The sequence below is a fragment of the Ornithodoros turicata genome, unplaced genomic scaffold, assembly GCF_037126465.1.
Source record: "Ornithodoros turicata isolate Travis unplaced genomic scaffold, ASM3712646v1 Chromosome45, whole genome shotgun sequence".
Taxonomy (NCBI): Eukaryota; Metazoa; Arthropoda; class Arachnida; order Ixodida; family Argasidae; genus Ornithodoros; species Ornithodoros turicata.
Genome location: NW_026999376.1, coordinates 176487 through 448809, shown reverse-complemented (window position 1 = coordinate 448809; position 272323 = coordinate 176487). Strand labels below are relative to the sequence as shown.

At 46.6% G+C, this 272323-nt stretch overlaps 3 protein-coding genes, 2 long non-coding RNA genes and 3 other non-coding genes across 9 annotated transcripts; 6 read left to right on the top strand and 2 right to left on the bottom strand.

The window, feature by feature from the left end:
* The first annotated feature begins 456 nt into the window (after window positions 1-456).
* Window positions 457-528, top strand: Trnad-guc (transfer RNA aspartic acid (anticodon GUC)). The gene has a single exon. It is a non-coding gene; the product is annotated as a tRNA-Asp (tRNA).
* Window positions 529-5711: 5183 nt separating this feature from the next.
* Trnan-guu (transfer RNA asparagine (anticodon GUU)) lies at window positions 5712-5785 on the top strand. Its single transcript has one exon. It is a non-coding gene; the product is annotated as a tRNA-Asn (tRNA).
* An 888-nt stretch (window positions 5786-6673) lies between these two features.
* On the top strand, window positions 6674-6747 carry Trnan-guu (transfer RNA asparagine (anticodon GUU)). Its single transcript has one exon. It is a non-coding gene; the product is annotated as a tRNA-Asn (tRNA).
* A 22324-nt stretch (window positions 6748-29071) lies between these two features.
* LOC135374162 (piezo-type mechanosensitive ion channel component-like) lies at window positions 29072-57504 on the top strand. The gene is made up of 11 exons (XM_064607176.1): window positions 29072-29257; window positions 29342-29461; window positions 38422-38699; window positions 40062-40233; window positions 40542-40668; window positions 40727-40938; window positions 42664-42812; window positions 46066-46209; window positions 46271-46383; window positions 48305-48441; window positions 57391-57504. Exons 1-11 carry the CDS (start codon window positions 29099-29101, stop codon window positions 57502-57504), a joined length of 1725 nt encoding a protein of 574 aa, XP_064463246.1. The 5' UTR covers window positions 29072-29098.
* A 3824-nt stretch (window positions 57505-61328) lies between these two features.
* On the top strand, window positions 61329-138781 carry LOC135374161 (piezo-type mechanosensitive ion channel component-like). The gene is made up of 17 exons (XM_064607175.1): window positions 61329-61380; window positions 67348-67449; window positions 72129-72297; window positions 77343-77528; window positions 82444-82501; window positions 83669-83789; window positions 99354-99484; window positions 99571-99690; window positions 101116-101421; window positions 118134-118185; window positions 118260-118332; window positions 121613-121763; window positions 121891-121941; window positions 122981-123312; window positions 128207-128612; window positions 133126-133721; window positions 138191-138781. Exons 1-17 carry the CDS (start codon window positions 61329-61331, stop codon window positions 138456-138458), a joined length of 3174 nt encoding a protein of 1057 aa, XP_064463245.1. The 3' UTR covers window positions 138459-138781.
* Window positions 138782-205445: 66664 nt separating this feature from the next.
* LOC135374178 (serine/threonine-protein phosphatase 6 regulatory ankyrin repeat subunit B-like) lies at window positions 205446-210777 on the bottom strand. 2 transcript variants are annotated; one of them, XM_064607194.1, is made up of 2 exons: window positions 210620-210777; window positions 205446-207708 (listed from the first exon to the last, which is right to left on the bottom strand). In XM_064607194.1, the coding sequence occupies exon 2, from the start codon at window positions 207618-207620 to the stop codon at window positions 206478-206480; it is 1143 nt and encodes a 380-aa protein (XP_064463264.1). In that variant the 5' UTR covers window positions 207621-207708; window positions 210620-210777; the 3' UTR covers window positions 205446-206477. The 2 variants fall into 2 exon arrangements, with proteins under 2 accessions (XP_064463264.1, XP_064463263.1); XM_064607193.1 differs by having other exon boundaries at window positions 210629-210777.
* Window positions 210778-220557: 9780 nt separating this feature from the next.
* On the bottom strand, window positions 220558-221521 carry LOC135374180 (uncharacterized). Its single transcript, XR_010416793.1, has 2 exons — window positions 221210-221521; window positions 220558-220738 (listed from the first exon to the last, which is right to left on the bottom strand). It is a non-coding gene; the product is annotated as an uncharacterized LOC135374180 (long non-coding RNA).
* A 13111-nt stretch (window positions 221522-234632) lies between these two features.
* On the top strand, window positions 234633-235596 carry LOC135374181 (uncharacterized). The gene is made up of 2 exons (XR_010416794.1): window positions 234633-234944; window positions 235416-235596. It is a non-coding gene; the product is annotated as an uncharacterized LOC135374181 (long non-coding RNA).
* The last annotated feature ends 36727 nt before the right edge of the window (window positions 235597-272323 follow it).

Genomic DNA, 272323 nt, shown 5'->3' with positions numbered 1-272323 from the left:
TTCATCTGTTAGAGCGATACTTGTCCTCGTTATAGAGTGCCAGTATCCCCGCCTGTCACGCGGGAGACCGGGGTTCGATTCCCCGACGGGGAGTGATAATACCGTTTTGCACAGCCTATGCACGGCGGTGTGCTCACGTAATAGCATATCTCGCTCCCCCCCCCCTACCCTCCGCGTGGCAAGTAAGCTCATCATGTTCAATTCACGATTGACAGCTTCATCTTTTCGAGCGATACTCGTCCTCGTTAGTATAGTGCCAGTATCCCGCCTGTCACGCGGGAGACCGGGGTTCGATTCCCCGACGGGGAGTGATAATACCGTTTTGCACAGCCTATGCGCGGCGGTGTGCTCACGTAATAGCATATCTCGCCCCCGCCCCCCCTATCCTCCGCGTGGCAAGTAAGCTCATCATGTTCAATTCACGATTGACAGCTTCATCTGTTAGAGCGATACTCGTCCTCGTTAGTATAGTGGCCAGTATCCCCGCCTGTCGCGCGGGAGACCGGGGTTCGATTCCCCGACGGGGAGTGATAATACCGTTTTGCACAGCCTATGCACGGCGGTGTGCTCACGTAATAGCATATCTCGCTCCCCCCCCCTACCCTCCGCGTGGCAAGTAAGCTCATCATGTTCAATTCACGATTGACAGCTTCATCTTTTCGAGCGATACTCGTCCTCGTTAGTATAGTGGCCAGTATCCCCCATTCTACTTCCGGCTGCGAACGAGTTCGGACGTGGTATCATGAGCTCGGTTGGAGCGGTAAACAAGGCTAACCCTAGCCTGGATACAGAAGGATCTTCTGCTTCAAGTGTGCCTCAGGATTACAGAATTGTGCTTCCTGTACTACCGAAGGATTCTCTTGGATGCAATGCCATCATTATGCATGCGGATATTACCGGTAGGCCCTATCGAATTGAAGACTTTAAGCCTGCTTTAAAGAGCTTTGGCAATCCTCAAGATATCACGCAGTTCGGCGCGTACCTAATGAATCATGTCTGGCTGTTAACGACTAGCACGCAGGATGCAAAGGACAGGATACTCCGACATAAGGAGTGTGTGGTAAAAGGAAAGAGGTGCCTACTACTTGACCCGTCCCAAAGGGAACTGACAGTGAAAGTCTTCTGGATACCCTATCATGTGAGCGACTCCCAACTTCAGCTGGCATTCCAGGGCTTCGGCAAGGTATCTGATGTGCAGCGCGAGAGATGGCGCGACGACACTTTCGGGCATGTAGAAACAACAACGAGAGTTGTCAAGCTTAGGTTACATGATGACGTCTCTGCCGAGAGGATTCCACATCTCATGAAAGTGGGTGGAAGCCAAGTTCTTGTGTCTGTTCCCGGGAGGCCAAGATTATGTCTCCGGTGTAGAGAAGTCGGCCACATTAGGCAGTACTGCAAAACCCCGAGGTGCACTACCTGTCGTCGTTTTGGACACCTCGCAGAAAATTGTATTCGATCCTACGCACAGATGACGCGCCCGGTCCAGGAGGACAATGCCGACGTCGTCATGGACCAGGAGGAAACGGCTAACGCAATGAATATCCCTTCAGGGCCCACCAACGCTAGCGACGATGCTATTTTAAGTGCCCCGGCTGGGCGTAGCAACGCCCGATGCGCCCGTGACTCCTTTAGAACACCAGTCACAACCTACCGATCCCAACTGCAACGCTGAACCCAGCAACAGAAAGGAACCCCCTACTAATCATGGTGCTAACCTGGACACTTTAAGCCGGCGCCCTGACACAACGGAGCCCGAGTTGTCAGAGATGGAGGGCGATCCGAATAACACCCCTTTGGAATCGGATAATAGGCAGCGGCCTAGTTTTAGAACCAAACGCAAGAAATGGGCAGTGCCCAAGATTCCGTACGACACTCGAGATAAGGGCAGTCACCTTACTAGAGACCCAAAAGCTGCCTCACCATGAAGATTACAGTTGCTACTTTCAACGTCAGAAGTCTCATAAGCAGGAAAAGGAAGCAATACCTTCTGGACATGTTATTAGCGAAAAACATCGATATCTTGTTTGTGCAAGAGACTAAGATTGATACCGACGGAAATGAGGAGGATCTCGTTCAGTTCTTCAAACAGTCTTATCAGGTTTTTCATTCTCAAGCTATACAGGGAAGCGCGGGCACAGCGGTGTTTGTGAAACGATCCATGAAGATTAAGGTCGTTCCAGATATCGGCCAGGACTGCCAAGGTCGCATCAGCTTCGTTGATTGCCTAATCCAAGGGGAACTATTACGCGTGATCTCAGTATATGCACCGAATGGAGCATGTGAAAGGAAAGACTTCTTTATCTTTTTGCGGGAATTTGTGAATGTCCCGGGCAAAGTTCTGCTAGCGGGAGATTTTAGCTGTGTTTTGTCGGCTGCTGATAAAACTTCACACACATCGTGGAAGGACGCCGGATCAACGGAACTGAGCAAGTTATTGTACGAGAACAACCTAGTTGATGCAGCAAATGGTATACGGAATAACACCTTCCGTTTCACGCACTGGCAAGGGAGCTCGCGTGCACGACTAGACCGGCTATATCTGTCTGCGGAGATCGATGTCACCGGTAGCCGATATGTCGTCGAACCCTCCAGCTATTCAGATCACGGCATGGTGCTTCTGACTTTTGCTGTGACACCTGAGAGAACCACGCAGTCACCAAGGAGCACTCCTTGGAAGTTCAACGAAGCATTGCTGGAGGACGAAGGTTTTTGGTCTCAGGTGTCAGAGCTGTTGAACGACTATGTTGTTGCAGGAAAGATTGACGCTGTTTCATGGGAGCTCTTCAAGTGCCGTTTCAGGGCTGCCGCAATCAGCGTTGGACAACTGCAGAGTCAGAGAGCGAAGTACCAGAAGAAATGCCTGGTGGACACATTGAAGCTTCTAATTCGGGAAGAAGAACGTGCACCCGGCCTATTTATAGAAGACATTCGGCATTGTAAAGATGAACTGCGGACCTTGCTGAACAGGGAGTACGCAGGAGTCGTTATACGCAGCAGAGTTCAACTAATTGAGAGAGAGGAACGACCAGCTAAAGTTTTTGCGACATTGGAGAGGAAACACTTTTCGACGAACGCCATCACAGCAGTACAGACTGGTAACGGCATAGTACGTGACAGCAAAGGAATTGAAGAAGCTTTTGTTAAAGTGTACAAAGATTTGTTAGCGCCTTCGTCAAACCCAGTGAATGAACTGAACACACGCCTATTCGCACAAGTTCCTAAGGTTCCGGATGAAGTTAAAGATAGATTGCAGGAAGAAATCAGTGTTGAAGAAGTACTCTGGGCCATCAAAAAGCTGCCAGCTAGGAAATCCCCGGGGCCTGATGGCATTGGGACAGCCTTCTATAAGCTGTTCAGCGAGCGTCTAGCACCCATCCTGAAAATCGTTTTCGATGACATCTACAAAAGGAAGCTCCTCCCTCCTTCAATGAGGCAAGCCCATGTAGTCCTTATCAGGAAGAAAAAGAAGGCGTGTGAAGCTACCGATGTCAGCGACTTCCGACCGATCAGTCTGCTGTCCACTGAATACAAGGTTCTTGCTAAGATCTTGGCAAGACTCCTGGAGATAGGACTGTCTTCCGTAGTCGGGACGCATCAACTTTATGGTTTTAAAGGCCGCTCACTAGTAACGAATCTTCACCTGATGCGCACAGTATGTGAAGTAGCAAACGCACTCCAAAAGGCGCTAGCGGTACTTCAGATCGATCTCAGTCGCGCGTTTGACAGAGTACTACATGGCTTTCTTTTTGCACTCCTCAAGTGGTGTGATGTGGGCGACTATATGGAGGGCTGGATAAGAACGTGCTACAGAGAGCTAACGGCTACACTACTCATCAACGGCAACCCGAGCGCGCCTATCCCCGTGAAGCAGTCAGTACGGCAAGGTTGTCCCCTGTCTCCTATTCTGTTTGCGCTGTACTTAGAGCCGCTATGCAGGAACCTCATGGCCGACAAGAGGATCAAAGGCCTTGAAACGCACGGGGGTAACTTGAGCGTTCTCTCCTATGCGGACGATATAGCGGTCATCTTCTCTGCGAGGGATCAGGTCGAACTCATTCTCGAGCACGTCGCTACCTTCTGTGAAGCGTCCGGCGCCAGCATTAACCTAGAGAAAACCTCTGGAGCCTGGCTAGGGCCCTGGGATACAGCGCCTGAGCACTTCTCTGGAATCACATGGGACAAGACGATCAAGAGGTATCTCGGCATCACCTTCGATCCCACGACGCCTCTGACTGAACAGTGGAGTCCACATATCAACCATCTTCGAGCTCCGCTCCTGAAGTGGGCTGGAAGGAACACGTCTTTCTTAACGAGATCGTTCATCTGCAATACTGCAGTCTATCCAGTGTTCTTCTACCAGGCCCAGGTCACACCGTGTCCAGCATCATGTGCGCACCGCGTGCATAGGATCTTCGCTGTCTTCATCTGGAACTCGCCAATGGAGAGGATGAGAAGAACTAACATATTCCACTCCATACAAGGGGGTGGATTTGGATTGGTCAACGTCGCTGTCAAGCTTTTAGTCCATCGTTTTCTCTACTTTCGGAAAAAGAAGCACGGTGTCCTGCAGTGGGCTTTTCAGACGCTTGGCTGTGTCTTCACACCCGCATTCACAGTGACGACGGCGAACCCTCCGAAGCGTAAGATGGGTCTCGCTTTCTACAGGGAAGTAGCTCAGTCTGTTAACTTCTTGAAGGATATGTTCTCCTGGGAGTATCTAATCTCGGTTAAGCGTCAGAAGTTGTACCGGGATATGATCAACAGTTTGTTTCCTGCACCGTTGTATCGAAGCAACTATCCAGGGAGAGAGCAAGATATGGTCCTTAAGAATGTGAAGAAACTGCCAGTATCCACAGGTACCCAGAGGTTTTTTACATTATTTCACACTGAGACCCTGCCGGTCAAGTCATGGCTGATAAAGAAGGGCTTCACGGTTCCGTGGTCCAACAAATGCGACATGTGTTTCGCGGCGGAGGAGGATCTGCCTCACACTTTCCTGGGATGCAGAAATGCTGTACAGTTTTGGGGCTTTCTGCGTACAACTTTTGGTATCGAGGAGGAACTCACGTGGATTCGTCTGAAGTTCCTTGAAGTTGCAACGGAGTGCAGCGTCGGCCTAAGCCTTCTGTGCCTCCTTGGCCTGCACGTACTGTGCATTCATCGCATGGACATTGCAAATGGCAGGTCTCATCCGCGAATTCCGCTCGTCCTGCTCGTCCTGCTCGTAACTAAGATCAACTGGTCTGTGAGTGTATTACAGGAGCGCGGCGTCGGCGACGACGACCTCCTACGCAGTGTAATCAACTTGCGCGATACATTGTGCAACTCATTCCCAGAAGAGCTGAGAGTGTTCCTCCGCCCCGTCGATTTTAGTAGCAGAGACTCTTGCATACAGCTCATGGCTCCTTATTAAGTTGAGGACTTCTTGATAACTTTCCTGTGACAGTCATCTGGAGTGACCACAAGGACTGCTCATTGTGAGGTGTTTTTAAGTGTACGACGCCAAAGAGATGGTGTCGTGTTGAAAATTTTAATGTAATAAAAAAAAAGGCGCAATCGGATAGCGCGTTCGGCTGTTAACCGAAAGGTTGGTGGTTCGAGCCCACCTGGGGGCGCTCAGTGGGATTGTTTTAGCAGAAAAACGAGCATTAAATGATATAGTACATTATTTTCCTCGCACAGTGAGACAGAAGACCCGGGCACGTGTAGCCTCCGTGGCGCAATCGGATAGCACGTTCGGCTGTTAACCGGAAGGTTGGTGGTTCGAGCCCACCCGGGGGCTCTCAGTGGGATTGTTTTAGCAGAGAAACGAGCATTAAATGATATAGTACATTATTTTCCTCGCACAGTGAGACAGAAGACCCGGGCACGTGTAGCCTCCGTGGCGCAATGGGATAGCGCGTTCGGCTGTTAACCGAAAGGTTGAAACAACTTGTGATGAGGCTAATGTTCTTCAGAGAGTCCGGACACCCACTGCTAGAACAGATGAAGCAATATGTGGGGTATAACTACCTACCAACGTTCACCGTGGCGACACACTGTAAATTGATCAAACTGAGTGGTTTTTATAGAGAGGTTGTGGACAGTATAAACTTCTTAAGTGTGCGCTTCTCGCGTGAATACATCGTCACAGTGTCCAAGAAAAAACTGTATGCGGACTTAACAGACGTATTATTCCCAGTCCCACTGTACCGGCAAATACCTAGTGACTGGCCAGGTGGAGACATTCTACAACGGGTGAAGAAAATGCCAATTAGGTCAAAGTTAAAGACATTTTACTTTAAGTTGCATTCAAATACCCTGCCTGTAAAGGAGTGGTTGGCAAAGAAGGGTTTCTTCGTTCCTTGGAGTACGCACTGTAGGTTCTGTAAGGTGCCAGAAACGATAGATCACGTGTTCGTTAATTGTACGGAAGCCCAGTTCTTTTGGGATGATCTTGGCAAGAGGATCGGCAGGGATCTCAGAATGAACCCGCACACAATCCGGTTTTTGATTATGATTTAATTTAATGATTTAATACGTCGGGGGGGAGGGTTCTCCTGGAACAGTGACACAGATAAGGGGGGTACATGTAGTGTGTTGCTCCAAGCCGCAGTCCACTTTGTTGATCACGAGCGTTTCGTTTTTTCTTAATTTGGTGTTAATACGTATGGAAATAAAGGGGAGGAAAGCCTCCGTGGCGCAATCGGATAGCGCGTTCGGCTGTTAACCGAAAGGTTGGTGGTTCGAGCCCACCCGGGGGCGCAAACTGGGTTTGTTTTAGCGGAGTAACGGGATTTAAATGATTTAATACGTCGGGGGGGGGGGGGGAGGGTTCTCCTGGAACAGTGACACAGATAAGGGGGTACATGTAGTGTGCTGCTCCAAGCCGCAGTCCACTTTGTTGATCACGAGCGTTTCGTTTTTTCTTAATTTGGTGTTAATACGTATGGAAATACAGGGGAGGAAAGCCTCCGTGGCGCAATCGGATAGTATTCTGCTTCCGGTTGTCAAAGCGATCGGACGTACGAACATGAGCTCCGTAAAGGAGGTGTCAACGGCTAGGCCAAGCCGGGATGAAGCAAATTCGGAAGCGAACGACACATACCAGGTTATCCTGCCGACCCTGCCTGTTGGAGAGTTTGCGGAGAACACCGTAATTATCTACGGCGATATTACTGTGAGGCCCTATCGCAGGGAAGACTTCCGTGACGTGCTCAAGGACAATGTTAGTGCCAAGGACATAGTATCTTTTTGGACATATCAAATGAATCATGTGTGGATACTCACGACACGGGACGCTGCGGCGAAAGAAAAACTTGTGAAGTTAAAAGAGTGCACCGTGAAAGGTAAGGGATGCCTAATATTCGATGCGCAACAGCGCATGATAATCGCAAGAGTACACTGGCTACCATACCACATACCAGATGAAATGGTGAAGAGAGCTTTCTGCGTGTATGGCGAGCCCCGTAAGGTGAACCGGGAAACTTATAGCGACGACTTCTTTAAGGACATAGAATCCACAACTAGGAACTTCAAGTTAACGCTGAAGGAGGGTGTAACGCCGGAAAGCATCCCGCATATGCTTAAAATAATGGGACATAACATCTTGGTGTCAATCCCTGGCCGACCCCCTCTGTGCCTCAGATGCCGGCGAGTTGGGCATATGCGACAACAGTGCAGGACACCGAAGTGTAAGGAGTGCCGGCGGTTTGGTCATGAAAGTGATGCGTGCATAAGAACGTACGCTGACAGAACACGTGGTGCACTACGACATCCAAGTGACGACTACCTGATGGATGACCGTGAGACAGATGAAGCAACACAAGTAAACAACAAAGAAGCGTCTTGTCAAGCAGAAAATAGCCTGAAAACCCATGAGGAGAGCGCTGATAAAGCAGAAGTGGAAAGCAGAGGAGAGGAAGAAAAGAGCTTACCAGAAAACGAGGAAACTGACATGGTAACCGCGATAGAAACGAGCCGGGAAGACGCAAATAAAAGAACGCTAGCTCAGAGCGAGGTCGAAGGAATGGTTGAAGGAAATAATGATGAAATGACACAAGCTTCGTCTACGACACAATCTCGAGAGTGGAAAACGATCGTCCTCAAGCGTAGGAAAACCTTCAAGCCAACGGTGCCCTACGACCCGCGGGATCGTGGTTCCTCGCAATAAAGTACGACACAATATGAAAGTACGAATCGCCACTTTTAACGCTAACAGTCTGGTATCCACACGCAGGAAGCTGGCGCTGTTGCACATGCTGTGCACCAATAGGACGGATATATGTCTGGTGCAGGAGACCAAGTTGGCGTTGGAAGGGGAAGAGGAACTACTGAAAATCTTTAAACAAAGATACCAAGTTTTTCACTCTGCTGCGCAGAATGGAAGCGGCGGTACTGCAGTATTTATTAAAAGACGGAAAGGGCTGCAAGTGTTTCCGGATATTGGTCATGATTGAGAGGGCCGGATCAGCATGGTGGACTGTATTCTGGGGAACGATTTGGTGCGAATCATTGCGATGTATGCTCTGAATTCTGTGACGACCCGAAAGGAATTTTTTCACTATTTGGGAGAATTCGTCAAAACACCGTCGAAAGTTATCTTAGGGGGCGATTTCAACTGTGTGCTGAATGCGAAGGACAGGAATTCGAGATCTCGGATAAACGATGCAAGCACAAAGGAATTGCGTTCGCTCCTCCACGATAACTACTTAAGGGACGTCCAAGACGATAGCCAAGGAGAAGCACCAAGGTTCACTCACTGGCAAGGAGCAGCACATGCGCGTTTGGACAGAATATATGTGTCGGACGAGCTTCGTACATACGGGTACCGATTGACCCCGGTTCAGTTATCGGATTACGGGTTCGTAGATGCACACGTTGAAACTAAACCGATAGCTCAAAACAGAACTGGAAGGCCGTTACCGTGGAAGCTAAACGAAAGCGTGTTGGAAGAGGAAGCTTCTCTGGAAGAAACGAATGAAATGCTGGAAGCCTTGGTGAAAGGCGGGAAAATCGATGCATGTTCCTGGGAAGGCTTTAAGGTTGAGTTCAGGCAAGCGGCGATCAGCTACTCGGAAAAAAAGAGTGCACAGAGGAAAGCTCAAGAGTCATCCGCAATGCAGAACTTGCGAAGTTTAATAAGACTCGAGGAAGAAAACCCTGGAGCATACTCAGCAGACATCAAGCAATGTAGAAGCATTTTGGAAAATAGTCATGACACAAGATGCCTAGGAGCAATGATCAGGAGCCGGGCTAGTCTGATAGAACGAGATGAAGTGCCGTCAAAAGTCTATCTCACGTTAGAGAAGAAACAACACAAAAGAAAACAGATAAACAGCATAAAAAGCGGAGAAAACACCTTAACAGACCCCAAGGACATCGAGCAGCTTTTTGTTACTGAATATGAAAAGCTTTTTAATGAAGACAGCACTCAAGCGATGAAGTACGAAACGCTCTTCAGGGAAGTGCCCCAAATTTCTGACGCAGCAAGAGAGTATCTGGATCAACCCATCTCAGCAAATGATGTCGACACTGTCATTGGAGAGCTCTCGGGAAATAAAGCTCCTGGCCCGGATGGCATCGGCACAGCATTCTATAAAAAGTTTAGACAGCCGCTGGCTGACATCCTCGCGAGTGTGTACGCGGACATCTACAGAAGAGGTTTGCTGCCACCAGTAGTAGGAGGGGGGGGGTCCTATTAACATGGGGGCGAAACTACGGCACCCCTGCCCTGAACCCTGCGCGTATTTTTGCCCGCGCGGCGCGTGTGCGGAGGGTTGTCCGCGCGCTTATCGGCGGGGGGAGGGCTGCGTGCGTGCTTACCCTCTCACATTTTTCAGCCTGGGACGACTTCTTTAGACATTTTTGAGCCTTGGCCGATTTGGTTCGGGTATTTTTTCCCACACCCTGCGGGCGGCGCTCGGGTGGAGACGCTTACCGGTGGGCGGCGCGTGGCCGGAGGGCTGCGTGCGCGTTTACCCTCTGACATTTTTGAACCTGGGCCGCCGACTTTCATCAATTTTCAGCCTGAGCCGACTTGAATCATAATTTTTTTCCAGCTACAACAGGTGTGCAGTAGGCTGTTTACATGCAAAGGATAGCCATACACAAAAGTACAAGTGAAAATATATTTATTAAAGTCATTACTGTCAGAAATTATGTTATGACTCTGTGTGAAGGAGAAAAACACAGCCAAAAATCTGATACAATAGCATTGAATAGGTATCACAAATCAAACACAAATATCTTTTATTGGTGGAAGTTTTCAATGAAACAGAAGGGATAGCACATTTAAAATATTCTTAATCAATGTAAGTAATTTCGAGCACAATAGCTATGTTTAATAATATTATAATATATAATATAATATATAATATAATAATATTCCAACATTACTCAACTTTTAATTTCCTTACGAAGTGAATAGCACAGACATAAGGAAATAATTCGAATCAACACATAGCATTAACATAGAACCAATCATCCAACATGTAGGGAAATAATAGCTACACCATATCAAAACGAGAAACCATCACCACATTTAATCAAAGAAGATATTCTTAATCAATATGATTATAAACAAAATTATAAGTTGTATTTAAAAAGCCTAATATTCCTATACGTGAGAACCATCAGTGCAATAGCGGGAAGTTCTGATAGTTGTATGTAATTAATTGCGAACAGCACAGACACTGGCAGACCATGGGACACGAACACAAGAGGAAATAAAATCTATACCACTACAAAGAAGATATTACTAATCAAAACAACAGAGTAATCTATCATTCAGAAAATCAGAAAAAAATTCAAACTCATCAGAAAATAGACATGTTAAAAATGAACTTCACCACATAGCACGCTCCTAGCCAACAAGCAGAACTAATGATATCTGCCTTGATTTGTTGAAGACGGGTGCCAATAGATGTATGGAAGAACACGGAACACGAACGACAAGAGGAAATAAAATCTATACCACTACAAAGAAGATATTCCTAATCAAAACAATAGAGTAATCTATCATTCAGAAAATAATCAGAAGAAAAAATCAAACTCATCAGAAAATAGACATGTTAAAAATGAACTTCACCACATAGCACGCTCCTAGCCAACAAAGAACGACACGAAGACAAGAGGAAATAAAATCTATACCACTACAAAGAAGATATTCCTAATCAAAACAACATAGTAATCTATCATTCAGAAAATCAGAAGACAAAATCAATCTCATCAGAAAATAGACATGTTAAAAATGAACTTCACCACATAGCACGCTCCTAGCCAACAAACAGAATACGAACGACAAGAACACAAGAGGAAATAAAATCTATACCAATACAAAGAAGATATTCCTAATCAAAACAACAGAGTAATCTATCATTCAGAAAATCAGAAGAAAAAATCAAACTCATCAGAAAATAGACATGTTAAAAATGAACTTCACCACATAGCACGCTCCTAGCCAACAAACAGAATACGAACGACAAGAACACAAGAGGAAATAAAATCTATACCACTATATTATTTATTTGTTCCGCACTCCAATCGGTTGCTTGTCAAAGACGCCTTTTCTTCTTCTTTTACTATGTCTGGGCTAGTGCAACTGATTGAGAAATATACATGCACTGTGGAATTTAATTCATGAAATATGATAAGTTTTCACATGAGATTAGTGATCCTTTTTGTAATCATAGACTGATGTATCATGTCTCTAAATTTCAATGACCGATCCTTCTCCGGCAATTCTATCCTTCGGGTGTTGAACTTGTACAGAGTGTAGTCGAGTAAAACCTATTTGGTGGTCAGGTCTCATTCCATACGAGAATTCTTACACAAATTGTGGAATATTCGTTTCCTTAGCGATCACTGTTCTCAGTCTAGCCATGCTAAATGTAAGCTGTTTTTCATTGTGATGCGAAGAATTCATTATAATGATGACAAAGATTACATTTATTGTTTCAGTTATACACTTGTTTATTTCGATAAATTACAGTTCTATTTCAAACTCTGAAGTTTTCGTTTGTTGTCTTCATTGATGAATTCCGAAGACATTAAATAGTTTATTCTGATTATTGGGCGCTTGAATCCAGCGTTGATTAACGCAGGCGCTATGTTGTCGCCGTGTTTGTATTGCTTCAACAACTTGCACTTTGTCGCGATGAACTTGCACAGTCTCTTATTGATGTTTCCTTTCTTTGTATGAAGATTCTTGAATGGAGTACAAGAGAGTATTAGATGGAAATCGTCCGGTGGTCCACCGCAATTGATATGTTTGTTGAGTTTCAACAGGTGATAATACATCAGACCTTGCACGACAATATTGAACTTCTGTTGATTCGACATCGTTGCAGAGACTGGTAGAAGAAAATAATTGCGTTGCCGTGGTAGTGGAATATGTCACGTGATAAGATTTTATGTACTTTCCATCTCAGATATGTGTAATTTCAACAAATCCGTAATGAATCGTGCGATATAGACCGCTTGTATATGATAATTTGATCCGACTGCTTTCTTGATGAATGCAATGCCCATTGCGATGATTACAATTACATCTGGTCTAGTGTATTTCAATTCTTCGTTGGCAAACTTCAAAAACTCCGCCATCAATCCCAGTGGTCCTTCCGACGTTGATGTGCAGCTATTTTTGTAAGTATTGTAGATTCGGCATATAAATTCTTGCACCTTCAGTTCTGTAGTTTGTACCATTTCTCCGAATACCACCATGTCTAGGACGTATTGAAATGCAGCGATAATGAAATCGTTTCGCGGCTCCTCCTTTTCGAAGCAGTTTTTTATCACATCTTCCCATGACTTATGGTATCGAGTACAAAAGCTGTCCATCTTTTCAATGTAGAGCAATTGTCTCTTCTGTTTTCAAGTGCACATCTACACTTAATTAAAAGCATATCTATGTTTATTTTATTGATTAAAATTTTATTATCTGCTTTAGAATGCTATAATCTCCACCTGTCGTGAGAATTATTGTTTTGACTTTGTTTCAAGTATGCACTCGTCTGATATTCTATGAGTTGTGAACTTACCGCCTAAAATAATTATTGCCTTGGATTCGTTTCAATTGTTCACTCGATTGACATAAGTAAGTATCACTAAGATGGGAATGCCTCAGAACTCTGAGTTGCATTTCACATTTGATATTTCTGTGTGGTTTATTAGAAATTTCCGTTGCAAGATATTACAAAAATCGATGTAATTAAATTTGTTTCTCGTTTTTTGATGGAGTATCGTTGCTACCAATTAATAATTTGGACTTTCTCTACATCTTCAATAACAATATCGCATCTCTACAAACTTAGCCGACTTGTCAACCACTTTGACGAAAGATTTCTGTTTCAGGGAAAGGATGCGAAAAGATAGTGACCCGCGCAAGTGATATCGACATCTATTTGCGCTGCACAATAAAATACATCGCCTTTGAACTCTCTTATCTGACCTCTAGAGCGCCCCGTTTGCTGGACGAAATAATATAGCCCCTAACCCTTTGAGTGATAAAGCATGCGCGGTGCTATGGTCACATAAATAGAGACATAAAGTCTCCTGGCTTTGAGGAAAAGAGTGAAAACCGTGCCTATTTCCTATGTCTTGGATACCTCCATCAAGGTTCGTAGTGTTTGTTAGAATGAAAATTTTATATTGATCGATTTTATGATGGTTCAATGATAGATTATTTTCCTTTGTTGATGTTTACGTGTCGCCGCGTGTTCCTCTGTTCTTCAGCGTTAAGTCTGTGCTATTTCGCCTTTTGATAGATTGATTAGCTATTATTTTTCTATGTGTTGGATGGTGCGCAGGTTTGGCTCTCTATTAATTGTAGCTGTTGATTGTGTTGTTTCTCGTTATTTCATCACGTCTATGCTGTTTACTGAATAAGAAATTAAAAGTTGAGTAATGTTGGAATATGAAACTGAGATTCCCTATTGCGCTCGAAATGTCATGACAGATATTCACGCTATTGCAATGATGGTTCTCACGTCTCAGACTTTTTATAATATAACTTGTAATTTCATTGTAATCGTATTGATTAAATATATCTTCTTTGTAGTGGTATAGATTTTATTTCCTCTTGTGTTCTTGTCGTTCGTGTTCTGTTTGTTGGCTAGGAGCGTGCTATGTGTGAAGTTCATTTTTAACATGTCTATTTTCTGATGAGTTTGATTTTTTCTTCTGATTATTTTCTGAATGATAGATTACTCTATTGTTTTGATTAGGAATATCTTCTTTGTAGTGGTATAGATTTTATTTCCTCTTGTGTTCGTGTCGTTCTTTGTTCTGTTTGTTGGCCAGGAGCGTGCTATGTGGTGAAGTTCATTTTTAACATGTCTATTTTCTGATGAGTTTGATTTTTTCTTCTGATTTTCTGAATGATAGATTACTATGTTGTTTTGATTAATCAATGTAGTGGTATAGATTTTATTTCCTCTTGTGTTCGTGTCGTTCTTGTCGTTCGTGTTCCGTGGTCTTCCATACATCTATTGGCACCCGTCTTCAACAAATCAAGGCAGATATCATTAGTTCTGCTTGTTGGCTAGGAGCGTGCTATGTGGTGAAGTTCATTTTTAACATGTCTATTTTCTGATGAGTTTGATTTTTTCTTCTGATTATTTTCTGAATGATAGATCACTCTATTGTTTTGATTAGGAATATCTTCTTTGTACTGGTATGGATTTTATTTCCTCTTTTGTTCGTGTCGTTCTTTGTTCTGTTTGTTGGCCGCAGGAGCGTGCTATGTGGTGAAGTTCATTTTTAACATGTCTATTTTCTGATGAGTTTGATTTTTTCTTCTGATTTTCTGAATGATAGGTTACTATGTTATTTGATTAATCAATGTAGTGGTATAGATTTTATTTCCTCTTGTGTTCGTGTCGTTCTTGTCGTTCGTGTTCCGTGGTCTTCCATACATCTATTGGCACCCGTCTTCAACAAATCAAGGCAGATATCATTAGTTCTGCTTGTTGGCTAGGAGCGTGCTATGTGGTGAAGTTCATTTTTAACATGTCTATTTTCTGATGAGTTTGATTTTTTCTTCTGATTATTTTCTGAATGATAGATCACTCTATTGTTTTGATTAGGAATATCTTCTTTGTACTGGTATGGATTTTATTTCCTCTTTTGTTCGTGTCGTTCTTTGTTCTGTTTGTTGGCCAGGAGCGTGCTATGTGGTGAAGTTCATTTTTAACATGTCTATTTTCTGATGAGTTTGATTTTTTCTTCTGATTTTCTGAATGATAGATTACTATGTTGTTTTGATTAATCAATGTAGTGGTATAGATTTTATTTCCTCTTGTGTTCGTGTCGTTCTTGTCGTTCGTGTTCCGTGGTCTTCCATACATCTATTGGCACCCGTCTTCAACAAATCAAGGCAGATATCATTAGTTCTGCTTGTTGGCTAGGAGCGTGCTATGTGGTGAAGTTCATTTTTAACATGTCTATTTTCTGATGAGTTTGATTTTTTCTTCTGATTATTTTCTGAATGATAGATCACTCTATTGTTTTGATTAGGAATATCTTCTTTGTACTGGTATGGATTTTATTTCCTCTTTTGTTCGTGTCGTTCTTTGTTCTGTTTGTTGGCCGCAGGAGCGTGCTATGTGGTGAAGTTCATTTTTAACATGTCTATTTTCTGATGAGTTTGATTTTTTCTTCTGATTTTCTGAATGATAGGTTACTCTGTTATTTGATTAATCAATGTAGTGGTATAGATTTTATTTCCTCTTGTGTTCGTGTCGTTCTTGTCGTTCGTGTTCCGTGGTCTTCCATACATCTATTGGCACCCGTCTTCAACAAATCAAGGCAGATATCATTAGTTCTGCTTGTTGGCTAGGAGCGTGCTATGTGGTGAAGTTCATTTTTAACATGTCTATTTTCTGATGAGTTTGATTTTTTCTTCTGATTATTTTCTGAATGATAGATCACTCTATTGTTTTGATTAGGAATATCTTCTTTGTACTGGTATGGATTTTATTTCCTCTTTTGTTCGTGTCGTTCTTTGTTCTGTTTGTTGGCCGCAGGAGCGTGCTATGTGGTGAAGTTCATTTTTAACATGTCTATTTTCTGATGAGTTTGATTTTTTCTTCTGATTTTCTGAATGATAGGTTACTCTGTTCAATCTGTTGTTTGATTAATCAATGTAGTGGTATAGATTTTATTTCCTCTTGTGTTCGTGTCGTTCTTGTCGTTCGTGTTCCGTGGTCTTCCATACATCTATTGGCACCCGTCTTCAACAAATCAAGGCAGATATCATTAGTTCTGCTTGTTGGCTAGGAGCGTGCTATGTGGTGAAGTTCATTTTTAACATGTCTATTTTCTGATGAGTTTGATTTTCTCTTCTGATTATTTTCTGAATGATAGATTACTCTATTGTTTTGATTAGGAATATCTTCTTTGTAGTGGTATAGATTTTATTTCCTCTTGTCGTTCGTGTTCCGTGTTCTTCCATACATCTATTGGCACCCGTCTTCAACAAATCAAGGCAGATATCATTAGTTCTGCTTGTTGGCTAGGAGCGTGCTATGTGGTGAAGTTCATTTTTAACATGTCTATTTTCTGATGAGTTTGAATTTTTTTCTGATTTTCTGAATGATAGATTACTCTGTTGTTTTGATTAGTAATATCTTCTTTGTAGTGGTATAGATTTTATTTCCTCTTGTGTTCGTGTCCCATGGTCTGCCAGTGTCTGTGCTGTTCACAATTAATTTCATACAACTATCAGAACTTCCCGCTATTGCACTGATGGTTCTCACGTATAGGAATATTAGACTTTTTATGATACAATTTGTAATTTTGTTTATAATCATATTTATTAAGAATATCTTCTTTGATTAAGTGTGTTATCACTTCTGATTCATTGAAAACTTGTTATTAGTGTTAATGAAAATATTGTGTTTGATTTGTGATACCTATTCAATGCTAATGTATCATACCTGTAATAAGTATTGTTACGTGTATTGTGTTCCTTCTATTTCAGATTTTTGGCTAAGTTTTTCCCATTCACGCAGAGTCATAACATAATTCCTAATGACTTTAATAAATATATTTTCACTTGTACTTTTGTGTATGGCTATCCTTTGCATGTAAACAGCCTACTGCACACCTGTTGTAGCTGGAAAAATTACGATTCAAGTAGACTCAGGCTGAAAAATGACGAAAGTCGGCGGCCCAGGCTGAATGGTAAACGCGCACGCAGCCCTCCGGCCACGCGCCGCCCACAACAGCAGCCCTCCACTCGAGCGCCGCCCACCTGTCGCGGGAAGGAAGTCGGCCCAAGTAGGAAAATGGTGAAAGAAGTCAGCCCATTGTGAAGGGTACGCGTGCACGCAGCCCTCCGGTCACGCTCCGCCCACCACAGCAGCCATCCACTCGAGCACCGCCCCTGTTACAGGTGTTGAAGGTTTTTCGGCTGGGTTTTTCTCCTTCACCTGATTGGCATCACAATTGGCACAATTCCCAGCACTATTGGCTTTAATAAATATATCTCAACTTGATTGGCATTAATAAATATATCTCAACTTGATTGGCATTAATAAATATATTTTCACTTGTACTTTTTGTGTATGACCCTTCTTTGCATGTCTCTGCATGTAAACCGCTCACCTGTTGTATCGGAAAAAATATGCGAAGTCGGCCAAAGAAGTATGCCCAGGCTGAAAAATACGCAACGATGAGCGCACGCCCAGCCCTCCCCCGCCGTTACGCGCGCGGAAAACCCTCCGCACACGCGCGGCGCGGGGAAAAATACGCGCAGGGCTCAGGGCAGGGGTCCTGTAATTTCGCCACCCTGTACTTTCTAACCGTCCCTTTACTACTTACGGGACTGTCTGGTCGTATTTTCTTTCTTCAAAGGACTTATCGTTTATCTACGAAGACATGTGTTTCACGAAAGAATTTTTATGAAGTATTCAGTATTGAGCATGTCCCGAATATTAACAGCAGCGGTGCCCAACGACATTTCATCGTCACAGCATCGACAGCATGTCGGCAAAAAGCACACAACCGCAGGTACAGTCTATCCCGCATAGACCATGATACAAACCAGGAAACCGCTGCACCAAACAAAAGAATTGACTGAACTGCCAGATCTAATGTCGCCGAAAGCTTAATGATTCTGGAAGTCAAAAGCATGTTCATGATCTGTGTACAAGCCGACAGGAACCGGTGTGAAACACGGTCATCGTCAGACCGACAGTCGGGGACACCCAAGCGCCAAGATGGTAAAAATGGAGAAGGAATTTCATTCATACCGACAAGTTAACGTGGAAAAATCGGACGCTCAACCACAGTCACGGACACCACAACGAAGGGCATTTGACGGATCAACCACTTTGCCTTGCATTAGCAGAGGAGGCGGCCCGGCAGGGAAGTTGACGTCACGAAGATTTCTGTTTCCGATAGGTATAGATGCGGGACCCTACGGCGGGATCATGACACGTAACGATGACGTGTCTCATAAAATGGCCGTGGTTCCGTCAAGCAGCTCGCCATTTTCCGCTTGGTAGCTGGCCACGGTGTGGTTTGTAGACTTAGAAAGACGTTTCCTCTCTGATGAAAACAAGGAAAAAAATATTTCATAGTGCATATTTAGCGAATGTATAGTGCTTCAACGCAGCTTGCTTAGAAGTCTTATAAATAATTTAGTGTGCCCAGTCCCTATTGATGTGGTATATGCTTTGCTTTGTCTCTGTTACAGTACTGATGCCATCTTTGACGTTGTTCCACGTGCCTGGCGGACGTTCTGTGGGGTGGTGGTGGTGGTGGTGAAAGGGCTTGCCGTTGTCGGCCTCACGTATGTGGGCAACGTCACGACTGACGCCCTGGGGAAATGTGCGTCCTGGGCCGACTTCTAGGGGAACTGTGCCGACATATGTCTGAAAGTGTCTGAGGAAAACCCAGGAAAAACCCCAGACAGCACAGCCGTGGGACGTTCTGTGGGAAAGAGCATCTAACTACTGGACGACGAATTACCTGAACTTCATGAATTAAGTTTTGAATTGAATTTCAGCGAAAATGCGAGACAGCAGAATTGATGCCAATCATTATTTCAACCCACCCTCTTTCTAAAAAAAATCCCGAAGCTAACACGTACTTTGAGATATAAATCGGGAAGCTTTTGGCATGCAAATGTGCGCACAAACGCACAAGCGTGTGCACTGCTACAAAATCGAAAAGTAGAAGACGTCATTCGGCACGTGAGCGCGCATCGACACATGGCATTTGGCCCTGTTCGCTCCCGACATTGTTAGTCTGGCGTAAGCAAGAGTTATGGTAGAAGTTGTCATAGCTTGGCTATTGTATCGCGTCGCGCTGCCCATCGTTCTTCTGACAGGTAAGGACGCGATAACGCGAATTCGTGCTTCACTTCATCATCGACATGCCACCTGCCTTGTGAACAGAGCTGTCAACTACGGGCGAGAGAACAGATGCCCCTAGTTCTAACGTCTACCTGCGTACATGGTCGATCCTTTAGTCCCTGTAGGTCCTTGGTGCCTGTTCTGTTCTGGTCCTTTGGCGACCACTCAGTACACTTGCTGATATCCCCTATCGTAAATCCTCTGTGGTTTCTTCAAAATGGATGTGCTTCATTTGGAAATGTCTTACTGTATACCCTGTTAGCCAACACCTCACGAAAGTCATTCGATGATGCGTGTTTTCGTGTAACTGTGTGTGTAACTTTCGTGTGTAACTTCGTGTTTTCTTTACATACTGTAAAATATTATGCTGCAGCTGTACTTCTCCGATACAATGTAATATCCGTGCTGTACCTTTTGATGTTACTGGCTAATCCGCTGACGTCAAGCCCTACGGGAAAGAGAAAAACAGGTGAGTCTCGCGGGTGATATTTATCCCTCTTACACGTCGATGTCCACTTTTCAGCACCAGCTATTTATCTGAAAGTCATCGCACTAACCTCCTCAATGGTATACTTGTGCCACATCATTTACTACGTATTTTTGCTCGTGACGGCAAATGAGCTGGAGATGCTAGACATGTGTTCCACCCGGGAGCGTCTTCTTGCCGTCCTGGGCATCGACCGCTTGAATGGCCTCACTGTCGTGCATGCATCCCGCCTTTTCGGATTGGACCTGGCCGTCTTCGTAGTTGCTGGGGCTACACTCCTTTGCTGCGAACGACAAGGTGAGGATGACGATAATGCGGCGTTGTTGACGTGCCCCGATTGGCGGAGCGCGCGTCCGTGGCTGCGCAGAGTCATTTATAGGGAGATGTTGGCCATTCTCGGTTCTTTCGCCGCCTCGTGGATGGAGCCTATTTTGACGTCAGAGTCGTCGTTGCGCCACCCAAAAAGCCTGAATCCAAGCAGAATCCGCTTATCAGCCATCTATGGCGCGCCATATCGCGCGCCTGTCCGTCAGCTTTGCTGTCGCAATGAATGCAATCTACAGGAATAACCGGCTCATGACCCACAGCCGCCTGTGATAAGGGGGGCTTTGTTGCCATACTGAAAGGGTTCAAGGACGAAGGGCTTTCCAAGGACAATATACGCACGTGTCTTCCATCCTTGCATCGTAAACAACGAAAAGCATCAATATGGAGTCGGCGACCGGCTCACAACGGGACGACAATAGAGCACGGCGAGGGAGGTGGCTTAGCCGTGACGTCGCATGACGCGCTTCGAGTTAGGCTCCTCCTAATGGCCAAACTCTACCTATAAACGGCTCTGTGGCTGCGAAACATCCATTCAAATATCTGAACGTGCGCATGCGTGCGTACGCTTTTTTGAAGTTTACTAACATGCATCACAATACTTGCCCTTTTGCACTGCTTCCGGTTTTCTTGTCAAAACGACAACCGGTTTCATAGCAAACGTGCTCTGCGCCTATTGATACAGTTATCGTTCCTGATTTGAAGAGGGAGAGCGTCGTATACGCCTTTTTATGGCCATTTGAAATTGCCACGAAGAGCCGTACGGCGTCCCATTTTCAACAAATCCGGAAAGTGAAAGATATAATTCTGCATGGCGGCTGGTTCCGAGCGTCATTAGTCGCGGAAGCACCGGAAGTCATCGTGGCACCGGAAGTTGTGGCGAGGGTTTGTTTATGTTTACCCGATAATGTCATGTATAGTATTCGTCCCTTATGCGGCGGCACACGTCCTGCATGAGGTCACGCAGCATCAGCTACATTTTTGTAGCCGCTCCTCTAATATTCGGATCACTCAAATGTAGCATAATGCTCCGATTTCTAAAATAATGTTTCATTACCTATACATGACATTCTCGTGTAAACATAAACAAGGCCGCATTACAGCTTTTGGTGCCACGAAGACTTCCGGTCCTTCCGCGACGAGGATGCTCGGAACCAGCCACCATGCAGAATGATAGCTTTCACTTTCCTGGTTTGTTGAAAATGGGAGGCGTATGCCTCTTTGTCGCAATTTCAATTGCCATAAAAAAGGCGTATGCGGCCCTCTCTCTCCTCAAATCAGAAGCGATAACAGCATCAGTCGCCGTAGCGGTTGGCGCAGAGCGTGTTTGCTGCGAAACCGGATGTCGTTTTGGCAACAAACCGGAAGCGGTGCAGAAGGGCAGGTATTGGTGTTACCGGCGCAGTTGAACCAACCGCTATGCTATCTGTCGCTTTTATGTTACCGATCGCCATTGATGCAACTAACGTAAGCATATCACCTTTCCAGAAACTGCTCGTTCCGAAAACATTCGACGACTTCCACAACGAAACAAACGCCGACACGCTGGGCGTTTCTTTGGGGAGCTAACTGTCCTGTCTCTAATGGCTGCAGCGGGAAGCTTTCGCTCTTCGCTGTCGTCCATGGCGTATTTCCTCTCCTTTCTTTTCGTGGCGACATGCCTAGCCCTTCACCGCCGACTAGATCGCCGTTGCTTCATTGGTCGCTTCTTGCTCTTGCTGTACAGTGGGCTGCATACACTGGTGGTCTATTCTTATCAGTTGGACTACGCACAGAATTTCATTCCATCTACCGAAATTCAATGGAGGTTAGTACGACTCATGAAAGCGATTTCTTTGCGTTGACGTTATAGAGGTTCCCTGCAATGAGGAGTTTTAATATGCCGCTACCGGAAGCACGCGAGCTAACGGCGTCTGCGGGGATAGCTCCCTCCTTGCATTTTGGCGAGCACCGGTTTAGACCGTGGTTTTAGTCACGGAGGAAGGAATGAGAGGAGGAGGCTAATTTCATCGAACAGTGAAGCTGGATACGCTACCACAATTTGTCTCTAGTCAGGGAAGATAACATCTGAAGAATCCACGTGACCAGGTGTCTATCCAATTACAAGGTATCCGTACGGTCACAGAAGGAACAATGTGTTCCTCGATCTTCAAATTTTCCCTCTTATTTGGGAGGAGCACCAATGAGGTAGCTTTACAGACAACAGGGGGAGAGTGAAAGTGGGAATAATGGGTAAACAGCTTACTCAATTGCATAGCGTATTGGGGCCCATACGAGGGACGTCACCACTTGCTTTCCCGATTTGATTTTACAGGTACTTCGTCGCGTACTTTGTGATCTCCTGTAAATAGGCGTGAATGGTGGTTCGTGTTCGGTATGATGCTCACCTAATTTTTTTTTCGAATCCTTGAGAAGTACTTTCTTAAAGAATAACACAGTTTTCAGAGTCCATGTATATGCCTCACGACATCCCTTCCCGACCATCATCGCCAGTGACGTCGTTCTTTCCACGGATTTGCAGAAAACGGGGGCGTACGCCATTTTTGTGACATTATGCAGTTCATAATTGCCACAGAAATGAAATGGCGTACGCCCCCCCCCTTTCATCAAATCAAGCGAGAAGACGTTGTCATTCGGGAGCACAGAGGTGGCACTCAATGTATTGCTCCGTAGACGAAAGCGTGCTGGGCGAACGCAATGCATCCTGGACAGGTCCTGGTCGCACGTCACTGCAAACGTCCAGGCACACGTGACCTTAAAGATGGCGGGCAAACCGTTTGTAAACAATGTAACAATGCGGTTGTTGTTTCTGCGCGACGTTTTGGATGTCTTTCGATCACGGTAATTATTTTTATCCGATAATCTCGCAGTAAAATGCGCAGTTTTGCACATAAGGCCTCGTACTGTTGACGACTTCCAAAGATGTGATGACGACCGCGCGTTAAGACTCACCGAGCCGATGCGATGTACTTAAACTAAGGAGAAATGGGCTACCATGTTGCGGAAGAAGCACCGCATAAACCATGCAAAACCACGCTTGCAAAATATGTTCATCTCTTGGCTTTATGACGAAGGAGATATGTCGGTAAGCTGCAAAACGACATGTAAACAAAGTCACATGACCTCAAAATGACGTTTCCTGTGACGTGCCAGGACAAGATGGCAGTTTTTCCAAAGGCACCCGCTTGAGGGTAGTTACAACAATGGCTGGTTTGTGTCACCCCTGTGTTCGGGAGGATGGTTGGCTAGGAGCGTGCTATGCGGCGAAGCTGTTTTTATAGTGTGGGAGTTCAGCGAGGAGCGGCACACATTCCCGATCCGCTTCGCTTGCGCGCATGCGCCCAGGGCGATACGAAAACGTTTTCTTGAGGATATCATAGATGGCGCCTTTGCTGGCGTCTGAGCATCAGAGGCGGAACCGACGTAAAGCGTCACTTTATTGCTCGAACCGGTGCGAAAACCGGAATCTTTGGTGATCAAAGGGTCTCCTCATTGGCTTTCTCACATAACGTGACTCTTCAAGAAAGCTACTCGTTACAAGGTAAAACCAGTGATGGCCACTAACTACTTCTACAGTAGTTTAACTATAACTACTAACTACTTTGCAATGGAGTAGTTTAACTAGTAGTTAAACTACTTTTCAGGGGATGTAGTTAAAACTACTTCTTTAACTACTGGAATGTAGTTTAACTACATCTATAACTACTTAACGGTGTCCATCAGCACCAATCCCATTCTATAGCGTTCTTAGGGACCTAGATATGAATCGCAAGCAATGATAAAAGTGAAGAATTAGTGTGCACATGCACGGCACAATTGCTCTGCACCTCCGTTCTCATCAAACATGTAGCTCAAGGTAAAAGTCGGAAACACAATCGTGCCGTAAAGCTTGCGGCAAAATCGGAAGTAGTTGGCGCCTGCAGTAACCTAACTACTGTAGTTAACTACTCGAAATAGTAGTTTAACCAGTGATGGCCAGTAGTTAACTACATGTAGTTAAACTACTAGTTAAACTACCTGATTGTAGTTAAAAAGTAGTTATCAACTACTTGCAGAAATGTAGTGGCAACTACTAGTTAAACTACTATTTTAAGTAGTTAACTACAGTAGTTAGGTTACTGAAGGCGCCAACTACTTCCGATTTTTGCCGCAGGCTTTACGGCACGATTGTGCTTCCGACTTTTAGCTTGAGCTACTTGTTTGATGAGAACGGAGGTGCAGAGCAATTGTGTCGTGCATGTGTACTAAATCTTCACTTTTAATGCTTTAAAACAGGTTGCTTTAAAACAATGTTTAAAACAGGTTGTTGAACGTACACCATAGCTGATCTGTTCTGTTTCCCACCACTGTACTACCGCACATGCTTTATCTGTTGTTTTTTTGTAACGTCCGCAGTTTGATTCCAAAGCGTAATGATTTGTGTAGTTTGTTGCAATCCTGTGAATGTGACCCTGTTGCACTTACTGAAACTTGGTTATCGCCAGATATAAGAGACAGTGAGCTGTTACCAGAGTGTCCTGGCTTTACCTTCTATCGCTGTGGTCGCGTAAATAGACGAGAAGGTGGTGTTTGACTCGCCTTTAAAAACTGTTTTAAATCATATGCTGTTCATTGTACACTTCCTATCGAAGTAACGTGGGTATTGATTGACTGCGTCACGTGTAGATTAGTAGTTGGTGCATGCTATCGACCTCCCTCAAGCAGTGCATTCATCCCAGAATTACACAAATCACTACATCATATATTTCACAAATTCCCAAATTCAAAGGTTATTCTTCTTGGTGATTTCAACTACCCCTCAATTAATTGGAGATCCACCTCAGCCTCTGGCAGTGAAGAACGTTCTTTCATTGATTTGTGTCATGTGTTTGACCTTCATCAGGTGGTTCATGAACCCACTCGTGTAACTCCCACCTCATCAAACATCCTAGACCTAATCCTCACTAACAACCCAGATATAGTAGGTTCTGTATTTTCTCCATGCGCCTTGAGTGATCACAAAGTACTACACTTTACAATACCTGTCCCCAGCGTGCCCCGTCATTCCTCGTGCAAACGCATAAGATCGATAAGGGTAACTACGACCAAATAAATTCTGAATTATCCAATTACTTGGCTAACTTTCTCGCTAATTTTGAAGTACGGACAGTTGAGGAAAACTGGTATTTATACAAATCCAAGTTTAATACACTTATTGAAGCCTATATACCCTCCATTATCATCAAGACACATTGTCATGCCCCATGGTACAATCATGAAATCAAACTGCTCGCCCGTAAAAAGAAACGTCTGTACAGGCTTGCTAAGCGCTGTAAGTCTGCATCATCACTGCTAATATCAAGAGTGCGCCCGGAAATACATCTCATTGGTGACTTCTTCAAAACGCAGGTTCTATAGCCAGGACCTCGTTAATCTCTTGAAGCACAACCCCAAAGCATTCTACAAAGTTATAAACCCAAAATCTCCATCGGTAAACATCCAACTGAAAGATCGTGATGGTAATTTTGTTAGAGATAACCAATGTTCTCTTATCTTCAATAACGCATTTGCAAGCCTGTTCACCAACGAAGACACAACTCCCCCTGCCGCGCCTCCCACATCCATCTTCAATAGCATGTCACCGATAGCGATATCTCCTGCTGGCATTGAAAAGATTATCTCTTCCATCAAGGTTTCCTCCTCTGCTCGTTTCGATGGAATAAACAGCGAAATTCTTAAAAACACAAAGGCTCACTCGAGCAGATTTCTTGCTGCAATATTCCGACAATCACTTAATAGTTCATAGATGGGTAGAAATCCAGCGAACCGGTAGAGATGTAGGAAGGGAGTTGCCTCAGGACAGAAGCCGCCGATATTTCGAACAGAGACTGTTCTTCTTCTGGGCACCGTTCATATCATTGGCATGATGTAAAGGGACAATTCGCATGAACCTTTGAACACGTCACACCTAACCCTTTATATACCATGCCAATGATGAGGACGGTGCCCAGAAAAAGAACAGTCTCTGTTCGAAATATCGGTGGCTTCTCTCCTGAGGCAACTCCCTTCCTACTTAATAGTTCAGTTCTGCCAGAAGACTGGCGTCGGGGAATGATAATACCAGTGCATAAAAGTGGTGTCACTCATTCACCGTTGAACTATAGACCAATCTCCATTACCCGCGTCCCCTGCAAAATCATGGAACACATTATATATTCGCAGGTAATCAACTTCCTAGAGTCAAATGCTTACTTTTCCCCCTGCCAGCATGGCTTCCGTAAAAATTTCTCACAACTATATAGCTGGTTTTATCCACGACCTCCACTCAAATATGGACAGTTCTACTCAAACAGATGCCGTGTTCCTGGAATTTGCTAAAGCCTTTGATTCTGTACCGCACGCTAGATTAATGGTTAAACTCTCACAACTAGGCCTTGATGCACATGTTCTCTCCTGGGTTAATATGTTCTTAAGTGACCGCCTCCAGTCCACTTTCGTGAACAACAATTCCTCGTCCTTTTGTCACGTATCAACTGGTGTCCCCCAGGGTATGGCCTTTGGGGTATGTGAATAAATAAATGAATAATGCTTGTCTAGTGAAGCCTCATTTGCTGTGAAATAATTCTGCAATTTAGTTTATCGCGTAGGCACAAAAAGAATTTCGCCGCAAGCTTTGTGTTTGACGATCGTAGCAATGGCAAGAGCCAAAGTTTATCATTGCTTGTGATTCATATTTAGGTGTCCAAGAACACTACAAGGGATTGGTGTTGATGGACAACGTTAAGTAGTTATAGATGTAGTTAAACTACATTGCAGTAGTTAAAGAAGTAGTTTTAACTACTCCCCTGAAAAGTAGTTGAACTACTAGTTAAACTACTCAATCGCAAAGTAGTTAGTAGTTATAGTTAAACTACTGTAGAAGTAGTTAGTGGCCATCACTGAGTTTAACTAGTAGTTGCACACTACATTTCTGCAAGTAGTTGATAACTACTTTTTAACTACAATCAGATAGTTTAACTAGTAGTTTAACTACATGTAGTTAACTACTGGCCATCACTGGGTAAAACTCGTTCATGCGTCACTTCCCTCACGCTTCTCTCGAATACCCTGAAGGCGCTTCCGCTTCTTCCTTTCACCGTACCGCGGCGCCGTCACTGTCTTTACCGGTGGCAGCCGCCGGTGAGGCTCCCTGCAACAAGCTCTGATGTATAGTTTGACGGAAAAGTGCGTCTCAAACGCTGGAGTAAAAATGATGCGGTACCTGCAAGAGGTATATCATCAACTAAAAATGCTTAGTTTTTTGTGCGTCTCACCCTTGCAAGGGTAGAAAACTAACCTCCACTGTAAACAGCGGCTCGGGTAACATAAGTGTTTTGCGTGTTGTGCTGCAATGAGCCAGCGTACAGTTCAATACAAAATTCATATTCTCTCCGGATGAATGCATTGCATTGATTGCATTAGACTAATAGAAACGCGGACTTTTATTTGAGAACGAGTTGTTTCCGCATCTTCTGCCCCTTTAATGAAAAGTGATGCCGAGTACATTTACCAGTTTATAGTGTAATAACTTTCATTTACAGGTATTTAGGTGTCACTCTGCTTCGAACATCCCATTAGAGACGGGTGCGGATATAAAAATTTGTACTCGCACGTGCAGCAATGTCATTGGTGCGATCCGCACCCGCAAATCCCGACGCGTACACTCTTAAAAATGAACTTCACCGCATAGCACGCTTCTAACCAACCATCATCTCGAATGATATCGTTATCTGGCCTGATTTGTTGAAAACGGGGGGCGGTCGCCTTTTTGTGACAATTATGAAGAGCATAAGTGTCACAAAAAAGGCGTACGCCTCCCGTTTTCAACAAATCGGGGCAAATAACGATATCATTCGAGATGGTAGTTGGCTATGAGCGTGATATGCGGTGAAGTACATTTTTAGGAGTGTACCCGCAGCTCAATCCGTACTCAGGTTTCAGTTATACCACATGATCGTCGCAGCACGAAATGGTTTATTGATGCTGGAGACACTGTCCGTTAGCCATGGACGAAATAAGAAAAGAAGGCGCCCCAACGGCTCTTCGAGAGGAGAGAGAAGCGTGAGGCAAGTGACGTGAGCATAGGAGATGAGCTGTAGCCTCTTTGGAGCCGCGAGAGGGTCACGTTACCTGAATAACCCAATGAGGTCGCTTTGCACACGCCACTTTGGGGGCCACTTCGGCGCGCTACCACCACACCTGTCCAAGTATTCCGAAACTATGGGTTGGGGGCTCCCATAGAGATGTATGTAACCGAAACCGGAAAGCGAGCGATGATGTCATTGCAGGGCACCTAACCTATCGGTTTCACTTCTCGGAGCAGTAGGGCTCCCCCTCTCTTTCCTTCCTCCATGCCGTTAGCGAACCACCTTCCCAACGCGCCAGACGCTGTGGTGACTGCTGACATGGTTGTCAGCTGACGTACGCGAAGCCAACTAGTCGTGGCGACGAAAGATAGCTAAAAATTAGTCCCTCGCGGCAAACGTCTTGAAAGAGTAAGCATAGAACGCGGTGCCAGTAAATGACAAAGCTGTCATCTCACCAATGAATTAGGTCTGGATATGAGGGGAAAGCGAATAATGTCTTGGAAAGTATTTTGTTTCAAATGTTCGCAATGAATCGGGTCGTGCCCCTAAAGTCGACGGGCTGGCTTTCCGGCTGCGAGTATTGCGGGTATACCCGCGTAATCCGCGGAAGCACTTCGGGTCTACCTGCGCCTTACCCACTACCCGCTATGACACGGGAATGTGTACCCGCGGATAACTAACTTCCGCGCCCGCGTCCGCACCCGCCGCACCCGCACTCGTTTTTACATTCGATATCTTACTCTACATACTTTTTATACTACTTGTCTACATAAATGCTCTTGCTTATATGCGTTCGGGTGTTATGCAGGCTACTGGGGCTCCCGAAGTTACGGAAACCTATGTGTGACACATCGTCGTTCGTGAATGGCACAGCAGCTGATGTACGTATATTAGAATTCTACGACCAGCACTGGACTACATACATGGAGTGCGTTGCCGTGATTGCTCTCTACTACGTCGCCGCGATTACGACTCGTATACACCTGCTACAACCATCAGTGAGTGTCCCTTTGAGCTGGCTCACGGGCAGGAAGCTCCAAAGACCATTTAGAGAATCATCTAATGGAGCGACTGCTGTGCAGGTTTCTAAGAGACAACGACCCTCGTTGGCAGAGGAGTCACCCAGACTACCTAGCGAAGACGATGCGAACGCTCAGACAAGTGCACTCATCACAAGCAAATCTGCCGACGTGCGCGCGAACGTAAGCTACGGGGGCAATTTGAATAGTTTTCTTTGTGCCGAAATACAATCGTCACCTCAAACGGGATGCCAATGGTTCCAACGACTGAATTTTTTTGGAATGACGATTGACTGTGTTTGGGCGTAGTCGCATAAGTCTCACAACTACCGCTGAAAGAGTTGTGAGCTGGTTGGGTTTTCGAACAGGAAAAATGATAAACGAGTAGCGTCCATGCACAAGGGGCCCGGAAGAGTAGTATCATTTGTAGTGCAGATAAATATATCGTGGCTACTGCTCGTCGATGCTTGACAGGACCGCCCGGAGCCATTGGCTGATTTCGGGTGTACGTCATTATTCGGCTGCAAATTATGAACCCTAAATGTGTATAAGCCTTCATCCAGCACAGCATCGTAATTTTTTATCTAAATAAGAAAAACGAACCACCTGTTCACACCAGGGGTGCTAGACTCGTCGTTTTGTGAAACACGAAGAAGGTTCAAGAAATGGGAGGGAGCGCAACCATTGGATGCTTTCCGTGGCCCACGTGAGCGTTCCTGACTGTCAATCAAACCTCAGGTCAAGGCTACCGAGACGCGCGCAGTTTGAAATATTTTCATGACGTCAAAATGACGTTTTGGCTTCCCGGGAGGATGGTGTCTTTGCAGATTTCACCAATGTAAACGATTCGGGAGATATGAGGAAAGACAGCCGTTGTAGAGTTGCCCACGTGACGTCCCGTGTTGTCAATCAAACCAAAGTACAAGGAAAGGGAAATGCAGCTTTTGGCAGAAGTTCCGTGTCGTCAAAATGACGTTGCGCAACCTTTTTTTCTACCGAGAAAAGTTCAAAGAAAGATAGTGGCGAACTTCGAAGTTTGTTAGAAAGAGTTGCGGCCGCTTTTATTGCCGTGCCTTTACTACCGCGCCTCTGAGTCCACACTTATCATAAGTATCGTTTGAAATGCCAAACGATGACTGTCGAAGAACGCTGTTCGTTCGCTGTGTGACCGTCTGCGCATAGCCTACACTCTCAGAACAGAATCCACCGCATAACATGTTGTGCGCCAACTACAGACACGAATGATATGCTTATCGCTTCCGATTTGAAGAGAGAGGGGGACATAGGTATTTTTATAGCAATTATCATATATCCAAATTGCTATACGCCCCCTCGCTCTTCGAATCAGAAGGGGGTACGTAATCCTATCATTCGTGTCAATGGTTTGCGGATAACGTGCTATGCGGTGAAGTTCTGTTCTGAGATTGTAGGATTCACGCAAGATGCGCTTCTCGTCACGGATAATGATATCATTGCGCACGAGATTGTTGTGTTCTCCACGTATGACACTGTACCTCCCATGGCCGCAGGTTCCGTGATGCCCTCTTGTTTTCACGTAGTTTCCTTGCTGTACAAAAACGAGATATTCAATAGAGACGCGGAGAAGGACAACAGCGTTCCTTCTGATTTAGAGATGCATCCTAAATATCAGATGCACACAACAGAGACATGAACACTGCATGTGCAGGACGTTGGAAAGCGTCGGTGCTCTTCTATGTAGCGGAGCAGCACCTCGAAATGAGCGCTTGCAAGTGCACGGACCCAGGGTTTTTCGGACATGTGACTTTTCCGTCCCTCTTACCATGAAGTGGTTGTGTCGTCGCAGTGCTGGCACTAGTCTGTTTACATGTGCTCAAGTGTACACAGGGTCTTTTTGAAAAAGAAGCCAGCAGATACATAGAAAAAGGAAATAGGAAACAAATATAGTTTTCAACCGAAGCGTTGTTGTGTTCATTGATACCCGAATACACGTATAGCGCACATGCCGATACAGCGGGTGTGTCATGTAATGGGGCACAAAACAGAGGCTTAAAATTCTACTTCTGGGTGTCACTGACGCTTGTCATCGACAAACTTTTGGTGTGACTTGCGCGCACTTGTTCGATTTTCAGTCGCGACAAATATTCTGAATAGATCTCTGAAATGTGCCAATTCAGCGCAACCTTTTTTTTATTTCGTTTGTTTGTTGTCTTTCTTTGTGTTTTTCCTTGTCCGAAACAGAAAGGGCATTTCGTTTTCTCAAGCAATTTCAACACAAAACACATTACATTACTACAACAAAAATAGCTGGGGAATTTTTCTTTGAGCAAAATCTCGACCGTGTTAATTACTCCGTCACGTGATGTAGAATACTGCGGAAAGAAACGATGAGTCTCCCCTTCAGTTCCCTTGCTTCTGCTGATAGCGGCAGCAAGGTTGAAATGACGGAGCTATCTGAAGCAGCAGTGAGGAGGTTACAAGGAAAGCCGTGTCACTGGGTGCTTAGTCTTTTCGACTTTTTTTTTCTTTTTTCGTACAACAGATTTCGGTTTCCTTATTACCGTTTCCTAGTAGCGCGGGTGTTGTGATGCCATGGGATCAGGCCTCGAGTCATGCTGTTACTGTATGTATTCAGTTTGAAAGAAATATTGATTCGATTCCAAATTGAACATATAATTCCGTATTCGATTCGGAAGTCATGCGCCTCGAGATCCGAAATATTCTAATGGTCGCACAGCCCAAACATATTTGACAATGCATGATTTGACCTTAAGTCCTTCAAAGGTGTATTTTGTTCTCCATTTCACTCTTCACCGGAGCGGACAGAAGTGGTGCGCTTTCTCGTTCTTCATTCTATCACGCTCGTGCCAGTGGGCGGGTCGCGCACACACTGATATGGATCACACTCTTAAAAATGAACTTCACCACATAGCACGCTCCTAGCCAACCATCATCCCGGGTGATATCGCTCCCTTCCTTGATTTATTGAAAACGGGAGGCGTACGCCTTTTTGTGACACTTATGCAGAAATGTTAATTGTCACAAAAAGGCGTACGCCTCCCGTTTTCAACAAATCAGGTCAGATAACGATATCATTCGAGATGATGGCTGGCTAAGAGCGTGCAATGAGGTGAAGTTCATCTTTAAGAGTGTAGACCCAACTTCAGATGCCGGGAAAGGGAAACATTTTACTTGAACTTCGGAAGTTCAAAACTCCCCCCCCCCCCCGCTCGACGTCATCTTTTGAACTTAGTTCTGCTCTGACGAGTCTAGCACCCCTGCTTTGGATTTTGCGATGACGTAAGCATGAGCCATCGCGCCTTGGCAGGTGTTGAGTGTGCCACGGAGCTAGTGGCAATTGAGGTCCATGTTACGTGCTTCCGGTGTGTGTAAACGTAATGAAAGTTCTTTTTTTTATCGTGCATCGGTAATTTGGGTGGATTGAAAAAAAAAAACCGGAGTCTACTCACAGTGAAATTACGACAGTGGAACTGCTGCACTCTAAAAACAGAACTTCACAGCACGCTGTGCGCCAACCGTAGCCAGGAATGATAGGATTATCGCTTGTGATGCTAGGAGAGAAGGGGCGTACGCCTTTTTGTGTCAATTTGGATATACGAAAATTGCCACAAAAAGGCGTACCCCCCCGTCTTCGAATCAGGAGCGATAACCCTATCATTTGTGACAATGGTTGGCGCACAGCGTGCTATCCAGTGTAGTTCTGTTTTTAGAGTGTGGATACAAAAAAAAAAAAAAAAAATCATGTAATAAATAACTTGCGAATCGAAAGAATTCGCTAGATTGTTGTTGACCTATTTTTCACGGCGATTCTGCGCATCATCTGAAAGGGTGTCAGCGTTCTTTGTCAGCATTCGATTCAATTAAATTTAGGTATAGCTCGTTCTTACGATGATATCCCCTCACTACGAAAATTACCCTAGCCATCTCATTAGTCAACCAAATGAGTCAATCAATGCATTTTAGAGTAATAAGTCAGCCCTGTCTTGGCTAACCTCTCGCATAACCCCTAACAGACAAACAAACAATTACCCTTGAAGCAAAGTCATTTTTATGCTGCCGTCAACTACGCACAAGAAATATGTCGTTGTATAGTTCTGAGCTGCAGGTACAGAATTTTAGCGCACAAGACCAGGTAGCCAAATCCAGCTTTCTTCATTATTCCCGTCGAATTTATAAATAATTTTCGAGTAATGCCGGCCGGAGTGCTGAAACGAAAGAAGGGGAAAGGAGTCTACGAGATAGGACCGCACAGTAATGACCATGACCACCGACATGAACTCTCTGAGGATATTTAATGGCAAGCAGGAGGTATACAGGGTGTTTCAAAAAACGTGTCATTCGAACTGTCATTCGGCGCAGAGCGTGCTATGCCGAGAAGTTCTGTTTTGAGAGTGCGGGCCGAGAGACATGTTTCCAAGAGTCAGGATCGACCGGTTCACGCAGCTAATTCCACACAATGGAGGACTATTAGTTGATATCATCACGTGCTTGCGTCATTCCTGTGCATATATTTGCAAAAACAAGCAAAGGACATTGCATTATGGTAATGTTTGGAGCCTCTATATCATTCTCAAAGCCACTTCGCATGCTCCTGACTCCTCACGTATTTCACAAACAAGTTCGCAAAGCTTGGTGGGAGGGGTAAGGATTTGGTTGTTTTCTTTTTTTTTTATTTTTTTTTGTCGACAGCATTTTCTTTTCAATTTAATTTAATTTAATTTAATTTGGTCTCGTGTTGATTGATTGATTGAAAGAAAGAAAAAAAATGGGGATTGTAGCCCTCATCACGAGGGCCGGCTACCCCAGATCACCTAAGGAAAGGAATTCCAGACACATCCACCATCACCCACTGGAGATGTCGCGAAGCGGCGACGAACGCCACAGACAGGTCATAGCCCATCTAACAGCTTGGTGTCCCTTAAAAACTGTGTAACGGCTCGCAAAGCTGGCAGTTGAGTGCTCATTGGCCATGGGCCCAGCACCTTCTGCACTCCGAAGGGTCGATTGTCAACCCGGCCTAACGCGGCTACTAGTCTGTCACGACACTCAGAGTATCTTGGGCACGTAACTATAATATGTTCGACGTCTTCGATTGAGCCACAGACTGGACAGTTAGGAGAGTCCGCCTTCCCAAGCCTGTACAGGAGTCTTGCACTGTATGGTACATTGAGCCGGAGCCTGTGAAACAATGACGTAATCTGCCGTGGCATGGATGTTGGGAGGACCAGAGCTAGTTCGGGGTCAACCCGGTGCAGAAGGGAAGATCCAGCCTCGCCACAAAACCATTGATCTTTTGACAGCTTATGACTCAGAGACTTTAAGGCACTCTTGGCGTCCACCTTCGTGAAGTAAACACTGCGGAATGTACTATTTCCATGTGCTTTCCCGGCGTTGTGATCGGCCGCATCATGTCCGGTGATCCCACAGTGGCCAGGTATCCACCGGAAAATCACGTCATGGCCAGCGATTACTGCTTTTTGGTGCGCTACTAGTATGTCATTCAGTACAGGAGCTGTGAGGTGGTGTGTACCCGGTGTCATAAGGGTCTGTAAAGCGGCTTTAGAATCACAGAAAATCACCCATTTTCCCTGGGAAGGCGCGCACGAGATATGCTCTATGGCTAGAAGAAGAGCGTGTAGCTCTGCTGCTGTCGACGAAGTACGATGCGATAGTCGAGCACTGCGCGCAGTATTCGACGCTGGTACAACGAAGGCACAGGCGGATCCTGTAGATATTGTGGAGCCATCCGTATATACCGCCGTGCGATCATCCAGACGTTGGATCAATTCTAAGCTCAGCTGTCGCTGCATGCAAGGGGGTGAGGACTTCTTCGACGAAAGGCCTGGAACTTCTGCATTGACTCTGAGAGGCACAACACTCCACCATGGCAAAGGCGATGCTGGAATGCGTTTATATGATGGTGAGATGCCTCGGTATGGCAGAATGGCCTGGTGAAAAGTGGAATTATCTCTCTTATTAATTGCTTCAACAAGGTGGTGCCGACGATGACGCGTTGACAGTCGGATGAAGTGACGAAGTGATTCCTGAACTCTTAGAGCTGGGACCGGAGGTTCTTTCGCTTCTGCAACTGTGAGCTGGTTAGAAGCTGACCGATGAACCCCCAAGCACACTTTTAGGCTCCTTGCAACCACACTCTCGAGGATAGATTCTGAGGTGGGACACAGACCTTGTAGAAGTGGCAGGGAGTACGCCAACATCTGACGAATTAGTGAATGATGCAGACCCAGCATAGCCGTCGGAGACGCTCCCCATCGACTGCCTGCGATGTAGCGCATAACATTAACGACGGATGTAGCTTTCTCCTTTATGCGCTGAACTTCGGCTGACCAGGACAGAGCTCTGTCCACGATGACCCCCAGGAACCTGTGATGTGTTACTCTTCGGAGTTGTTGATCATTGACTTGAAGCTGAAAGTTCGGTAAACGTTTCCTCGTGAACGGCATCACTACTGTTTTCTCTAACGACACATCCATGCCCCGTTGAGACAAGAAGATGGTAACTTTGTCTAGTGCCTCCTGAAGACGTGTACGAAGCGCTGGCCACTGTTTCCCGGACGACCACAGACATAAGTCATCGGCATACATACTCAGACGTACACCTCGTGGTAACAGGGACGGGAGTGTCGCCAGTAGGGCATTAAAAAGCATGGGACTGAGTACTGCTCCCTGCGGCACTCCTGCGGTCACTGAGTGTTTCTGTGTATCCCCGGTGCTGGTACGCATGAACACCGCCCGGCCACTTAAATAGTTAGCAATCCACCTCAGCGCTCGCCCCCTTATGCCGAGGGAGTAGAGGCCATGCAGAACATGAGGGTGACTTGCAGTGTCATACGCCCTTTTGATGTCAAGGAACACAGCTGCAGTCAATCGTCCACCCAATCGCTCCTGTTCAACTGTTGATACTAGGTCCAGTACGCAATCCATTGTACACCTTCCTCTTCGGAACCCCGCCATCTCTTTCGGCAGACGATTGCGAGATTCCAAATACCACTCAATCCGAGATAAGATAATACGTTCCATAATCTTGCACAAGCAACTTGTCAAGCTTATTGGGCGAAACGAGTCTATTTGACTTGGTGCTTTCCCCGGCTTCAGAATAGGTATTGCTCGCGATACCTTCCAGCCCTCAGGGATAGTTCCCTTTTGCCATTGGTCATTCATCAACCGAAGCAATACATTCCGAGCCACATGGCCAAGATGCATTATCATTTTTGGTCTCGTGTTGTTGTGCTGTTAAACCGACAGTTCTTGTATGTTTGTGACCGTATCCTATCTTGGTTGGTTGGTGGTTGGTAAATGTACTTATAAATTTGTTTGATAGGCGCTAGAAACACGTACGTCACCACTGGAAATACTAGGCCGGGATCTATTCGTTGACACAGGGCCGGGCTCTACACACCAGGCCACCAGGCGGGGCCGGGTCATTTTCCAATGCGCCCGTGCAAGGCTCTACTTTGTAGTAACGCGCGATGCATGAGCCCTGGAAGCTCTAGCAGCGTTCTTTATCAAGAGCCTCAGCTAGAGCAACGTACACCACGGAACGCTAAGGTAAAATATACAATGTGCGTGAATAAAATTTGTCCCGGCAGAAGCAAAGAAACGCGACACAAAAAACACGTGACGCATGAACTGCTTGCTCATACAGCTTCGGTGCGCTTTCAAATCGCAGCTGTGCAAGCGACTAACCTACCGTCATGCACTCGATTGCTGAAGTTGTACTCGTCATTGCCCTTGTTCGCCGCAAGGACGCGCTTACTGCAAACTTTGGCCAGAGCCGTGTATGAAAAGAAGTCTTTCAGGAGCCTAGAAAGAGGCTCGACCTGTCAATCAAACTCGTTGCTGTTTTCTATGGTGGGCCGACATGACACTACCAAAATCTGCCCGTGATGGAGGTGCAGCTCGGAACGGCGAAGCAGGGATTCGGTGGCGTAAATTTTTCGTAAATTGAATTAATATAATTCTGTGAGTATATATCGTCTTGGAACTATCTGCAAAGATTCATCTTTCGCCCGGCAACATTTTTTCTTCTTCTTTTTTTGCGCGATGATTTGTCTGGACGCTGATGTAAGGCATAGTGACGACCGCGATCCGCAAGTAGCAACAAAAACGCCAGTGGTGCGTCAGATTTTGCTTTGTACTATTTATTTTTTAAATTCATCTTTGACACTTTTTCATTCCGTCTGCTTATGTTGCGTGACTAAAAGTTCATACTTGCAGTCGTCTGCGAGTGCGAACGAAGAGGAGGCTCTGCCACTCTACCGGCCAGTCAGTTCTACCATAAGTATGAGTGGGCGTTGCTTCTGAATTAAACGTTAGTTAAGCGACTGCGTCTTCTGCGTCGCGTTGTTCTCTCTTCATTGTACTCGTTTATGATGCATTGTGACTACCAACAAGCCGAATCTGTTGCTATTTTCAGTTCTGCCAGCATCCATTTAAAGCAGTTCCGCGTATTCCCGACATGGCTCTCTGCATTCAGATGGTGTTGATAAAAGTTCCTGCAAAATCCGTTGCTTTTGTATGTCGCTGGGCATCCGGTTGAAAACAAAGAAATCGTGTTTTCCCGACGTGGTGACGACCAGTAAATAAGGCAAAATCTAACTTCGAGAGCGTTATGAATGTCGCTGAACTGTACCTCGATCGATGATTGTTCAGACACCTGAAAAAGTGGGTGGAGCTCCAGGTCCAGGCAGGTCGCACTAATCACCAGACTCACTTTTTCATAGACGGCTCTGACATTTGCGAAACATCAGTGTAACTGCGGATTCTCGTTTTTTTTTTTTTTTTTTTTTTTTAGTCGAACGCGACATATCTGAGCTCTCGCCGTTTTTCTCAGTCTCGTCGTCTCTCTGAATCGTCCAGCTTCTCTCAGCATGACGTCACTCGGTCTGCTTGGCATTCGTTACTCCATGCACAGTGTTTATTGTTTCAACCGAGCGGGGAATTCCATAGCTGCCGCCATTTTCTCACAGTATGCACGGTAAACGGATACCGCTTAATGCGACGATCGTCAGGAACTTGAAAAAAAAAAAGTAACGGTAACATGGTACGAATGATTATGTGTGGGGAGTTTCGTCGCCAGCGGATATTCATCGTATGTCCGAAAGTGCTCTCACGCAATCGCAGGATCCGGATCAAGACATCTGTCTATCTTGGAATAATAACCACATGGAGAAGTCGTTGCCAGGCGACGCGATTCCTTCCCACCCCCCATTACATAGCAGCAAGAGAAACCCACAAACCTGCCAGAACAGGAAGAATATCTTGCGCCAGTTCCTCACTGTACTGTGTGGCGCGAGCCATGTGCTCACTTTGACGGCCATGATGGCCTGGAGCATCACCTATACTTCCTGGCTGAGCTTCGTGTTGCTACTATGGTCCTGCATTCTCTGCATGATGCCCAAGTAAGTCGAAATGTCCAGCTCATTTACTACTGTCTCTACTTATCTGGGATAGATTATGCAGATTGCTGTACCGGAAACACAGTTGGATCCTACACTCTAAGAACATAGCTTCACCACATAGCACCTAGCCAACCATCACCCCGAAACGTTCTCTCTCTTGATTTCATGAAAACGGGGGGGGGGGGGGGGGGGGAGGGCGTACGCCATTTTTGTGGCAATTATCAACCTCATAATGCCACAAAGATGACGTACGCCCCTGTTTTCAGCGAATTAGAATAAAGAACGATGTTACTCGGCATGATGGTTGGTTAGGCGCGTGCTATGCAGTGAAGTTCATTTTTAATGGTGTAGTGCTGCATTGCAGTGGCTCATGCACAGGGTGTTTTCGATATCTGTAATAACTATGTTAAAAATAAAGAGCTGTGAGAACAGCCAGGATGATATCTTTTGGAAAACAGCATGTAACTACTGGACGACTGATTAGTAAAATCCCTTTATTAACTTTTTACGCAGTTGTTTTCGCGAAAATACGAGAGAGCTGAATCGCAGGCGGCCATTATTTTCATCCACCATCTATCTGAAAATTCCTGACGATCGCGTATAAATATATATATATATATATATATATATTTATACGCGATCGTCAGGAATATATATAGGGTAAGGTAAAAGGGTTATCAAACGGCCACGAAGTTTTACAGAAGTTCAAAAAAAGACGCGGAAACAGATTTTAGGGGTAGGTACAAACACTAGTTTATTACATAGGGAGACGTTAAAAAGTAAAATGGGCAAGGGGTCGACGTTTCGACAGTGCCACTGTCGAAACGTCGACCCCTTGTCGCGAAATATGTCGCACATAATGGTCACCTCCCGTTAACAACGCAGGAGCGAGAACGTTGTCATTTGGGATGATGGTTGGCTAGCAGCGTGCTATATGTGGTCAAGATATGGACCTATCAGATTCATCTATACAAAAGGTGCCACAGCCAACAAGTTAAAATCCCTGTTTGCAGCCGACACAGTCGGCGGGCTAGCTTGGTAGAGTCCATAGCCCCTTGAAATACCGAAAACACAAAGCCCAGTCGATGAACGAAGTTACCGTAAGTTTGCAAGCGAATTGTGGATCCATAGACAGTGTGTCCTACCACGCTTTGTACTTATTTGTGCGGATCAGATCAGGGAAGCAGATTGGGAGTGAATGAAATTGAAATGTCAGGCATTGGTGCACTTGAACAAGGAAACACAACGCGAAAAGCTGGACGGAGAGAAGAGACAATACACAAGGAGCGTATCTGCTCTCTCCGTCCAGTTTTTGGCGCGGTTCAACTTATTCTTACTACGCATCGACATTCTTAAACGCAGCACGCGTCGAGCATGTTTGCGGACGTCTCCAGCACTGGTTGCGTACGCAGAGCTGTTGCTGCTACTTCAATATGTTCTCAGTTTGAACCTGACAGACACGGAGTTGCCAGAGCTTCCTCAAGTGGGGCTGATAAAGTACTACGAGAAGTCCTACCGCGCCCTCTTCGTCAAGGTAGGCGTCATCGTACCCACCTTGGAATCGCAAGTACACTCTTAAAAATGAACTTCACCACATAGCACGCTCCTAGCCAACCATCATCCCGAATGACAACGTTCTCGCTCCTGATTTGCTGAAAACGGGAGGAGGAGCCTATTTTGTGCCGTGCATAATGGCACAAAATAGGCTCCTCCTCCCGTTTTCAGCAAATCAGGGGCGAGAACGTTGTCATTCGGGATGACGGTTGGCTAGGAGCGTGCTATGTGGTGAAGTTCATTTTTAAGAGTGTAGTAATGCGTCGCGTGTATGTCCATCACTCGCAGATGTCCTGTACAGTGGTCTTCTGGATAACCTTATACCAGTATGTGGATTTGAGGCACCGTGGATATCCCAGTGAGATTTTGGGAGTCACCAAGACACTTGATGATTCAGCGTCCGTTCCCAGCCAGGGTATGTTCGCATGCATATTATCAGGAGTGTGATTACATTTGTATTCACATACCAACAGAGAGAAATCGACGGCAATCGTCTTTCGCCACTGCGGCTGATGCCCAGCAACCTGTTCGTCGACTGGCCAACCGAATGCACCGGTTCTTTTCTCGCTACTGGGTTTGGGTTCCTGCTATTTCGCTAGGACTGGTGGCACTCGTTGGTTCCAGGGTGGTTGTGTACAGGGTGGTCTATCTATTTTTCTTCCTCGTCTTTCTTCTAATATTCCAGGTGAGCTCTATGATGATGATGATGATGATGACAGGAGAAAAAAAATGCAGGTGTGAGCCCGCTCACTGCGGGGCTACTCCAGGTCTAATAAAGAAAACACAAAAGAAAACAACAACAACAACTTTATTTTGAGATGGAGAGCGGGGAGGTTCATTGCCAGAGGCGATACTCTACTTCATTGCTGGTGGGAATGTGGGGAATAAAATAACGAGCCCCTTCACAATAACGATCGAAGTCCGATGACTAGTTGACTAAAAGTGCAGTAAGTGGTGCAGTATTTTATGTCATGATTGTATGATGGGACTGATCGACTTACGCCAGTTCTTACGAAACTTGTGAAATTGGCCGTCCCGGTATCAGCTCGACCAGCTGAACAGCCATGTCTGAACAACTTGTTTTGCATAACATTGTCATACTCCGCTGAAAGCGAGGTGCCGTCAACAGTTCATGACTACAGATTCCACCTCCATTCCAAACATTTTGTTTGTATAGCACAGGACCGCTACACCTTCTGTGTTATTGTGTCCGGATAATTTGTAATTACTGCGAAAATGAGTCTTGAATATTCCCGACTGCAGCGCCCGGAATGCACTGTGCAATGAACTCGCGTAACTAGGCTGCATGGTAGGCTACAGACAATACAATCTGATACAATCCCCTCCGATTTGCCGGGGAAAAGCCGTATTCACGTTAGTTTTATATAGCAAAACTTGCGTTTTGTCACCAAGGGCTATTACTGCTGTGAAGCTGTACTGTACTGCTATCATGGGATATGATTACATCATGCTGCACTCTCCTCATGGCACGTTCCTAGCCAACCATCATTCCGAATGATATCGTTCTTGCCAGTGATTTGTTGAGAACGGGAGGCGTACACCTTTTTCGTACCAATTACGCGTGCACAAGAAGCGCAAAAAAGAGGTACGCCTCCCATTTCCCAACAATCATGCCCTGAACGATGTCATTCGGGATAATGGTTGGCTAGGGGTGTGCTATGAAGTGAAGTTCGTTTTTAAGAGTGTAGAATTAGGCAGCATACACTCTTAAAAATGAGTTTCACCGCATAGCACGCTCCTAGCCAACCATCATCTCGAATGATTTCGTTATCTGATCTGATTCGCTGAAAACGGGGGCGTACGCCTTTTTTGTGACTATTATGACCAGCATAAGTGTCACAAAAAGGCTTACGCCTCCCGTTTTCAACAAATCAGGGCAGATAACAATATCATTCGAGATGATGGTTGGCTAGGAGCGTGCTATGCGGTGAAGTTCATTTTTAAGAGTGTATGATGACACTCACTAGTTTGAATTGAAACTAATTTTTTCTTTAAAGACACCGAATCTCGTAAAGAATGCGCATTTCTATCCTCTTGAACATATTGCTACGGCCCCGCAGTTACCGAATATTGGCGGAGTTGAACTTACTGCGCTTTTTGCAGGCGTCAATGTCCCGTTCCTCGTACTAAGAATCCAGCGTGATAAGCAGCAAATAGACGCTGCTGGATCTGCAACGATTTACAGACATCTATGGGAAGTCAAGGGCGTCAACCTTTCTATACCAGTGCAGTTTGGGAGGCATTGACTTACGTTTACCCTAGGACCTTCTGGTTCCAGTTCTATGGCTTCTTTACTTTCCATACCCGTGTTGGCTGGCATCGCATTTATTTCACACCTTGGGTCCCTTAACACCACTGTTTCCATACATTCGTTATCTTGTGTTTCCAGCTGTCCTACAACCTCTGGGTAGATATGATGTACTGCTTTTTGATGGCGGTTATCATTTATACGATGATGGTACTCATCCTCATCTACACGTACCAGTTCGAACGGTTTCCATCCTACTGGGAAGAATATCTCCATATACCTCCTGACATGTAAGTGGGAAAATGATTTCGTTAGGAATACGTTAGCAGGGTTGCCTCAAACGGCAACTCCACACAAAATTTTGTGTTCTCCGGGCATCCCACCGAACTGAAGGGACTATCGCATCCGGAAAGGTGTGCGTGAGACCGATACGGTAATGTTCGGAATGGTTTCACAATCTACTTGGCTACCTTTCCCTTCCGAAAACAGCTGACTTATTTACTTATTTACTTATTAAGTAAAGGTTTCAAAGGTTCGAACTCCCTGTGCGGGTAAGCCAGAATGACGTAAGCCGGGCCATAGCCTCCTATATACTAGACGTCTGCACTCTCAGAAGAAAGGGTGGAGACACCTTTTTGGACTTAATAGCTGTCGCATATGTTGTGCCTAAAAGGTTGCAAAGCTCTACCTGCTACATACCAAAGATAGGGTTACCGCTTCTGATTCGCCCTTAATCAGACGCTATGTTGACCTCGGTGGTAACTACAGTGGTTACCACGTTTTCACACGTTTCACGTGTGCTGAATGAGGCAAAATCGGCCGTTCACGCTACCGCATGGGGGCGCCAGCTTCCTGGGGTCGGAGACAGATGGTCAGAATAGTGACAACCTTTGCCTGCACTCTTAAAAATGAACTTCACCGCATAGCATGCTCCTAGCCAACCATCATCTCGAATGTTATCGTTAACTGCCCGGATTTGTTGAAAACGGGAGGCGTACGCCTTTTTGTGACACTTATGGTGTTGATAATTGTCACAAAAAAGGCGTACGCCTCCCGTTTTCAACAAATCAGGGCAGATAACAATATCGTTCGAGATGATGGTTGGCTAGGAGCGTGCTATGCGGTGAAGTTCATTTTTAAGAGTGTACCCGTAAGCGTATGCTGCCGTATATACTCGGTGCATACGCTGCTCTACCGCGTTTAGTGGAAATAGGCGTCCCGGGTGGGCGCACGCTGTGCCGGCCTCTGTCATCCCTCGATCAGCCAGTTGGTTATCGAAAGACACAGCGCCAGTGAGACGCCACCGGTTATGGTCTACACTCTGGTGTAGAAGGAAGGCGTCATGACCGACACTGTGGACATCCCATTGAGATAACTATCATCACCCTAGGAAACTGTGCCACCATTGTGGACGACCGGTGCTTGTGTGTTAGGCAGGCATATAGTATATACCGGGTGTCTCAGCTAAATCCCCGGGCTAAATAATTCGCGAACCGGTGCACCAATCGAATAACTTTCTTTTTTACAAGTATCTGTCCAATACCGCTTACAAGATGCGCACCACGTGAATGAGCGGGAGGCGCTCATTATTTAAATAAAAAATCAAATGAGTTTCGTGAAAAAAGCTAACTTCTAAAGCAGGGCGCCGTCGGCATTAAAATGGGTACTACCCCTTTTGGGACCTTCAGTGGACACCTTTTAGAGAAAAATCTGCCACCGAAGCGGGTCATTCGTTGCAGTAATTAATTGGTTTCGGTTTACGTATTTTTGTCCCGGCTGGTCGCGGCGAAGCGCAAAAGGATGTAATTCATTGGTGGACATGGGAGTGAAAGAGCGTCCTTTTGCGCTTCACCGCGACCAGCCGCGAGAAAAATATGTAAATCAAAACCAATTAATTACTGCAACAAATGACCCGCTTCGGTTGCAGATCTTTCTCTAAAAGGTATCTACTGAAGGTACAGGAAGGGGTAGTACCCATTTTAATGCCGACGGCACCCTGCTTTAAAAGTTAGCTTTTTTCACGAAACTCATTTGATTTTTATTTAAATAATGAGCGCCTCCCGCTCTTTCACGCGGTGCGCATCTTGTAAGCGGTATTGGACAGATACTTGTAAAAAAAGAAAGTTATTCGATTGGTGCACCGGTTCGCGAATTATTTAGCCCGGGGATTTAACTGAGACACTCGCTATAGTATATCTGAGGCTATGGCCGGGCTAGGCTATGGAGCGCAGCTCAGGTGACTGTCTCCGAGGTCGTCTGCTTCGCGTTCGATCCGCAAGATACTAAGTGAAGAGATCTCGGTAAATACTCCGACTTCCGCTTACCAGTGTCAGTGCTGCCATTATCATGTTCGTGGAACACGGTGGTAGGCGCCTGTCTGTACAAACATGTACGACGTTAACCAGCATTCCACGAGCCGATCTCAGGCCTATCCGCGACCTGCGGACGCCATCACTCCCGTCCGGCGGCCGGACGCCAAGGTCTCTCTGCCGCTCCTCGGTTGGCCTCGTCCGCGTCAGAGGGTGCTCGCTGATTGGCCTTGACTGAGTGACGTTTGCAGAGAGGGAATTCCGGAATGCTCTCACCATCCGTTGTATGCCCTTGTCATGCATCACATCAAATTGCACAGAAAGAAGTCCACTAATTCGTTTCGAATTTTGTCGGTGATGAACGAGGAGTAAAATGCCACTGTAATCTCTGAATCGACCGCGACGGATGCGATAGTCCCTTTAAGGGATTGCAATCTGCGTATCTCATATTGTGCGCTCTCAATTTAGTATTCCGCATATGGCACAGCGGCGACGCCGGATAGCTGTGGTTGTTAGCCATACTGTTCAGCTTTAATTCGCTTTAGACGTGCTGAAAGCGGCACAAATTGGCACGATTAATGCATCGCCTTTATTTATGCGTAGTTTTTACGCGCACCGATGGAAGTTGACCACTTACAACTAGGCAATCACAAGATTACACGGACAGTTGGCCAAAGCAAGCTCGCATCATCACAACACTGCTAGAGTCACTAAATAGGAATCAGAGTAGCGACACTGAGTCACGCCGGCGAGCAACACCGCCATCTTGGGTCCGGCGCGGCTGCGTCGCCCTTAGCAACGGGACGCGAATCTCCCCCTTCTCCACCGGGGAAGTGCGTGCAGCCGAGCCAGCTCGCAACCACGGTGCTGGCAACCCAGGAAACCGGTTTTGGATGGAGCGGACACAACATGGACGGCGCGTTCTTGGAACGAGAAACCACGTGACACGATCGGCCCTATCGAGGACACCGAACGGCGGCTCCGGCGCGGAAAAGGAATGCGATACTCTGTACCCCTATTTAGTGACTCTAAGCACGGCTAGGCGGCACACATTGCATATGCACTCTTTGTAAATACGCTCGTAAATACGATTATTGTAGTCGAGTCCTAGACTTGACGGAAACAAAGCACTATTGTTAGTGCGAATGCGGCTCACATGTTAAGCCGCCAGCTACTACAAAAAAATGCTTCTTTTTCGGTAGCACACCGTTAAATAAATGGCCTTTCGATGCAGACAACATGACTTGGGACTGGAGAAGTATTCGACATACGATACCTTTGTAGCTCTCTTGGTTCCCACATCGATTTTGATCATCACCATATGGCAGCTCAACTGGTTCCATGAGGATTTCCTCAAGGCCAACAGAGAGACACGCACGTAAGACAACGGCCGCGCAATTTGTCCGAATGTGGTTTCAAATCAAGCACTTGTACAACAGAAAGCAGCATCGGTCCGAAAAACATGTAGCGGAAGACCCATGTGATATACGGAGCAGCAATACGAACGATTTCAGCGGCTCATCAATTGGTCTGTTTCCTCGACCAATCAGTGGTAAGTTTGGATTCCACCCTGTTGTTTTTGTTTTTATTTTATTTTATGTTGGCGTGGACAAAGTTAAGGGAGACAGCAGCTAGGAAGGAGGGTGGACATAGGGGGGGGGTTAGTGTCCGTCCTGGGCCGACTTCATGAGGAACTCTGCGACATCCCTGTGGAAACAACTTTATCGTGAGATGTGGAAAGTCTGCAAGAAAACTCACATTCTTAAAAGCGAACTTCACCTCATAGCACGCTCCTAGCCAACCATCATGCCGAATTACATTGTTCTCGCCCCTGATTTGTTGAAAATGAGGGGGGGTGTACGCCCTTTTTGTGGTGCTTAGGCAGCACCTAAGCGTTACCAAAGGGGCGTACTCCTAGGTTCTCCAAGGTCCGGTTTCCAACAAATCAGCTGCCAGAATGATCTAATTCGGGATGATGGTTGGCTAGCAGAGTGCTGTGAGGTGAAGTTCGTTTTTAGGAATGCAGGGAAAACTAAGCTTGCAATGTGGTGTAGCTTGTTACTGTACAGCATATCTAAAAGCAGTACACTAGACGGTGGCGAAAAGGACTACACTGGAAGGGACTGAGAGAACTTTGGTCCACGTCTAGTAGGCTGCTTTGAGATATGTTAGCCAGGGAAAACCTCAGACAGTACAGCCGATGGTGGGATTCGAACCTACTACCTCTCAGTGTAGAGCACGACCTTGGAGTAACGATCAACGTGCGGATGCTTGTATCCAGTCTGTTATGCACCTATAGTTTTGGAATCCTATAGGAACGTCGGACAGGTCCATTATATACGGCGATACAGCACTGTGAGGGGGATATGTGATAAGGATGGTGATGAAGCCAGGCCAGTTTTTTTTTTTATTTTATAACCCTCGGTTTAGCCAGCCTACCATACCAAATACAATGGAAGAAATACGACATACCTCGCGCTCTTGGGTTTCAGTTTTACTTTGTTCAAATTTAGAATTTGTTTGGCAACGCGGTTCAATCCGCTACGTCTGAGCCGTTTCGCGAACCGCTAACCGCCTAATTTTTTTCGCTTCACTTCCGATTCGATTCAACGCGAGAAAAACTTATTTTGGTTCGGTTGAGTTCCGGTTCAGCGAAAACTACGGGACAGACGCAACAACGTCCCTTTGTCTCTGGGTTTTACATTATGCATCAAGTTCACCAGCTCGCTCGCTTCTTAGACTGTTCCTTAGCGTTCCTCTTGTCGAGTAGTTTCTTAATTTCCATTAAATACACCCTGTACACAAGGAACCACTGTTGATGGAAATGCGGTTAATTCTTCCAAAAATTCGTTACCACGGATGATGCTTGCCAGACTGATGTCTCGAAGGATACTCAATTTTGATGATGATGAGCTGCGTCTTTAATCCTGGCTGCCTTTCCTTCATGTTTTGTTGATAAACGTATGTCCCCCCTGGCACCCAATGCTCTACCCAATTAATCACGACGTGGTGAAAATATAATAACGAGATTTACAGTGAGGACCGAAGTCCTTCCAGAACGGAGAAGGTTTGTGTTTATCCTCGTCAGCCTGTAAGAATACTAAGCAGCGCCAAGTAACGGGGGGCAGTCGTGGATAGTAATTGGGAAATGTTTTTCTTTTCTTTCTCCTTTTTTTTCATTAGTAATGTGACCGCGACCTATTCTTTTACTTATATTCTGCATTCCACCGAAACGTACTGAATCGATTGTTTAGTCAGCTATGGTCGAGGCTACGGTGGATCGCCGGTGACGGTCAAGCGGGGTTGAGTTCTTTCTTAGCCAAATACGGCCGGTTTCCTCGCACCCTCAATAAGAAAGTGTTCAATCTCAGCTGGCGCATACTGTATAGAATTAATGTCGTGGCCTGTATACGGGTATGGCTTAAGCCTTAGTCGATACGAACAATTAATAGCTCAACTTTTTCGTCCGACAGGTTTCTTGCGTCGTAGGATATGCACGGATAGACTTCGCAAGTTCCTGAATGATGCCAAAGAAGTCTCATGGCGGATACTCGAGATCCACGCCTACAAGATCGTCTTCTTTTCCGTCACATACGTATCTGTTTACGATGTAAGACTATATTTTGCGCAAAATCCACAATCAAAGTAATCAACTTGAAAGTAAATGGCTACTCTAAAATGAAACACACGGTCTCGGGTCTTACAAGCCACCTTAAACGATACAACGTTGCACATGCTGGGGCTTCTTATCATACTCGGGTCTCCCTTCAAATCCGTGTTATCATGCTCGTCTACATGCTTAGGAATGAACTTCACCACATAGCACGATCCTAGCCAACCATCATCCCGAATGACAACGTTCTCGCCCTAGATTTGTTGAAAACGGGAGGCGGAGCCTATTTTGTTGCCATTATGCACGGCACAAAATAGGCTCCTCCTCCCGTTTTCAACAAATCAGGGGCGAGAACGTTGTCATTCGGGATGATGGTTGGCTAGGAGCGTGCTATGTGGGGAAGTTCATTTTTAAGAGTGTAGGGGGTGGACAACAGCGTGAGTCTACACTTTCTTTGTACGAAACGAGCAGTCAGCATTTCTGAAACGTGACTTGTCCGAACACTGTGTATCGTCTCGCGATGAACAGTTAGCGAGCAGAGTTTACATGGCGATCGGTCCATATGTACTGAAGCACCTTGGACACGTTGAATATCCGTACACTGCAATTAACGCCCACGCCACCACATAGCACGCTGAAGGTCAACCATTGTACAGAGTGATACCTCTATCACTCTTCGTTTGTGGAAAACGCGGGGCGTACGCCTTTTTGTGACAATTAACATTTCTGCATAAGTGTCACAAAATGACGTACGCCTCCCGTTTTCAACAAATCAGGGGAGAGCACGATGTCAATCGGGCTTATGGTTGGCTAGGAGCGTGTGATGTGGTGAAGTTCACTTTTAAGAGTGCAGGACATATTTGCGCATTTAATTTATTTCCCCCTGAACGAAGCACTGGACTAACTGTGGCAACAATTTCTTTACCTCAGCATGTCCATTTGCATACAGATTTTAGTCGCTGCTTCACATATGTGTGATGAAACGCAAGAAAATAGGGAAATTTTCTCCATGTATGAGGGTGACCCAATAAATGCTGCGAAGAAGAAGAAAAGAAAACAAAGAGATTAAGTCTACAGGGTGTCCCAGAAAACGTGTCATTGAATTATAATAAAAATACTACACCACCTAGAATCATGCGGTCAGCAGCATTTGTTCTTATTAGGTTTTTGCCACCCCCTAATGTGAATGTCATGTACTTCAGGTTTAATTATGTAAATATTTGCGAACTGAACTCGGAAATTTGCCAAGTAAAGGTCACTTTTTTACCCCACCAATATGAAGAGCGTGCCGAATTCACTCAAATGCATGATAATTCACAGTGATATTCACGAGCTATCCATCGGAAAAAATAGCCGAATATCATGCTTTTCGGAGCACCGGACCATAGCGCGCGATGACTTTTTGAGCGCAATCGCTCTCAGTACGACGAAAGGAGGTTCCGAAGCCAGCCCACAGAGTGATAGTAGAAAAAGTAACAGTTCCTAAAATTGGGAGAGGGAAAGCATTATCCCAGCGAAAGTCGGACGTGATAAGCCGTTCCTGTTTTATCTCTTTCTGCGATGCCGGGGAGGGCTGGGTTTCCAACCTCCTTTCGTCGGACTGACAAAGATTGCGCTAAAAAATTCATCGTGCGCTATTCTGTGCGACCTCCGTAGAGCATGATGTTCGGCTATTTTTTCCGATGGGATAGCTCCTGAATATCCCTGTCAGTTATCATTCATTTGACTAAATTAGACACGCTCTTCACATTGGTGAGGTAAAAAAGTGACCTTTACTAGGCAAATTTCCGACTTAAGCTCGCAAAAATTTACATAGTTAAACTTACGTTACACGACATTCACACAAGGAGGTGGCAAAAGCCCAGTAAGAACAAATGCCATTGACCGCATGACTCTAGGTGGTGTAGTTTTTTTATTATAATTCAATGACACGTTTTCTGGAACACCCTGTATATAGCATAACATTGGAAAAATCTATTTACTGACTAGAGCTTCAACGTTGCGCAACACAGTTGTTCAACAGAGCGCAACGTTGAAGTTCAGGTGATACATACAGGGTGTCCCCGAAAACGTGTCATTGAATTATAATAAAAAAAACTACACTTAGAGTCATGGGGTCAACGGCATTTGTTCTTACTATATTTTTGCCACCTCCTGATGTGAATGTCGTGTAACGTAAGTTTAATTATGTAAATTTTTGCGTGCTTAAGAAGGAAATTTGCCAAGTAAATGTCACTTTTTTACCCCACCAATGTGAAGAGCGTGTCTAATTCACTCAAATTAATGAAATTAACAGAGATATTCAGGAGCTATGCCGTCGGAAAAAATAGCCGAACATCATGCTCTACGGAGCTCCCTCAGGATAGCGCGCGATGAATTTTTGAGCGCAATCTTTGTCAGTCCGACGAAAGGAGGTTGGAAACCCAACCCACCCCGGCATCGCAGAAAGAGATGGCATGGCTTATCGCGTCCGACTTTCGCTCGGATAATTCTTTCGCTCTCCCAATTTTAGGAACTGCTACTTTTTCTACTACACTCTTAAAAATGAACTTCACCGCATAGCACACTCTGCGCCAACCATTGCCACGAATGATACCGTTATCTACCATGATTTGTTGAAAACCGGGGGCGTACGCCTTTTCTGTGACACTTATGAACAGCATAAGTGCCACAAAAAAGGCGTACGCCTCCCGCTTTCAACAAATCAGGGGTCATCATTCGAGATGATGGTTGGCTAGGAGCGCGCTATGCGGTGAAATTCATTTTTAAGAGTGTATCACTATGGGCTGGCTTTCGAACCTCCTTTGGTCGGACTGAGAGCGATTGCGCTCAAAAAATCGTCGCGCGTTATGGTCCGCTGCTCCGAAAAGCATGACGTTCGGCTATTTTTTCCCATGGGATAGCTCGTGAATATCACTGTCAATTATCATGAATTTGAGTGAATTTGGCACGCTCTTCATATTGGTGGGGAAAGTGACCTGTACTTTGCAAATTTCCGACTAATGTTCGCAAATATTTACATAATCAAACTTAAGGAACATGGCATTCACACCAGGAGATGGCAAAAACCTAATAAGAACAAATGCCGTTGAGCGCATGATTCTAGGTGGCGTAGTTTTTTTTTTACTATAATTCAATGACATGTATTCTGGGACACCTTGTATATCACCTGAACAACGATGAAGAATAACTTTCTCACGTGATGAGTCATCTCACGTTGACATCATTATTCACTCCATGTTTGCAGCCATTAAACGTTCGTTGTCTATGATCTGAGCTGTTCGAAATCCTCTGTTCGAATGCTACGGCCCGCGCCCGGCCCGGGCCCGACGTCTTCTATAGATTTCCGGCCCAGGCCCGACTCCGCAGACACGGGCCCAGCCCGTACCCGACTGTTTCCATGTTCAGGCCCGGACCCAACCCGCCTCTCCTTTATGCGTTAACGAGGCCCGGAGGCGTATTTAGATTTATTAAAGAGGCACAGCGCAGCGAGGCAAAGGGCGCAGCTAGTTCGTGGACAGTGAGGAGGTACTCTCGCTGTGTTTCTAGGGAGTGTGTTTCTGTAGGAGGCTGTGTTTCTCTGCCGTCAAGCCGCTCTGTCCTTGGTGCTTGCTTGCTTGCTTAGGAAGGCAGCGCGCGGCGGCGCGTGGGCGATACGTATGTACCTTGCGGTTCAAGTAGACTCATCTCCGCTCTATTGCGCATGCACCGGTGTTAGTTCCCCTTTGTCGAACTCTCACGCGAACGAAATATGTCTCACCACCTAACCTAACCGACCCTCGTGACTGACTCTCACGGGAACGAAATCCCAACACCTAACCTAAGTAACCGTCGTGCCGGACTCTCAGCGCTCCCGCCACACCAATCGTCCCCAAATGTGTGTGAGTGCACGTGTGAAATCCAGACCCATTGCACGAAATAAGCATGATCACATATACAAAAAGTGACAGTTCTCAGATAGAATACCATGATATCTTATACCCAATGAAAAACAAAATGACACGTAAATTCAGCTGTCCAGTCCCGTGAAATATGTTCGCTACATACCTGACCATGGCCGGCGTTATCAAGCCCGTACCCGGCCGGGGCCTGGTGACTGAAGCCCGGACCAGGCCGTATAAAAAGCGCGAATCCCGGCCCGTCCCGGCCGGGCTCCGGCTTCCAGGCAAGCCCGGGCCCGTGCAGTGCTCTAGTCTGCACCACGCCGCGTGCTCTTCACGCAGCGAGGCATTGACTCGGCATTTCACCTCATCACTTGCGAATTGGTAACTACAGAGGTGCAATGTGAGTGGAAAAGGTGATAACCTGATGGGGCAGGATCTGAAGCAAATTTCTGGACGAATTTCTGGAGGAAATCTTGGGTCATCCGGGACAACTGCGGAGAGCGTTTTCGTGCAAGATCACATCTTTACAAGCCCCGGCCGTTTTCGTTTGATTGTAGTTCGAAGCTTGCCCCTGGGATGTTACAGTATATTTTGGCATTTACTGTGGTCCGCGGTTAGTCAGTCTGCTACTTGAGCACCATGGCAGACCCAACACACGGTCGGTATAACCTTTCCAGCAGAAAGCGCGAGTTTTGCATTCTTCAGAGCGCTTTCACCCGGCGCAAAACCACACCACCTTCTGGCGCTCTGTCTTGTGTGTAGCATTATGCACGCACTTTTCATGATCTCCTTCACGACCCTTCATGAAGGACACGCCATTTCAATGGTCTTAGAGCCTTCTCCATAAACTGTGTTAACTGCCGATGAATACTTCACAGCAGTTTCGTTTCTTTCTTGTTTTTTTTTCTGTGTGTGTAACAAAACGTTTCACAGCCCTTACTTCACAGTCGGACATGTTATGAAGTAGTACATTCACGTTTGAACTCCGCATCTAATAAGTGGACGTTACTGCATTAACCAGTGGTGCAGGGGCGTCACAGCGAATTACGCCAACCATGGAGTTCTTTCTAGTGCTATATCTTTCGAAAAACAAAAAAATGGGGAAACGCATTTATTAGATCACCCTCGTACTTCCCTTCTCCCGTTGCTTGCATTTTCCAGCTTTCTTGTGGCGACTCTAGTGGATAGATACCTTATTCAGCATGGAATACTTAAGCGATACCATTATGTTACTCTGACATCCATTAACTCCTTGGGCTTTGTAAGCTCCAACTATTGGCCAGAAGTGCCCCCTGTAGTGTAATGACTCTACTTCTGCGTCTAGATTAGCACATGCACGCGTGAATGTGCTCACGCCTCTTAAAAAACGCAGTAAGACAAAACCTGGACGATTTCTAATACGAGGCGTCTACAATTAAACGTCTATTTTCAGAATTCTGTTGGACGTCTTGTAGATCACTGTTTGAACTTAGAAATAACGGCAATAATTCTAGTTGTGTACTTAACGTATACATTTAGGTTGAGGCCTAAAGTGTAAGGTTAGAGCAGGTTTCGATGTCTACTAGACCACTATGTGCTGCCTAGGACGTTGTCGCACACCATAATTCGACTGTCGTAAGTTCGATAGGATACAGTATAGACACGAGATTTAGTCTGTAGGGTAAGGTCTTGCGGTCAGTCAAACATGTCAGTTGGGACAGCATACACTCTTAAAAATGAACTTCACCGCAGAGCACGCTCCTAGCCAACCATCATCTCAGATGATATCGTTATCTTCCCTGATTTGCTGAAAACGGGAGGCGTACGCCTTTTTTGTGACAATTATGAACAGCATAAGTGTCACAAAAAGGCGTACGCCTCCCATTTTCAGCAAATCAGGGCAGATAACGATATCATTCGAGATAATGGTTGGCTGGAGGGTGCTATGCGGTGAAGTTCATTTGTAAGAGTGTACGATACGGGTAATATATCAATGAAAGTACGTTTTATAACACTAGACCTCAGCTTTATCACTTCTGCAGGTATGCGTGCTACACTTCTTCTTCGTCGTGTTTGTGGTGCTAGCACTCCCGTCCCCTTCCCTCCAACTATTCTTCTCTTATTGCTGTTCACTGTGGGCATCTGGTTTATTCCTCGTAAGAATGATCTACCAGCTCGGATTTATAGAAATGGAGAACAGCACAACCAATTGCTCAGTAAGTGCACAGCGTTCCCTACAATGCTGGATTCACATTGCTTAGTTGACACTGCTGGGGGGTCATACATCAGAACCACTTGTAGCGACAACGAGTACTCACTCACTCGTAATGCATCCCACGATAAAGATAGACAATCCTTATGACACGTTGCTTAAATTCAATTGCAAAGTTCTGTGAAATATGTCGCTGTATATTCCCAGCACTATATGCCTCTACATGCCTCGTCCTCAAAACACGCTCAAAACAGGACTTCTCTGTATCACGTGTTCTGCGTTCACTTCACGGAAATATACAGGGTGTTACCCTATAAAAGTCTACCCGTGCCGCCATGCGGTATTCGCCAATTACTCAATGCAGGTGGCACATTGTGCGATCTTTATATAAAGCTCATAAGGACATTTAATCTTGGTAAATTTCAAAGTGATTGAGTGCCGCAGCACGAAGTTATAACTCAAAACGTGCAATTCCCATAGTCAAAACAAACAAGATGGCGGCGTTGAGAAGAGCACTTGAGATGCTGCTTCCCACACGACGACGTGTCGCATATCCTGCCAGCCGGATGGAACTGCAGTTTTCATTTCGCTTTCGTGTAACTGTCGTATTTTGCTCAGAAGTAAGCGACGTGAGAAACGAAAAATGCCTACGCATACTCAGCAGACGACACCCAAAAGAGATGTCGTCTGCTAACTGAGAGGCGCCATCTTGGCTGTTTTGACTACGGGAACCTCACGTTTTGCGCTATAACTTTGCGTTACGGTGCTCAATCACTTCGATATTTACCATAATGGAATGTCCTTATGAGTTTTATACGTAGGCAACATATTGTACTGCCTGCATTGAGTAATTGGTGAGTAATTAAGTAAAGCACGGCATGCCGGCGTGGGTAGACTTTTATAGGGTAACACCCTGTATATTCATCAGTTTCGATTTGAAGGCGAACAGGACACACGCCCTTCTTGACCACTACCATAGGTGCAAAGTTTCATGAAATTTTGTAGGCCCTCTCATTTCCAACGTATCAGGAATAAGAACGATATCATTTTTGACTGGTGATTGGTCCTCAGCGTCATGTGGTTTTAAAGTGTAGAAGTCTATTAAGTGACACGCTTTCCCCTACTTTTACACCAATAGGTGTTTGCGGGAACTTTTGTGAAGATCACGGCGTGGTCTCTCTGCACGCCATTGGTTGGCACAGAAGCAAATCGGAACGCAGATTAAAAAAAAAAGAAAGGTGTCAACCGTGCGGAGTGCAAGCGGAATCCACCACCAGAGCCATTTATAGGGAGAGTTTGGCCATTCTTTGATCTTTTGCCGCCTCATGGGAGGAGCTTATTTTGACGTCAGAGTCGTCGTTGCGCCGCCCAAAAAGCCTAAATCCGAGCGGAATCCGCCTATCAGCCATCTACAGGGTGTGTGCAGAAAAACCTGAACCGCATTTTTACATGTAACTCGTCTACTTAGCTGAGGAACTTCCGGTGGCGCGCGACGGCGTATTTATGCGTGCGAAAGCTACAAAAAAATCCAAAAGCCATACTAAGTGTAAAAAAATAAACAGCGCGCGAAAACATGGGCTTCCATGCATTAGAATAGGGCGGTCATGAGAGTGCATGGTAGTGCATTTCGGTCTCAGGAGAGTTATGTGCATGCATCGCTAGGGGTACTGCCGATGAGCATCCATGTGGGACATCGTTTCGATTTATGCACCGATAGCTCCCCTAGCGGTACTTGAACACAACTTTCCTACGTCCACCATGTTGCCCTTTCACATACACCCTGTTGTCCACCATGTTGCCCTATTCTGGTGCACGGAAGCCGACGTTTTCGTTGTTCCGTTTATTTTTTAGACTGAGTATGGCTTCCACAATTTTTCTGCAGATTTCGCACGCATAAATGCGCCATCGTGTGCCACCGGAAGTTCGTTAGTTAGGTAGACAACAAGCTATGTGCCTAAATGCGGGTCACGTTTTTCTGCACACACCCTGTAGTCCGCGCCATATTGACTCTGTCCGCCAGCCGGTCGGCAGTTTCGTGGTCGTGTTGAATGTAATCTACAGGATTAACCAGCTTATGACCCACTGGCGCCAGTGATAAGGGGGGCTTTGTTGCTGAGCAGAAAGAGTTCAGGGACGAAAGGCTTTCGAAGCAAGAAGTACGCACGTGTCTTCTCTCCTTGCATGGTAAACAACGATCAGCATCAATATGGCGTCTGCGACCGGTTGAGGACTGGATAATAATAGAGCACGACGAGGGAAGTCGTTCAGCCGTGACGTCGCATGACGCGCTTTAAGTTAGGCTCCTCCCAATGGCTAAACTCTCTCTCTAAACGGCTCTGTATACCACTTTCAATATACGCTATGCGGCAGCCACGGAGAGTGCGTGCGCCGTCCACAGATATGCAGTTCAGAGCTCTGGGCGCCGCTGCATTCCGCGAATGGCGTGGCACATCGGGGGACAAAGAGCCCAATGAGCATTGGCTGCACGACGTGACCCGACAGCAAGGGACCACAAGGCGGTTGCGATGAGACGAAGCCGAGAGGATCCGAAAGAAGACCCAGAGAACGAATAAGTACGCGAGCACGAAGCCCTGGTCCCCGACACGTGTGCCTGACCATTCTGTAAAACGCCAGGGGAACGAAGACGAACAATATAGGCGCAACTTTCAACAAAGTGTTTATAGCAGGCCATAGGAATCTCGTATACAACCTGGGAGTTTCAGGAAACGAAATTGTTTTTGTGTTTGCCGTCATAAACGGGACGTTCCCGATCTCTGTTGACAAGGAAAATAATCATTTCAGCATAAAATCGCTAAAAAATCCCTATAAATTTCTTTAGTCCCTATCAATTTTGTTCCCTCCAACACCCAGGTTGTATGCAAGATTTCTTTGGACTGTGGAAAACACTACACCGGGCAGACGGGGCAGATGAAACACCAGATTATGGGATACGCTTACAACTTCAAAACTGACACAGGCACCTAATCGGAACAGTGCAATATTTGTGGGTGTGTTGCCGGTTTTAGTGATACGATCACAAAGGGGTACAGGAACGAGCCCGAAAGGGTGATACTGAAAGCATTCCTTATCAGTGAGCAGAAGGTCAGATGTTTCAGCCTATCATCAGTAGCATTGGGTGATAGTTCGTCAGCATGTCTGGGGTGTGTTTAAACTCGCAGCTTGGTTTATTAAAATGTTGTTGAAAGTTGCGCCAGTGTTGTGTGTCCATCTTTGTTCGGACTGCAGGGGGGGACTTGGAGACCGATCCCCCTGAACTTTCCCAGGGGGCATACCCCCGAGGAAGTCTACCCCGCTGGCACTCAAGATGGACGTTTAGAGGAATATCCTAAGATTCGTATGTTTCATGTGGGCCATCATAAAAATTTGCCTCACAATCTCAAAACACGGAATTCCTGACACCCTGCCCGACCTCTGCGCATGAAAGGGGGGAGGGGGCGTTGTTCTCCGGTCCCCCCTGGCAGATTGGAAACTCTCCGCCTATGCCTGGTGCTTCACCGAGTCTATTTATACCACCAACAGGCCCGTCTTAACGTATTACCGTAACATAATGCTACTTGAAACGAATATGGTCCATCAGAGTTTGTCAACGCAGAGTTTGCGGAGAAGTTCCTTGAATAACGGTTTCGGCACGTTTTGCCATACGCTGTGGTTTAGGACAGACGTGGCCAATGCCACCTGGACAACAGAAGGCCTGAGCCCTCTTTCAATTGAAGTCATACACGGGTCCCTACTGTGGCTGTTGGGGATAAGACGTGATGTTACCTAGGTGGCATTGACGTGGCACCCGCACACGCGCAACACCGCGAACTGTTGAGCGTGGTCGATACAGCTGTCGCTGTCACTTCTTCGCAAAGACTTCAAAACACGTGACTTTGTAGGTTGCGTATGGAGAACACGCCGCGGCGCCACTTAACGTTACCCAGACAAGCGCCATGTGGCTTGGACTCAGGAAAGCACCAAACTACTACTCCTATTGCAAGGTGAGTCTCAGCTCCACTTGGCGAGCAGCTGTTACGAGTTCGACCACTTTTCCAGCCGTACATGGTGTTGGTTCTGGCGTTCACGGGGCAAGCCATTCTGAGGTATAGGCAACATTATCACCGATGTCGTCATGGCGTTTTGGAAACGAAACCAGGCATTGTGTTTGTCTCTGTGGCACGCTGCGACGCAGACAACAGCATAAGGGAGTGCGCCATGTTTCTTGTCAACTGTTTCTTCTACAAATTTGGCATCGAGGTGAGGTTTGTCAAAAAGAGGTGCTATAACGTGTAGCAATCAGGATTTATCGTCACTGTGCGGCGTCTGTAACGTACCAAGTGTGCGATCGGATAGGCGGAGGAGTGAGATGAGAGAGGTTAGATCCGTCCAGGGACAAACACAACACATAGATCCTGCAAAAACGCCAATAAGTGCTAGCGCCAGGGACTCTTTGGCCCCTCCCTGCCACAAGGGCACGAAAAATTACATCAAGTAAGTAATGGGTAAAGTCTTGATGTCATTCGTGCCGTGCTATAAGGAGACATTTATGACATTCGTCTGAGTGACACTTTCCGCATGTTGATTGCCACAACTCATCCGCCCACGAAATGCGTATCCTGGATTCCACTGTCTGAGCACAAGATAAATTTGACATTTTCATAAACCCAGTCGGAACTGCGCACTGCGCAATTATTTTTTAAATTACACGAAACCAAGCATTATTTTCGGTAAAATGCCTGGCGTTGTTAACGATTGCTTTTTTGCAGACTTGTTTTTGGCGTAAACCGCCACAGGCGAGATGACAACAGTTTCCCCTGCATGGTACAGACCGTACAGACCATCGACTATGAAATAAAACGAATTTCTCATTTTGTGGGATATTGTGGGTATTTTCGATCTCTTGATCTCTTTCGATCTCTCTTTCGTTCTTGGTAAGCCGTTGGAAAAGTGAATCATAATATCAGCAAAGGGAGCTACTTGTGAGAACCTGTTTGTCCTCGTTTTATGGTCCCCTCCTGTAGGAGTCAAAGACGAGCCTTTGTGGAGCTCGAGCAATTGTTTGGATACTGCAGTCATTCACTGCCCCAGTTCAGAGCGGAAATATAAAGATCCTTGTTTCTCGTGCTAGTGTCACAGCAGTGGCATGTTTCATATGCCTTTTGTTTCACCCGAAAGTTCCCCGGTGACTTATCAGAGGTGATTGCGCCCGATTTCTCCTCGAATAACACCCGATTTTTCGCTCCCGAATTTGAAGAATCATAAAACCCGAAAACGAAGAATCCCAAGCTTTCATAACCCATGGTGCGCCCACGTAGACACGTCTGAACCTGTCAACCACCACAGCTGCACGCCGGTGCGGCGCGTCGCACTCTCCACGCTTCCCCTCCTCCTCTCCCCTAGGAGCGCCTCTCTCCACTTCCGTGGCTACAGGCGGACCACGCCACGATTCTTTTGTAGCCAGGTCTCTAATGCTAACGGGTTTTTTCTTTCTTTTTAAACGAGCCTTGAGGGGCAGCTGCACTAGTTCATGCATGGGACTACATTGCACTCTTTCGAAAAATATCTGCAGGAAACCATAATTAAGAGAAAATGACCAAACGCAAAGGCAGGTATTTTCGAGTGATCTCTCACTAGAGTGCACTCTAAAAACTGAACTTCACCGCATAGCACGCTGTGCGCCAACCATTGCCATGATAAAATTATCGCTTCTGATTCGAGGAGAGGGGGAGGCGTACGCCTTTTTGTGTTAATTATCATGTATCCAAATTGACACAAAAAGGCGTATGCCCCCCTATCTCTTCGAATCAGAAGCGATAACCCTATCATTCGTGGCAATGGTCGGCGCAGAGCGTGCTATGCGGTGAAGTTCAGTTTTTAGAGTGTGTCCAAAATGGAGATGGGTTGAGTTAGAAACTTAAAAAAAAGGGTGTGATTAGATAAAAATGCAGCAATGAAGAATATTTTTAGTGCGTTAGCCCTAGAACCCCCAAGTTGGAAAATCGTGACCCTCAGATTCATGTGTGAAACCTCCCTCCTCCCTTCCCCCTCTCATACCGGCGTGCTGCGCATGCGCATGCGCACTGGTAGAGGTAAGACCTCTCTCCGGCAACGAACGGCTAAGGGGCAACTGCTGGGGTGGAAGAAGACTTGCGCCGCTGTTGTGGCTGAGTGGACAGTGGTAGTTATTAACAGTTAGTGATAGTTAGGGGTGGATAGAGGAGGATAGTGGCAGTGGGTGGGTAGAAGGTGATAGTAGTTGGGTAGTAGGGTAGTGGGTGGTATAACAGAATACGTCAGATGCTGCCGCATTAATAACATTAATCGTCCTTCCATTTTGTCCTCTGATTTTTTGTTAACGTCATCCTTTTACGTGGATTCGTTTCCCTGGGTACCGTTGTATGCGACAAGCGTTCGCAACCACAAGTGACTTCGCTCGGTCATCACTTAGCCATGTACAACCTAATCCCAAGGATGCACGTTCGATTCCTTCACAGCAATTGGGTGGTATGTTTCAATGTGCTCACATGAGGCTACCTGCTCACGTTCAGACGTTCTGAGCTTCCCCTGCCAAAGCCGTGCCACCCACAACCCCGCTGTGCAAAATCAGTTGCAAAAATCTATTTAAATGATTCTTTTGAACGATATCTCGTCTTTCCTAGGTGTCCTTTGTAGTAATGGTCATCTGCATGGGACAACGTATGGACGTGTACGGCATGGTGACCTCCATCTGGCTGTGCGCCTTGTTCTTGCTTAGGAGGCACCGACTGCGTCGTATATGGCCGTTCTACGTGGCTTACCTGCGTGTGGCGATGCTCCTCCAGTACCTCGCGGTCATGGACCTGCCGCCTAAGCTTTGTGTCGGTGAGAATGATTTTAATGGCAATTAATGTTCTGAGGCTGGAACACATAGAAGGGACAAATATACATACAAAGCCTCAAGGGCCTAGGAAATTAGTGATGAAAGAAGGAAGTCACTGAAAAGGTTAGCCAGCTCTAGGACTCGAACCCACATCTTCTGCATTACCGGTCCAGGGCTCTACCAATTGAGCTAAGCTAACACATGCACAGCGACTTCTATGCGACTAGCAACTTATGAACATCCATAAGACGAGTAGTCCTGGATATTGTGCACGTCTAATAGATATCCATTTTGATCCATTGGATGTTGCATGGACGTACGTACTATCAACATGTAAAACACAACCACACCTCTTACTAAACACGTCTAATGGACGTAACTACTGTACGTTTGTCACATCCATTAGATGTCAGTTCAAAACACATGGATGTCTACATGACATTTATTAGAATTAATACGGGCTTAAATTAATTTTTATAGGTCTCCTAAAAATCCAGCTACCGAAGTACTAATAAGCAGTGTTATATCAGGTGCGTACTATGGCAATTTCAGGGCAATATCATAACACGGCCGGTGTTGCGAGATGCCAAATCCCGCAAAATTCGGCAGCGTCTAGTGGCACCTCGTTGCTCTCGTACGAGTAACATTTGAGCGTCGATCGTCCGCCTTAAAAGCCTAAACTGCAGCGCGATGCATAACGTTCACCTCCCATTGTTAGACCGGGAAACTGCATGGGCATTTCTCAGCAGTCTTTAGGAGGGGTGTACCAATTCTCTTGCTCTGGGATTTGGATAATCGAAGAGAACCATCCACCATAGGGAATACGTGAGCATCCGTAACTACACATACATCATGCATGTATATACATACAAATCGTTTGAGCACGTTCGCCACGTGTTGTGAGGACCTAACACACATGTAACGGTGACGAAGATGAGTTTGCACGATTAATACATGTGTCTGCACTGAATCAAGCTAACAACTTACATTTCTGACATCTCTTCCCATCAAATAACGTGTTTGTAATTCAGGCTATATCGTCTATGATGTCATTACCTGCTGTATGGAGGTGTAAAACCGATAGGCTTCCTGTGTTGGTTGGAGAGCGCTACGAAAACTCCTTCCACAGAACAGGACGGCGAACGATGAAAAAACAAACAAACAAGAAAGCAAAACGTACTGGTTTTACTCGTTTCTACCACTAAGCGGAAATTACCAGGATTTGGTAGGAAATTGGCAGTTGGAACAATGTTTGTTTGTTTGTTTGTAAGAAAAAAAACAAGGAGAAATTGAACTCGTCTCCCGACTTGTTCTGCTACTCCTAACAAAAATTATCACCCCACCCCACCCCCCAAAACTACTTCCCAGGTCCCCTACTCTCAAGTTCGCTATTCACTGTTCAGAAGTCCACTATCCACATGTTCACTAGAAGTCCACAATTAAACACTATTCACAATTATCCCAAGATCATGCACACAGGATGCTAGAAGGTTGTATCCATCCCACAGCTCTGGACAAATTTCACAAGTGCCGCCAAGGCAGCATCCCTCGTGTTCGGTGCCCAAAGTCCCAACACCTTCACTATATCGAAGACCCTGCTGTCTAGCCGATCAAGTGTAGCTCAAGTGGAACAATGTCTCATAAGTTTGTACCATCCATTATACGTATACATAGCACCTGCTAGATGGATGCACAGTGTACGTCTAGAATGTGAGTAAACCGCACGTTCCATATACCTCCACCGATTTCAACGTACTAACAGTACGTACAATAGATGTCGATTAGACGTTCCTTTTGGTCTTGGATATTTGGATATTACTGGTACGTCCAGTAGACATTCGTGGTTCGCTGGGATGGCGCACCCTTGATAGTCGCTGTGGAGGCGTGTTAGCCGAGCTCAACTGGTAAAGCCCTGGACCGGTAATCCAGAAGATGTGGATTCGAGTCCTATACAGCTGACTAACCTTTTCAGTGACTTCCTTCTTTCATCAACAATGATGTTAGCTTCGGAATGTGATAGAGAAAAGGTCTGCGTGCAAGTTGCACAAACTGGGTTTATCTCACACAGCACGTAACTCGACGCGTTGCCGTTTGGCGTGCTTCTACACTGTTGTGTTCGTAGAAGAACTAACAAAAAACGCTTCCGTCGATACGAATTTCAATTGAATTATGCTTTAAAACGCTCGCGCCCTGCATAAGCCAGGCGCGAGCCTGGCCCAAGTATATTACAGTCGACCCCCGTTTATCCGGACGGTGCCGTTCCCGGCGAAATCGTCCGGATACCGGAGCATCCGGATAAATGAAACGACAGAATAGAAACGTCCTACAGCGCAAGGTTTAATTAAAACACAGAAATCTCGTGAATGACAGCTGTTACATAGTAGTGTAGGCACTCGATTCCTGCAAACTTTTGCTAAGTGCATAGAGTTGAGCCACGCTGTTGCGCTGCTCGAAGAATATCAGTGCGGAACGGAAAGAACATCATCGGAGGCAACAGCAGCAATCACACAGTCATCAGTCATAGCTGCACACGCGTCATCATCCTTATCAACGTCAACGTAATCAGAAACCGCAGCATCATCTACGGCAGTCGCAGTGAGTCTCTGCATCAGGGATCGCAGCTCAGCTAGGGGGAATGTCTTCATCGGCCAACGGGCCGTAAGCAGCAGGCCCTCGGGTTGGAGTTCTCCCCTCTAGAACCGAACAGTTGCTCGAGATATTTCCAAATGACTCGACTGGTCAACGTGACGCAACGCACACAAATAGAAAAGGGGGTCATCGTGCACGGTTGTCTCCCCTACGAAGGAATGTAGGTCCCGGACGTGTGACGGGAATAACCTCAAAACAGGGAAAAAGGTGACAAAGCGGGGTCAGCGTCTCCTCTTACTCACGGTAGTCCAGATAACTGAAGCTGGATTACAAGAATTTTCGACTTTCGTTCCCTGGAATTCTTGTCCGAGTCCGGAAGCTGAAGTCCGGATAAACGAGAACAAAATACATGGAGGAAAATCCGTTTCCGTGCCTTTTGTCCGATACCGCGGGATCCGGATAAATGAAGTCCGGATAAACGGGGGTCGACTGTACTACACAGCCTGAGCTTTTGTTGCCGCTTCCGTACGTAGCGTTCGTGTCTGGAGTTCAGCAAATATTCGTTTCCCTAAAAGTTGCCGTATGTTTTCACGTGTCCAGGTGAGCCAAACTGTGACGCCAAAACACGTTGTCATAAAGTGTTCCGCCTAAACAACTACTGAAATACTAGGGTCGTTCAAGGTTGACTCGGTCTTTTATTGCTTGAAATGTGTTGGAAAATCCAGGAAGCACAAAACTACGTCAGCTTCTCAAAGTATTCAGCGTCCACATCTAGACACCGCTGCCATCGCTTTCTTGCCTTTTTCATAGAAAGAAGTGGGCTGCTTTCGTAGCCACTCCAGGACATCTTTCTGGAGGGCTTCGTTTGTGTGGAACGCGCCTTTCCTGAAACGTGCTCCTTAAGGGGCTCAAACAAACCGTAATCGCTAAGAGCCAAATCTGCATGAGTGGTAAGGGGCGTGGGGGCAAATCTTCCAGCGCATTTCGCCCATGGTTGCTACCGCTAAATTTGCCGTGTGAGGCCCGGCGAAGAAGAACGACCCTTTCAGACAATATCCCGGACAATTTCTTGCGAATTGCCTTTCGCGGGGCAGCCTTTATCAACGTGGGGAAATCTCAGCAAGGCGGCAGGTAAGCCTTAAGTCGCCATTCCATGCCGCTTCTTTTTTTTTGTCTCTGCGGTGAAATGATGCATCCAGGTTTCATCACATGGATACTTATTGCACAAATATGTCCCCCATGGATTGAATGCGATTCAGCAGCTGCTGAGAGACTGCCATTCGTGCTTTCGTCTGGTCACAAGTGAGGCACCATGTGAGGCATGACCGAGTGAGCTAGGGCGTCCGTTCGTCGGTGGTAGCCAAGGTCGTGCTGGAAACTGGGATGTTGTGGGTTCGAATCCTACCACCGGCTGTGCTGTCTGAGGTTTTCCCTGAGTTTTTCGAAGACTTTCCAGACGAATGTCGGCACAGTTCTCCCTGAAGTCGGCCGAGGACACATGCTAACCTCCTGTCCCCACTCCTTCCTGCTGTCCTCTCTCCATCTGTCCACATCTGTACGCCGCTCATAGCCACAGTTGCTTCGCGGCGCTAACACGCAATCAAAAAAAAAAGTGAGGTGGCAGGGAACTCATCTTGCACATAACTTTGAGGGACAGTAAGTGCTCGTGAGTGATTATCTCCACACTGCCGACACTAATATTCCGCTGGTCTGCAATGTTCCGGTCTGTTACTCGCCGGTTCTCGAGAATGGCTTTCTCAACGCCTGCGATGTTCACTGGCGTGACCGCAGTCGGACGAACGTCACCACCATATCCCCTCCTTCGCCGAACCGTCTGCACCATTCGTACACTCTTTCTCTTGACATCCTTTTTTCCCCATATTGTTGCTGTAATCTTTGTGAAACCTCAGCTGGTTTGAGGTTTACCCTCACAGGGAACTTCATTACGCGTTGCTGTTCTACAGCTGTAGACCCGCTGCTCCCTCTCTCCCAGTGCTGCACGTGCTGCTAACCCGCGAATGATTACACTTCATCCCCCGAATGGTTTTGTTCATTTATATTTGCTTCCTGACTTCTCCCAAGCAAAAGCGTCGGTCTACCTTGAGGGACCCTTTACATAGAAGCCCACTACCGTCTGGTACTGTACAAAATACAGAATCGGTTTTTCTTTTGTGCCGATATCACGGAGCTGACATGAGTAGAGATGCAAAGTTTCCGGAAATTTTGAATTGCTCGACACAAACCGTTTATTTTCGTTTTTTTCCCGAGAAATTAAATAAATGGAAACAAACGCGGTTACTGCTGAGTCGAAGCATTGCCGGCCAAGCCAGCTGGCCTTCCGTCAGGCTGACCTTTGCGGAATAAACGTATATCTCCCCCGGCCCCCACAGCATGCAATGAGCTAGAAACTTTAGTATTGTTCACCCTCTAGGCATAAATGCAGAGCAGAGCATCCCATGAGACTGCTGTCTATACTCAGCGATAGATAATTGGAACAACCCGCCCACTCCGACAGAACTCCGACAATATGTGAACGCGATGGCGATGGCTTGGAGCGGCCAGACGGAGCTCTAAGTTGGTGGTTGTTGGCGGATTAGAGGAACCCAAGGCACTGTGGGTGGGTTGGAACGCACCGAAGGCACGAAAATTTACATTTTTGAATTTTGTCGCTTGGAAATTTTGGGCAATTTTTCCGGAAACGAGGAAAAAAAACCGAAAAAACTGCATTTCCCCAAAAATTTCTGGTTTTTTTTTCGGGGCTTCGCATCTCTAGACATGAGCGACAGTAATAGTTTCACAAGACAAGTCCCACTCTAGTTCAAATTGGTTAATCAATTAATTTCATTATTCAGTTGAAGCGCAGTCGAACGGCTTCCCTTCTGACGAGAACCCATGCAACCGAAGATAGCAACTTTATCATGGCATACAGCAGCATAGTGTTCTTCACATTAAACTTGTTGCCAATGCCCAATCTCATCGTTAATCTACACCATATGAAATTTGATATTTATGCAGGAGTACAATTTCAAAACGTGATTGTATATTAGATACTGTAGTGTGTAAGACTGGAGTCTCAGTCCCGGCTTCAAAGCTGGAGGATCTTTTAATCGCATTTAATCGTCCAAATGATGAGATTGTGTTTGACACTCAACTTGACATCTACTTTAACTCATAGTGTGGTGGTTTGTCAAGTTTGTTATTTACGATGAGGGTTGGAAAAATATTAGGAATATATATGGAGGTAGCTGCGAAATGGGATAAAATTCAGTGGCAAAATGAAAATAAGTCAAGTCAAAATTTTCTTCAAACTATGCAGAGATTCCATTTGAAGGCCGTATGTACCGTACAATGTGAACTTCCTCATTCTTGCACTTGTGTAGGCTACCCCTGGAGCGATCCATCGGACAAAATACTTTACAATGCGTCACTGTGGCTCTACTTACCAAACTACGAGAGGCCTCCGGACTCGAGCAAGATCCTCGGTGAGCATACCTTCAGAACTGCTGCAAATTGAAGCTAGACTCATAGGACTCTACTCGCCGATGAACAACTGTGAAGAAGTAGTGAGTAGAGAAGAAGTGTAGAAGTGTGCTATGCGGTGAAGTTCATTTTTAAGAGAGTAGCCTGGAGAGTCGCCGAACCGTCGCCAGGTTGTCGCTTTTTCACAGGTTCGTCCACAGTATCCCACCTAACCTTTCCCCATTTACCCATTCCACAGCTATATTTCCACGTTTCGACCATCTGTGCAAAGTAAATCGCTTTGAATGTCGAACAGACATCTTTGCGAAATCATTTTTTTGTCGAACCGCAATTAACCGGAACGACCTTCCCTCTGACGTAGAGCTCGTTGACTACGATAATTTCCGTCGCCAACTTTCCGTTTGATGTCCGAACTCTTTTTATAATGTTCTATTATGTTTTCTCTGTTATGCTTTGCTTTTCGTGACAGCCACGCAATGTGACTGGTTCATTGTCTTTTACTTACTGATATTTTTTTCATAATCTTTGTGCTTCTAATATGCTTGTATCGCCCTACTCCCCCATGTAGCGCTGTAATGAGCCTTTGGGGTACTTTAAATAACAATAAATAAATAAACATACACACTAAAACAAACGAAACAAAAAGAACCTCGGAGCGGCGCCGACGAACTCCGCCGTTCTCCCTCTGGAAGACTGTAGTTGAGGTGTGCACCGAGGCCCTTTTTTGCTAGTCGTATAAGCGGCGCGGCGCATATTTACACACGGTGGCGGCGCAGTGAACGATATAAAAATCTCTTAAAGTCACCTTCAGTCTTGTGGGCGTCAAACAGGTGCTTCTGGATGTTTGAAGTGCTTAGCAGCATAGCGCGCTTGATCTTGCAGTTGCATTATGAATGAATGACAGATAAAACGAAAATGAACACCACTTTTCCCGGTGAACAACAATTATGACGCGGCATACCCTGCAACAAAGTTACTTTTAAAGTTGTTTAAGTAGAGAACGTGCCCTTGAAAGCACTTTGAAGTGTCAGCGTCCTTGCAGATACGCAAACATTAAATGTAACGCGTTTCCGTTTTCCGTCGATGCACCTTTAGAAATTTCCAAAATACTGCCACACATAGCTTCTTTGATCTTCGAATGAAGCGTTACTTCTCCCAAACTCCTCGAAGAATTTGCCTGTACAAGCCACAGCGGAGTCATAGTCGTCCCGATTTTCAAAGCATTCAAAACCGTGTATTCGTACGATGGGCGTACTGAAAGGGGGACAAAGATTTCACCCGACGTTAAACAGTAGTTCTCTGGCAGCCTTCTCGTCTGGTAGCATTCCTGTAGCAGTAATGCATTTGTGCAGTGATATTGCGCGAAACTCAAGACATTTCTTCTCACGCCGTAACCAATGCAGTAAAGATTTGTTTTCCAGTAGTCCTGTACCTGTGCAACCTTTCTTATCTCGTTCTTTTCACGTGAAAACTGTCTGTACGTTGGTTGGGCAGCCAGGCCAAAATGTACGATGCAGCGAAATTATGCCGAATTTTATTGCGCCATAACTCGGCGCGTAATAAACCGATTGCAACCAACTGACTAAATCCTGATAGCTTGCACATCTAAGATTCTAGCTAACAAAGTGATTGCGTCGTCTGATGCAATCTTTAGGTATGGCGGGCGCTTGCGACAGAGACGGAAAATTTAGGGGTACGCGTACCTTGCGGGCAGTCCATCTCGCGAATGCGTAAAGATAGGACGGCAATCGAGGCGTCGTTGGAAAGCACTGAAAAATTCCACAACAATTTTAAACGACAAACGATTTTAAATTTGCAAAGTTGAAATATCAAACTTTTGCCAGAATGTTGGCATATATGAAAGTAAAACATAATCACCACCCGTACGAAAATTCCGGATCAAACTTGATCAGCCCGGATCTGGTTTTAATCAGGCCGGATCAAGAGGAATCCGGGGTCGGTCAGGTCTCTTCCAGTAGGTTCCGGGCTGGATCTGCCTTTATCCTGCCTGAACAAAACCGGAATTTCCCGGATTCCGGAACACCTAGGTTTTCATCAGGCTAGTACAAGGTATAAATAGTCAGGTTCAGTTCGCCCACCGAACGCGAACCTGGCATTAGTCGATGTGGATCGGGTTAACACCAGACCCGCCGGACCCGGGTCGGGGTCGGGGTTTGAGCCTTCTTACGTTCTTTTTTGTTTTTGTTTTAGTCGGGTGGTACCCCTTAAAGGACTTCTGCAGAGGGAGACGGATTTTGTAATGTTGAGTCGATAAAGTTTGCGTGAACTCAAAATTCGTAGCCTTCCATTATTGGTTTCTGTGGCTGCAGAACACTGGGAATTAACTGCATTTAACTGTTCGGTTTCGGCAATGCAAAAAAAAGAAAAAGAAAAAACTACGTCAAATATATTATTCATACAGACTTTTGCCACAGATTGAGGTCGTAATTTAACACGTAAATACACATAAAAACACATAAATTTGACATCCGAAGATTCGTCGCTGGGCTCAATGAAATTTGCGTTTGCCGAACTCTCAGCTCCGCCTATATCGAGACAAAGTGGAAAGAGCGACACGTTTTATTCCGATCGAGGGTCTTTTCATGGTCATTAGAGAGTTTTAGCAAACCGGATTTTGCAGCTCCCGATCGGCGACAAATACGGTGAATGCGAACCGATCGTATCCGAGGCAATGCCGGCGCGAACACTTTTAGCAAACTGGGGTGAACCGGAGACGCGCTCGCCGGGGGCGAAGGGAAGACGCGTCTCTGTGATGCGCAATGAACAAAATAAAGAATATAATGGATTTCCTTCCCAAATTGTGTACGACCTATCGAACGGATTTTTGTTCTCGAAACTGCATTGGTATCAGCCTATCAGGGAACCGGAGGGACCAGATGTTCTCATTGGGACAACCTCGTAGGTTTTATAATTAAAAAGTTAATTGTCGAAAGTTAATGAAGACATTGCTTTAGGAGTTTGCCGGTGCCTTCCTAAGGAGTGCCCTTCAACATATACTATATTGCAATTGATTTCATCACGGAGAAAGTGATATATCTATTTTTAAAAAGTATGTATACATTTTGCCGGGACACCTTGTGTATTCTTCGGAAGTAGGCCACTGGGAGATAAGAAAGAAAGCTCTCAAACCCATATCAGGAAGAAGAAGAAAAAAGTGTGGCTCCGGTCGCTCTTTCGCTTTTGAGTGCCGTGTCGTCGGCGATTGTAAATCGCTTTCTAGCAGGAGCCACCGTAGCAGACGACACAGCCATGATGAAATTTGCTACCGTAAATGTCTCCAGTAATGGCAGCTAGCGAGCGGAGCTCCGGCGACGGCCGGAGAGATACGGTGAGGGTGGGCCTCATCTGAGCATGCGCAGTTGCGTGGCCGCGCCGACGGTAATCTACCGTGCGGGAGGACGCAGTTTGCTAAAACTCTTTATTGTCAGAGGCCGGTGGGGATTCACACTTTGATAAGGGAGAAAGGTGTGATTGTGGCGTGGTTTCTTTTCGTTTTGCACAGGATGAAGCGCATTTGAACGGAGCCAACAGTTCGGCAAACGTAAATATCAGCGATCGCGCTTCGCCCAATGACGGATTTGCGACTGTCAAATTTCTGTAGAAATCTTCAGCAAAACCCTGCGATTTTGAGGGGGGGGGGCATTAGCATGCTATGGCGATACGTTTCCAAATTAATGCAGAAAAATGCTACCTTTGCTTGCCTAATTTCCGACTTCAGTTATCAAAATTAGCCTAATTAATGCGTGACACGAATGCAAACGGCCCCAATCTGTGGCAAACGTTTGTACGAACGCATCCCAAGTAGTTTCATAATTTTCTGATGTAAAACCTATTTTTGGGAATTTAAAGGCATCCTCTCGAGGAACACCCTGTATGTGCTCCCTGTTTTGAATGACGTTTTGTAAACCAGTTTTGAGTAAATAACAACAGTGCACCCTAGAAGGACTTTGCTTTCAAGTTTTGCTTTTTTTTTCAACTGCACGGTGCACTCAGCACATGCTTATTACTGTGATACCTGAACACCATGCTCGAGAGGAACCCCAAAAAACCCCAAAGTCCAGCATCGAGTGATCGAGAGAGTTACGGGAGCGCCGAAGAAGATTAGCGGCGGAGGCAAATTCGACCGCCGGCGCGCACAGTCAGCCCTTATCCTCTAGTTATATGTATTTGTATTTGTTTCTCCAAAATCCCGCAAAGGAGCAAAGGAACCGGAGATCGTCACGTTTTCACGTAAAACACTACGGGTCGGACACGACTCATCCGCCTCAATCTTTTTTTTTTCTTTTTGCCTGTTTGTTTTCTTGAGCAATTTCAGAATTTTGCGGTGATATCCAACAGCTCCCCTACAACCTGTTTTTAGCGCCGACTTTCTGTACTGAAGCTTTCGCACTGCATGTGTCTCTTGATTGTGTTCAAACGAGAAGTGGTGATCAAGTTTGGTGTACAGCTAAAGATATGGAATACCGACACAGTGTCGTGCAACACGTCGTCATTAATTCCAAACAGTTGGCGTTCTTCAGTACGAAAATTCAAGAGTCGGGCAAGAAAATTATTTGCTTGCGCCATGGTAAACTAAAAATGACGATACAAACAATTTCAATGGTTTTACTTATAACAGCTGCGTTAATGCCATACGCTTTAGCCCTTGTTGTTTTCTCAGTGGAGCATCTTCAACTGACGGTAGCGGCCTGCCAGCTCTTCGCGTTTTCGCAAGAACGCTCCCAGATCATATCCCACTACGGAGGTTCTAACGCAGAGATCCACGACAAGCATGGACGTTTCATAGGAAGCTCACCCAACCCCGTCCCGGACTTCGTCACCTACGCCAAGTGAGTTACACATAATCTGGCGTATTTTTTACGCGTGAAAGGTATAGCTGAAGAAAATGGACGAAACGCCAAAATAGACGGGTCATGAAGATAATAAGAACAATTGAGTATTGTCATCCGAATATCGTTCATCGTATCCATCGTATCCATCCGAATATCGAATATCGTGCATTCTTTAAGTATTTTTTAGCTAACATTTTCGAAACACAATCAGGTATTTATAACATGCTGCATAATAAGGGGTACGAACAGGGGTGGATCTAAGGGGGAGAGGTTCGGATGTCCCGACCCCATCAATTGCTGTCGTTACATAGAGTCTCAAATGACCTTTGTATGTGTAACAGCATGTTGTCCTAGGCAGGTCTCCACCCCTACCTCAGAGAAATCCCGGATCCGCCTGTGGTTCAAAACAGGGGCGCATACACTCTTAAAAATGAACTTCACCACATAACACGCCCCTAGCCAACCATCACCCCGAATGACAACGTTCTCGCCCTAGATTTGTTGAAAACGGGAGGAGGAGCCTATTTTGTGCCCATTATGCACGGCACAAAATAGGCTCCTCCTCCCGTTTTCAACAAATCTAGGGCGAGAACGTTGTCATTCGGGGTGATGGTTGGCTAGGAGCGTGCTATGTGGTGAAGTTCATTTTTAAGAGTGTAGGTGTGGGGCACATAATATGTCCCACATAGGCGCCTCCTCCCATTTTCAACAAATCAATGCACAGAATGATATCATTCGGAATGATGGTTGGCCAGGAGCGTGCTATGTGGTGAAGATCTGTTTTAACAGTGTACAGTAGTCAGTTGCAAAACTAGTGTGAGCGTGCCGAAGCAGGGTATCGGAGCGAATGGAAAACCGGAACCGAAAACCGAAAAAAAACGCTGTTTTGGTGCGAACCGGAACGGAATCGAAACCGTATACACTTTTTCGCTCAGGAGGGAAACCAAAACATTAATTGAACGGTTTTCGGTCCAAGAAAAAACTTCGCGGTTGGACTACGAGTAGGCGAATGAAACTGTCGTCCTGTGTTCTGAAGTCATGTGATATACTAGATACTTTACAAGGGTTACGGTTACGGTGCAATGTATGTCGCTATGCTATGACCCTTAGGCTCCATTGTAACGTTTTATCGTTCGCGCACTATGATTTAGATGTACATGTGACCGGTTGTGACACTCTACCAATGCGGGGTAGTGTTCGTTTTAATTTCATGCCCAATTCAATTTCAATTTCTGCCCAAACTCTTCTCAACTGAACAGCGACCCAAGGAGGTTGCGAAACGGCTTCTCTGTTGGAAATGTCACGCAACGTGTCTCTTGTTTGAGAGCAGCGAAGTTGAATACATTCACGTATCCACGAGGCAAGCGCGTGCGATGTGGCGCCAGTGTTGCCAACATTTTAGACGAATGATCCGTCAAGGTAGCCAACCGATTCCGACAGAATTCGCTACACCTTGCGAAGAAGCCGCTAAAATCCGCTAAACGCTGAAAAGTGCCTGAACATGTTGAGATTTATGTAGATTGCACCTATATTTATGGTGTTCAGGAGATTGTTTTGCATTCTCGTTCATTTCTTCTTTACGACGTTCCTGGCAACTTCGGGAGAAAGGTCGTACTCGAAGCAGCTCTTCCCATGCCGTCTCAAGCCTGAACGGATTGCTAGGATGGCTTCGACCACGTCTCACTATATTTTATTGCGCAACTTATTATTTATCAAGTTCAGCTAGCTGAAGGTGCGATGAACAACAACAATAAATGAAGAAGTGATGATGGCATGGGGTGCGATGAAGATCCTTTTTGAAGTGCGGAAAAGGCGCGTTCTTCATGATAGCTGAACATTTGGACCAATGCATCTTATATTCCTTTGCCACAGCACAGGATGGTCGGTGGTCAACACTGAACTGTGTTCAGAAATAAAAAGCGCTGTCCTCTACCTTGACCCCCATGCGCTGGATCGACTTTCCTCGGGGCGATGCGACGTGTCTGTTGACGGGACGCGAAACGTCCCAGTGCCTTTCTGTGCTTTGCGCTGTCTCTGGTGCCTTCAAGTCTGAGTACTTCGCACCCAGCACACAGCCACAGAACCGGCACTCCATCGTCACTGTCCCGTCTGCCGCCGTACTGCACCGTAGCCATGCAGTAGCAATGCAGGGCAATAGCAATGCAAGGGTCCCGAAGCCATTCTTTGCGAAATTTTTTTTATTGTAACCCATTTTTGACATTTCAGGGCACACTGCCACAGACGCTGGTGAAACAGAGAAACTAACCCATGGGAACGGCAATCGGCCGACTTTGTGGGCTGCTACAAGGGGCAGCAAGATGTCGTTGCGCATACAAACTTTAATTCGTGTTCTGGCGCAAAATTTTCCTCCCTCGCAGGCTATATGTCGTCATCTCCCCTTGTAAACAATGCTGTGCTGGGTGACAGCAACATTTAAGACATTATATTAAGGTCATTTAGTAGTTAGGGCCTTAATTTCGCGCCTTAAGGACAGAGCAAAATCACTTCTGCCGCGCGAGTATAGCAGCAGATTACGGCTCTAACTCTACTATATCAGGCCTTAAATGTTGTCGTCTGACAGTGGTATTGGTGGTGTGTGTGTTCTCCAAAAAGATAGAAGAGATTCATGAAGACACGGACACGGTGTGTCGTCTTCTGTGTCCGTGTGTCTTGGTGGTCTTCATGGATCTGTACCAGCTAGCCTGCGTCCTTTCCCTTGTTTCATAAAAGAAAGGTTCTTAAAAGTGAAGGAAAGAGAGCGAATCGAAAGTGAGGTCCTTGCGCGAACTGCTGTCAGATAGTCAAATTTCAGGTGACTGGTTTCGGTTCGATAAGTAGCATATTCTAGAGGATAAATTGATTTTTCGGGCTTTTCAGCGAAAATGTAGCGAAAGTCTGAATCCGCTAGGATCCGCTCAACTCAGGCATGACACCGCCAGAAAGTCCGCTAGCCGCTAAACAAATAATTTTCCCGCTAGATGCAAGCCGAATCCGCCAGATCTGGCGGGAAATCCGCTAAATTGGCAACACTGTGTGGCGCCTCTTTCGTGGACAGGCAGGGCACGAAGAAAAGAAAACGGAGCCGTCGAGCGCGTTTGTGACTGTGAGTGAAGGTGTTCCTTGATTTGCGTCGTACTTGTGCGGTAGTGCTTGCTGGCGAGGAAGGAGCAACAGGCCTTCGGATGGGACGCGATCGCACCAATCCAGCAAGAAAGTACTTTACGTACGACATCACGACAAACAAGTCCGTCTGTATCAAGAGCTTCAAGAAAGGAGAAAGACTATTTGAACAGACCGTCACCTACAGGAACCAGGAGCTACCAATTTCGCAGCTATTAATATTAAATACCATGTATGGGGAATAAACGGGTTTACATTCTGACATTGATTTTTTTCTTCTGGGAATAAATATGCCCACCAAAAGTGGAACCGGTTAAAACCGGTATGAACCGTTAATTTTTTGCTCCGGAGCAGAACCGGTACCGGACCGTTTATGATACACTCTTAAAAATGAACTTCACCGCAAGCACGCTCCTAGCCAACCATAATCTCGAATGATATCGTTATCTGCCCTGATTTGCTGAAAACGGGAGGCGTACGCCTTTTTTGTGACACTTATGCTGTTCATAATTGTCACAAAAAAGGCGTACGCCTCCCGTTTTCAACAAATCAGGGCAGATAACGATATCATTCGAGATTATGGTTGGCTAGGAGCGTGCTATGCGGTGAAGTTCATTTTTAAGAGTGTAGAACCGGAACGAAAACCGGAACGAAAAACGTTTCGGTTCGACACCCTGGCCGGAAGTACATTTCCATCTTTGTGTTGCAACTCCATTGTTAGGAACAGATAAAGAAAGCGCCGTGTCGTAACACGTCGTCCAGTTCTTCGACAGCGATGTGTCTGTCCTGGGGATAAAAAATGCACCTCCAACAGATTCGGCCGTTACAGCCTACGACCAAGTCGTGGCGTTTGTCTGCAGACATGCAGACTCGTGCAGAATGACTCGCCCATCATACACATCAAGTGATATGCTGACCCTACGATTATTCCTTCGTCCGGTTGTTTCACCCCCTTAGCTCACAAGTTAACGGGTGGCCAAACTTTGCTCGCCCGTGGTGCAAACGTAAATCCAGTGATGGCCAGTAGTTAACTACTTGTAGTTAATCTACCTGATTATAGTTAAAAAGTAGTTATCAACTACTTGTAGAAATGTAGTGGCAACTATAGTAGTTAAATTACTATTTCGAGTAGTTAACTACAGTAGTTAGGTTACTGCAGGCGCCAACTACTTCCGATTTTGCCGCAAGCTTTACGGCACGATTGTGTCTCCGACTTCTACCTTGAGCTACTTGTTGGATGAGAATGGAGGTGCAGAACAATTGTGTCGTGCATGTGTACTAAATCTCCAGTTTTATCACTGCTTGTGATTCATGTTTAGGTGTCCAAGAACACTATAGAATGGGATTGGTGTTGATGGACAATGTTAAGTAGATATACATGTAGTTAAAATACATTGCAGTAGGTAAAGAAGTAGTTTTAACTACCTCCCCTGAAGAGTAGTTGAACTACTAGTTAAACTACTCCATCGCGAAGCAGTTAGTAGTTATAGTTAAAGTACTGTAGAAGTCGTTAGCGGCTACCACAGCGTAAATGTGTGGGCTATTTTTTTATAAGTTGTCGAATTGCTTGCACGTGCCAAGCGGAGATCGGAGAATATACAGAGAGAACACGTGGGCTACATCACCCGCAGCAAAAATATCTGAATTGTTGTTGTATTCGCGCCATATTGCAAATGGTGCATAAAACAACAACTATTTTTTTCGCCGGTGTATTCTGGTCAAAAAGCTACTTCTTTGAACTGGTGTTTTGAATCCCTTAAAAAGGCGCGTTTTGTATGATGCACCATTTGCAGCAGTGTTCTCATAGAATACACTGTTGCGAAATATGTCGTATAGAAAACACCCTTCTTTCAGGGTGTGAAAGTGACACCAAAAGGGTGTAAGACTGCAATATTTCAAACCTCCATCGTTTCATCTTTCAGGTCGTACTTGTCAGTTGTCCAGTCCGGTCTGTTTTTCTCCTCCTATTGGATGACGTTGGCGGTGATGTTTCTGGCAGGCACTAGTCGAGTCTCCATTTTTGCCATGGGCTATGTCTTGGGATGTTTCGCCTTCCTTTGGAGTGGGGACGATTTTTTCCTGAGGCCTATGAATACATTGCTCAAGAAGTAAGTTACAAGCATTTTTAATGTGTGCCGCTACTACCGCAAGCAAGTCAACTACAACGTGAGCTAAATGATTTTTTTTTCGGGGTGGCAACTTTCACTTTGACGCATGTTCCCGTTTCACTTTACATTTTTCTATTTTTCACGCCTGCAGCTGTGCGAAAAGCTACATGTGAGATACACATGATCAGTCTGCTCTATTTGCATATTGCGAGGACCCCTAATCTGGTAGGGATAGGACGAGCTCACGATCGTGCGTATTTTGCGCTTTTGTATCATGCACTATCGATATCATAGATTCGTCAGCAACGGCCTACCAAATAAACCAATACAGATAGACTAGTGAGTATGGCATAGATGCAGGCAGGCCGGAGGAAAAACTCCATAATATGAAGCGCTTGAGTCTGGGTACAGCTAGAGGGACAGGACGAACGCACGACTGAAACCAGCGAGAGTTTTACAAACAGTTGCAACTTGTGCTGGGTTGAGTTGAACACATGTTTACCGGCGCCTTCGCCTTTGCTGAGTCTAACACAAACGTATCAGGACCGAGAGAAAGAGTCACATTTTTTACGTGAGGTGAAGAAGGTGTTTGAAAGTCATAAACAGCTCGCCACGAGAATATACGAGTAGTTCGGGGCAGCAACTTTCGTCGTGAACTACCTTCTCCTAAACAGGTCAAAATGAGTCGTAGAGCACTCTGGGAAAGGACCTTAAATATCGTACACGAAGGGATTTTTCGAAGTGTTTGCTAGAAGGATAAAGCCTCGAAGGCTCTCGTTTTGGTCCCGAATGTCTGCAGGTATTGAGGACATGATAACCCCCCCCCCCCCACCTATGCGCCTGCCATCCACGACTGGTTCCTCTGCCTTTTTAAGGCCTGGAGGTACACTCTTAAAAATGAACTTCACCGCATAGCACGCTCTTAGCCAACCATTATCTCGAATGATATCGCTATGTGCCCCGATTTGGTCAAAGTGGTAGGAGTACGCCTTTTCTGTGACACTTATGCGGTTCATAATTGTCACAAAAATGGCGTACGCCTCCCGTTTTCAACAAATCAGGGCAGATAACGATATCATTCGAGATGATGGTTGGCTAGGAGCGTGCTATTGCTGTGAAGTTCATTTTTAAGAGTGTACAATAAGTAAAATGTAATCTCGAAGTAGAAGAACTGCAATGCCCTAGTTCGCGGACTGTAACCAACAGGACACAAGTAGGACTAGCCGAGTAGGCTTCAAACGTCGGCGGCACAAACACGTAATCCGCCAACGCCAAGAAACAATGAAATCGAAGAGCTCAATCAGCACATTTTTTCTGAGTTGTTTCAGTTCATTGTAGTCAAAAGGTTGGCTTGCATGTTTGCAAGACGTGAAATATCTGGGAAACAACGTCTTTCACGCAGAGTTGTACATGTTACTCAAAACAAGTAATTGATTACAATTACTGTTACTACTGCGCGAAAGGTGATCATTTGCCGTTACAAATTAATATATCAAAAATGTAATACGGTACCGATACAAAATGTAACGCGTTACTTTTCCCGTTACTTTGAAATTGTGAGCCATACCAAAGTGAACAAGCCTGTGCAAGTGAATGCAACCATACACCTCTCGTTGCAAATTCTAATATGAGACACCAACATACATGATAAGTGAAATTCACAAATACATTTGAAAGCAACATACAAAACACATACACGCGTTTATTACAGATTTATATACAGGTTTACATATATATGTACACAACAGTGTTATCTGCGAACGACTTAGGTTTATATATGTATGTACATATACGCGTGACTAATACGTGGACCAATACGTGCTGACTAGTCTATGACTCAAATCTACATGCTCTAAGCAAGTTATACCGTTGCATGTCTTCCAACTATCTAATATATACATCCATCTAATCACTCGCACGTATTGCAGCCATTGAGTTTCAGCATTAGTTGCCGCTCAAAGTTTTCGTCCGTCAGTTTAGCGCGCTTACGTGTCAAAATGTCCGCTGCGATGCTAATGCGTGGTTCACACTACAACTTCTCTCCGTTGCGGTTACGGTGCGGACCCAGTGCGGAGGCGGCCGTCGTACGACACGCTGTTCAGACATATGCGTTCTTGATACGTCAAACGCTTGTGGTTGACCAATCACGTCTCCACTCCACCACGTCTCCATTCCACAGGCAGCCATGAACGGGCAACGTGATGTGGTCGGCGAAACTTTGAACCTCTGAATGAATCTCTGTACTCGGCTCGGCGTGGGTCGTAGAGCCACGGGTATTTCTCGACCTCTGAAATTAGAGCTTCTTGTTTTGCTAACGTGCTTTCACCGGAGGCAGCCATGTTGGAAAAGCACGCGACAGCACAGCAGTGATGCGCTGGCGCGGAGCGCGTTCGGTCATTGGTCAGCTGCATCTCCGCAGGTAGCCCGTACCGCATGGACTTCGGTCGAGCTCAACTCTTGCGGTGCGTGTGCTTTTCGGAGTGTCGTGCTTCGTTGTCATGACAACCGTGTCGCGCCGCATCCGTAACGCATGAAAATGCAACAGTGTGAACCAGGCATAAGGATCCTTTCCACGGCCGCGCGCCAGGGAGGCGCCGTGTTGTATCCGCTTCGTTTTGGGTGCGTTCCAAAACAAACCCTCGAGTCGAGTAGGTCGCGTCACCGAGTTGTACCATGTGACCACAGAGTACGCGCCGGGTCGAGTAGCTTTGGGAACGCATGGGGGACTCCGACCGAGTTAAGATGGAAGCCGGTGTTGTCACCGCTCTCATCTCTTAGATTTATTTTACAGAGACGACGATAACGACGACGAGGGGGGGGGGGATATATTTATTAGACGAAACGGGGAAAAAAAACGGGGGAAAGGTCAGCCAAACGGGACGTGGGCTTGCTATTCCGGAAATAAATAAATAAAATTAAGAAATAACTAAAAAGAAAAGAATCAAAGAAAGAAAGAAATAAGAAGGAATGACAAATAAATAAATAAAGAACATTAAGAAATATGAAATGGACGACGACTGGGAATGTATTGTGAGTTGTCTACAGCAGTCACCATGTCCCGTCAGACATAGTTGAACTCTGTCTCCTCTTGTCGACCCAGTGGGCATTTGGCTTTTTCAGCACTTTGTGTATGTAGTGGCTTACTGTACAGTTACATTCAGAAATTGCTTGTATGGTAGTATTTCTTCCAAGGCACTGCAGAATTGTTTTTAAGCCCCTCTATTGGAGAATGAAAGGGAAAAGCAGCTGACATTGTCGTCATTTATTCGTTAATTTTTTCGTGGGGTGGAAGTTTTCACGTACCACTAGCTACCCCAAATGCAGGAAGTGGATACATCCCGTTGCATTTGGTAGTCAAAAGAAATAAAAATGTTAACATCATGACGACAGAAGATGAAAAATACAAAAGGTGGAAGCTGCTGGTTGGAATCCTAGAACTGAGGTAGTGGTGCGGGCGTGGTTTGAGTGACGGAAATATGCGGCGTCGGTGTCGAATGTGAGCTGAACGGCTGAAAAAAAAAAAAAAAAAAAAAGGTAATCAGAGCGCGATGAAGCGGTTCTGATAGTACACGTATCGCGAAGCGCGCAAAAGCCTCCTGTTTCATTCATCGTGAGAGAAGTCTGAGCTTGGGCGAAAAGATGGGAAATTCGTGACACAGTTCGGCCGTGTTGTCCCTTCCTTCCACAGTTCAGAAAGTTCTTCCAAGAAAGTTCTTCCAAGTTCCACCTTAGCATTTGTCCACCAGCTAGCCTGCGCCTATGGTACCTGTTTCACAACCTGTTCACACGAACCTGAAACCTGTTCACACGAACTTACCGACAAACCATCTTACAACTGTGAAGGTAAAGGAAAAAAGTAATATCCCATTTAAAATGCCATTTCCGGCACACGCACACAATAATAATAATAATAATAATAATAATAATAATAATAATAATAATAATAATAATAATAATAATGCTGGTCAGTAGGAGCTGTACCTTTACAAGGACCACGCGGCTACAAGGCAATGAAACAAATAAACGTTGCAGGGCAGCTGTTAGTGAACAGAAGCTAAATAGATAATGGAAAAGTAACGCACATAAAGACAAGATAGAAAAGTGCGCCAGCGAGGCTCACCTTGTCCTGGAAAATGTATCCGGCTCACATGTCTTTAGGCCTTCGCCTGGTCCTCAAAAACCATGTCGCACAATCCGCATCGGAAGAGTGTTGCTATTTCGGTGTCCAGTTGTCTATTGATAACCCGTCGTGGAGGCCGAGGCTTTTCGACAACCACACGTTCAGCTGGTTTCGATACCCCGTGTTCGCGGAAAAGAGCAGACGACAAAAGCATGACGTCATTTCTCGAGCGAACCTCCCCTGACAGGCATTTCCAGGAGAGTTGAATCCAGTTAACTTTCTGCACTCTAAAAACTGAACTTCACCTCATAGCACGCTCTGCGCCAACCATTGCCACGAATGATAGGGTTATCATTTCTGATTCGAAGAGAGAGGGAGGCGTACGCCTTTTTGTGTCAATTTGGATATACGATAATTGACACAAAAAGGCGTGCGCCTCCCTGTCTCCTCGAATCAGAAGCGATAACCCTATCATTCGTGGCAATGGTTGGCGCAGAGCGTGCTATGCAGTGAAGTTCAGTTTTTAGAGTGTGGTTACTCCACCTTGTTTTGGAACGAGGGTAGTGACGTCATCGAGTTACTCGACCCGGTTTTGGAACCGCGCTTCGGGTAGAGAGCTACTCGAGGGTTGACTCGAGAGTTGACTCGAGTGTGACTGGAAGTGAGTTGAAGTGAGTGAGTGAGTTGACTCGAGTGTGACTCACTATTCCCTTAAAGGCTGCACTATGTGTAAATAAATAAATAAACAAACGTGTATGAGTTCCTATGCTCACTCTTATTCTCGCCCTTTTGTAGCTGGAACTTGCTGCTGACGTACAATGTTGCGGTCATCTTCCTCAAGAACGTGGTCCAGGTAAGAATAAGGAGTGCACTCGGCACTCAAAGGCACTGAAAGCTAGCATTCTGGCGTAATGTGCGCTGACAGAGATGAAAGACTTACAAAAGATGCAGATTATAACGCTACAGTTACCGAATATATTAGTGAGTAGACTCGGTCTTTCTTCCCTCCCTCGATTTTCTCGATCTTCAGCAGAGATGGACATAGCCGTTGGAATAAATGACCCTGTACGCGCACTGATTACCATTAAAGAACCTCGTAGCGTAACAACGGGCATACTAGCAGCACCAGAAGACGTGACGTGAAAGAAAGCACAACACATTCGCTGCACTCCACTTCCTCGAGTGCGCATGTAGTTAGGTCGTATACTACCATGGGCGCCATCACGCGGGGCCAAGGGGGGGGGGGAGGAGTGCTTTGCCCCCCTTGCTTTCAGAAACGAAGTGTGTCTGAGCAAAGGGAATGTACACTCTTAGAAGTGAACTTCACCACATAGCACGCTCTTAGCCAACCATCACCCCGAATGACAACGTTCTCGCTCTAGGTTTGTTGAAAACGAGAGGAGGAGCCTATTTTGTGCCGTGCATAATGGCACAAAATAGGCTCCTCCTCCCGTTTTCAACAAATCAGGGGCGAGAACGTTGTCATTCGGGATGATGGTTGGCTAGGAGCGTGCTATGTGGTGAAGTTCATTTCTAAGAGTGTAGTTTCGTGCGCTGTTGACGCACCACCACCCCAAATACCCCCCGAAAAAAAACTCCCGGCGCTCCTGTAGACTATACACTCTTAAAAATGAACTTCACCGCATAGCACGCTCCTAGCCAACCATAATCTCGAATGATATCGTTATCTGCCCTGATTTGTTGAAAAGGGTAGGCGTACGCCTTTTTTGTGACAATTATGAACAGCATAAGTGTCACAAAAAAGGCGTACGCCACCCGTTTTCAACAAATCAGGGCAGATAACGATATCATTCGAGATTATGGTTGGCTAGGAGCGTGCTATGCGGTGAAGTTCATTTTTAAGAGTGTACTGGCATCGAACATTTCAAATAGCCTATGCATCCGCGCGTACTGCGCAGGTGTAAGCTGTTAGTTAAGTCTCTGTACTATCTGGAATTCTGCATAATTTGTTCGCGATAAGACACGATGCACAAATTATAACACGCCCTGCTTCACACAGGTCGCAGGATGCATCTTCCAGGACTATTTCCTCAAGTACTCCTGCTGGATGGTTCATCTGCTCGGTATAGTGTGTTTGAACAGTGACCATCATGCGGATCAGCCAAGCGGGGCATCAAACGGTTAGTAATTACACGGATGAATCCTTAAAATTCGGCATTCGGTGAGAAACACATAAATGTTGCGAAAGCTTGCTGCCCTTGGTAACGATTACAACGAAGCTTCTTCTTCTAGCAATTGTTAACCGCTGAAGAATTTTGCTCCCTGTGCAACCTTATTTATTTACATCTAACCCGCTCGTACCATTTTCGTTAAGCCTAAAGGTGGCACGAAAAATCACGTTTAAAGCCACTGATACTAAAAATGGACAGGACAGAAAAATGGACACAAGGAGTGACGTGTGCTCGCACTTTATTTCCTTAGCTCCTGCACAAAATTAAACAGACCTCACAGCCATCTGTTCATCACACACATCACATCTAGATTCTGATATCTAGATGCAGTTGCAACAATGCCACATCTCCTCGTTCTCGGCGGAAACACCTACTTGCCCGATAAAACGCACTCATCCACGCTGTGAAAGCGAAGACACAGTTTCAATCGTACCTGTGCGCAACATTCGAGCCAGGGTCCTTGACCTGATTCGAGCATATCTGGTGGCGAGGCCAACCGCATAAGCGGTTTAGCAACAACATTTTGTTGTCAAGCGTAATCACTCAAGTCTAATGTGTGACTAATGACTAACTAATGACTAATGTCAGGGTAATGACTCTTAACGGTGGTGATGGTGAAAGGGCTCGCCATTGCCCGCCTCACAGAGGTGGGCAACGTCACGACTGACGCCCTGAGGGAATGTGCGTCCTGGGCCGACTTCTAAGGGAACTGCGCCGACATGTCTGAAAGCGACAAAGGAAGACCTCAGACAGCACAGCCGGCACCGGGATTCGAACCCGGGTACCTCCCAGTCTCGACGTGACATGACCAATGACTCTTGTAACCCCAATCGCCCACGCCAAACAGAACGTGGCCATAACACCCCGCCCGAACCGAACCGTCATTTAGAACGATATCGTTCTATCGCCTGACTTGTTGAAAGGAGTGGCGTACACCCTTAAAAATGAACTTCACCGCATAACACGCTCCTAGCCAACCATAATCTCGAATGACATCGTTATCTGCCTTTATTTGCTGAAAACGGGAGGCGTACGCCTCTTCTGTGACAATTATGAACAGCATAAGTGTCACAAAAAAGGCGTACGCCTCCCGTTTTCAGCAAATCAAGGCAGATAACTATGTCGTTCGCACACTGTTAAAACAGAACTTCACCGCATAGCACGCTCCTAGCCAACCATCATTCCCAATAATATCATTCTGTGTCATGATTTGTTCAAAACAGGGGGGAGGCGCCTATCTGGGACAAGATAATCTGTCCCAGATAGGCGCCTCCTCCCATTTTCAACAAATCAATACACAGAATGATATCATTCGGAATGATGGTTGGCTATGACCGTGCTATGTGGTGAAGTTGTTTTAACAGTGCAATGATGGTTGTCTAGGAGCGTGCTATGCGGTGAAGTTCATTTTTAAGAGTGTACGCCTTGTTTTTTATTGGGATTAATGAAAAATGCAAAGCTTGTTCTGTTACATTTTTAAAGTTCAGCACTTGAATACGCTGATGATTTGTTGACGCCTTAATCACAGGGCACCCTAAAATTTTGCAGATTGTCATGGAAGGTGTTGCGATTTCCAGCAGCAGCTGAAGATCGTACAGTATGTATACAGGGTGTCCCAGAAAACGTGTCATTGAATTATAATAAAAAAACTACGCCACCTAGAATCATGCGGTCAACAGCACTTGTTCTTATTAGGTTTTTGCCACCTCCTAATGTGAATGTCATGTACTCCAAGTTTAATTATGTAAATATTTGTGAACTGAACCCGGAAATTTGCCTAGTAAAGGTCACTTTTTTACCCCACCAATATGAAGAGCGTGCCAAATTCACTCAAATTCATGATAATTCACAGTGATATTCACGAGCTATCCCATCGGAAAAAATAGCCGAATATCATGCTTTTCGGAGCACCGGACCATAGCGCGCGATGCCTTTTTGAGCGCAATCGCTCTCAGTGCGACGAAAGGAGGTTCCGAAGCCAGCCCACAGAGTGATAGTAGAAAAAGTAACAGTTCCTGAAATTGGGAGAGGGAAAGCATTATCCCAGCGAAAGTCGGACGTGATAAGCCGTGCCTGTTTTATCTTTTTCTGCGATCTCGGGCAGGGCTGGGTTTCCAACCTCCTTTCGTCGGACTGACAAAGATTGCGCTGAAAAATTCATCGTGCGCTATTCTGTGCGACCTCCGTAGAGCATGATGTTCGGCTATTTTTTCCGATGGGTTAGCTCCTGAATATCTCTGTCAATTATCATTAATTTGACTAAATTAGACACGCTCTTCACATTGGTGGGGTAAAAAAGTGACCTTTACTAGGCAAATTTCCGACTTAAGCTCGCAAAAATTTACATAATTAAACTTACGTTACGCGACATTCACATGAGGAGGTGGCAAAAACCTAGTAAGAACAAATGACCGCATGACTCTAGGTGGTGCAGTTTTTTATTATAATTCAATGACACGTTTTCTGGGACACCCTGTATGATTGTTTGTGTACGCGCGAGTGTGTTTACGTGTGTCCGTGCGGGTGCGGGTATGTGTTTGTGTGCATGTACATGTGTGTGCACATGTTTGTGTGAGCGTGTGTGCGACCACGTGTGCTTTAGCGTGTGTGTGTGTGTGTGTGAGAGAGAGAGCGTGTGTGAGCATGCAGTGTGTATGTGTTTGCGGGCGTGTCTGCGCGTGCGTGTCTGTGTGTTGGACAGCGCGTGTGCGAGCGCGTGTAGGTGAGTGTGTGTCAGTGTGTACGTCTGTGTGGTGCGCTTGTGCATGTGCGCGAGCGTGATCGCGCGTGTGCGTGTGTGTGGGCGTGCGCGCATGTGTATGTGTGCGTGTGGGAGCGTGTGTCACAGTTGGTTTTGTGCCACGAATACCTTCCTCTCCTGGCATCTTCCAGTGAACAGCTGCCACTGTAAAACAAAACTTCATCGCTTAACATGCTCTGCGCTAACAATTGCGGCTTTTGTGGGACTTCACACGCACCGAAATGCCATAAAGAGGCGTAGCCATCCTGTTTTCAATCAACAACAACAGTAACAACTTTATTTCACGACGATGAATGGCAAATTTTACCGCCAGGGGCGACACTCTACCCTAGTGCTGGTGGTGATTCGAGAGATAAAATGTAATTTTCAATCATTGTACGATACCATTCGGAATGATGGTTAGGTACGAACGTCTTATGCTGTGAATTCCTATTCTAACAGTATACGTATATGTCTGAATACATCCACTCGTAAAACGGATAGGAGTTAATCGAACCGGCTTCATTTCTCGTCACGAGGAACTGATCGACATTAAGACGCCACAGATATTACGTTGCAGCCAGGTAGGATAGAGACTCGGGAATAGGCCTTCTCCCCGCAGATCTCGCTCATCGAGTTTTGTACTATCACCATGTTGCACGTTGGCGGCGATATGGAACCAACATGAGTGTTTTGTCTAACGATGTTATTGATATGATGTCCAGCGACCATGCATGATAGGGCGTAACATTGGCAGATGGGTTATTCCGGGACAAATTATGGAATCGTGCCGTTCGCAAGCATTGAATAATTTGTGTGTGTGTGTGTGTGGGGGGGGGGGGGGTAAGAACACACGCGGTCCTCAGGATGTCCTCAAAGTGTGATCACGTCCTCGTCCGTGATGGGATGAACGGGGGAGGTCCACAGGCTGGCATCATAGGAGCTTCCAGTGATTATCATTTGCGTACATCCTGCGGTCGTCAGCCGGAGGACAAGCACAGGAGAAGTACATCATTTTAATACTGCGTTGTGCATTTTTATACCTGCTAGCAGTAATCAAGTTCCCGAGTTATTTCTCATTACCCAATACCTTCAAAGAAGGAGCGCTGATGCATAAATAAAAAAAAAGTAACGAACAAAGATATAAAATAAAGAGATATACGCGGGAGCAAATACTGACCGTCGGATTTTAAGGGAATCCGTCCATGTGCTGCGTTTGACGTGCAGTAAAATACAGTTTGCTGTATTTTGCTGTATAATGCTAAAATACAGTCAAACCAAAGGAGTAACAAACACGGACACTACCTTGATAGCGATTTAATACTCCAAGGAATTTCTCTCTTCATTGTTGGATATGTGCGAAATCAATTTTTAACTCAGATACCTCACCCTTTGGTTTGACTGAGATGCGAAGAGGACTCCCGAATCTGTTGAAGATCTGAAGATAAGCAACAAGTTGTATCTGTTCTGTCTTGGAAATGAAATGCTGCTGCATCATATGCCTTTCTAAGTGGTTTCGCTGAAATACGCTGAACAAATACAGATGAGAAACCACGAATGGTAGCTGGTGACCGAGGTTGAAAATATATGAAAAACACACACACGCTGACTGGGTGCTGCAAATGTGCCCTCACTTCCCAAAATAAATAATTCACTAAAGTACCTGCTTGCTCCCAGAATTGTACTAGCCGCGTCATTTGGTAGCTCCCATAGGAGGTCCTGAGGATATGACGGGGAGTCTCACTTTGTCACAGTTCTAAAAAATTGAGGACCTGGTAGGGAAGTGTTGAAGATGTTATCCCTGTCCGCTGATGACTTTCCTCGGACGTACCCAGGTGGTCATTGTGTTTTTTTTTTTTGGGGGGGGGGGGGGGGGCTTGCGGTGCGCATAAGCAGTTGCAGAGAACCCAGCTCCAAATGCAGGGAGAAATCTACATCTACAGGGTGTCCCAGAAAACGTGTCATTGAATTATAATAAAAAAACTACGCCACCTAGAATAATGCGGTAAAAGGCATTTGTTCTTACTAGGTTTTTGCCGACTCCTGATGTGAATGTCATGTATCGTAGGTTTAATTTTGTAAATATTTGGGAACTGAACTCTGAAATTTGCCAAGTAAAGGTCACTTTTTTACCATACCAATGTGAAGAGCGTGCCGAATTCGCTCAAGTTCATGATAATTGACAGTGATATTCACGAGCTATCCCATCGCAAAAAATAGCCGAACATCATGCTTTTCGTAGCACCAAACCATACCGCGCGACGACTTTTTGAGCGCAATCGCTCTCAGTCCGACGAAAGGAGGTTCTAAACCCAGCCCACGAGTGATAGTAGAAAAAGTGACAGTTCCTGAAATTGGGAGACTGAAAGTGAGATCCCAGCGAAAGTCGGACGCGATAAGCCATACGTGTGTTATCTCTTTCTGCGTTGCAGGTTTGGGCTGGGTTTCCAACCTCTTTTCGTCGGACTGACAAGGATTGCGCTGAAAAATTTGTCGCGCGCTAGCTCCGTAGAGCATAATGTTCGGCTATTTTTTCTGGTGGGATAGCCCCTGAGTAGCTTTGTCAATTATCATTAATTTGAGTAAATTAGACACGCTCTTCACATTGGTGGGGTAGAAAAGTGACCTTTACTTGGCAAATTTCCGACTTCAGTTCGCGAAAATTTACGTAATTAAACTTACGTTACACGACATTCACATCAGGAGGCGGCAAAAACCTAGTAATAACAAATGCCGTTGACCGCATGATTCTAGGTGGTGTAGTTTTTTATTATAATTCAATGACACGTTTTCTGGGACACCCTGTATACAAGATGATGTAATTTTCTGTCTTCAAATGATTGCCGTGTACAAAGTAACCCAGGGGACCTATTCTCGTCAAACGCAATCGAGAACGATTACTTTACGTCACGCGCTGGTGGGCAGAGCTACCAGAACGCGTATTGGTTGAGGACGCGTGGCATTCACCACTGTTCTTCACGCCTTCTTCGCGTGACCAATGATAGGCGAGACGCAAAGTAATCGACAAGTAAAGTACAAGAATAGAATATCCCCTGAATAGACAAGAATAGGTCCCCTGATGTTACCTTCTGTGAGAACTGCGTGACGCGACGTTGCCTCGTGCAGAAGTTTGTAGTGCAATTGTTATTGGAAAGGTGAGGTGTTCATAACGGATGCAAGCACAGCCTACTGCCAGTGCTGAAAGCCGTACATAACGTGTTTCCGACATTACACTTCGGTCCAGAAAACAGCGATGGAATTTGTCACGTACCTTCACCTTCGGAGGCCGGATTGTTTTGGGACGGTGTCTGCCTGGCGTTCTTGCTGGCACAGAAGCGACTCTTCACATCGTACTACTTCCAACATGTTATCATCGAAGTCCTCGTGCAGCACCACCTGGCATCTCGAGGAGCCGAAATCATTAACGAGATGAGGGTATGAGTAAACACTTTTTTGTAGTCACGCGCCGAGTAAATATGGTTACATATGTAACCCTTCATCCATTCTGTGTCTTTTAGTGATAACTGTAATATGGAGGTAAAAAGGGTGCGGGGGGGGGAGATTCTGGAGTGAGCGGAAGGGTGTCTAAGGCCTGAACCGGTTAATGCGTAGAGTTGGGCGAGTTCATACGTACTCAAAACGATACAGCGCAAGAACGAGAACAAGATGGATTAGACAAACACAGGCCCTGACTAACAACTGCAGTTGAATCTGCAACCGTAGGAAAATGAAAGGGAGAAATTAGATGGGAAACGAGGCTACACAGGTCACACGCTTAGATCAACTGTTCAGAAACGGAACTCATGCCATAAAAGAATTCACGCATAATGTGCGCGGCGAAAACAGCCGCATCGGATGGCGCTGCCCTCACTCCAGCGCTATCCAAGGCGCTGCAATACAGAAAAACGACTATTCATCCACCCATCCACAGCGCATGTGAAGACGTGCGGATTCTCTCCTCTCCGCAGACGCCATCGTAATGTCTTATGGCGGTTTCAGGTGATGCATCTGGTAATCCGAGCGGGAGCGCCCACAAAAGTACTCAAAGCGAGGAATCGATTGAAGTATTAGCTTTGCATCAATGCAAGGTGTATGTTTCTTACTCGTTTTGGTTTGAGACATTCAGGTAGGTCAAAAGCAGTGCGACAGAATCGTGCGTTTCTGTCCGTTCCTCGAGAAATGCTCCATTTATCATAGGCAGGCATCCCTTTTAAACGCAGATAATTTTACACTGGACCACAAAAATGTCAATCAGTTCCCACGATCGGTCCAAGTACAAAACAAATGTGTTTAGAGATTCTGAGCAGGTAAACTAAACAAAGTAATATTCCTCGTCCTGCTAGCTACCCACAGGGACAGGCACAGGATGTACCTGAATGACTCTTCACGGACAGTCCGCGAGTGTGATCCTCAGGACGTTCTGGGGTACACATCGAAGGACGAGGACACGATGACACTGTGGGGACATCCTGAGGATCACGTGTGTTCTTGGGCTGGACAGGTGCAAATATGCGCGCGCTTGCCGTCGAGAGCGGAACAAGAAAGTTGAGGGCAGTTCTGGCTCGGCCTCTCGCAGCAAGAGCGAAAAAACTGCTTTTGGGGCGAGCGAACTGCTCCGTACTGCATCACCCGGACACGCGGTTCTTGATCTGGTTCAGGGTTCAGGGCGAAAAAAAGTGCCTCAAATGCGTCACCCGAAATCGCCATCAGGTGGACCAGACAGCTGTCGCTGTTGGTGGAACAGCGTGAAGGACTGGCGTTAATTTTGCATTATGTCTTTGTTCCGCAGAAGTTTGACAGCATACATTGTACAGCAGCTATGAGACATAACCAGGAAAGAGCCCCACCTCCTTTATCGCTCTCCGTCAATCAGGAGGTGGAGCGAAATCGTTTTGAATATTTGTTCATCTCGGTGTTGTGTAATGTGCAATGTTCGGTTTGGGATCTAGCAGACTGTTACTGTAGCGTGACGAAAAAATATTTATTTCGTGAGGATTTCTAGGGGAATTTTCTATGGGTGAGAGGACTTTCACCCTCATTTCGCACTTTCCCAAATGCAGTACCAACGGTACGATTTCTGGGCCGGGGTGTTGAACTCCCAGAATACCTCCGTGTTAAGGTACTGGACTAACCAATGTTCAAACAGGATGTAGCATCAAAGCACTGCCCGGAGTTGACCGATCAAATATCGTCTTGACCTTTCTGGATACCATTGCAAAATGCAAAGTATCCAACAAAAGCGTACACTTCCATTTTCAAGAATTGAGGAGGGCGAAGATTATCATTCCTAACTGTAGATGGCCAGGTGTGTGTCATGCGGCGAAGTTCAATTTTAACACCACCATCGGAACAGCGTTCTCGAGGGACAACCCCAGCAGCCTGGCCGCCTGAATGTCACGCGAAGCAGACCATTAGATCAATCGATCCCACTCACCTGCCTGACCTCTCTTTACACCTAGTAGAGGGAGAGTCCGTTATCATTGGCTGTGAGTTCGATAGGCAGCAATAGTAAGCTGACAGAGCAGTCTTTGAAGTAACATATCTACTGCAACCAATCATCAGACAAGATTAGTTGCGCAATAACGATGTGACATTTTCGCGTTGCCTATCTATAAGATTGAACATTACTGTTGGTTTTCAGCGTGAAGACGTCGAGCATCAACAAGATCGCGAACGAGAACTCATGGAAAAGGTAAAGCAGGAAACTGAGAAGTTGCGTACCTGTCAACAAAACCTACGCTCCGGTGATGAGAACCTACTGACGCACTATGAAGGTGAAGCAGAAATTGTTTATTGTTTATGATTAATTATTGTTGTATGACGGTGGGCTAACTGGCTGGAAACATTGTAAAACATCGCCGCGCTGGGCGTCCTGCCTCAAACCGTTGCGCCGAACGATAGTCATCACTTGTGATGAGAGAAGAGAGCGCACAAGAGGGCACGCACCTTTTTGTCCCTATTAACACGTGGCGAAATTCCTACAGAAAGGCGTACGCCTCTCGCCTTCGAACAATAGGGAGCGAGGTACGGTATCATAGTCAGTGGCGTAGATACGAAGACGCCCCCGGTATTCCTGGGTCGGCCAACACACACATTTTATTTTGAGCTACACACTTAAAAATAAACTTCACCACATAGCACGCTCCTAGCCAACCATCATCCCGAATGACAACGTTCTCGCCTGTGATTTGTTGAAAACGGGAGGAGGAGCCTATTTTGTGCCATTATGCACGGCACAAAATAGGCTCCTCCTCCCGTTTTCAACAAATCTAGGGCGAGAACGTTGTCATTCGGGATGATGGTTGGCTAGGAGCGTGCTATGTGGTGAAGTTCATTTTAAAGAGTGTAGCTGTTGCGCACACGCAAGATAAGGAATGCAAATGTGGACTGATTTGAACGTTCACAATGCGATTACATGTAGGCTGTTATGACCAACGCGGCCGTGTCACCAGATTGGAAGTATTTTGATACGCTCATACTTTCAAAGCCATTCAAGAGTGTAGGCAGACGCACGAACTGCAAAACCTTTCGCGATCGTCACACTGGTACCCCCTCCCATATATTATTTTCTCCTCGGATTTGCACGATTTGCGTGGGTCGCCCCGTGGCAGGTACGGGGGGGGGGGAGGGCTCGAGCCCCCCTAGCTCTCCAGTGGCTACGCCACTGATCATAATCAATGACAGTTGATTCAGCACCTTCTATTCGATGAATACCTGTATTGGGACATGGTTGTGTGGAATTTCGAGCTAGCTGAGGAACGGCCGGCTGTCGGCGGTGCCACGCAGGAAGGAACTGCACCAATGGGTCTGTATCACGATGTTTGGGTAGCGGCGCGAAGCTGTAGTACAAATCTATTGTAGCTGAAAACTCACGTGACCTCCGGAGCTGGACCAATGACTGAGGACTAGCCACCCTATTTTTTTCTTTTTGGATTATGTCGCGAATGACGTAAATGACGTGTCATCCGTTTCTCTCTCACTACTTTCCTCCTCTCTGCTTCCCGTCTTCTTCTGTTGTTTTTTTCTTCCATGCACTGTTTTCTTGGTTTGCGTTTGTCGGAATGCAGTGGGAGTTACAGGAATACGACGGAACCTTGGTTGTTTTTGTCACATGAAGTATTTTATTGTGCGACATACGGTTATGCAAGCAAGACGTACACACGATGACATTAATATCCTCCAGAATTTGCTTGAAGAAGCCTGATAATGTCGGACTGCCTCTGGCAAGGATTGCTACTGGGAACTGGAGCTCAGTGGCTGCAAGATGAAAAAAAGTTGGTGTCAGATATACAGTTATGCATGTGAAAGTTGCAATGTAAATAAAAAGAATAAAGGTGCTTTTGAACGCGAAAAATAAGAATGGTGGTAGGGTTGTGAGAAGCTCGCAGCCATGGGGTGTGATGAGCGACCTTAGTACAAAAAATACCTTTTATTGCGCTACTTCACAATGATATATTCAGACCGATTAGCCTGACAATCTTGGCTTTGGCGCTACGTACAGAACAGCTGCTAAGTCAACGCGTCGGACGAAACTTGTCGAGCGAAATCAACAAGAATCAGACTTACAGTAGCGTCATACCTTTATACAGTACGATGTGAACGGGTATTTAATCATAACATTTAGATGATATTGTTTCACGAAAAGAAATATAGTCTACCATCGTATCTGCAAAGCTACGCTGTCTGTCTCAGTCACCGTGTATTCCGGTAACTCTTAAGCAACTTATTCACAATACACGAAGTGAATGCGGTGTTGTAAGGCAACAAGCAATGACAAATGACTTACATCTCGGCAGTCGTTGACCAGGTATCAGGTACGAGGCGTTCGGATGCCCGAATAGTTTCTCCACCAAGAAGCAGAGTACAAATGTTGCGCAGCCATCTTCCCTGGCAGCTGTGACTGTTCGAGGACACTCACATGATACAGCTTGCGTTTTTAAACAGGAAAAATCAGAACTCATAGTCCAACACAACCGCTGCACAACACGAGCGGTTCGAAACGGACGCCGGCGACTCCGTGGACGCCGGTTCAAACCGGTACAGCCGCCGCGCTGTCGCCTGTTCGAGCGCTCGCGAACAAATTTGAAAACGGCCAATCATCGCTCAGAAAACGAATTCATCCTCATGGGAACCAATCAGTAATCACTAGCCACCGAGTGTCCCCATGCCATTCAATTTATGACGTTTTCTGACGTCCGAGGACGTGAAACGCATGAAGCGCCTCACTTTATCCCGCAAAGGAACTGGCGAGTTTCATGCCCTTGGTTTGGGGGCGCTCCGAACCGTATTCTGCAGCACCATTTGTGGTCGTTTCGCCGAAAGTTTTTTTTCGTATACAGGCATGTATCGCCTACTCTGCGGCTCTGAGATATCGTGGCGCGAGGATTTCCACAAAATACATGACGTACCTTCCCAGGCAAAATTTTTTTTAACTGGTACCAGTTGAACTGTGTTATCGATATTATGTTCACCCAGTCCCAGTTGAGACTGGGACTGGTTAGAAAGCAGTTGGGCCAACTGGTACCAGTTCATCGAACTGGTCCCTGTTCGATAACACAGCTCATCCAGTCCCAGTTGAACTGGTCCAGTTGCAACTGGTCCAGTTGCAACTGGGACTGGGCGAACTGTGTTATCGAACAGGGACCAGTTCGCCCAGCTGTTTTCTAACCGGTTGCAGTCTCGACTGGAACTGGTTGCAAACCTCATCGTTGGACCTGGGACCGGTTGAAGTGGCTTCACTTAGAGCGGCCTGTTCGGACAGAGGTTAGCTTGTATGTAACCGGTGCCCCCTTGCAGGATCGCTGTTCCCAGCAACGGCAGATCCAAAGAACTGCAATGCAAAATTGCGTTTTATTTGTAGTCAAACATTACACATATTCTAATGTACATGTAGCGTAACTATAACGTAATTAAATTATAGCAGTAGATGAACTACAGAGTTACATGGAATAGATAATACTTCATGATTGATTGGTCCCTTGCAAGACTGCCTTGTGGACATCTTGAATCATTCAACAAAGTATTTGAGATGTTCTTAATAGCACACGATGGATCGATATTTTTCTTTGAGCCCCAGCAGCTTAAGGTTTCTGGAAAGTTGAAAAGGCACAAGTGAATATGCATTCACTTGCAACATGTAATTGTAGTGTGTGCCTGAACAGTCACTCAATTTGAGCACTCGTGGCCCCGAAAAGTACGCGAATCTCTCAACATTTCCGTTGTGCAGTAATTGGACCTTTCAACTATAAGAGATTGGCCGGCTTTGGGGGGCAATGAGTACTACTCTGGCGCGCTACGCTAGTTCGACAACATCCGTGGTGTGAAGGGTCTAAAACACGAGAATGAACGGGAAAAAAGCAAAAACAAAAACATGAATGAAAAAGGTTGTTGGTAACATTAACATAAACCGGATGTTACTTGTAAAACGGCATGCACTTGCAGATGCCACGAATGTGACGTGGAACTGAGAGAAAAGGTTCTAGTGGAAGTAATATTTCTAAATGGTGCACAAGGGAAAAGCATTTAAGCACAGTACTCACGATAAAGCGGTCTCCACACTTGTAGTCAAGCTGTAAGCCTATAACACCCACCCGCCCGGTCGCTGGCGCTCATTGTACTGTCGCACTGTCGTAACTTGCAGACAACTCCTTTAGATTACAAAACCAACGCCTATGTCATACATCACGCTAAGAACATAACGGGCAAAAATCGCTGTACAAGCACGCTGCTAAGCAAGCGACCGTTGCACAGTAAACGCATCATTCATCGCGGGAGCAGGAACGCACAAAATACAAATATAAGAGTTCCAAAATAACTTTCGTTAACAGGAACTTTACCAAAAATTGAAATATGATTATTACTACTAATAAAGTCACTTTCTGATCGTTTTATAACTTCGTCTTGCAATCTTCATATTAACCTGCTGGCACTGAAACCGAAACTTCCCCCCAAATATGTAAACTGGTCCAGTTCGAACTGGCACCACCTCACTTCCAGTTGCTACTGGTCTAGCTTGAACTGGTACCAGTTCACTTTCCAGTTGCCACCAGCCCAGCTTGAACTGGTACTGCAGTAAGGCAAGGAACACGCGGACACGACGGTCCTGCAAGGGCGCTCTGCACTAGGGGACGCAGTTGGCGCTGCAGTCGCCGACCGAAACCTTACTGCACCAGGCGCATACCGTCTCCGAGGGAAGGCCGCACAGAACGCTGAGCCAGGCCTCCATAGCTCGCCGTCTTCGCGGCCATAAAAAGTTTTTTTTTTTTTTTACGTCGTACCCACATGGTATTACTGCGTCAGGCATCATAGCTGATACGCACTGGCTGATGGTCATTATGCGCACCGCGATCGGTTGACAAAGTCTTGAAATAGCATTCTTTTGCGGGCAGAGTCGCAGCGTTCCGGCGATGTCGGTTGAGAGCACGGCATTGCCATATTGTGTTCAAAGACAAGTGTGTCCGCGGATTTGTTCGTGTTATAAAGTGACTATGCACCTGTTGTGATGTGTCCCGACACAAGTATCATCCTACGAACAGTCTCTCCAGTTCGGAAATGGAATGCTGTGATGAGCTAACACTTGAGGAACACTTTCGAGCGCCGTCGCACTTTGAAATACAGTGACAGCGGAGAGAGGATTCGGTGTGACATTACCCGTTTCGTTGTAACTTTTGATGCACTGCAAGCAACGAAAAAAGATGCTCATCGTCAAATCGCACGCACACATATCAGTCTCGCTCGCTTCTAGAAGTAGGTTCTGTATGTGTTTCGCATGTTCGAAGTTGGTTTGGTTATAGTCTGTCAACGAACGCGACGCTCTGAGCTCTGTATGCACTGTGAAGATGTATGTGTGACTTTCGCGTCAGTATGATGCACTAAATAAATGTGTATTTTGTCCCAAATTCGCTTAGTTATTTGGGAATACGGAATAACGGGCGTCAGGCATGAAAGCCAGTAGAAGTCGATGGTAGCCAGGACCGGCCGAAAGACGAGCCAAACAGATTGACCGGCCGACTGGTAGTCATCATACCTCATTGCCATTGATTGCACTCCCAGTGTTGCCTGAATTGTATGAAACTATGGGCTCTGTGGAGAGCTGTGGGGCCTGACTGAGCTACCCATCGCCATAATGATAAACGGAAAGCGGCCAGGGACAAGGACAAGGAAGCGCACAAACGAGCTGCTGACTCTCGACTAACAGAAGTTTCCTTGCTACACAGGTTTAAATACAAAACAAGACACAAGGAATGTGACAACAAGACCCTATCACAATAGGAAAACAAAAACTAGATGCTCAACACACGCTGGTTGCGATCCGGGCACGTCCCAAGATATTCCATCTCGGCTGATAAGACAGACAAAGAAGGTGTGCTCACACAGTGATCTTCCTCTGACATTGTGATTAAGGTGGTCTCTAGAACTTCTCAAGCAACACTCTCTATTGTGGTATCAGTGAATAGCGGGGAGCACCCAGAAGTCTTGCAGTGAAGAACCAGGTGTCCTGATGGAGTGGTGCTCCGGACCAACGCCCTATGTTGGTCAACTCTAGTGTTAATACAGCGCCGGGTCTGGCCTATATATGCTCTCCGGCATGCTAACGGAATGCGATACACACCACATTCTGCCGGCATTGAACCGAGGTATTCTTGTGCGAAATCTGGCAGCCCCTTTTCCCAGGAGAACCATTTACCTTTGCACAAAGAGTTATTAACTTAATGGGCGCAGAGAGGACCACAGGTACTCTAGGTCTCTCTCCCACGTTTTTCAAGTTGTGTGACATAGTGTGTACATACGGTATGGACACTGGTCGACCTGCACTCTTAAAAATGAACTTCACCTCATAGCACGCTCTTAGCCAACCATAATCTCGAATGATATCGTTATCTACGGGAGGCGTACGCCTTTTTTGTGACAATTATGAACAGCATAAGTGTCACAAAAAAGGCGTACGCCTCCCGTTTTCAACAAATCAGGTCAGATAACGATATCATTTGAGATGATGGTTGGCTATGAGCGTGCTATGAGGTGAAGTTCATTTTTAAGAGTGTGGTAACCTATCGTGCTTCTTCTTTGCCACACCTTTAACTTAGCCAAGAGCGTTTGAGATATGTCTTACAACATTCCTATACCGGGTAGCCCCCTTCGCAGAGCTTCTTCACTTCTACAGCAAAACTGCCTTATGTACTGTTGTAACATGTATGTACGATGTACTGTTACCAACTACTCCGCATCTCGCTGCTTTCCGTTTATCATTATGTAGTGTTACCAATACCCCGCATCTGGCTGCTTTCCGTTTATCGTTATGTAGTGTTACCAAGTTCCCCGTACCTGACTGCTTTCCGTTTATCATTATGTACTGTTACCAACTGCCCCGCATTTCGATGCTCGTTCTACCCATCGCCGCCTCTCGGGAGAAATAATCATCGGATGCTGTGGCGTAGTGTGTTAGGGATGTTCGGTCGAGCGCAGCCTCCCCTTGGAGACGATATTGGTATCGCTCCTTTCTGCATCGCCGATAGAGGTCGTCTTCGCCACGTGCTGGATATTTCAGACATCCGTGTCCCACATACAGTGCAAGACAAAACGAACATAGCGCAGTTGGGGAATATGTTCGCTGTATCTGCCATATGGACGAGGCGGCGTTAAAACGACGGCTCTTGCAAAAGCTACCAGGGGTTTTGCTTGCTTTTGGTATAGCACAACAATGTTTTGTAGGACGTGCCCCCCCCCCCCCCCCCCCCCCCTGTTATACCTAAAGTACGTTTCTCCGAACTCAGCCATCCGGTCTGGGGACTACTGTATGTTCGACGAGCCCACAGAGGTGAACGTAGACATGGAAACTACGGACGGTAAAGGACGCCGAATGAGGGAAGAGGACGAGGATGTTGAAGCCCTTGGCATAACTGCGGTAAAGCAAAACTTATTTCCATCGTTATTTCCACCCATCGTTGAGGGTGTTAACAGATGTCACGACGCCATATGTGACATTTTCAGTTCCTCACTACCGTAATCAAGACCGGTAATTTGCGTCGTGACCCCAGGGAGCTTTCACGGTACGGATTGAATGCAACACAAAAACCTACTACAAACAACGAGGACTCACGGGGATCAAAGGTAGGTAGACTCTTCTTGTTCGGCGCCGAGGTGAGTCGTTGAACGAGGCGCAGAATGATCTGAAGCCAGTCACGTGATGGGACTAACCTAACTAAGGACGCGCTGTGGAAATAGTTAACTCCAGACATTGCAGCGACGCAGCTTATAGCGTACACTCTTAGAAATGAACTTCACCGCATAGCACGCTCCTAGCCAACCATCATATCGAATGATATCGTTGTCTGCCGTGATTTGTTGAAAACGGGAGGCGTACGCCTTTTTTGTGACAATTATGAACAGCATAAGTGTCACAAAAAGGCGTACGCCTCCCGTTTTCAACAAATCAGGGCAGATAACGATATCATTCGGTATGATGGTTGGCTAGGAGCGTGCTATGCGGTGAAGTTCATTTCTAAGAGTGTAGCGTATATAAATGCTCTAAAGGTAAAAACTCTTCTCTGAACTACACTCTTAGAAACGAACTTCACCACACAGCACGCTCCTAGCCAACCATCATCTCGAATGATATCGTTATCTGCCCCGATTTGTTGAAAACTGGGGGCGTACGCCTTTTTTGTGACAATTATGAACAGCACAAGTATCACAGAAAGCGCGTATGCCTCCCGTTTTCAACAAATCAGGGCAGGTAATGATATTCAAGATGATGGTTGGCTAGCAGCGTGCGCTGCAGTGAGGTTCATTTTTAAGAGTGTAGGTGCCCTAGGTAGGTAGGTGTAGGTGTCCAGGACGGCGAAACAGGGCGTAGAGGGTAATGCAGGTCAGAGCCGTGTATAAAAGATGGAGTCTGGGCATTAGTGGGACCTGCCTGATGCTTCACCCACTCTTTGAGCTCTCTGACAAATCACGATCCAAAATAACATGGGTGAGGTGGCTATTTCCTGATCTTTTTCTTCTAGCTGAAATACCGGTAGCCCGGCGCACAATAATTCTTCCAGTAACGGTTGTGCTACGGTGTTAGAACAGAGCTTCACCACATAGCATGCTCCTAGCCACCCATCATTCCGAAAGATATCATTCTGTGTCCTGATTTGTTCAAAAAAAGGTGGGAGGCGCCTATCTGGGACATGCATAATGTATCCCAGATGAGTGCCTCCTCCCATTTTCAACAAGTCAGTCCTCCCATTTCATACGCAGAATGATATCGTTCGGAATGATGGTTGGCTATGAGCGTGCTATGTGGTGGAGTTCTGTTTTAATAGTGTAGGGTACGGTCGCACATTGAAACGTGCTGATTCTCAAGCCATAAAGACGTCATAATGGAAGGCTCAGACAGGTTGCTTTCTGGACAGACAGGAAAGGGAAGAGCAAGGACGTTACAATCGGACACATCAATCAATAAAATCCAGATATGGCAAGCGCCCTTTGGCTGCGACGTAGCAGCCCTATTGACAGCTGCCTATTACCGCGTCTTACCATACATTGCAGGAAGCACATCTGCTAGTGCCAAGACCAGAAACAGCAAAGACAGAGCCCGCCACCAGGACAAACTTAAAGCCACAAGTTTCGAAGCCAACCTCTTCAGCAGAGATCACTGAGCGCTCTCCAGCTGACTCCAGAAAAGAAACCACGGAAGAACATCTGTCACGGCCGCTTCCAGGTCACGTAGCCTTCGTCATGGCCTTTATCGACAGCGTGCTCGTCACTTGCACAGCCATGCTGAATGACGTCTCACGAGATTACCGCTACGTTGCCAGGCGCTTAGCGGAGGAGAAGCGTCTGAACAAAATGCAGGTGAGAAACAAGAAAAGTGGTGGCACGTACACGGAGCACATATGCCGTTGGGCGTTTCCATTTAGGTTGATGTATCGCTGTTACATTCTGACCGGTTCATTCCCCCCAGCACATTCCCCCAGGGCGTGAGTCGTGACGTTGCCCACATACGTGAGGCCGACAACGGCAAGCCCTATCACCACCACCACCACCACCACCACCACCTGAGCGGTTCATGGAGCGTTATGTAGTTCGGAAGCTATGTGACGGAACCTCTTTGGCGGGACGCTTTAGTGCGATCCCTGCTCGCTGTTCGAACTGCACAGACTGCGCTCCTTGGATATGGTTAACAAACTAGTATGCCCTTTCGCCTTAGGTAAACGAGTTGTCCGTCCACGGAAAACGATTCGTCTACAACCCCGATACCAAAAGCGTGAATGAGATTACGCCCATTGTACCTTCAACCAGCTCCCGTGGCTCAGTGGTTAGCGTGCTGATCATGTCACGTCGAGACTGGAAGGTACCCGGGTTCGAATCTCGATGCCGGCTGCGCTGTCTGGGGCGCTTTCAGATATATGTCGGCACAGTTCCCTTAGAAGTCGGCCCAGGACGCACATTCCCCCAGGGCGTCAGTCGTGACGTTCCCCACCTGTGTGAGGCCGACACCGGCGAGACCTTTCATCATCACCACCACCACTGTACCTTCACAACAATAGATTCGTCTTCCCCCATATCACTTTGTAGCGGCCGCAGCGCCATTGCGCCGGCCTCCCAGCGCGCGGCCCGCGGAATTTAACACCCGGCCTCCGTGCCGGTATTCTTCAGTTAGTAGCCAGACGGCTTCAAATAAACATCTTGGTTCCTCGACTCGCTGTATGCTACATTGGTGACCCGAACGTTCCGAGTATGGACCAGCCTCCGTCTTCCCCCACGCATGCAACCACCGGGGCTCCACAAGCCGGAACCGTCCAGCACTACGCCCTTCGTCTCCCTGCCTTCTGGCCTAAGAACCCATCAGTCTGGTTCCTCCAGGTGGAGTGCCAGTTATCCCTGGCAGGCATCACCAACCAGCTGACCCAATTCCGCCACGTCGTCAGCGTTCTGCCTCACGACATCGCCTCCCAGATAATCGACGTGCTTTCCGCTCCGCCGCTGAGCAACCCGTACGATACTGTCAAGAAGGCCATTGTTGACCGTACAACCGCGTCGGAGCGCCAAAGACTGCAGCAGCTGCTTACTGCAGAAGAGTTGGGAGATAGGCGCCCTGGCCAGCCGCTGCGTGACATGCAGAATCTCCTTGGCGAGCGAGCGTCTACGTTCGACCCTACTCTCCTTAAGGAATTATTCCTACAACGGTTACCCTCCAGCGTACAAATTATCCTCGCCACGGCTGCCACCCGCTCCAAGATTTAGCAGCCCACGCAGACAAAACTATGGAGGTATCGTCACCTACTCCCGTCGTTTCCGCGATTCCTACCGTGACCCCGCCTCCTGCCCTTCCCGTGTGCACCGCCCCTCTTCCACAGATGCCTGCTTCCAACACTATTGGGCAATTGCTTGAAAGCTTTGAGCGTCTGTCCACCATGGTGGCGTCAGCACTCGCCCCTCGAAATCCCCGACCCCGACGTCGCGATCCATCTCGACGTCGTTCACCCAGCCTACGGCGCTCCCCTCAGCGTTCTCGCGAGGCACCTCCAGGAGACCGTACAGGTTATTGTCGCTACCACAGGCGGTATGGCGTTCAAGCGCAGCACTGTATACTCCCGTGCAGCTGGCAGGGAAACCTTCCCGGATTCCGGTAACGGCTGCCTCCGCCTCCACTCCTGACAGCAGCCGACTCTACTTCGTAACGAACAAGGCATCCGGGACCCGTTTTCTTGTAGATACCGGCGCAGAAGTCAGTATCCTACCAGCCGCGGCTGCCGATCGCCGCCCTACTGCCATGTTCCATCTAACCACTGTGAATAATACTGGCATCCCCGTCTATCGTCAACAGTCCCTTACCATCGACCTCGGGCTTCGCCGATCGTTTCCCTGGCTGTTTTTAGTCGCCGCCGTGGACAGACCTATCTTGGGCGCCGACTTCTTGCGGCATTTTCGTCTACTGGTTGACGTAGGCCGCAAGCGCCTAGTCTACTCTTGCACCCAGCTGTCCGTCCAGGCATTCACGGTTACCGACGCCTCGCCCGCCGCAGGCACAACCATCTCCGCCCTGCTCTCCCCATATGCAGCGATATTGAAGCAATTCTCTTCCCTTACACAGCCACCCGACTGGTCGCAACCTGTGGCCCACGACGTCGTGCATTACATCAACACGACGGGAGCCCCTGTTTTCGCCCGCCCCCGTTGACTGGCCCCAGAAAAGCTCAAGATCGCACGTAGCGAATTCGATCACATGCTCGCGATGGGCGTTGCACGGCCTTCCTCCAGCGACTGGTCATCTGCATTGCAAATGGTGCCGAAGAAGACGGGGGACTGGCGCCCATGCGGCGACTACCGCGCCTTGAACCTCGTCAGAGTCCCCGACCGGTACCCTCTTCCCCGTCTTCAGAATTTCACCGTCAACCTGCACGGCGCCACCTTCTTCAGCAAGATAGACCTCATGAAAGCATACCATCAGATTCCGGTTGCACCCGAGGATGTCAAGCAAACCGCCATCACCAGCCCGTTCGGTTTGTTTGAGTTCCCGCGCATGCTCTTTGGCAATGCGGCTCAGACATTCCAGCGGTTCATTGACTCTGTTGTTCGCGGACTCCCATTCGTCTTCGTCTATATAGACGACCTACTTGTTGCCAGCCCTTCGCCTGAACTGCACGAGCAACACCTGCGCCTACTTTTCCAGCGCCTCGCAGCCCACGGTATCGTGGTAAATGTGCAGAAGTGCGAGTTTGGAGTTTCCGCCACCGAGTTCCTTGGACATCAGGTCACGGCCGAAGGTATAGCTCCACTCACCACCAAAGTGGACGCAGTTACCAACTATCCCCAGCCTCAATCTCTGCGTCAACTGCGCCGTTTCCTCGGCCTTGTTAATTTTTATCGGCGCTTTATTCCTCACTGCGCTGAAACCCTTCGAACTCCTCCGTGGGAATAGGGCTGCTTCGTCGTTGCTACCATGGAACCCTGAAGCTCACGCCGCGTTCCTTCAGATCAAGGAAGACTTGTCACGCTCGACCATGCTCTACCTCCCCAAGCACGACGCCCCCACGGCCCTCATGATCGATGCAACCGGAATAGCCGTCGGCGGTGTTCTCCAGCAGAGGGTAGACGGCGCTTGGCGACCAGTTGCTTTCTTTTCCAAAGGCCTCAAGCCTCCGGAGAAGAAGTACAGCACCTTCGGCAGAGAACTGCTGGCCGCCTATCTCGCCGTGCGTCACTTCCGCCATTTTCTGGAGGGCCGCAGATTCACGATCCTAACGGATCATAAGCCCCTCACGTACGCGTTCACCTCGGCCAGCACACGCTACTCTCCTCGAGAGATACGTCACCTATCGTTTCTTGCCGAGTTTTTCACCGACGTGCAGCATGTCAACGGCACCGAGAACGGCCCTGCCGACGCTCTCAGCCGCGTGGAAGCTGTATCCGCCTCGCCACTGTCTCCTGAGGCCCTCGCCACCGCCCAAGTCTCTGACCACGAGCTACAGCGCTTGCGTGAGCGGGGCAACTCATCTCTGAAGTTCACGGACATTCCGATTCCTGGATGTGACTTCCTACTTTGCTGTGACTCCTCGACAGCACAGCCGAGGCCTTTTGTTCCCGAAGCGTACCGCCTACCGGTCTTTGCGGCCTTGCACGACCTGGCGCACCCAGGGATACGCGCCACAAAACGCCTCGTTGCTGAGCGCTATGTTTGGCCATCCATGCACAGAGACATAACAACTTGGGTCCACACATGCATACCGTGCCAACGGTCGAAAGTCCACCGCCATACCGTGTCACCTCATGGCAAGTTCGACCTCCCGGACGCACGTTTCGACGTCGTGCACGTTGACATTGTCGGCCCCCTCCCTGTCTCAGCTGGGTGTCGATTCATCTTAACAGCCGTCGACAGGTACACCAGGTGGCCTGAGGCCACGCCCATCCCTGACTCCACCGCTGAAACTGTCGCTTCAGCTTTCCTCGCCACATGGGTCGCACGTTTCGGCGTTCCTAGTCAAGTGACCACAGACCGCGGCCGCCAATTCGAGAGCAATCTCTTTTCATCCTTCACGCGGCTCATCGGCACGTCCCGCATACGTACGACGTCTTACCACCCTGCGTCCAACGGCCTTGTCGAGCGGCTGCACCGCACCCTTAAGGCTGCTCTAACGGCGTTCGAAGACGGAGCTCATTGGACAGACCATCTTCCACTCGCCCTCCTCGGCATTCCTACCTCCCTGAAGTCCGACCTCGGGTGTAGCTCGGCGGAACTGCTGTACGGACGTACCCTCCATCTGCCTGGATAATTTTTGTTCCCCACCAGTCCTGGCGCGACCCGTGTCACGGCTCCGGACTTCCTACAACGCCTGCGGCGCAGCTTTGACCTCATCCGCCCCGTTCCGCCCCGTACCGCATCGTCCCAGAAGCCTTACGTCTCCCAAGCGCTCGGCGACGCCACCCACGTTTTCATCCGTACAGACGCCGTACGCAAGCTACTCACGCCCTTCTACACCGGTCCCCACCTCGTTCTGGGCCGCGCCGGCAAGAACATTCGCGTCAGTGTGCACGGCAAGAATGACACCGTAAGCGTCGACCGTGTGAAGCCAGCCTTCATAGAGAACCGGTCCGTCGCCGACCAGCCAGAAGTTTACTCGTACCTGTCACCCAGCACCGCCACCCCGCAACCCCCCCCCCCCCCCCCCCCCCCAGCGAAAGACAAAAACCGTCACCTGGTCAGTCAGCACCAAGCTGCCTCTAGCGGGGGAGGCAATGTAGCGGCCGCAGCGCCATCGCGCCGGCCTCCGTGCCGGTATTCTTCAGTTAGTAGCCAGACGGCTTCAAGTAAACATCTTGGTTCCTCGACTCGCTGTCTGCTACAACTTCTATGTTTTAATGGTCGCAGTGTTATCAATACAATACCTGATATCGAAGCCTTGTTGTTAGAACATGACCCTGACGTGGCTGTGACAGAGACCTGACTAAGTCCTGACGCTGCTAACACTGAAATATCTCCACAACAGTACAATGTGATAAGAAAGGAACGAGTAACGCGAGGACGAGGCGTTGCATTGTTGATAAGACAGGGCCTGCACGTTTCCCTCCTGCCACTCGTAGATTGTGAAAGCGTCTGGTGCAAGCTTTTCACAAACAGAGGGACTGTAACGATTGGAGTTGTCTATAGGCCTGCTAGTGCTGAACCGGGTAGAATATAGACTCTAGTTTCTTTTATGCATCATCAGGTTAACAAAAAACACAAGGTAATCCTGTGTGACGACTTTAACCTTTGTAGTATAGATTGGAACAGTCTGCGTTGTCCTCTACAAAGACAAAGTGGCAAGGCAGAAGTGATTTTTGAAATCCCTGAAAGTGAGACTTAATTCGGGTAGTTAGCAAGCCTACAAGGGTAATTTCTGCGAAGTCATCCTTACTTGATGTGGCATTTCTTAGTGAGAAGTTTATGAGTATAAGTGAGAAAGGAGATATGACGTAATGACGGTGTTTCCGATTATAGTATTGTGATACTTAGCTGCGACATTTTACCAACCTGTAACCATACTGAGAGAATTTCTTTCTACTTAGGATTTTGACAGATGATCAGTCCCGTACGTTTTCTTTATCATATGACAGTAACGCATTATGGTCGCTGTTTGTTGATGTTGTGTGGCACTCTACTCAGTCGTGTGTCCGAAACAAAAAGCAAGTTCGCAAGAAAAAGCCGTGGATTACTCGCGATGTCATCCATTTGAAACGCCTCCTGAATCGGCTAACAAAATGCGGTTCTTCTAATGTAGGGAACGCAGTACGAATTCGCAAGCTGCTTAGGGGCAAGTTTCGTGGAATCCGGTTCTCCTCTCACAACAAAACGCTCAAAACGATTATTTTGGATTTATCATGTAAACTTTCTCCGTCATATATCACCGTGAGAAAGGGGCGCTGATGCTGCCGGTTCAGGCAATAAACATACGATCTCCGCTGTCTCGCGACGTAAAGTCCTAATTATTATTATTATTAAGATATGACTGATGACTGCGACACTCGTCCCGAGAAAATGCGCATAACTACTCCGAATGAAATGCTGCTTAAGAAATGGTCGCTAGCATACTGATGATGTGATTTGTCATTATGTGCCAGTATACTAGTGGCCTAGCCAAGGATGAAGACGTAGCCCACGCTGCTGCGCCGATGCACCACCCTCACCAGTAAGTTTATCTTACGATACTGATTTTTATTATTACTCCCGTCATACTAATAGACGCTGAACCACATTGAAATTGACCGCAGCGTGTTTGTAATGTACCCGTATTGTTCAGAGGGTAGTCTTGCCCGTTTCAATGGTCGTAGGACAGCATCCTGCTGAACAACCTTTCTGGATATTGTGTGAATTTCCTGTTTGTGTACTGCACAAATATTTCACTGGTGCGGCTTAGAGGCATCCATGTTTGAGGACGGATGCATAACATTTTCATATGTAGAAATGGGACGAATCCAGAATTCCCCGAATGCAAGCAAGGATTTGCGAATCCTCGAATCTTACGAATCTCGAATCTTTCGAACCCTTTCTTTAGAAAAAGGGGAAAGAGCCTGGGGAAAAAAGCACTTCTACTGAAAAGTGATTTGAAGCAGAATTTAATGTATTCATTTAATGTAAAACAGATTAAATAACAGTTCACTTTCAGGAGAAAACGCACTCATATACTACTTCTTAAATGTAATTTATTAAAAATGTTGTTCATCGACTACAGGAAATACATAAACTCTCCTGTCTGAATACTTGCCATAGAACTACAAAACAATCGAAAGCAAAACCATGTTACGTTTAAACTTGTATGTCTGTGCTTTATGCCGTGGTTCTGGCACGCCCCGGATCCGGCTAATCAGACTTTCTGCGGAATTCGGGGCCCCCAAACAAACCAACGTTGTTGATGGATTCGAAAGATTCGATTCGCCGTGTTGGGCACTGAGGTTCGGATCAGGCCAACCAGGCGTTCGGCAGGCTGCGGAGGCGCCAGTTTTAAAAAGAAACAAACGAACGTGGTTGGTGCACTCAAAGGATTAGATTCACCATTTTGGGCACTGGGGTTCGGATCAGGCCAATGAGGCTTTCGACAGACTCCGGAGGCGCCAGTTTTAAAAAGAAAGAAAACGAACGTGGTTGGTGGATTCGAAAAGTTCGATTAGCCATTTTGAGCACTGGGATTTGGATGAGGCTGATGAAGCTTTTGGCAGACTCCAAAGGCGGGAATTTTAAAAATAAGCAAACCAACGTGGTTGGTGGATTCGAAAGATTTGATTAGCCGTTTTGGGCACTGTGATTCGGATGAGGCTGATGAAGCTTTTGGCAGACTCCAGAGGCGGGAATTTTAAAAAGTAAGCAAACCAACGTGGTTGGTGGATACGAGAGATTCGATTAGCCGTGTTGGGCACTGGGATTCGGATGAGGCTGATGAAGCTTTTGGCAGACTCCAGAGGCGAGAATTTTAAAAAAGGAACAAACCAACGTGGTTGGTGGATTCGAAAGATCCGATTAGCCGTGTTGGGCACTGGGATTCGGAGGAGGCTGATGAAGCTTTTGGCAGGCTCCAGAGGCGGGAATTTTAAAAATAAGCAAACCAACGTGGTTGGTGCATTCGAAAGATTCGATTAGCCGTGTTGGGCACTGGGATTAGGATGAGGCTGATGAAGCTTTTGGCAGACTCCAGAGGCGGGAATTTTAAAAATAAGCAAACCAACGTGGTTGGTGCATTCGAAAGATTTGATTAGCCGTGTTGGGCACTGGGATTCGGATGAGGCTGATGAAGCTTTTGGCAGACTCCAGAGGCGGGAAATTTAAAAATAAGCAAAACCAACGTGGTTGGTGCATTCGAAAGATTTGATTAGCCGTGTTGGGCACTGGGATTCGGATGAGGCTGATGAAGTTTTTGGCAGACTCCAGAGGCGGGAATTTTAAATATAAGCAAACCAACGTGGTTGGTGCATTCGAAAGATTTGATTAACCGTGTTGGGCACTGGGATTCGGATGAGGCTGATGAAGCTTTTGGCAGACTCCAGAGGCGGGAATTTTAAAAATAAGCAAACCAACGTGGTTGGTGGATTCGAAAGATCCGATTAGCCGTGTTGGGCACTGGGATTCGGAGGAGGCTGATGAAGCTTTTGGCAGGCTCCAGAGGCGGGAATTTTAAAAATAAGCAAACCAACGTGGTTGGTGCATTCGAAAGATTCGATTAGCCGTGTTGGGCACTGGGATTCGGATGAGGCTGATGAAGCTTTTGGCAGACTCCAGAGGCGGGAATTTTAAAAATAAGCAAACCAACGTGGTTGGTGCATTCGAAAGATTTGATTAACCGTGTTGGGCACTGGGATTCGGATGAGGCTGATGAAGCTTTTGGCAGACTCCAGAGGCGGGAATTTTAAAAATAAGCAAACCAACGTGGTTGGTGCATTCGAAAGATTTGATTAGCCGTGTTGGGCACTGGGATTCGGATGAGGCTGATGAAGCTTTTGGCAGACTCCAGAGGCGGGAATTTTAAAAATAAGCAAAACCAACGTGGTTGGTGCATTCGAAAGATTTGATTAGCCGTGTTGGGCACTGGGATTCGGATGAGGCTGATGAAGTTTTTGGCAGACTCCAGAGGCGGGAATTTTAAATATAAGCAAACCAACGTGGTTGGTGCATTCGAAAGATTTGATTAGCCGTGTTGGGCACTGGGATTCGGATGAGGCTGATGAAGCTTTTGGCAGACTCCAGAGGCGGGAATTTTAAATATAGGCAAACCAACGTGGTTGGTGGATTCGAAAGATTCGATTAGCCGTGTTGGGCACTGGGATTCGGATGAGGCTGATGAAGCTTTTGGCAGACTCCAGAGGCGGGAATTTTAAAAATAAGCAAACCAACGTGGTTGATGCATTCGAAAGATTCGATTAGCCGTGTTGGGCACTGGGATTAGGATGAGGCTGATGAAGCGTTTGGCAGACTCCAGAGGCGGGAATTTTAAAAATAAGCAAACCAACGTGGTTGGTGCATTCGAAAGATTCGATTAGCCGTGTTGGGCACTGGGATTAGGATGAGGCTGATGAAGCGTTTGGCAGACTCCAGAGGCGGGAATTTTAAAAATAAGCAAACCAACGTGGTTGGTGCATTCGAAAGATTCGATTAGCCGTGTTGGGCACTGGGATTCGGATGAGGCTGATGAAGCTTTTGGCAGACTCCAGAGGCGGGAATTTTAAAAATAAGCAAACCAACGTGGTTGGTGCATTCGAAAGATTTGATTAGCCGTGTTGGGCACTGGGATTCGGATGAGGCTGATGAAGCTTTTGGCAGACTCCAGAGGCGGGAATTTTAAAAATAAGCAAACCAACGTGGTTGGTGCATTCGAAAGATTTGATTAGCCGTGTTGGGCACTGGGATTCGGATGAGGCTGATGAAGCTTCACATACGTGAGGCCGACAACGGCAAGCCCTTTCACCATCACCACCACCACCAGCTGATGAAGCTTTTGGCAGACTCCAGAGGCGGGAATTTTAAATATAAGCAAACCAACGTGGTTGGTGGATTAGAAAGATTCGATTAGCCGTGTTGGGCACTGGGATTCGGATGAGGCTGATGAAGCTTTTGGCAGACTCCAGAGGCGGGAATTTTATAAATAAGCAAACCAACGTGGTTCGTGGATTCGAAAGATTCGATTAGCCGTGTTGGGCACTGGGATTCGGATGAGGCTGATGAAGCTTTTGGCAGACTCCAGAGGCGGGAATTTTATAAATAAGCAAACCAACGTGGTTGGTGGATTCGAAAGATTCGATTAGCCGTGTTGGGCACTGGGATTCGGATGAGGCTGATGAAACTTTTGGCAGACTCCAGAGGCGGGAATTTTAAAAATAAGCAAACCGACGTGGTTGGTGCATTCGAAAGATTTGATTAGCCGTGTTGGGCACTGGGATTCGGATGAGGCTGATGAAGCTTTTGGCAGACTCCAGAGGCGGGAATTTTATAAATAAGCAAACCAACGTGGTTGGTGGATTCGAAAGATTCGATTAGCCGTGTTGGGCACTGGGATTGGGATGAGGCTGATGAAGCCTTTGGCAGACTCCAGAGGCGGGAATTTTAAAAATAAGCAAACCGACGTGGTTGGTGGATTCGAAAGATTCGATTAGCCGTGTTGGGCACTGGGATTCGGATGAGGCTGATGAAGCTTTTGGCAGACTCCAGAGGCGGGAATTTTATAAATAAGCAAACCAACGTGGTTGGTGCATTCGAAAGATTCGATTAGCCGTGTTGGGCACTGGGATTCGGATGAGGCTGATGAAGCTTTTGGCAGACTCCAGAGGCGGGAATTTTATAAATAAGCAAACCAACGTGGTTGGTGCATTCGAAAGATTCGATTAGCCGTGTTGGGCACTGGGATTCGGATGAGGCTGATGAAGCTTTTGGCAGACTCCAGAGGCAAGAATTTTATAAATAAGCAAACCAACGTGGTTGGTGCATTCGAAAGATTCGATTAGCCGTGTTGGGCACTGGGATTCGGATGAGGCTGATGAAGCTTTTGGCAGACTCCAGAGGCGGGAATTTTAAAAATAAGCAAACCAACGTGGTTGGTGGATTCGAAAGATTCGATTAGCCGTGTTGGGCACTGGGATTCGGATGAGGCTGATGAAGCTTTTGGCAGACTCCAGAGGCGGGAATTTTATAAATAAGCAAACCAACGTGGTTGGTGGATTCGAAAGATTCGATTAGCCGTGTTGGGCACTGGGATTCGGATGAGGCTGATGAAGCTTTTGGCAGACTCCAGAGGCGGGAATTTTATAAATAAGCAAACCAACGTGGTTGGTGGATTCGAAAGATTCGATTAGCCGTGTTGGGCACTGGGATTCGGATGAGGCTGATGAAGCTTTTGGCAGACTCCAGAGGCGGGAATTTTAAAAATAAGCAAACCAAGGTGGTTGGTGGATTCGAAAGATTCGATTAGCCGTGTTGGGCACTGGGATTCGGATGAGGCTGATGAAGCTTTTGGCAGACTCCAGAGGCGGGAATTTTATAAATGAGCAAACCAACGTGGTTGGTGGATTCGAAAGATTCGATTAGCCGTGTTGGGCACTGGGATTCGGATGAGGCTGATGAAGCTTTTGGCAGACTCCAGAGGCGGGAATTTTATAAATAAGCAAACCAACGTGGTTGGTGGATTCGAAAGATTCGATTAGCCGTGTTGGGCACTGGGATTCGGATGAGGCTGATGAAGCTTTTGGCAGACTCCAGAGGCGGGAATTTTAAAAATAAGCAAACCGACGTGGTTGGTGGATTCGAAAGATTCGATTAGCCGTGTTGGGCACTGGGATTGGGATGAGGCTGATGAAGCCTTTGGCAGACTCCAGAGGCGGGAATTTTAAAAATAAGCAAACCGACGTGGTTGGTGGATTCGAAAGATTCGATTAGCCGTGTTGGGCACTGGGATTCGGATGAGGCTGATGAAGCTTTTGGCAGACTCCAGAGGTGGGAATTTTAAAAATAAGCAAACCAACGTGGTTGGTGGATTCGAAAGATTCTATTAGCCAATTCGGATCACGCCAATCAGGCTTGCGGCAGACTCCCGAGGCGCCAGTTTTCAAAAGAAACAAACGAATGTGGTTCGTGGACTCGAAAGGTTGAATTAGCCGTTTGGGGCACTGGGATTCGGATCAATCCAATTAGGCTTTCGGTTTCACACAGATTTCTTGTTTGGTTTCCATGTTTTGCAGATCTCACCTTTTCAGATTTCTGGACGACGTGAGACAGCATCTGTCGCCATTGGCGTTCTCCAGGATTTTTTTCTAATGGGGGAAAAGTGCTTCGATGGGGGGGTTGGATCATTCACCTCCTTACCTGGAGACGAATGCTGCAACTGTGCAGGTGTTCAGGGGTTCATGTTAGTATTACGACGTATAGGGTACCGGTTTTTTGTAGCTTTTGCATAATTAGATGACTTCTTGCGGAGTTTATTATGTTCATAGGATTCGGAGTTTTGCATTCTTTTATTTATTGTATCTCTGGTAATATCGGAAGCTCGGAGAAAGAGCTACAGGTGTGAAGTGACATATTTACAAAAAGAATGAGATGCTGCCGCTCCAGAACGCTCACTCTCATGCTGCGGAACTTGCCGACAATGACATCTATGTCATTACTTTGAGGGTAAAACACGATTCACAGAAAAAAAAAGAAAAACTCTAGGTGCTGCGTTTTCCAGACAGAACTTGGAAATGGTGTCACTATACCCACACGTCGAATAATGTCACTGGTACCGTATTCAGTGACTCCAATTGCGAATTATCTGATAAAGTTCGCTGGATTACACGGTGGCTTCGCGAGAGACAGCTGCACGGTGGATATTGTTTGACAGAGCCACTCATCGGAGGTGTAGCAGGCATGCTGCTATTGGCCAAACTGTCCTCAGTCCCCAAAACACTTGCCACTTGCCTGGCTGACATCTCCTTTTTTGTGTGAATAAACATATACCCCCCCTAAACAAACAAGCAAACACACCGGCGTTATATAAGATCTGATGGTATTCCCTTGCAATGTGATATGAGACACCCCGTCCCATAGCATTCCGGTGTATTGTGTATATTGATATGGGATATATGTCTAGATCCCATAAAAAACTCGTATGAGTTTTGCAATAAGGTTAATCTCGACACCAGAGGAAACGATTCAGTCAGTCAACCAGTCATTAAGACATGGCTTTCCTTGCTTTCTTTTCGATAACGGGAACCCAGAAGTACGGACTTTTTTGGATAGATTGCCTCAAATCTTACCGGCGTACATTTTTGCGGATTTTTTTCGGATAAACCCGAAAACCCGGAATTCTACCTATGTATAAGAAGTGCGTAATTTTGACAAGTGACCCTAAGGGGCCCAAGTGACCCCCCATGCGCCCTTTTGCTAATCCCATGGCTGCTTCTCGTCGGTTCTGTCCGTACTCGTCTGATATGGACGCTTTGCAGTCTCCCTATAACGTTCTAGAGGGCCTGCAATAAGTTTGCTAAATTTCGATTCGTAATAATGTTGCATGTAACCTTTGCTGGTGCGTTGTGGGCACGGAAAACATTCCCTGATGCCAGCGCATTCTGGACATCTTGTACAAATTCAATATCGCCTTATTTTTGCAATAACAGGCTTCATAAAGAAGCACGACTGTTATCACCGGAAGATTCAGCACAATCTTGGTCGTGAGTACAAGATGATCTACTCTGTTTTAACCTTGTTTGAAGTGAAAGATTGGCGTATTGGACACATAGCGCTTCATTGCGTTCATAGCATTCATGGCGTTTCCTTGAAGTCGCGAAATTCGCCAAGAGTATGTGTCCTGTGTCCTACCCGCGAAAATTGGGGTAGCAAGATTAAACGGTTGCACAATGGACCTTATTCACAATGGCCTATGCGCATGCGTATGACCTTGAGGCGCCGGAAAGGATCATCTCCGTCTTCACTAGATGGCGGACTATGGGTGCAACATAGGTGGGGACCAGTGGGGAGACCGAACGAATGGCGCGAGCTTGTCGGCTCCACACCGGACCGGTTTTGGCCCTTCGCGCCACCCACGTGGATTTGTTTTGACGTGCACCGAGCTTGGTTCGCTGGAGAGCCGGTAGGATTCGACGCGTATGTGAAAAAGGTCCATATCATGCCGAATGACGGTCAGGTAGCATCAGGACTGTGTCACGAAGTTCGGTTTTGAAGTGCGGTGCCCCTTTAAGATGCTAACGAAGAATTTATCTGCAGGCTCGGCGCTGACATGCCGCGCTGCGTAACTCCCACCCGTAGACCGTCGGCCATTCGATTCTTCACCGCATGCTACTATGCTATAATGTCCCAATCCGAGGTCGCATGTTACCTGATGATTGTCGTGAACCAGATAATGACCGCGAGCCTCCTTTCCCTACCTCTTCCCCTCATGGCCTTCCTTTGGGGTTCGCTCTCCGTCCCTCGTCCTTCCAAGACCTTCTGGATCACCATCATTACGTACACTGAAGCTATCGTGGTAGTCAAGTATATTTTCCAGTTTGACTTCTTCGACTGGAATGTGTCATCAGCCACGAGCCACTTTTCCGATGCACCTCGTGTTCTTGGGATTGCAAAGCAGAGCGGGAACTCATCATACGCCCTCTACGACCTGGTTTTGCTGCTCTTTGTTTTTTTCCACCGATTTATGCTGAAAAGCAAGGGTTTGTGGAAGGACATCACTACTGATTCCAATGAGGTGTCCTCCTCCACGATGTGCGTGATATCGGAGAACTGTACGGTACGCATTTTTTTTCACATATTTTTATAATGAGGCTCGTGCACATGACGTCACGCTTGCACTTTGAGCGCCTTTGGGCCACCTGATCGGGAAAACATGCGAACGCGTCACAGGCGTCCTACTGGGGGCCGAATGAGGTAACAGCGTGTGCTTTTGCAATATGACCTCGTAATTTCACGCATACCGCAACAACTCACGACATGCCCACCTACTGTTCCTCCGCTGCGGTGATATGTTTTCCCCGAGTCACATGAGTAAACGTGACGTCACTGCACAAGCCTCATTCCTTGCATGGTTCTTGCTAACGTGCGATCAGAGATATTTCCAACTAGCAAGCGTGATCGTTAACTTCACGTGACATGTCTCGTCATTTCAGAGTGGAATTAGGGTATAAGTGTGAGAGAAACTACAGCGCACAGAGGGATGAGAGTTTGAACCAATCCAAGCATTGGGTTGCGCTCCAAACTTAGACAGATGCAAAACAAAAGCAAGCAATGAATGTCGAAAGCGTCAGTGTGAATTGACAGACCCTTGCTTGCAACTGTGCCTTACACATCGTCCTGCGTTATTGCTTCGTGTCTATAAACGCTTACTTAGCCAGCTAGCCATGGCATCAATAACAGCTGACGATTAGAGTGTGTCATCGCCACAGGTGACACTCTGCCCCAGTTACCGCGGTAATTCCGGCGAGGATATAATCGTAAGCCTTACAGCGATTATCAAAGTCCTCTGTTGTCCAGAAAGGTTAATAAGTGATGTTAAGGACCAAGTAATTTCTTCATAATAAGGACGAGCTTCGAGCTCTATGAGCCTCCAATGCTGCACAAGCACGGGAGAACATGAGGACAGACGCAGATAGAACAGGCGCTTGCATTTTCGACTAACTTTATTTGGCATGTCATGCGAGATATACGTAGGATGAGCAGCCCTGTGGACGACACAGAACAGTGAATTGCCATTCTGGTTATTTAAAAGCCGAGATTAATAGCGCCATCGACCGATTTGTCAAACAGATGGTGACACACAGCTCTCTCTCTCTAGACAAAAGAGCTATAATCAGTGCTTTCGCATCATGTGATCGTAGGTAGTCATAGGTAGCAGAAAGGCTGCTTAAAAAAAGGTAGTGCCGCACCTGCTCCCAAAGAAAGTGAAAATAGTGAGGTAAAGACGGTTGTAGTTGTAGGCTAAGAAAATTTCGGAATTCCTACAGTTCATGTCACAGAAGCTCCATGTAATATATTAATTGAAGTCCTTAACTGGACTTAAGTTGTTCATTCAGTTCGTGATAGAAGTAATTCACCGGCATTCATCAGCCATATATATACGTGTTGTAGGTCATTGCATTACAGCTTTTCTCTAGACAATCTATTGACGATTACCCAAATGCTCTGCATTCCAAGTATTTGATTTCTAATACAAGAATGGGAAACGTTTAGCTCATAGAAAATTCAATCTCTTGAAATGGTCATTCACTGGACTGCACATCCTATAGAGGTTGAGGAAAAACTTTTTTTTTTTAAATTCCGTGTTAGCGCCGCGAAGCGACTGTGGCTATGAGCGGCGTACAGATGTGGACAGATGGCGAGAGGACAGCAGGAAGGAGTGGGGGGTTAGTATGCGTCCTGGGCCGACTTCAGGGAGAACTGTGCCGACGTTCGTCCGGAAAGTCTTTGGAAAACCCAGAGAAAACTTAAGACAGCACAGCCGGTGGTAGGATTCGAACCCACCATCTCCCACTCTTCAGCACGACCTTTGCTACCACCAACGAGCAGGACGCCTTAACCCACTCGGCCATGCCGTTGGAGACCTACACACACAAGAACTCATACATCCAACAAACCTGACCCCGCCAGCGTGTAAATACAACGATGTGTCACTGACACATTTTTCTCAGTTTCCACATTCGTGTTGGCGCTACCTTGACCGAGTCTATGACAGTGAAGTGCCGTAGTTGCTGCATAATTGATAATAGACGTTCGCCAACGATGAGCCAAAACGACATCGCTCTATCTCCTGCTTTGCTGAGCACGTCGCCATACGGCCTTTTTATGACAGTTTGCGTACATGTGAAAAGTGTTGCAAAAAAAAAAAAGAAAAAGAAAAACGTACACTTTCCGTTCCCAAGAGTGAGAGGACAGACAGATGCCAGTCTTAGGGCTAATTGTTAATCATCGTGATACGCGGAGAAGTACTGCTTTTCGAGCGTGACATGCGAAGTTCATGAACGTGTCCTCAAAAGAGGCTCATGAAAGACACGTATAGTTTTAGTGTAGGACATGTGGTGTCTGCTGCCAAAATGTGAGATATTCGGGTGCGAATTCTTTCTTTCAGAGCTTTGCCATGCTGACACCAGGTGCCAAGGAGCTGCCTGAACAAAATATAGGTTCGTAACGAAGGTGCAAAGTATCCCTGCTCTGAGCGTGACTGTGAAACATTGCATATGTCACGACGTTACAGGTGCAATTACTGGTGCCCAGGAATGTGGAATTTCCAGTTCCGCTGTGCTTCATCCCAGCGACATCTATAAAAGGTAAGCTGTAGTACTAGATCCTCGCAAATCCATCTGTGTCCACATGTGCTCCGTTGGCAGAGTGCCTGCCTAGTGACCCGTAGATTGCGAGATCGACCCCGAGAAGTTGGTGGCAAAGTACAGGTCAGGGAAGAGACGTGGCATCCCACAAGGGGCATTAAATGCGCTGTATATGTGCGCCGAGATTTCAGCGCACGCAAAGAAGCCTGGGGAGGGCGAAACTAATCGAACACTGTGGTGTCGCTCATCATCACAATTGTACATACTTGTCTTGCGACGTAAAAATGCGAATTATAACGATCAGCAGCGTAGCTGCGGTAGAAAGAGGATGATCTCGCGCCGAATCTGGCAGGGTGGTCCGGTCGACCTCTCCGATATTTTTCTTTTAAGCATATATTAAAGACTTGTCCCTAGGAGGCATATTGGCGCTGAAATTAATTGAAAATAATTGGTGGTTATCTTTTATTGAAATGTCATTCAGATGTGGGCATGTCGACAACTGCGCTTCCTACGAAGTTTAACGGCACGTGTCTTTATAACTATTCAAGACATACAGCTGATATATATTTATTTTTTTCACAGAATGTCAGGGGCGGATAGCATTGCATCTCAAGTTCTGAAGATTCTAATACCCCTGTCACACGGGCATTTCGATCCTTCTCGAATCCGATCTGCATCGAACTTCCCGAGCACGCTCGAGTTTTGACGCTGCTACACGGCCACTTTCAATGCGCATTGAATGGTTGACCTGTGCAAATGAATAAACGGAACTAATTAATTTCGCGTTTCCTATATAACAGCGATATTAGTGGTTTTATCGTATACCGATGTAGGCATCATTTGCAGCTTCGTGCGCATGTCCGCCTTGAGTTATGACAGTTCACCGGGGTCGGGGATGCAAATGGCGGCCGTCGAGCCGTCTTGAAACTCTCAATCCTGTTATGGGAACTGTCTTGAGTCAAGCAGGATCAAAGTTCGATCCTGCTTGGAAGCGGCCGTGTAGCACCATCCGATCTGCATTGGGTTCAAGCAGGTTCGGTCGAGCAGGATCGAAAATGCCCGTGTGACAGGGGTATAAGGTTTGCCTTTGAGGAGGTAAAAAATCGCAAAGTTGCCTCATTTGTAATACTATATGGCACGTTTCGGGAACCTCACTAGTTGTCTCCGAATTGCGATACAGGAAAGTAATCTACAACATTGTGTTCGTCTCGAAATGCCCTTTCTTCTGGTGAGACAAACACAATTTCGGGCATCACAATTGGGAGACAACTAAGCGAGGTTCCCAAAACGTAACATATTTTACCAATCAGGCAAATTTGCGATTTTTTTATCTCCTTAAAGGCAAACCTTAAAATCTTCAGAACTTAGGATGCAACGCTATTCACCCCTGACAATATGTAAAAAAAAAAGAAAAAAACATTCAGCTGAATATGATGAATAGTTATGAAGATACGTCGCGTCAATCTTCGTAGGAAGCGCAGTGGTAGTAATGCCCACATCTGAATTACATTGAATTAAACAATAACCAAACCACCAATTATTTTCAATTACCTTCAGCGCCAATATGCCTCCTAGGGACAAGGCTTTGATATATGCTTGAAAGAAAAAAAAATCGGAGAGGTCGACCTGACCAGACTGCCTGATTCCGCGTGAAATCACACAAGATAGTGTGCTTGCAGTCCCTCAGAATTGCTTGGTCAGCTGAGAAAGACGTGTGAACACGTAGTCTGCCTATGTAGTATGCCTCCACCGGCCTCGGTGGCTCAGTCGGTAGCGTGTTCGCCTTCTGATCCCGAGATCGCGGGTTCGAACCCGGCCGAGGACGCCAGCAACTTGGTGGCAGGGTACAAGTTGCTTAGACACGCCGTCTTCCGCGAGGGACGTTAAATACGGGGTGCCGTGTAATGAGCTTTCATTGCACGTTAAAGAACCCTCAGGTGGGCAAAAGCAATCCACAGACCGACCGCTGTGGCGTCGCTCATGATCTCAGTTGTCTCGCGACGTAAACACCCAATTATTATTATTAATTAGTATGCCTCCTACGGTGTCACACTCTTAGAAATGAACTTCACCGCATAGCACGCTCCTAGCCAACCATCATACCGAATGATATCGTTATCTGCCCTGATTTGTTGAAAACGGGAGGCGTACGCCTTTTTGTGACACTTATGCTGTTCATAATTGTCACAAAAAGGCGTACGCCTCCCGTTTTCAACAAATCACGGCAGACAACGATATCATTCGATATGATGGTTGGCTAGGAGCGTGCTATGCGGTGAAGTTCATTTCTAAGAGTGCAGGTCAGAAGTGCTTTGTGGGCGGAGCGTTGGTGGGGTTCGTGGGCTGGATTTGACCATGGTCTCGTGTAAGGGTCCCGCCGCCAGGACCCCGTGCTCCAGCCGCTGTAGTTTCCACCAGGGATCGGAACCGGAACAGAACCCAAACCTAAAACCGAAAAGAACGTTATTTTCTGACGAACCCGAACCGAACCGAACCAGAACATTTTTTTGCTTGTGCTGAACCGAGCCGGAACTGAACCGAAAAAAATTCATACGGTTACCGGTTCGGCAATCGGTTCAGAGGTGAAATAATTGTACTATCCTGACCGACCTTTTTTTGACTCACCTGAAACGGTTATCTAACACATTTCTCTTACAACCGTGTACGGTGGGCGAAAGCTCGCTTTCATGTAGCAAAATTACTGCCCATGAACCGGTTAAACCGGGACCGAAAGAAGTAACTGTTCCACTCCCTGTAAGTGCCCCGACCGCTGACGCTGACCGCGTTTTTGTGCTGTGTGTTTTGCGGGGTGGGGGAACCGAACCGATATACCTGAACCGGTTCAAGTTGATAATTTCGGTTCAACGGAGCTAAACCCGAACCGAACCAATATGCCTGAACCCGAACCGAACGAAAAAAAAAATACCGGTTCCGATCCCTGGTTTCCACAGCTGTTTAGCTACGCATTGGCCGCAACGACGGATCGAGAGGCAAAGTCTTCCTGTGAACGTATTCGACATTGGTATTCCGAGATTAGTTTAAGTGCACAAACGAACTTCGTAATACATGATGAAAGGATTCGTAACACACTTTACGTTTGAATGATCACAATTTGATATCGCAGAAAGTATTAACACGTTAGGAATAAGCGTGAGCAGGCGAAGCATATATAGATACATGTTCCGGTAAAATTGCTTGCTCCAAACACGCTATGTCGCTTTTATAGGCACTTGAACAAGGCGCTGGATGGTGTACCTGGATTTGTGAAATCTCATTTCAGAGTTGGCAATTACACAGAACAGTTCAGAGCATTCTTCAGGGATCTGCTTCACCCGGCGTACCGGTTAACGACTGACGTATATGCCTACATGTTCATGTGTGACTTCATCAACTTCTTCATTTATTTTTTCGGTTACTGGACGTTCACTGAAGTAAGGCTCGTTTCGCGCACTTCTCAGATTGGCTCTCCTGGCAAACGTCCGCGAACTCACTATACTGCTGCGTGTCTCGTCACTTTTTCTTTCTTCTGCTATTGAGAGTTGTATGATATTTTTACAGGATAGCACAGCAAGGACCGACAATGTCACAGAATACGTCATCAAGAAGCAGGTAGAGTGCTGGGTGCTATGCACTACTGCGTCACCACCACCTAGATTAAAGAAGGCCTGCTCTACGTCATTTTTGTTATGTGGACATATCGTGATTCATGTATTCACCGCACCTGATTTGAAACGGATGTACACTCTTAAAAATGAACTTCACCGCATAGCACGCTCTTAACCAACCATAATCTCGAATTATACCGTGATCTACCCTGATTTTATGGAAACGGGAGGCGTACGCTCTTTTTGTGACACTTATGCTGGTCATAGTTGTCATAGAAAGGGCGTACGCCTCCCGTTTTCAACAAATCAGGTGAGATAACGATATCATTCGGGATGATGGTTGGCTAGGAGCGTGCTATGTGGTGAAGTTCATTTTTACGAGTGTACCTACCACACTCTTAGAAATAAACTTCACCACATAGCACGCTCCTAGCCAACCATCATCCCGAATGACAACGTTCTCGCCCCTGAGTTGTTGAAAATGGGAGGCGGAGCCTATTCTGTGCCGTGCATAATGAGCACAAAATAGGCTCTGCCTCCCGTTTTCAATAAATCTAGGGCGAGAACGTTGTCATTCCTGATGATGGTTGGCTAGGAGCGTGCTATGTGGTGAAGTTCATTTTTAAGAGTGCAGCAGCTCTCGATGCGACTTCCGGAGGTTGGATTCCATGGCTGCTCGACGTACACTCCCGCATAGCACACTCCTATACCCAACCATCATCTCGAATGATATCGTAATCTGCCCCGATTTGTAGAAAACGGGAGGTGTACGCCCTTTCTGTAGCACTTATGCTGTTCATAATTGTCACAAAAAATGCCTACGCGTCCCGTTTTCGACAATTCAGGGCAGTAAACCATATCGTTCGAGATGATGGGTGGCTGGGAGCGTGCTATGCGGTGAAGTTTATTTTTAAGAGAGCGTGGCTGAGGATTGCCAGGCTCTCAACGACTTCGTCACGATCGGGCGATCGGGCCTCGTGTATAGTCTAGATGGCGTTGACTTGGTGCACACGACATTTAAAGAACCGTGCCATTTGTCTTAGATTCCTGTGCTCTTCGTGATGGTGCTGCTAGCACAGTTCTCGTTGATTATTGTGGATCGGGCCTTGTATCTGCGCAAGTACGTCGTCGGGAAGCTCGTTCTCCAGATCTTCATTGTCCTCGTCGTCCATGTGTGGATATTCTTCGTAGTTCCTGCCTCTACCCGTCGTGCATTTGCGGACGATCCCAGCCTGCCTCCCAAACTGTGGTACTGCATAAAGTGCGTCTACATCTTGCTGTCGGCGTACCAGATTCGGTCGGGCTATCCCTGGCGTGTCTTTGGGAACCTGTTTTGTAAAAAATACAACTACGTCAACTATATTTCCCTGAAAGGGTAAGGTGTGTGAGATCCCGAATGCGATGCACTTGTTAATGCCCTCATCTCGACGACAATTAGCCTTCCGGGAACATTTCTGTGGTAATATGCACACTCTTAGAAATGAACTTCACCGCATAGCACGCTCCTAGCCAACCATCATCTCGAATGATATCGTTGTCTATAACGATTTGTTGAAAACTGGAGGCGTCGCCTTTTTGTGACACTTATGCTGTTCATAATTGTCACAAAAAAGGCGTACACCTCCCGTTTTCAACAAATCAGCGCAGATAATGATATCATTCGAGATTATGGTTGGCCAGGAGCATGCTATGTAGTGAAGTTCATTCCTAAGAGTGCAGTTCTTAATCGAAACAAAAATGGGCTACGTTCCCCGTTTCCATGAATGGCTATGTTCTTGGAATGTGTAGGTTGGAAAAAATAATGGTTATGTTGGACACGATATCCTCGTGTCCTCGTAATCCTCGGGTAATCCCGGTGCAGTCTATGAACGAACTCTTTTATAGTATATGAACTGTTGTCGCTAGAATGAATCTCAAATTCACTAACCGCCCAGAAGGAACACTATCCCCTGTGGATGTCTGAAACAGATCCCGATGTCCAAGTCTAGAAATCCACGTTCGTGGGACATCTCTCTCGGCTGGTCCGAGGATTGTCCAAATTAGGTCCCGGATGGGATATCATATGAAGCATGTCTCCCGAGAGAGAACGAGAAATCACTTTGGTGCAGCACTGCGCGAGAACGACTTTTAATGGACATAACAAAAGCCCCAAACCGAAATCACTAAAAGCAGTATGAAACACAACATTATGTTCATTCTGAGTTAATACTCCAAGCAATTCCTCACTTCCGTGTTTGTGTACGAAATTGGATTAATTGTAGACACGTCACCCACGTAGACACGCCACCAGAGGTGAGCGGGACCCTCCAATTTGCGGTAGGACAGAAAACAAGCAATATAGCATCGGTTTTGCCTTTCGAAGGAAATGCCACTGGCGCCATTCGAAAAGCTTAGACTCAGTGGTCCTGGGAGATTTTTTATATTTTTGACTTTGTAAGACGCTGCGTTGTTCGTTATGGCAAACGAACGCGAAACTGAACAATTAAATTTGAAAAAAAAAAGGTGATGGCATGCATTTTTCAAGGTGCTGCATTTGTTAAACCGAAACAGTTGAAAATTTGCATTTAGCTAATGAAAATCACAAATCAAGCAATCATTCCATACATGTTCCCGTGCAATATACAAGTCCAACAACATACAACATACAGGTCCCGTACACATCCACGTGGTATCCCTAAGGATTATTACAGGACATCCACAAAATTTGCTTGGATGTCCTTAATACTAACATACTCAAAATGATCATGTCCCATTGATGTCTCGATCTCCCAGCACGATATATGTGAGATGTCCCATGGGTTGCTTCGTTCCCTCTGGGCTGCGTTCGCAAAGTACGCAACACCGAAACATTCCATCTTTCCAGCAGCAGTTCAATGCATTTATGTAGAGCAGGCGCGGCTGCAGAGATTCGGTACAACCAGTTCGTGCCTGTCGTGTTGCCCCCAAAACAGAAGGCAGCTATGCTAAGAGACCCTCGTCCCATAACACCCTCCAGCAAACCATCATCCCGAATGACATCGTTCAATCCCCTGATTTGTTTAGGCTGGGAAGCGTACATCCTTTTTGTGACACTCATGCACTTATGCTAATTATCATAATCTCCACAAAGCGGGAGTGATAACGACATGACTCCGTACAATGGCTGGCCTGCAGCTTATGATGTGCTGAAACTATCTTTTAATACTGTAAGTACCAGGGTTGCGCAATGGAGTCAGGCATTCTATTCCAATCACATTCCGAGGAATGGAGATGCACTCACAGAAAAAAAGGGTCGAGCAGTTACACCTTTTAGGAAGTAATAGTTGTCGGAAGTTGTGCGTAAAAGGTTGCCAAGTCTACCCCTACCTCACTCTCTGCCACGAATGATAGGGTTACCGCTTCTGATTCGGTGAGCAAGCGGGCGTACGCCTTTTTGTAGCAATTTGGGTATATAATTGCTTTTACCACCCTTTTACACCCGTTATCGGAGGCTATGTTAACCTAGGTGGTAGTGATGGAAGTTACCACCGCTGACACCTTTTCAGTCATACGGCATCTTAACTCTGACGACTGTTTGACAACTGTCGCGAGATACATTTGGTCTGTTTTTAAGTCCTGCTGCATGTCACTCAAGCTTACCAAGTTTACCATGGAGCTTCCTCCTCATCACGGCATTCCGATTTTGGACCTCAACAGCAAGTTTGATCGATGTCACCACGTACGTTAGGTATATACGCCTAGTTCTAACAAAGCCCCTTTTTCCTTTCGATTCTTCGCATTCCAAACTGATGCGTCGAAATGAGAGAGAGAGAGAGAGAGAGACAAAGGAGAAGAAAAAACACTGTCAAGGAGCCCGCGATGAGGGAATTACACAGATAACATGAGAACGGTTAGGAGCAACTATGGTTTATTTGAACAGGAACTTTCGTGCAAGGTGTTGCACTTCTTCAGGTCCACTTCCAGGATGCACTTCCAAACTGGTGAAAAGGGGGACATCGGAGCCCTGAAGTCCGGCATACATATGATCTCGCATACAGTTTCGACTTGCAACGGGAGCGGCTGGAGAGTGCGGGCTTTCCGCGCACCTTGCTTAGTGCAATCGCTGTGTCACTTTTGCAAAAAAAAATAGCACACTTTCTAGATCACAGGTTCCGGATCTAGGAAGCAAAAGAGAGGTCAAACCTTGGGTGGTTCCCTACGTACAGCGGGCCGCACACAATCTTAAGAAGGTAGCACGCAAGTTCATGTGGTATTTTCAGCCCCACATAAGCGTGGTGCCCTGTGTCCCATGATCCAAGGTGGTCACGACCACGGGGGGTCACGCCCCACGAGACATGACCCATGACCATGACATGAATCAGTTCGTTCCCCGTGCCGAAGAGGTTGTATATAGGATCCCGCTTAGCTGCGGCCGGGTGTGCGTGGGGCAGACATGCAGGTGTATAAACGACAAACCAAGAGAGTACGCTGCCTCGCTCAAAGCGGTGGGAGGCACGGTTCTGCCCATGCACTGCAGGAGTTTTCCCTCTCCTCCGATCTTCGATGACGCTCAAGTTGAAAAGAAGTGGAGAGTCCAGTTTGAAAGAAGAGAGGTCCTTGAAGCGGGAGAAATAAGAAGTGGTTCCACATGCATCAGAGAGGCATTAATCATTCTAATGGGAAAATAATTACAATTCTTACTCAGTTCATAGCCCCCCCCCCCCCCCCCCCCCCGGACTTGAGATATCTCATTTCGCGCATTGCTTGGTTTTCTTCTTCGTCATTCTATCTATGTGACTTGGCTGTCACGGGTTCTAGCGCATGGGTGCACATGACGAAACTTTTTTTTTGCTCAATCTTTAGTTATCATGTACCAACTATGAAAGATGAAAGTCACTGAAAAGGTTAGTCAGCTGTAGGACTCGAACCCACATCTTCTGGATTGCCGGTCCAGGGCTCTACCAATTGAGCTAAGGTAACGCGTCTTCTCAGCGACTTCCAGGGTGCGTCATCTGATCATCAAGATATGGGTTCGAGTCCTACAGCTAACTAACCTTTTCGGTGACTTTCATCTTTCATCGTTAATTTCTTAGGCAAATTGAGGCTTTGTATGCATTTGTCCCTTCTACATTGTTCCAGCCTCAGAACATCAGTTCTTTCATGTACCAACTAGCCCAACAGTCCACGCTTCCCGAGGAATGGAGATTTTGCATTCATTTCAATTCCTCGGAATGGAAAGGCTGGGGTGTTACAGTTTCCGCCATTCCGTTCCAATGCTGTTCCAGGCTCTTATAAATCTAGAATTACTCCGGAATCACTGCAAGTCCGGAGTTGCAACTCCGTAACCCTGGTGGGTACACTGTTAAAACAGAACTTCACCACATAGCACGCTCCTAGCCAACCATCATTCCGAATGATATCATTCTGTGCATTGATTTGTTGAAAATGAGAGGAGGCGCCTATCTGGGACAGGTTATCTTGTCCCAGATAGGCGCCTCCCCCCTGTTTTGAACAAATCATGACACAGAATGATATCATTTGGTATGATGGTTGGTTAGGAGCGTGCTATGTGGTGAAGTTCTCTTTTAACAGTGTACTTTGTCTCGATTGTCCCAAAAAAGACATACGCCCCGCTCTCCGCTCAAACCGGAAGCAATCACTCTATCATTCGCCTTTCACTCAATCATTCGGCTTCTACCGGGCGTGTTGTGTAGTGCAGCTCTGTTTTTTTTTTTTTTTTGTGTGTGTGTGCAGAATGACAAGGTACACTAGAAATCCACCATACCGCTTGCAGAAGGTCATTCATTGCACAGAATGGGCGGACGTACTCCTTTTTCTGGCAAACCACCATAATTGCATGAATGCCACAAAAAGGCGTACGTTTTTAACCAATCGCGGTAGAACGATGACATTCGGGGTGGTGGTTAGCTAGGAGCGTGCCATGCGGTCAAGTTCTGTTTCAAGAGTGTGTTCTTGGTTCTATTTCAAGAGTGCACACGGGTTAGTTCGGGAAAGAGCTAGACAAAAGCCTCTTTGCGACAGCCAACCGATATGTGGGGTGTTCAAAAAAGTGGCGCACGCCCCTCATTATCAATACGTGTGACAAACATTCTGAATGAAGGCACACCAGGAGCATATAGTTCTCCTCTTGGGGGTTTTAGAACCCCCTACCATGATGTCTTGAGCCTATTTCGCTTTTCCATACGAAAGAAGACGTAGCTGGAAAGCTCTCGCTTGGACAAGACTAGGAATGGGCCTACAGTGTTCGATTAAGCGTACTGTACTTATCTGATGTAAAACCTCTATTCCAGGTACATGTTGGTGCCGTTCCTTTACGAGCTACGCGCTCTCATGGATTGGTTGTGGACGGATACAACCTTGAGCTTCAGTTACTGGCTCAAGATGGAGGACATATTCTCCAAAATCTTCTTTGTGAAGTGTGTGCGACGCGCAGAAGAGGACTACCCAACACCACGAGGGGAAAACCGTGATTCGCTGACGAAGTACTGCCTGGGTGGCATCCTCCTGTTCGCTATTATGCTAGTGATATGGTATCCACTTACGCAGGCTATACTGTATGATACCGTAGGTCAGTCGCTTTTGCCTTCTCAGTGTAAAATCGAGATACGCATTGGAAACTATGAGCCGCTCTTCAAGGCCAGCCTTCAGGATGACGATCTGCAACCCATGTCCCAGGATACCTGGCTGCGTATGAAGGTATGTATTATGCAGGTGTGTATCGAGGCAGATACCGGTGAAAGCGTGTAACCGCGCATTGAATTCCGTTAAAGCATAAAACGTCGTTCCGTCCTGATAACGTCCTTTATACCGACGGATATAACGCGAAAGATCAGTAGAAATACCAGACCTCGGAATCTGTTGTTATTTGTCGTTCCCCTCGTATACACAATTGCACTACGATGCTGTACCACACCTCGCCCTGCGCCGACCAAAATGACGCTGTGGTCTGTGCACTGACGAGAAGGCATGTCGTATGGCCGTTTTCGTGCAACTAATATTGACTCCTACAAAATACAAAAATACACCAAATACATGCCAAGCATAAAAATACTATTAATATACAAAAGGCGCCACACCTACCATCTTCGTCGAATCACATACTTAAAACAGAATTTGACAGCATAGCACACTCCTAAACAACCATAATTCTTAACATGGTTGCGGAATGGGATCACCCATTCCATTCCAATTACATTCCGAGGAATGAAGACTTGCGATTCCATTCCTTTGAATTCCTCGGAATGAAAAGGTACGGTCAATTCCCCCTCCTGGAATGGCTTGGCAACCCCATTCCATTCCACCGATAAAAGAATTAGGGCCGGTAACCGTACTAGCTAGCCCAGCAGTGCTACAGAGGAGATCGACATTGCCCAGCACAGAAAAAGCGCAAAGACAAGGTTATCTGGCTCTCCTCCTCCTCCTCTTCATTAGCATCATCATGACAGGAGTTTTATCACTAAATTAACTGGTGCAAGTGGTGCGGGGTTGCAGGCCTCACACTAGTGAAGCGAAAATCTCCATTTTATTTTTTCTTAGAACCAAAGGAAACCATCGCTCTTGACCGTGTGGCACCCAGATCGTTACATTCCAATTCCATTCCGCCTGCGAAAAAAAAAAGCCTAATTCCATTCCCATTCCATTCCCAGGACAGTTTCCGCCATTCCATTCCAGTCACATTCCGGGCTCTGATAAATCTGGAATGGTTCCAGAATCATTACACCCCAAGAGTGGCAACTCCGCAGCCCTGATTCTTAATGACATCGTTCTGCCCCCCCATTTGTTGAAAACACTTTTCGTGACACTTATGTATGTTATGTTAATCGTCACAACAACAACTTCATTGTGAGATGATGAATGGGGAGTTTCATCGCAAGGAGCGGTACTCTACCTCATCGTTGGTTGTGATGCGGGGAATGAAATAATGAGCCCATTTACAATAACAATTGAAGTCATATGGTACCCAGAAAGGTCCAGAGAGCTTTGAGGGCAGAGCGTTGGTAGGCTGGATGTGGCCAGGGACGAAGCCATTTTGTGTGTGAGAGAGAGGGGGCGATAGTCTCGCTCGTTAAGGGATCCGGAGAGTACGGTTCGGGAAGGTTGGTAGCGTGGGCAATGGAAAGGAATGTGCTTCTAGATGTTCTACAACACCGCAGCGACAGCATTGGGGAGAGGCAACTTGTCTCAAGCGCTAGCGCCACTGCGTTGCATAAGACACATCGGGGCGCATTCGATGAAGTAATGCGGCATCTTGACGACAGGTATGTCGAGGCATGCGGAATGCGAGCGCTCGATCAACTCCGCTCAGCATAGCTGGGGGGAGACTGTCAGCGGTCCGTTGGCGGGTAGCCAGAGGGGTCACAAGGCGTCGATGTACGGAACGACGACCTCTTTTCAGCAGCGCAATACGCGTACGCCTCTGAGACGAGAGAGGTGCTTCAGCGGCGGTGTCGGCCTGTTCGTTCCCTTGGACACCGGAATGGATTAGAACCCAATGGAGAACCAGCCTGTCCCCAGATCCGTAGACAAGGTTGTAAGTCACACATCCGTAACACATCAGTAACACATCCGTCACCAACGGTGCGGTGAGCCTCGGATGCCAGAGTTTTCAATTGCTCGCAGTGCAGATTTAGAGTCAGTGATCACTACCCATTCTCGAGGGGTAAAATCAACGATGCGCTGCAGAAAGAAACGTATGACATGACATGGCATAGGACTTGCCATTTCGAGATGCGGCATCGGTCTATGCTGTGGCAGAGGTAGAGAACTTTGCGTCTATACCGGAGCACAAAAGTGGGTTCGAAGTACTTCAGGAGGAACCTGATCTCTTCGTTCCTGGAGGTGCAGAAGACGTCCGAAGGTGGGTTGTACAGGCAGAGACCAGGGGGCGCCCGCAAGTATAACGTCCTTAGCTATGCAGCCAGTGAGAGTCATGCGTGTCCTCTGCGCTACCCGATAGAAATCACTTGCAGAACGGTGTCGAATTTTCCTGAGGAGTGGGTGACGGGGCATGTGTGCACGGAATGCGTGCAGTGCCGAGCCGTTTCACGCTCACGAAGAACCTCCACCACCAGCTCACCAGCTTCAGTCAGGACTTGGCGTGTTTCAGCCATTATGGGAACACCAAGGCAGTGACGAAGGCTTAGGGCAAACAGGGTCCGAACAGAATTTAATGACGTTGTGCAAACCCCGAGCAAGATTGGAAGGCTGTAAAGCACAGTAGCCACGCCAAAAAAAGCGCAAGGCGTGCAGCATACAAGTGTGCGAGACGGTATTATGAGCGCGCTTGATGTCTAGGAAATCTGATACAAGGATCCGCTGATGTGCACGTGCATGTTGAACTGTAGAAACGAGATCGAGAACTGGATCCATAGGGCTTCGGTGGCGACGAAAGCCAGCCATTTCGTGAGGGAACGTACCTTGCTGTTCGAGCCACCAGTCGAGACGATGCAAAGCCATTCTCTCCATTTCAGTATTATTATTATTATCTGTTTTCCCACACAGCTTGTCGGGCTCTCAGGGCGAAAATGGGACAAGGCATTTGGGGGTTTGCCTGGTTTCAGGCCTCCTCCAGTTAAGCCTCCTTCCAGTAAAAGGTTAGAGATCCCTGTTTCCAAGACTTATTATAGACATGAGGGAGAGCTCGGAGTGATCGCCCGTTAAGGTTTCTCAGTGCAGCATGGGTGATTTTATCTAGTCCCGAGGACGAGCCCACATTCACAAGTTTCAACGCTCTCTTTAGCTCGATTAGAATGAAGTCGCGGTCCATAACCTCCGGTGGATGGGGCCAGTCTTGGTGAATTTTGGCCGTCAAGCTCTAAACAAAACTGCTGTGTACCGCAGTCGTTGAGGCAGCCGCCGACGTCGTTAGTACGACTGAGAAGTCTGCCGCTAGTGTGTTTTCGTGTATGCCCTTAACGATAGCCAGTGCCGCGATAAGATTCTTTTGTGAGGGCGCATCCTTCAGAGATCAAATTGTTCTCCAGATCTTTGTGGCCAGGTCTAACGGTGAAAGGTGTTGACAAAACTTACGCCAACGCTTCCGGTATTATTTCTTAAGTTCTCGTGTTACTTTAGCTTTCATCCAGTGGTATGCAACAATGTCAAGAAGTTGCCCTGTTCGACTAGCCTTTGTTTCTGCTCGTCGACGTAATGCCCTAAGGTGGTTAATTGCTGGAGAGTGACCGACGTGACCTGTTACCATTTTAGACAGGATCACCGCTTCCTGAATGGCGCAACGAATGGCTTGCGAGAGGGCCTCTGGGGACGTACCGATGTGCACAGGTGTTCGGAGGCCGGTACGAAAGCGCCTCAAGTTCATGGAAGAAATTCGTCCAGTAGTGGCTGAGAGAGGCAGTCTATCGTGCGAAGTGAAGTATACATAGAAGAAAGTTGTCACTCCACCTCGGGTGTCGACATCGGTAGCGCACGACAAGTAGCGAATTATGTCCGCTGAGCACCACGAAATACCTAATACATCCAGTGACGTTGGTGATCGCATATACGTTGGCTGTCGGTTGTTAAGAGCACATGTGAGCATTCTCCATTGCTTCCAACAACCTCCTATCCTGGCCGTCTGTCCTACGGCTTCCCTAGGCCGTATGATGAGCATTGAAGTCACCCAGCACGAGCGCTCGGGATCCCATTGAACTGAATAAGAGTTCGAAGTCAGTCCACGGAACCTGTACCACGGGACGTAGATAGATACTGACGACTGTTAACAGTTTGTGCCCAAGGCGCGTCTTCCAGGTGACATAAGAGCGATGACAAACTGGCCCTATGGGTGCAGCAGCGAGGTCATTACGAACGTATAGCGCTGTTCTTCTCTCAGAGGATTCGTTAGATCGATAGAACGTATACCTAACGCGATGTGCAGCATCCATGCCATGCCATCGATTACAGCTGTCAAAGGGAATCTGTACTGTTGTAGATGAGATTTAAAATCAGGGAGCTTGTTAGGCCGCGAGGATTCCACTGGATCGCTATGGCCTTTCTATAAAATTCCATCATGCTGAAGTTCTTTTTTTTTTTTCGAGAGTACATGGGATGCCTGCGACAAAGCACGTAGAATAGATTATCATTTTAGAATGTCGTACAGCGAAATAATAAGCTTGTCGCTGTGCCCTCCGGAACGAGAGCTTCCTGTGCCGACCTCGTTTCTATAGCAACGCAGTAACAGTATCGTACAGCAATTATAACGTTGTTATTTCAGAGCAAGTACAAGTCAAGACACGGCGCTCGGGCATTCCTGAGTCGCTACGATTCGCAAGACGTCGCTGTGGTGAGCATCAATGGCAATGCCACAGGTTTCTGGACCATCAGCCCTCCCGCTCGGAACAGACTGATTGAAGAGCTTAACCTTTCGGCAACGGAGGTTCATATGAGCATAAAGTGGGAGCTGACGCGTATGATAGCAGACGACATCCCTGGCTTTCAAACAGAAAGCACCAAAAGCACCATGCAAGTGGTACCACTGTTGGATTCTACATTGCGGCAAGAACTCGCACGTGCGATTTCGGGAGATGAAACGAGTGACGTTATATTGCGTGGTGTACTCCCGAGGTACCTCACGCTGTCGGATGGTAAACTGGAAGTGGCAACCATGTATTATCCAGATCTCAAATACCAGGATGTAGCACTGCGTCTCCACTCCGGCACGTTCAATAACATGAGCACCCCCAGTGAGTGGTGGGAGCTCGAGAAACAGTGCAGCCCGCCATTCCTGTCCAGCGAGCAATATTCATGTCCCCACCTAAAAGTCATCGTCTTCTGTGAAAAGGTGTACTCCAAGACATCTGCCCACCAAGGGTACGTACAATTCTAAAAAGCGATGGCCCTTTTAGTTCGCAGTCGTTTTCTCTTCGTAATCGTTTATATTTGGAAGCTAGTTTGGAGCATGTCAGCGTTTCCGCCAAACGACCGTACGGGCCCGAAGATAAGACTCGAAATGTATTCGGGAAGCCTGCATAAAGAACGTGGTGAAACTTCTGTTTTCAATGCTATATGCAAAAAAAAAAAAAAAAAATACGACGGAAAAAAATTTAGGAAAGGGAAAGAAACTGGTTCTTGCATACAAAAGATACTCAAATGAAGCGTGCTTATTTGTAACTAGACATATAGTATGTATGCAGTAAAGTATATACCCACGTTAGCGCACGTAACGCGTTGCGGCAACGCACAATGACGCATTTAGTCAATAAAAGCGGACAGAAAACCGTGGCAACCACCTCCATAATGAAAAACATAGCCACGCTGTGACGCCTTTTTACTCGGAACATAAATTATGTTCCCCAGGAATGGTATCGTCAGCGTGTCATTCCATGCCATCGCACCAACAACTTTCTCCTTATTCACGACAACAGCAATGTGGTACCTTCCGCTAGCCTGATATAGACAACATATTTTCCCCTTAGAAGGCGTGAACAATGTCGAGAGAAAAAAAATACAAAGAAAGAAACGAAAAGACCGTAAGAGGATGAAAGCAGCCAGAAGGTTGACATCACCTGCTTCTATCGCGAGCGTAAAAAAGAAACAACGACTCCAAATTTGGTAGAAGGGCGTCGCCTTCGAGGAGGATAGAGACGTCGCTCTGGCGTAGTTTACTTCCAATCCCTGGTGTTGCTGAATCTGAGACAGTAGCGGTGGGAATCTGTGCACTCTTAAAAATGAACTTCACCACATAGCACGCTCCTAGCCAACCATCACCCCGAATGACAACGTTCTCGCCCCTGATTTGTTGAAAACGGGAGGAGGAGCCTATTTTGTGCCGTGCATAATGGCACAAAATAGGCTCCTCCTCCCGTTTTCAACAAATCTAGGGCGAGAACGTTGTCATTCGGGGTGATGGTTGGCTAGGAGCGTGCTATGTGGTGAAGTTCATTTTTAAGAGTGTGGGGTCTGTACCGAGTGAGGTCCCTCTGTGCGTGAGACTGGAGCTAAACGGGCATCCGTGGCCGTTTGTGAGTATAGGAAAAGATCCGCGCGTCCGTGAACTGAGGAGGTATTCTGTTAGAAGGCTCGAATGTGGACGTACGTAAAGTTCGAGTAGTTCCAGGTGTTTTCATTTCTACCTCACTATTTTTAATTGGCGCGAGTAGGATGACATTCCATTTCGTCTACGTCCTGACTTCTTTGCGCGTAAATAGTCGCCTACACGGAGCTCTCAGGATTTCGCTCTTCGTTGCAACTTCGTATACAGTTTGCTTTCCTGTTGCTTCTTGTGGACGCAGTCACGTAAGTCCTTCATTGCCTTCGCAGGCCTTATCAGTACCCTCCTGAAGTATAGGCGAAGGTAACTCTCTGATGTCCAGTCGTGTTCGTAGCTTTCTGCCCTGCAATAGTTCAGCGTGGGAACAACCAGTGATTGCAAGTGGGGTGCACCTGTAGATGCCGATGCACTCTGTCACTGTTGCTTGAGGTGGTCCTTATTCCAAAACGGTCAGTTGAATGTGGACGTTGAGTACACGATTGAACCTTTCTACGAGTCCGTTTGCGCCAGGATAATAAACTGATCAAAAATGAATGCGCGATGACTCCGTCTGTAAGGAAGCGTTCGAAGTCATGAGTCGTGAACTGACTTCCATAGTCAGTGACGATGTTGTCAGGGTAACACTCACGCGCAAAAAGGGTCCGGGGAAACCCCTAAAGAGTCTGTCATACCATTTGAACATAACTTGACGTCAGGCCATTTCGAAAAATAGTCAACAAGTGTTATGGAGTACTTGCAGTTGGGCGGTGCTGCTCAAATGGCCTGGTCTTCCTTTGATTTACCTGCCTGTGGCCGGCCTGAGTGTTCCATACCTAGCCCGACACATTTCTAGGCTTCCAGGCCCGACCTGAGCCCATGAAATTTGTAGTCTACCTAGCTCGGCCCAGTGTAGCGGGCTGTAAAACAACAACAACTTTGTTACGGGATGATGGCTGGGGAGTCTCATCGCCGGGGGCGATACTCTACCCCATTGCTGGTGGTGCTGCGGGGAATGGAACAATGAGCCCCTTCACAATAAGGGTCGAACTCATGTGGTGTTCAGAAAGATGAAGAGAGCCTTGAGGGCAAAGCGTTGGTGTGCTGGACGTGGCCAGGGATCAAGCGATTTTGCGAGAGAGAGGAGGCGGGAGTCTACTGGAAGGTTGGTAGTGTGGGCGATGGAGAAGAATGCTCTCTAGATCATCAACAGCACTGCAGTGGGGAGAGGCGACTTGTTTCAAGCGGTAGCGAACTGTAAAAGTTGACCGTGGCTAACCAATAGTGGGGCAGCACAGGCTCGAGCCCGACCTAGGCCCAGGCCCATAATGGTTGAACTCGAGCCCAGCCGAGGCCCACAGAAAGAAGGCATTACCCGGCCTGGCCCACGGGCTGGGTCGGGCTCTCCGGTAAGCCCGAGCTCGTGCAGTGCTCCGGTTGAAGGACAGAGGTGCAGCACTGATTTTGATCGCTTTCTACCTATAAAACTGGTTTTACTGACAAAGTGCACTGCTCTGCGTCATGAAAACCCTATCCTATGATCCATGCGCAGAAAGCGGCTGATGCGTGCATTATGGTGCTTGCCACTTGTAGCTTTTCTATTCTCACACATCATATCTAAAACTCTCTACTGAATTACTATAAAGTACTCCGCTAACGATGTGGTGTTGTTCGCTTGTTGGAGAGTGTGGAACGAAGTACACATACCTAGAGGCGAAAAGCAAATAACACCATGGTTGGGTGTTGGTAGACCAAAGTAGATGTGGAAATATCGGCGCCACTCGATTTGACTTGGACCGTTCTTTGAACCACCTAATGAGGGATAGAGAATGAGCAGCTATGATTTCGAGAATCGTTACGCACACCATGGCAGCCTCGTAAGGCATGACCAAGGTCACATCATTACAAGGACAGAGCAGAGGAATTTCTGATTGGCTTTTTTTTTATTTTATCGCCACACGGAAATGTGGGATCGCTGTGGCGTCAGAGCTGTGTTAGTACCCGTTACGACATTAACGTGACGTGATACTGGTGCTCGTTATTAAACAAAAAGCGGCGAAATTTCGATATTCACACCCGGCTTTCAAGGGAACGCAGTTCCCCACTACCATTACTCATCAAAACTACTTTACTACTAAACTACGTTACTATACGACACTTTACTATACTACTACACAACGCACCGACCTCGGTGGCACAGTCGGTGCCGTGTTCGCCTTGTGATCCCGAGATCGCGGGTTCGATCCCGGCCGAGGACGCCAGCAGCTTGGTGGCAGGATACAAGTTGCTTAGACACGCCGTCTTCCGCGAGGAACGTTAAATACGGGGTGCCGTGTGATGAGCTTTCATCGCACGTTAAAGACCCCTCAGGTGGGCAAAAGCAAGCCACAGACTGACCGCTGTGGCGTCGCTCATGATCTCAGGTGTCTCGCGACGTAAACCCCCAATTATTAATCACTACACAATGCACTACACAAAAGACTACCCAGCTATATTTTACTAGTATAGTGTTTTCATTTATATTCCGCATCCACAGCAGGCCATCGTCTCTCCATTTTATATAGGCAAGGTAATGCAGTAGTAGTGCGTCAAGTGAAGGGTGAGAAGATTACGTACGCGGTAGTGGCGCATGACAAGGAATCCGAGGTTTTTGTCGCTTTTTATCCAAACTGGCATTGAGAATACCTGTATATGACTCAGTGCCGCAAGGTTCCTCAGCTATAGAATCCAGAGTATGCTGCGAAAGCCCTGACCTCATTCAGCAACACCGTGACAGAACTCATGAGTGAAATTACAGAACATATGGATGCACGTAGAGCCTTTTTGTACAGCTCATGTAAGAAATGTGTGTGGTGAAAAGGTCGTCGTCATGCTGTGAAATTAGTAGTATCGTTTCAAGTGCACTCTACCATCCATGGAAGTACTTGTTCCGTAACAAATTTAAAAGGTAGTGGGATTACTACCTCGTTGTTGAAAAAAGAAGTTGCAATTAAAGTAATAGTTGTAGCGAACGACTCTCACACACCTCATCGCTCCACCCACTTGGCTGGGATAGCGATGGGGTCATTTCAAGGTCCGCTTTAAAATTGCGGCGCTGGCCTTTGTACCGCCCAACGCGTGACCTCAAATCGCTCTCTTCAGAACAGGCTCCTCCAAATGGCCGCACTCTCACCATGAACGGCTCTGAGTCTGCATGTCCTGCATCTGTATGAAAGAGACTATGGATTAGATCGCGCTCTATCAACGTGGTGAATGGAATGAGTTGAAAACCATACAAAGCGGCTGCATTTCGATGTTTCTTTCCTATTTGCAGGATCATAGGCATTTACACAACGTTCGTGGTCCTGATATCACAGTTGCTGCGCGGTTTCTGGGCGACCTCTGCATTTGACATTATGCTCGATGATGCACCTAACGTGGACAGAATCTTACAGCTATGCCACGACATCTACCTTGTGAGGCAGAGCAGAGAACTACTTCTCGAAGAGGACCTGTTCGCCAAGCTTCTCTTCCTCTACCGCTCACCAGAGGCACTGCTAAAGTGGACACGACCTCTACCTGCTGCGCATGATGCTGTGTGATATACGACGTGTTACTGAGACTCGCTGGATGATTTATCCTCATCTACGGGTGACTTTGTGCAGTGCCAGGAAAACTACGCCGCTGAACACATTGTTTTTGAAAGTATTTTGCTAATTCATATATTGACTTTAGCGGGTGGTGTTCATTGCGAAAGCGCCGACTGCATTGCTCTGAACATTTTCTAGAAACTATTGCGCTTGTGCCATATGCTAATGATTGTAAATTAAATAGTGGAATGAATTGATCCAGCGGTTTGGTGATGCAAATGAAAATGATGAGTACTTGTACAAATGAGTGACTTGATGACGGAAAGTTGATGCAGTAAAATGTGCACTCTCAAGATGTGACTTCACCGCTAACACATTTTGAATCGCTCTTTCGCGCTCCTAATTTCCACAAAACGTGTAACTTGATCAACAGCAATAATTATCATTTGGCGTAATGTATGCCACATATTGTTTCATGCAATGAAGTTCATCTATGAGGATACGGCCTCTGAAAGCTTTGTTGACACCTGTCGTAGAGTGTGTGCAAGGAAACTGACAAGCCGCACAGTTGTACTCACAAACAGCAGCTGTTAGCTGAACAGGGTACACGGTGACTGCAGTCCATGAGCGCATTAGGTCCGCGGAGATGTTACCAGAGAGCAGATGAGCAGGCTTACTTAGAGCATGGCTCAATGTACAGGCAGGTAAGCATTAGGTGCAGGAACGTCCGTTACTGAGGCAGCGCACGAAAAAGAAATTCGAGAAAGAACACAAGCGTTGCAACGCAAACAACAGGACTTGGTGGGAAAGCTCCCCATTCCGTGGGACCATTTTACGTATGGACGTATGGTTGTCCATAAGTGTGGGTGGTGACGGACCTCAGTAAACTATGTAGAAGAGCCGCTCATTTGTTCCATCGAGCTATCCGATTTTAGATGAATAAAACAACCAACTACATTGTAGGGAAAATAAGCATGTGAGCGCCTTTCCATTTTTCTGCGGTTGCCATGATGCAGCATGATATGAGAGTGTGCGATTTAAAGAAAACTTCTGGAAATGTACAGAATATCACAAAGTTTAAAATGTGATTGGTATTTCGTTGTACGTTCGTCGTCGTTCCATAAAGTCGGCGACGGTGTTGCACATCGAGAAATCGTACGTGAAACTTCTCACGTGCCATTATGTGGCTTCTCACATACACAGCACGCTTTTTTTTTCCTGCAAACATGAAACGTTGTCGGCATTTTGTTGCTAAAACGGCTGTCGAAACCGTCAGTCAATTTCCTAAGATACGTGTCCCTACCTGGTGCAGTTGCCATAAAGGGGCTAACACAAACACGAGCTGATACAAACTGTTCGAGCTCACAAAACACAAACGACAAATTCCAGTCACAACATCGAACAGAGCTAGGTTCACCAATGAGTTCGCAGCTGCTGCACTGTTTACTAATCGCGGAACCAGTGGAACCCGGCTGTCCGCCTTCTTCAAGCACAGCTACGTGAAGCCAAGAAATGTCATAGCTGTAATCCACTGACAAGTACGAAAGCGCGTACACGTCGCAGTGCCCGTTCGGGTGCATCTACGTCGTAACACATGTCTGCGCCCATGTGTGTTTCAGAATGAATTATCCGTTTTTTTTTCTTGACGTGGTGCTGTACCGAAAGCGGATAATGAAGGTGCATTTTGGGGAGAGTTCGATGTGGACTTTCAGAATATCACAACCTTTTTGAACGGTTCAGGATACCGGCGTAGCTGACCTTTAGTCTGCGTTGTACCCCTTTATTACGTACAATATAATTTTATATTTTTTTGCGTACTAATTTAGTAACAATACTACTATACTAATTTTATGTACAATTTTACTAATTACTAAGTGATTACTATTTACTAATTAATTACTAATTTACTAATTTTACGTACAATACACTGTTCAAAATGAACTTCACTGCATAGCACCCTCCTAGCCAACCATCATCTCGAATGATATCGTTATCTGCCCTGATTTGTTGAAAACGGGAGGCGTACGCCTTTTCTGTGAAACTTGTGCTCTACATAATTGTCACAAAAAAGGCGTACGCCTCCCGTTTTCAACAAATCAGTGCAGCTAACGATATCATTCCAGATTATGGTTGGCTAGGAGCGTGCTATGCGCTGAAGTTCATTTCTAAGAGTGTATGCCTGAAATTCATGTTGGTAATTCGAGTTTGTAGGGACTTATCAAAGCCTTTGAGGCCGCAGCGCAGTGCAGCGCAAGAACTTGATAACCGTGCTATCAAGATTCCGGAGGTCCTCAGCAAACCTTGAATAAGGAGGCCGGGTACCACCATCCCGGAGGCCCAGAGCATTCTCCACTGGAAAAGGGGCCTCTCGTCCCAAGTTCAGGAACGCCGGGGTGAATCCTGTAGACCTGTTGATCGTCGTCCGTGTAGCGAACGCCAGCTCAGCCAGGCGAAGATCCCAATCACGGTGGTGCTGGCTAGTAAAAGCAACCAACATCATTTTCAGGTTCCGATTAACACGTTCGGTAATGTTAGCCTGAGGGTGATACGGGGAAGTCTTCTTATGCTGAATGCCTAAGACAGCGCAAGAATCTGAGAACACCTTACTTGTAAAGTAGGTTGCGTTGTCGGTGATCAGCTGTGCGGGAAACCCGAACCGGCAAAAGGTGTCGAGTAACTTTTCCCACACTCTCTGGGAAGTCAGTGTCCTGAGAGGAAACAGCTCGACCCATTTCGTGAAATGATCAGTAACTACGAACAAATACTGGTTACCTCTAGGACTACGGGGAAATGGTCCCATTACATCACAAGCAACTATCTGCCAGGGTCTATTGCTCTGAACAGGCTGTAAGCGCCCAGGGGGTAAACCACCACGAGGTTTCGCTCTCTGGCATACGGGACAAGTACGAACATACTTTGTTACATCCTGCCTCATTCCTGGCCATGTCGCAACACGACACAACTTTTCATAAGTTTTCCTGCCGCTGCTGTGACCTGCCAAGGCCGAGTCATGGAAGTATCGTATGAAAGACTTACGCAACTTCCGTGGCACCACGACTCTGAACGGGGATGAGCCGTCGTCCTCATCCGCCTGGGGTATGTATCTGAACAGGATGCCATCCTCGCCCAGCAGATAGGAGTCGTGCCGTCCGTCAGTCGTTCCGGTGTCCGCCGAGTCTTGCTCAGCTATCCACTGCGACACCCGCTGACAAAGGCCGTCCGCTCTCTGAGCGTCTAGGAGCTGCTCTCTGCTCACGACCGTGCCCCAAGACGAAGATACGTCTCGTGCCACCTGTGCTGCTGCCAGAAGTTGAGAAGGCGCCTCGGTGCCTTCCTCTTCCCCCTCCGGTAGAGGCGCGCGGGACAGTGCGTCTGCTACCACGTTCGTTGAGCCCCGCCTGTACTCCACGTTGAAGGAGTAGCCTTGTAGCGTCAGGGCCCACCTGGCAAGTCGTCCAGACGGGTTATGAAGCCGCTGCAGCCAAGAAAGTGCCTGGTGGTCAGTCTGGACAGTGAAGGTACTGCCGTCCAGGTAAAGGTCGAACTTCCTGAAAGCGAAGATGATCGCCAAGCACTCCTTTTCCAAGTTAAGTTCCTAATTTCGGGCCCGTCACTTCCTCAGTAAGGAAGCGATGGTGCGGGAGGTTCGTACTATACAAGGCGACCCCTTAAGCTCGAATACCGCCCCCGTTTACGCCGGAACAGGCGTTAGAACCGCGTTGTATGAGTTCGACGGAGGGTAATCTCGCTAGAGTACCGACGTGCCGCCGTACTAAGTGAGTGTTATAGTGCTGCTTACATTGTGCGTCCTTGCAGGCCGCGTAGGTAGCCGCCGAAGCGTCGGTCACTAGAACCTAGTGCTCTCGATTCAGTCTGGCATTCGATTTATCGGAGCGACTATCGTTTACACGGTACTCGCCCCCAGCCAGGAGACACCTTCTGACCTCTTTACCTTTTTCGTTCTTTTAGACGTCGCAGCAGGATCGGGTACGAGGTAACCCGCCACGCCATAGAGGCCGGCGCCCTGGTCCGGTGCGTTCCAGCCCCCGCCGTCGGAGCCCGCCAGCTGTCCGAGCGCTCCGCAGTCAACGGTCGGTGGCGACCTGGACTGTTGTTCACCGTAACCTCCCTGTTCCCTGGGTATCTCGCTCGAGGTGGTCTTCTCAGCCACGGCCACTGAGAGGAATGGACTCTTCCTTGGTGCCTCCTCCTTTTCGTGGGCTGACCTTGGACGACAGACACCCGGCAGACCCCCCCATACCAGTATCAGCAGAAGAACAACGCATACTGTGTTCCATCTGCAGTGTCCCCGAAATCCATCTTTCGACCCATCGCCGCGGTGATCTTCATCGAGCCAGAACGGAGGCAGCACGAGTCGAGAGGGTACGAGAGGCAGACGTCGTAGCGGCCCTGGCCATTGTTCAGCGCCTTAGGCCCGATCTGCTTCGGGGCGGCGAGCCAGGCCCAGCACCACCAGAGGACATTCTCATCGACATGCCCGAGGACGATCTCCTTTAGAGGGACACTAAGACTGGACTGTGCCGCGTGTGTTTTTCTTTCTTCAGTGTTTTTTCCCATTTGTCCTGGACTTCGGTTCACCTGTGCTCGGACGGCGCGTATTGTTTTGGGGTGGGGAAGTGTAGGGACTTATCAAAGCCTTTGAGGCCGCAGCGCAGTGCAGCGCAAGAACTTGATAACCGTGCTATCAAGATTCCGGAGGTCGTCGCGGCCGATGTTGCTCGAACATTCTGGTTTACACACGTGCACTCGCAAGAGGGCGCGGAGGCGGAGGAACAGAGGTTAAAAAGGCCGACACGGGTGTGTTTAGGGAATCCCCTCGGGAGCCACGGCCGGAACGGTTCCGGTGAGGTTCGTTGTGCGACGTTGAGGAGGAGCTGGCCGCGGGTACAATGGTGAGGTCACCAATAAACCTTCTTTGCTGCTTAATAGTTCTTGTGTAGTTCTTCCGGAGGGCGACTGACTCGGGGCAGCCCCGAGAGTGGGACGGTGTTTTTCCCACAAGTTTCATATACTACAACGATATTCAACGTAGATTTTACATCCTGTCAACCATCCCTGCTGATTGGGTAACTGTGCAGCAAGACAGGTTCCTGCACAAGAACATTCATATTGTCGACCATGATGCTGAGTGCACTCTTAAAAATCAACTTCACCGCATAGCATGCTCCTAGCCAACCATCATCTCAAAAGATATCGTTATCTGCCCTGATTTGTTGAAAACGGAAGGCGTACACCTTTTCTGTGACGATTATACTGGTCATAATTGTCACAGAAAAGGCGTACGCCTCCCGTTTTCAACAAATCATGCCAGATAACGAAATCATTCGAGATTTTGGTTGGCTAGGGCCGTGCTGTGAGGTGAAGTTCATTTTTAAGAGTGTGGAATCACCACTACACTCTTAAAAATGAACTTCACCTCATAGCACGCTCCTAGCCAACCATTATCTCGAATGATATCGTTATCTGCCCTGATTTGTTGAAAACGGGGGCGTACGCCATTTCTGTGACACTTATGCTGTTCATAATTGTCACAGAAAAGGCGTACGCCCCGTGTTTTCAACAAATCAGGGCAGATAACGATATCATTCGAGATAATGGTTGGCTAGGAGCGTGCTATGCGGTGAAGTTCATTTTTAAGAGTGTAGCCACAGTGATCCAACAATGGCAAAGCTTATCTCCGTACACCATCTGGAACACGTACAAATAATAATACAACTTTATTATGGTTTAGGTGCCCAAAAAGAAATAGAAGTACGGTGGCGGAAACCACTTGCCCCTGAGAAAAGTTACTTTGCATTATATTTATCGTGCTTTTAAGTACGAACAGCAGGCGCCAATATACATAACCTCTCTTTTGTTTCTCTTATAAAGCAAGCCAACAGAGGCGTATAGCCAGAGGGGCGTTTCGGGTGCTGGTGGTTCACCATCCCCGAAACCGCACCTTTGGTAGTGCATTTGAGAGAGGAACACGAGTGGGAAATCCTCTTCCCTCAGGTAAAGTTACCGCAGTATCTCCTCCTGAAATATTTTTCCTGCAACACTACTGCAATCCAACCACCCATAGCAGTGCAGCAATATGACCATTCACGTAAGGAACACCTTTCATGAAAGCAACCTTTGCTGTCTCGTTTTGACATACAATTTTCTTACGCACATGCATATTCTCGCGAAACCTGCCTCTCTTGGAACCTACGGCGATGTAATAACATCGATTTTTCTTTTCTATTGTGTTTGAAGCGTGCCTATCACGATAGCAACCTCTGATATTTAATCGAATTCTGCTCCTTTCGTATTCTTGTGGAGGTGCTCAGTAAAGCCGTTGACATCTCTACGACGGTATTATCGTCCCCTCCTTTTTTTCTCGCGTCTTCCATGAGGTAACATCTGACATTCTCCAGAAGCCTATCACTATCACAGAAATACCCAATGTAAGATACATTAAGTCTAACTTTCATCCGGAGCGCACCTTAAAGAAATGATTGCGGTCAAGTGCTTTCTTGCCTTCTTCGCATGTATGCACTTATGTAAGTGATAACTCTTTTTAAAACGTTTCACGTTTTACCGTACGGTGTATTAAGTAGTGGTAATGATAATTTCCTTTAATAGGTTGTCTATATAGATAAACAGCATGCTAGACGAAGTATTCGTATATAGTTTGGACGGAACGCACAAGATCGTTGTTCGCAGCCGATGTCTGCCACGAAGCGTGCTCGATGCCGGAAGGTCATCATCATCATCCGCTCGCCACTGTGACCGTTCAAATTCGTGTACACGAAAATACATAGTGCTCATTGACAGAATGGCGTAAGTGCAGGCTAGCTGGTGGATAAATTCCATGATAGGCTATCATGGTACAGACTGCTCGTTGGAATGTGCGCCATTTGCCTATTTATATCATAAAATCGCGTTGGAAAAGTGATTCGGAGAGTTTGCATTCCACATGGTGACGAAACCAACACGGTATTTTTCATCCGTCGTTACAAAACAATGGCTCTACTGGCCTACCATAGTTCTCGTAGTTGTCACCGTGCAGTTTTGAGTTTCTAGGTGAGCTTATGAAATGCGAATGAAGTTGCAGTAGCGCTGAAAGGGTAAATATATGTGTACATGAAGGCTCATCGGGCTGCAGAACAAAAAAAAAAAACAAAAAAACTAAGCGATTTCAGCTAACGCCCTGAGTACGCAGCGCGATCAACTGCAGTGTCGTGCGTCTTGATCCCGGGATCAAGATGAGGTCTTTAGTTAACATGTTGATTGAAAGTCATGAGGATTGTGAGTACTCAGTACTTCCTCCAGTCAGTCAGCCGTCGCAGGGGAGGGTGAGGAAGCTCGGGTGTGTTCTCGGTGACACGATGCACGCAGCCGCATGTTCAGATTTAGTAAGCACTGCACTGGAGATCTGAAAACAGGCAAACAACGACGGGTTACACATTGCTCCAATCATCCCATGCCCACCACTGGAGTGATGTTCCTCAGCGTACTGCTTTAAAAAGGTTTGCTGGTGAGGCCAAAAAGGCGATGTTCCCCTGAAAGCAACACCAAAGTCCGATCCTCGTAAACGTGGGTAGATGGTAAATAGGTCGATCCTTCCATATGTGTTATCGCTGATCAAGGTGTGCGTTCTCGGTGACAGGATGCACGAAGCACATGTTCAGATTTAGCGAGCAGTGCACTAAATATCTGAAAACCGGCAAACAACAACGGGTTACGCATTGCCCAACCATGACATGCTCGTCACTGAAGTGATGCTTATCAGTGTACTGCTCTAAAAAGTGAGGCGGTATGTCGTGATGCAGACAGATGCGTGACGTTCCCGTGAAAGTAACACCGATCTCCGATCTCCGTAGACGTGGGTACATAGTAAGCAGATTGCTGATCAAGGTGTGCGTTCTCGGTGATGCGATGTACGCAGCCTCATGTTCAAACTCAGTAAGCAGTGCACTAAAGATCTGAAAACAGGCAAGCAACAACAGCGTACTCATTGCTCCAACCATGCCATGCCCATCACTGAAGTGAAGCTCCTCAGCGTACTGCTTTAAAAGCATCAAGCATCAAGGTATATTCGGCTGCATTTTTCTACTGTAGTCGCTGTATTGTTGTATTTAGTAGGAGAGCCGCCCAACAGTTTGTCAGTCGTTCCCATCCAGAACTCTTCAGTGAGCACAACCAATCTGCTGAGATACCTGTATGAAGCTAATCGATACACCTCAACGTGTTGTTGCACCTCAACGAAAAGGGAACGGGGAGTATAACGTTGTTCCAAGCTGTTCAAAGCAAGACATCTCGAAACACGGCTCATGAGCGGAAGACCATAGCACGATTCATGGTCCTTTGATAGCTAGAGACTTGCTGCCGTTCAGCATTATAGACGGGGATGGCTTTCAGGCTATGTAATCTTTTGGAGAGCGCTTAGAAAGCGACCTTGTTGAAGCGGGACAGTGCTGTCTGATGTATTCATGTCATCATTGGTATTACTAGCAGGATTTCATGTTAAAGAAAGGCCGTAAGTCGTATCAGCAGAAGACATTCCCGACCGCGCCATTCTTTCTAGAGGTGCCTTTCCATATATACAAAAGGACGCATATTCTCTAATGAGCGACCACGTCAAACCACAAATAAAACGAGGACCCAGGTTCATGACGGTGACTTATGACCTCTGGACTGCCAATTACAGCAGAAGGAACTACGTAACTTTCACCTGCACTTTATCGATGCTAATTCTATTTAGTAGGAAATATGAAACCACACTTTTAATATGAAGCCTCTCTATGCCTTGTAGAAAGGTTTAACCTGCAAGAAATCACTCTGACGATAAGGAACATGACACAGAGGCACGGAGACGCCATCGCTGACGAGCTCTCGAAGTGCGCCGATGAGTTTGGGATAAATGGGAAAGTTGTGCATTCTGTCACTGATGCCGGTTCGAACGTAAACCGGGCTGCCTAAGTGGCAAAAATCCAACAGAACCTGTGCATACCTTCGTAACCTTAGCCTCGTGAACGGCTTTGCAAAAGTTGCAAAACCGTTGCAATGCAGATGTTCCTTGCGAAGTGCAGGCCGATAGTGCGCGCAGTGCATCACAAAGATGACATGCTTGAAGATTTGGCCGTGGCCGAAACAAGAACTGTATTTTCTCGCTTGCAGAAGTAGACAACATTCTTTGAGAACGACTAGGAGTAGCCGTCAGAGCCTGTAACAGACCACCACGTATATGCAGCGAGCCCAGTGTCTCCAACAAGACATGTTACTATCAAGTCCGATACGCTTACCCGCTGGGACAGTATGTTGACGATGTTTGAGAACACCGCAACGAACTATGACACTCAGAAAATGCTCATGTCCATGGTGGACACCAGCCTTTTACCAAGTCAAGAGGAATGGGCCTTGATAACGTAACTGCTCCAGTTCCTGAAGACATTCCGTAGATCAGTCGAGCTTCTGTCAGCACAAACAGGATTCACCTTCAAACTCCTCCTCGTCCTAAGGTGTGAGATAGATACCCGTCTGATAGGCGGTAAGGTCGTCCAGGAAATCGGCAACAGACTTCTTATCGGTGTAACCTGAGAAGGTAGGCACCGGTAAGTTGAGTCGTAGAGGCGCTTGTGCCTGCGGCGGCGAAACCGACACGGCATCCAGGCGTTGAACCACCAACGAGCACAACTCCGTCATTCGTGACAGGAGTTCTGCCGTTGCGATGGCGTCTGACTGCGGCGTGGGCACCTTCGCCTTGTCAGCCATCAGCTCCGAGGGCTCGTCCACCGGGTGGGAGCTGAAAAACTCGAAAAAAAAAAAACACACGCAAAAAATACTAACAGCAAAAACTGCAAACTACAACAACTACTAACTACGCACAAAACTAGTACAAACAAACAGTGCAGCGTGTTCCCCGCCACGGAACAGACGAGCTCGGACCCCAAACGTGGGCGCCAGTTGTGGAAACCTAAGTTCCCACAACCTCGGGGCGTCAGCCCGTCCGTTCCGTGCGCAAAGGAACAAGCAGCACACAAGCAGATTCAAACAGACATACCAGGTTTATTTTCCTGTGACAGCATCAGTTCCCAGCGGGGAAAAAAGGCCTCCCAACGAGGCATGTGGCCTCTTATGTGGCGAGCGCCACGCCCTCCCAGTGTTCGCTGCCCTCTAACGACTTTAGTGACGGCACACTTGATAAGATAGCGGAGCGTGGCTCGCCACAATACATAAGGACATATATTCTGTGATGAGCGACCATGTCAAACCACAAATAAAACGAGGACCCAGGTTCATGGCGATGACTTACGACCTCAGGACGGACAATTACAGGAGAAGGAGCTACATAACTTTCACCTGCACTTTATCAATGCTAATTGTATTTAGTAGGAAATATGAAGCCGCACTTTGCACCTAATATGAAGCTTTTTTCTGCTTTGTAGAATGGCTTAACCTGCAAGAAATCACTCTGACGATAAGAAACATGACACAGAGGCACACCGGAGACGCCATCGCTGATGAGCTCTCGAAGTGCGTCGATGAGTTTGGGCTAAATATGAAAGTTGTGCATTCTGATGCTCTGATTCTTCTTCTGATTCTCCTTCACTGATGCCGGTTCGAACGTAGAGCGTGCTGCCTAATTGGCAAAAATCAAGCAGAACCTGTGCATAACCTTCATAACCTTGTCCTCGTGGACGGCTTTGCAAAAGTTCCTAACCTGCAGTTGCCCCTTGTGAAGTGCACTCTGAGGAGCGTCACTTCAGTGATGGGCATGGCATGCTTGGAGCAATGTGTAAGCTGCTGCTGTTTGTCTGTTTTCAGATCTTTAGTGTACTGCTTACTGAGACTGAACATGAGGTGGCGTACATCGTATCACCGAGAACGCACACCTTGATCAGCGACCTGTTTACTATGTAGATCGTCTATGGAGATCGGACTTTGGTGTTGCTTTCATGGGAACGCCACGCATTCATCTGCATCACGAGATGCCGCCTCACCAGCACACCTTTTAGAGCAGTACACTGATAAGCATCACTTCAGTGAGGAGCATGGTATGGTTGGAGCAATGCCTAACACGTTGTTGTTTGCCTATTTTGAGATATTTAGTGCACTGCTCACTAAATCTGAACATGTGGCTTCGTGCATCCTGTCACAGAGAGACCTTGATCAGCGATAAGACATCTGGAACGATCGACCTATTTGCTATCTACCCACGTCAACGAGGATCGGATTGTGGTGTTGCTTTCAGGGGAACATCGTGCATCTATCTGCATTACGAGATTTGGCCTCACCAGCAAACCTTTTTAAGCAGTACGCTGAGGAACATCGCTTCACTGGTGGGCATTGGATGATTGGAGGAATCTGTAACCCGTTGTTGTTTCCTGTTTGCAGATCTCTAGTGCACTGTTTACTAAATCCGAACATGTGGCTGCGTGCGTCGTGTCACCGAGAACACACCCGAGCTTCCTCGTCCTCACCGGCGACGGGTGACTGACTGGAGGAACTACTGAGGACCCACAATCGTCATTACTTTCAACTAACATGTTCACTAAAGAACTCATCTTGATCCCGGGATCAAGACGCACGGCGCTGGTGTTGATCGCGTTGCGTACCCAGGGCGTTAGTCCAAATCCCTTAGTTGTTTTTTTTCTGCAGCCCCATGAGCCTTTATGTACACGTACATTTTACCCTTTCAGCGTCACTGCAACTTCATTCACATTTCATAAAGCTTAAAACTGTACGGTGACAACCATGAGAACGATGACAACTATGGTAGGCCAGCAGAGCCATTGTTTTGTAACGACACAAGAAAAATAGCGTTGAATTGAAGATTTGATCAAGGCCGAAACAAGAACTGTCATTCTCCGCTTGCAGTAGACATCATTCTTGAGAACGATGAGCAGTACCCGTCGGAGCCTCTAACAGATCACCACATATATGCAGCAAGCCCAGTGTCTCCAACAAGACATGTTACTGTCAAATCCGATACGCCCACCCGCTGGCGCAGTATGTTGACGATGTTTGAGAGCACCGCAAGGAACTATGACCCTCAGATAAAGCTCATGTCCATTGTGGACACCAGCCTTTTACGAAGTCAAGAGGAATGGGCCTTGATAACGTAACTGCACCAGCTCCTGAAGACATTCCGTACATCCGTCTAGCTTCTGTCAGCACAAACAAGCTGCACGTTCAACCTCCTCCTCGTTCTAAGATGAGAAATAGAGCAATATCCCACTGACAGTGAAGACGACAGTGGGCTCGTAAAAACACTCAAAAGAGCAATGCTGAGAAAGTTTGAGCATCCGTTTCTTGTCAGCGACCTGACACTCACAGCATCTAGACCCGAGATTCCACAGTTTGAATATAGTAGAGAACCCAAAATATATAGGGCTGGTTGGTACATGACTTGGAGTGAGGCGACACGCGGGACGAGATAACACGCACATCGACTTCGCACTTTCAACCCTTTAGTAGAGGACATCCTCCAGAAAGGTACATGAAGTGGACTTTCTGGCAGCCCAGTTCGCAGAGTACCGCAAGGAATGCGATTTGCTCGCTACTGGTGCGTCTGCAAGACCTTCGACGGCATTCCTATATAGTCGGCCTAGCCGAAACGTACTCCTGAAATGTGTTTGTGACCACAAACCCTGTACGGGCTGATGGCACACGCTTCTTGGTGGCCTGGGCACGCCTTCAGCCGAAATCCGTAGGCTCTTGGGGTTCTGGAAACGCAGAGAACCAGAGAATGCGAAATTCCGTGGTTATCGTCTAGCACAAAAAATGTGCAAAGCATTCCGGCAACGAGTACCCCCAGCGAGCGTGGGTTCTTAATTTCTGGGCTGTTTGCGCAAGCGAAGCCGGCAAGTTTATATCCGTCTACCTTGGAGAAATTAATTTTTGTACATGACAACTACGAGCTCTGTAAAAATTATAGCAGCAACCAGGAGAACTGAGAAAGAATTCGAGAGCTTTCAGCGCACGTTCACCATGTGACTTAGTGACCATATGAAGTTCACTTAGTGTTCTAGTCAAGTGTGAGCTAATATATATTTTTCAATAAAGAACTAAATCCAGCTGGAGGGCTCTGTATGTGGCACCTAGCGTGCCTTTGCGCTTGGTGGCTCATCGCAAAATAACTAGGCGATTGCTGCGTACATACAGTGTTAAATACCGTTCGCCGGTGCCTTAAAGGGACTATATGAAAGTTTCCGAACACCCATAATTTCGTTTCCTGGAAATAGTTTTTCCTGTCGAGAACCTAACATGCCGGAAATTTGTCCGGGCTGAATTGCTCCATTCCATAAAAAGCGCGCGTTTGAAGTTTGCCGTGAACGGTTTTGAGGGCCCTTCAAGGTCACTGTCAAGGTCGACAACATGGCGGATGGACAAACGTTGATTCACCACTTGGAGAAACTCGAGGGGAACAATTTCCGAACCTGGCGCTACAAAATGACGGGTTTTTCTAAAGACAGAAGAACTCTCGTTTACCGAGGCGAACGGTAGGCGTACATGGGAGAAGCATGAAATGGAAGCGGTGAACGCAATAGTACAGTCTCTGTCAAGCGTACAGACGACTTATCAATCAATGCTCGACACGAGGCATATGGAAAAAGCTGGAACATGCCAATAGGCCCCTGGCCATACGTGATTTCCGTGCGGCACAACGGCAAACCGGACCATAGGTCGCCATGGGTCACGTGCAGAAACACGGGTTTTGCCCGCAAACGCGTTCATTTCCTGTTAAAGTCACAATACTCTTTGGCGTGCGTTTCTCAACATCCTGCCGAATATTAGCACGCTTTGTCGCACGCCGCTTCGTGGCATTATCGGCCGCACGCCCGCTTACGTTTCTCATTTTTCGGCCCCCGCGTCTCCGTCTCCTTCAGCAATAGGGGCACATCTGCGAACCCTGCACTTGTGGGAATGCTCCGCAGTACACCGCCTGCGCTGTGATTCCGCGGCGTCCGTGTTGCCACTCGACGTGGACGACATCACGTATGACGAGCTGTGGAGATACTGAGCGACCAGCGGCATGGTCGCGCGGGTAAAAACATCCGCTCGTTGTTCGTAGGCAAGGTCGTGCAGGAAGTCCAGGAGGTGGTAGGATCGAATTCTACCACCGGCTTCGCCGTCTAAGCTTTTCCCTGGGTTTTCCCGCAGACATTCCGGACAATTGTCTGCGCACGTCCCCCTAAAGTCTGCCCATGACGCACACCCCTGTCCGTCACTTATTCCCGCATTCCTCTCTTCATCTGTCGACGTCTGTACGCTGCTCATAGCCACTGTTGCTTCGCGGCGCTAAGACAGAATTTAAAAAGAAAGATCAGCGACGTGATGTCAGCCACTTTAAAACAATCACGTAGCCGTTATCGTAAACACCTTCCAATCTGCTGAATCTCCCTACTGAACCATCACTGCGATGAAGGAACAGACGAGGGGGACAGCGCGCATCGGGGGCGAGCGTGAGGGGGACCTTCTCCGTCTGCAAGGAGCGTGACCCGACGCAGCTACATCGGGACCCCAAATTAAATAAATGCTGTCGAACTGTTTAAGATGTAGAGGAGGTGGTGTTCCCTACATGAGTCCTGACCGGCGATGATGGAATGTCCCAGCGGGCAGATGGACGTGGCCTCACAGTAGGACAGTGCCGGTAGAACTGGCTGCAAGGTGCAGTAGCGCGCGGCAGCAGAGGCGCGTCGTCGTCGTCTTCCACGGGACGCCACATCACTCCCCCCTCAAACGCGGAGCGGTGCATGCGGCTGAGGTCCGCGTCGATACCATGATACCATGAAGAGGAGAATGAGGACGACTCGTGGATGGTGGACGATTGGAGACACGGCTTGCGATTGTGGCTGTTGATGCAGCAGCGGGATTGCGGGAACAAGAGCGCTGCGATCCGGGCGGGTTCCAGTGATGAGATGTGAGTGCTGATTGGTTGAGTGGTTGTGTGCTTGAGTAGTTGCTGATTGTGTTCAGTGTCTGCTGAGTGCGTTGAGCCCTCGTTGAGTGCGCTGAGTGCTTGCTGAGTGATTGCTGCCGAGCGTTGATTGTTGCTGAGTGGGTGAGTTGCTGGTTGAGTGCCTTGCTGAGTGGGCGACAGTACCGCGACCGGTACGACAGCGTGAATGCCGTTAGCAGCCAGACAAGTGCCGGGGAGGTCCATCGTGAAGCAGGTGGAGGCCGGAAAGTCAGCTTACTGTGGTCTCCCTGCGGGTCCCCGGTGGAACAGTGGTCCCGGTGCGCCTTGTCTGCTAGAGGGTGGTTCGCTGCTGGTTTGCGGAAAAATTTAGGATGTTGCATGGCCGAATTACGCCGAACATGGTGTTCGTTCTTCGGGTCATGAAATGTAGAGGAGGTGGTGTTCCCCTACATGATTCCTGACCGGCGATGATGGAATGTCCCAGCGGGCAGATGGACGTGGCCTCACACTAGGACGGTGCCGGTAGAACTGGCTGCCAGGTGCAGTAGCGCGCGGCAGCAGAGGCGCGTCGTCGTCCTCTTCCACGGGCCGCCACAAAGAAAAAAAGAACATCCGTGGTGCAATTACACTGTTGCTGAAAAATGTGACCCGTCTTTTTCAGCGGTTCCGATCAAGGGATGCAAGATGTCGTGCTACGAAGAACAATGCCTTGTGCCTAGTCGAATCAAGGTAATTAAAAACCAATACATTCCGAAATTGCTCAATATATTTCGTTTGCATTTCCATTTGCTGTCTGTGATTAGTTACTTGCTGCTTGTGCTGCCACATTTGGCACTTCAGTCACTGAAAGTAGCTACAATAATGATACAGTGGATAGTGGTCTCAACATGTTCTTTTGTGATTCGTGGCCCATATTAATATTCGCCGGTCCAACTACGTCATCACTGTTTGGAGTGAAGATTGGCCAATGACCTGACAGAGACTTAGGCGTTACCGTGTTGCTTACGTTTGCCCTGAGGTGATCAAGATGTACAAAACGCGTCTGACCATTAGCACTTACAAGAAAAGTGACAGTGGACTAAACCCAGACAAACCCCCTAGGCTACCAGTTAACAACCTTACCGCGCTCTATCCTCAAGTATACTCTGTCTCCTGTACGGAAATGTTCACTTTTAATTTGCCGTTTTTTGTCGGCGCTTGCTTTGGTGGCCTATGATTTTTCTTTCATCGCAGCAGCTATGTCCGGTTTCAAGTACTCTAATCTAGTCCGTATTTTGTGTAGCAAAAGCAACCAACTCGGACGCTTATTCGTGAATGTGTGCGGAGTGTTACGATATGAAAAAAAAAAATGTCTACCTGATGCCGCAGTGGCCGTCTACAGCCCGTTAACGTGGCTGGAACGTGGAACTAGCGCGCTCCGCACAAGCATTGGAAGCGGGATGATATGGAGTGAGGGTGTGTTTTACCCCATTAGCGCGCAAAAACTGTTCCACTTCGTGAGACCTAAACTGCGGCCCGTTATCCGTGACGATCTCACGAAGCAGGGTCTCCCCTACTGTTTTGTACGCACTGGTGCTGTCCGCAATCCGGACCCCGAGCCATTTCGAGATAGAGAACCAGTATTAAAAAGTGTCTCCCCTCTTTCTGCACAAAGTCCACGATAACCCGTTCCAACGGTGCTGTACACCACGACAGTGGCTGATGTAGTGCTCCACACATAAAAATAACCGTTCCGGAACGGCCGTTTTAAAGTGCCTCGGCTTGTCCGCATTTTTCACCTTCAAAATATCCTTCAAAAGTATGGCGTCAGGAGATCCTGGGCAATTCTTTTGTTCTGGAGGACAGGTGAGGTTCAGAGTAAGGTTCTTGCACTATGAAGAACTCTGGAAGTTAGGCTATTTTTCGGTGTGCTGATACTGATGGCCTCACACTCTGACAGATATAACAATTTCGCACTGCCATTTCGACATCTGTATTAGTGTCCTGCCAGCACCCTGTGGACCGCGCAAGCGCTTTCGTTTTGATCTTCTAAGTATGTTCTTCAAGCAACAACTTAAGGCCACGATTGCTTAACACTCTCGGGATTACAACTCGGTTCTTCCAGATTACACAGTCCCCGTGTCAACCGACAATTCAAATTTCCCGTACAAAAAAATTTTTTTTAACACCGGTAACACCTCTTTTGGCCACCCCGATAATGTGAAACCCCGCACAGCTCTCAAACTGCTATCTTTGTCTGTCGCCTTTTCCACCTCTGTAGCACTCATAAGATTGTCACTAATCGGTGAAAAATAGAAAATCTCTTCACTCTCCTTCGTTTGTGCTTCGTAATTGGAGACGTGATAGGCTGTCTGCGTTTACCAACGTGGATCACCCCTTTTTCAATCAATCATTTTTCTTTCATTCATTCATAAAATGCAGAAAATTATCATCGAACTGAAGGAACCAGAAGGAAAAGTCGAAAACTCGGTTAAAGGTTCCTTCGTGAGAAGTTGCTAAATGTCAGTGGAGCACTAATCAGGAGTTAGGTAAGGCTACAAGGTACAAGGCTACAAGACAATAAGACAAAAACAAACATACAAAGCCTCAAATTGCCTAAGAAATGAACGATGAAAGATGAAAGTCACTGAAAAGGTTAGCCAGCTGTAGGACTCGAACCCACATCTTCTGGATTACCGGTCCACCAATTGAGCTCTACCTACCGGCTACCTACACCTACCGGCTCTACCAATTGAGCTAAGCTAACACAAAAGCAGCAACACATCTTTCACAGATTACATCGTGTTTCATTCTTTTTAATTGTCTTCGTATTCTTTTTTTAAACATGTTGTATTTCAAAAAGTAGCAAGGAATGCCCAGAAATGTATAATCTCTGTTGGATTGTACTTTCCCCCCTGAAATTATCTAGCCTCTTATACCCGGAGATTAGTACCGGAACACCACACTAGGTGGGTGACCTTGGATCAGTCAGGGTATAATATTATTTTGCATAATCGGACCACAGCTGACTGATTACCTCTCTACATGTAACTGCAAATTATAACATCTGATTAAGTTCATATAGACGGGTTAGCACTTAACCTAGGACATTATGGTTTCACAGCATTTGTCAAGAATACTCGTTGAAGTTTTGCCAAAAAAAGGAAGACAAAGATACTAAACAGTGAAATGCAAAGTGATAAATTAAATTGACGTAGTACTTGATGAGTACTTGAAGTATTTTGCTTAGTACTTTGTACTTTACTTGAAGTACACGTGGAAATGGGTACTTTGTACTATACTTGAAGTACTCGTGATACTAGGTACTTGGTACTTTACTTGAAGTACAATTTTGAGGTACTTTGCCCATCACTGCCTGGCACCCAATCTCTTTCTTCAGCAAGGCTCTCAAACCCGCCGAGGAGAAATACGGTACCTTTGGGAGAGAGCTTCTGGCTGCATACCCATCAGTCCGGCATTTCCGACACTTCTTCGAAGACCGCGATTTCACCATCCTCACGGATCATAAGCCGCTCACGCATGCCTTCCGATCCGCCAGTAGCCGCTACTCCCCTCGAAAGATTCGCCAGCTGTCTTACCTCGCGGAGTTCTGCACGGACATCCAGTACATCCCTGGGAGCGAGAACGGTCCAGCCGACGCCCTAAGCCGCATCGCGCCGCTGTCCGCTCCACCCACGCCCATCTCTTGGGAAGCTGTGGCCGCTGCCCAGGCCTCGGACCAAGAGTTTCGGTCATGGCGCAACAATCATTCATCATCCCTCCAGCTTCAAGACGTTCCCCTTCCCGACGCGGACCTCCCGCTCTGTTGTGACGTATCCACCGGCCGCCAGCGGCCCTTCGTTCCATCCGTCTACCGCCGCGCGATCTTCAACGCCCTGCACGGCCTGTCACATCCCGGCGTCCGTCCTACCCAGCGGCTCATTGCAGAGCGTTACGTCTGGCCATCGATGAATTCAGACATACGTTCATAGGTCAGAGCCTGCCTTGCTTGTCAGCGGTCGAAAATACAGAGTCACAGTGTCACGCTGCTCGGCATGTTCGCCCTGCTCGATGCCCGTTTCGACTCTGTCCACATGGACATAGTAAAGTTTCCACTTTCCGTAGAGAGGTTCGGTGATGTGTTGCGAGTACGGTAGCCGCTTGCAGGAGACGTCCGACGAGAGGGATAACTCAACAGCAACAATATTTAATACAAATATATACAAGGCATATACATATCAAGGCAAAGGCTTACTTGTTGAGAACTCGGGGGACATGAAGATGACAAGGTCCCAGACCTTCCGGTGGTGAAAGTCCCCGCTCGAGCTGTCGCAAATTAGCGGGTGTCCGCTTATAAAGACTAAAATTGGCCTCTGCCCACCAACATGGTAGCGCCATTCAAAACATTCAAAAGAAAGCGAAACCAACCGTCTAATTGGTAACATTAACTAGGTTGGACACGTGAAATCCTCCGCCCCCACTTGGACTAAATCTGTTAATCCCGTCCGCCATCTTGGACATGTCGTAGTGTCCACAGTGCTTTCGGCTCAAGGGATTGCCTCTATAGGGCCACAAAAGCGAGCTGACCAATTGGGTCACGAGTGGCGGAGTTTCAAGAAGAGCAGCTGTCGCGCGCGAGCACAAAGAGTTATTCAACTGGTCGTTCAGTCTGGCGACGATGGAGGCGAAAATAAAAATGTTTTCGTAGTTACAGGTTTAACCTTTACACCTCCCTCCTTAGATTCGTTGTGGGGCACAGTTGAACCACAAGGAATACACTACAGACGGGTTAAACACACTAGCATAGAAATAATAACCGCCCGTGTACAAATTCATCACACCAGAGGTTCGTGTGACACTACTGAACATGCAATACAACGTGACAGTACTTGCAACGACAAGCTCTCAAAATGGTACGTGTTGCTGTTGAAACGCATTATGTCAGTACACTGAACAGATACTAAAATCATGGAGGAAAAACACAAAAGTTCCTTAGAACAAAGTGGTGAGAGCGAGTGACTCTCGAGGTTCACACATACATTGCAACGCACCTGCTCTAGCCTAATTCCTACTCAAACCGCAACCGCGATAAAGCGTCCGCATTCCCGTGCGCGCTTCCCTTGCGGTGAACAATGTTCGCATTATAACGCTGGAGTGCAAGAGCCCAGCGCGCGAGCTTCGAACCCTGTGGTGTCGTACAAGTTAGGTATGAAAGAGGATTGTGGTCGGACAGTTACTTGTGCCCCGAACACCCAGTGATCGAATTTCTTGAGCGCCCAGATGACCGCGAACGCCTCTCGTTCAATCGCCGCCCACCGAGCCTGCGTGTCCGAAAATCGGTGGCTTGCGAACGATATGGGCACGAAGGTGAAGCGATTAAGCCCACTGGTTCGATAATACTTGCACTGCGCACGCGTCCGACCTGAGCTGTAACCTGCGCGTCACTGAGAGAAACGGTTTCCGTAAACTGTGTGAAATGAGAAAATATAATATCCAACGACTTGTTAATGCTGATTTCTCAATGAATGCTGTCACGGTCGCACTGTGACGTCCTGTAGCTGACCCTCCCTTACCTTCGACACACAATCCTAGCATTTCTTGTGCCTGGACGCGGTCCTTATGCGATTGCCGATTTCGAATGCGAGGAAACGAGCACGCGTAGATTGCAAGGAATAGCCATTGTACTTCATCTAACGAAATCTACCCGTGCTTTACAATCAGTGATTTATCGAGGCCCCTCACTAAAACCCTCTAATGTTTAGCGTCAGGTTGTGGATTCGATTCCGGCTAACTGCGTTTCGGCGGAGTGCAAGTTGTACAAGTTGCTTATAGATTGTGCACGCGCAGCGAGCGAACGCCCAACGCATGGCCAATGCTACTGGAAGGGCTCCTCGAAGCGCAAGGATCCCTCAGGGCTGAGCGAGGATACGGCTTTATGCACAGACCGACCACTGTTGCATCGCTTATGATCATTGTTGTATCACGACATAAAGCAACAAATTATCAATTGCAAGAGAGAGGGAGAACCTCATGCAGCAAGCAACGACCTTGTACTGAGCAAGAGCTCGTGATGCCCTGATAAGCCATCCATCGGCACCATCGGCACTGTTCCGTTTCTTGGTCGGCGCGGTGCGAACCTCTGCATTTCACGGAAAGGGCATATGATACGAAACAGAAGAGTGCAGGTCCCAACAAAAGTTTACGGAACACGCGAGCTGTGTGTTTTCCCCTAGGTACGACACCCTAGCGGCAAACGGAAACTGGCGAAATCAGGCCAGTTCACTGACTAGAGGGGTGGACGACTGCGCTCTTAACGACACAATGTGTTAGTTTCGGTATGACTACTCTTGTATGTGCCCGGAAGTCAGTTGGATCCCTCGCCAACAACATGTGACTCAACGTCAATTGTTTATCAATCAAACAATTATCAATGTCAGCGGCAATTGTTTATCAGCTGGTCACCACTGAGTTCCATAATAAAGCAAATGTTTACAAGATTTCGTTCTTTGGCTTGTTATCACGATGATAGCGACAAGATTCCAGTCTTCCCAATCGTCGAGTCACCGTCACGTGCTGTTTGCGAGCACAACAGTTAAATCCAACTCACTTCCCGAGCACAAACAACAGAAGCGATACCGAAACTACCGCAGTGTGTCGCTAAGAGCGCAGTCGTCCACCCCTCTGGGGTAATGAACCGGCTTGATTTCGCACGCTTCCGCTTGCCGCTAGGGTGTCGTACCGCGGAGAAAATACAGCGCCCGCGTGTTTCGTAAACTTTTGTCGGCACCTGTACCTCGGATCCCCACAAAAAATCCTTCCGCAAGGCGCACAGCGAGCTTCAGCGCATCCATGTAAACAATCGCACGTGGCCGGGTGCCACGGCCGCGACCAAGCGCTCCCATGCATTGGATAGGCCGGACAGGCCGGTTATCACACCACTCATTCTAGCTCACCATACCTCTACTACCAACACCCAGGATCGCTCGCGCCTCTTGATGGTAGCCTTGCCAATGGGTCTAGTCTAGTATTTTCGCTTGTTTTCACTACCAGTTTATATATACCTTGCACTGACCGTTGCGCTGGCTGCGTCCTCTGCTGCAAATGCGCCACTGCCGGTTTTTCATACCGCCGATGCCGTTTCTAAACTTCCGCTTTTTATTATTCCGTTCCGATATTTTAGTCAGAATTCTATTCACTTCTCGAATTCATTTCTTGACTTCATATAGAGTGTTATGCTACATGCATATTCAGGAAGGGTAGTCTTTGAAGCTAACGTATCTCTGTGTACATTTACAGTATCAAGGTGTACTAGTTTCCTGCAGCTACAAGTGCAATCCAAGCAACGAGTGCTCCTGCTATCAGACGGAGGCAAAGGGAGATCCTTGCTGGGTAAGTATTGTGAGTTAATGTAGGAAGCATTCCATAAATAGGGAGCAAACCCAAAGTCTGTGCCTACTATCAGCCTGTCATTAGTATTATAAGATAGTGTCGTGTATTCGGGATGCCCACTCGTCGGTTTATATACCTGGGCGGCCCGTGGGCGATGACAAAGACGAGCCTCCGCTGGCGCGCGCCACTGCGCCTGCCAGCCAGTTCTACCGGCAACGTCCTAGCGTGAGGCCACGACCATCTGCCCGCTGGGACATTCCATCATCGCCGGTCAGGATTCATGTAGAGGGACACCACCTCTTCTATTTTTGGTGACCCGAACAACGAACACCATGGCAATTCGGCCCAATACCATCCGAAATTTCTGCCAGCCCACCTCCGAAGCCATCTCAGAAGGTACGGTGCATCGTTCTTCCGAAGAATCGCTAGGCGGCGACGTCAATCCACCGCAGCTAACTCATCGCAACGCCCAGCCGCTCCACACCATGGTTCGCTCTCCACACAACTCAGTACGCCATGGTCGCACACGTCACGTCGCCACACGCTTCGTGATGGCACTCTTCGGGCTTCCCCCAGCGGCACCTTCACGAGCATCACGCTCCCGTACCGGTCACGGTACGCCGCTGTCGACCGCACCACCCGCATCTGCTACGCCAGCGGTCAAAGAACCCTGCCCGCTTTACCTTCCCACCAGGCTTCGATACAGGGCGCTGGCAGACCATCCAATGGCACTGAAGAGGCATCGGGCCAACGTTCCACCGGGGACCTGCACGGAGGCCACTACTACTCCCGGTCTCCCCGTGCTTTGCGATGGTCCTCCCCGGCACTCTAGCTCCTTGGCGACCTTAGCTCACTGCTCATGAACCGGTCGCGGTTCTGTCGCCGCCCTCTCTGCATCACATCGGCCAACCTGCCTGCTCTCCGCTTCGGCCAGCCCGCCCCTGGAACCCTGCCGGCCAGCTCTTGTCCGCACCATTCATCCCGCCACTTCTGCCCAATCAGCACAAGACGCAAGACTAGCCGTCCCTGTTCCACGTGTCACCCGTCTTCCTCCTCTTCACGTATGGACGCGGACCTCAACCGCTAGCTCTACACCGCTCCGCGTCTGACGGGGGGAGTAATGTGGCGGCCCGTGGGCGATGACGAAGACGAGCCTCCGCTGGCGCGCGTCACTGCGCCTGCCAGCCAGTTCTACCGGCACCGTCCTAGCGTGAGGCCACGACCATCTGCCCGCTGGGACATTCCATCATCGCCGGTCAGGACTCATGTAGAGGGACACCACCTGCTCTACATACCCCCCGAAACCCCCCTGCCGCGATATAGGTTACCAATCTCGCAGTGTCAGATGACGGCGCTCTCGTGCAGATCTGCGCTTCCAAGCCGCACCAACACACAAAAGTTTAGACTTTATTTTAAACAGGTTTGCGGCTCTTTACACTATGACAACACACAAGGTAAATATAAATGGTAGCGAAGCCGGGAAAAAGTACCAAATCTGTGTTAGCAACCCTGCGCCCGTCATGATACACATGCGAGCGTGGTTGTTGAGGGGCAAACTACGGAGGTAAAATTTAATCGGAGGCGCGAATAATGTGTGTACTAATGCAATATGTATGTTTTTAAAGTAGCATGGAAATGATCGGAATAAAATATGACGGGAGAAGTAGAAATTAAGATTCCGAGCCCTGTGGTACATATTCGCACAAAAAGTTTGAGCGTAGCAGCAATCCTGGCGTGCAAGGGAGCTTTGAATCTCTCGGCAGATATGTTCCCTCACTTGGCTACCAGACGCTGACGTCATATGACCGCGACGTCTTTTTCTTTCTTTTTCGCGATTTCTCCGGCAGGGCCGGCAAGCTGACCGAGCAGGAAGCGTTTTTGTTCATCGGGCGTCGTGGAAAGGACAGGTGATGAACTGTGCTCTCCTTGACGAAACGTTTTATGGAGTTTGAGCCTAAGCTCCGCCAGCTTCGATTTCGCCACACGAATGTACCGGAGGCTGGTAAGTGATGCTGCTACGTGTGAACGAACATTCGGATTGAAATATAGTGCTTCTTCTTGGTTACAAATGCATACTCATAAAGACGCGGCGCAGTGACCAGTGTTTTCATTTGAAGAGGTCGTCGACCACCATGACTTCTCCGTGTTGTGGTCAACACTATGGGCTCTGAACCGCATGGACACTGGCATCTCCGAGGCGAAAGAGCGGACCGATGAATGCATAGCTGTGTAACATTGCGCTTACCATATCTTACTGATACCAGGAGCGCAACGTCTCCACAAGCACAACAACATGGATACCAAAATAAAGTCTGTAGAGTTCACCTGCTAGCGATCTGTGTGAAACCCCACAACACATGGCCAAATAAGCGTTTTCTTTTTTGAATGTATCAATCAATTGAATGTTTGAATCAAGCAAACTCGGCGATTAATGCATTGGTAAATTGGATATGATCCGGCGGAAAGGCGGAGGAAATCTTGAGTGATTTGGCCGACTTGCAGCTCGTCCAGGACAACAACCTGATCATAATCATGGCGGGCCTCAACGACATTTTGGATGGACTGGAACCAGACCAGATCGCCACGACAATTATAACTAAAGCGAAGCATTGGCTCGAAGAGCATCCGGGTCATAAACTAGGGATCTGTTCCATCCCTTTCACCAAAGAGAGAGGACAAGAAGTGCAAAGTAAAACAAGACACGTGAACAGAGAAATACAAAGAGCGTGCAGCCAAACCCCACGGATGATGTACCTAAACAGTTACCACCTACTGAAAACTGCTGTAGCGTCGGGTATTGTCGACATACACTTCTCACCAGAAGGAAGCGAGATAATAGCAGCACAACTAGCAGAGGAGATATATGTTTTTTTTTAGAAATGAGGCCCTACAACAGAGCGACAGCGAAGCCATACCCCTACAACTGCAACCGCCACGAGGAAAGAACGTTCTACTACGAACCGACCAGGCGCTTCAGACAGTGGCACCCACAGACATACGGGTGGAACCCCTACCGAAACCGACCCAAAAGATACTAAGGCAACATCGACAGGGAAGGAGGAACCGGCACCACAACACGGCTAGTCAATTAGGGATCGCAACGTTAAACATCCAAGGGGGAAGAATACTCAAATGGACTGAACTGCAACTGAACGCTAAAGAAGAAAATATAGGAATCTACGCCATCACAGAGACGCATCTAAGAGACCAGGAGAAACCGCTCCTAGAAGAAAATGGGATTGGATTGGCGTAAATAGGCAAAAAGCGGAGAAGAAAGGCGGAGGAATAGGAATGATGTTTAACAAGGAAGATGTAGAACTGGTATCAGTAGACGAATGCGGCGAACATATGTGGGCAACATTCACAGTATTCCGTAAACAACTAGTTCGTGTCGGAGTTGTCTATATGGCCACAGCAAACGAGGCACCAGAATGGAACCAGCAAATCAGCCACTGCATAACGCAAGACATCGCCCAGATGAAACAATCGCACCCGGAACTACCAAAAATGCTGCTTGGAGATTTTAATTGCCACATAGGAGAACTCGACGGGAAAGACAGATCACAACACCTGAGAGCGATCGTGAAACAACTAAACCTAGAAATATTGAACCTACACGACAATTGCACGGGCCAAATAACATGGAGTAGAGGAATACAGGAAACGTGCATCGACTTACGCTCTAGCCTGCCCACGATGGAAACAAGCCCCATTTACGATACACAGCATTAACATTGACGAGGAAAAAAATTTCAGCTGTAACAGCGATCACAACCGAATCAAAATACTGTGTACGACTTCTCAAATAAAGACCCGGCGCAAGCACCTAATGCGAAAGCGGACGCCAAGGTGGAAGACTAACAATCAAGACAGTATAGAGAAATTCGCTAACAAACTTGAAGAAGCACTAGCAACATCCATGCCCCCAAACTAGCGTTCATCCAGAAACTCGAAGAATCGGCGAGAACAACTGTTGGAAAAACAAGTAGTGGCCCATCAAAAGGCAAAGCAAGGCCCTGGTGCGACAAAGAGGTACTGGATTCCATTCGGGAAAGGAAGAGGCTATGCAGAGAATGGAGGAGAGCGAGAAAGAGCAAGACGGATTGCGAGGCTGAAAAAGAGGCCTACGAAAAGCAACAAGAGAAGACAAAGCGACTGGTAGCGGGGAAGTTGGATCAGTATTGCAGAGGGATAGAGATAGACATCATGAACGGAGGGCGAAAAAACGGCTAAAAGTTTGGAAATATATAGAAGATATGAACAATCAGTGACAGCCAACAAAACCAGAAATCGTACTCTGCGACAACACCAAGGGGAGAAAAATAAACAAAAAAGAAGAACAGGAGCAATACATGACCCAGTACTTCCAACAACAACAAGAAGACATGCAAAAGCGAATCAGCCCACAACACGATCAAACAGCTCATCCAGCTCACCAACCAAGTGACGCCAGGGTAGAGGAAATAAGCGAAGCTGAACTGGCGAGACATCTAAACAAGTTAATGAGGGGGACGGCGACAGGCCCGGATGAGATACCAAACGAATTCTTGAAAGCACTGGAACCACTCTCGAAAGAAGCTCTGCGAAGAACGCTCAATTTTATACTGCAAACGAAACAGGTACCAAAATCATGGAAACACAGCACAGTAAGGCTACTCTACAAAGGGCAAGGGAAACCCCGGGACGACCTAAAATCTTTTAGACCAATCACGTTACAAAGCAACGTTTCCAAACTATTTGCGGCCATCATCAACGAGAGGATAGCAAAATGCTGCGATAGTAAGCTAGCCCAGTCCCAAAACGGCTTCCGACGCAACAGAAGGGGCAGTGATAACCTTTTCATCGTGACTCAACTGATAGAATTGGCACAAAAGACAAGAGAAGAATTATATCTAGCTTTCCTCGATTTAGAACTAGCTTACGACGCCGTGCCACATAAAGTACTTTGGAGAAAACTACGAAACATGGGACTCCCAGAAGACCTGGTGTCCTTAATAGAAAAGATGTACGCAAACTGCACGACCACGTATCACCTGGAAGACATTAAATCACAAGAGGTCAAACAACTGGTCGGACTCAAACAGGGATGCCCGCTTTCCCCCACGCTCTTCAACTTATTCCTCGACGAAATGCTGAACGAACTCGAAGGCAGCAAAAAGGGCATCACCATAACCACACAAGACACCAAAGGCGAAACAACGACAACGTACATATCAACACTCGCATTCGCAGATGACATGCTCCTCCTAGCGAAGACAGCACAAGACTTGCAAAGCATGCTCAACATATGTACCACATTAGCCGAACCGAACGGAATGAGATTCAGCCGAGCGAAAACACAGTGGATGAAAATCGGTGGAGGAAGTAAAAATGACGATGCCTTCTGGCTCAAAAACTTTCAAGTTGATCATACAAACCATTACAGGTACCTTGGCGTACTCCTTGAGAACAAACCAAATTATTTGGAAACCCACGAAAAATCAATCCTGGCTAACACGAACAAAAGGAAAGGCCACGTATGGCACCTTGCCCGGCACTCGTACAATCCGTATAACGTGGGGAAAATCCTCTGGAAGACCGTGGCGGTACCGGCAGCTACGTACGCTAACGAAGTCCTGTGTTACAGCAACACCACAATGAAAACTCTTGAACGGCAGCAGAGGGAAATAGGAAGATGGACCCTAGGAGGGAACTTAGCGACAGCCAACGCAGCAATTGAAGGAGAAATAGGTTGGTCAAGCTATACGAACATCGAGAAGCAAGATAAAAAACACGGTACCTGGGTCGACTAATCCACCTACCAAAAGAGAGACACATAAAGAAAGTATTCCAACATATTAGGTACCAAGGAATCAAGACCGAATGGATCAAACGCATCAGTAGGATCGACTCAATTTACAGCAAGGGGACGAGCCGGCAAAAGGCGACGACCGCAATGGAGTGGAACAAGCGGACAGATAAAGAAATGCAGAAAATAAAGATTGACAGATGGAGACAACGAACCACCAAAAAGCAAAGCCTAGCCCTGTACAACCAACACAAAGAACAACCGGCCCCTTTCAACTTCTACCGAGGAGATCGCCAGAGCGGCTTGCTGTTTCAAGCCAGGACGGGAGCCCTCCTTACTCGATTGAGACTGTCACAGCTATTTAATAACATCGAAGCGACATGCATCCTTTGCCATGAAGAAGATGAGAACATAGGACATGTTCTCTTCAGGTGCCCAGTCACGAAGACCACTCGCCCCAATGGAGAAGACATCGCTGCAGCCCTCGGTCTAACGAAAGAAGCAAACGCCAGCGACATCGCCGAGGTCGTCGAACTGGCCAAGTGCCATCTGGCGAACTGGGAAAGACAGACAACGTGTACACTGCGCGCCTCAAAATAGTGCATCGGAAACCGAAGTCTCACCATCGTTTTGTTTCGCTGTTTTTTTTTTTTTTTCAAGTTCCTTTCTTTTCCTCTCTTTCCTTTTCAAATCTTCAGTGCTTGTGATCCCGACAGGAAGCTGCCCCGTCTCAAAGGGGATTAAGCACGACCTGAACCTGAACCTGAACCCACTCTGACTTTCAAAGTGGTTACAGTTTAACCCACATCGGAGTGAACACAATTTAGCCAGAAAATGGTTCTATTTCGAACCACTTTGCTGACCAAGTGGTTCCAGTTTAGCCCACAACGGCTCTGACTAACCCACTCTGACTCCCACTTTGGCAAGATAATGGTTCCATTTCAAACCACTTTGCTGACCAAGTGGTTTCACCTTAAACCACTTTGCTGACAAAGTGGTTCCACTTTGACCCACTTTGTTGTTCAAGTGGTTCCACTATATCCCACTTGGGATTCGACTTTATTTTTTCACCTGGGATGTTTTCAACATTTGCTTGTTTGTTCACATGCGTCGTCTCTTTTTCAGTCTTCTTCGGAATCCATTGCAGTGAGTGGAACCCTTGTGTGCACCTTGCTATGTAGTCGTAGTTGATGCACTCACACCAGTCTGTACCGATTACAGCTGTGTAGGCCAGGTTGTCCACTATTTTCACTTGGATGGTTGCAGAAGCTATTCCGATGGAGATTTGCGCCTGTGTTACGCCAGCCGGTCTTGTTGACTCGCCGAAGGGTCCTCTGAGTACACAGTCCCTGTCTGAAGTGATTTCAAGGTTGTGCTCCGTTGCAAATGTAAGGCGCAGTAGAGATGATGTTTTCTTAAGTCATGGAACGCGGCAAGCACCGGTTTTGCTTGTTCAAATCTAACCCCTTGAATGAGCCAGTCCACAATATCGTCGTCGTTGAGGCCGTAGTCTCCTGATTTGATTCGGTGTAGTCTGGCGTACATGTAGTCTGTTACTGTTTCGTCTCGCTTCTGGTAGCGCGCGTTCACACTGGCCACCCACTCACAAAACAGTGGTTTCTTGTGAAATTCTTTTCGTAGTGAGGTCACCCAGTCCAACCATTCTTTCTTGCTCGTCCCCTCGGTACGATGCCAGGTCGCTGCTCTTCCTCGCAGTCTTGAAATGGCTGCGTTCAGCGTCGCCATGCTGTTCCATCAACATCTGTCACGCATGCTTTCCACAGATGTGATAAACTCGTCCAGACTTTCGGCGTCAATTCCGGAGTACGTAGGCAGCGTTGCGGTGAGATCCGGCATCGTGGTGATTTGCAGAGGCGTAGTTTGGAGTCTTTCTTCGTTAGCTTGGACGCGGGCTTCGCTCACGTTTGTGGTGGTTCCCGTGTGTTTTTCGAGAAGTTGCGCCATCATCTGCATAGCCGTTAAGAGCATTGACATTTCGGGCGATGCGCTTTCACCCGGGTCGTTTCGCTGTACCGTGGATGCGTCTGGGGAGAACGCAAGCCTGCTTTTCGTCGGAGTCGTCGTTTCGTCGTAGTTTTCGCGTCCCAATGGGGTCGACTGCTTCGCTGACATCATTTCGAATTCTTGCCATCCATATTTGCCATATGTTGTTACCTTCGGTTCCGTTTCGGCGTTAGAGACACGTCGTTGTCCCTCGTGGTTTTCGTTTCGTGCCCGTCGTCGCTTTACCGTCGTTTTCGCTGGCTTCAGAGCCCATCCTGTTTCGTGGGTTACGTGCTGATGATCCTCGTCGCCATGTCAGTCGTGAACAGTCGGGGACGGCATAAAACAAGGCATATTTATTGGCGATTATGTCCGATTACATAAAACGTGTACATCGCGACCGGCGTCGCGGTTCGGTTCTTTCTCTCTCTTCCTTCCTCCTCTCCCTATCCCCGTGATGTCCCCCTCGCTCGCTCCTCCTAACAAGTGCCATGTGTTAGCTTCTCTGAGAAAATAGAAAATGTAAGGTGGCCAACAAAACGTAAAGCTCCCTGTTGTCCGCGAGTGCATCGCACAGTCAGGTATATGCTTTGTCTAGATACAGCGAGTGATCAGACTTATATACGTAGTACGTATATATATGGAGATGCATTGATTATTTATTTCTGCTTACTGTATGCTTTGAGCAGAATAAACAGTATATTTACTTGAGCAATATGTGCATTTCCACGTATTATTTTTGATTATGCATTCAGTGGTCCCAACTGCCAAGTGGCCGGATCCCGGACCACTTGCCAGAGGGGACCAATGGATCAATTCCACTAGTTGCACTTCATGTGAAACTGGTTCCACTTTCAACTGCTCCCAGTCACTAAATGGCCAACATTCAAAGTGGGACCTGTCCAATAAACCACTTTGAAGTGGTTCCACTCCAGATTTTTGCATGGGAGTGGGCACTTTGACTCAGCAACCGATTTTATGCTACACAATGATGATTCCTCGTTTCCGAACGCTACCATTTGCAAGTTTCACGTGTTTTAAAATGTTGGTTCGCAGATAAAAGTTGTATTTTCTCAAAACGCGGATTAAGTTTGAGTTTTCATGAGAGCTAATGCAGATGAATTGGGATGACCGTTCGTGATGCAAACTCGCCGTACATTACCAGCAAAAGGTCCACAAATTCCACAAACTATACTAGCATCCCGAGAAAAAACTGCTTTTTGAGCAGACGATCAGTTGGATATCATGAACCCAGACATACGATGTACTCTCATTAACCTTACCACCACAACGTCTTTCAGTTTTACTTTGTGGGACAGCATTGGCCTCGGTTAAATGCTGTTCTTATATTTTCTCCGTGTTTGAACTGTCCCAACTCCATTTGACTTGTACATGGTTGTTGTCGCGTGTCTTTTTGGCTCTTTTACTGTGACGTTTTTTTTTTACTTTTGGTTATATTGCTGCAGTGAGTCTTGTTGGACCCTGCAAGGGTGCTTATTATACTTTCCTTTTGACAAGCAAGTACCACTGAATCCAGACGAGTGCTGCTTTGTATAGGTTTTGGTAAGCTAGAAAATATGTATTCACTTATAGTCAATCTGCTTCTCTTGCTTACCTAATAATAAATGAGAGCGTCACGTGAGCGTCTTGTTCTTTTTGGATGCAGAACACCTTCCGAACAGACGTAGGAGGAAAGCTTTTTTTTTCTTCTGTGGTACGTTAAAAACTCGCGGTACTAAAATTGCGTCCATTTTCAATCCGGCGAGTACTGCACAAATAGTCAGTTTTCCTTTTATCGCTCGGTTCGGAAAGTGTACTTCGTTAGAAATAAAAATCAAGCCATAAAAGCGAAAAATGAAAAATAAAAGCGAGCGAGGAGGAAGGGGAGGATAGGCTCCTACTCAGTACCAGGGACCAGTCAGGTTCGCACCGAGCCTCCGGTATCAAGACCCAATTTTGGTCCGATGTGTTCCCGGTGTTCCAAAACCGGTACCGGTCCGATGTTGGGCCCCGGTACTACGGTACTACCGTATCTCATACCGCCGTCGGACCGAAGTTTTCCCGACGCGCTGTGCTGCTGTTTGCTGGAATTTGTACATTGTCCTTTCGTGCTTATTCAGTACGTGGACTGTCAAACTGCTTATTTTGCACATTATTCTGTCGTGGGTATTTATGATGAGATATGGAAGTCACTGAAAAGTCACTGTGTTCCAGCCTCAGAACATCAATTGTCTCATGTGGGTATTTATACTGTTCACAACGGCATGGCGAATTCACCTGTGATAAAAGAAAGCGAGCCCCCACCTGGTCTCCTGTGTCCTTTGTTGCATGCATGTTGCTAGTGTTGATTCTTCTCTGTTTACAAATTGTTTATGAGTTTTTGCTCTTGGATTTGCTTTCAATAGCGACTGTGATATTCCGCGGCTCGACATCGCGATGGAAGGAACGCGCTATACGTAATGGTGACGTACAAGGTGATATCATTATGACGGAATTTGTAGTTTGCCCCGCAACGGATGGATGGCGCTGACGGTCTTTGTCATGGTCGCCCTTGAAGACGTGGTGGCCAATGCAAGCTTCGCTACCATTTATATTTACCTTCCAACACACTCATGAGATTGTTGCGCAGGATTGGAAGCGCAGGTCCGCACGGAGCGCCGTCACCTCAACCTGCTCAATTCGGAGAATAGCTACACGCGTGAACTGCAGTATTCACGCGTGTAGCTATTCTCGGAGTAGATGATTTTTTTTAAACTGCAGCCTGCTTCTCTAGGTAGCGAACTGTTTTACTCGCCTCCATGTATTTGTGCTCAAGCTGCGTAACACCCGCTGCCAGTGCGCTGCCAGTGAAAGACACCTGGATAGCACTGCGCTTGTGAGCTCGCATGCGCGGCGGCAGCCTTATGTTTATTAGTGGGGTGATAGAGGGCAGCCTATCAAACAGGCACGACAATGGATTGCGGTCGATGTATACATAGCACACACAAGGGTGACACAAACACGCCATTGTTGTAACTACCCTCAAGCGGCTGCTTTTGGCAAAACTGCCATCTCGTCCTGGTCGCACGTCATAGAAAACGTCAATTTGAGGTCATGTGACCTTGTTTACATGTCGTTTTGCCGGTTACGGACATATTTTCTTCGTCATAAAGCCAAGAGATGAACGTATTTTGAAAGTGTATGCGGTGCTCCTTCCGCAATATGGTAGCGCATTTCTCCTTAGTTTAAGTACATCGCATCGGCTCAGTGGGTCTTAAAGGGACTATGAAATGATTTTTTTCTCGTTTTCATCAGAAAGGAAACCTTTTTCCGAGTCTAGGACCAAAATTTTGCCTTCATCATATTCTCGCGAGCGAATTTAACGGAGCGGAGAAGGGAGGACAGCTGGCGCCGCGCCGTGGCGAGCTGCCGAGCGGAGACACAGCGGGCAACTTGACGGGACCACGGCCAGCTCGGCAAGACGTCATCGTGACGTGTTGCCGAACCAAAGGATCCCGCCAGGAGCATGCGCCGTAGGATCCCGCGTATGCGTTCATCGGGAGTGGAAATCTCCATGACGGCAGCTTCCGCGCGATGGTCGCAGTCTATCGCAGTCGCATCCTGTGGTTTTCGTCGACATGCCGAGACGATGTTGGATAGTTCGTTGCCCTAATTTACGTCAATATTCGCCTGGTATCCAATGTCTCGTGCTTCCCAGTGACGAGACGGACAGCTTTTGATGCCACGAAGCAATCGGACCGCCGGAGTGGAAAGACGATGTGGTGCCATCGACTGATCGTGTTTGTAGCGGACATTTGCATGATCGAATTTACGAAGGGTACGCTGAATCTCTTCAACGTACTGGATAACGACCTCAGTGTCGTCTGAATCAAGGTGTAGCACCATCACAATACCTGTCCACACCGGGGAAAGAACATCCACCTAAACGGCGCAAAGGTATGAGTATTTTTCGTTATTGGGGCTAACAAAGGTCTCTCAGTCCGTGTGGTTCAAATGTTATCATAGATTTCAGGATTGCGTGAATGGGTTAATTCTCATCTGCGTGACTCTGAACCTTGCCGCCGCTTACCGCACAGAGAGAGTAAAAAAAAGAAAATAGAAGTTACCGAATCTAGTCCCTGAACTCAGGTGGTGCACTGTTGATAAAAGTACACTTCGTTTAGCATGATCTTAGAAATCATACTTCAACAGAATATTTATGTAATATGTTGAACATACGTATCCGTTCTTTTCTCTTCACTCATCTGCTTTCATGTTTAGGTGACTTCCTCAGCGGAGCCTGAAACACCTTAGGTGAGACAGCATGATCATTGTAACCCACTATTCAGAGCAGACAAATGCTGTGCACCCTCTTTCCAGATTCCTCTTTAATGCAGTGTCTTGCCTACGATTCGGGATCTCTATATTGTTCACAAGTTTTTTTTACCTTTTTTGTTATTTGATTTACAGTTTGCTTTATCATGTGCACAAATATGATATTGAGGGGGACATTTTCTTGTTTACACTTCTTATCTTATAATCATTGCTCAGTTAGATCACATCATTTGCATTCACCTGAACTGGAGTTGTATACTGTGTTATTTTCTTCTCTCAAATCAGGGCAGCTCATGTGTATGGCAGCTGAAGTCTTTCACCAGGGTAACGTGCCAGGACAACTCCAGCAAGTGCTCTGCAGGTCGCCTCTAAATTAAAGGAACCTGCCTTTGATGCACTATGTCCTCATGAGATTTTGTTCCTGCTACAACTCTGTGCTTTGTTTCACATTACAAAAAAACAACCCTACCAACCATTATCATACCAGTGGTGTACTGCTGTGTTCAACCAGTTCAACTTGCTCTGGGCATCCTGCAAGGCCGTGCAGCTACTTCAGCCCTTATTTGCTGGTAACACTGGTGCCAATACAGTTGTTAGATGAGCTGTGTGACAGTGTAAAATAGAACATATCCTGTGTTCTATTAAAAATAAAAATTATGCGTGTATAGCATATAATGTGTATATGTAGATGTTAGGTCTTAGTTATTGTACTATTTTAGCTAAATGTCGACATTTCAGCTGTTTGAGCCTGATGCCCTCGTCCTTGACGCACATACAAGTGTGCCCACACCCTCGGATGAGCCTGCATAGCGAGGACTCTGTCCGGGTGGCAAATGGAACAGTTCTTTCACAAAGAAAGCAGATTTCCGCCAGAAGACCAACAAGCAGTTTACTTGAAATAGTACCAATTACTTGTCGTTTTTCTAATTGCAAAATATTGGGCATGCTACGTCAGTACTGGGGGTTTCTGCTTCTTTCCAGTTACCTCAACTGGTGACTTCAAGCTTACGTAACACAATAATATAAGAGGACAATGAAGCAGGCGAACTGGTGTCGTGAGATTGTGTCCCCCAGTCTTAGGGTTATGGATGTATTACACAGTACTGGAAACCTGGTTGAACAATAAATTTGTTAAAAGACAAACACTTATCAGAAATAAATACGATGTGCAGCATACTCTTACGCAATACGCTACAGCTGAGTTTTTGTAGGCATGATGGTTGGCAATGCTAAATGTTCAGATTTACGACGTGCTCAACAGTGAATACAGAATACGTGACGTGCTCATAAATAAATTCTTGCATGAAACATAATCTTAGGCAAACAAGAAGTCCTTCGACGGAAGGAAATACAGCCATCTGTAGAACAATAAATGCAGAGTAAATCAAAATCGCCTGAGGGCACGAAGCTCCTTTGAATAATAACAGTAATGATGACGATGAACACGAGATGAAACAAAGTAAAACAAAACATTAGACCATTAGACCACCCAGTCTTTTACGATAATTCGTGCAAACAAATGGAGCAAAAAAGGGGGCATCTTCCAAATATCACAGTCGCACTTCACAACGCACTTCCTTTGTTGTCAGGTTGCCAACACGTAAACATAACTGCAACTGACGTAAATATAACTGCAACGCCAAGCAACCACCAGAGACCTTCAATTGGTGACGGCGATACAACCAATACACGTTGCGGTGAATCGGAGGTACTTGAGTTCCTTGTTGTGAACGGCCGCAGAGCAGAGGACGAATACATTCAATGAAAAAGTACAGCTCACATGTCATACTTGCCAGCTCAACTGTAGCAAACGATTCACACGCAAAAAGCTGTTCATTATAGCGTGTTATCCGAACGCCTCCAACCAAGAAAACGTAATGCTTCAACTTCAACGCTCAGACGCGCCCAGAGACCTTGTGACCTTGTATGCGCGACTGGACGGCGACACTCGACAGCCACAGCGAGCTCGCAGCATTACTTGCCACTGTGCAACACCGGTGACGTAACGGGGCACAGAAGTGCGGTCCGTACAGTTACACCAGTCCTCCTCAGGTACCCGCGGACGCGGCTGTAGAGTATGTACCACTGCGCCCATACACCATGTTGCAAGCCCATTGGCCCAGACTGCGCGCGCTCCGATTGGTCGAGAACGTTTTGAAATCGCATTTTGTAGCGCGCATGTGCGTACAGCGTCTCGGCCGTTTCAGCATAGTTTCGAAATAGCATGGCCGGCGTGTCGTCCTTCTGTGTTCGGTGGTGTCAATCGACAGAACAGTTTGCAGAAATATGTTCGCGGGTTTATTAGTTCGTCCTTGTGAGTCTACGCGTGTTGTGCTGTTTCTGGACACAACTGTTATCCCACGAACAATTTGTCAACTGCGGTACCGGAATGCTTCATTAGTTGGAGCGTGAGGAACAAGTTCGAGCGCCGTTGGACTTCGAGGACTGTCAACAAAGACGGGATTACGTGCCACACAAGCGCTTTTCGCTTCGCTATAATGGATGCACCGCAGGCAGCGAAAGAAGATGCTCATCATGAAATGGTACGCACTCATGAGACTGGCTCGGTATTAGGAGTTGAACGGTGTGTTCGTTCGAACTTTGTCCCAGTGTGTCAGCAACTCAGTGGGCTTTGTACGCACAGTGCACCAATGTATCAGATCTTTGAATTAGTGCTTTGCATCAAATAAATCTTTATTTTACCCCAAAATCGCTTTAGTTATTCTGAATACCGAGTAACGGCGGCAGGCCTGAAATCCAGTAGAAGTCGATGGTAGCCAGGACCGACCGAAAAGCCAGCCAGACATGGAGGCTCCTGATTGGCCGACTGGTTGTGCATAATATCCACCACGTCGCAATTTCATTGGCCGTGTGCCCAGTGTTGTGTGAATTATCTCAAACTATGGGCTCTATGGGGAGCTGTTGGAGCCTGGTTACACCATCGACGGGAGAATGTGCGCGGGAGAGGAGGAACGCAGAAGAGACATTTCGAGCGCGCGCTCCTCGCAGAGTGGAGCGATTTCGTCCGGAAAAATTTGTGGCATATCAGTTTCTAGGCGGGAAGAACAGTTTCCAGCAAAAAAAAAAGTATGGAACAATACAATGGATGCCACCCCTGCGATAGCACATAATAAAACGAAGAGTTCTTCTTCTTCGTCACACGGAGAATGGCCATTAGCCCCAAGGGAGATCGGCCAGGGCTATGAGGATGTCCAACTGTACTATGCCTCGTCCACCTATTGTCTTCTTCTTCGTACTTTTATCGTGGGACCGTGCTTTTATGCAATACGTGGGTAGGGCAGGCTCAATCTGCTAGATCGCGGTTTTTGAAGTATAGTGCATTAGTTTTACACACGCATATCAGGTATTCCTCACGAACTAATTTAGTGCTTCTTTCCCTCTTTTTTTACGCTGAGCTTTCTGCTTGGCCACGGAGAATAAAAAGTATAAACGTCCCCCTTTTCTCACACTCTGACGCCCACGCATAGGTTATGAAACGTACATTTGTTTTTTGACAACTGTTTTCATGCCAAAATTCTGAACTGGCATATGCTACTGTTGTTGTTCGTATTCATGGAGCTGCAGGTCCCCTTCAACCGTACAAACTAGTTCCAACATTTTCATCGCTCCAGTTAATATGCATGACTGAATGGATCATTCGTGCGTCGGTTTAAATGTCTGCTTGTATTTCTTTGTACACAGTCTGTGTGCATCACTCCTGCGCTTAACTGACATGCTCAAAACGTTCACCTCGCCGCGTTGGACAATGAACTAAACCACTTTGATTTAGACGAATTTGGTTGCAGGCACAGGATCGTAACTGCTACGGGATTAAGGACTATGGCGTTTCAAGGAAAAAGCACATAAAGCGCTGATTATACCTCAGTGATGTTTTTGTCACATGTTGTAATCACGAATACTCAGCTTGTCACACTTTCTGCTAATTCAGGGGCAAATTAGCACTCAGTATTGGCGAAATATAGTGGACGCAAATGTATGAGCTGTGCTAAGTTTGCAAAAAATTGCAGCGACCAGTGGTTTCTTTCGATTTTGATTTGACATTACGATGACACGGGAAATCGTATAATGCACGTTTAGATATGTTAAGATACTTCATGCAAGAATAATTGAAATGTACTAGCAAGCACTGTTGCCATTCGATCAGGTACACGATCAAAGTACACGATCGTGTATTTTTTAATGTCCATTTAGGGTTGAGTTCAGTGTTCACTGCAAGTACACTGCGGTGTACACTGCAAGGCATGTCGTTTGCTCATGCTTTCGCCAGGGCCAACGCCTACAAGAAGAATAGGTAGCCTTCTGAGTGGTGCTGGCATAGTGCACCAATGCGTAGGTCTCACAGGAATTGGAAGTCACTGTTGTTGCTAGCCCCTGCTTCCATTCTTCCAGCCGCACTACGGCTTCTCTTACAAAACAATTTCATTTGAATGATGATGAGTGGGGCGTTTAATCGCCATAGCTTCTCTTACAGAGCATTTGACTATACACAAATACTGAATTGACTGTAAATAATGAATTGTTGCAACCAATATGAAGTGTACTGCAATATTCTGGGACGCGAAAGGCAAGGACTGAAGGTACACACACACACACACACAAGCGTCACTCACAACTGAAATATATTGCAGGAAAAGAAGGCATAAATACACAACCGGTATCAGGCGACACCTGCCGAGATACAGGACTTAATACATATGCGGAGCGACGCATCGCTCCCAGTAGATAATAAGATGCATAAATTAGCTGTTTAGGAAGGCAACTTCTTTATTCGACAGTGCAACAGATGGTTGGCTAACACATTTGCCCCCCGCTAAAAGTATGCGATGGACTTCGATGATCTAGCCTTCGATGATGAACAGCTAATTTACGCACCTTATTATCAACTGGGAGCGATACGTCGCTCCGCATGTATTAAGTCCTGTATCTCGGCAAGTGTCGCCTGATATCGGTTGCGTATGTTTATGCCTTCTTTTCCTGCAATACATTTCAGTTGTGAGTGACGCTTGTGTGTGTGTGTGTGTACCTTCAGTCCTTGCCTTTCGCGTCCCAAAATATTGCAGTATGCTATCGCACCAACTAGCCCAACTTTCTGCGCAATTGTTCAATGAAGTGTGCAAAGAGGATTAATAAGCATGTTGGCATAATCTGGCTCGCGAATATTATTATTCCTATAATCCCGAATCCTGAATATTATTATTCCTATAATCCCGAATCCCGAATATTATTATATTCTCCATTTTGTGTGGCTCACAAACCTGTAGTGTGACGTATTTGGTGTGAGAAAACCAGATCGCATATAACTGTGTGTAACTTAGATAATTCTATCTTGATTAGATATGCTTAGTGGGCCTGTTGGTACATAGGCTGGTACAGTGCTCGACAGAAGTTTATGGAACACTCTCCGGCGCATTCCTTCCTCAGAATGTCACGCTAGCTGCGAATGATGCCGTATGGACTTGCATACAGGTGACTGGGTTACCTATATAGGCACATGTCTGTAAGTCCGTATGGTCGCATTCGCTGCTGCCGAGTTACTCTGTGGAAGGAACGCACCGGAGCGTATTCCGTAAACTTTAGTCCAGCACTGTACATAGGATCCCCTCCGGTCACATGACAAACATGTATAAAAGCAGTTGTCTTGACAAATAATTAACTTGGTTTTGTAGTGGAGCAGCCGGTCCTGTGTACGTGTGTATTTTATGTCCCTTGTCCTTACAGCTCCAACTTCTTCGTATAATTCTATCTTGTCAAAAATGCTTCACCTGCAGCACAAACAGCTTCAAGCAAAGTCAGCCTTACGTTTGGAGTGCTCTGATTGTGGCGATATATGGTTGGGTTTCTGATATCTTTGCGGGCGTGTTCCTGCCCCAAAGGCACAACACTCGGTTTATCTGCTCCGAGGTCGCAAAACATTGACTGAAATGTGCTATCGACACATTAATAGTAGGCAATGACCACGATCAGCCCACAACTGACGAACCCCTCTGGATGCAATTAGGACCCTTCACAGTACCATTCGGACCATCCATTGAGTCAGCACACTAATTTGGGGTCACCTATAACTCGTGTCCAGAATGGTGTGTGAGTTGTGGGCTAATCGTGGTCATCAAAATAAAAAATAGATAGAAGATAAATAGAGTGAAGGAAAACAATTTATTTGAAAATTAACGATGCCGTCTCAAAGAAATCGCTCCGGAACAGCCAATGACCACTTGCCACCGTCTTGCTGGTTGCAGAGATCGATGACAGGTGCCTACCTAGTTGTAAGGCATCACACCAGGTGGCACCACCATCCCCCTCACGGTGGTTTGTGTAAAACACACAAAAAATGACAAAATACTAGCGGCAGGTAAAAATGCAAGAAGAAAGAGCAAGTCTGCTAAGCAAGTCTGCTAAGCAAGTCTAAACATGCGACAGCGCATATATAACACTGCTCATCAGTGAAAACGCTTAAGACGAGCGCAGAACTAGGCATCAGGACGTTTAGGCCTAATAGCACTGTTTGGGCTCATGGAGGTTTGTGTGGAATATAGAAAAAGGACAACAAAATACTGCTCATCGGGGAAAAGGCTTAAGATGAGTGCTTAGGCCTGTGGCGTCTTAGTGCTTGGTGGCGTCGAGTGCTTAGGCCTTCATCGTCTTCTACGGGCCGCCACAGGCCTAATCGTAAACAAGAACACATACAAACACCATGAGTGCTTGAGGCCCAATTATGCACGAAGTGAACACGTAACCAGCAAATGCTACAAAATCAATGGTAAACATAACACACTGCTTAGTCACTCGCGACATAACGATTACAATCATTGCGGCAACACTCACCTTTCCTGCAGATACCCACAATTATTGCAGCGACGGAGCACCCGACCGCAAGACCACTCTCAAGGAGAGACAAGGAGACAACTGACATAAGGCGCCCCTGTTGGCACGTACGCATGAGCACCCGACTCGTGCTTCTAGTGCCCCCGCTGCGCAGCGTTGCTTCTTTGTTTGGGTTTCGCTCTCACATCTTTGCACATTTTTATTTTGAATAACTTCATAATGGAATCGTTCGCTGTCATCGTGTAATCATTCTGACCAATACAAGCAAATGCTCAGTTACCACGCTTTGCAAGCTTTCCCCACATCCGCACTTCTTGGGAGAAGTGGAGAACGACTGTTTAAATACGGAGAGTCCCCGGAATAAGGTTGCTATCACTTCACTACGTCTTCGACATGGTGTCCTTTGGCAGTATAGGAGAGATCTGTCCAGAATTGCTGCAGGAGATGGTGCACACGAACGTCTCCGTAAACATTGTGTATGGACCCTTGGGAGTGATAAGCGAATTTGTGAAGTCGACGAACACCGACTTCAACTACATGTCTGCAGACATGGTGGATCTTCTCGCTCGTGCCATTGCACATGCTAGGCAAGCACTTTGGTGGCAACACCATCTGCGAGCAAACTACATTTTGAACTTCGTCACCGATTTACTGAAATACTATTTAGTTATCACAATCCAACGCATTAAACAGTCCGAGTAACTTTGACAAGACTGTGTTTTCTGACTCATAGAAATATCTTTATTGAATCGAAATGTCTGATCTCACAAACAGCAAACATTGTGACAAGATTATAGAAATGCCAAGTCTCTTTTTTTTCTACGACGTTGCGCTTGGCTAGAAGACCTTGTCACTTTGGCTCCCTTCCGGGTTTCCCCACAACACTGCAAAACAAAGGCTTTGTGTTACGACGCATTGCGGGAGAGACGGAGAGTGTAATTTACTCTCGCATTTGTGGCTGGCATACGGGAAGGATTGCACGGGCATACGAGACAGTGTGGCACTGCGACCAAACAAAATGAAGGCGCGATACTCACTTTTTGTTGTGGTGAGTGAATAATCTAGGTGAGTGAATAAAAAAAATAGGAGGTGGACTTACATTGATAGAATAAGCCTGCGAAACGCTGCTGCATAGATGACAAGAAAAAAGACTACAGAAAATCGCGCCTTTTTTTAGGGTCTTCACATTCCCGGGGTGAGTAACCGATTTTTTTATCTTCAATGCAAACACCCATCTTGCACAACAAACTGACACATTCTCGCGTGCAATAAAGCAGACATGGAGAGCCAACTATGAGTAAAGCTTCAAGCACATGGATCGTTCAAGACGCCTTCAAGACGTTCTTCAAGTCGTCTCTGAGACAGGCGGCATCGAACAAGAAATGTCGCGTCTTGCCCAGTGTCTCATCTTGTCCCACCTTACCCTACAATATCTTTACGGATCGGTGAACTTTCATATCAGCTTCCCTTGTATCAGATAAATAATATGTTTTGATTACCTCGTGTCCTTGGACCCGTAAGATCTATGGCGCTGTTTGCTTCCTTTTGTCCTGCCTTTTGTGTCAGTACAGTTGGAAGTGATGCTGGTCATGTCTGCTCCTCCGTCGCTTTGTCTTTTGCGTCCTGGTTACCTCACCATGCGTTCACACCAACTAGCCCAAATGCTTGCCGTGTCGTGGATATGCTGCTGGACAGTGTGTTTGAGGGGGGCTGTAACTGTGACGGCACAGTGTGCTCCTAGATATTGGGGGGTGTTATCTGTGAGGTCAGAGCCACTAGGTGCATCGTGGTCGCTCGTCAGGAGCACGCATAGATTTAATGTCCGGTGTTGAGTAGGCCGTTGCACAGTCGCTTCGATGTCGGGCGAAAAAACGGGTAGCTGGCAAGTTCTTGGCGCTCGGAATGTGGCACGAGAACACATGAGATTGTCACGTTTTCACCAAGCGAACGCAATTGCTCGAAATCTGTCAAAAAAAAAAAAAAGAAAATGTGCCAGGAAATGACCACTCGAATTTGCCATTAGTGATTCTACGACGTATAAGCGAATATCCTGTTGTACGTGCCCCCATAGTGCAGGCAAAAAGCATCAGAGGCAACCGAATGCCAAAGTAGCCACGAAGAGGGGTGGGGTATGCTTATTGAAAAAAAACAAAAAAAACTAAGGGGTTCACTAGACGCTCTAGGGAGATACCGTTTGGGTGCAATTATTCATTATGCGATGGCTTGTGGTTCAAGAATGACCAAGTGTAGTTGCTTCACAGACCTGCTTTGATGACTATTTTGAGGTCAACCGTCATGCAATATGACTTGATGCCACCGGATTTATCACAAGCTAGGCAGAATTAAGCATTCTCACAGGATGTCTGTTTATGTAACCTATCACCTGAATGGGTCTCGTTCTGTGGAAACGAAGGGTTCATATTGGTATTTCTGCAGAGGATGGACAATGCCAAGGTGGGCAAGTGCTTCCAAGGGAAATGTTACAGCGACGACAATGAGTACAACAAAGTCACGGCTGGAATGCGTAAGTGTATACCTTGTTTGTCAACTCATGTGCAGCACTTTCGAGACAGCAAGAGAAAGGGAATCATTGCTGTGACAAAAAACGGGCTCCATGTTCGAGCCGTAGCGTTTCACATGAAAACATTCACACATTCTCGATGCGCTCGATCGTCTTTGTATGTGACTTTCACACTCGCACAAGTCGAATCTGCCCCGAGTAAAGGGTAAGGGTTCGCTGTGCGTCTCGGCAGTCGCATTTGCCTCCCCTGTTAATCCTCTTCGGTGCACGCGTAGTTCTCTCCACCGCTGGGCACTAGACTTCGCGGGCTTTTTGGGTCCGAGCGGTGCTTTCTTCTGATTGCCGTTTTCTTCGATTCTGATCATAGTTCATCATATCATCAGTTTCATATATGCCGGCGTTCTGAAAAAAAAATAATTGAAATTTGCAAATTGATAAAATTTTGATTATTGCTGAAACCACTTAAGATCCAGGTACAACCTACGTATGTCCAAACACACCTCAATCGACGTCGAAGCTTCACGCGTTCGTGAAATAGACTGCCCGAAAGGTACGCGTACATCTATATATATCCGCCTCACTCGCACGCGCCCACCACACAAAAATATTGTGTCAGCTGTCGAAATGACCATGTGAGGTGTAATCTTACGCATGTAAGCTATCTGGATTGAGCCGGTTTGTTGCAATTGGTTTATTCTTCCCAGAATTATCGCGGCATGAAATTCAGGACAGTTTTGTTGCATCGTAAATTCTGACCTGTCTACCAGATCCAACTACCAGACGTTTTCACGTAAAGAACACACATACAAACAAATGCAAAATAGTGCACAAAATCAACTTGCCACTAAAAAAAGAACCCAAGAAAGTAATTTCAGTGGAGCTTCTCTACAGGGAGGGCACCGAGGGAGTAGGGTTCTCATCCGGCGAAGTGAGGTGCCTGTACACGAGAGGTATTAGAGGAACAGTATCGAGGCTTACCGGGAGAAATCCAGCCGTCCGCAGCAGGGAAGTGCACGTAACGAGAGGTTTCACTGTAATTGGTATTCTGTAACTTTTGCCGCGATACACCTGTGATTATCATTCATGGTGGATGAAGACGTGTCTAATAAGCTTTTACCAAGTTGCTAACGTGACAGTGAATAAAAGAAAACGCATACAAGTATCTGTGGCAAAGTGAGATATGACACATATGAGGTAACACCACTTAAAAGGTCACTGTATCTGAAATGATAAGGTTGGTCACAAGGGTAGGAGATTTTGTATCCACCCTCAACTGTGGCGGTAACTTGTGACAGAATCGCCATCTTCACCTGAACCCACATCAAGGGAAAAGTCACATTGATGTCATCTGACCTCGTTTTTGTTCCAATTACGCGGTGGCCGACATTTCTTTTGCAGTAGTGCGTTGCTGCAAATTATCAGTGCACATTGGCTGAGCGAGCGTTACCACCACAATTGTTGTGAATGGCCAGCAGTGTGCGCCCACGTGCGCAAGCTGAGCTCTTTAACTGCAACAACATATAAAACTTATTGGTATTAGATAGAAAAATTTTAGAAAACGCCTTTTAGAAACGGCGGCGGTTCTGTTCTGTACAAACAGTGCAGCCGCCGATCAGGAGCGACACCATTTTTTCTCATCACTGTATGATGACGTTTCAATGACGTCAGTCCAGGACCTGTAGAGAACCCATTGCATTCTCCTGCCATCCTATCGTCCATGGGATGATACGTGGCTTTAGGCAGGTTTACGTTTTACTGTCAAGTACATTCGTATAAAGGGGAACTAGGCTTATCAATAAATTAACTATGCAGAAGCTAGAAGGGTTCTTCTAGGCCCAGTTTCACCAACGCCGGTTAACTTTGAACCGAGATCAAGCGTTGCAAAAACTTGAAGTCAACACTTATATTGCAGCTGACTTCATATAAAAAAAGAGATATATATATTTTAAAAACATCTGTTCACATTTAGCAGGGACACCTATCAGCATCTCATAAAGCACACAAACCCAAGACGGCAAAACAGCCCTTTAGTGCCCCTTTAACGTACTTCATTTATTTATTTATTTAAGTACGTTAAAGACCCCCAGGGGGTATTACATAACGGAGTGGTGAGAAGTACATAAGAAAAGTTCAATAGAAACGCGTAACAAAAGTACTACAGAAAGTGAAAAATGAAATATCAAGTTGATAAGGGAAGAAGACCATGTGTACCATATGGGAACAGCATGTTGAACCTGAAGCCCTGGATTGGAGGAGGGCAGCCTTAAAATCAGCCGGGTCGTGTGTACAAGCAACATGTTCAGGCAAGAGATTGCAGTCACTAATTGTTTTAGGAAAGAATGATTTTAGAAAGGAAGTGGTGTTACAATGGGGTAGCTTCATCTTATGGATGTGGTCCAGACGAGATGAAATGTAGTTAGGAGGAACTAGGAGACGATCGCGAGCGTTTGTGTTGTGATAAATTTTATGGAAGAGGCACAGCCTGGCTATTAACCGTCTTGACGAGAGAAGATCAACGTGAAGGTTATTCTTTATACGTGAAACACTTGCGTCTCTAGAATAGTTGGATGTAATGAAGCACATCGCCCTGTTTTGAACTGACTCTAATGCTTGAATTAAGTACTCTTGATGGGGATCCCATATGGCCGATGCGTATTCCAGTTTGGGCAGCACGAATGCACGGTATGAAAGCAGTTTTACATGAGGTGGTGCACGCACAAGGTGCCTACGAAGATACCCGAGGCTCCTATTGGCGTCGGCGACGACTTTTGGATATGAAGTGCCCAACGCATACTCGAATCCAAATACAGCCCCAGATACTTATACGTTGAAACGCATGAGAGCTGAGTGTTGTTAAGTGAGTAGGATGGGTTCGGACTAGTTTGAGAACGTGCAAAAGTCATAATCTTGCATATCGAAACATTTAGTGACATGGAGCCATGTTTTGCACCACTGAGAAATTGTACAAAGATAATTTTGAATGAGTTCGGTATCAGTACTAGACCCTACCTGACGATAAATGACACAGTCGTCAGCAAATAGACGGACGGAACAAGAAAGGGATTGGGGTAGATCATTAATGTATATGAGGAAAAGAAGTGGTCCTAGGACGGATCCTTGAGGTATGCCTGATGAGACAGGGAGAAACTCTGACAAGGTATCGTTAGCAAAAACCGCCTGTCTTCTGCGTGATAAAAATGCACTGATAAAGTTGAGGGCCGCGGGGTCGATGTTTAGTGACGCAAGTTTGTATAGAAGTCGAGAGTGGGGAACGGTGTCAAAGGCTTATGCAAAATCAAAAAAAAAAAAAAAATCGCGTCTGTACGATCCCTGTTGTCAAGTGACATTTCAATGTCATGGACGAACTCGACCAGCTGGATTTCACAAGAGAACCCTTTCTGAAACCATGCTGGTATTTCGAAAAGAAGTTAATGCGTTCGAGGTGGTTGGCAACATGAAAGTGAACGATATGCTCCAACAGCTTACATGAGATGCTGGTCAATGAGAAGTACACTCCTGACATTTCGACCTTTTCGCAAAAGGCAAACAGCAACACGAGCCGAACCTGACGTACTCGGGAGTTCCTTGTGGAGACCCGAGATGTCTAATGGAACACGTTACGAGAATCAAACTTTTTTACAGAGCTGAACCAGAATTTGCCATGCGGATTCGGACACGACTACCTCTATGTGAGTATTGCGTTGCCATAATTCTCAAGGTGTGTGTGTGATATTTTCGCATCTACCTGCGAGCAACGTTGCGACGAATGCGACAATGTCTTTTTTGACGTATAAAAACCGTTCTGAAGTCGTTAAATAGAATATCAGGGCGGCTACGTAAACTATTTTTACAGAGTGCCCTAATAGCGAGTGTTTGTAGACCGCTACAGGTAGGCCTGTAGTCTACCTCATCCACCGCATCCAATCAGCAGGTGAAATTCTGAGCCACGCTTTCTCCCGTTGGTTCCGGTAGGGCATGTTAGGTTACTGGCGACGTTATCACGGTCTACTAACATTTGCTATTCAACAGCACAATGCAATTTATAAGAGCGCCATAAATAGCAGCATGGCAAAGGGCTCCTAAGTACCCGAGAAATATAAGGTAAGTGAGAGGATATATGTCAAACACGGACCATGCGTGAAGCGGCGTAGGACATAGATCTGCACAAGAGACGAACACTAATCGAATGCTTGAGTCCTATAGTCCTGTGATGCTTGAATGAAATACTGGAGTCCTCGGTGCGTGTGTGTGTTCTCCCAGTTTATGTTCGTGCCTCTGGGTTTTCGTATATCATGATCTTATAGTCTCTGCACCATTCGCCTCTTGCGTGTCGATGTTTGCGCTCAATTTCCTCTAAGTGCGTACCGACGAGCCGAACGGACGGTTTCTCCTGCGTAAGGAGAAGTGATAACAATGGTGGTAGCGTGATGGTTCTGCGCAATGCGCGAAGCATTCTTTATGTTTTGCGTGTGCGCAGAACCAGCAACGCTATCCCCGTATGGAATTGCGTAACGTACATGCACTAACTGTCTAATGTTATCGCATCCGCAACGATAAATTCATCTCCTTCACGTACACTGTTAAAACAGAACTTCACCACATAGCACGATCCTAGCCAACCATCATACCGAATGATATCATTCTGTGTCATGATTTATTCAAAACAGGGGGGAGGCGCCTATCTGGGACAAGATAATCTGTCCCAGATAGGCGCCTCCTCCCATTTTCAACAAATCAATGCACAGAATGATATCTTTCGGAATGATGGTTGGCTAGGAGCGTGCTATGTGGTGAAGTTCTGTTTTAACAGAACTTCACCACGTCTGTTTTCGCTACACTGTACTACACTGTACTACACTGTACCACAGTGTAGGACGCGGCAGGGACTAAGGCACGCCCCGTTTCAACACAGAACTGTACAAATTCGGTGACTCTCTGAAATGTTATGCCAACAGCAACAACAGCTATCACTGAAATTCGCGTTACCCGGTCGTCAACATCCTCTAGTATTTTTCAACTGTCGCTCGGGGACTGGGCTTCCAACCTACATTCGTCTGACTGGCGACGATCCCTTTCAAGAATCGCGGAGCGCTATGGTCTACGTGCGCCAGAAAGTGTGATGTTCGGCTATTTTTTGCAATGGGATAGCTCCTCGATACCCCTGTTAAGACCCCTGACCCCCTTACCCCTGGGGTAAGGAAGTAACCGTTACATGACAAATTTCAAGTTCACTTCTGGACACCTCAGCAGTAGTACGCACTGACCATGACTATAATTAGGGGAACACGCAGGGAACCTGGACATCAATTAGCAATTAGAGCTAAATCCCAGTAAACCAGAAATATCCCAGGTACGTCCCACAAAGGTCGCACGCGTCGCATATGTCCGCCACGTCTATGCGACGTTACCTGTACGTCCACAATGTGACTTTCAAAAATATCTTACTTTCTATATCCCTGGGACATCTCATAGATGTAAAAAGAAAGGAGCAAGCGCGCGTTATTTTTCGGAGACATCTAGGGCACGTGACCCCTAGCTTGAGTTAAAAACACGATATTTGTCAGGATGGGGTGTCAGGAACAGGACGTCGTTTGCAGACTCACAAGCTAACTGCAAAGACGTTGCCACCGTTGCAAACGTCATACGGCACGCTACACCTGATGAACGTACTCCAACAATTTGTATTTCAGTATTTGCTCGTTCTGGTATCTCTTGAAATCCGCGTACTCCGTGGAGGGGCCAAAAAGGGAGCCTGCGTCTTATATGGTGAAAGGCGAAAGCACATTCATTAACGCGCGGTCTGCATTCGTCTTGGATTAGGGCCGAAAGGCCTCCTATGGCGCCAAAAACCTAGCCATAATGTAGCCTTGAAATAAAACATCGTTACGTATCTTATAAGAATGTGTGGCACCCCACTGCATAGTATATAGCACATTTCTGAAAGAACACATTTATAGCAATATGTGCAGATTTGAGAACATCCTGTGAATATCCAAATATCCTGAAGTTGACGTCCGTGGAATGTGGAAAAAGTGGGAAAAACCATAGTCGCCAGGACGTACATGCGATGTCTACGGGCTCTCTGCAATGATCCATGGGATAACCAAACATCCAATTTGGGGATCCAAACATCCAATGGGACATCCATTTTTGGATATCCAAACATCCAAACAATCCAGGATTGTCCAGGTGGACATCTCCTAGACGTCTATGGTTTATTGGGATAGGACCCCCACGGCAGCAGCACCCTCCAGTGAGTCGCCATACTAATTGGGGAGCATCTAACTGATGTCCAGACCACCCTGCACGTTTTCGGGTACTCGGAGTCATAAAAAAATATAGAGAAACAGAGTGCTCTGTGTATTTGCTCTGTGCGCTGACTCCTTCTGCTGCAGGCTGAGGTAGGCGGGCTCGTTAAGCTGCTTCTTAAGGGAGAAAGAGCACACTATCGCCTCTCGCGTCCTGGAAAAAGATTAAAAGGAAACAGAAAATGCAACCCAAGATAAGGCCAGTTCCGATAGAGTCAACCGATACATTTGTTTTTGTTTTGTTTCCGCAAGTTAAAGCTCATCTTCGACGCATGAGGCGGCACTGTGATCCTTCCCCCTCTCCCGTTGGAGATGAAGGAAATACGCGTCTTCTAAGAAGCGCAATGAACAAAATAAAGAAAAAAATGGCGTTCCTTCACGAATTTTTTGCGGGCGATCTATTGAACAGATTTTTGTTCGGAAAACGACTACGATATCAGGTGACCGAAAGGAACAGATGTTCTCATTGGGACAACTTTGTAGCTTTTATAATTAAAAAGTTAATTAATGAAAGCTAATTAAGACATTGCCTTTGGACTTTGCTAATGCCCTGCTAGGGAGTGCCCTTCAGCATATGTTATATTGCAATTGATTTCATCTTGGAAAAAGTGTTATATATATTTTTAAAAAATCTTTTCACACTTAGCGTGGACACCCTCTATACTCTAAGCAACTCGAGTTAGCTGAGACATGCCACATAAGACCCGTACGCCCAGGAAACGAAATTCCAATAACTTATGAAATGTGTGCCGACGTAGAATTGTCTTAGACCCTCCTCTAACGGCAGCATTCCTGACAGAAAACCACGAGGGTCTAGGTACGAATTCGGACATCAGCGCCTTTTGCTGAGCTATTTGAATTTCGTTAAGTACTTCATTTGTACGTTCTACGTCATCTGTTTTGCCGCATACATCAGAATATGTTCTTCACTGACCTCCGTGGCATAACACGTTCCACTTTAATTATCTTGCATGCAGAACAGCAGAGGGGCTTTTGGCTGCACGATTTATTGCGGCCAGGCCCCTTACGAACAGAGCAGGCGTCCTGATGGTTACCAATGTCTGGTAAGAGAATTTATATTTCCAGTGGAGCTATGGCACTCTCGTCTTGTCAGAATAGCAATTGTCACACTGTTTAGAGTAGCATGGAAGTGAGATTTAACATGGTTCGATATCCTGCCTATTCTGTGAAGCTGTCCACCAGGAGTCCCCATGCAAAATATTTTAGCTCTGTGGTGTATTGTCACCGCACTGTCATCGAATTTCTAAAAGCTGTCGGACAAAGCAGCCACGGACGACAGGCACGATTCTGGCGAGTAGTAGATGGGCAGAGAGGTTGGTTGCATGCTCCTAAACAGAAAAAGATTCCGTGCATGGCCATTTTAGTAAGATACCCAGAGTCGCCTGAAGTTAGAAAGAGGTTCGATCTATGCACCATTTTGGAAGGGAGACAGGCCCACGACCCTTTGAAACCGGAGGAGCCATCTCCTTCTCGCACTGGAGCATACAGGAGTCTTCTTCTTGTACTCGGACATACATCAACGTGCAAAATATACACCACCAAGCAAAACTAGGGCGTTTCATTTAACTCGAACCCCACCTTGAAAAAATAACAGCCCGTTGCACGACAACGAAACCAACTGCATGGTGTTACTAGTAGCCTAAAGTGTTTCAGTGTATTTTTGTACCGTAATTAATTAATTAATTAGTGGAATATAATTTTATAACTTTCTTGTTACGAGGATTACAACGAAGATGTGAATTGTGAGGTTGTAGGCGCTGCCATGAAAAAGCGAATCCATTGGCTTGCAACACTCTAGCTTTAACGACTCGTTGTTTCCCAGGTCTGCAGAAATGTGCCCGGACTTCCGAAACTGAAATGGAGCATAATTTCCGTCACGCCAAAAGAGCGCTCGATCGCAGCGCCCTCCCACGTCCACTTGACGAAAAAGGAGATATGCGATCCATTCCTACATTCTTATCTATCATCCTTGCAGGGTGCCGTATCTGCTATAGATGATCAGAGGGCGTGACGGTGACAACGCGGCGCTTTGTATTTTTATTGTTTGTTTGATTCCCTCGTGTTTTTTCCTCTTCCGCCGTGATCCAACTGAAAGTACGGGGCAAGGAATGTTATCTTTCAACCGAAGCACCTTGATTCTTTGTTCACTTTCGTCTCCGTGCACGAACCCCTTGTTGGGTGCTCTGGGGGTCAGATAATGCCCTAGTGGATAATGGCAAGTTTTCCCGAAAGCGTCGTAGGTCATCGACAACTTCAGACGACTTTCGAACCAACATCCTGACGTTCTTTGAGGCACACCCTCTAGCCAGCATCCGCGAGGCCAGCAGTCAGAGTGGCATTCCGTTGTCGACGGTGTGGAGGGTAGCAAAAACGGCCTGTCCCCATCCTTACCACGTTCAACTGCATCAACGGTTGCAGCAAGGAGACTTCGGAAACCGGTTGCACTATGCCAACTGGCTTTTGCGCACTGTCGGTCAGAACCCGCAATTTTGGAGTAAAGTCATCTGGACGGACGAGGCAAACTTCTCCCGGGACGCGCAGGTGGACCTGCACAACGCTCATTGTTGGGGTACCACCAATCCCCATTGGCTTCGCAAATCCCATCATCAATACAAATGGTCCCTCAACGTCTGGTGCAGCATTTGCGACGGGACCCTCATTGGACCCGCCTTCCTTGATGGGACATTGACCGCGGACAGATACCTAAACGAGGTTCTTCAGGGCCCTGTGGAAGAGTTCTACGCCAACCTCCCACTCGCACGATATAGCCAGCTGTGGTTTCAGCACGATGGCGCTCCCGCACACAGCTCCAGCCCAGCTCGCACCTATCTCGACCACGCATTTCCTAACCAGTGGGTGGGAAGGTACGTACCAGTACCATGGCCTGCCAGGTCCCCGGTACTTATGCTTCTGGATTTCTTCTTATAGGAATATGTGAAGGACCGTGTGTACGTCGAGGACACGACAACACCTGATGCCCTCAAGGCGAAGATCACGCAAGTTTGCCGTGAAATCCCTGAAGAGATGTTGCGGAGAGCGACCGAGAACACAATCGGGAGATGCTGATTTTGTGTGATGACGCACAGCGACCTCTTCGAGCACCTGCTCTGAATGTCCATAATATTGTTTCTGTTATGTTGGAATACATGTGCGGAATGCAGACTCACGTTGTTCTGTCTTAAAATAAGTTGTCATTAAAATAAGTTAAACCAAAAAGGGGCAATTGCTTTTATCTTGCTATTTTCCCTGTGCAGAACTTAGGGGAAGCACCATACCCCCCGGCTCTTCGCTTGAATAAAGCATTCCTTGTGCCACAAACCATTTTAGAGAGAGTGGCTTTAAATGAGTAAATGCGTAAACGTTAAAAGAGCGGCTGAACAAATGCCACCCGCGACAGCTCTTACTTGTGTTTTCTGGTTTGCATGTTTTTTTTTTTAATTTTTATGTAATCACATGCTACAGGTTCAAGGTGCTTCCGTGGAAAGATAACCTTCCCTGTGGCATACTTTGAGTTGCTTCACGGCGAAAGAATGAAAAAAGAAGAGGAAATCAGACAAACAATAAAAAAAAACAAAGCGCCGCGTTGCGATGGTCAAAAATACACTGAAACACTTTAGGCTACAAGTAATACTATCCAGTTCGTTTCGTTGTGATGCAATGAGCCGTTATTTTTTTAAGGTGGGGGTCGAGTTAAATGAAACACCCTGTATAGCCCTGAGTAGCAAAGACTTACCACGACTTGCGAGCAACAACCAAAGCACTCTGGATGCCATTAATTAGCAATTAGAGCTAATTAGGATCATCTGGTGAGTCATCACACTAATTGGGAAGCATCTAATATGTGTCCAGAGTACTCTGCATGTTGCCCGCAAGTCGTGGTCATAAAAAATTAAAATAGATAGAAATAGAGCATGAGAAAGAGTTTATTTGATGATCGATAACACCATCTTGAAGAAGGTGGCCAGGACTGCGTTCCTCTCAGATTCGCGTTTTGCGATATCGCACGCTCTTCTCTTTTTATACCCCTGTTATACGGACACTTTTAACTGCGGGTACATTTAACTATAGTTATGTGATTTGACCTCGGGCACAGTCAACCATAGTTCCCTGCTGTTACACGAGAGTCTGTCAGTGCATTAACGAGGTAGTATGGTCACTGTCGTCAAGCGGCCACTAACATAAAATGTGGTGCTGGCGGGCCAAAAGTACTTACAATTGTCACTTAATTCTGAAACAAACAAATTCATGCGTGTGTCATTTGACGGATAGTGAAAATAAATTTCACTGCATGAATTCATGGTTGTTCATAGCCTTACAACACCAACTTGAGGAAGCAACAGTGGTCGAAGCCAGGGAAGCCACTCCAATCCATTCATCCAGTAATCCTTGCTCCTGTCTGCTGTTGGTTGATCATTGCATTCTGTGCTGTCGTGTTTCTGTTTGTGCACCCTCGATCATCCATCTTACTAGTGAGCCACTACAGCTCATAGTTTAGTGAAAGAAGACTTTGGGACGTCGCAGCAGCGTAAAAAGCGATGGCTCTGAGTAGGTCTATGTATGGTATCACAGACCAAGAAGACGACGATGATGACATGATATTTTGGGCCATGTTCGCTCAACAACAAGCAGCATTTCAGCACGTGCAGCAGTTGATTCTTTCTGTGGAATTTGAGGGGCTGGTGTATGAACAAAGACATTCCAAAAGAGGCTCTTACCAGCTCATGATTGCAGCTGTGCGGCATTGCTTTCGTGAGAGACACTTATGGACATATCCTCAGGCACTGTCATGGTACGAGACTACAATGCCCCTTCTTCCCGAGAGCAAGTTAGAGAAGATTCAGGTTCAACTGTAGCTATGTTTAAGTACATACTTAGTGTGTGCGAATCAATGAGGTGACAGGACACTATCATGCGCTGGGCCATTCCGTTGAACAAGTATATGGCGATTGCATTGTACTACCTCGCCACTTCAGCCGAAGACAGCACAGTAGCTAACCTGTCTGGCGTGAGTTGATCATCCGTGAACATAATTTTTTTGAGAATTCTTTAAAGTTGTTGTGCGGTGTCCTGAGCCAGGGTACGTCAAGTTCCGAATTGGCAGAGTATTTACGCCAGTCCTCTGCAGTAGCTGGGTTTCCACAGGGCGTGGGCACCCTTGATGGCTGTCACATAGAAGTGAGTCCCTCAAAGGATCATGCTGCAGACTACTTCAACTACAAAGGGTGGTACAGCACTATCCTACTGGCTGTGGTGGACCATAGCTACAAATTCCTGTACCGAAATGTCAGTTCACCTGGTAGAAACGAAGTAATTATGGAGTAACCGCAGTTCCTCCCGCCATGTAACCGCAGCAAACTATAGTTACGGGAAAGGTCAGTTAGTTCAACCACGGTTAAAAGTGGCCGTGTTTAGTTGAGGTATTAGTGTCCATTTTTTCAACTCTTTCTGACATTGTAATTATGGTTGTAAAAAGATGTACAGGAATTCTTATGGCTCTAGTGTACCATTAACCATGTGACCTGTCCACTGTTTTCTGTTTCTGTTTGGTCCTAACCCCTCCACATATTGCACCACATGAATCAGCAGAGTTTTCCTGCTGGACACAAGCTGTATTTGCTGGACCAGTAGCCAAGTCTGCTACGTCACTAGGCCTCGCCTTCAGGACAAGAAGCATGTTTTGCTGGACCGGTAACCAAGTCTGCTGGTCCACTAGGCTCGCCTGCTTGACCAGTAATCAAGTCTGCTGGACCAGTAGCCATATCTACTGGTTCATCACGAGTCACTAACGGACCAGCATCAAAAATTCTCAACAGGCTTACGCAGACAAAAACTTCTAGTCCATCACACGCACCCTCCGATCTTGTTCGATCGTGAGGTAGCAAGAGGGAGGAAACATGGTTTCGCGCTTCCGGCTCGGTTATTTGCGAGAGGTTCCTCCGGGTCGCGCCACGAGGGCTGAGGCGGCGCTCCTTTTTTTGAACACATGTGTAAATCAGCTCTTTAAGGCCTCAGAAACCCAGACCCGCAGGCCTTGAGCTTGAAGTTCCATTGTTTTTTTTTTAGTGTAGTGACAGTTAAAGCAATACGTAATAAAACTAAACAAGTATGGGTGGTCAACTTCAGTTTTTAGGGTGGAGGACATGCGTGGTAACGTAACAGGTAGCTGAAGCAATGAAGCAGAGAAGGACGAAATAACTGTTCAGACCCCACAATGCATAAGTGCATACTTCGATTAAGCTGGAGTGTCGTTTGCAGTGAAGGTCCGCTTTAATAATGCTGGAAATCGTGGTAGGGAATCGATATGCAGAGCTATGAAGCAGATGCACAAACACGCCATCTGAATGTGTCACCAGGGACGGTTGCATTGTTAAATTAATAGGACTGCGTTGTGGGGTAGAGATCTGTTTCGTGGGTTAGTGTAGGGCAAGCGTATAGCTGAGGCGGTGAAACACACAACAGGACGCAAACAGCGGCTAAAACAATGAACATGATCTGTTAAGTCAGCTAAAGAGATGTAACCATACAGACGAAATCTGACAGGAAAAAGCCATGAATGGGCTGTCGAAGCAGAAGAACAGACTTCGTCTGAGGAAGAACAGAGCAGAAGAATTCGCTAACGTCCAAGAAAGACCAATCCGAAACCATTGATGACAAACTACTGAGTATCAACTGATACATGATGAAATCTAATGGAATCAAAGTCGAAGGAGGATAGAAAAGACAAAGCAAAAAAAAATCTCCCAATAATAATTTCTAGGGGAGCACTGGAGGGACCGCCTATCTGACGGTCGTGACTGAGTGTTCAACTTGTCCGTCGGCTGCAGTATTACTGGCTGAAATGAAGAAGCCAAGAAGAAGAACAGTCTCTGTTCGAAATATCGGCGACTCTCGTCTTGAGGCAACTCCCTTCATACCTTTCTACCGGTTCGCCAGATTTCTACCCGTCTACATAGCTGAAATGAAGATGGCTGGCAGGGTGCCTGACCACGTCACCGTTCTGCCCCTGTACCCTCTTGTTCTTGTTGCCTCTCAGTAGGACCAGACCAGTACTCAAGGTAGTCAACGAAAGTCTTGAAACCCAACACAGTACCACTGGAACTATTTAAAATCAGCGACTATTCGTTATCCGCTCTCATTGGTTGTGGTGTGCATGCTCTTAGAAAGTAAACTCGTCTGTACCAACAACACAGAGCGCGAGGTGCATTTTAGGATAGCATCACGCACGGTGACAAGTAGGTATGACAGTATATGACAGTGTTCGACTAAATTTCAGGGAGCTATTCACGTAACCACTGTCCATTCGATGAGTACCTGATGACGTGAATTGTCGCACTGGCAATTTCTTGATCAGATGTTATGGTTGTATATGCACTTCCGTTAGCATGTAGGTACTTCCTTAGCTGCGCACCACTGTTAACGTCCAACTGTTCTCTTTTTTTTCTTTTTTTTTTCAGGATGAAGCTACGGCAGAATACGGCATGTGTCTTGGAGGAACGTGTCGTTTTCCTTGGAGAGAGGGTCGTTGACGCGAGCAGCTAATAAAATGTCTTCTGTTTCCCTTACAACAACAACAACCACAACTTTATTTTGAGATAGAGAGTGGGGAGGTTCATCGCCAGAGGCGATACTCTACCCCATTGCTGGTGGGGATGTGGGGAACAAAAAAAAAATAACGAGCCCCTTCACAATAACGATCGAAGTCCGATGGTGTCCAGAAATGTCAAAAGAGCTTTGAGCGCAGATCGTTGCTGGGCTGGATTGGGCCAGGGGAAGAAATTTCGATAGGGAGAAGTGGCAAGAGTCCAGCTGACTAAGAGACTCGGAGACTTCGGTTCTGTTTCCTTTACAGTGTCTTTCCCGCTTAGCAAAAATGCAACAGCGCGTAGCTTTCCTCTGGCAGTGGCTAGCGTTCATGTTATTGCAATATCCCGCTTCATGTCGACAGATGCTGTGTTTGTTTAGTTTAATTGCTGCTGTTGCTTTCAACTTTGCGGCACATACGATTTTTTTGTAGGAAACATACACTCACTATAAGAAACCATGTTTGTACTAAGTGGTGCCTTTAGCCATGTCAGCGCGTGAAGGTCCTCAGATTTCCTGAGATTTCCTGAAGGTCCTCAGAAAATGATATTTTGAAGACTCCAATAAGTGCACCTTGCTTCTTGTCGCTAACACGGAATTTGTGGGAACCGTCATCCCACTTTGGGGGCTCTGTTCCGAAGGGAAGACACAGCAAACCAAAATGCAGCAAACAACAATGGTTTGACCTACTGCCATGAATAGACCTCTACCCAAGAAACGTCATGATGTCGTTGGTAGGCAGACTGAAACCGAAACAAATCGTAAGGGGAGGGCTGGGTCGCACTAATAGGCACTTGTTCGCTCCTCCTATTGCAAGAAAAGTAGGATCGGCGGTCGCGTCTCTTTCAGGGACCATCGTAATCCCCTCAAGACCGTGGCTTCCGGACGTGACCTCGTTCGCCCCTAGCTTTGAGCATAGTTCAGCTCTACTAAATTGGTGGCGCTGTCAAAAACTATGACGTCGTTACAAACAGTGAGAGGTCTATTTTCTGAACGTGCTTAATCAGAATACATGTCATGTTTTTGGCATCTATGAAATGCCGTATGCGTCCCGGTGCAATCGCGGTGTGTCTAGAGATGCAAAGCCCCCGAAAAAAATTTTTTTGGGAAAAACAGTTCTTTTCGGTTTTTTTCCTCGTCTCCGGAAAAGTTACCCAAAATTTCCAGGCGACAAAATTCAAAAATGTAAATTTTTTGTGCCTTCGATGGGTTCCAACCTGCCAACAGTGCCTTGGGTGCCTCTAATCCGCCAACAACCACCAACTTCGCTCCGTCTGGCTGCAACAAGCGATTGCCGTCGCGTTCACATAATGTCGTAGTTCTTGTCGGAGTGAACGAGTTGTTCCAATGTACCTATCTCTGAGTAGACAGCAGTCTCATGGGATGCTCTGGTGTGCATTGATGCCTATAGAGTGAACACTACTAGCTCATTGTATGCCATGACTTGGCCGGCAATGCTTCGACTCAGCAGTAACCGCGTTTGTTTCCTTTTTTTTTTCAATTTTTCAGAAAAAAAAACCCCGCAAAGAACCGTTTTTTTTTTCGAGCGTTTGTTTTCACAAGTTAACTTAAATGAGCGACACGCCGTGGCGCCACATGCAGCGCCTCATGCTGTGAACCCTAGACCTCTTCCGGCTGTGCCTGCTGTTTATGAACGCTGAAAGGAATTAACTCAAACGAGTGATACGCCGTAGTGTCACATGCAGCCGCTAACGCGGGGAACCCTAGTCAACTTCCATTTCTGCCTGCTGTTCGTAAACAGTGAAAGGCCGATCTAACACAATGCATACATTGACCTGAGAGTGTCAAACGTCAGCAAATGCGACAACATTGCCTTACACAAACGTGAACGTGAGGAACCCAAAAGCGCCGGTGAGATTTGTCATACGTCTCACTACCAAATAAATAAATAATCTGGAACAATATCCGGACCTGCGGTCGATTGATTCTCACGGCCCAGAGGAAACAATGCTCTCCTATGGATTTCCCTGGAAAACCTGAGGTGGAGATCCGGCTGTCCACAAGATATGACCATTTTGGGGAGTTGACGTGTGCAGGATGTCCTGTGGAAGTCCACGTGGCCGCAGTTTTGGTATCCTGTGGAAGTCCTGCTATGATCCTCAGAGGTCATAGCAGGGACATGTATGGTACTGTTACAGCACATGAACCCACCGCTGTTGTAGCAAGATTATTAGCCTTAACAGAGACGTATTCAAAATGCATAGTGTTTTTTCTTGCATTTTATTGTAACAGCATGTAACATGTAGAAAAACACCGTAGGAACCAAGAACAGTATCTTTTTAAACGCTACAAATGCAGATAGCATAGGAATGCAGTGTTCCCTTTTTAACGCTTACCAGTCTCGCTAATTACATTATACAACATTAAATATCTGCACAGCGTACTTGCGCAATTAAATGGCGAAACCCTACCAAAAAAGTACAGGCACTCGTCATATATGACAGTCAGGATCAGTGCACATTTGTGCATGACAAAAAGCTCACTACATCGCAGCTCACTATCAAGATAGTGAACGGCACTTCAGAAGTTCTGAGTAAAATTCTTCACAATACAAAAGCGGCCGCTCATAACATCGCAGCCAAGATATGTGCACAGCATTTGTCCTAACCTTGTGGAAGCCATGTGCGTAATGCCGGGCACCTACTTCACGATATTGCGTTGTACGTTGCGTCCACTCCCAGGGTTCGCAAGTGACGTCGGCTGCCATCGGACACCGACACCTGTCAAGCTGACGGTGGCCGCCTGCAGATCGTCTTTCACCGTTGCGTTGTCCTGTCTAACGACGCAAGCGCGTCAGAGACGACTGTCGCTCTTACTAAACGTGGCGTCGGAAAAATGGTCGTCTGATCAGTCTGGATCCGTCCGCCGCCCGTGAACTTTCTTCTGTTCCTTTCGATTGCACGACTAGGATACGCATTCCAACAAAATCGGGACACGCATGGGAAGCATGATGTTGGGCTATTTTTCCCGATAGGATAGATCCCGAATATCAGTGTCAATTATCACGCATTTGAGTACATTCGACACGCTCTTCACGTTGGTGGAGTAAAAAAGTTACCTCTACTTGGCAAATTTCCGGGCTCACATAGCAAAACTTTGCATAATTAAGCAAAAGTTACATGATATGCACATCAGGAGATGGCAAAAACCTAGCAAGAACAAATGCCGTTGATCGCATTATTCTAGGTGGCGTAGTTTTTTATTATAATGCAATGACACGTTTTCTGGGACACCCTGTATATGACAGGTAGGGGTATATATGTGGGGTATATTGTTCAAAACAAACACCGAAAGGAGTTTGCTCATGCATTGTGTCACCGGAACGACTCCTTTCGCGAAGGTGTCCCTTGCAGCTGTGAAGCGCCTCTAATGGACAGGAGTTCACTCGCTCCCGTGTGCCATGGATATTAGAGTCTTCTTCGTACAGAGCCGCGTTTTGAAGAATAACTGTTCCGGGGAAATGGAGACACGTTAGGTTTCAGCGAAAATCGCTTTAGAGAATGTCGTGTCTAGCGAAGCGACACACTTCGCAATGGCTTCTGATTCGTTTTTCTTTCTTTCCTCCGCTGAGATACGCGAGAACTGTGGGATCCCTAAAAGTCGTATGCTGAGCCTACATGAAGAGGCGAGGTTGTAGCGGTCGGTAGAGACTCCTTACCCCACGGTAAAGTGGAAAAGTTGGTTTTCGATTTAGCGTTAATACGTTACACAAGGGATTTGGGTTTCCAAAGCAGAGGAGACTATGCGGAATGTAATTTGGAGCAGACCTGACCTCCCGGTTTTCAAAGTTTGCTGAACGATTCGGTTGGACTGGTGTTCCCTTCGTTTTTTTTTTTTCGTTTTTTTATTGCGTGTTAGCGCCGCGAGGCAACTGTGGCTATGGGCAGCGTACAGACGTGGACAGATGGAGAGAGGACAGCAGGAAGGAGGGCGGGACAGGGGGATTAGTATGCGTGCTGGGCGGACTTCAAAGGGAAATGTGCCAACATTCGTCTGGAAAGTCTTCGGAAAACCCAGGGAAAACCTCACACAGTACAGCCGGTGGTAGGACTCGAACCCACCATCTCCCAGTCTTCAGCACTACCTTGGTTACCACGAACGAGTGGGATGCCTTAGCCCACTCTGCCATGCCGCTGGTGTGTTACCTTCTACCAGCCGATATTTGTTTTTAACCTTGGGTAGTAACTACGTTACAACTTTTAACCGCGGTGGCATCACTAGGGTTAGCGACACCCCCTGCGGAGGCTTTTCGCGTCACCGCGATTAATCGATCGATTTCCGTACGAGACGATACACCATAAATAACAATTCGATATCTATCGATATGCTTATCGATATATATTATCGATAAGCACATGGGCGGCTACGAAGAAAACAAAAATGCGTGCTCGCATATGGCTGCTTTCGTTGTTTTTGGCGTCATTGTGGCGCAGCGAAAGTGAGGAAATAGCGGTGCCGTTGCGTCGCGTCGCGAGCTTCCATCGCGTCACCTGCTGCGGGCCGCACCACGCGCAACCCCCAAGTGGTGTCCAGTGCCTGTAGCTCGAACTGGCTACCGCTTTTGCGGAAATAAATGTAAAATATCAGTGTCGCTGAGTTGCTCAAGTATTGCAATAATTATCATGCGTTTTTTTTTTTCGCGTTCTTCCGTGGCGGCTTCAAATGTCTTGTTACTTTTGCCAAACAGAAATTGCACGAATTTTGTCATTTCATATATGCAGCCAGAAGGATATTGAACTGACTTCCACGGTCTAAGGCTGGCCCATAGGAAATCCTCTGTTTATAGCGAGGGTACAACTGCGCTTGGATAGTACAAGGGCTAAATCAAATTTCTAATTACATTTATGTTGCTTTCATAAAATGGTTGATCGGTTACTACTTTTGTGTACCAACTCCAACTGTTACTGAGTAATTTCTTAAGGAGTGATATTAAACGGTAGGAGCAACTTATTTATTTACACACGGTAAACAAGACTTTCGTGCACGAGACTTCGGGTTACCTGAAGAAGTGCAGTCTAAATCAAAGAGTGATATAAATAAGTTGCTCCTACCGTTTAATATCACTCTTTGATTTACTCACCCCCGGCAACTTGACATCGCCTTTTTTTTTTGTCATTCTTATCTTCCTATTTCTTTTTAGTAACTTACCCATGACACCATTTTCTTCCTTCCTTTTTTTTTCGAGGTGAGAGGGAGATGTCATGGTACCACCGTTTGAACAGTTTGGGCGAATCTGAGCACCCTGGCATCTTCCACTTCATAGGGGTACTGACACGTACACAGCGAGAAACTGAAATTTTGATTCAAACCTTCTCGCGAGGCGTGAAAGTGCCGTGTCAGAGGTTGGCCACGAGGATGGAGTGGTTTTACGACACCTATTCAGCATGCGAAACGAAATCAGTACGGGGGAATGTCTGCGCGCCGTTACACATTCTTCGATATAAATGCTTTTGAAGGAAACTTTGCATTTTTGCATTCTAACATAAACAAAGAAAGCATTCTGTACGAAATGTCGGTACTGTGCTACCAGTGATAATCTGATTAAACCTAAGACAAATAAAAGACAAACACGTAAACACGATGCCCTTGCTATACTCGGAGCACTGACTCCTGGTTCAACCACTGGATGTTTCAGTCGAAAATCATCGAGAACGATGTTCTCTAAAACATGCCCGCTATTCTCGAAAACGAGTCTTCTTTTCGTTGAAATGTAATCCGCTAAAAGTGCATCCTCTTCTATAAAACCAGTCTCGCTAAACTGTAGGGGAACCGTCCACCCGGCCGTATACGATTCAACAGCAAACATGGTATATATGCTGCTCTCACAGCGTTCTATCAAGAAAAAAAAAGAAAAGAAAGAAAGAAAAAACCATAACGGTTAAAAAAAGTGCCTTGTATATTCGTAACAGCATCCACAACTGACTTGATCTCATGAAAAGCAGTTGTTCTGAGGCTGGAACATACAAACACAACAGAAGCCTCAACTTGCCTGAACCTGGACCTCGCTTTCAAAGCAATCTGTCTACACGTAACACAGAACGTAGACTTACCTAGTGTACTTAGTGTAGTGTAGTGTAGTAGTGTAGACTTACCTGGTGTGTTCACCTTCTGATCCCGAGGTCGCGGGTTCGAAGCCGGCCGAGGACGCCAGCAACTTGGTGGCAGGGTACAAGTTGCTTAGACACGCCGTCTTCCGCGAGGGACGTTAAATACGGAGTGCCGTGTGATGAGTTTTCATCGCACGTTAAAGGACCCTCAGGTGGGCAAAAGCAATCCACAGACCGACCGCTGTGGCGTCGCTTATGATCTCAGTTGTCTCGCCACGTAAACCCCCAATTAAAAAAAAAAAAACTTATTGCCAGCCTTGTTATCGTCGTGTTTCAGTATTCGGTTGAGGACACCGGAACGGTGCATTGAAGCGACACACAGACTTGGTCTTGTCCCGTCGCTGTTTCCGGTCGAGAAGGTCCTGTTCTGTAGGCGTGTGGCCGCTTGCGAGGCCCCGTCTCATCTGACACAACGAATGCCTCAAGATCAGGTTTTATAAACAGTTTATTATAAACGGTTTACGACGCAATCATTGACGCCAGCGACACTGCAGCGCGCCACTTCGAAATCGGCTTTGCATTGGTCTGGGTGCGAATGGCAACGAGTACGTACTACCGCTCCGGGCGCGTGTGGCGCGGGTATAGCTCTTTGTGTCGCAGGCAATCGGACGCAATTGTGAAGGAGTGCGTACTGCCGCTCCGTTTACACGGTGCGTATGTACCTACAAGTTCTGTTACGAGGCCAGAACACGTACCACTTTTTCGGTGTTAGTAGCTAAAAAATGCTTCGCATTAAAAAGTTCTTCGCCGAACAGTACCGATTCCTGGTTCCTGCAAACTGCGAACCCTAGCTATTAGGCTCCAGTTTAGCATGAGTGTCTAAACCTTGTCGCCTACACTACATGCGTTAAACAGGCGCGTGGCAATGAAAAACTGTACTGTATGAAAGTGAGTAGTTTGAACATAGGCAATCAGCCAAACACACAATGCATAATACCTTATACAGTGAAAAATAAGAAAAGCACTACACACTTAAGGCAAGGAACGTTGAAACTAAACCCAACAATCTGGCAAGTTTCTGTTGAAATATGCTGTGGTCATTCAGGATGACTCGACTATGAAAGGCTGTTCCATTCCCGGGCGGCTAATAAAAAAAAAAGCACGTGTCGGAATTCTGAGCTGTTCTGCAAAGAAGTAGCTGAGTTTAAAATATTCTGGTCTAGGCGAGGTGGAACGTAGGCTGCCGGTGCGAGAAACTCAGGTGTACGTTCTACATTGGAAAAGTGAGACATGTCACACACCAAGGTAGAACACTATCGTGTTGTTACTCATGGCGATGTCACACACGTCTGTCAGCCTCTCTCCAAATGAAGTCACTTTCCTCACTGGCCATCTTGAAATACAGGCGCTAAAGCTAGCGGTCGGACACAACAGTAAGCTCACTTTCAACAAATATTTATTTAGACAATGCGGCCTTTAAAAGGGCAGTAAACACGTACAGAAAGTTAACTTTCTAGTGCATTGTCCTACGTTGCCGGCGGCGAGCTTTATCCAAAAATTATTGGGCAAAAAAAAATGTAAATAATGGCTCTAAACCGACACAATATTCATGCGAGGCCGTTGCCGACAATAGCCACACGTCATTTTGACGTCACGCTCCATCAACCAGTCCAAATACGAAACGTTTATACATTTCCTTATTATAATAACGGGAAGTGAGGTAAATTCTCAACATCTCTCCATTTGAAATCCATAAGATAGCCAGTTCAAACTGTTCGGAATGTTCCATTTCATGTGCACATTACATCTTCAGCATCGTATTCTTCCGCGAGGTCATCGCGATGTTCCCACCAGACTTGTGCCCGTTACTCGAAAAAAGTAATTGATTACCGTTACCGTTACTTCTACGGTAAAAGTAATTGATTATCGTTACCAATTACAGGACTTCAAATGTAATTGAGTAACAAGTAGAAAAGTAACGCGTTACTCCGGTCGTTACTCTGCATTCACGCAAATTATACCCGTCTTTGTGTGCCTCAGCAAAAAAAGAAAAAAAGAAGAAAGAAGGAAAGTTCAACAGTGGAACAGCTGAAATAACCAAAAAATATGTACGTCTACTGTAGTTATCGCTCGGGAAGACGTTGACCCGATTGTGGAAGATCATGCGTGGAACTTCCCCATGACTCACTAAACCTCAAAAGCTACCACAAAGGTACCACCACACTGGTGTAGGAACAGATTAGGGGGAGAGACCCTGAAATTCCAGAACAAAGGCTGGCGGCACGAAGATCTTGACTTGGGGCAGAACATCTAAAAGATGAGTTAGTCTCTGCCGGGAAAGTAATCAATTACTGAGTAATCGATTACTCAGAAAAGTAATTGATTACTCGAAAAATTACTTTGACTTTAAAGTAACTGATTACTCGAAAAATTACTCAAAAAAGTAATTGATTACAAGTAACGCAATTACTAGTAACGCGTTACGCACAAGTCTGGTTCCCACGACCGGTTCTCCCCGCGCGCTGCAGCTTGTCTCAACGGGGTCCCTCACTGGCTAGGAGTTCGAAATCTTCCCGACCACTTGTGACTGGAATGCAGCTTTGCTACACGTGCGGGACGTGTGACGCAGTTGCTCTCCGAGGAGGAAAGACAGACGCACGCGTATTATGCTCATTGAAAGGCACTTGAATGTTTCTTGGTAAATACGTTCGCTACAAGTACAAGGAATTCTAAATTCGAATATTGTAAGCCACGTTATTTCATGGGGCGTGATAAGTTTTCCTGTAAGGTGTGATCTTAATATCTCACGCTCGATTTGCTTTTGGACTCTACCCATTATCTCGGCTTGGCTGAAAATCCATTGACACCTGCAATGTCTTGTATGTAAATATAAGTCGCCTCCCCATTTACGTTTTCTTTTTGTGCTCGTTAAGGCGGCCGATCAAACAGTGACGTGCTTGTCCAGTGTACGATTTATCACGGGTATTTGTTACGGGTATTTGGCCAATCCCGTCAAAGTTTTATCGATTTCTCACCAGAGTTTCGACGTTAACCTCCTGTGATACCCACCTTGTAAAAAACGTCTGTGAACGTGTTTGTCTCCATCCGCGCTTTTTTTTCGCGTCCCTTAGTTTATTTAGTTTGCGTTCCTGTACCTTTGCACCCGCAGATTGCACCACTGTCGTATGCTGTTTTTGCAGTACCTTATACAGGCTGTCCCAGAAAACGTGTCATTGAATTTTAATTTAAAAAAAAAACTACGCCATATAGAGTCATGAGGTCAACGATGTTTATTCTTACTAATTTTTGCCACATCCTCATGTGCATGTCATGTAACCGAAGTTTAATTATGTAATTTTTTGCGAAGTGAACTCTCAAATTTTCCAAGTAAATGTCACTTTTTTCCCCACCAATGTGAAGAGCGTGCCGAATTTACTCAAATTAATGATAATTGACAGGCATATTGAGGAGCTATCGTATCGGAAAAAATAGCTGAAAATCATGCTCTACGGAGCTCGCAGAGGATTGCGCGCGACGAATTTTTCAGCGAAATCATTGTCAGTTCGAAAGGAGGTTGCAAACCCAGCCCACACCGGCATGGTAGAAAGAGATAACACAAACATAGCTTATCCCGTCCGGCTTCGGCTGTGACCATACCTTCGCTCTTCCAATTTCAGGTACTGCCACTTTTTCTACTACGGGCTGGGTTTCCAACCTCGTTTCGTCGGACTGAGAGCGATTGCGCTCAAAAACTCCTCGCGCCTCATACTCGAGTGCTCCGAGAAGCATGATGTTCGGCTATTTTTCCCGATTGGATGTATCCTGAGTATCACTGTCAATTATCACGACTTTGAGTAAATTCGGCACGTTCTTCATGTTGGTGGGGTAAAAAAGTGACTTACTTGGCACATTTCAGAGTTCGCTTCTCAAAAATTGGTCATTGTCCGATAAACGGATTGTCATATTAACCAAAGGGATTTACATGGCCGCGGGACGGTTCCAGAGAAAACGGTCATAAAGCGGTTATATCACATTAACGGGGGTCATATTAACGAGGCTTCACTGTATTTGACCAGCTACCAATGATGTCGGTCAAGTCTTTCTTTCGTTTTCATATACAGCCAGGGTGAGGCAACCGCATGAGAAACCGTGCTGCAGCTTGTATAATTTTGACTAAATGTGGCTGTATATCTTAGATGTACATATGGTACGATGACGTCGCAACTATAAGACACCGTCCAGGAAATCTGATGGCAGAGCAGAAGAGTGCAATGGCAGCGCCAAAAAGCGGCTGGGACATCTCCTCAATCCATCTCAATTTCGTTACCACCAGTGGAACATCCAGCAGCACCAGAGGTACTAGCCCCGTAATTGTCGATGGATTCGGCTATACGCTGGTAATCGAGCGAAAATGCTAGATCCCTCGCCGTACGATTTCGTTTGTCCTTGAGGTCGACGTTTGAGTTCTTGTCAAGGAGATACTTAACAATCACTTCGTCGCCAGCCATAGTCGCCCAGTGCAGCGGCGTGTAGCCATCTTTGTCTTGAACGTTAACGTCAGATCCCGCATCGAGAAGTAACTTCACGATGTCTGGGTAAGCCATATAGGAGCACCAGTGGAGAGCTATCCTCTTGAATTCATCTTGAACATTCACGTCGACTTTATGCTCTATGAGTAACTCCACAATAGCCTTGTGTTCATTCGTCGCGGCTACGTGCAAGGCTGTTAAACCTTTGTTGTCTCGAGCGTTTATGTTTGCACCAGCCTCGAGAAGCGCTTTCACGGACTCCGTGTTTCCATTGTACGCTGCCCAGTACAACGCCGTGCGATTCTTCTCGTCCAGGGCATCCACGTTTGTGCTCTCAACTTCTTTCATTTTCTTTATTACTTCAGTGTGTCCGTTTGTGGCAGCCCACTGCAGCGGAGTCTTCCCTATTTTGTCCGGTGCGTTCTGATCTGCGTCCTTAAGTAGGCCGACAACCTCCGTGAACCCACGAATCCCTCCCCAGTGCAGGGGTGTCAGCTTATTTTCATCGCCAACGTTCAGCTTGATACCTTCTTTCTTGATGAGCGACTCAACGACCTCCTTAGCATTGCTGGCAACTCCCATGTGCAATGCTGTCAAGCCGTTCTTTGCTTGAATGTTGACGTCGATTTCTGGTACGTTGAGTAGCCATTGGACTGCTCCAGGTTTGTCCATAAATGCCGCCCAATGCAGCGCAGTTCGATGGTTCGAGTCTTTCGCGTTCACGTCTGAATGGGGCAGGAGCTCTTTCATAATCTCCATGTGACCATTGTACGCCGCAATAGCCAACGGTGTTAATTCGTTGTCATCCCCTTCTCTGGCCAACGACGGGTCTCTTTGCAGTAGTTGCACGACACCGTTGATGTCGTTCATGTATGCGCATCTGTGCAGCGGTTTCCAGCCACTCTCATCTGCTGCCATTGTGCAATGTTGAAGGAGCTATCGGCCGATGTCACGGTGCGACGCTGGCGGATCGGGATGTGGCCGAAGTTTGATATTTGAGATGACCCTGCGGAGATATTACGGTTGGTATGGTAAGAGTCTATCTCTGCATAACAGTTCATCGCGTTTAAAGTGATAGGCTACACACCCATTTTCATGTATATAATTATCGAGTAACGTGATTAATTTCACTCTTATAGAACCGACGACAGGGGTGGCATCCGATGTATTGCTCCGTAGACGAAAGCATGCTGGGCGAACGCAATGCATCCTGGACAGGTCCTGGTCGCACGTCACAGCAAACGTCAAGGCACACGTGACCTTAAAGATGGCGGCGCCCGTGATCGGCGGCCAAAGCGTTTTTAAACAATGCGGTTGTTGTTTCTGCGCAACGTTTTGAATGTCTTTCGATCACGGTGATTTTTTTAATCCGATAATCTCGCAGTAAAACGCAGAGTTTTGCATATAAGGCCTCGTACTGTTGACGACTTCCAAAGATGTGATGACGACCGCGTGTTAAGACTCACTGAGCCGGTGCGATGTACTTAAAGTGAGGAGGAATGGGCTACCACGTTGCGGAAGAAGCCCCTCATAGTTTACGCTGCCAAATACGTCCATCTCTTGGCGTTATGACGACGGAAATATGTCGGTAAGCGGCAAAACGACATGTAAACAAAGTCACATGACCTGAAAATGACGTTTTCTATGACGTGCGACCAAGACAAGATGGCAGTTTTGCCAAAAGCACCCGCTTGAGGGTAGTTTCAACAATGGCGGGTTTGTGTCACCCCTGTGGAACCGACAGTTTTGAATGATAACACATTAGGATAAGTTATGCACGAAAAATGCGTCACCCAAGGCATTAGAAAAACAGTAGCGAAGTAATGCTGAACAAGTTCCAGGAATTGCAAGAAGCGCTAATATGAAGCATTTGTAGCAATCACAACAATGAGGACACCCTATCGGAATTCACTATGTGTCACCCGGCAGCCGGTGTGAGAAATGAATACGAAGAGTGCAGAGATGAAGAGTGAATTAGAGTAATTAGAGCGTCGGAAATCGTTAGAACTATAATTGGTCTTCCCCAGAACGGTTTCACTTCTAACAGACAGCTAAGAATTTTTAGAAAGAACGTATCATAAATATTTTTGTAGGGCGAGAGATAGGTGCGTCGTTTTAGACGTCGCCCTCAAAAACAGGTAAATAGCACTTCAAATGATGTATAGTTTTTGTTTGTTTGTTGTTTCGACCACGTGCAGGTTTTTCGTGGCGATGTCCTGGAAATCGAGTGTTCGATACTGGACGTCCCGTGTCGTTCTTCTACACTAGGATGGACTTAGACAAAGGACTGCCACGCAGGTTTCCGGTTCCTCTCTGTACTCCATCATCCCCTGACAGAGCCCAAACGAAGGCCAAAGCCCTTCCAAAGAAACAACCGAACGCAATTTGCCACTGACCCCGGGAGTGCTAGAAGGTTGACCTCCGACTACCTCTCCTTGTGTCAGCCTTGCCCCGGTGCTTTTCAGGAGACCTCTATCCCTGCAGGAGCTCCAATCCGACGAAAGCGTTCTTTCTTTCTTTCGTCTTTTTTTCTTTTTTCTTTTAATGTCGTAGAGCGTTGACCAAGGAACACCGGATCTTGGTGCTCCAAGTGGCTCGCACCGACTTTCCTCAGATTTATTTGACAAAACATACGGTCAAAGAAGGATTACAATTTACATATAGAGGCCCCGTAATAATAGTTCCCCTCGTGCAAAGGTTCAGAGTCTGATCGACTTCTACAAGTTGCAAAGGATATTAACACGACTACCTCCGCACTGGTTGTGTGCCGAAAAGTTGATCGGCTATGTTTCTTTCAGAAATTTTATTTCCAAATGTCATGTGTGAAACCTCATTGCTGTCGCCCTCCTACGTACATCTCAAGGGGTGATCATCGCACCAAAGCCATGCAGTTTCATGCCCGTACAGATATTTATAAATTCTCCACTTTACTGACATGCATTGGTGACTGGAATGCGCTTCCTGAACATGTTGCGACTGAGGAGGACCCTGTCAAGTTTAGAAAGCTTTGCGAAACTACGTGTTATGGGGACTAATTTTGTATGTTACCATGTTATTGTTACCTTCTTGTTATTGATTCTACTATGTTATTATTTCCCACTCGCTGATTCTTTCATTTATGTACTCTTGTATCCTGCCTTCCTCATGCAATGCACTTTACAAGTACCTGTGAGGTAATAAAATGAAATGAAACGGCCTTAAGGAAGAACCTCGTGCAACCAGCTTTATTCATCACTAGCCTGGAGAGAATAGATGTGTCCGCCGTTGGTCTACATACACGTCTACTGAGTTCCAATATTTGGAACCGCGTACAGAAAATCCAAATTCCCGATATTCAAGTGGAACCGGTGTGCACCGGTTCCCTTCTGGAGAATAATAACAAACATAGACGCACACACCCAACATCTCTTGCGAGGCCCCTCTTGGGAACCAAACAATTTTTCATCTGCAGGCCGTGCCCTAGAAAACAGTTACAATGCACTTGTGCAATAGTTGCCCTTTGCACCATCGCAGTTTCCTTGTAACAGTTCCCTACCTTGCCATATCGCAATAGCTTACGGAATCGATTGTAAACAACTCCACGGATTCGTTCGGTAAATTTGAGATACATGCGCTGATGTATCGTAATCACACACACATTGTTGCCGAAAACAAACCGGAAAGCTCGAATTGAATGGTGGCAGTTGAAGAAAGGACATCAGTAGTGGGATTCGAACCCATCTTGTGGTTCGGAGATGCTGCCTATTAGATATTGTTTCCTCTTCTATCTGCTATCATTCAAGTGAAGTATGCAACTGTGTGTTGTGAGGTTCGTGTTGCGTTTGTCCTTGTAAGTTTAGTTGCCTCACCCACTACCCCGTTTTGAAAGCCTCATTCGCCGTTTCAACCCACTACCACGGCAGTTCAACAGTACGTACCGTACTTACTTTAAGACAGCAGGATGCTGAGCCCAAGACACTGTCAGGAGGCGTCGTTCACTTCACATAACACTCTTTTAAACCAAAATGAATGCGAGATGGCACGCGGAGAGCATTGAGTACCGCGCAGTTATCAATGACGGAGAGAGCAAAAATATCACGCTTCGCAGTCAGGTACCGCACCTTTGCCCCTGACGACGTTATCGTCTAGCTGGCGAAGAGCCACTCAGATATGATTGTCTACCGTTTGCCTGTGTCCGCAGCTTAGAAGCGTTAGAAGTTGTATTGTAAAGGTGCACTTGGTCCAAAGCATCGTGGCAGTATTTATGCTACAAAAACCAACCCTCACAATTTGTGTCTTGGCTGGCGATTGTCAAAGTCCCGGTTGGGGTAGTGTGACAATACTGTATAAATAGTAATTTTCTCGGTGACTTAATTTTTGCGAAAGCTACTTTTCCGTGAAATTAGCTACCTCGAATTAGGCGACACCTCGAGCAACTCCTAGGGTCCAGGATCAACGTACAGCTCGAAGCAGAGTTAACTTGAACGGGATTCCGACCTGCGGAGCGGAAAGAGAGCCACCCTAGCGGCACTTAGGCAAGATGAAGCGGAAGAGTGTTTCGACTGTCCCAGTTGTGCTGTGGGGGTGTCCACTTTGCCATGAGCTGTTGACTCGGCGTCGCATTACCGTCAGCTGTTGTTTTCATCCCGACGTGTATTTGGTGTTGCGGCGATTACGTAGAGGTACGCATATGCTGGCCAGTATCGCAAGGATGCAATGGTAATGCAAGCGATGCAAGAGTCGAGTGAACAGCTCATGCAAGGCGGACACCCCCGCAGCACAAGTGGGACAGTCGAAACACTCGTTACCTTCCGTGCCGCTATAGGGTGGCTCTCTTGCCGCGCGTTCATGATTCTGCTTCGAGCTGTACCACGAAATTAAGGTTCCGCGAAATATTCCGCGAAACGCGTTTTCATCCGAATTCGTTATCTATTAAGACCCGCCGACCACGGTGGAACGGTCGGTAGCGTGCCCGCCTGCTCATCCCCAGATCGCGGGTTCGAACCCGGCCGAGGACGGTGGGTGGCAACTTCGTGGACGGTACTTTTTCAGACACGGCGTCGTGTGCGAGTGTCGTTCAATCTGTTGTGTCGAGACATCGGCGCTCGTTAAAAGACTCCTCAGGTAGTTAAAATTGACGCACACAGACCCGACAACTGTGGCGTCGCTCGTGATCACCGTTGCCTCGCGACGTAAAATAAAATACAAGCAGACTATTACTAGCGCGAAACTAGCAAGTTTTGTATACAGTATTCTACAAATGCTTTCTTTTTTTTTTGGGGGGGGGGGGGGGTGGAGGGTGGACGGGTTGTTGCCAGTGGAAAAATCAAATCAGAAACATCATACTTTGGCGTGGCCAATGGCGTTATTTTAGATTGATTTTCACATTGTATTTTTTTTTATTTCACGTAGTGCGCACATTCAATGCGTTCGCGCCTCGTTAATATAGACACTTTCTTCCCCTACCAAAGTCGTCCATAAAATGCCAATAAAGCCAATCGTCCATATCAACGGATACGGAAATAACAAACACACCGATGAAGGTTTATTGACAAAAAAGATCCCGAATTAGTGCCTGCTTGGAGGTATACCTGGTTACATATCGATTCGCTTACATAGCTTCGCAAAACGTCGGCAACACGTACAACCTGCTGCTCATCGCCATTGTCCTCAAAGAATTTAAGAGCCGCTGGGCCAAATGGTACGCATGTGTTACGGTCCTCAACCAGCATGTACAGTTCTTGACCGCTTCGAAATTCAAGCGGCACAAGGGCTCCGGCACCCATCCGTACCGGCTAGGTACCTTGTAAACGCGGTACCTCATGTTTACCGCGTGTTTCCGGCGCATGAGTACGAACGCCTTCTCACGATCCCCATGCGCCGCAAAAATATTTCGCCTGATTCCGAATACAAGTCAATAAATTCCCTTATGTCACAGTGCCGTAATGGGTCTGCACTATCATTCTATCAGAGAACTGCAATAACTGCAACCCTTGACCGTGAGAGATCGCACGCTTGGGAAGAATGCGTTTTTTCCAACCGCTGGCAAATCAGTTTCTTTTGAAACGTCGAGGACGAATCTGCTGGGTCTTTGAAGAAACTCGCTCGTCGCTTTCAAGATTGCAGTCATTTAAAGTGAGTATTATATCTATGAAGTAATTATTTGTCCGCACGACGCATTTTCGTTCATCTTCGCTCTGATTTCCAGTGGTCCTGATCACCAGCAGGCTGGACACAACGACTGAGGGACAGAGACAACGAACTTCATGCTTGATGCACGAACGTTGACATGTGAATTAGAGAAGCCATGATTGCACTTTATACCTGGATTACGCACGCAAGTAGGCATATTTCTCAGGCAAGCTATTTCGGTTGTTGGATTTTTTTTTACATTGTATTTTGTCCTAGGTTACGTTTAGGCGATGTCGTAACTGGATTAGTCAATCATCTTCTGTGGTTGGTGTTACGTTCGGCGGAAGAAACGTAAGTTGGGGAAGAGCAGGAATCCAAAGGTGTGGAAAAGGTAAAGAAGCGTTACCACAGGGCAGCCGCAATGGACGAGGATAGATGCAATGGTCAGCGTCCATCCATATACGTTGTGCCCCATGTGTTCAACGTTTGTGCATCATGACAATGCACGCTCGCGATGGACAAGCATCACCCCTGAAAGAGATGTAATTTTCGAATAAAGGTATTTGTGATATTTATCGTGCAGCGTGGCTTCCTGGGCTGTTAATATATCGTAGAGGAGGGAACCACCCCGACGGGTACGGGTAGGCTTAAATCGCTGCAGGTGTATGCGTTGCATGTAGCGCATGTGAGGGCGTGTGTACCCCTTAAAATTTAAGAGGTACATTTCTTTAAGAAATATACCTCTTGGCCAAGCGCTACTTAACAGTTACATATGCGTTACCTGGTTTAGAGTGTACTCAAGTTGACTCTAACCAACCGTAGGTCTCGAAAAGGTGCTAGAGTACCTTGATCACCAATGGTTGACGTTCGGCATGCTCATCGCCGACTGGCACAAAGAGGGGAAGTAATGAATAAGACTCATCTATCTGTGTATCATCGTTTTGACATATGTCACGTTGCAAGAGGGCCACAGTCCCTCTGTAGCGCCCACCGTCATAACACATGTATGCAGTCCAGCCTTTGTTCGTTGGTTGACAACATATTTCCTATTAGAAGGGGCACAGCTGAGGCAAGCTATGCTATTAACATTGTTGATCACATTTGCAGCTTAAATATGTAGATGCTTTTTGCACATTTCCTAGCAATATTAGTTTTAACAGGTATAATTATAATTTCTGCTTCTCCTTGCCAAGGCCCCAGGAAAAAGGTATATACAGCAGGGCTGGTGAAGCAACATCCGGTGCTACAATAATGGTGCCACAGCATTGTGAACGTACACATATGTCTGCACATGGACCAGCAATGATAATGGGAATCGGGTTAAGGTAAAATGGCACACAATAGTACGGCGCATCATGGATATTTGGATCATGGCGTTGCTTCACATATTCTTGAGCATCAAGTTCTCCATGCAAAATGTGCACATCAAGACAATGGGGAACAGCTTCGGCCCCATGAAGGTGATTTAATATATCAATATAATAAATAATAATAATAAATAATAAATATAATATATATATATAATAAATAATAATAGTAATAATAAATATAAATGATATTTCAAGCTAGCAGCGATTACTAAGCAATTGTCCTGCATTCCTCACTTACAGGAACTGGAACATTCGAAATGTTGTTGAGGATAGTGGATGTGCATCCCCTTCTGAAAGACATATATCCATTGTGTGCACTAAAAGTTGCCTTGCCTCAATGCTGTTTCTCGGTCATGTATCTAAGATAGAGATCACCACTTCCACCTGACCTGTGTGCCACATATTATATCTACACATGAGGAATGTACGCGAGAAAACTACTGCAACATAGAATTGCGTTGTTCCTTCACTGCACAAGCCGGTTCTGCATTTTTAGCCATTCTAATAATGTTAATATTCATCTCAGGGTATGTCCAGTGGGTTACTGCCGATGACTGTGGATGATGGCTGTTCGTGTGACTCTGAACAGAAGGAAGAGACTACACAGGTTCACCGTACGAGATAGAGTGAATGAGTCACTACAACCCTGACTACTCTACAAGGCATTAAATGCAAGTGGACAACAAAGGGACGTCAGTGAATGTGTACATGCAGTCCCATACCTAGGAGCTTTAGTTTTTGGCATCTCATTCGCCATTAATCGGGGGCTTCTATAGAAGCGTAGGGATAGGGAAACAAACACAAGATTTCTGTGCACACGGTAAATGGTACTCCAGGCTCCTTAGCCATTTGAACTACATGAAGTGTCAGGGAGAAACTGATGGGATTGGGACAGTTTCATAGATGTGGTTCGTCACATCACGGGTGCATTATGCATTCCGCGCCATAATACTGATCAATTTGTTTCTATGTGCCGTTCTTCGCAAGATAAAAGCCCTCGAACAGATGTCCGACTAAAGTGCAGATGTCAAAGATTTCAGAGCTACAGCCGATTCCACCGATAGCCGTAACGGCCGGTTCCCATAGCTTGATGGGAGCAGCAGGAGCAGCAAAGCAGCGGCGGTGCAGCAGCAGCAACACGGCAGCAGAGCAGTTTTCTGCCGCGGCTCTGCTGCTAGGGGCGTCCCATAACTTAGTTGTGAATTAGCGGCAGCAGCGGCGTAGGAGGTCCAAAACGTGTCGGCAACTACGGCATTGTTTACGTTTCGAACATTCCGAAGGCGTACGCAGTAGCTAAGCCTTTTAGTACACACACGTATGAATGCAATGCTATGTGAAAGGCTGAAGTGTGTGACATATATTATGGATCTGTAGCTCACACGTGGACTGTGACATGATTGTGGTGGTGGTCTGAGCCTCATATTGCCTGATTGCCTCTTCGTTGATATCTAGGAAGTCTCGTGACATTCAACGTTGGTTCGTCCTTTCGCACTGCTGTGCAGAACAGCCTCTGCTGCGGTCGTACGGAGACTCTTCTACAGTATTTTGTCGTATATCTCCTCATTACTAGTATTTGATATTTTGATTTATTGTGACTGTCCAATTCGTACCTTGCTGTTAGTAAAATAAAGCTCTCTAAGGAAAACAAAGGCCTTTTCTGCTAGTCATCACTAGTTTCTGCCTGTTTTCATAAGGTAACGAGTTCATTGTCTATCTCTACCGAATCGTTTTGTAGCCTGAACATTGTCTACCTCTATCGAACCCTTTTCAAGGGTCAATTTCATTTACAACAACCTAGCTCGCAAGACGTCGATCCCCAGAAGAAATGTGGTTGGTATAGTTTTCACGCAGGATGGACGTGGAAGTAATTTGCCTGTACGTTATCAGGTGACGGGTTAGAAAGTACTTACCAGAAAACAAGCGAACACGTCATCTGCAACTCTGGAACAACATATGTTTCACGCACGTTTTGGCGAACACTTTGTTAGCTGCAGATAGCAAAATAAATGAACTTAATTATGTCCTGAAAGCGCACTTCATGCGGTACCGATGGTTGAACACTCACTCCAAACTACTGGTAACTACAAGCGTGTTAAGCTCTTCAGGAACAAATCCCAAAACTACCAGACATAAGCCTTCAGCCGTCACCGCCCTGCTAACTCTAAACACCGTCGAATGAAAACAACACTAACGGACCTCCTGATTGGCTTGCGAGACCGGCTCCTCAGGCTTCAGAGCAGCAGGGCTGCACAGCAACCAAAAATTCGGATACGGGAGCAGCAGGGAATTCCTGCAGCTCTCCAGCGCTGCTGCTCTCGCCCAGTGCTATGGGACCGCCCGTGTCGCTGCAGCTCTGCTGCTGCTGCTCAAATCGAGGCTACCGGACCCCGCCTTCTGTGACATCAGAGCTGCATGGGTTTCGCTATTCAAGGTGCCCATTTTCTACACACTATTCCCGTCTTGTTTGTAAAACACACATTGGTACAAAGAAGCTTCTTTTCTGTTCATATGCGGGATGATGCATCACTCTTAGAAAAAAGGGAATAGAGCGTTTTAGTAGATCGTACGCAAAGGCGATAGCGTACGTACGTAGCGTACGCGGGTAGCGTTGGTGGTTCTGCGCAATGCGCGAAGCTCTCTTTCTGTTCTGGGCGTGCGTAGAACCTCCAACGTTATTCCTTACGCACGCAAGGGTGATAGCGTACGATATACTAAAACTCTCTAGTATGGGAAACTCCCTTGGGGGTGTTCACGCTCGTCACACATATGACTCCCTTTGGGGTGATTACGCTGCTCTCCTTGCAAGGGTCTTTTCTTGACTCCCTTGCTAAGGACGTTCCCTCGACTCTCCTTCCTGAGGATGTTCCCCTGACACCCTTCCTGCAGGTGTTCCCTTGACTGTCCTATATCCAAGCGCATTGCAGACAACACTAAGCACACTGTTTTCCACTCTGTCATTAAGTGATGTTACTTCATTAGTCTTTTTTTTTTCTACTGATCTCCGTTGCACCACATTACAAAAAAGAAAAATACTGCCCTCGCCCCAAAACACGAACCGATATGCAGTGGCCCTTCGTCTTTGTATTGCTCAAGAATCTAGGTAGTCCCACAGAACTACCCAAGCGGAACTTCCCCTAGAAACCGTCATTGGGATTGCAGTATTATACGACCCAAAATTTTACTCGCTTTAACTCGCTCCTAGAGTACAAAGGTGCGAAACACTTTCGTAACGGTGACGGACATATGCCTCATCAGCTCGCAGTGCATCTGCAGTATCTAAAGAAGGACCTAGCGTACAGAACAGATATCCCTTTCTATCGGACATTGCGTTTCTTACTTGACCTGCCGCTTCCCTTGTCATTAGAGAGTATTTCCACGGACATTTTCCCTTGAATGAAACGACCGATCCAAGTGTTAATTACAATAATAACAAGAAAGACCACATTGTAGAGGCGGCATCTTTATGAGCAAACAAGATGTAAGCACCAGCATGCTTGGAAAGTTGCAGTAGCTGTTGCTCAGTACGTAATGGTGGGCACTTTCCAAGGATATCCGGCACCAACGCCTTTTATTGTACAGCCAGGACTTGCGAAAAGTAAATGTCCTCTGCAGGGATACGACTACTAGTAGTATGGGATCAGCTCAAGAAGCCGGCCAGTCACACAGTCATCTGGACGCCATTAATTAGCAATTAGAGCAATTTGGAACCCCCACAGTAATTAGGATCATTCAGGGAGTCATTACACTAATTGGGGAGCATCTAAGACGTGTGCAGACTAGAGCCCTGCGCGGATGAGGTTTTTGGCATCCGCATCCGACCCGCATCCGCGCACACGTTATCCGCATCCGATCCGCATCCGCACCATACACAACAGTTTACATCCGCATCCGATCCGCTGAGCAAAACGCACCAGCCGCATCCGATCCGCAAAAATCCGCATGTTTCGAAAGACGCGTAAAGACCGCCGGAAGCATGCGCTCGCTGTTGGCTGTCGGCGCGCAATACATATAAATTGCGGGTGGAAAAATGACAGCACGCGGTATATCCGCATCCGATCCGCTACCGATCCGCTGCCTTCGTATCCGCGTCCGATCCGCATCCGACCTCGAGCCATCCGCATCCGATCCGCACACCGCAGAAAGTGCTAAATTTTCATCCGAATCCGCAAGTATATTGCGGATATCCGCGGATATCCGCTTCCATCCGCGGATGGTGCAGGGCTCTAGTGCAGACCACTCTGTGAGTTCCCGGCTACTTGAGCTGATAAAAAATAAAAAATAGGTAGAAAATAAAATAAAAAGATAGAAATAGAGTGGAGAGAAATAATTTATTCGAAAATCAACGATGCCGTGACGAAGAAACGGCTCCGGGGTGACCAGTACTGGTTGGCGTCGGGTACACTCTAAAAACTGAACTTCACCGCATAGCACGCTCTGCGCCAACCATTGCCACAAATGATAGGGTTATCGCTTCTGATTCGAGGAGAGAGGGAGGCATACGCCTTTTTGTGTCAATTATCATATATCCAAATTGACACAAAAAGGCGTACGCCTCCCTCTCTCCTCGAATCAGAAGCGATAACCCTATCATTCGTGGCAATGGTTGGCGCAGAGCGTGCTATGCGGTGAAGTTCAGTTTTTAGAGTGTAGTTGAAGAGATCGACGACAGGTGGCCACTTAGTTGCAAGGCATCACACCAGATGGCGCCACCATCATAGCTCTATGTGAGAAAGACAGAGAACAACAAGATACTAGCGGCAGGAAAAAATGGCAACACTGCTAAACAAGTCTAGGCATGCGAGAGAAAAGGTCTAACCATTACTGCTAAACAGCACGGTGAAAACAGTACACATCGGGGAAAAGGCTTAGCGGGAGCGATCAGTTAGGCCTAACCACAGCGCCTCAACACTATACACCTAACACAAGGCGGGAACCGCTAAACGTGCGTCAACAAGGAGAAAAGGCTTGGTCACTGCTGAACAAGTCTAAACATGCGAGAAAAGGCTTAACACGAGCGCAGTCAAACATCGGCAAATCACTCGTTGGTCACCGCTAAACATGGGGGCACGGCAAACATGCGAGAAAAGGAGCACAGTAAAACAACGCGGCAAGTCACTCACCTTTTCCCCCGCGGCGACTGCTCATCAGCCAGGCAGAAACTGAGCAGGCGCGGGCACTGCGGAGCAACCGAGCACACGTCTGCTCTCCGCGACAGCCAGCCAGTAACCGACTGGGGCGACGCGACGCGGCAGCTCTGCGTGCGCGCGCGCTCCTAGCGCCCTCTGCGCCGCTCGCCCGCGGGTGGTTTCGGTTTCGCCTCTCCGCTCCTCCCGCTGCGCGCGCGCTCTTAGCGGCGAGGGGTGGCTTCTCAGTTTCGGTTTCGCTCTCCTTTCTTTGCGTGCGCGTTTATCTCTATAAAGGCAGCGCGCACCGCGCTCGCGTCATCACTACGTGAAGATGTACAGCTACCACTCGTTACAAAATTGTTCCCTCACCCACGCTTCTTGGGAAGAAGTGGAAAAGGATGGTTTCAACAGCAAAAGTCCCTGCAACGAGCTCGTCATCACTTCTTTTCGGTACGTGATAGACATGGTAGGCTTTGGCAATATCGGAGAGATCTCGCCGGGGCCACTGCAGGAGGTGGTGCGTCGGATCTACGCCCGTTACAAGAACGTCTGCATAACGGTTCCGGACGGACCCCTGGGACTGATGAGCGAATTTGTGAGTCTGGCCAACGCAGAATTCAACTACGTCGCTGCAGACATCGTGGACCTTCTCGCTCGTGCCATCGCTCATATTAAGCACGCCCTGCGGAAGCAGCGACATTTGCAAGCAGTCTACATCGTGAATTGATCGTGTCATTGATTTATTGAAATACCAATTGGTTATTGACATGCAATGCATTAAACAGTCCGAATAACTTTGACGAGACTTTGTGTTTTCTTTCACTGAAACATGTTTATTGAACACATACAAAAGAGTTGGTCAATAGATGCCTGCTCTTTGTTCCACGGTCACTCGATTCACGAGGGCGCTCATGGTCTTTCTTTCCCAATGCTCTACAAGGAGGGGACGTACTGCTATACAGGAAGGTAGTTTGGGCTATCCGGGAGGTTGCTGGACGGCTGTTCCTGTGCTGCATGATAGTAGTAAGTACTGACCACGTTTATCCGGAAACGCACATCTGGCCTGGACGCCATTAATTAGCAATTAGAGCTAATTGGGACCCCCCACATTAATCAGCACCCTCCAGGGAGCCATCACACTAATTGGGGAATGTCTATCTTGCGTCCAGACCAAGATGTGCGTTTCCGGATAATCGTGGTCATAAAAAATAAAAAAAATAGGCAGAAAATAAAATAAAAAGATAGAAATAGAGTGGAGAGAAACAATTTATTCGAAAATCAACGATGCCGCGGCGAAGAAGCCGCTCCGCAACACCCGAGTGACCAGCGTCCGCCATGTTGGTAGTTTGCACCCAGCAGTTGCAGAGATCGACGACAGGTGGCCACTTAGTTGCAAGGCATCACACCAGATGGCGCCACCATCATAGCTCTAGACGAGAAAGACAGAACAAGATACTAGCGGCGGGTAAAAATGACAGCACTGCTAAGCAAGTCTAGGCATGCGAGAGAAAAGGTCTAACCGCTACTGCTAAAACAGAAAACAGTACACATCGGGGAAAAAGGCTTACGGGAACGATCGCTTAGGCCCAACACTACGCAGCTAACACAAGGCGGGAACCACACATCGCTAAACATGCGAGAAAAGGCTTAACACGAGCGCGGTCACCGCTAAACACGGCAAACATACGAGGAAAGAGGCTTACGGGGGCGATCGCTTAGCCCTAACCACAACACTATGCAGCTAACACAAGGCGGGAACCACACATCGCTAAACATGCGTCAACAGGCTTGGACACCGCAAAACAAGTCTAAACATGCGAGAAAAGGCTTAACACGAGCGCGGTCACCGCTAAACACGGCAAACATACGAGAAAAGGAGCGCGTCAAATCACTCACTCACCTTTTCCCCCGCGGCAACTTCCAGGCAGAAACTGAGCGAGCGCGGAGAACATACGTCTGCTCCCTACGAGATCCAGCCAGCAACTGAGCGAGCGCGCGGAGCGCACGTCCGTCTTCCGCGACGGTCCGAGAGAAACTGAGAGAGGCGACGCGCGCGCGCCCTCTGCTCCACCCGTCCGCGCATGCGCGCGCGCGCGCTCCTAGCGCCCCCTGCGCCGGCCGCGGGTGTTTTCGGTTTCGGCTCTCTGCTGCTGCGCGCGCGCTCCTAGCGGCGACGGGTGGCTTTTCAGTTTCGCTTTCATTCTCCGTTCTTTGCGCGCGCGCGTTTATCTCTATAAAGGCAGCGCGCACCGCGCTCGCGTCATCATTCTGACCGATACGTGGAAAACGCCATGTGTGGTTTATTCTCCTGCGTTTCTCGTCGACGCAAGGAAAAGACAAAAAACGAAGAACTTCGCGAATTTATACGCGGCATCGTGGAGGAAGCCTTTCAAGTCCACCGTCTGGAATGGTTGCAAGCACGTCAAGAAATGTGTCAGGACAAGATGAAGACGCTCGACCGCATCTTAGCGGCGGACAGACTGACGAAAAAGAAGTCCAACTTTAGCCTGGACAATCTGTATTGGGAACGCAGTTCCGATGTAGAGGACGACGACGACGAGGATGTGTAAATAAAAAGCGATGCATTTCTCTTCGAGTCTCAGTCTCTTCTTTCTCTTCGTGCAACGTGTACGCACGCAACATGTCTTCCCCCGAACCTTTTCGTTTCCGTCATCCCTTTCGCTGTATCTTAAGCGGCCCCTCCATGTGCGGCAAATCTACGTTCGTTGCTAACGTGTTGAGGAACCTGAACGACGTGGTGGACAAGCCCCCGTCACAAATATTCTACGTGCAGAAATATGCTTCGCCGAGCATGCAGGACGAATTCGGGGACTCCGTAAAATTTACCAAGGAGCTACCGCGAGAGTGGGACACGTCGCGCGCTACGCTGATCGTCGTCGACGATTACATGACCGACGCCGGTTCCTTGAAGGAGGTGACCGATCTTTTCATTCGGGGTTCTCACCACGCCAACGCGTCGATCTTCTTACTCGTTCAAAACATCTTTTTCGACAGTAGCCATTTTAGAACAATATCCTACAACGCCAGTTACGTCGTCCTGTGGCGCACCGTGCGCAGCGTGCACCAGATGGAACATTTCGGCCAACAGCTATTTGGCAGAAAAAGATTGGAGTATTTTCTGGACGCATATAAACAAGCGATGTCGTCGCCCCACGCATATTTACTCGTGGATCTTCACAACTATACGCACGAGGATCACAGGTTGCGTAGCAATATCTTTCCGGGAGAACGTCAATATATCTACGCTCCGAAATGAATCTCCGCCCTCACCTCACTTTACTCAAAGTACTCTCCACTCTACCCCCTCCACGCCGCCGCGACGTCTTGAGACGTTCGTCCTCGTCCGACATGAAACACCTCTCCGAAATTTGTCTCAATGTATTGAACGGAAAGGTGGCTCTAGCTCCAGATACGTTCGCGCGTTTGAAGAAGCACAAACGCTTTTTACGACGGCTCGCCTACAAAAAGATTCACAAGAATCCGCAACGTTTGAAGCGCTATCTGTCTCAGCAGCGAGGACAGGGCGTTCTTTCGTCGGTGGTTCCTCTCCTGCTTTCCGCCGTGTTGAACCTTTTCGCCAATGGCCAAGAGAATTGAAGTGACCACCTCCATCGGAAACATTCTTTCCTCGAAGGAGAGTGACGACGTCAAAGTGAAACTCATACTGCAAGCACTGTATCGTATACTCAAGCAGTACGGATTTGACCCCTACGACAATAAAAACAAGGCGTCCGACGCTACAAATGACTTTGACTATTCGCTCCTCTCTCCAGAGGTGGACGAAGAGGAAGCGGAAAGGGTCGTCTCGGAATTAAAGAAGGTTCTTTCCTGGGATCGCGAGGGTTGTGTCTCCGTGTCGGGCAAGCCCATCAGACACTCCTCCGTTTACGAACTCGTCAATTATTTGTTGCAACGTAAGACGGGAAAGAAACCTTCCTGGTTCCCCAAAGTCTCGAAACTATTGCGTCTGATTTCTCTACCCAAATCTCGCGAGCCTCAACAGCAGCAGCAGCAGCAGCAGCAGGCCTCCATTGCGTGGACGACTTATGGAGGGATATGAGAAACCAGAGGGTGGTTTGGGGGGTGTGGAACGCTATAGAAAAGCGCATCACTTGAGCAAAAAGAAGGCTCTCGCCATTCTCAGAAAGCTGGATGCCTACACGCTTCACCATCCGGTCAGAAGAAAGTTTAATAGGAGACGCATCATCGCGCTCAAGATCAACGACGTGTGGCAAATGGACCTCGCCGATTTTTCAAAATACAAGAGATTCAACGGTGGCTACCGCTACATTCTCGTGGCAATCGATTCCCTCTCCCGCTTTCTGCGCACCCTCCCGCTAAAGACGAAGCGCCCCGCCGAAATGAAAAGGGCCATGATAAGACTTTTTCGGGGAGGTAACGTACCTACACACATCTTTTGCGACAGAGGCGGGGAATTCTACAACAAGACCGTCAAGGAGTATCTCTCACGAAAGAAGGTACAGATGTATTCTACCTTCTCTCCAGTAATCAAAGCGTCGCAGGCAGAGCGCGTCATACGGACTTTACGCGACAGAATATTCCGTTATTTTAGAGTAACGGGAAAATACCACTTCGTTTCCGCGCTTCCCAAGATCGTGCGCGACTACAACACCACCAAACACAGGACTTTGGGCATCAGCCCGTCCGAAGTCACGCCCGAAAACGAATTGGAGCTGTTCAATAAGATAAATGGGAAGCCCGTCGTACCCTCCGTGAAAAAGAAGCTCAAACTGGGGGATAAAGTGAGGGTCCTACTTCACAGAAAAGGTTTTCATAAGAGCTCGGAAGGGAGTTGGTCGCCTCAGATTTTCACCGTCTCCCGCCTGAGAGACACCTCTCCTCCCGTCGTACACCTGGAAGATTACCCGCCGAGGTTCTTACATTCGAACAATTCGAAAATCTCGAGGGCGTACTGATAGTCCTCGTCCGTGATCTCTTGGTCGTTCAGGTCGCTTTTGAAAGCTTCCTTTGGCGGTAGTGCGGGCAAATTGTACGCTTCGAAACTGTCGACGAAGGTGTACGGGTAAATGCCCTTCCTGAGGAGGCGTCGGAAACGGTCACCAAACATTTGACGGGTACAATGAAACGCGCTTTCACCACCGCTGGCGAGCAGGGTTTCCACCAGGTTCGACAAGGAGAGGTTGAAAAACTGCGTGGTATCGCGGAAATGGAGATCGCCAATGTTGAACCCTCTTATCTTTTCCGAGCTCGAAGCTAAGATCCACGGTTCTCCCATATTTAGAACGTGCATATGGCGGAGAAGGGAGCTCAAATCGTACTGCAGGTTGTGCACGCACACGACGAGTTCTTTGGTGTTACGACACGTAAGGTTACACGTATCACACAGCGTCGCAACAAAATTCGAGGAACCGGGGTCTACGAAACGGGTGTGGTCGTGATGCGATACCTTCCGCGTATGTCGGTTAAATTCGATTCCACAAAATTCGCAGTGCGTAGCGCTCGCGTGCCGAAAGTGGTCTTCCATACTCATGACCAACGGCGCGGGACAACTGTTCAACCTATCGATTTGATCACTAAATCGCTTGAGCGAGAGCAAGCATTTCTCTGCCGCGTTGGGTCCCAAATAGCCATCTACGTCCATTATTTTCCCATCACAACTTCTCACTAGCACAATGCTGTACGAGCTCATCCTGTGCACACTCGAGGCGTCCTTCACGAGCGCGTCCTTTTCCAGTATGCTCTCCGTGTCCAACACCGCGAAATAGGGGTAGGGATGCATGTACTGTATCTTGTTGAAGGAGACACACTCCCCCGCTTTTGGCATTTCGAGAATCACTTCGTTTACGTCTCGACACAGACGTTCGTGTTGCTGCAATGCCTCTCTCGTTCCGTAACCGGACGTGCATTTCTCGCAATAAAAGTAGTCACTTCGTCCCATGAAAGTGCTAAATTTTCGGATCCCATAGAAATGCTCCCTAACCTCGAGCAGGTGGACTTTATCCTTATAGAGCGTGCAGGGAACCCGTCCGGTAGATATCGAACTCGTCTGCTCGTCGAACACGTAGATGTAGACGGAGATTTTGTTTTTTCTCTCCCACAGGGTAATGTCTTCGTAAGTGACTGGGAAGCAGGGCGGCCAGTACGTTACGCGCGTCTCCGGATGGGAAGGATTCATGTACTTGTGGTATCTTACATGCAGGTTTGGTTTGCTCCTCAAAGGATGTAAGAGTGCCAGCACGCTATACTTGAAACACTCGTTTTCGTGATTCGGTGGAAGTTTGACGTTTGTGAGAGTCTTTGTTTTTCTCTTTAGCAGCTCGGGAAGCTCGATCGTGCATCCTATCCGCTTCGGTTTTAAGCGCGTTAGTTTTAAGTCGACACATTGGACGTCGTTCGAGGTGAAACCAGACCCTTCTCTCGCATAGTTTTCAACGCGTTGCGAGGACTCTGCGATGGCAGCATTTATCGCGCCTTCGATTTCTTGGCGGTTATGAACGACTCTCATGTGAAGGTTCACGTGAAGGAGATGCGAAGTCAACCCGTCGGCTCCGTCCTTAACCATGAGCGCCTTCGAGCACAGACAAAATTTGAAAGGCATGGGATAAGCTTCGAGGACGCGCGTGATTACTGGAGCTATGCTCGGTAGATAGAGTCGCAAATCGTCGACGTTGTCGTCGTGCGGGGAACAGAGAAGCGTGTACCTAGTAGCCGTTCCGTCAAATGCCTCGTCTGTGACAAAAAAAGGAAGGAATCGTCTCTCCGTGACGGAGGGATGATTCTCTACGACGTGTTCTCTCAATTCAACGATTCTACGACCCTGGACAGGCTCAGCTTCGTTTCGAAATTCTGGGCTTGCATCTGGTGATTCATCTCGAACCCTACCAGACAGAGGAATGAAATCTGCATACGACTGATCCCCTTCCCACATGAGCAATTCGTCGTCGTCGTCGTCCGTTTCAGGTATTACGAAAGGCGAACTACTGACTCTGTCGTCGTCATCTGAAAGGACGACTGGGCTATTACCGAGATTCTCTATTCTAGCTTCGTGCTCTCTTTCTACGGCCACGAGCATGGCATCGATGGGGTCGTACTGACATACGAGACAGCGCGGCACTGCGGTCAAACAAAATCAGTACGAGATTTCCTCTCACGAAACAATGCTCACTTTTCCCTTCAGTTGAGGAACGCTTGAGAATGATGAGGATGATGAGAGAAGATGGGATGAGTCCCTGTGTTCAGTGTCATGCGGTGACAGCGGCTATTGGTTCCTGAAAAACAATGTCATACATAGAATACACTCTCACAGCAGAGACGGTCAACTTACATTTTGGTCCACGAAACGCCTCGTGTCGTGGATGGATGCCCCTCGTGGGCTTCCTGTCAATCGTCGTAGAACCAGCGCACCTTTTATAGTCGCTACCACCGCTCTCCTCCTCCTCGCATTGCGACGGTGTCGTCTGTACTTTGACCACCCCGCCTTCCGTCTTTCGCGCCTTTTTGCGATGTCGCATATGACAATAATACCATCGACGTTGAATAAAACATTACACTAATTTCTAGCTAACACTCTGGGACGACTTGTACATGACGACAAGAAGACCCAGAGTGGGATTCGAACCCAGGATCCTTCTACACTGGGCGCGACACACTAACCACCAATCTAATTCGTACTGCGTGACGTTTTTCGTATTGCGGGGTTTGTGTCTACACATGTCACAACATGTTCAAACACGTTCAAACATGTTCAAACACGTTCAATGACGTCATAGAGAGAGAGAGGAACGAGTGTGTCCAGGGGCGACTTCGCCGCCCATGTTCAAACACGTCTTAACATGTTTAAACACGTTCAATGACGTCATAGAGAGTGAGAGGCAAAGCTTTACTATAAATGTCGAAGCGAACGTTCGATCGTCATTCCATCATGATCAGCTTGGTAGATCCTCGTAAGTAATACCCATGACGTCATCATCATCGTCGAAATGTTTGAAGAGTTTCGTTTCCAGTGTACAACACTTTTGCTGCGCGTGAAGTCGGTTTTTTCCCGCCTCACATATTTCGGGAGATTGGCAGGGCCCGCTTCTTCTGCACCAATTGCGGTGGATTGTGGTCCAAAGGTACGCTTCCTCGTTATTTTTTTTTTTTAATACGTTCTATAATCGTTCACATTTTTTTTTTTTTTCAGAGCAAAAGCATTGGACGGACCGATTGATTCGCCCGTTTCTCGGCTGTCGGACGGTACCGTTCGACGTACGTTGCGAAGGACTTCGACTATTGAAGGAAGATGGAGAAGATGGACCATCAGTGTCACTCTGTGACTGAAGAAGATTGTACGTGCGTGTGTGTTTGAGATATAAAAACACGCGTTTCTCACACTCCTTTCGTTGCAGATTACGAATGGCTACTGACGGGAGATCTACCCCTGGTCCTAACCTTCAAGCCTCCTCCAAAGACCTTCTTTTTGCGAATCGGCGATCAACTGACTACCTGTCGCTGCGGTGGACTCTGGTCGAGAAACCCCAGCCATTGGTTAGACTCGAGCCTTCGTCCGTATTTGGGCTGCCTTCCCGGCTACGAAACCAAAGCTGGAGCCTAATTCATGTGTAACGAGAAATAAAAAAGGTTGTCTACTCTCATTCCGTCTCAGTCATGATGACGCCCGAGCAGAGGTTTGCCACCTTTGTGCAAACACGAATGTATCGGGACTTGCTGCGATTACGCGATTATATTCACGGCGATAGCTGCGAGGGAGACTTTCGCTCGATTCTCAAGACGATACCCTTACGTCTGTTCACCGTCAGTGGGAAGATTGCAAAGAAAATGAAGCGTTTCGTAGATTACAAGCTCGAGCTGCTGGAAAAGTATAGACGAGGAGAGACAGTCGACCCGTGTCTCATCAACGTGGGTTTCAACCGACCTATCGTCCGTCGCTACTGGCTTCTCCACACATCCCTCGACGTCACGGTGCAGACCGGCGACGACGAGCGTCGGGTCAGCACGTTGGAAGATCGTCTCGCAAGGGTCTTGTGTATGTCGTGAATAAATAAATAGTCTATTTTTTACGAAACGAGTTCGCTCACGAGGAGACGTTTTATTGTTTCGTCATTCTCTTCGAGGTTACAGGAAAACATGGATACACAACTTTTCAAGCTGTAGCGTTTCGACATGCGCGTGGCTACGTAGATACAAAAAAGCCCGCAGTAAGGCGAAAAAGGCGATTGAATACACTTGTCGTTATACTCGTCCACTACAGGTAAAGTCTTTCGAAGGTTTGCTTCGATGGGGGGAAGTCCGTAGCTGTCGAAAAACACGGAAGACCCGTCGTAGTTTTTCAGGTAGAGCACCCAGTGCTGCCCGCGTCTTCTTCGCTCTTCCGTATTGATGATTAAATAACCGGGCTTGCGTAAAACGAAGGCTTCGTTGGAAGCGCAAATGCCTCTCAGCATGGAGGAAGCGAGGGGGTTCAGGGACACGAGTTCCAAGATGTCGCTCTCGTACATCTTTTTTTATGGGAAGGTGACCGTACGGTCCTTGTCGACGTACATGAGCTTGGGACACTCGGAAATCAAGAGGACGGTGACCGCGTGTGGAAGGGCTTTAGCGAAGCGTAATTGCAGGCGAACGTTTCCTTTTCGCCACTCGTTCAAATGCGAAGGAGAAGAACACTTGTCCACGTCCAAGTTAAAGTAGAGAAGGAACCCGTTCGTTTTAAATCGCTCGTAGCTATACTTGAAATGTTTCTCTCCCAGTTCTTGCAAGAAGTTAAAGTAGGGAATTTTGACGAGGTCGTTCTGAAAGTCGTACTCGGCTCGCACTTGCTGGCCGTCCACGGAGAGCATCGAATGAGACAGGTCGTAATGACGGAATTTGTAGGGGTTCGATTGGATGTCGCCGAGAAAGTCGGACGTGGCGAGCAGGGCGACGCATAATTTGGAAGGTACCCTTTCGGGGTAAACGTTTTCAAAGTGAGCGTCCAAGCTCCCGGCACTCAAGCTCCGCACCTTGGTTTCCAATCCGCGTAACACGTAGATGGCCGGCGTGGTCTGAAGCCGCCGCTCGTATTCCAAAAATAGGGAAGGTGCCAGCATCACCTTTTTCAAGTGTAACGTCATTTCTTTAATGTCCACCTCGTAATTGTACGTTTTCTTGTCTTTGGGGACCGATACGAGTTTAAATTCGTCGTTGTTTAACAGGAAAACGACGCGAATTTCGACGGCAGGTACCATCAGGCGCGGCTGTTGAAACAGGTCGGTATTGATCTGTCCGACCAGGTTAAAGTATTTTCCACCCTTCGTCGCTTCGTAACGTTGTTTCGGACGCGAGACGAGACGTCGTAATCGTCCTTTAAATGTTCGTCGTCCTCGACATAGAGTCCAGCCGCGTGCACTGTTTCTTGAGCCGCGGGCGTGGAATGAAGCACGACGTCCAAAATACTCCTGTAGGCGTACAACTCGTTGGAACTGACGAGCTTGTTGTTCGCATAAACGGTGACCGTCTTAAACATGCCGCTCAACAGGTGGTTTATTGGGAAAACGACATCTTTCTCGTCCATTTCTTCCCCGTCGTCGCGAACAATGCGCACGGTCAAAGACACGAAACTGCCGTAGAGATCCAAGTGTGCCCTTTGCAAATTTTGAATACAAAACTCGATCACGGAATTATTTACTCCGTTGACCGGATAAAAAAGTTGGTACGAAGTATCTTCCACGCCGTATTGAATGGAAGGGGGTTCGAATATCATCACATCACTCGTTAGACAGATTGGCGTCTGTATTTTTCCTTTCGTTGACGTCATGACGGAGCGCGCGCAGCGGATGTGTGACCTTCACGGCGTACCAAAGATATCTGCAGGTGCGTCGTGTGTCGGCGCCTTTTGTTGTCGTTTGCGGCGTTTCTTCCCATTGTTGTTGTTTCCAGAGCCCTCCATGGAATCCAGCACGTCTCTCCCCGTTGCTATGGCCGTCTTTTTTACTGCGCGCGATATTCCTTCGCCATCGGCCAAATTCCGCGCCAAGCGCTTCAACGTTCTCTTGGCGATCGGTTTTATTTGCTGCCAGATGGGAACGATAAACTTGGATATGTTGCTCAACACACCGCCCCCTCGTTGGAAAAGGGGTCCCGTGTACACGGGAATTATTTTGGGGGAATTACGGTACATATTTGAAATTGCAACGTTAGATTGGTTCTGCCTTTGGACCGCAACGGCAAACGTCTTCCCGTTTCGTCCGCGAGAACGATCGTCACTGAAGGAATTTCGAATTGAGACAGGTTAAAATACTGGATGTTATCTAACGTGTAGGTGACGACGTGCTTGTCTTTCTCGTAATAAAAGGGTAGTATTTTTAATATAGGTTTTTTCCCGCTCCCCACGTACGTGGGTTCCACGATATCCGTGTACACGATTATGTTGTGAAACGGGGGTTCCAGGAGTACCTCGACGGAGCTCGTAGCATCCTCATCCCCCGTGAACACGGTACGCGATTCGAAGCCCAAAAGCACGGCCAGGTACTCGGAAAGTCTTAGGGTGGAGGTGCCCTCGGAAAGCCGAATTTTACATTTCTGTTCGGTTCCGTCGAAGCTGAAGCGCGCGCGTTCGCCTACGCGCTGATTAATCGCATTTAGAAGTGCTTGCGGCGTCGCATAATAGCCGGGAGGCACATGTACTTGCAAAGATCGAGGAATTTTCGTCTTGATCGTGAAAGAAAATTGACGCGCTATGGGGAGAGAGACGCGTAGCGTTTCTTCTTCGTGTCCCTCGACGGCTGTGAGATGTAGCAGCTTGACAAAGGGTTCCGGTACGTGCAACCCTTTCGGTGTTTTCAGAGAGTACACGTTATCCGCGAATTCTAGCGAGGCGTCCAGCTTGTGCGTCTGGAAATACTTGTTGAGTGTGTTCCGTAGGGACGTGGTTTCCGAATTCAGAGTGACGTCGCCGAAAGCGACGGCGGCTGCGGCGTGCTCCAATACGATGGAGGTGGCTTCGCGTTCGCTCAATTTGGGGGGTTTCACCGCACGACCTGCTTCGCGGGACGCTAGCGAGGCGTCGAGCGCTTGCGCGAGCCGAGGGTCCAATTCCACGGCTTTCACGTCCACGGGTAAGACGAAGTCGTATCGCGATTTATTGTACGCGAAAGAAACGTCGAATTCCGAAAGGGCTTTTCCCAAATCCCTCTCGAGATCCGAGGTGACACGAAAAGTTCTGCGGCTTCCACCGTATCCTCGAAAGAAACCTCGATTTTCGCATCTTGCCTTTCGTAGCCGATATTTAAAAAATCGTTACTTATGCTGAGATCCATCAGACCGACTTTATACCGATTCGAGAGCTGAAGCGGACTATCGAAAGCTACCGTGAAGGCGTTGAGTTTATTCGAGGGAAACTTATCCATGCTGGCGTTCGAGAGCAGGTGGACGTAGATGTCCGACATCATTTCCCAATCTTGACCACGTCGCTGCTCGGAACCCAACTGTCGTGTTCTTTGTCGTAACCGAACCAGCGAACCAAGGAGAAGCTCTGACCGTTCACCTGCTTCTTCCTCAGCACTTTCGTTACTGGCCAAGGCTGATTGGCGTCTCGGGTTACGACGAGTACCTCCTCCGGGTAGAAAGATCCGTCCACTTCCTTACCCCGGTAATCTTCCAGGTGTACGACGGGAGGAGAGGTGTCTCTCAGGCGGGAGACGGTGAAAATCTGAGGCGACCAACTCCCTTCCGAGCTCTTATGAAAACCTTTTCTGTGAAGTAGGACCCTCACTTTATCCCCCAGTTTGAGCTTCTTTTTCACGGAGGGTACGACGGGCTTCCCATTTATCTTATTGAACAGCTCCAATTCGTTTTCGGGCGTGACTTCGGACGGGCTGATGCCCAAAGTCCTGTGTTTGGTGGTGTTGTAGTCGCGCACGATCTTGGGAAGCGCGGAAACGAAGTGGTATTTTCCCGTTACTCTAAAATAACGGAATATTCTGTCGCGTAAAGTCCGTATGACGCGCTCTGCCTGCGACGCTTTGATTACTGGAGAGAAGGTAGAATACATCTGTACCTTCTTTCGTGAGAGATACTCCTTGACGGTCTTGTTGTAGAATTCCCCGCCTCTGTCGCAAAAGATGTGTGTAGGTACGTTACCTCCCCGAAAAAGTCTTATCATGGCCCTTTTCATTTCGGCGGGGCGCTTCGTCTTTAGCGGGAGGGTGCGCAGAAAGCGGGAGAGGGAATCAATTGCCACGAGAATGTAGCGGTAGCCACCGTTGAATCTCTTGTATTTTGAAAAATCGGCGAGGTCCATTTGCCACACGTCGTTGATCTTGAGCGCGATGATGCGTCTCCTATTAAACTTTCTTCTGACCGGATGGTGAAGCGTGTAGGCATCCAGCTTTCTGAGAATGGCGAGAGCCTTCTTTTTGCTCAAGTGATGCGCTTTTCTATAGCGTTCCACACCCCCCAAACCACCCTCTGGTTTCTCATATCCCTCCATAAGTCGTCCACGCAATGGAGGCCTGCTGCTGCTGCTGCTGCTGCTGTTGAGGCTCGCGAGATTTGGGTAGAGAAATCAGACGCAATAGTTTTGAGACTTTGGGGAACCAGGAAGGTTTCTTTCCCGTCTTACGTTGCAACAAATAATTGACGAGTTCGTAAACGGAGGAGTGTCTGATGGGCTTGCCCGACACGGAGACACAACCCTCGCGATCCCAGGAAAGAACCTTCTTTAATTCCGAGACGACCCTTTCCGCTTCCTCTTCGTCCACCTCTGGAGAGAGGAGCGAATAGTCAAAGTCATTTGTAGCGTCGGACGCCTTGTTTTTATTGTCGTAGGGGTCAAATCCGTACTGCTTGAGTATACGATACAGTGCTTGCAGTATGAGTTTCACTTTGACGTCGTCACTCTCCTTCGAGGAAAGAATGTTTCCGATGGAGGTGGTCACTTCAATTCTCTTGGCCATTGGCGAAAAGGTTCAACACGGCGGAAAGCAGGAGAGGAACCACCGACGAAAGAACGCCCTGTCCTCGCTGCTGAGACAGATAGCGCTTCAAACGTTGCGGATTCTTGTGAATCTTTTTGTAGGCGAGCCGTCGTAAAAAGCGTTTGTGCTTCTTCAAACGCGCGAACGTATCTGGAGCTAGAGCCACCTTTCCGTTCAATACATTGAGACAAATTTCGGAGAGGTGTTTCATGTCGGACGAGGACGAACGTCTCAAGACGTCGCGGCGGCGTGGAGGGGGTAGAGTGGAGAGTACTTTGAGTAAAGTGAGGTGAGGGCGGAGATTCATTTCGGAGCGTAGATATATTGACGTTCTCCCGGAAAGATATTGCTACGCAACCTGTGATCCTCGTGCGTATAGTTGTGAAGATCCACGAGTAAATATGCGTGGGGCGACGACATCGCTTGTTTATATGCGTCCAGAAAATACTCCAATCTTTTTCTGCCAAATAGCTGTTGGCCGAAATGTTCCATCTGGTGCACGCTGCGCACGGTGCGCCACAGGACGACGTAACTGGCGTTGTAGGATATTGTTCTAAAATGGCTACTGTCGAAAAAGATGTTTTGAACGAGTAAGAAGATCGACGCGTTGGCGTGGTGAGAACCCCGAATGAAAAGATCGGTCACCTCCTTCAAGGAACCGGCGTCGGTCATGTAATCGTCGACGACGATCAGCGTAGCGCGCGACGTGTCCCACTCTCGCGGTAGCTCCTTGGTAAATTTTACGGAGTCCCCGAATTCGTCCTGCATGCTCGGCGAAGCATATTTCTGCACGTAGAATATTTGTGACGGGGGCTTGTCCACCACGTCGTTCAGGTTCCTCAACACGTTAGCAACGAACGTAGATTTGCCGCACATGGAGGGGCCGCTTAAGATACAGCGAAAGGGATGACGGAAACGAAAAGGTTCGGGGGAAGACATGTTGCGTGCGTACACGTTGCACGAAGAGAAAGAAGAGACTGAGACTCGAAGAGAAATGCATCGCTTTTTATTTACACATCCTCGTCGTCGTCGTCCTCTACATCGGAACTGCGTTCCCAATACAGATTGTCCAGGCTAAAGTTGGACTTCTTTTTCGTCAGTCTGTCCGCCGCTAAGATGCGGTCGAGCGTCTTCATCTTGTCCTGACACATTTCTTGACGTGCTTGCAACCATTCCAGACGGTGGACTTGAAAGGCTTCCTCCACGATGCCGCGTATAAATTCGCGAAGTTCTTCGTTTTTTGTCTTTTCCTTGCGTCGACGAGAAACGCAGGAGAATAAACCACACATGGCGTTTTCCACGTATCGGTCAGAATGATGACGCGAGCGCGGTGCGCGCTGCCTTTATAGAGATAAACGCGCGCGCGCAAAGAACGGAGAATGAAAGCGAAACTGAAAAGCCACCCGTCGCCGCTAGGAGCGCGCGCGCAGCAGCAGAGAGCCGAAACCGAAAACACCCGCGGCCGGCGCAGGGGGCGCTAGGAGCGCGCGCGCGCGCATGCGCGGACGGGTGGAGCAGAGGGCGCGCGCGCGTCGCCTCTCTCAGTTTCTCTCGGACCGTCGCGGAAGACGGACGTGCGCTCCGCGCGCTCGCTCAGTTGCTGGCTGGATCTCGTAGGGAGCAGACGTATGTTCTCCGCGCTCGCTCAGTTTCTGCCTGGAAGTTGCCGCGGGGGAAAAGGTGAGTGAGTGATTTGACGCGCTCCTTTTCTCGTATGTTTGCCGTGTTTAGCGGTGACCGCGCTCGTGTTAAGCCTTTTCTCGCATGTTTAGACTTGTTTTGCGGTGTCCAAGCCTGTTGACGCATGTTTAGCGATGTGTGGTTCCCGCCTTGTGTTAGCTGCATAGTGTTGTGGTTAGGGCTAAGCGATCGCCCCCGTAAGCCTCTTTCCTCGTATGTTTGCCGTGTTTAGCGGTGACCGCGCTCGTGTTAAGCCTTTTCTCGCATGTTTAGCGATGTGTGGTTCCCGCCTTGTGTTAGCTGCGTAGTGTTGGGCCTAAGCGATCGTTCCCGTAAGCCTTTTTCCCCGATGTGTACTGTTTTCTGTTTTAGCAGTAGCGGTTAGACCTTTTCTCTCGCATGCCTAGACTTGCTTAGCAGTGCTGTCATTTTTACCCGCCGCTAGTATCTTGTTCTGTCTTTCTCGTCTAGAGCTATGATGGTGGCGCCATCTGGTGTGATGCCTTGCAACTAAGTGGCCACCTGTCGTCGATCTCTGCAACTGCTGGGTGCAAACTACCAACATGGCGGACGCTGGTCACTCGGGTGTTGCGGAGCGGCTTCTTCGCCGCGGCATCGTTGATTTTCGAATAAATTGTTTCTCTCCACTCTATTTCTATCTTTTTATTTTATTTTCTGCCTATTTTTTTTATTTTTTATGACCACGATTATCCGGAAACGCACATCTTGGTCTGGACGCAAGATAGACATTCCCCAATTAGTGTGATGGCTCCCTGGAGGGTGCTGATTAATGTGGGGGGTCCCAATTAGCTCTAATTGCTAATTAATGGCGTCCAGGCCAGATGTGCGTTTCCGGATAAACGTGGTCAGTACTTACTACTCATGATATGCGACGACAGCGGCTATTGGTTCCTGAAAAACAATGTCATACATAGAATATACTCCCTCAGAGCAGAGCTGGACTACGTACATTTTGCTCCACGAAACGCCTCGCGTCGTGGATGGATACCCCTAGTGGGCTTTGGATTCACCGTCGTAGAACCAGGGCGCCTCCTCCCCCTCTCATTGCGCTGGTGGCGTCTGTACTTTGGACACCATGCCATGTCTTACTCGATGCGATTGCGATATCGCATATGATGTCGATGGTGACAACCAAACGAAAAATGAGAGAAGGATTTAATTTAACCCCAATTTGAAATAATTCTCCCTTTAAGAACTCCTTAATTTTGTATAATCAACATGGACTCTAATGAAATTCGTGTTATGCACGAATTCTCCCCCCGTTTTGGAATAATCTAACGAAAAATGAGAGAAGGAGTTCAATTTTGAATAAGGCCAGATTAAAATGTTCCCCCAAATCTTCCTCATTGCGCTTAATCAGAATTCAGGTTCCCATGAATTCTCTCTCCCCCTCCCCAATTTTGACTGGTGCGGGGGACACCCCCCAATTCCCTATTAAGCCTAATCAGAATTCATGTTGGCCATGAATTCACGTCCCTCCCCAATTTTGAATAGTGTGGGTGATGCTCCCCCTAATTTTGAAGTTCGTGGAGCCTAATCGAACCTCATGTTAGGCATGAAGTCCCTCCCCCCAATTTGAAATAATTCTCCCGAGTGTACCTAGCAAATAGAGAAAAAGGGGCATTAATCAAACAACGATCTAAACACACAAATGCACTTACCTCCTACGCAAGCAGACCCAACATTGTGGTGACATCGTCGACATCATCATCTTTAACTGCGGTCTATCCCACGCTCGCTTTTATATGCAGGATCTGTGGTTTCCTGTTCTTCTATTGTATTGGGGCAGAGAGAGAGTCGCGTGATGCGAAAGACGATACGCATTTATTGTCTGTCGTGTTTACATGGGATGGTCGTGGTCTTCCATAGGAACCCAGGGATCCAATCTAGTAATAAAGGACCAGAATAAGGATTCTACCAACAAAATCCACAATCGAAAAACACTCACGGTATTTGACTAGCCATCCAGCGTTGAGCGAGTTCTCTCCAACCCGCTGCACTCACTCTATTCCACTGGTGCACCAGAGAGTAGAGGAGGTGCTCCGCTTTCGCTTCACAGTTTCTAGTTTCTCCACTCTCCAGTCGATTGTGCGCGTGTCGCCATCTATGTTCGCCGCTGTAAAGCAGTGTTGAACCCATGCGCAGTAGTTAGCCAGGCAAAGCTCAGCGCGCGTGGCCCGAATATCTCATGTTTTCGTTCAAATCAGCGAACATTAGGGACTCGTTCGAAAGATTCGTTCGCGCCAAAGCAAAGCGAACCGGCGTCAAGCGAACAAAACTGCGCATGTGCGACTGACAGCGCTGGCTGGTGGCATGGTGAACAGACAAGGACGCGAGAGTTCGTGTTGGCAAGCAGCCAATGCAGCCATCGCGACCCAAGAAGCAAAAATTGGAAACTGTACACAATCATTTTTGTCAATTTAAACTGAAAAATATTGTATCGTGCACGTGCCTGGTGTCATGCATATCTAATTCCACTGAATTGACACTCACCCCATATTACGTCCAGAGCAGAATGTCAAAATACAATCCTCAGGATGTCATGCAATTGACAGCCTTTGCGACACTACCTATGGATGTCCTAATGATGTTTAAATTTGACGAGGACGCCTGGACCAGATGAGTTATGGTTTATGGTTTATTGGGTTTCCCCTTACGGGCTGTTTCTCAGACGGGTTGCTAGAACGACAGTACAAACCCTCTAATAGCTGCAGACTTAGCGGAACAATAATACGCTCGAGATCATGCGTATCACTCGCCACGATGAGAAACGTCCGTTTCATTGACGCCAGTGGGTCATGTGACCCTGATCATTTCTAGTTTTCTATGCGGAGCCTCTACCGTAGCCACTGAGGCGCCAAATTCGAAGTAGGCAGGCACCAGGGGACTGGCCGCCATCTCACATACTAGCCAGAAAGGGCCTTTTCCGGTATACCTGACAAATAACTTGGATTTATCGAGTGCAGATCACCACCAGCGATACGTAGAGCGAGCCGATCATAAACAAAAAATCAGAAAACATATTTTTGATTCTGAATACTTGCACCCGTGCGACGTCCGCCACAAAGCTGGATATCGACGCGCCGTAGTGAACCAACGCTAAGGGCCAGTTCTCACTTGGCGACGCCCGACGCGGCGTCGTGAGCGGGCGGCGGAAATCGACGCGCATTTCCGGAGTCGGGAGAGGAGAGACGTCGAGCCAAAAAAACTGCCATGTCGAACTTCTTTCACGACGTCGGCGAGAGCTGCCGAGAACGACAGCTGGCGACCAATTAGGTGACACAGAAAGGCCACGCCCCCTGGTTTTTCGTCTGCTTTGGACGACGGAATGCCACTGTGGTGGGAACATGAAAATTGTGCGCGCTGATGGGGCGGCGGATATGCGCCTCTACTTCCGCCGCCCGCTCACGACGCCGCGTCGGGCGTCGCCAAGTGAGAACTGGCCATAAGATTCCAAAGGAGCAGCAAGAACAACGCAATTGTACGCAGCGAGTCGCGGAGAACCGACGAACCAGTGCACCGTTTGAGAGCAAACGATTCCGTTGCTCTTCGGTTCAGCTTGCGAGTGAACGGTTCTCCTCGTTGTCTTATTCCTTCGATTCAGTTGAGTTCTCTATCGTTCTTCGATCCCCGGCTTTGCGACTCGCTTCAGTGCTCTCCGATTCATCCCAGATCGTGGGGCTTGGCCAATCACAAACCGGTGAGCTCTCAGTGTGGCCAATCGAGCTCGTGCCCTGTCATATTCAAGCTTCAGAGGAATGCCGACAGATGGCGCCCGCACGGGAATAGTTGAGTGTTGATTCATTCGATCCCCGGGGTACGGCAGAAACACAACCTCGATCGGGAAGTAAGCTCGATCGTGGGTGGCTTTCGATTCTTAGTAACAGGTCGCAGTGAGTCCCGCTATTTCCCGTAGACTAAGTTCATTCTTTTCGAAAGAAAAGTGCTGCACCGGTCCAACACCAGTTCTTAAATACACGAGAAGTCCATCGAAAAGAATGTGAGAGGGTTGCACTGCTTGAACTAGTTCAGGGCCGGGGTGGAGGCGAAAAGAATGACTACTATGAAGGGGACCAAAAAGTAACTATGAAAGTGAATTTGCGTGACCAAAGAAAGCCCTGCCGAGAGGCGGAAGCAAGCGGAAAGTGGACTGAAGAAAATGTAAACTACGAGAGAATTACAGTGCGGCAGAATGAATTGTTTATTTTCTTCATGAGAGCGAATGACGGTCCCATAAACATGCATTCGCTTATCGCAACATATGATCAAAATGGCTGGCAGGTGGCTGTCAGATTTAACGCGGTAATGTGCTGTATGAACCCCCCCCCCCCATCATGGAACACACTCACCCACAAAACAGAACTCTTACTCAGTTACTGTCTACAACCCTGCACATAAGTAGATGCCGGTTCGCCGTTGAGATCGGTCACATGATGTTATGACGTCACGGAAAGATGAACGAAAGAACGAATCTTTTGAACGGTTCAGTGAACCAAACTGAACTCTATGAACGAGTTCACCAAAGTGAACTGGATTGCCTATCACTACTGTCTACATTCCCGTATGCGCCGTAGAGAGGGAGGGATATCTTGAAGCACACTGATATCACCTACGTCAGCGGTATAGACCGCGTGAACAGCTGCCGTCATAAAAAATGGCAGCCCCCATGTCTGTTTCGAAATGGTTAACTTATGATTATTTAAAATATGGGGCTGCTCTGTAGAAATGAAGGGTGGTTTCAGACATAGTTCGGTATGGGCTTCCAGAACATCGTTACAGTTTCAAGAAGTCAAGGTATCCCCGGAGCTGAACTTTAATATACACAGTCTTAACATCTAAATCATGCCACTTACTGTTCGTACTGCATCCTTGAGGGGAGACAGGTGGCGTGAATTCTTCACTGCTGAACAGTGCAACACACTTTCGCTTGCCTCGCCCATTCAGGTCAGACGTGTTTCTCTGCTTGCGGCAACATTTGTCTTGCCTCACTGTATGCGTCTTAAGGAAAAGTCCGAACATATTTCTGTTTGATGATTTCAAACCACAGCAAGCGTCTTATCATGCCATATTCGGCAATCCTCACACATGCCGACAGCCATATGTATAGGGCTCCTTCGTTTCCGAGCGTATACAACCCGGCCTTCTTTTCTTCTTTTTGTGGTGACCTGTAACACTGTCTCTCACCATTCATCCAAGACCTTGGGAGAACTGCTACTGTGTTTTGTTCCTCATTAAACTGTACGATTAGGAAGGGGCGTGGTTCTGTTTATGGAGATAAAGCATTCGAAGAAAAGCACCCGGACATCATATCGACAGCAGCAAAGCCACAGCACAGCCAGTCCACATGGGCACTCGTATGCATAATTTTACGTGACCATTTTGCAATTTACGAATGGACAATGCTCTGTTACAGGAAATTATAACTCAGGCATCAAGATTATTATAAGCAAAGCCAACCTAGCTCTCCCACCGCATATACACAGGTTTCTTTGTTTTTTGGGGCGTTTGTTTTTCTGATATGTAGAAAAAGAAGACATATCAATACGCAGCATATTTGCGCATGCAACCACAACGGCAATAACGATAGCGGAGGAGGGGGACCGATGGGGGGAAATGCATAGGGGACATGTTAAAAGAAAACTGCAGAGTATGTGCCAAAGGGAAAACAACGTAGTTATTGCTCCTGTGAGGAAACCGGATGCATTTCACACATACATTAGAAAAGGGACATACAGTTAAGTGTGATCTCCCTGAAACTGTGTGAATGTCTACAGGATGTCTACAACTGGTGAGATAACAGGGTAGACATAGAAGTAATCAACTTTCTTAAACCTTCTGCCAATGAGGCAGGTTTCCCCTGTTGCAGAGCTACGGGCCACCCCTGTAACTTCCATAAATGTGCCATTCGGGTAACATATACAAGTGTTGTCCTTTGAATTTGCCTCAAGGCAGAAATGCCCAGGAACAGTTACACTTCTAACCAGTGGTGGAACACACTGTGAGGGCACAGGAAAGCATCGAGTCTCCAAAGATACACTCTAGGATTGGTCACCCTTAGTATGAGAAATTTGCAATTTTCTCATCCTCACTTCATAGGTGACGCTATACCACTTACGCAAGGGTGACGATCAGGGTCGCTCTCGTGTCTGTGTGCTAGGGGTGACGCAGAGTTACTCTTGTTGTGCGAGTTTGTATCTCGCCCTTATAGAAGGCATAAATAATGACCCTTTTAGTGTGCTTCACCTCTTAGCAGCAGTGCTCTTCAACGAAAGCTCTCTTGCGCTTCTAAATGTATCCCGTTGCCTACTAGACGAGGACTTGCAAACCTATGCAAGCTTGAGCATGTAGGCCATGTCTGCAGACTGGTGAATGAATGGGTTAAATGAACCGGCTAAAAATATGCTTCCCTACTGAAAATAATTCCCGAGGTTACCTCAGAGTTCTTCACAGAGTTTGAGTTACAGAATCTTCTCAGAGTTACCTCAGACGTCTTGAGGTATTGTGGGACATCTGAAGTCTTGAGGTTGCCTCAAAGCTTGAGGTCCTGGGGTTACCTCAGAGTTTGAGCCCCTGCGGTTACCTCAGGGCCTGAGTTTTCCACAGATTGGACCTGAAGGCATGGACAACACAGAGTGCCCGTAGCACGACTTCGTGTTCAAAGACTTTTTATCGGTATTGAGGCCATCAGGTTCTAAATCTTTTTCATACACTTTAAACTTGTCGTTCAGTGTCGCGACTCTCTACATTTTCTTTGTGGTTTCTTCGCCTTGCTCCGATGTCCTACAAACTTAGCGCATTACAGTCCTGCTGCGCTTGCGCCGTACGCATTTCTTGCGTGAGCAACGAGATGGCGCCACAGGCGCCTCGGCTAGGCAAGCCTGTTCCAATAGTGACAAGCAAATGGGTCTACTCAGCTGCCTAGTTAGGCGGCTTCGCGGGCGCGAGGTATTGGAACGCAGCCTAAACATGTGTTGCAACTCTCTACGCAGTTTTAAAAAAACATATGTGCAACTTTACATTTAAAGCCAGCAGAAACAACGGGCACGCTGGTACCGTCAACGCGCGTCTCCATCCCGGCTATCAGATGATCAGGCGTATAACTAGACTGCATCGATGCGCACTAGGCGGTAGCCGACTGAATAGCGGACTTGGCGAGATTTGGAACGAGACTTAACATGGCGGCACTTCCGGTTAGACCGCTAGGCAGTCGACTAACCTGGTTATTGGAACGCAGCCTAAATTTTGATTTCTATTCGCCGATAACTGTCGGGTAAAGCATGTACACGCCAGGGAAAGTATGGAAAAACGCCGATTTCGTGAAAATTAATAAACATCGAAAAACAAGCGCCGAATAGGGCCAAAAATAAAAACCGAAAACGCGGAACCTTAGTTATATCGTTAGGTTAAGTCAGATAATCAAACGATAGAGGGCGCTCAAATACCGGTTTTGTCTCTCGCCATTTCTTTCGTGAGTTTTGCCACTTGAGAGTTGCAATTTATTTTATAGACACGAGGAACCTCTCATGTTGAACCCCGCATGTTCTTGAGCTTCCGTCGTACCTTTATACAGGGCGGTTCACTTTAGAAGACATATATTCCACAATCTACGTGGTCTACAAGCATCCATACACACCCTCATCCTGCTGGTGTACACACTACCAATCTGAACTACTGCTGAGGTACGACGTTGGAATTGTCCATGGTGTGTACAGCTGCTGGTGTAGGGTGCTCGTCCATGGCGTCGGAGCTGCCCACATTTCTGGGCAGTTGTTCGGCATCGTTCAGTGGTCACGTAAGGCAGGTTCACTGTGGTAATAATAGGTTAGAGAACAAAATTTACACAAAAACAACAACAAGAAGATACTGTCACTTTGCATCGCCACACAAAAAAGAAGCAATAAATTGGAACACGAGAATAACTTGGGAACCCTCTGCTCACAAAAACAACAACTTTATTTCAGGATGATGAGTGGGGAGTTTCATCATCGGGGGCGATACTCTACCCCATTGCTGGAGGTGAAGGAGGGAATGAAGTAATGCGTCCCGTTACAATGAGGATCGAAGTCCTGTGGCGTCCAAAAAGGCGAAGAGAGCCTTGAGGGCAGAGCGTTGGTGAGGTGGATGCGGCCAGGGGTCAAGCAGTTTTGTGAGGGAGAGGGGATGGGAGCCTAGCTCGTTGAGGGAGGCGGAGAGTAGGGAGCGGGAAGGGTGGTAGTGTGGGCAATGGGAAAAGAATGTGCTCGAGACCTGGAGAGTGTGGTTCAGGAAGCTTGGTAGTGTGGGCAACGGAGAAGAATGTGCTCGAGATCTTCAACAGCACCGCAGTGACAGCATTGGGGAGAGTCAATTTGTCTCAGGCGGTAACACCACTGCGCTGTAAAAGCAACATTGAGGCACATTCGATGAACTAATGCGGCATCTTGACGAGAGGTATGTTGAGGCATGCAGAAAGCGAGCGCTGGGTCAACTCTGCTCAGCATGGCGGGGGGCAGTATGTCAGCGGTCCGCTGGCGGGTAGCCCGAGGAGTCACAAGTCTTCGAAGTATGGACCGCCGATCGCCTCTCAGCAGTGCAATACGTGTCCGTGTCCGAGACGAGAGAGCTGCTTCGGCGGCGCTGTCCGCCAGTTCATTGGCTTCGACACCTCACATGGGCTCACAAAAAAAGAACGCCGTCAGTACTTTTTTTTCTTTCCTTCGTAAATAAATAAATAAATAAATGCTCTCTCCTCTATACTGTTTTATGGAGTCGTTCCTGCTCAAACGTCCCAGTGGTGTTGTTCGACCAACGTTGATTTCCGATAAAAAAAATTATGATGTTGGGACATGCGTAAACGTGGACCAGAAAAAAAAAAATCCCAACGCACTCTAGAAGGGCCGTAGGGCGGGATCGAATGTCGGCTCCGGGCCAGAAACCAAGGCGCGCTTCGGCGTATCCATTTGTACACACGTCACAAAAGCTAACACCGCGCATCAACAGCACTGCACTGTACGAGTAGCAACCCAATAAAGCAAAACTGCGCCCAGGGGTGGGAAAGCAGAGGAAGCGACAGTCATGGTCATCTATGAAGGGGATTCCCTTCCGATAAAGCACAGCCTCCTATACAGGATGTCCCAGAAAACGTGTCACTCAATTCTAATCTAAAAAAAAAAGGAAAAACAAAATACGCCACATAAAATCAGGCGGTCAACGGCATTTGTTCTATTTGGTTTTTGCCACCTCCTGATGAGCATGTCATGTAACCTCAGTTTAATTATGTAAATTTTTGCGAACTGAACTCGGAAATTTGCCAAGTAAATGTCACTTGTTTACCCCACTAAAGTGAAGGGCGTGCCGTATTTACTCAAGCTACCTTCGCATAGGCGCACAGGCCGTGGTATTTCTCATCACGAACAATGACTGTTACAGTTAAGAAAAAAGCAAAAATAGAGGTACATAAAAGGTCCCTTAGGCCACTAAATTAGGCGTGCCCACTTAGAAAGGGGGAATTGCACACGAATGCAGCGAGATTTCCTTTCCAGCACAGAACAGGTACGACTTATCGCTTGTCTTCCGAGCTTCGGCTAATTGTGGAGATCTGTTCGCACCTCAGTCGAAATGTGAAGCGTCTAAGCTTAATTTGATTTCATGCATGAGCAACAATGAGGTCACGAGTTTATGGGAATTAAACTAAACTATTATCCGTACCACGTCCATGTTTCCTACTGCTTTGGTTCGAGGCATGCATCCAAAGTGGAACGTGTGCTATGAAACACTATCGCCATCGCCTTTTCTCCATTTGTAAACAAATGCTCCGTTTAACGTACCGGCAGGGACCCTTCACGGACGTTCGTGCTACAAGACCGCAAGGAAAGGCATAGCAAGCTATATTTTACTGCACGGCGCGTGCATAGATTCCTTTCCAATCCGTTGATCTGTATCTGCAATATTTGTTTCTAAATTGTATTTTCTGTTCGTAATTATTTTTGCAATCGGTGCTGTTACTTATTTATTCATTGATTTATGGTTATACCTCGAGTGCCCTCGCGGGCCTTTACATGAGGGGGGCGGAACAATCGCACACATGAACATATAAGAACACATGCTAAATGCACGTAAGAGCAAGAGATTCCGGAAGAGGTGGCAAGATGAAAAACCGACGTATGTAGACAACCTGGCTACGAAAGACAACAGCGTCAGAGACTGTGACGAGGGACTGGGGAAGGTCATTCTAAGCAGCTATAATATGCGGAAAATAAGAATACAAAAAATAAGAAGTGCGGCTTGCGATGGGCATTGTTATACGTGAATGATATCACACCTGGCTGAGATGTAATCAGCTGGGGCAACAAATAAGGGACGGATAGAAGAGTCGTAATAGAATTTATGAGAAAGACAGAGACGAATGAAAGTTCTACGAAGCCAGAGCGGAGGCAAACGAATTGACGACTTGAGAGGATAGGATTAGTCGGAGAGAATAAAACGAGTCGCACGGTTTTAGACAGATTCAAGGAGATCGATAAGGCTAGTTTGGTGGGGCTCCAAGATGGCCGAGGCATATTCCAGTTTGGGTCTGACTAGTGTTATGTAAGCGAGTAATCGGACATCGGTCGGTGCCCATTTTTAGATTGCGTCGAAGATAACCGAGCTTGCGGTTAGCATCATTCACGACATTGTGTATGTGGTCAGCCCAGGAGAGGTTAGTTGAAAAATGAAGACCCAGATATGTGTAACAGGAAGAACAGGGAACAGGAGTGTGTCCAACGTGGTATTGAAGGGTTTTTGAGAGCGAGAAAAAGGGAATATGATGGCCCTTTGCACGGTTCAGGGGAAGAAGCCATAATGAACATCATGCGAGTACTGTGTCAAGGTCTTGAAGGTCCATATGGTCGGAATGAGTGTGGATGCATCTGTAAACAATACAGTCATATGCAAATAGTCTCACCGAGGGTGTTAAAGAATCTATCTGGGAGACCGTTAATGAAGATCAGAAACAGCTGAAGGGGTCCAAAGACAAAGCCTTGCGGAACACCAGAAGAAACAGGGACAATGGAAGAAAGAGAGCTGTTTACAAGTTTAGCCTGTGTTCGATCGGAAAGATAGGACTGGATCCACAGGACAACATCCGGTTGAAGATTGAGTAATGGCAGTTTTGAATAAGGTCACAGTGTGAAACAGAGTCAAACGCTTTCTTAAAATCTAGGAAAATCTCTGTTTGTATACCACCCCTATTTAAAAAACCCATAAGTAATTCATATAGGTCCTGTGTAAAATTATATAGGATGCTACAGCATCCCTATGGGTTATTTAGGAACCTATATAACTCCTGTGTAGGTCGTTATAGATCCTATACGAGTCCATGAAGGAGTCATGTAGGAGCCATAAGGTCCTATATAACTGCTGTGTAGGCCATTATGGGATCCTAAACGAGCCCATGCAGGAGTCATGTAGGACCATGCAGGACCCATAAGTTCCTACATTGAGGATGTAGGAGTTACACGGGTCCTATATGTAGACCATGCAGGAGTCATACAGACGCTTGTGTTTGTGTACTTCCTTCAGTCCCTGTCTTCCGCGTCCCAACATCTGCAGTATGCTGTCTCAGCAACTAGCCCAACTTTCTGCGCTTGGTCATACAGAGTCACATACGGCCACATAGGGGTCATCGTTTGTCGACCAGTTATAAGTCCCTGAAACCCTGAAACAAGTAAGAATGTGCAGGAACACCCCCCCCCCCGTCATATCAGCCCTCCTAAAATCAATATAAAATGTTTACATATAAAATTTTTACATGTAAAAATTTTATATTGATTTTAGGAGGGCTGATTCATTTTCGGAACATACATACAACTCCATTATTGATCGACCAAACATCAAACAAAAAATGATGCGTGCGTTCCATGCACACATTTGGCATATTACAGTACTTGGCGTTTTTCAACCGTCCAGTGGTTGTTAAACCCCATCCAGCGATATTGCTTTGTCGCTCGATGGGTTTTCGGGTCTAATATCTCGGCCTGCGGCTGTCATATCGGACGCGGTTTTTTGTGACGAATTACCGTTTCTTCGCCCTTCGCCTGCATGCTCGTGGCTTGTGAGAAATCCTGACAGTTGCCGAGATATTTGGAAATTCAAGGCCCCCGCCGGTGCTTCCGACACCTCCAAAGTCCCGTACCTCTCACCCCGTTTGTCGAATCGAGACCAAAATTTAGGTCCGAACAGGTCTGGAATAGCTCTACGATCGCTCAAATCACACTAGCAGCTGATCTCTAGTGGTTTAGAAGTTGTACGAGGAGACGCGTTAGAAACGCCGTTTTTTCCAAATTCGGGGCCCTTTTTCGGAAATAGGCTCTCGTCAGACATAATGTATCTTTGGAGTGCATACTGTTATCGACGCGGTGCATGTGGTAAAATTTACCACACTTTTCCAGCTTTAGCGGTTCTCGAGTTACAGGTTTCCGCGTTTACTGGCCTCCCAGTACATGGGACCAACGGCTTTTCCCCCCCAAAACGTTCCCCTTCCTGCGACATGGTCGTGTTTCTCTTCGTTGTGACAGTCTCGATGTGCTCTTTCGAACAGCGTTGATCCCGTAGACGCGCGACATTCCGTTCTCGCGATGACGAGGCGACCAGTCTGGCTAGCGAAACTCTGAAACGCTTCCCACTGTTCGGAGTCTCAACTCGCATACCCGACGTCCGACTTAGGCGAAATTTTGTGTGCATGTGCTCTGTTCTCTGCTCTACAACTTTCTCATTCAAACCACCCGTCAATTTCCAGAGGTTAAGGCGTCATTCTCGAAATTCCTGACACCGCGACCGCCATTTCCTGACTTTGTCCCCGTTTAGAGGCTCCAATCCCGCGGCGGATGCGAATTTCCTTTTAATGGATAAACGCACTCGACATAGGCAACGCGTACAAACTTGCGGCACCTTTCTATCGCTCTCCGTTCCCGAGTTAGGACACCGTGGCAACGGCGGCCCTCTTATACATAGAACTGGGGGCATTTTTCTCGATATCGGGTTTTTGTTGGCGTAGAAAGGCGATTGAGGTCTCTTTTTGACGGGGAAAGCGTCCTTTTTCCGACAGTATTCGTCCCGTCTTCGCGCAACTTTCCGTTCTCTTGCCATAGTGCGAGGAGCAGGTCCCCCAAGGTCGCCATTTTCCCATGTATTTGTTCCTATCCCGATGCGTGCAATGCCGGAGGCCGCCCTTAGATACCCCATTGTTACCAGACGTTGGCTTGTGTTTGATTGTAGCGCGCTAAATATCCAGTTGAAGCACAATCCAAGCCAGGCTAAGTCACCGAAGGAGAAATTGACGACTGCGCCTGCGGCGCCTGGTACGACAGGTACGCTATGTGATGCACGCAGCCGTGCACTAGATCCTTGCGATCGCTCAACACGTTTAAAAACGGGACCAAGTGATATATTAACACAGCAACAAACATTATTTGATTGCATATATATATATATATATATATATATATATATATATATATATATCCTTCAAAACTGGGGCCCAGAACGAACTAGTCATATTCAATCATGTTTGCCAACGCGCACACATACGGCAGGTTGTCAAGTGCGAATTCTATTAGAACCACTGCAAATGAATATATTTTTTTAGGTTGAAAACAACTGAATGGACTGGTTGCATTCATTTATGGAACATGCATAGAGTATGTCCATTACTAGTCGACGAACCATCGAGCATACAATGATGCGTGCATTCCTTTGAGTGCTATTTAAGCACAAACTTCGGCAGCAGTGCGCAACAGGTCGAGGTGGCGGTTGAACCCCATCGAGCGACATTGCGGTGTCGATGGGGTTCTCGGTCTAATTTCTAGGACTAAACCAGTTCTATCAGGACGTGGTTTGTTGTGACGGATTCCCCAATCCTTCGCCTTCACGTGCACGCTCACGGCTCGCAGGAATCCTAAGAGTAGTCGAGATACTTGAAAATTCCAGGCCTCCGTCTGCACTTCCGATACATTCGGAGCTCCGTAACATCCGCCCCGCTGGTCACGTCGACGCCAGAATTTCCGTCCTAGTAGGACTTGAGTCGCTCTACGATCGGTCAAATGGAACCATGGGTCGGTCTTTAGCGGTTCGGGGGTTGTGGGCAGAGACGCGTTCGTAACGCTGTTTTTCTAAGCTTTGATGCCCTTTTTCGGACGGAAGCCCGCGATGGACAGTTTTCATCTTTCTAGAGTGTACTCGCCTCAACTCGGTGAACGTGGCAAAATTTACTACAGCTGTCAAAGTCTTCTGGTTCTCGAGCTGCCGGTTTCCGTGTTTACACTCCTCCCAATACATGGGACTGCCGGCTGTTTTTTCCCTAAAACCGTTTCCATCGCACCTACAGAGTCGTGTTTGACATAGTTTTGAAGCTCTTGTCGTGCTCTTTCCAACCGCTTTAATCCCGTAAGCGCGCGACTCTCCGTTCCCCAGATATGGGCTTTGGAGTTGGAGGGTCATGACACTGGCGCCAGCAAGTCTGGCTGACGCCGCTCGGAGACGCTTCCGTGGGTGCCGTCCCTTTAGTGCCGTAATCTCGCTTACCTAACCTCCAATTTACTGGAAATTTTGGATGCGTGTTCTTCGTTCTTTGCTCTACAACTTTTCAATTCGCACCTTCCGTCTATTTACTACAGGTTATGGCGTTATTCCCGAAATTCCTTAGGCTGACTCTCCTTCTGCAACCTTCGGCCCTGTTTTTAGGTTTGAACCCTGTAGGAGATCTGAATCACCTATTAACGGATTCGTGCACTCCGAACACCGAACGGCTAGAAACTTGCGGGATCTTTTTATCTCTCTCCATTCTCGAGTGAGGACAACATGGCAAAAGTGGCTCGTTATACATGGGGCGGGTGTACGCTGTTTTACACCATTAAAAATAAGTAATTGAAAAACACACGCTTAAAATTCCAGTCACCAAAATCCATCCGCTCAAAATAAACCGCCGAAAAATTCATCCCTTTGAAATCCACACTTTCAAAATAAATCATAGTTAGGCTTGTGTACACTATGCCGTGCTACATTGGGTGGGCAACGCAGTGTTTTATGTGGGCGGCGACAAAAGATTAGGGCATTTTGCGATGTTCTGCCTCGCGTTTATCGTGTTTCTTCAAATTTACAGCTGGTATTATCGAAATATTGGCAAAATGAAATGTCGCGTATGAATACACCGATCTACAGGTCTCTCACCGGAAAGCAACTGACACGAGGCTATCGGAGGCTACCATTGTCCGTACGAAGCGAGAAGTTACGACGTAAACAACGAGAATTGCCGAGGTAGACCACAATTCGGGACGACACAGACATGTGAGCCTCAAACCCCCCAAAATGAACGAATTCAAACGACTCAAGGAAAAGAGGTGCTGACGTCAGGAATGGAGCGATTGCTGGCGTGAGTGGCGTGAGCACCTAGCGCTTTTCTCCGAGTTGTTTGAACTAGTGGTAGTTGTATCTGGTTGTGTTTGTTCAACTTAATATGGCGAGTTGGAGCAAATAAAAACATAGCGAATTTCCGCATATGTATCCGTTTCTCATGCGGTTGATCTTGACCACATAACACTGCCAAGTTTTCCCCTTTCGTGTATCACAGATTGCTTGTACGGCGTTTAGCTGTGTGTAGAACTATTACACTTCGTGTCTTCGTTTCTTTTTACACCTGTCATTCGTCCCTTCAAGTATATACTCTTGCAGCAGGGTGGGAAAGCATAATATGTAAAATTGAAACCTGCCTCCACCCGTCTATGTTACAATATAGGTATTGCACATATGACCCTATAGTTAATTTCTGAACTGCACGCATGCCACAAACCTCTGTTTTATCTTTATTGCGGCTGTGTCTGTAGCGAACCTCGCACAGGAGCATTTCAAGGATGGCCTCCTATGCGGGGAAGCAGGCCCAAACTGCTGTTTTCTTCTTCTTTTTTCGTTCAAATGGCCGACTGTGTCCTACCCATGCGCCCTACCTATGAGTTGAATTAAATTGAGAGAACATGAGAGAAGAGAAGATAATCCAGAAGATGTCGGTTCGAGTCCTACAGCTGGCTAACCTTTTCAGTAACTTTCATCTTTGTTCGTTACTTTCTACGTGAATTAAATTGCCTGCTTTTTCAAATAAAATAATAATAATAGTAATTTATTTCACCAATGACAGTTGGTGAGCGGATACAGACAAAAAGCTGCAAAAACTGCAGCTTGACGAGGTCTGACCCCCCTTTGTACACTCGACAGATACAACAGAGCAATGACAAATAGCAAACCAGACAATGCAGAGCGAACAGCAATGACAAAATAGCAAACCAGACGAATTACGGAGTGAGACAATGGTAATGAACACAATGCATAAAACAAAAAAGCTAGTGAACATACATGGCCTTTATAGAGCGAATTGAAAGACAGCTGATGTTTATGTTGTTTTGGATATGGCAATTGATATGTCGTGGAAGATTATATGAAACCAACTGTGAGCCATAATTAGTTCGTGCACACGGTGTGAATTACGGCTCATTGTAGCGTAGTGAATAAGGGGTTAATCTCATGGTTAAATTGGCTAGGGCTAGAAAGATGTGATTATTTTGCTTTACTGAAGTTGCATATGTAATGGACATACGGTACTTATAGAGATCCATAATTCTGATTATGCTAAATTTCGCGAAGAGGGATCCTGTTGGGATGTAAAAAGGGAACGTTTGCTATGTGACGAAGTACCTTCTTCTGACACAAAAGTAACCTTTCAAGATTTGTTTGCGTTGTGGTTCCCCAAACTAGGTGACAGTATGTGAGGTGAGGGTAAACCAGTGCGTTATAGGTCATAACTTTTGCTGTAGTTGGAAGGACGTTTCTGTGTCAACCTAAGATGCCGATCACGCACGATATTTTGTTAGTGATGTAACTGACGTGTTTATCCCACGACATCATATCAGTGAACCAGACGCCTAGTGACTTCACCTCCTTGACAAAAGATATCGTGCTTGTACCGATAACAATAGATTCGGAGCAGGAAATAGCCTTATGCAGTGGGTGGAAAACAACAGCCTTGGTTTTAAGGGGGTTCATTATCAAGTAATTTTTTTTTGTAGACCACGTGTAGAAGGTTGATAAGAAGTTGCTCATCTTTGTTGTTAAATCTGTGAGACCCTTTCCTTGCAGGAATAGGGCGGTGTCACCAGCATAAGCTACTATCTTAATGTGGTTCGATAAGGCAAACATGTCATTCACATAGATAATGAAAAGCAGTGGCCCAAGAATGCTCCCTTGTGGTACACCGGTTGTGATGTGGTGTATTCCCGAACATTGACCCTGAATATCAACAAACTGTTTGCGATGCTGAAGATAAGTGCGTATTAAATTTAATGGAACACCGCGGATACCGTAGTGCTCAAGCTTTAAGAAAAGAACACCGTGATTCAGTAAATCGAAAGCCTTGGTCAAATCGATGAACAGACCAAGAGTAATGAGTTTTTCTTCGAACCCGGAAAGGATATATTCTTTCTGGGACAGAAGAGCTAGTTCTGCCGAGCGTTGCTTTCCAAATCGAAACTGAGAATCGGAAAGCATGGAATTCTTTGTTAAAAATGATAAAAGACGGCTATGGATTAATTTCTCTAAACCCTTTGAAAATACTGGTAGGATTGATATGGGCCTATAGTTACTGAGAACACTAGGGTCCCCACCTTTATGTAAAACGACCACTTTTGCAATTTGCATGTCCTTCGGAAACACACCGGAATAAATTATTTTGTTAAAAATAAAAGCTAATACAGCAGCAATTATCACAACTACTACTATTCTTGAGGTTTTTAAAAATTGGAATAACCTCCTGTGAATCTGTTGGAATAAGAAAGAAACCGGGTCTTGGCGTGGGACGGAGTGTATGCCAGGAGAATGTGAACTTGTACCTGTGGAATTGTGTAAGTTTGACAGGGTTGCAAAAAAGTGTGAAACTCTCCAGCTAACCGTGCACCAGTAGAACCGCTCCGCCTATGGCCAACTCCTCGACACGGCTGTTTTCCCGACTGTAAATTGATTTAAGACTCTTCCATGCAATATTTGGCTTAGCTGAAACATTCTTGAAAACTGTATTGTAATACTGTATAGCTTTGTTGCGCTACGTAACTTCGAGTTTACATTGTTTCGGTATTTTTAAAAAATAATTAAATCTTCAGGTGACCTACTTTTTATGACATTTCTATAAAGCTTATTTCTAATATTTAACATTTGTCTCAGTTCCTTTGTTACCCAAGGTTTACGAATAATAAAGAACATGTATAATTAACAAACACCTGCAGACCTATACCAATATGCAGGTAATGGGACTGATACTATAATTTACATAAACAGTCTCTAGGGTCTAGAAAGGGGGGGGGCGGATGTCCTGTCCACCCCCTCAATTTCCATTGTTACATAAAGCTTCAATTGGCCTTGACAGTGTAGCAGCAAGCTATCCAAGGCAAGACCTCCCCCCGAAAATCCTGGTGCAAATCTGCTTGCAACAACGTGAAAAGAAGAACTCCAGAACAATGAATCAACTAGAAAACAACAATGGCACTAAAACACTTATACACTCTTGTGCGTTACCTGATTTGGACAAATCTAATGGAGCCACTCAAAACACAGAGCCTAGTGAGGGCAGGTTTAATATTATGCACTCTATTTGTGTCTACAGAATCCCATATCTTCTCCTTGAAATGCTGCAGACTTGTGACCATATACATTACTGATCTTCTTAAGATTGGAGTTGTCTAAATCCTTCTCCCTCGTCAATCTCAGTTTGGGATGTAACAAGTGAACTGAAAATAGAAAATTACAATTAACAATACTATGCGTGAGTAGAACTGTACATTGTTTAATGACGTAATCAAATCTAGAACTATTTGGTTTAAAAATAAGGTCAATGAGGGGCTGTAGTAGTTCTTACATGCCATGATTCATAGACATCTTTTCTGTAACCTAAGAATAGGTTCATCATAGGGCTGTACACTGTGGCCCCATGATTCTGAACAGTAAGCGAGATATGAATGACCTAGCGTGAAATAAATAGAGCGTAGTACACTAATTGGAAACAGTTCTAAGTAAGAGCAGGCAGGCTTTCAAAAGGGGACGTCACATTCAGGGAGGCTTTCGAGGGGAGGCAGGGAGGCTTTCGAGGGGAGGCAGGGAGGCTTTCATGGGGGACGTCACATTCAGCACCATTGTCAAAAGGTTTTGACAATGGTGCTGAATGTGACATCCTCCATGAAGATGTTCGTCCATAATTACACTGAGGTGTTTTCATCAGCCTGCAGTATAAGTTTACCATGAATAGCAAGATTAAGTGTAATCCTTCATAATTTAGATAATGTGCTACGAAAAACAACTGCATAACTTTCATATATGTTTAACATTATTTTGTTTTGTCTAAACCACTAATCAGTGTATTCCGAATTATCTTCAGCATGCCATCGCATTTGTGCGACACTTGTGTCGGGCATAAAGAAATTGATGTCATCAGCATACATTACACATTTGGAATTGTTGAGCCCCTTCTGAAGATCATAACTGTATAAAGGAAATTAATATTGGTGTCAAACCTGAGCTCTGTGGGACTCCTATAGAGGTACACAGAGGCTGGGAGGGAACATTGTTACGTACAGCTGCTTGTGTTTGTGAAGACAGGTAACTGCTGCAAAACTCTGCAAAAAAAAAATGAAGGCATGACCATGGAAGCCATTTTTGTCAACACGATCTTGTGGTTTATCGTGTCAAATGCTTTTCTTTTTTAGTATAGAAAGATGCCAGCAGGGAAGGTTACAAGGTTATCTTTTAACACGTTATTAATAAATTTTGTGGCAATTAGTACAGCGGAAGAAGTGGATTGCTTTTCTCGAAAGCCATGTTGCTCGGAAGAAAAAAGCTGAAACATTTCTGAAAAAGAATTGACTCTAACACTAACAAGTTTTTCAAAGACTGTGTTAATTACGGATAGTACAGACATGGGCCTGTAATTATGATAATCATTTCGGTCGCCACCCTTATATATGCGAACAACCTTGGCCTTTGTTTAGTACACGTATCAGAATACTTGCCTACATCAATAGAATGGTTATACAAAAGTGTTAGTGCGTCACCCAGAACATCAAAACTGTTGTTAACAACAGTAACCGTATCTGACCAGAATTTCTCAAGATAAGCTTTGAGTAATATTGTTTTAAATCCCAATTTTTGTTGTTGCTGAATTACGATACTTGTACTTCCTAAAATGCAAACGGTAGTATATGTTTCTGTTTTCTTACCTCTAGAGTAGCAATAGGATTTTTGCTTTAATGAGTTTAAACATGTCGATGTCATCCAAGGACACGTCGGATGGTCAAAACGTAAATACTGAGGAATACAGGGTGTTTATTTTTAGCATTTACAGAATTTTTATAAACAGCTATGAGTGCAGTATAGATGTTGTATTTTGCTGTTGAGTTCTACGGCCAGTCGGATACCCTCTGGACGACAGTATTGAACTCCCAGATGACTAATTACCTTAGACTCATTAATTAACTTTTGAATTAGTTGATTTCAGGGAAAAGCGAGATAGCATATTGAGAAACTATCCTCGTTCAATGCTATTCCACGTTTTAAAATGCTGAAAAATGCACATATGTTATAGTATGCATCCCAGAATTTTCATACACAAATGAGCCTAAATGGGGGGGGTTGTTGCAAGTGACCACTGCTTGTTAGTCTCAGAAAACACCTTCGTCTACAACCTTTGGTCTGTTGGTAACCGTTTCTATTTGTACCAGTCCTCTCAGTGTGTGAGTGATACATAATGCTACTGGGGACTTCTTCAACTGGCTGGTATCTAAAATTCCAAATATCCAAAATTCTACCCCTCAATAACAGTGGCATACTTTGCTCGGGCAACAATTGCTGCTGGCAGTGGTTTGAAAGTTGACCATACATTGCTCACTATGGAGCATTACCACAGGTGGACCTACACCTGGTGAGACAATGCTATGGAGAACAAATCAATCCAGCTGACCTTAGACAACTAAGCAATGTACCCAGTCTGGCGCTGTTTGGATCCCTGATGTTGTGCCAGAAAATCCCAGTTCATACCAAATCAGAACCGAGGTGATACCCAATGCATTAAAGCATTCATCCAGAAATTGTTGCATTTTACCATAATTAAGAGGGGCAGAAAATAATGTCATGTTGTGGTCTTGAACAGCTGCCAGGGAATGCTCATCATTGATGAGTTGGACTTGATTTTCATTGAACGAAACAAAAGGACAAAAGGAGGCAAGCGAGCTGATGTAACATATGCAAAAGTGACTTTTCCTTTAGTTTGAGGAGCAGGGAACGAGACGCCAACACAACATACAAGAAGTCTACCTACCTGCAGCAGCATTGTCGCAAGCAACATGCAGGTGTAGTGCTCATAGTCACAGTGAGATATTACATACTGCTTTGCACCAATCGATAACTACAGATGGCTTTCCAATCACGGCTTTCCTAAACAATGTTCACAAAAAGGGCCAGCAAAGAGCATCATGCTGCTTAGCTGCCTCCATATACAGCCAGGTCATTACAGAATTCTTGATTACAAGTTGCTGATTGTTTCTGTCCAGACTTATTGTTAGTATTTAATGAACAGTCTGTGGACAAGTAGGAAAGTCCCATCCACAAATCATTCTCTGCTCTCTGCAAGCAGGAGAAAGTGCTCTTCACTAGTGAAGCACAGTTTTGTTTTGCCCATTGCTCTACAGGAACCTCCTCCTGTTCAGTCTCACTATAGTGACCACTGAGTCCATGGTCTGCTGCAGCCTGTGGACAGTAGTGACCTTTTCCACTGTACATTATGGCTTGGACAGTATTGCACAAAACATACCATGCAATTCTAAATTAAAGAGTAAAATTCCTAATTAAAAATTCCTATCTTAAGTATAACTTTTACTTCAAAATAGCAGTGTCAAATTCTACAGTCAATCCTCATTTTGTTCCAATTCCTAATTCTACATTGAAGCATAATTTGAAATTGAAAATTTTAATTTTATTTGTTTTTCTATGTTATGTTAGTGTGTTATTTGTCGTTTATGTTTGTTACGTTATGTTTATGTATGTCCAAAGGCCTGCATATTTTGCCTGTACTGCAGTTAAAATGGCACACGTTGTGCCATGCAGAGACAAACACTGCCCACAGTGCACCTATTTCAAGGCCAAAGACGTGCAAGATTTCTCTCGCATTTTCTGCTTAAAGCCTCCAGATGCATGCTCACAGGCGTCCCAGCTGTTTGTAAACCCTAAGAAGGTATTAAGCATTTCTTGTTCTTGGATTGTCAGTATTTGACCTAAATCTGTGGACAAATACTCTGAAAATTCACATATTACACTCTAAATTCCATTTCTAAATCAAATTTCAAATCCCTAATTGAAAATTCTGTGGACAACCAGAATGAAGACTGTTCAAGCTGGTGCTGGCACCCTGATCTGGCCTGTGGCCCAAAAGGGGGTGGTTCCCTCTGTTTTCACGGTAGATGCATGGACGGTGTTATGCAAGAGCATATTGCGGTATTATAAATTGAAAAATCTCATTTTGCATTCTAAATTCCAATTTTAAGTTCAAGTGTGAAATGAATCATTAGGATTCTGATTTTATGTTCAAAATTCCAAATTGCACAGCCAAACTCTAAATTGGAAATTCTCATTTTATATTATAAATTCATATTCTAAATTAAAGTGTTAAATTTATCATAATTCTGATTTTATGTTCAGAATTCCCAATTGCAGAGCAAGAGTCTGAAATCAACTAAAGACCATGACATGAAATTTTTGTGTACAACATTACCAAGTTTGCATACAAATAATCTTGTTCAATTAATGCCATTAGGCTAATTACTATGAGATGTAAATATGAACTAACAATGTGTTGTGCAATTTTAAATATTATGCAGGTGACCTCCAGCTGCTGCTTTCAGATTTCTCATTAGGCACCCTCTTTATCTGTCCTAATTGCTGTCCGTGTTTCTATGATGTAGAAAGGGCAGGAAGTTCATACCAGTGTATGTATGCTGCCACGATTCCATTGCATTATTTGTCCATGCACCAAGGTTTCCCTGTTGGTTCAATGTTAACGGATGGTACTGCCCATACATCCACATGTTTTCGAAGTAGACTACAAAAGCCCCCACCCCTGGCACCTGGGGTGCAGTAGCCTCAGCACAAAAGTGGCTAGCACAAACGCCAGTGTTACAGTCTTTCTCACAAACACACACACATTTTCTTTGTGTCTGTATGCTGCCGCTAGTCCACAGGCCTGCACATTGCGCCATACAGCCTGCCCATAATGGGAATGGCACCCTCTATGCCAGGAGGCATGAACACAGCCTGCAACGCACCAATGAGCGCCTGTTCAAAATCACTTCTCGTCAAGTCCAAGGATAACGCAAGGTCTTGATCTTGCATTTCCTGCAGAAACCGTCGAAAGGCATGTTCAAAGGTGTCCCAGCTCCTTCCCGGCATCAAGAAGAGAGCCACGATTAAGTGCTTGCTATCCTTGTCAACATTAATAGTCAATATTTGGTCGAAATATGTGGGCAAGTGAAGAATGCCCCATCCACGAAAACCTTGAAAATTCTCATTTTACATTCTAAATTCCAATTCTGAATTATAGTGTGAAATATATAATTTTATTTTTGATTTTATGTTCAAAATTCCAAATTGCAAAGCCAAATTCTTAATTGAAAATCCTGATTAAATACAATGCAATTCTCATTTTTTGTTAAAATTCAATTTCTAAATTGAAGTGTAAAATCTGTGATTGAAAATTCTCATTTTGTGTTTGTATAATGTGCATCTGAGAAGGTCCTTCATGTACCAAGTTAGGGTTGCATTATTTGTTGTTGCACCACTTTCTACTCCTATTTCCTGAGCAAGTAGGGCCCTGTGCATGCAGGTGTCCAATAGGCTGCAGGTGCCCCAGACACCCTGAGTGCAGTTGCCTTCAGTAGATCCCACACTGTCTGCCCAAAAGCAAGTGGCACAAATGTGCACATATTTTCATTGTGGGTGTAAGCAGCCGCCAGTCCACAGGCCTGCACATTTCTGAAAATGACACCTGCTGTGCAGGCAAAAACACTGCCTGCAGTGCACCAGTGAGTGCCTGTTGAAGCTATGTTTCACTAGCAATTTCTCCCTGAGGCTTCAAAATGCAAATTGATGCACCTCCAGCTTTTTCCAGGCATCAGGAAGGCACTTCTCTCGTTCACACTGATGATCAATATTTGACCTAAATTTGTGGACAAGTAAAAAGAATGTTTGTGACTCTCTGCAAGCAGGAGGAAGAGCTCTTCGGTAGAGAAGCACAATGTGTGTTGCCCATTGTTTGCCTCACTGAAGAGCAGGAACGTACTCCTATTCAGTTTCTCCGACCACTGAGCCTGCAGCACCATGCGGCCAGGAGAAGCCGATTCTGTCTTTTTTCAGTATAGATTACTGCCTGGAAAGTGTCCGATTCCGCACTGTCAAATTCCAAATTTAAAATTTCTCATTTTGCATTCTAATTTTCAATTCAAAAATGGAGTGCAAAATTTGTAATTAGAAATCTGATTTTATGTTGGAAATTCAAAATTGCAGTCAAATTCTGAATTGAAAATTCTCAATTTGCTTTTTAAATTCCAATTTTACATTGAAGTGTGAAATTTCAGATCATAATTCTGATTTTATGTTCAAAATTCTAAATTGCAGAGCCAAATTCAGAATTGAAGATTCTCATTTTATTTTAAAGTGAAGTGTAAAATGTATCATTAGAACTGATTTTATGTTCAAAATTCCAAATTGCAGCCAAATTCTGAATTGAAAATCCTCATAATACATTCTCATGAAATTCTACAATCAAATAGAATTAAATTCTGATTTTCTTTTTGTTCTAAATTCCAATTTGAGATGTCTGTCAATTTGCATTTTTACATTCCGCAGTTCATAGACTTATTGTTGTTTACTTTGTTTTTCCTGTGGGTGTGTCAGGGCAATTTACATAGCTATAGCTCCAAAAATGATCATAAATTTACTAAGAGTAATATAGCTTACAGGTGCAGTGTTTACATAAATGTGTGTTGCTGTTGTATGAAACTAGGACGTGCAGCACCTCTGGACTTTTCTGAGGAATGTGTCCATAGTTGTCTCCCCCGCCTGAATGCCTGTTGCCGCTGAATGGCACCATTTGCTGCTTGGAGGTGCCCCAACACGTGCCGATTCGATCTGGCGCAGCGCTTCCAGGCACGTGTAGATATCTGGATGGGGTCTGCCCACCACCACAACAGCCATGAGGTAATAAGAATGTACGGTCTGTTTATTATTATGCCTTTGTTTACACCATGTTGTATGCAGTATAGTAGTGTGTGTGTGTACTTACTGTATTTCTAATCGTTAAGCTTTGTTTCTGTTGGCATCTGCAATTGTTGTTGTACTGGCATTTTGCATCACATAAGATGTGTGACTCATGAATTTACTATGTCACTTTTTGTGATGCTGTGGAAATGCTACATACATGTGCTCTGTCCAGGGATACGAGCTCCTGCTCATAAATGTCAGGGACAGGCAGGTCAGGCTCCTCCCGTGCCCAGTCTTTCAGCCTCGCCCGCAGCCTGTCTTCTGTTGCACAGGCAACCACAGGAGCACGAATGTGATCTCCTGGAAGAGAAAATTCATGGTATGGCAAGTATTGTCCTAGTTCATGTAGGTGTTCAACCCACTTTCAGCTCAAGATGTACCATATTTTCTGGTGTATAACCTGCATGTTATACACATTGAAAGAAAGAGTTGCAAAGAGGCAATGTGCATCTTTTACTAGTGTGTGCTATACAGGGTGTTCTTTTTTTTTATTCGTTGGATTTTTTAATAAAAAGCTATGACATCAGCAGAGATGCTGTTTTTGTGATTCATTTTCACATCAAGGCAGATATACTCTGGAAGACAGTATGTAACTACTAAACAACTAATTAGCTAAAATTTCCTCCTTAACTCTTCAATTAAGGGACTTTGGATAAAAGCGAGCCTTCAGAGTGAGAGACAATCCTCGATGAAAGTCATTCCACCTTCTACAAACCATGAAGTGAGTCCATACATTGAAATATCCATTGTCAAATATTGCTATGCGAATGAGGCAAAAGCACACAAACCAGATGCGCTGAGGAAAAAGGGTTCAATCCACGTCAGAGGGTGTGGCCCTATGATGTGCTGCCAAGACTTTGCAGCCTTGATAAGGCTGCGGGGACCAAGGATATGCACTTCTCAGGTGAACAGTTTCGTCTTTGCCTCATCTGGATACCAGTGTTTCGTGATGAATATTTTAACGCACATGCTCATTTCAGGGTTTTTAGAAGGTAGAATGGCTTTCATCGAGAATTGTCTGTCACACTGGATGCTTACTTTTATCCTAAGTCCCATCATTAAAGAGTTAATTAGTGAATTTTACATAATTAATCACCTAGAAGCTACATACTAGTATTTTCGAGAGGACGTCTGCCTGGTCTTACAACGGAACTGCAAAAACCGCATCCCTACCGATCTCGTAGCTTTTTTAATGAAAGATCTGTGATCAACCAAAGAAAAAGACACTCTGCATATCAGTTCCTTTCCAAAAATTCAACCTTTCTGGGAGATGTCAGGTGACTTGTAGCCGGATAGCCATGCATGGAGTTTCATTGCTGCACCCCATTACGACGGGGCAGATGTCCGGCAAAAACGGGACACTACCTATTGGGTTGCAGATGGATAGCTGCTATCCTTTGCAGCGGGATTGCTCCTGACTGAGGGCGACATAGCACACGAGTCAGATGGGGTTCCCCAGATATCTTCGGAATACCCGTCTACCCTGCTGTTTTCACGTGACCTCACGTTCTCTATATCATCACTCAGGTGGCAGACATTCCTGCTTTAAAATAGAGGAAGTACCTTGTAGGTAACTAAAATGTAATAATAATATAATAGTGAGAACAGTAGGTAATAACCCGTACTTGGACAAGACGTGTTCCTCTCTAGTTCCTGCTCAAAACTGGGAATTGCATGACGTAGATGTTCGTTATCTATCGGTGTGCATCACACATGTAACTGTCAATTTCTGCAAATTTTAAGTGGTGTGTGTTATACGCTGGAAAATCGATAAAGAACGTATAGCAATTTATATTCCATTCAGTATAGTTTCCTGTATACACGCTCTTATCTTGCATTCGTAGGTCTCTCCTTGCACACAAGCAATTAACAATTTTCTGGACCAATGGGCCATCCCGTGTTATAGATTGTGATTAATGAAGCAAAGTCACACCAGACCTGAACCAGTTTTGCGACCGTTGAGAGACCTTCACATAGGGGCACCTGCTTTGTCGCCACCTGGGTCTGTGAGGAGAATACAGAGAAGCACCACGTCACAACAAGCAAATGTCACTTTCCAATAATATAGCAAGTTGAAGTAAGCCATCCCACAAATAAATGTAGTAAAACAAACCATCGAATTTCAGTTCGGTTTCCTAGCATATCTGAACCTTGTATATTTGTCCCTTTATTTAGATAAATGTAAGCAGTCTTCTTCTTGTGTAGGGGAAGGCTGTGAGGAAGCTATAACATGCTCCATTGGTTTATCCAGAACTCCAAGCATGGGGGTAATTATTACACATATATCATTACCAGCATCTCATAATAACTGAAGTAGCCATCCCTGTGGGGTTTACACATTAGGGGGTGTCACCAAACATGAGGGGATTGGAAAAATAAATATGAGGGGATAAATGAGTCTGTGTCTTGTTTTGCTAGTGTTGATGAAACACAACATTGTGCTGTTTTCCTAGTGCAGTTTGAGCTGCTGGGTATTCATACTTACCACTGATCTCTTGCAGCTGCCCTTCCACAGTCCGAGCAACAACTGGGCAGTTGATCATCCAATACTCCTTGCATTTCTACATGCTGGAGTACGCTGGAGGACGTACTTATATCCGTCCACATGCAAGGAGTCTTTTCCTTTCCGAGTTTCGATGAATTGGCCATCCATCTTGCCACTTCAGAATCTTTGCACCAAACGTCTGTGTTGCGTGTGCGTGCGGGCGAAGCGAACACGTGCAAATTTTATTTTGTATGGTGTAATGATACAAGAAGCGTAAAGTGAGAAATAAATATATTTTCAGAAATGCAGCGACCCAGTTTGTGTAAATGTACAAATGCTTTACGTTGCAGTGTTAGTCATTCTAGAGAGATCACAGAGAGAGGGGGGTTCGGTATCGAACGTACATGTTAACCCATATGGCCCATACAGGTCTGCAGGACTATGGCAATGCAAGTTCAGTCTAGGAGAGGACCCAGGTGCCTTAGGCCACTTATTCCATTTCCCCATGAAAGTGCCTGGCAAACATCAGCGCAATTTATTTGTTTTTGAGCCAGTGGGAAACCGAAACATAACGTTGTCAAGACCGTTACTCCGGCCATTGTTGCGATCTTCTGAATGGCCTCTCAGCATTTTGCTTGTCAGGCGAACTGTGAAACCGGTATGAAAGTTGTTGTGAAAGGTTCACGATTTCGAACCCAGGCAATTGACCCAAACTCGTCGTTGAGGAGCTGCCCCTCGTTTCCAGTTTCCTGGATGCAATCGGAATTGACTCAAACACATTTGTAGGCTCCTAGCTTGATTGTTGCTGCTCATGCAAGCATAGCAGATGTGACGTATGAAGTGCACGATGAAGGAAAAAAGGTTTATCAGGTTTCGCTTCCGCACGATGTCGCTTGTATTGATGGTCGAGCTATGCCCTACACACTTAAAAACAGAGCTTCACAGCATGGCATGCTCCCAGACAACCATCATCCCGCATGACAACATTCACTCTCTTCTCTTGTTGAAAACTGGAGACGTGCACCTTTTTTGTGTCACTGACAAGGTTCCTAATTGTCATAAAAAAGATGTACGCTTCCCGTTTTCAGCAAACCAAGGGAGAGAACAATCTCACTCGGGATGATTGTTGGCTAGGAGCATGCTTTGTGTTGAAGTTTATTTCTATGAAAGGAGAAGTTCCGAAAAAGTGGTCTAGCTGTCCGCCACCTGTAGGAACTCTTTTCATAGTGTGAAACCAAAACCGAGTCAATGAAAATTCCCATTGCATTAACCAGTAATGTAATGAAATCAAATTCTCCCTTTCGGTTCACTTTCTCCATTTCGTTTTTTTTTTTTTTTTTTTTTTGCGTGTGTGCGGCATGTGTGTGTTCAGCTATCTGGGTACCTTTCTTTTATGATTGTTCTGTTGTTCTGTTTGTTGGGGAGTTCTGAATCATCTAAAAGTACAATACCCAAGGCACCAAGGTATGTCTGGTGTGGTAGTTTTCAGACGTACGGGATCTGGATCTAATTCTGTACATCAGCTGTTGACTCCCACAGGTCAACATGGCAGCTTTGAGGCATATTGAGTCCAGAATATTGTGTCCCGATGTAGGAATGCTTCCACTTCAGCCTACCTTCTGCTGGAACCCATGTTCCAAGGTAGGAGGTTCCGCTCAAGTAGAAGCAACTTATACAACATAAATTGCTGCACAAAGCAGAAACTGCAAACACGCTAACAAATGAATAAAGTGACAATCAGCATTAAATTCAAATATTTATTTTAACAATAACTAACACCCCATAACAGGTATGATAACAGATATACTACAAGTAGTGTGCATGCAGCAACAGTGGCAACACTATGAGAAAATAATGTGATATCACACAATTTGATGCAAAGTTTGAGACATGTATATGTGAAATCACAAAGGTCATTTTTCAGTCGCTCGTTCTCATTTAACTGTCCGACAAAGTAAGTCCGTCCCGTGCAAGCGGGACAATGACACATCATGAAGGCAGTTCAGATAACGATAGACAAGTGTCTGGTCGTCTGGTCACTACTGCACCTCTTGGTTCAGATTGAGCACTTGAGTGTCAACCGTACTACACACGGCCGCTTGCCCTTTGTCGTAATGGAGCTTGTGCACGGGCTCAGGAACAAAATGCATAACGGAGCATACGACTACACAAATGCAAAGACGTTCACATTTTTATATGGTCGGCGAAGGTGAAATGTAGGAGGAAACACAACCGCCATTTCCATTCTGAGTTGATGCCGATGTCGCTTGGCCGCATTTTACGATTAGAGCATTATGGCTATAGTTTCGGTTTGACACGGGAAAGCTCATGTCTCTCAGCATAAAGCCAATCAACAATAATTGTATTTTTTTTTTTTTTGCAATCTACTTATGTACGTGGAGTTATGTGAACCTTGCACACTTTTGGGTATTTATTTATTTATTTGTTTCTTTTATTTACTTATTTTATTATATCGGGCATAAATTATTTGCACACATTTGTGAAATTAATTTCGGCTTCTTTTTTTTTTTGCTTTATATAAGCCAAGATTATCCTCACAGCGTTCACAGCCAAGAATCTCGCACGATCCAGCGTACTCGCTGGAACATCCCATTTCTAGCTCGGCTCCAGCAGGGAACCATCCGGGTTTCGGAATGGAAGTTGGATGGTTTCAGAATGGAACTTCAAACAGCACTCCTATATTATCTCCATGACAGCACTAGACCCAGCATGGAAACAGCCTTGGCCAGCCCAGCTCCAGCATGGGATGGCTTTTCCAGGCTGGTTCCAATATGGATCCAGGCTATCTTTCTTTTTTCTTTTTTTAATAACTAGGCATACATGAATGCTGCGTACCGATTTCACCATCTTTTCAAACCTCCTTTGCTGTATGTGTCTACTCAACTCCATATAATGTCGTGTATCAGTTTTGTGAGCGAATCACGGGTGCGCGCGTGGGCGTCAACATGGCGGAAATTCGTAGTAGACGACGCAGTTGTCGTCACCCTTCCGTAAGCCACAACCGGTGGCTGCGATGGTGGTAGTGGTGATGGCTCGTCGTTGTCGGCCTCAGACACGGCTGACGCCCTAGGGGAATGTGTGTCCTGGGCTGCATTCGGGAACTGTGTCGACATATGTTCGAAAGCGTCTGAGGGAACCCCTGGAAAAACCCCAGACACAAACACCAAGCCGGCACCGGGATTCGAACCCGGGTATCTCCCAGTCTGCAACGCAACGAAACCGCGGTACCTCCTCACGAGCATGTGTTTTCAACCAGTAGCAGACGACATTTCAGAGGGCGCCACTCAGATGGGAATGCAAATACAGCTGTCGCGCGTGGAAAAACACGTATCGTCTGCATCGAATAGGAATCACCCTGTGTATGTACTGTTTGCGTATACCATTTAATTCTGCAAACAAATATGCGAGCACTAAAAAATGACACGTAGAATAAAGTGCCTCCCTTCTTTTTCCTCACAAAAAAAAAAAAAAAGGTGGCGGGGGGGGGGGGGGGGGGGGGGAAGAAAGATCAGTTGGCAAACAGCAGTAAAACGTAACAGGTGTCACGATGCCGTTCATCGAATGTGAGAACCTGGGTGTACAGCGATTAATTCGCTCATAGAGGTGAGCGCATGTACCCGCAGATAGTCCCGCAGTTTTTTTATTCATCCCGCGCACAATCCCAGCGCTTTGGAAATCGAAATCCCTTGAGCAAGTATCGTCAAAGCGAAAACAATTTTTTTTACATCACTCTATCACCACTGAACCAATCTACTACGACTTTGCTTACTCATGGACTGATCATACAGTACTGGACAAATCAGGGAAGAAGCAAAAACGAAACTGAAAGCCATCGCGAATTTTAGATAACTTGGCTAAAAACGTAATACTGTAAACCGAGTGGGAAACATGGCTGAAACGCGTCATCATTTTCCATAAAACGTTGTTCTGAACGTGACTGTCTAAAAAGGAGCCTCTCAAACGAGGCTTGTTAAACCGGCGGGCTCCGGACAGACCTTGCATCGCTTGTTTCTTTTTGAACAATTGTCCCAATAGAATTACGGGTACCTATATAGTGCCTAATGCTTCAGTAATAACTGTGAGAATACGTATTTCGAAAAGGCATATGGAAGCATATGCGAGTATTCGACCCCATTTCTTCCTATGCCTATTTAGTGCAGGGTCACTTGATTTTTCATGTTTACTGGACAACTACTAGTGAAACTTATTTGTGATTGTGCAGCTGAGTTGTACGGCTGTAACCTTAACCTTGACTGTCTCTAGCCAGTACCTTATCCAAGGGTTTGGTTCGGGAGCGGATGGGCAGAGGGCGAGACCTTCATCCCTATGCGAAGTCTCCATCGACCCTCTCAGAAAATTACTTATGGCTCATACTAAAATCTCTCTCCTGAAACAAGGGAAAGGGTGCAGGCTAGCTGGTATAGATCCATGAAGTATAGATCCATAGATCCGAGAGACACTGATACAGAAGACGACACACGTGGGTTCTCAGACACAGAAATAATTTATTGAACTCATGTTCTGAGGCTGGAACAACATAGAAAGGACAAACACATACAAAGTAATCCAGAAGATGTGGGTTCGAGTCCTACAGCTGGCTAACCTTTTCATTGACTTTCATCTTTCGTATTTTATTGGTTCATCTCAACTTAAAAGCTAAAAATCTAGCTTTTAATTTTTAGCTTTAGCTTTTTAGCTTTTTTATTTAGCTAAAATTTTTAGCTTTTATGTTGAGATGAACCAATAAATTTTTGCTGTGTCTGAGAACCTACGTGTGTCGTCTTCTGTATCAGTGTCTCTCTGTCTTCTTGATGGCTCTCTCCTGAACCTCGATCCGTATGTCGACCGGGTAACTCAATTTCTTTCCAAGCTTTCGTTCTCAGTCTCATGTAACCATCACATATCTTCAACTGTTCCTGTCCTTTCGGGAGTGCAACAGGGCTCAGTTCTTGGTTCCCTCCTATTTCTTATATATATATATATATATATATATATATATACTAAAACAAATAGGTTAATATATCAGACGGCTACGAAGTTGAATAACAGTGAAATAATAAGGCTTGGACTACAGATTACAGGAACGTTAACAGAAACTAATTTATTTATTGGGCAATTTAACACATAGATTAAAAAAAGAATGGTCGACGTTTCGACAGTGGCACTGTCTTCGTCAGGACAAAAAAAAAAAAAGTCCTGACGAAGACAGTGCCACTGTCGAAACGTCGACCATTCTTTTTTTAATCTATGTGTTAAATTGCCCAATAAATAAATTAGTTTCTGTTAACGTTCCTGTAACCTGTAGTCAAAGTCTTATTATTTCACTTTTATATATATACTATATATAGTATAACGACCTTCCTTAGGGCATATCATCCACTGTCAGACTATTCGCTGATGATTGCGTTGTCTACAGGGAAAATTACTATGCTGCTGATCGAGTACAGCAACAACAACAGCTTTATTTTGAGGGGATGGGAGCATCATTGCCAGGGGCAATGCTCTGCCCCATTGCTCGTGGTGCAGTAGAAGAGAGAAAACAACGCGAATTCAGAATCGCAAGGGGAGGTGGTGAAAAATGGAGGGTGAATGGTTGCAGCAGCTTTACATGTCAACTGCCGACACTACCTAGGTGGAAATTTTTTTGCAAGTGGAACCACGTGCAAGTGCTGTAATAAAAAGATTCCCAGATTCCCATTTTGGAGAACCATGCAGAAAGCCTGAGCCTCTCAAGAAGGCACGTACGGGCTCAAGGGCTGACAAATTTGGTTGTCAGCACTTGGGCCGTCGCATGTTCATCCTTCTCGAGTGTGCTGCAAAGCTCAGAGTTATTCGTTCAGGACCTTTCCACCAGCTGGCCTGCGCGCATCTGGCATTGCCGACATGCACCTGAAGCTGAAAATACGTAGAGGCTCAGGAAAATTCAGCAAACCAGTAACAATATTAGGAAGGGAGCCGCCGATGTGTCAAGCAGAGACTTCCTGACCAACCCATCACGTTCAGCACCGAACACCTTTTTGCGCTTTTAGTTGGGCTCGATGAAAAGTTTTGTTGGTGCTCGGCGTCATGAATACATTCAGGGACAGACGCTACAAAGCATCAAACGCCTGAGAACGTTCAAAGACCTATGAATGGTGGCTATTTTCAGGAAAACCAGGCAGCGAGATCAGTTTCGCGACGGCGAACTAGTGCGCTCCGCTGCGTTGCATCAAACGGACTCGTAACTACCGCCCTCTAAACCGGGCCCAAAAAGATTGCTCAAACGAACCGGCCTTACCTCTGAGTGTAGAGCATATGGTTATGGAGACATCAGCTGTTTCTTGTGTTATCTGTTATTTGAAGAGAATGCGTGGGGATGTGTGATTTACAGCAAATGTAAACTGCCAGAAGCAAAATTGCTGGTGATGCATTTATAGCTGAACCTGACAGCAAAGATCGCAGTGAATATACACAATTTCGTCGTGGCCGTATGGGTATTTAATGCTTGGATGTGTCTCTGTGTGTGTATACGTGTGGTAGCTTTGCAACACCGGTATGTGGAGAGAGTTTGATATGGCAGCATAAACCTATAGATAAAAAGTAAACTGCATACAGTTAACACCGCGAGGGACAACGTAAGACAGCCAATGACCCAATGCTGATGACATCTGCGGGGTGGTGGTTTGGGGACCGTATCAAAAACCTGTTTCTTTTTTTCTTTTTCCCGGAACGAGTAACAGAGTCGGTGGCATTTTCGGTGGCACACCCACCAGTTATCCACGGAGATCTTTGAAGGCTAAATCCATACTGATGAGGTCATGTATGCAGATTCATGTACCCATCAATGGGCTAAGGGGTTACGTGCATAGAAGCGGGCGGGCGCGAATGTGCATAAGGATACTCCCTATGTATGCGAACCAAAAAAGAACAGGTGACTGTCTTTGTGTTATTCACTTCCAGGAAACTGTGGGGATATACAGGTGGAAATTTTTGTACCAAACATAGGGTATTTGAAGCATCAGCAACTGCTACTATGATGCCCATAATGCCTCTTCCATATGTATTCCTTTCCTCTGTACGCATTTCTTTCTTTGTTGTATTCCTTCCGTCTGATGGCTCATACTAAAATCTCTCTCCTGAACCTCGACCCGTATGTCAACCATTGGATAACTCAATTTCTTTTGAAGCTTTCGTTCTCAGTCTCATGTAACCATCACATGTCTTCAACTGTTCCTGTCCTTTTGGGAGTGTCACAGGGCTCAGTTCTTTGTTCCCTCCTATTTCTTATATATGTTAACGACCTTCCTTCAGGCATATCATCCACTGTCAGACTATTCGCTGATGATTGCGTTGTCTACAGGGAAATCAATTCTCCTGCTGACCAACTATCCTTACAAAGCGACCTTGCCCCAATTCATTGTTGGTGTGACGAGTGGCAAATGCCCCTGAATACATCTAAGTGCTGCATCATGTCACTTTCTCGACGACGTGCCTCCTGTCTTCCTCCTTTCTGCTACATAATTAACAATAAAGCATTCATCGGAGCAGATTCCTACAAATATGTTGGCGTTCATCTATCTTCTAACTTAACTTGAAACGAACATATTAATCACATCATGTCAAATGCTTCTCGCTCCTTGGACTTTGTCAGACGCACTCTAAGATTAGCCCCTGCTCATCTCAAACTTCTAACTTTCACCACCCTGGTACGAAGCAAGTCGAGTACGCATCTGCAATATGGGACCCTCCCTAAAACTATCTCTGTGAAGCCATTGAAGCCATTGAAAACTGCATTGTCCGCTTCATTGTCAGTGACTACTCTTCCACTACCTCAGTTTCCACGTTAAAAATAATTCTCAACCTTGAGGCACTGGAAGATTGTTGTGGCTTTGTCAGATTAACCCTCTTTCATAGATTTTTTTCACCTTGCCTTCTCAACAATCACCTCACTCGCCCGAGTGTCATTTTCCCTCGCTTCAATCACACTAACAAGGTCACTCGGTTGCACTGTATTCATTCTCTCAACCATTTTTTTGCAACACTACCATTGAGTGGAACAACCTCTGATCATCAATCACAACTATTGATGACCATGCAGTTTTCCGTAGCTCCCTTTCTTCACCCGCAATTCCAGCGTTAGTTTTTTTTTTTTTTTCCCTCTTGCTTACCCGTTGGTGTTTGCTTTGATTTCTTATTTCTCTGTGGCTTTACCTTGTCAGTGTACCATGCCATGCTGTTCCAATGTACTGATGTTCCCACCCACATGTAATGTTCCCAGACCCATGGGGTTTTTTGAAATAAATAAATAGTTAGTGAAGATAGCAGCAGCATTTTTCACAGGCTGTACATTTTAGGGTGTTTTTAGATGGCTGTTAATAAACTGGAGCTTCCTCAACGTCAAGGTATGGTTAGGACTCTTTGGTGTTTCTTTTTTCATGAACGCTGGCTATGGGATTCAGTTCTTGTTAACAGATTCAGTGCCATGAAGGAGAAGAGTTGTGCAGAGTGTAAGAAAATATCATATTCTGGATGAAACTCCCCATTCATCATCTGAAAATAAAGTTGTTCCTTTTTGATGTGCACTTGAGTTACTGTGATCTACTCGGGTGAAAGTGAATATGAACATCCACTTGTAGCTTTGACATATATATATATATATATAATATCCAGGAGATTACGTTCCTTACATTGGGGCACACACTCAACATCTTTTAGAGAAATCTGGAGCTACTAGATAGCATGAATATCAAATCTGCCCATGGCATAACACTACATGAAAAAAATAGTACGAGTTGCAGGTTAATGTGAAAAACTTTCCTCCCAGTGTACTTAACTGAATGAACAGGATCCCCAACAACAAGATAACTATGGTCTTGAAACACAGCTGTACACACATTAAACAGCCTCTTTTATTATCATCTGCACCTACTATATTGAAACATGCCATCTAAAACATGGTTACATCAATTTTAAGAAGTTGCTTTCATGACGTGATGTTGTGAATACCTGAAGCCCTTATATCTTCAATTTAATGCATGTTCCTTTGCCTTTAGCAGTGTCAAACTCGCCATCTGCAGCCAGTGAAGCTGTTCTGGTGTACGTGGGACTACATCAAGGCTGCTGTTAGAGACTTTTTCCCTTTTAATCAAGGTCTGCTTTTATAGCAGGAAGGTATTTCCATAACTGTCAAATAACAAAGATAACAAAATAAAATTTGTAATTAATTCCGTTCAGTAGTCATCCAAGTGAAGGTTCGAATACAACTCATTTAATACAGTCAAGATTAGACGAACATTATACACATAGCCGGCTGACCATCAATCTGCACGTCCGTATATCACGGAGTCCACACCCGAAATAAGTCTTCTTTGCAACAGAACACACAAATATATGAGCATATAGAGACTTCAAGGCATACGTAAAATAGGAAGTATGTCTTGTTTGAATAGTATGTAGTATTTTTTGAATAGTTCGGCTGCTACTGCATGCAAATCTGCATCTCTCAGTCAGCTGGACTCAT

Bases quoted from the DNA above. Each gene is read 5' to 3' on its own strand.
- LOC135374162 (XM_064607176.1), top strand. From the start codon at position 29,099: ATGTGTGACACATCGTCGTTCGTGAATGGCACAGCAGCTGATGTACGT. The intron at 29,258-29,341 runs GTGAGTGTCCCT...ACTGCTGTGCAG, and splicing joins TACACCTGCTACAACCATCA to GTTTCTAAGAGACAACGACC. The intron at 48,442-57,390 runs GTAAGACTATAT...TCCAACACCCAG, and splicing joins CATACGTATCTGTTTACGAT to GTTGTATGCAAGATTTCTTT.
- LOC135374161 (XM_064607175.1), top strand. From the start codon at position 61,329: ATGCTCCTCCAGTACCTCGCGGTCATGGACCTGCCGCCTAAGCTTTGT. The intron at 99,485-99,570 runs GTAAAGCAAAAC...TGACATTTTCAG, and splicing joins AAGCCCTTGGCATAACTGCG to TTCCTCACTACCGTAATCAA. The intron at 101,422-118,133 runs GTGAGAAACAAG...TCTTTCTTTCAG, and splicing joins AGCGTCTGAACAAAATGCAG to AGCTTTGCCATGCTGACACC.
- LOC135374178 (XM_064607194.1), bottom strand. From the start codon at position 207,620: ATGGCAGCAGATGAGAGTGGCTGGAAACCGCTGCACAGATGCGCATAC.